General features: G+C 35.5%; 3 protein-coding genes and 1 long non-coding RNA gene across 6 annotated transcripts; 1 reads left to right on the top strand and 3 right to left on the bottom strand.

Annotated features, from left to right (window-relative positions):
• Nucleotides 1-53,834: 53,834 nt before the first annotated feature.
• Nucleotides 53,835-57,596, bottom strand: LOC127540066 (uncharacterized). The gene is made up of 2 exons (XR_007948091.1): nt 57,507-57,596; nt 53,835-54,002 (listed from the first exon to the last, which is right to left on the bottom strand). It is a non-coding gene; the product is annotated as an uncharacterized LOC127540066 (long non-coding RNA).
• Nucleotides 57,597-80,884: 23,288 nt separating this feature from the next.
• On the bottom strand, nt 80,885-89,470 carry LRAT (lecithin retinol acyltransferase). Of its 2 annotated transcripts, XM_051964602.1 has the most exons (4): nt 89,249-89,340; nt 87,491-88,293; nt 86,630-87,224; nt 80,885-82,781 (listed from the first exon to the last, which is right to left on the bottom strand). In XM_051964602.1, the coding sequence occupies exons 3-4, from the start codon at nt 87,221-87,223 to the stop codon at nt 82,629-82,631; spliced, it is 747 nt and encodes a 248-aa protein (XP_051820562.1). In that variant the 5' UTR covers nt 87,224; nt 87,491-88,293; nt 89,249-89,340; the 3' UTR covers nt 80,885-82,628. The 2 variants fall into 2 exon arrangements, with proteins under 2 accessions (XP_051820562.1, XP_051820560.1); XM_051964600.1 differs by lacking the exon at nt 87,491-88,293 and having other exon boundaries at nt 89,249-89,470.
• A 6,958-nt stretch (nt 89,471-96,428) lies between these two features.
• Nucleotides 96,429-238,732, bottom strand: LOC127541401 (uncharacterized). Its single transcript, XM_051966684.1, has 22 exons — nt 238,672-238,732; nt 233,162-233,281; nt 232,599-233,018; nt 219,807-219,907; nt 217,947-218,016; nt 204,341-204,471; nt 201,112-201,200; nt 197,881-197,980; nt 196,593-196,636; nt 195,311-195,388; nt 189,068-189,264; nt 184,426-184,490; nt 182,108-182,214; nt 178,625-178,736; nt 173,489-173,588; nt 138,032-138,071; nt 135,134-135,185; nt 126,060-126,171; nt 122,974-123,057; nt 118,626-118,749; nt 101,856-101,946; nt 96,429-98,462 (listed from the first exon to the last, which is right to left on the bottom strand). Exons 1-22 carry the CDS (start codon nt 238,730-238,732, stop codon nt 98,388-98,390), a joined length of 2,373 nt encoding a protein of 790 aa, XP_051822644.1. The 3' UTR covers nt 96,429-98,387.
• A 17,356-nt stretch (nt 238,733-256,088) lies between these two features.
• FGG (fibrinogen gamma chain) lies at nt 256,089-265,433 on the top strand. 2 transcript variants are annotated; one of them, XM_051965061.1, is made up of 10 exons: nt 256,092-256,349; nt 256,468-256,512; nt 256,717-256,897; nt 257,000-257,093; nt 258,893-259,023; nt 260,096-260,229; nt 260,599-260,783; nt 261,373-261,650; nt 263,857-264,023; nt 264,612-265,433. In XM_051965061.1, the coding sequence occupies exons 1-10, from the start codon at nt 256,272-256,274 to the stop codon at nt 264,624-264,626; spliced, it is 1,308 nt and encodes a 435-aa protein (XP_051821021.1). In that variant the 5' UTR covers nt 256,092-256,271; the 3' UTR covers nt 264,627-265,433. The 2 variants fall into 2 exon arrangements, with proteins under 2 accessions (XP_051821020.1, XP_051821021.1); XM_051965060.1 differs by lacking the exon at nt 264,612-265,433 and having other exon boundaries at nt 256,089-256,349; nt 263,857-264,065.
• The last annotated feature ends 10,873 nt before the right edge of the window (nt 265,434-276,306 follow it).

Raw genomic sequence — 276,306 nt, 5'->3', positions numbered from 1 at the left:
TTAAAAAATGTTTCTCCTAGATCTATTTCCAGGTCAGTTGCTTTTCCAATGAGATATTTCATATTTTCATCTCTTTTTTTTTATTCTTTTGGTTGTTTTATTTCTTGATAATCTCACAAAGTCATCAGTTTCCACTTGCCCAATTCTAATTTTTAAGGAATTAGCTTCTTTAGTGAGCTTTTGTAGCTCCTTTTCCATTTGATTAATTCTACTTTTTTTTTTTAAGAACTTTTTTCCATTTGGTCAATTCTGCTATTTAAGTAATTTTTCACTTCAATGAATTTTTGTAGAGTAACCCCTTTTACCCTGTGACTTTCCCCACTAAAGTTTTGATATATTGCAGCTCAGCATAAGAAATTAAACAGGAATTTTGAGTTTTACAGAAAACAAGCAATATGCAAAGGTCAACAGATGACACAGAGCCAAACACAACCCAAATTTTACAGCAATGTACTACAAACACCCCATGAAACAATATTTTTCCACTTTTCAAGGCATTCTTCTGTTCATTAGATTTTTGTGCCTTTTACCATTTGTCCTATTCTATTTTTATTATTTTCCTTCAGTATTTTTTGTTCTCCTTTATCAAGTTGACTTTTTTCATGATATACTTATACTGCTCTCTGCTCTTCCCAAGTTTTCTTTCTTCTACCTCTCTTACTTGACATCTTTTTCTAATTTTTGCTCAATTTTCCTAGCCTATTTCCTGACTCTTCAACTCCATTCTAAACTGGGGCTCTGCTTCCAGAATGGAGGTGGCACTGTCCCAAGCTTCAGGTATTCAGGTAGAGATAATTCTATGTTAGTTTTGGGGGAAAGTTTTGGGGAAGTTAGTTCTTCCAGGGTTATACGACCTAGGCAGAGGTAAATTTGCCACTTTCCTGGCATTCTTTTCCACCCCTCATCCCAGCTTTCCTGCAACTACAAACCCTGTGTACTCTGCTTGCCCTAGGACTGAGACTTGGGACCACATTCAAATCCAAGTACAGGTAATATACCAGTAAAGGGAACCAATTGTCTGGCCCTCTCCCCTTACTGTCTATGAGCTGAGAAACTGATTTGAAGGCTCTGAAGCTCCTTTTCAGCTCTAAATCTATGAGCCTAAGACTTTCCAACATCCCTTGCATCATTGTCTATCCCCGCCATGCATACTAAATCGATGCCAAACTCCAGCCCCAAACCGCTCCCACTACCTACCTACTTTATGTCTAAATCACATGATATTCTATAGAACTAGAGGAAGTCACAACCATACTGACAAGGTTCACGAAAATTTTCTCTAATTCCACAATTGAGCTTTCAATGCAACAAGACAATTGTTAATTATTTTTTTCACTCCCCACATAAACATTCCAAAACTTTTTCTCTCATCTTCCACACATTCCTCCCCACATTTTTAATTCAAGAGCTCCCTCATATTTTGCTGAGAAATTTGAGAAGGAAGCCATTCATTAGAAGCTCCCTTTTCCCCTTTCTTACTGCAAAACTTCTTGACAACATTACTCCTTAGCTTCTTCCTGTGGGTGAGATGGCCTTTCCTCTTTTCTTTGGTATGGCAGTCCTATTCTTAACCCTAAATCTCTGCACTGGCAATCTCCACAAATAGAATGGGCATCATCTACCCACCACTACCTCACACAATCTACTTTGCATTTATTCTATATGTATGTTCTATACTGTAAGTATATAAGATACGTGTCTATATTTATCTTTATATGTATGCACATGCATACATGCTATCCTTTCTGATAACATGTTAAGCTCCTAATGGGTAAAAATTTCTTTTTTGCATGTTTTTATCACCAATGCCTATCATTGTGCCTGGAAATATCAGGCATTTAACAAATGCTATTTTTATTGAAAAAATTGTCTCATAAAAATCACACTCAATAAAAAATTGTGTTCACAAAAATAAATGAATAGGTATCTAGTTATAGCTCTTCTCTGAGAAATCCATAAATAGGCACCTAATAACTCTGATACCATTCAATAATGAAATCTCCAAAAATTCACTTTTTGAACTTCCTTTACGATTTTATTTCCAAAGGAGGTTTTGAATTTGAATGTATTGAGTTTCTGAATTCTTCTTTTCTGACTAAGCATGTTTGTGCTAAACCCTACTGGATAAAGGCAATTAAGAAATTAGGGTGCTAACCACAGTGAATAAAAACGGAGTATCTGGTATATCATTACATAAAAATGATCATTTATAATGGGGCAAGAAGAGGACCCTTGATATGACTGACTGTGTATTTGGACAAAAAAATTCACAGTTTTATTACAGACTAAGAAGAGTTAAGAAAAATTATTTTGACATTCTACAAAACTACATTTTTATTATTTAATAAGTGTTTTTATTATTTAAATAATTATTTAATAAATAATAAATACTATTTAATAACCTGTGAATCACTAGAGTAATTATCTTCCAATGAGAAAATTTCCTCCATCAATTATGTATTACAAATTACAAATATGTAAGATGACACCTAGAATGTGGCACTGAGAGGTAAAGTGACCTAACCAGAATCAGTAATTGAGAGTTATAAAGATAAAAATAATCTTGAAATCACAAGTTAATAAAACATTTAAGGCAATTTATTAAAAGCTGAGTTATATACAATAATTCAAGATCAAGATCTGCTTGATTAAACAGATCGGTAATGAATTGTGTCAATTCCCTCATACCTTCTCTTAGTCATATTTTCCCATTCATTTCTCACCATCCTAATCCTCCCCTCCTTTCCTCTCTTTTAATGAAGTTTCAAAGTAAAAAGTATATTAAAAAGGATTCAAGTCCTTTAAAAAAATTTTTTTCCATCTCACCAACCTCTAAAAAGGATGTTGTTGAATACACTGTCGTTTATTTTCATGGTTTTTGTACATAATTATTACAAGTACTATAAGATAATCAATAGCCTATGAAAAATGTTCCCAATCGTACATGGACATCTGATAATAATGTATGTCTCAAAGGGGATCACTTCAAGGAATGTAACTCCTGTTTGTGTTTCATTCGTGTCTGACTCTTCATGACCCCATTTAGGGTTTGTGTGGCAGAGATACTGGAGTTTGCCATTCCCTTCTCCAGCTCATTTTACAGATGAGTAACTAAGCAAACTAGGGTGAAGTGACTTACACAGGATCACACAGCTAAGTCAATGTCTGAACCTGAGAGTCTTCTGACTGCAGGCTCATCTACGGTACTACATTTTCATTTTATAAATCAGTCTCCTTATTTGTTCTGGTTTAATTTATAAAGAGATTAGAAAGACTGCTTGATTTAGTTTCTCCAGTAATATGTCTATCCCCACACCTTGTTGGTCACTAGGTGAGAATCTAACATTTAAAGTACCAACAGCTAACTAAATGAACAGTTTGACATCTTAGAAACTTCATTTCTAGAATCCTCTTTTCCCATCTCTACCAGTCTGCTATTACTGTAGATGCAGAAGACAAAAAAGTCTGAGGCACTAGGTCATTTTCTGTTTCATGGGTTGCCACATACAAGAAACAATTATTTTAATCAGATTCCTTGCGGGGAGCCTAAGCTCATGCTCAGAAAGCATTCATCCTACTGTCACAATTAGACCAAAAGTCCTCCAAGCAGAGGAGAACCTAACAGAGTTTGACATCCACTGGACTAGTCTTCAAGAAGTCAGGGTCACCTCTGTGCCAAGATTAGAATAAAAAATGGACAACAAAAATTACATCATTACCAATTTTATCCAGATCTTAGTATGAATCAATTGCCACAACAATAAAACTAAACAAGTACAGAAATCACCTTAGTAAATATTTGACATAATTACCAAGAGGTGGCCAATGGAATACAAATTCACTTACAAAATCTTACAAAGGATGATTGAATCATTATTTTAAAAACTGTTTCATAGAGAAAAGCAAAAGAGAGGGAAATCTATTTTAAAGATCTCAGAAGCGATCCAACTAAGCACAATCATCTCAAGAGCATTTAAGAATAAAAAATGGAAAGACTTACAGATCAAATGACAATATAATAGAAAACTAAACACTTTATTTAGTCCCTGTTAACTTGAAAAAGTAAACAAACAAACCCAATGAGAAATTATTTACCAAAGATAGAGAAATTACAGCTTATTTCCATAAGTCAAAATACCAGAAAATATAGCAATATAAAAGTCCTATGAATTCCCAGTGGAGAAAAATTCTGTCCAAAACTTGTAACTTTTATACATTCATTGAAGCCTCTCTCGATATACCGACATGTCATTATGACACCATTCTGTGGCAACAAAGAGTAGATCACTTTTGCCCAGTCACCTGCTAATAAGGTGAAGATATAATAGGCTGTAGTTGCACCTATTCAAAACTAAAGACCAAAGAAACTGGGGAGAATGAGAAGAGGAGAGGGAACAGTACACACCATATATAAGGCCTGAAAGAAAGGTGATTGACCATCACCTATGCCCACATAGCTCACGCCCTACAAATCACTGTGATAGAAACGGAGCTAAGCCTAAAAAATGTGAATTCTTCACCAAAGGAGAATGAAACAGCTTTGAGGTCTATTTCTCTTTTAAAGGAGTCAGAAAAGTGAGCAACAGAATTTGAAGGGTGAAAGGCTAAACTGACAAAAGATCTCAGGGGAAAGAAAAGTCAGGTAAAAACTGACAGCACTGATAAATAAGAATACAAAAATATGGAAAGATATCTAAATGTTTTCAAGTGCCATTAAATCTACATTGCAGGATAAAGAGAATTGAACAACCACCTGAGGAAAAACAGGATCCTGTGGATTTCCAAGACAGCTTAGAACTGAGAATATTCCAAAATGCTTCAAGAGAGAATTTAAAACAGTGAAAGAAAAAGAGAATAAATGGCATCTTCTCTCATCTGGCCAGAAGAAAGAGTAAGCAAAATAGAAAAACTTGAATCCACAATGACTCAGTTCTAGAGAGAGAGAGAGAGAAAGAAAGAACTGATTGGGAATACAATTATAATGAAGAGCCCCCTGGAAAAGAGAAGCAAAAACATTAAAAGAAAAAAATGATCTTTCTATAAGCAAAACACAACAATCTTAAAGACTGATGTGCTAAAATCATTAAAGATCCTATGTCTCATACAAAAATCTGATAAGACAAAAAAAGTTCTACAAGTGATCTAGAGGAAGATCTTCAAACATAAAGGAAATTAAATTCAAATAATGCAAGAGTTCTATATCCACCAAAAAAATGGAATAATATATTTTGAAAATTAAAGTCCAAGATGCAAAACTCTAAAATCCTGAGCCTCATATTCAATGAAGATAGGCATTCAGTAAAAGAGAAGCACATGAAATATTACTTTCTTAAAAATCATACATGAGCGGATTATTCAATTACGACTATCAAGGAAAGCAAAAGTAATAAAACCAATTATCCCTTGCTTAGAAAGTACTTTTAAAAAATCTTGAAATATAAAAATATTTATAGGATTTTTTAAAAAGAGAAACTGACAACTGAAAAGACTTTTTTTTCTCAAAGTACACATGAAGAAAAAAATTAAAAGAAATAGGAAAACTGACAATAGTGAAAAAAAAAAAGACCTATTGCCACCACCATAGGTTTTAATCAAAGGATTCTGTGAGATTAAACTATAGACTGGGAAGGTACATATAAAGGGATGGAGGTGGTCAAGGGCAGGAAATATACCCAAATCAAGTTAATGGTAAACAAAGGAAAATAACTGCTCATGTTGCTCTACAAAAAGAAAGGCTACATGAGAATGGTTAAAAATCCAGAACTATACCTGGGCACTGCTAACAGGAACAGATATTAATTGTCCTCTCTTTTTTAGCCCATACACTAAAATTCTAGGTCACAGATTGACAAGGAATGAGGAGGTAACCTGTGACTAGGAGTGGCATTTTAGGGTAAGAACCAGTTGAATGCTATAGGAATAAGGAGAAGAGCTGCATAGCTTTGACACTCTCCCCCACCCCCCCAACCAAAGCAGAGAAGGGTCAAGCTTCTCTATCCATGTTTGAAGCCTGCAGAAGAATAATCAGGGCAGGAATCCTGGACCAAAGGGGATCTTACAATTGTGACACTTTCAACTAGCAGAAATTCCCAAATGCTAGAGGCAGAGTTGACAGCAGTTTACAATGTTTCTAAAATCCAGGTCAGTAACTTGCAGAATGAAGACTGCCTTGTAGCAATCAGATACTGACAACTGAGACCACTTGGGAAGCACTGAAAATTTGCCAGAACCCTGAGCTGCCCCAAAGCTAAAGTAATATTCAATAGCTTAAGAAAGCAACAGGACCAGCCTAGAACTTCCCTCCCAAAAATGTACTGAGCCTAGCCCTAACACCAAATTTAAAGTCAGGAATAAATGAACTGGAAGAATAAATAAACAAAAAAAGAATCTTATCATAAAGTTACCATGATAACAGAAAAGTTCAAAATACAATGGCCAAAAAGATAACGACTTCAAAACATCTATGAGAAAAACCTAAAAAACAAAATAACAACCCACAAGCTGGGTACAAATCCAACTAGAATTCCTGAAGGAGATGAAGCAAGAATTTTTACAAGATTTAAAATGTTTATAAAATGCAATTAATATTACAGGAAAAAAATTGTGGTGAAATAAGTTATGGAAGAAAGAATAAAAAAGGGGATTAACAGATAAAAAAAAATTACCAAACAATAAACTCCTTGAAAATTAGGATAAAAAAAAAACCAATAACTACAAGAAACAGCAATTAATTTAAAACAGTCAAAAGAGTGAAAATAATAGAAAGAAATGTGACCAACAAACTTAGAAAACAGATTGAGGAGAATTGCTTAAGAATAATATAACGCCATGACCAAAAAAAAAAAAAAAAAAGAAAAAAAAAAAGGCGATGACATTTTTCAAGCAATCTTTAAAAAAGGGGGAAAATGCACTCTATCCAGATTTCTTAGAACCACAGAAACAAGTAGAATGAGAAAGAAAAGACTGGCCTGTTCCTGAAATAGATCCCAAAATGAAATTCACTGGAACTTTTTAGGGAAAATCCAGAATTCCCAGGTAAACAAAAACTACCACAAGTCTTCAGAAAGAAAAGAATTCAAGGAGGAGAACCAAGGTTAGTATCCAATATAATAATCACCACTATAAAACACAAGAGAAATTGGAATATGATAATCTAGAGAGCTTACTCCAAAAAACTAAACATAGTGCTACAGGGATAACCTTTAATGAATTAAATGATTTCCAAGCATTCCTGATGAAAAAGTTACACAGAAACCCTTTAAATTTAAGCATAGAAGTTAAGAGAAAAATAAAAAAATTAAATAGGAATGAATACCTGTAATAGACTAAATAAGGAAAATTTCCTTACATTATTAATACAGAGAGATGATGTGTCCCCTTCTGAGTCCTATCATCATTAGAATTTATACATGAAGTCTAATTAGGCAAGATACAGTTTTCAGAGAAAGAAATGGCAAACTATTCTAGTGTCTTTGCCAAAAAAACTCAAATGGGATCACAAAGAATTAGAAACAACTGAAATTTTTGAACATGTAGTAGTTTTATTATCACTCAGTGATCTAAAGAGAATAATGAAAGAGAGGGGAAGAAAAATATACTGTGGAGGGAGAGGAGAAATTGGTTAGGGGAAATTATCTTACATAGCCAAGATGTGCAAACAGATCTTTATAAAAATTAGGGAAAAGGGTTGAGTCAAATGGTTGGCACTTTAACCTCAATCTCCTATGGACTCATCAAAGAATGGAAAAATACACTGGCAAGACACACGTACACACACACTTATTTGGACACAGCACATACACTTCACTCAAAAGGATATTAGGAAGGAAAGAGGAAAAAAATAGGAAATAGAATGAAGAGTAGATTAAAGGAAGAGTTAGTATTCCAAGCAAAACAAACCATAAAGATACACAAAAATATTGACAGCTCTTTCTGTATGGAAATCTGAGGGGGTTGCCTGTAAATTAAGCAATTGTTGAGTAAGGTGTGGATGTGTGTGTGTGTGTGTGTGTGTGTGTGTGTGTGTGTGTGTGTGTGATGGAATATTATTGTGCTATAAGAAATAATGAAGGGGGTGGTTTCTTAAGTCTGGGAAGACATGAACTGATGCAGAGGGAAGTAAACAGAACTAGGAGGAAAAAAATATAAACAAAGACGAAGAAAAGTAAAGGATTCAGAGTAAAGAATTTTTTTTTGACATGGTCATTGCAGAAATTTCGTTTTCTTGGCTAAACATGTTTGTAAAAAGGTTTTAATTTTTCTTTCAAGCTCAAATGGGGGAAATAATGGGGAGAAGGAAAGCTTGGAGTTTTGTTGATTGAAAAAAATATAAAATTTTAAAAGAAGAAGAATACATATATACATGGATATGTATACACAAAAACACCCACTAAAGCTAAAAGACTTCTGGCACCTTGTTCAAATTGGGATTACTAAAATACATATTATTTACACACACACACACTTCTTATAACCTCAGGGAATTTTTACCACAATTTACTATGTCTTAGAACAAAGAGATGTTGCAAATAAATGTAAAAAAATCATAAATAATATATCCTTTATAGATCATAATGCAACAAAAATAATAACCAGTTCAAGGAACACACACAAAAAAACCAGACTCAGACTTAATCATGAAATCCTAAATACTAAATGGGTCAAAGAGCAAAATAAAGAAAATATTAATTATATGAAAATAATGATAAGGATGAAACAGCTTGCCAAAAATTGTGGGATGCAACTAAAGTAGTCATTGGAAAAATAATATTCCCTACATTATATTACATTAACAAAATATGAAGTAAGTATATACATTGTTAAAAATTAGAAAGTCAACATATATAAACAAACTTAAAATGAGCACAGAACAAGCAATATTGACAATGAAAGGAGAAACAGCAAAACTAGAGGCCAAAAATGCTATTTTGCTATAAAAGCAAAACTAAAAAGTGGCATTTTGAAAAAATTTAACAAAATTGATAAATCTTTAGCCAACCTGGTTGAAAGACAGAAAATCAACTCAATATAATAGCAAATAAACAAGGTCAAGGCACAAGAAAACCCAGAAGAAATAAAAAAGCATAACAGCCTATATGACACATAGCTCAAATTTAGTTATTAGCAAAATTAATAACATAAAATAAAGGCATATCTTCCAAAATAAAAATTACCCAAATAAACAGCACACCAGAGATCTTAAATAATCCAATATATATAAAAAAATTAAAAAGAATAGCTATAAAAGAAGCTATACTAAAGAAGGGGGAAAAAAATTTGGTCCCAATGGACATACCGGATAATTCTATAAAACTTTTAGTTAACACTAATGCTCCCCAAATATTCTTAAAAACTGAGAAAGTGCTCTAACAAATTCCTTTTATAAAATAATTCCATTCTAAAACTCAAATTAAATACAAAGCAAAGGACAAAAACTACAGACCAAAATTATAATGAATATAAAAATATAAATAAAACTATCAAAAATGCAACAGCAATTCATCTAAGAAATCAATTATGATTATGTTGGATTTGTACCATGAAGGATAGTTTTTTATTAGTAAAATAATCAACATAAATAAAAATGACAATATCCAAAGTCACATAACTATGTTAAAAAAAGTATATGCTACAAAACAGAGAAATTTTTTTAAAATATCATTCAAATTACTTATCTAAAAGCAAAAGCAAGAATCATATGTAATGGAAATAAACTAGATGCTACTCAAATACAGGAATAAAACAGTGAGGCCCAATGTCCCCAGTACTATTTGCTATAATTCTATAAGGATACTCCATATGTATTAATACCAGATACAGACATTAAAGGTGTAGAGAAGATAAAACCATACCTATTTGCTGATGACACAATGGTTAATTAATTGAGACAATTAATATCTTCAACAAAGTTACAGGCTTCTAACAACAACTGATGTACAATCGTTAAAGACAAATATGATTCCTTCATTCAGCCTTTATATGGCATGGGTATGAGCTCTTTCAATACCCCAGTTCTCTTACTATGAAGCCAATACTTTACATGTGTGTTGTTCAGCACAGAAAATAGGAACTCATTGCTTCCACAGAAGCTTAACATCCATTAATGTCATTTGTGGTGCCAGACTGCCACATCAGACTGACTCCTATTAAACCACTTTCTCACCATGTCCCCTTCCACACATCACAGTTGAGGATCTCATTTAGTAAACCTATCTTTGAGTTGTTGTTTACTTCATATCACCTCTCAACTACCTATATTTCAGTACTTCAAGGACTCGTGATTTCAAACATATAGGTGTTTTTTCATGGATGCAGATCATAATTTAGTCATATTTTGATACAGTTTTGAATTGCTGTAGCCAAAATAAATTCATCATTTGGTGGTTAATCCTCTAATGCTAAACATTTCTGAACTTACGCAGATTTTCTGAAGGTAGTCTAAGTACGGTGGACCTGAAATAGATTCAGGTTCAAATCTAACATGATACAATGACTGGCTGAATGACCCTAGATGATTTCCTCATTTGTAAAATTGGGATAAATAAGAGCACCTATCTTACAATGTGGATATGAGGATCAAAATGGTTAAAATCTAAAAAGTTTTTGCCCGCTCTTTTACCTTTATTATTTTCTTTTGATAATGGGATATTAAGACCACTCTTTAAAAAAAAAAAAAGTCCCTGTTTGTCACAAGTACCTCATCACACACAACTGATGTCCAGAGATCTTTTGTCATCTCTATTAACATCGCATCTATCAAGCCAAATGAGATTATGAAATAATTGTTTCAATACAAGTAGACCATATTATAGAGCAGGTAAAGGAAATAAGCATTTGTTAAATGATTACTATTTTCCAGGTACTGTGCTCAGCACTTTACACATCTTCACAATAATCCTGAGATGTAGTTGCTATATGATACAGACTAAAATCTCATTAGCATGTAATTATTATTATCAAGTATACAAAGTCTTCTGCTGTTTTTACTATTTAATACCAAATCTCTCTCTCCTCAAATAACCTTATCTTGCAAGTAGGTTGTAGATTGTTTTTTACCTACTAAGACATCCTTGAAACCTACTCCAGAGCTTTTCTGTAGGGGCTTAACAAATGTTTTGTTAAATTAAGAATATGGCTAGCTAAAATCCCACTAAAACCAACCTCAAACATATCAATGGCATACACAAGCAACCCCAGGTTCACGAAGTCTATATCAGAGATAGAATCTCTGGCAGATTCTATCACATCAAAAAGTCACTGTTAATATGCCTACTATCCAAGGACCAATTAAAGAGTTGGTCATGATGTTTTGTGACCTCAGCAATTGATTTAAACCATCTACTACAAAAGTATGGAAGAGTTGTGAACTTCATGAGTGAACATAGATCTCTTAAGTAGTGAAAAAGGTGGCTAACAGTATGTAGTATTGAGTCAAAAACAACTATAGAATAACTACAGTAACTATAGGAAAGCTTAAACAGTACCACACCCTTATACTTCTTCAATTTGATCTACAGCAAATTTCAGCAACTTCTTTAACTTGGAACATTAAAATATATAAATGTTTGGGGAAAACCCAAGTCAAAAGCAGACCCATGGAAAGAAAAAGGTAATGAATAAAGGAAAATATGGAAAAAGGACAAGAAAAATGAGTGAAAAAATTAAGATGTACACAGACTACATAAAAGGAGAATGATATAATTGAGGGAAAGTCAATTGCCCCATCTGAATTTTTTCAGTACATTCAATGGTGCAATGGATACAGTATTAAGCCTGGAGTCAGGAAAATAAGAGTTCAAATTTGACCTCTTAACACTTATCCTATTTATACCCTGTTACCACCATTTGCCTCAGCTTCCTTAACTGAAAAATAGGGGGAAATTACTGCACCCCTTCGTAAGGTTGTGCTAAGAATCAAATGAAATAATTGTAAAACACTTAGTACAGTACCTGAAAGATCACAGATACTACATACTTATTTCCTCTCTCCCATTCCCCCAAATTACAGAAATATAGAAACTTAGCCCCAGAGAAAAATTGACAAACCATACTTCCTCTCCCTTTGCATAGGTGGTGAAATATAGGTATAAGGTATTTGACTGTATTGTCAAATACAAATCATTTCACTGATATTTTTTCCTTTTTAAAAATGTTCAAAGATTCATTTGGATAAGAGAGATTAGGAAATTAATCTGATATTAAATCTTAAGATAGCAACAACAGTAAGATTTTTAAAACACAAACTCATCCCAATGCTACTGATATTCTCTGTGGCTTAGTTTCTTAAGTAAATGTCAATTACATGTGATTGTTCAAATATCCTGCTATCTCTGCTCTTTGAAAAGAAAAATTGAGAATTTGGGGAAATCTCTGTTGTATGTCGTGGAATTTAGCAACTGAAGCAAAGATCATAAAAAAGATCATATATGTCACAATATAAAATGAATACAATTTAGAGAGAAGCATGTTTTAACCTTAGAAACTTTATTCCCTTTTCTGTAAGTTTCTGAGAACCGTATCTTTCCTACCATCTACTTCATAAATTCATAAAAACTCAAAATTCAATGTTGCCTTTTTGTTTTGGTTTAATTTGTTTTTTTACAAAACCATGCTGCCTTGCTACGTAAGCCATATTCACTCCGTTACCAGCCTCTCAATTAGGGATGCTATTTTGGTATTATCTCCCCCAAAACCACCTTGTATTTCATCTGGTTTTCTATAACTTTCTAAATTATATCATACTGCATTCTGCTGTTTGGAAAGTAGAATTTACAGGTATGTATCATCTATACACAGATGTACACATGTGTTTCACTAAGATTGCATGTGAGTAAATTTTTTATTCTTCTCTATTTTAAGTGTCATTTCTTCTAAAGGAAAAAGCAAAGTTGTTGGGAACAAAAATTATGTAATCTAACTTTGCCTTAAAGTAGCACTCCCAGGTATAACCAAAAACTAAGTCATAAATGACACAGTAGTAAAACAATAAGCTCCAAAGTTCCATTAAATCTTACTGAGAGAATACCCCTACCTTGCATTCAAAGTTCCTTTATAAATCACCTCCTAAAGTCACAAAGTAAATTAAAAGCAACAATTAAAAAAAAAAACTTTTGCATAATCTTTGGAAGATTTTTGAAATAATTATCACATGTAATAACTCAGTAATCAAGCATTAAATTCCAATCTAATTAATTCTTCAAGAAATCAAAACTATTTGTTGTTGCTACTGTGTCTGCTGCAATCAATATTAGAACAAAATAATTATAAAACCAGACTACTATGAGAGATTGAGGTAACCTTCCTTGATAGACTTCAACCACAATTTCCTTTCAGGAGTTTATAAAAACAGAGATAACCTCTAAAGAAAGTGTCATTGAATTTTAATTAAAAGTAAGTCTCAATGAAAGTTCCATGGTACAAAACAATAGAAAGAGCACTGAAGTGAGAATAAGAAAATCTACTCACTCAGCCATTAAAAGCATCTAATCAGGTCACCTAGCTTTCACAGGTCTGACTAAATGATCTCTGATGTTCCTTCCAACACTAAAATTCTCAGGCTTAAATTCTATAAACTTATCTAACTCCACTACCAGATCATTAGAGGATGTAAGAAACAAGATCTAAATTTCTTATTAATACTATTCTTTAAAAACCTTGAACCAAATTCTACTGAAGAACATGGGTCAGTTTTGCAGAGGGGGTGGGGAGTGATCGTAGCCGTCTCTGTGGGGAGAGGTTCGCTACAGGTTTGGAACCTGCAGCAAGTCAACAGCCCAGCAGAGAAGCTAAAAACACCGGGGCTGAAGAATACAACCCCAAACAGCTGGAGTCCCTCAGGACCTGGCCGCCCCCCCCTTTCCCCCCCTCAGTGACTCAGCACGCTCTGGGATCTCAGAGCGCAGGCGCAGCACAGTCCTGCTAGTGCCTCACTGCTGCCCCCTGCAGTCTGTAGAGGAAGCTCGATAACACACCCAGCCCCCCCCCAAAGAAAGACTCCAGTTTTTTCTGTTTTTCTTTGGTAGTTTGTCTCTGATTAATAGACAGAATGAGCAAGAAGCTGAAGAGGACTTTAACCCTTGACAGCTTCTACACAGATAGAGAGCAGACTCTAAATCCTGAGGAGACTAAAAACAGGCAGTCCCCAGGTGATTCCCCAAAAGAGGAGATCGTCTGTTCCTCAGCACAGATGAACCTCATAGAAGTGATTAAAAAGGCTCTCACAAGGGAGCTAGAAGAAAAATGGGAAAAGAGTCTGGAGAAAGTTAAAGAGAGAGTGGATAAAGAAGTAAAATCCTTGAAAAATAGGATTAGTGAACTGGAAACAGAAAACAGCTCTCTAAAAAACAAAATTGGCGAAATGGAAAAAAATTCCACAGAACAAAAGAACTCAATTGGACAATTAGAGAAAGATTTTTAAAAAAGTGAGTGAAGAGAATACTTCACTGAAAATCAGAATTGAACAAGTGGAACTGAATGACTCGAGGAGACAAGAAGAATCAGTCAAGCAAATCCAAAAAAATCAAACAATGGAGAAAAATGTGAAATACCTTCTGGGGAAGACAACAGACCTGGAAAACAGATCCAGGAGAGACAATCTGAGAATCATTGGACTCCCAGAAAAACATGATGAAAAAAAGAGCCTGGACACTGTCTTCCAGGAAATTATCAAAGAGAATTGCCCAGAAGTCATAGGAACAGAGGAAAAAATAAACATTGAAAGGATTCATCGATCACCCACTGAAAGGGATCCTAAAATCAAAACACCAAGGAATATAGTGGCCAAATGCCAGAACCCTCAGATGAAAGAAAAAATATTGCAAGCGGCTAGAAAAACCCAATTCAAGTATCAAGGAGCCACAATAAGGATCACCCAGGATCTGGCAGCATCCACATTAAAAGATCGAAGGGCCTGGAATATGATATTCCGAAAGGCTAAGGAACTTGGTATGCAACCAAAAATAACTTACCCAGCGAGAATGAGCATCTTTTTCCAGGGAAGAAGATGGACATTCAACGAAGTAAGCGAATTTCATCTATTTCTGATGAAAAAACCAGAACTTAACAAAAAGTTTGATCTACAAATATAGAACTCAAGAGAAATCTAAAAAGGTAAAGATTAATCTTGGGAACTATATTTTGACTATATAGATGTATAAAGAATACATGTATACCTTGTTCTAGAAATTGATGTGGAAAGGACATTGTACCAGAAAAAGGGTAAAGTGGGGGTAGTACATCTCATGAAGAGGCATAGGAAACCTATTATATCTGAGAGAAAGAATGGAGGGGGATGAATATAGTGGGTATCTTACTGCCTTCAGAATTGGCTTTAAGTGAAAAATCTTAAGACATATTCAATCTATGGTGAAACTTCTCCCATCTCATTGAAAAGTGAGAAGGGAAAAGTGGAAAGGGAAGGAATAAGCTAAGCGGAAGGGAATACGGGAACTGGGAGGGAAAGGGGTAAGATAGGGGGAGGAACTCTAAGGCGGGGGGAGGGACACTAAAAAGGGAGGGCTGTGAGAAGCAAGGGGTGCTCACAAGCTTAATACTTGGAAGGGGGGGAAAGGGGAAAGAAGGGAGGAAAGCATAAACCGGGTTAACAAGATGGCAAGTAATACAGAATTGGTCATTCTAACCATAAACGTGAACGGGGTAAACTCCCCCATAAAGAGGAAGCGGTTAGCAGAATGGATTAAAAGCCAGAATCCTACAATATGTTGTTTACAGGAAACACACCTGAAGCGGGGAGATACATGCAGGTTAAAGGTAAAAGGTTGGAGCAAAATCTACTATGCTTCAGGTGAAGTCAAAAAAGCAGGGGTAGCCATCCTGATCTCAGATCAAGCTAAAGCAAAAATTGACCTAATTAAAAGAGATAAGGAAGGACACTATATCTTGCTAAAGGGTAGCATGGATAATGAAGCACTATCTATATTAAACATATATGCACCAAGTGGGGTAGCATCTAAATTCTTAAAAGAGAAACTAAGAGAGCTGCAAGAAGAAATAGACAGTAAAACTATAATAGTGGGAGATCTTAACCTTGCACTCTCAGAATTAGATAAATCAAACCAGAAAATAAATAAGAAAGAAGTCAAAGAGGTAAACAGAATACTAGAAAAGCTAGATATGATAAATCTCTGGAGAAAATGTAATGGAGACAGAAAGGAATACACTTTCTTTTCAGCAGTTCATGGAACCTATACAAAAATTGACCATATATTAGGACATAAAAACCTCAAACTCAAATGTAGTAAGGCAGAAATAGTAAATGCATCCTTTTCAGACCACGATGCAATGAAAATTACATTCAACAAAAAAGCAGGGGGAAGTAGACCAAAAAATAATTGGAAACTAAATAATCTCATACTAAAGAATGATTGGGTAAAACAGCAAATCATAGACATAATTAATAACTTCACCCAAGAAAACGATAATAATGAGACATCATACCAAAATGTATGGGATGCAGCCAAAGCGGTAATAAGGGGAAATTTCATATCTCTAGAGGCCTATTTGTATAAAATAGAGAAAGAGAAGGTCAATGAATTGGGTTTGCAATTAAAAATGCTAGAAAAGGAACAAATTAAAAACCCCCAGTCAAACACTAAACTTGAAATTCTAAAAGTAAAAGGTGAGATCAATAAAATTGAAAGTAAAAAAACTATTGAATTGATTAATAAAACTAAGAGTTGGTTCTATGAAAAAACCAACAAAATAGACAAACCCTTAGTAAATCTGATTAAAAAAAGGAAAGAGGAAAATCAAATTGTTAGTCTTAAAAATGAAAAGGGAGAACTCACCACTAACGAAGAGGAAATTAGAGCAGTAATTAGGAGTTACTTTGCCCAACTTTATGCCAATAAATTCGACAACTTAAATGAAATAGAAAAATACCTCCAAAAATACAGCTTGCCCAAACTAACAGAGGAAGAAGTAAATATCCTAAACAGTCCCATCTCAGAAAAAGAAATAGAACAAACTATCAATCAACTCCCTAAGAAAAAATCCCCAGGACCAGATGGATTTACATGTGAATTCTACCAAACATTTAAAGAACAATTAACTCCAATGTTATATAAACTATTTGAAAAAATAGGGATTGAAGGAGTCCTACCAAACTCCTTTTATGACACAGATATGGTACTGATACCTAAACCAGGTAGGCTGAAAACAGAGAAAGAAAATTATAGACCAATCTCCCTAATGAATATTGATGCTAAAATCTTAAATAAAATATTAGCAAAAAGATTACAGAAAATTGTCACCAGGATAATACACTATGACCAAGTAGGATTTATACCAGGAATGCAGGGCTGGTTCAATATTAGGAAAACTATTAGCATAATTGACTATATCAATAACCAAACAAACAAAAACCACATGATCATCTCAATAGATGCAGAAAAAGCATTTGATAAAATCCAACATCCATTCCTAATAAAAACACTTGAGAGCATAGGAATAAATGGACTTTTCCTTAAAATAGTCAGGAGCATATATTTAAAACCATCAGTAAGCATCATATGCAATGGGGAAAAACTGGAACCTTTCCCAGTAAGATCTGGAGTGAAGCAAGGTTGCCCACTATCACCATTATTATTTAATATCGTATTAGAAACACTAGCCTCGGCAATAAGAGTCGAGAAAGATATAAAAGGAATTAGAGTAGGCAATGAGGAAACCAAACTATCACTCTTTGCAGATGATATGATGGTATACCTAGAGAACCCCAGAGATTCTACCAAAAAGCTATTGGAAATAATTCATAATTTTAGCAAAGTAGCTGGCTACAAAATAAATCCCCATAAATCCTCAGCATTTTTATACATCACCAACAAAACCCAACAGCAAGAGATACAAAGAGAAATTCCATTCAGAATAACTGTTGATACCATAAAATATTTGGGAATCTATCTACCAAAGGAAAGTCAGGAATTATATGAGCAAAATTATAAAAAAGTCTCCACACAAATAAAGTCAGACTTAAATAATTGGAAAAATATTAAGTGCTCTTGGATCGGCCGAGCGAACATAATAAAGATGACAATACTCCCTAAACTAATCTATTTATTTAGTGCTATACCAATCAGACTTCCAAGAAAATATTTTATTGATCTAGAAAAAATAACAACAAAATTCATATGGAACAATAAAAAGTCGAGAATCTCAAGGGAATTAATGAAAAAAAAATCAAATGAAGGTGGCCTAGCTGTACCTGATCTAAAATTATATTATAAAGCAGCAGTCACCAAAACCATTTGGTATTGGCTAAGAAATAGATTAGTGGATCAGTGGAAAAGGCTAGGCTCACAAGACCGAATAGTCAATTATAGCAATCTAGTGTTTGACAAACCCAAAGCCCCTAACTTCTGGGAAAAGAATTCATTATTTGATAAAAACTGCTGGGATAATTGGAAATTAGTATGGCAGAAATTAGGCATGGACCCACACTTAACACCATATACCAAGATAAGATCAAAATGGGTCTATGACCTAGGCATAAAGAACGAGATTATAAATAAATTAGAGGAACATAGAATAGTTTATCTCTCAGACTTGTGGAGGAGAAAGAAATTTGTGACCAAAGATGAACTAGAGACCATTACTGATCACAGAATAGAAAATTTCGATTACATCAAATTAAAAAGCCTTTGTACAAATAAAACTAATGCAAACAAGATTAGAAGGGAAATAACAAACTGGGAAAACATTTTCACAGTTAAAGGTTCTGATAAAGGCCTCATTTCCAAAATATATAGAGAACTGACTCAAATTTATAAGAAATCAAGCCATTCTCCAATTGATAAATGGTCAAAGGATATGAACAGACAATTTTCAGAGGATGAGATTGAAACTATTACCACTCATATGAAAGAGTGTTCCAAATCATTATTGATCAGAGAAATGCAAATTAAGACAACTCTGAGATACCACTACACACCTGTCAGATTGGCTAAGATGACAGGAAAAAATAATGATGAATGTTGGAGGGGATGCGGGAAAACTGGGACACTAATGCATTGTTGGTGGAGTTGTGAACGAATCCAACCATTCTGGAGAGCAATCTGGAATTATGCCCAAAAAATTATCAAAATGTGCATATCCTTTGATCCAGCAGTGTTTCTATTGGGCTTATATCCCAAAGAAATACTAAAGAAGGGAAAGGGACCTGTATGTGCCAAAATGTTTGTAGCAGCCCTGTTTGTAGTGGCTAGAAACTGGAAAATGAATGGATGCCCATCAATCGGAGAATGGCTGGGTAAATTGTGGTATATGAATGTTATGGAATATTATTGTTCTGTAAGAAATGACCAGCAGGATGAATACAGAGAGGCTTGGAGAGACCTACATGAACTGATGCTAAGTGAAATGAGCAGAACCAGGAGATCATTATACACTTCGACAACGATATTGTATGAGGACATATTTTGATGGAAGTGGATTTCTTTGACAAAGAGACCTGAGTTTCAATTGATAAATGACGGACAAAAGCAGCTACACCCAAAGAAAGAACACTGGGAAACGAATGTGAACTATCTGCATTTTTGTTTTTCTTCCCGGATTATTTATACCTTCTGAATCCAATTCTCCCTACGCAACAAGAGAACTGTTCGGTTCTGCAAACATATATTGTATCTAGGATATACTGCAACATATCCAACATATAAAGGACTGCTTGCCATCTAGGGGAGGGGGTGGAGGGAGGGAGGGGAAAAAAAAATCGGAACAGAAATGAGTGTCAATATAATGTAATTATTAAATAAAAAATTAAAAAAAAAAAATAAAAAAAAAAAAATTAGAAAAAAAAAAAAAAAATTTAGAGAGAAGCATGTTTTAACCTTAGAAACTTTATTCCCTTTTCTGTAAGTTTCTGAGAACCGTATCTTTCCTACCATCTACTTCATAAATTCATAAAAACTCAAAATTCAATGTTGCCTTTTTGTTTTGGTTTAATTTGTTTTTTTACAAAACCATGCTGCCTTGCTACGTAAGCCATATTCACTCCGTTACCAGCCTCTCAATTAGGGATGCTATTTTGGTATTATCTCCCCCAAAACCACCTTGTATTTCATCTGGTTTTCTATAACTTTCTAAATTATATCATACTGCATTCTGCTGTTTGGAAAGTAGAATTTACAGGTATGTATCATCTATACACAGATGTACACATGTGTTTCACTAAGATTGCATGTGAGTAAATTTTTTATTCTTCTCTATTTTTAAGTGTCATTTCTTCTAAAGGAAAAAAGCAAAGTTGTTGGGAACAAAAATTATGTAATCTAACTTTGCCTTAAAGTAGCACTCCCAGGTATAACCAAAAACTAAGTCATAAATGACACAGTAGTAAAACAATAAGCTCCAAAGTTCCATTAAATCTTACTGAGAGAATACCCCTACCTTGCATTCAAAGTTCCTTTATAAATCACCTCCTAAAGTCACAAAGTAAATTAAAAGCAACAATTTAAAAAAAAAACTTTTGCATAATCTTTGGGAAGATTTTTGAAAATAATTATCACATGTAATAACTCAGTAATCAAGCATTAAATTCCAATCTAATTAATTCTTCAAGAAATCAAAACTATTTGTTGTTGCTACTGTGTCTGCTGCAATCAATATTAGAACAAAATAATTATAAAACCAGACTACTATGAGAGATTGAGGTAACCTTCCTTGATAGACTTCAACCACAATTTCCTTTCAGGAGTTTATAAAAACAGAGATAACCTCTAAAGAAAGTGTCATTGAATTTTAATTAAAAGTAAGTCTCAATGAAAGTTCCATGGTACAAAACAATAGAAAGAGCACTGAAGTGAGAATAAGAAAATCTACTCACTCAGCCATTAAAAGCATCTAATCAGGTCACCTAGCTTTCACAGGTCTGACTAAATGATCTCTGATGTTCCTTCCAACACTAAAATTCTCAGGCTTAAATTCTATAAACTTATCTAACTCCACTACCAGATCATTAGAGGATGTAAGAAACAAGATCTAAATTTCTTATTAATACTATTCTTTAAAAACCTTGAACCAAATTCTACTGAAGAACATGGGTCAGTTTTGCAGAGGGGGTGGGGGTGGGGGCGCGGGGCGGCAGGAAGGGGAAGGGAATTATGATGAATTTCCAATGGTTGTATTGAAGGACATAAGCTTTTTCAAAAACTGCCTTTTTCAACTTAGAAATAACCCTTTATTTATGGAGCTAAAAAAAAAAGTAATAAGCATTTTATTAAGGAAAATCCCTAAAGGTAAGTAATAAGGTATAACAGGGTAGAGAACTTAACCAGTGATTTAGGAAGAAGTTACTTTATGTTCCACATTGGATATAATGTCCTAAGTGATCAACACCAAACAGACAATTCTCTAATTGAAAGTTAGCACTGATTTGCCTCAAAAGAGGCAAGAAGAGGCAGAAGAGGCAAACTACTTAATGGAAGTTTGCTATACTAATTAATCATAGATCTAGTCCAAAAAACAGTTATGACTGGATTAATAATGAGGCAATTCAGATATTATTACTACTGCCACTTCTACCATCATCACCACCAGAGATACTATATTTTAAAAATTAAACACACAAATGAATTTGACAAATCTCTTTTCTAGATACATTAAAGACTTAATAGCTTTTTTCTAGATGCAGTGAAATATTTCCTAGATATGATTAAGAATAAATGAACTGAAGAATATTCCAAAATCTCTTGAATTGTGTAACTCAAATAAATAAAAGCCTTACAAAGACATTTAGTCATTACAAAATACAATTATTCCTGTTTCATTAATCAAATATTACCATGGTTGGCAAAATTAATATTTGATAATTGTCTTAACTAATTTTGTCAATTAAGATCAGATCATAGAGGATTATGGAAAGAGACTTTAGATGATATTTTGTAAAACCCCTTTATTTTATAGCTGAAAAAAATTAATAACCAGATCCTGACACTCCACTTTGGAGGCATTCTCCTCCTCTTTATCTGGCTGCCTCCTCAAATAATACCAGTCCCAAATTTTATTAGCCCGGTTTCCTCAACATGGCAATTTTCCATTAACCAAACTAATATCAAATTTTAAAATATACAGTTAAATTTGTAAAACTGATAATACAATTTAAGTATCACAACCAAATTCCATGTAACTAAATCCACAAGTACCTCTTAAAATTCTGCTATGTTTTTAGTAACTGTAATCAATTTTATTAGATGTAAAGAAGATCTACTTCTTTACATTAATATTGGAATCAACCCCTCAACCAAGTTCCCAACCACACTGAAAGCTAACAGCATGCCATGCTGTTTGAGACATGATCCAATTCATGACAAACATGTACTATATAGAATCATTTCATTAAAAAGTCTAAATAATTTCTGGAAACAGGTTAAATCAAAGAATATCAATTAAAACTCTGACAAGAATTTTTTTAAAAGAGCAAAGCTAAACATTCCTAACCCTTAATGTATATACCAATTTGATTTTTTTCAAAGAATTGTAAAATTGAATAGGCCCTTTTAAAAATGTATTTGTCTACATCAATGACTAAGAATTTGACTTTACTGATACTCTATTGAACTCTTCTGTCTTCAACAACTTACCAATACATATTAAACTTTCCCATCATTTATAATCATCATCTTGAAATTCTGAGGCTTGAAAATTCAACTCTGACTGCCACCAATTTCTACACTTAAGGCAAACTATTTAACATTTTCCTTTGCCTAATTCTTCCCTTACAGTGTCCCCTGAAGAAATTCCAGATTAATTAATACTGTAGCACCATTTTTCATTTAAACCTTTTTCAGTTTTTCTGAGATTCTCACAAGCTCTCATGGATTTGTTTTCATTTTCCATTTTGAAGTTAATCAATTGTCAATTTTTTTTTTCATAAAAATAATGAAGACTTCAACATTTTCAAGGCCAACTAGCTAATAAGGTGCTAATTTATCCCAAATTTATCCTGGAGGAGTCACATATCCTGTCTACTAAAGACTGTACAATACTGTTATTGTTTTTCTCCGGAGAATAAGTAGGATTTTCCCAGTAATAAGAATACTTCAACTCTCTTACTCCAGGAAACAAAGGAATCAGTAAGGAATATACACTGAATACCACTGAACATTATTAAACATAGAATCTTGAAATCAAACAAATTGAAGAAATGGTAAGAACTTTAAAAGTCATTAACTGAAGCCATGACAAAAGATGAATTATTTAAATATAAAAGACTTCCTGGAAGAGATTTTAGAGTTTTCTAAAATGTATTGAGAACTATTCAAATTTCAATTACCCAAGTGTCTTTACTAATCCAGAAATTCTTCTAATTCAAGTAGCTTATGATTTAGTTTAAGTTCACTTCCAAGAGAGCTGGAATTTTTAATTCCTATTACAAAACTCATTTGATCCTCAGACAATCCACAATTTCTTTAACAGTTTAGGAGTCACAATTAATGAACTATACATGTTCGTTACCTATCTGAAAGTGATCACTCCCAAATGAGATGCCAAAACTAATGACTGCCTCCTCAATTACCTAGTAATTGAAATAGTTTTCAATTCTAACTTTGTGACCCAAAGCATTGTCACAGGTTTACTAGTGTTAGTCTAGATTACAGTCTTTTGGTTCCAAGAGTAAAGGTGATAGATGAGAATGTAATCAGGTATTGCCAACATGTAAGAATAAAATAGAAAATACTGCACATTATTCCTATGTGTGATCTCTACAAACAATTCTCAGGACCAAGACCTTGAAATTTTCAAGACATCTCCTAAAGCTCAGGGACAAAGATAAAAGTAGCAAGCTGTGAAGGCAAGAAAACAACATAGCTAAAAAATGGTAATGTTCAAGAGTATTAGGGTTGTATTGATTGTATTTTCTTTACATTTTAAAATCTTGTTGTGAACAGTAATACTTCAATTTTTTTATTTTTTTTTTTTAAATAAGAGATGGCTAGGTGGTGCAGTGGATAAAGTGTCTCAGACACATAATAGCTGTGTGACCCTGGGCAATCAGACTTAACCCTATTTACCTCAGTTTCCTTAACTGTAAAATGACCTGGAGAAGAAAATGGCAAACAATTCCAGTTTCTTTGCCAAGAAACCCTATTAAAAAGTCAGACACAACTGATAAAACAACTGAATAAAAAAACAGCAGTACACACAGTGCATTCATTGTTCAGGAAGATCTAAGTTTCATATCAAAGCAAAATTATAACTTGATAAATATAAACAATTCGTCTGCAGAATTATATTTCATTTATCAAATTTAAATCCTTCTACAGGATTTAAACAAAATTCTCCTTTCCTAAAACAAGCCATGAAATTTAAAAGTGAACGTGACAAACTTTACCTGAACTTTGAAATAAAAATTAAAAACATCATCTTAAAATCCAAAAGTACCTTCTTGAAAGGATAGGTCAATTCTTTAATGCATTATATATAATATATGGTTAAGTTTCTAGTCTCAAAATGTGGTGATCAATAAGGCTAGAGTTCATAGTTCATTCAATGATTGGTTAAACCAAGTATTTCATTGATCCAGCCATGGAACCCACCACTGAGACATTTATAACAAAGAAATGACACTAACCAAAGAAGTATGGCAGGTTCAACACAAATATATTGGCATACAGTAAAATTCATAGCATTATATGATCTATATATTTATTATCATTGTAGATATACAAGCAATTTGTTAAAGAATTTTCAAAATTATCTTTCATATATTGGGAATACTGTCAGATTTACTTTAAGCTTAGAATGGCTAAATTATAATTTTTTTGGAAATATATTGGTACCTCGTACAAGAGTTGTAATTTTTAAACGATTATGAATGTCAAAAGGTAACATGCTCTTTGACCCTAGATTAAAGAACTTTTTCTAAGACAAGGGGACTCTTCCTAATAAAATACACTACAATTCCTTACGTAATGTTCTCCAAGGTCTTCTGTGAAGTTATCAATGTGAAAATATTGATTTTTATTTTCTTTCCTCTTTCACCAATCATCAGGTAGTAAATTAAAATGGATAACTGCATTGAGAGTTCTGTGGACCTTAGTGATAAAAATTTCAGAGGTTATGCAAGAGTTGTCATAATAAATATATAACTAGTACAGACTATTCTTATGTGCATATATTGCCAACAAATGCTTATGGATGTGACCTCACAAATCAAAACCTACGTTCAAGATTTTCTAAAAATCAAAGTGTCATGAAGTTTGATTGCATCCCACCCATTAATGTTATGATCTCATACTACAGCTAAAGACAAACACGGAGTTTAAAATTTAAATAAGGAGACACAATGATAACTATATTTTCAATTTGGTGCTAGTGTCATCAAAGATGTGAAAAGTCATTGCAAAATTATTTGAAGAGTCTAAAAAGCTTATGTTCTCCATTAACTTAACATTATTAAGTATAAAATAGTAATAATAATATAACAATATAAAAGCACTTTTAATTTTTAGAAAATAAAGAGGAGTTATAAAGCCAGTAGTAATCTTCACTACTTAATATCAAAAGTAGACCATAAATTTCTTCAGAGCAAAAGATTTCACTTTTTTACTTTATCTTCCCTATTTCCCCGTGCCTTGAAAAAAAGGTAACTGAACATTTGCTGAAATTCTCAAATAACTGCAAATAATTGGGATTTTAAAATATACATTATGAAAATACTTCAAAGTTCACAGAAGTATTTGGCCAGATCTTTAATAATTCAATATAAATTCTGTGCCTTTTACCTTCACACTGTAAAAAGTGGGAATAAGGGAAACACTGGGGGAAAATTTTTGAAAATATCACTAGTATATGATATGCTGGTTAATTTTACATATAAAATGCTTTTTTTTCCTTTTCTCTTCACACCCATAAATTGTTAAATTTCATCGTGCTACTGGTGATATGTTCATGAAAACCTCTTCCAATAAGATGGGTTTTTTAATAATAAAAGAAACTACCCCCTCCAGGGTTAATATATACACATATCTGAATGTGTATATGGGTACCTATATTGACACACATAGCAACCTTTGCTTTTAATGCTAGCCCTAAGTTTATCTATTGTCCAAGACAAAGCTGCAGTCAGTTCATATTACAAAACCCTGCGAAACTTGCAATCCTTAAACCCGAGAGCCTCGTGGTAAATAATACTAAAAATACAAAGACTTCGTTCAATTTTCTAATGCCTGCAGGGCACACCCTCGGTGTTTTCGGAGCCCTCCTAACCCCAGGCTCTTCGAAAGTGAGCACACCAGACCTCTGGCAGGTCCATCAGCCCAGGATGAGGGTTCTTTGCAGGCTGCTCCAATGCATTCCTTTCCTAACGTTCGGGCAGGTAAGGGGCAAGGAGGAACTAGGGTGGACTCCCACCCTGCTGCGTCGCCCAGGGCTCAGTCTCGCTGGAAGATCAGTTTTTTAACTATCGATTACCGTGTCTGGCTGCCTGCCCTCGTATTGGGGTGGAGAAGGATCAGCTGGTGGTGTTCCTGTCCCTCCTGAAGCTTTCCAATGCACAATAATCAATAAAGACAAGGAGTCCGAGGCGAGGAATCCCGGGTTTGCAAGCATCCACCCAGGGTAAGACCTCTATGAAAACAAGGGGAAAGGAGAGTTGTTACAAGTTTCGTCCGAAGAGTGGGGGTGGGGGTGGGGACTTCCCGAGGCTCTCCTGCCCAAGGCTGCGTGTCCTGCCTACACCGTGGGAGTGGCATTTTCCCGAGCGGGTGTTTAGGGTTGAATTACAGGTAAGGGGAGGAGTGCGGGGTGGGCTAAGGGGAAGGGAATCCCGGAAAGCTGAAGGGTCTGAGCGGGTTACCCCGGCCCCACCGGACGAGGCTCCCAGGAGGCTGAGCCCATAACGGCCTCTGCTCGGCCCGGACACCCCCTCGCCCCAAAGACCCCAGCCCAGCACGGAGTGGGAAAGGGGAAACTCGGCCGAAGCCCCTTACACGCCTGCGGCGGCCCCGGGCGCGGGAGGAAGGCGTGAGTGTGTCCGAGTGTGTACGCGCGTGTAAGTGCCTGGGGGGCGAGGCGGGGGGCGGGGGTCCGGCCGTTACCGGCGGTTTGGTGGCGCCCCCCTCTCCCCTCCTCACCCCTTGGGTCTTCGGATGTTGGTCACAAGTCTCTGGGACCAACGACCACAAACCGCCGCTGCCGCCGCCGCCGCCGCTTCGGGGACCCGGCGGGCAGTGTGGGGGCCGCCGCGGGGAGAGGAGAGGCGGGCAGGGGGCAGCTGCAGCAGCAGCTGCAGCAGCAGCAGCAGCAGCCGGGGAGCGGGAGCCAGGGGGTGGGAGGGGCTCGCACTGTCCTCGCGCCTCCGCCTCGGCCGCTCGCGCCCCGAGCGAGCCCACCAGCACCAGGCGTCCTCCACCGGCCCACGTCGAGCACTCCCCACCCGCCGGGGCCGGGGCCTCTGCCAGCCAATCAGAGGCCAGCCCTTGGATGCCCCCGGAGGTGGGAGGGCGGGGGGCGGGGAGCAGGAGTGCCCCCTCCCCCCCAGCCTGCGCTCGCTTGGTGGGACCCATCCGAGACCCTGAAATGGGCGGGCCCAGAGGCGAAATCTCAAAGGATCACCTGGCTGGGAGGGGAGAAGGGCTTTGTACGGGCAGCGAGGGGAGCCAATGGAGGTGAAGCTCGGGCTCAGAAATGTTTTCGGGAGCCAATCAAAGAAAGGCAACCTCGAGGTAAGGAGCACGTGGCGGAGGGGGACCGATTCTTGCGAAAAGTTGTGGGACCGACGGTGCGGTTGGATTTTGTTTCCCATTGGTGAATTATTTGTCATGTGAACTGCCTGAAAGAAAGTTACAGGGGAGGAGTTCATATTTGTTTGTTAGTTTTTAAGAACCCTCGTTGGCCGTCTGGAAAGTTTGATTGCTGTTTTTAAATGCACTTAAAAATTGCAAAGGCCGCAATTATTTTTAAATTAACTAAAAGTTCGGAGAGGAGTACTTTTCAAAAATCTATAAACGTGCTATTTCTTAATAAACTAATTTGATGGTTAAAGTATAAGTATTTATATTTATGTGTATCGATCAACCAGAATTTAGAAAGCACCTACTTTGTGTTTTTGCAATATCTGGCACAAAATAGGCAATTATTGAATATTTATTGATCTATTAACACTAAGTGCCAGTTAACAGTGCTAAGCCCCGCGGATACAAAGGAGCTAGGTGATTTATTCAAAAGAGTAGATTGCGTAAGATCCTTCAAATTAATATCCAATCAGAGCCTCTGAAGTTGAGCAAAGCACATAACCCATCTTGCTTCAGTTTCCTCAGTTCCCTTCTGTGGGGATAATAGCACCTAGCTCACGGGGTGGTTGTGTGAGGATAAAATAAAATACTTGTAAAGTAACTGACACAGTAGGCACTTAAAAAATGTTCATTCCTTCCTGCTCTCAAAAGATTGTCTAATGGTTATCTGTGCGTATATGTATACATACTCTGTATTTGAATGCCAGAAATTTTCTGTTGATGACATCAAGGTATTTATTTAGTATAAGTGAAGTCATTTAACTTACATCTGAAAGCCTTCAAAGGAGACACAATTTTCAAACAAGGAGTTGGGAGTACAAATCCCTTTTCTGGGAGCTCTGATACTTTGTGCATGTGGGTTTTCAGGATTGATATTTGTGAGACTATTATTTCATCTTGTATGAAAGGCTTAAGGTGTGACTTTGAAATCCAGAATTATAAATATTGATTGTAATATTAATCTAACGGAGGAAAAAAACTAGGTTCACTACTGAATGATGAATCAAAACACCTAAATTAAAGGCTTTTTAATTTATAACTTCAGGTGTCACTTTACACCTGCACCCCTTTCCTTATCTGAGCCAAGTGACCTAGAAATACAAAAGTCATAGTTATCTGTGAAATTGTTAGCATGAAAGTAACACATTTTGTCCATTGAATAAGACATGCTGCTACTCATAAATGATGAATAATTCAACAAGACATATACCATCAAAATGTAAACAGAAGGTTGCCTTCTATTGGTAAAGCACACATCAAAGTAAACTTACATCAGAAAGGACATCAGAAACTACTGTTATTTCAGATAAACTAATTTAACATTTTATAATTATGGACATCTTGGAACTAGATTTTGTTTTCAATTCATAATGCTTATATTTCAGAACACTTGCCAAGGAGACTTCTGCTCCAAACACAGACTTTAATAATGCTCATTGCAACTATACCAAATGAAATTAAGTTCAATTCAATTCAGCCAGCATTTATTTAAATGCTTAGTGCCAAACTAGATGCTAGGACGGAATACAAAGACAAATCCCAAATAGTCCTCACCTTCTAAGAGCTTGCATTTTCAGTGGAGCGGGGCTGGAAGAATTACCACAAACATGCATAAATAAATGTAAAGTATATTTGTGTCTGGTAAATTAAAGGAGGGGACTCTTTCCTATGCAAATATCCCTTTCTACTAAGAAAGTGGCATTTCCTCAGCATCCTTAGATAAATAAATGAAAGAGGGGAAGGCACAGGTGTTAATAAATATTTGGGAGAATCAAAAAAAGATTTTCAATGAACGATAGAACTGCAGTTGAGCTTTGGAGGGAACTAGAGACTTGAACAAGCAGAGGAGTTGCATCTCAGCCTTGAAAGGCAGCTTGTACAAAGACATTTAGACAGTAAATATACAGAACATGAGCCCAGTTTGGCTAAGCAAAGTGAATAAATTTAGGCCATTCAGAATAGAAATTAGGATGAGGGATGTCTCATTTAAAGGAGTTTTAAAATAAACACATAGATGAATTTGGGTTGGTTTTTTTTCCCCCCATTTCAGTTTCTTCAGTTGGTGGCAATTGTCTGTCACAAATGAGACTAACAAAGTGAGGAACCATTTTCAAACCAGAAAAGGAGAAAAGAAACTTATGTACAGCATTTAAAAGAAATTTGTAAAGGAATATTTCATGTTCCAAACTGGATAGTAGAATGTGATGCAGCAAGCTTCCAAATGTATGTCTAGATTGGGGTGATGGTAAGGTAGTTCCTCAGATTGGAGTGGTGGTGTTGAGAGGTTCCAAAGATGGCTTCCCAGTTTTTCCTTTTCTTGCAGGAAAAATCCCATCTCTGATATATGTTAAAAATGTTTCCTCTTTTTCAACAATTTCAGGATAATCACTTGTGAGGAACAAGTTGTCCTTATCCCTGAGGAGAATGAGATTATGAGATTAAAATTTTCCCAATTTACTCAAGGTAAAATAACAAGAAGGAATTGGAGAATTTTAGCTATGATACTCCATGTTGTGGGGCCATGGACAATTACAACTTATAGAAGTTGTCATTGAGGACAAGGGAACTTTTAAGAAGGTAAAGAGATCTTTTTAGCTGGTGTTAGGGGGAGGGAGGCAAAAGAAAGCAAGATGTGACTGACACTTAATATGGGCTTGATATGGGCATAAATCTTGCTAGGGATTCTTAATCCTAAATTATCTAATAAAATCTAGAAAACTGACAGGGGCAGTTATGTCAGACTTTATGGAGATACAGGTAGGTGTTTCCTCAGGATTCTAAATAGGAACTAACTCAGATTCTCTAAAAGCGAGGATATCTTTTGTATTCCTTCCAATGCACAAAGATCCCAAAAAGGGAGAGGAGAGGGAGAGAAGTCCTTAGTTATTAATGTAGTTATGTATAACTGTCGATTTTGCATCTAAATAACCTATAACAAACATTATCGATTACTTTGTGATCTTCAGAGTCAGATAAAATAGCATTTTCAGTTTATAAAAATTCTAACCACTAAACAGTAATAGCAACTACAAGTGAAATGAATCTTGGTCGCCATATTTCAGTAGTTCTATAGCAGCATATGAAAGGGAATAATATGTAAGCCTTGAAAATATTCGTTGGAGCCATTTGATAAAGAACTTTAAAACCCAACAAATGAGCTTGCTTATATGTGTTCCTAAAGTGGATTTTAGGATCTGCAGCTCCTGGAGTCAGGGAATAACTTGATCAGATCTGTGGCTTCAGAATACCGCTTTGACACCTCTGTAGAAGATGAATTGCAATTAGGAGAAATTGAAATATTTGGATTATTTCAGTAGTCCAAATAAAACATTGTTGAGGACCTGAACTAGGCTGTGATGTGACTGGAGGGACAGAGATGAGCGCTCAAAATATCAAGAAAGTAAAATTTTAAAACTTAATAAATGATTTGCATAGGGATAGGACAGGATGACAGCCTGGAGAATCACAAATGAATGAGTTTAAATCTCTGTGACTAGAAGAATGGTGGCACCTCAATAGATACAGAAGCATTGAGAAGAGGAGGGTGGCCCTTGGGGGAAAGAGAAGGAAAATTTCAGGAACCTGCAATAAAAGTAAATAGTTTGAAGCATCAAATGGGCATTTGGTAGTGTGGTATTCTATCTCAATGGAGAAAGGCAGACTGAATATAAAGACCTGCAATTCGCCCTCATAGAGATGATAATTAAATACATGAGAATTGACTGGATCACTAGGAGAAGAGGACTAAGGACAAAACCTTGAGGTATATCCATGATAATTATCTAGCACTGGAGTCTGAGAAGGTCCATCAGAGAGATAGAAAGCGAACCAGGAGAGAAAAGAATATCCAATAAGAGATGAAAGAACAGTATTTAATGCCACATAAAGATAAAGGGGACTGAAGACTGGCAAAAGAACACCATTTGGTAATCGAGTATCACTGGTAATTTGGGAGACAGGTGTTTCAATTGAACAATGAATTGGAAGTCACTTTGTAAGTAAGTGAAAGGAGGGAAAGGGGTAAGGAGTGTAGACAATGTTGTGGAAAGGAAGTTGTTTTATTTTGTGTTTTTTCTCTAGAAGTTTGAGTAGGAAAGGGGGGGGGAATCTATGGGATGATAGGATAGTAATGGCTAAAGAAAGTTTTAAAGATGGAAGATGCTGGCTAAAGATTAAAAAGAAAGAGAATGATTACTTAAGGGCAGTCTGTTAGAGTAGAAAATAGAGACCAGTTGGCTTTGGAGAAGGGTCACCTCTTCTTCGGAAAGCAAAGTAAAAGAGACCAATCAAGTGATGAGACTTTGATAGGAGAGCAGCCTAAGTACAAAAAGTACCACAGGGGATTGCCCACCAATTTTTTGGCCACAGCAATTCATCAAACTGATGTGGGAAAGATTCCTTCCTAAAGAAGGCAGTTTTGGCAAAGAGAGTACCCATTCCGTTGAAATCACTGTTTTTTTTTTTCATTGTCGTTGAAGAGCTGCTGTAACTGATCTGGACAAGGAGATAGGGGGATGGCATGGGGATAGGGTGTCAAGCCTGGAATCAAGAAGATTCATCTTTCTGAGATCAAGTCTGAACTCAGGCACTTATTAGACGTGTGAACCCAAACAAGTCACTTTATCTTGTGTACCTCAGTTTCCTCATCTGTCAAATGAGCTGGACAAGGAAATGGCAAACCACTCCTGTGTCTTTGCTGAGAAAACTCCAAATGGGGTCATAAAGTATTGGATATGATTAAAATAACTCAACAACAAGAAGAAAAGGATAATTTAAAAAATAGTGTTAGCTCAGTGAATAATAGTAAATAATGTTGAATTCTTTTTCATTATTTCTAGATACACAAAATTCATTGTTACTAATTTCATTAATTCAAAGGATGGCAAGACATAGCTAAAAATATTTGAGATTATATATTAATTTGGGTCATCATTTTAAGGAAATTTAAGATTTCCCTGTGGTCAGAAGCAGCCTTTAAAAAGGTCAACCAATCAGCTTATATAGTGGTTACCAAAGCATCTCATCACCCATCCTAGCCACTATCTTGTAATAAATATGTGTAAAGAATAAAAAGATGATTAAAAAGTTGTAAAACTAGATTTTATCCAGCTAGGCATCCCTGAATCTTAAACTCTGATTAATACAGGGTCCAAGACATCCTAATAGCTTTGTCCAGGACTCGCATTTTAGAGATAGACGTGAAATAACTTGTTGATAGACACACAGGAACAGGGCTTCGATGAAAACCCAGTTCTTTTATTCATCAACTCTTTCCTGTTGAATTACCATTTAAACAGGATAAAATAAATCAGTAATGAACAGACTATACATAAAAATACAAAAGAAACATTTTTAGTTTGTAATGTGGTTACTTGTTTTAGTTAATAACTTTTATTCAAACAAGCATCTCATTTTTCTGCTTTCGTAGGTTAGTCTCCATTGAAAGTACAATATATAGAAAATATAATGGAGAAATAAATATTAATTGCTTTATTACAAATAAAATATGGAAAAACATTGGGGGGGGGATTTTTAAAATGGCCATAGATAGAATCAATATCAATCAATATCAAAACAAATACAAAATCAATACAATCAATATCAACGCATCTACAACATCAATACAAAGTGCAATGCTTCAACAAATTCTAGTCCTGTAAGTTTGATGAGGGAGCCTGGACTAGTGGATAGGGAGCTGACCTCAGAGGTCCTGATTCTGACACATGCTGACACATTCAAGAGTTTCCCATAAATGACCATACAAATTGTGGTGTAAGGAATGGATGTAAGGAAACATTACAATGAGCATGAAAACTATAGCGAGTCATAAGAAAACTCTTAAAGAGTCCTTTTTGAATGAATGGTATTATTGGAGAATCTAGGATCGTTTCTATACCTTCATAAGACTTGGGACACAACCTTACTGGTAGTGACAACATATAAGTAGCTCCAAATAGTTTTCTTTTCACAACTGACTATTGAAATGATCCAGGATAATTAAATGTCAACTCACTGATTTCTCATTTGGAGAGTAAAAATCAATCCTGAAACAGCTCTCTAAAATTATAATAGCAGGAGTTGTAGGTTTCTAAATAGTCACTAGATGGAGATGTTATTTTGTGTGATAGGAGAAAATCCTTTTCCAGGAGCTGCAGAGAGAGCTGTACTTTAACATCTCTTCTCATAGGGTTTATAACTGAGATTATCTGTTCCAGCGGTGTCAAACTCAAATGGAGAAAGGGCCACTAGTCCATTCATTATTGACATATATTGATCTAGTTTTAACATATGTTTTAATGTATTTTTACTTTTATTGCAAAACATTTTCCAGTGCCATTTTAATATTCTGTTTTAGGGATCACTCTAGAGTGGTGCTGGGAAATACTGTTGAAATCGGATCTAGCTCAGCCTCCTCCCTTTGATGATCTTTATCAGGAAAAAACAGAACAGGAAACCTCCTAAGAATCTCAATGAAGCAATCACTGAGGCTCTTACCACAGAACTAGTTATCATACATTAATGTTTTGGAATCAGAAGACATGGATTCAAATCCTGCTGCTCATCTGTGTCACACGCAGGGCAAAACTTGAGCACCTTGGGTCTCCCCTGTGAAAAACCGAAGCCCACGGCTTTGGGCTAGATCTTTATGGTTCCTTCCAGCTCTAAATTCTATGATCCTTCGGCAAACCTCTTTAGGGATACATCTGTATTGATGCAATTCAATTTAAAAGACATTCAACAACTTTATTAAGCCCTTAGAATGCCATTCCTAGGGATTAAAAGATGAAATGAGAGACTTCCTGCCCCTAGGAAGTTTCCCTGTAATCTGCCAAATTCCACCCATAGCTGTAGAATTCTGAAAGAAAAATCAAATGCAGTCAACATCTTTCTCGAACGTTATGCCTGTATGACTTTCCTCTATATATCCTCTACATCACAGTCTTAATAAAGGGGCTTTGCCCCACTGCTCACAGGAGCAGTTGGAATAAGAGCAGCTCCTATTTCCATAGTGTACCTATGAAGCTTTACAAAGCAACATGGAGGGGGAAGGGGGGGTTAGGATATAAGTATTTTATAAAGGAGGACATTGAAGTAGAATAGCAAAATAACTTTCCCATGGAAATGTCTTCTAGAACCAGGTTTTAAAGACCGCCATTAGCAGTCAGTAGACATTCATTAAGCACCTACTGTGCCAGGGACTGAACTAAGTGCCAAGAATACAAAGAAAAGGGAAAGCCAGGTCCTGCTCTCCAGGAGCTCAGTCTAATGGGGGGGAGGGAGAGGGAGGGAGGAGGAGGAAGATTAGCCATGCAAACAAGGTATTTACGGGATCACTTGGAGGAAACCATTGGAGAGAAAGAAGGTGGCACTGGCTTGAAGAGGACTGGGGAAGGCTGCTGCTGAGACACGACAGCCAGGGACTGGGGGTCCGCGATGAAAGTTCCAGCTGCGAGCTGCAGCCAGGTGCTCTGACTGCAACACAACTTTCCTTCCAGTGCATGGTCCCCAAATGTCCCCAAAGTCTGAGCGCAATTCTAAGCTCTAACTGGCTAAAAAATCACACCCAAGATTTTTGCAGCTGCTTTTGCTCCTGGGAATACTTCTGTGAGTAATACTCTTTTTAGCAACTCTGTTCCTCATAGTTCATCTAGGTGTCAGAATTAATAGTGTGATAATCCTGAGAAGTCCAAATAATAATAATAATAATAATTACTGGCATTAATAGAGTGGCCTAAGGTTTTCAAAGTATCTTACATTCATTATCTCATTTGAACCTTGTAACAGTGCTGCAAGGGAGGTACTAGAAGCTTTAATTACCCTCATCTTAAATAAGAGAAATATGAAGCCTGAGTAGGCTCCTGACTGGTGCCGCAGGGAATCCAGACTGAAAGCAGGATCTGAACCCGGGTCCCCGGCTCTCCTGTTGTAGCCGCTCTGTTGGCCTGTGTTCCTTAGTAAAATAATAAATTAAAAACTTCCCTGGAAACAAGAATGGTACTTTACATAGTACTCACATAATACTTTAAGTTTTCCCAAGGGCCTTATATACATTGTCTCACTTGATGCCAAAACAACCCTCTGAGGTAGATATTTTTATTATCCTTAGTTTAGAGATGTAGAAACTTAATCCAATGGGATTAAATGACTTGTACAGGGTCGATCCAGTATCTAGGACAGGATTTGAACTGAAATCTGTCTGATTCTAACTCTACTGCTTTAGCCAGTGGCCCATCTAGTTTCCTCGATATGAAACACAAGGGCATACCGGTTTGGAAGAAACAGAATTCGAAGGTAATTATTTGGAGAGGAAAAATATCTAGAACATCAATGGACACAGTGGGAAAAAAGGTAGGACTGAAGGGGAAGTAGCACTTCCAGACCTCAGACTAAAACAGCAGTCTGACATTGGCATTGGTTAAAAATAGAAAAGTAGATCAATGAAACAGAACGGACAAGGGATAACCGAAATCCATGAAGCTCCTCCCGTGGCTGGAAACATAAATGTCTTAGGAAACACCATTCTATTTGCTAAAAGTCTGGAATGACTAGAAAGCCATCTGCCAGAAATTAGACCAATGTCTTATGCCATAGTCCACAATACCTTCTAAATGCATACATATCCCTAATATCAACATTGTACCATTAAATAAGATTAGGTGAGAAACAAGTCATCTTCACAGCTGTGAGTTGGATGGAGATGTATCCAAACAAGAGCCAGAGACCATTATTAAGAATAAAATAGGACGCTAAGTGAAGTGAGCAGAACCAAAAGAACATTATACACAGCAACTACAAGATTATGTGAAGATCAGTTCTGATGGACAATGATGAAGTGATTCAGGCCCCAATAGAATTGTGATGGAGAGAGTCATCTGCATCCAGAGGGAGAACTATGGAGACTGAATGTGGGGACAGCATAATATTTTAACCATTTTGTTGTTGTTTACTTGCTTTTTTCTCACTTTTCCCCCTTTTTGATCTGATTTTTCTCATATAGCATGATAAATGTGGAAATATATATAGAAGAATTGCACATGTTTAACATATATTGGATTACTTGCTGCCTAAGGGATGGGTGGGGGAAGGGAAGGAGAAAAATTTGGAATACAAGGGTTTGCAAGGTAAATATTAAAAACTGTCTTTGCATGTGTTTTGAAAATAAAAAGCTATTATTTAAAAAAAAACTCAAAATAAAATTTAAAAAAGTAAAATAGATAATTTTGATTACATAATACTGAAAATCTGCACAAACAAAATTAGCTAGGTTAAAAGGGGAATGCAGGCAAATATGGGGAAAATCTGAACTAAATTTTTCAGATGCCCAAGATATATATAGACACAATTTATGGATGTAATATATCCATACTTTTGTTGTTGTTGTTGTTTTTGCATCACATTCAACTCTTTGTGGCCCCATTTGGAGTTTACTTGGCAAGGAAACTGGAGTAGTCTGCCATTATCTTCTCCAGCTTATTTTACAAATGAGGAAACTGAGACAAATATGATTAAGTGACTTGCCCAGAATCATACAGCTAGTAAATGGCTAAGATCAGATTTGAATTCCAGATGATGAATCTTCCTGACTCTGGGACCATTCCTATAGCCACTGTGCCACTTAGCTACCCCAAAATATGCAAGTACATGGATAGTTATATGCATGTATAAGTGACCAAAACCCATTCCCAGACAAATAAATGAGCAAACAGGTCTCAAAAGTAGAATTGCAAACTAATAATAACCATATTGGGTTTTAATTAAACTATTAAATACCATTAGTAATGATTTGGAATGCTCCAAATCACTAAAAATAAATGCAAATCATAATAACCTTAAGGCTTCATTTCACATCTAACAAATTGGCAAATTTGTTATTAATTAAACTTAAATACTATTAATCATTTGGAGTGCTCCAAATCACCAATAATAAATGCAAATCATCATAATCCTAAGGATTCACTTTACATTAACAAATTGGCAAATAATGTAAATAGTCAATGTTGAAGGAATGGGGGGAAGATAGATTCACTAATACATTGTTGATGGAGCTATGAATCAGCACAAACATTTTAGAAAGTAATTTGGAAAAAAGCAAGTAAAGTGACTAAAATGTCTATATCCTTTCACCTATAGATTCCTAATTAGGTCATTTATAAGAAGAAAGTCCCCATCCACATCCAAAATATTTTTAGCTGCACTTTTTGTGATAGCAAAGAATTAGAAACAAAATAGATGCCCATCAAATGGGAATGGTTAAACACGTGGTAAATGAATATAAAAGAATAATGACGTTCTATAAGCAACTACAAATTTCTGTTGTTTGTCCTTTGTTCTTTTTTGTTGTTTTATTTTTTTCTGATTATCCATATACATTAATTTTTAATACATATTTATGAATCATGTTGGGAGAAAAAATCAGAATAAAAGGGGAAAACTCGTGAGAGAAAAGAAAACAGAAGAAAAAGAAAAAAGTGAACATAGCATGTGCTGATTTACATTGTCTTCATAGTTCTCTCTCTGGATGCAGATGGTGTTTTCTATTTAAAATTTATTAGGATTGTCTTAGATTATTGAACTGCTGAGAAGAACCAAGTTTTCATAGTTGATTGTGGTATAATCTTGCTGTTACTATGTACAATGTATTTCTGGTTCTGCTTATTTCACTTCACATCAGTTTGTATAAATCTGTCTTTCTAAAATCAGCTTGTTCATCATTTTTTACAGAACAATAACATTCCATTACTTTGATATACCATAACTTATTCATCCAGTCCCCAATTTATGGGCATCTACTCATTTTCTGATTCTTTGCCATCACAATTTTGCACATATAGGTCCTTTTCCCCTCCTTTATGATTTCCTTGGGAAACAGACCCAGCAGAGACATTGCTGGATCAAAGGGTATGCACAGTCTGATAGCCCTTTGGGCATAGTTCCAAATTACTCTATAGAATGGTTGGATCATTTCACAACTTCACCAGCAATGCTTTAATGTCCTAGTTTTCCGACATCCCCTCCAACATTTATCATTATTTTTTTCCTGTTACCTTAGCCAATCCGAGAGGTGTAAGGCGGTACCTCAGAGTTGTTTTGATTTGCATTTTTTGTGACTTACAGCATTTTTTTTCATATGATTATCTGTGGCTTTAATTTCATCACCTGAAAATTATTCATTCTTTGACCATTTGCCAATTGGGGAATGACTTGTATTTTCATACATTTGACCCAGTTCTTTATTTATTTTAGAGATGAGGTCTTTATCAGAAATACTGGCTGTAAAAAAAAAAAAAAAAAAAAAATTCCAGCTCTGTACTTTCCTTTTAATCTTGTTTGTGTTGGTTTTTTGTGCAAAACCTTTTTAATTTAATGGAGTCAAAGTCATCCATTTTGCATTTTACAATATTCTCTAGTTTTCCTTTGGTCATAAATTCCTCCCTTCTCTAAAGAACTGAAAGGTAAATTATTTCTTTGCTTTCCTAATTTACTTATTGTATCACCTGTTATGCCCAAATCAGGTACTCATTTTGACATTATTTTATATGGAGTATGAGATATAGATTTATGCAGAGTTTCTGACATATTATTTTCTAGTTTTCTCAGCAATTTTTTGTGAAATAGTGAGTTCTTATTCCAGAACCTGGAGTTTTGGGGTTTATCAAATACTAGATTAATTATTGTGTTTTGTGTATCTAACCTATTCCACTGATCCACCATTCTATTTCTTAGCCAATACCAAATGATGCTGCTGGCTACAGCTTTATAATATAGTTTTAGGTCAAGTACTATTAAGCCACTATGCTTTTTTTTTCCATTAATTCCCTTCATATTCTTGCCCTTTTGTTCCTCCAGTTGAATTCTATTACTATTTTTTCTAGCTCTCTAAATTGCCTTCGTTCTCAAAGGGGACCATGACATCAGGGAGATGATGCTATAGCATGCAAATGAATTGGACTGAAGTGAAGGAGCCTGTGTGAGGTCACATGCCTCACCTTCCCCGCCAGAGCCCCCTGGGTCCAGTGGCCAGACAGAGATCAGGATGACTGTAAGAACAAATATGTTGAATACAGAGAGGCATGAAAATACATGTAGAATGAAGTAAGCAGCTCCACACATCATGATTTACAACTGTGGAAATAGAAAAAAACAATAACTCACAGATCCAAAAGTGAAGGTTACAAAACTACAGAGAATAAGCCTGATCCTAGGGAAAGGATAAAAGGACAGCATCATCCCAACCCTTTACAAAAGTGAGAGGTTGGAGCAGCTAGGTGGCTCAGTGGGTAGAGCACCAGCTCTGAAGTCAGGAGGACCTAAGTTCAAATCCAGCCTCAGACACTTCACACTTCCTAGCTGTGTGATCCTGGGCAAGTCACTTAACCCCAGCTGCCTCAGGGAAGGAAAAAAAAGGGAAGTCTACCAGTGTAGAATAGAGTTCATGTTTTCAGACATTTTTATGTAAATAAATTTAAAAATAAAGCATTTATTCAGCACTTGCTGCAATTTTAAGCTAAGAATACAAATAGAAAAAGTAGAGTCCCTGTTTTGGAGAAGCTCACATTCCAGCGGCAGAGACAACATATTGGAAAATTTCAGCTGCAAATCAGATGGAAAAGTTCTGCACTCTTAGGGAACAGCAGAAAATCGGATATTAATGCCTCTTCTTTAATGCCATTTCCTCCACATTTGCGTTTAAATCACATCAGCATCTGTTTCAAACCATCTGCCAATGCCAAGGACTTTGGTAGTAAGAACTTTCTTGTCTGGGTCCAAACTGACTGTGGCCCTGGCACCTATACAGGCAGTGGGCAGGCTGCACCTTCCAAGGATGCTGGCCGAGGCCCTGGCTGGAGACAGTGCTGTTGCCAGGGCTCTTGGGTTCGGGGTGCTGGGCTGTTTCCTTCTGAGGGAAGATGGTTTGCCACTTGTGTGATTGGTTTGCCCGCTTGCATTTGCTGCCTCCCTCAGAGTGTCCTAGTGCTTGAGCTAGGCTGGCGTGCCAGCTCTCTGGGTGGCAGCTCGATGGAAGGTAGTGAGGACTCATGGCCTTTTCTCCAGAAGGCCCTCTTCTTGGGCACTGCCTGGGAGGGTTGGCAAGGCAGGAAGTGCTGCTCCACCCAGGGCTTCTGGACTACCTGCCTGTTGGTGGTTTTCAGGGTTATTGATGGGTGATGAAGAATGGCTGCCCTCTACACAGTTGTGTTGATCAGTTTGTTTAATTTGTTTTCCTCTTGTTTCTCTCCTTTAAAAAAAAAATCTGTTACAAGGGATGGCTCTTTGAGAGGGGAAAAGAAAGTTTCTGGGAAAAATTTGATGATATAAAAAGAAAATATAGAAATAAAATTATTTTAAAAGAATAAGTGATACTAAAAGGAAAAATAGAGATTCCAACTAGAAATTTGGTGAAGATAGCTAAAGATAGGAGATATGTTCACTGGCTGCTCCTCACAGCTAGAACCACCTTTCCTTTTCCTTCTCCTGGGTTCCCTGGCTTTTTCCAAGTCAGCCAAAGCCCCACTTTGGAAGCTCTCTCCAATGCCTTTCCTCTGAGACTATCCCCAAGTTACCCCATATATATGTTATTTCTACTCCAACTGCATGTTGTCTTTCCCTCGGATTGTGAGGTCTTTGAGAGCAAGAACTAATGTTAAGCTTTTTGTCCTTATTTGTATCCTCAATGTTTAACAATATATGTCTGGCGTATAGTAGGTGCCAGCAAATTAATTGGCACCATGAAATTTGAGAGAAAACTATCCTTCTATTTTAGATTGTTCAAGAGGAATGAGTAGCTGCAGTAGAAACTTTTTTGTTCAGATCCATTTTCATATTTTCTTTTTTTTTTAAATATATACGCAGAGGTCATAGCTAATCATGCCATGAAAACCTCTCTGAGAAAAAACAATAAAAATGATTGTGAAACACTTTTTAAGATGGTGATGGGCTGATTGTCAGATTCACCCCAAATAAAAGAAGTAAAAAGTGAATGGCTTCCTTTGAAATAGAAAAATGATTTTGGTACTTTTATAGGTCAACTTTTTCCAGTCAGTCATTAAAGTTCCCTCCTTTCCTTATTTCTCAGGAATGGCACTGATCCACCCAAAACAGGAATACCAGCTTGCTCATTAGTGGTGTCAGAATTCTCTAAGTCCTAACCCCAAGAGAAAGTGCTCTCATTTATTTGGCATGTGTCAGAAATAGCAATCTAAAAGACCTGGAAATACTTATTCAGCACATAAACCTGGGTAGATTGTTAGTTCTTTAAAAGGTTCATTTTCATTTCTACTTAATAAAGTTTATTTAAATATCTAACTGGCTACTGACCTTTCCTATCCAAACTGATTTGACATTTCTTTGTCAGAAACGATGTCTTAAAGCTGAACTTAGCTATGCTTTTCCTTCAAACACGGATATGATGTGAGCTTTTAGGGGATTTTTTTCTTTTTTTTTTTTTTTTTTTTTTTTTTTTTTTTTTTTTTTTTATATAATAAATTTTATTTTATTTAATAATAATTTCGCATTGACAGAATCCATGCCAGGATAATTTCTACACGACATTATCCCTTGCAATCACTTATGTTTCGTTTTTTCCCCATCCCTCCCTCCTCCCCCCCCCCCAGGATGGCAAGCAGTCCTATATATGCTAAACATGTTGCAGTATATCCTAGATACAATACATATTTGCAGAACCAAACAGTTCTCTTGTTGCACAGGGAGAATTGGATTCAGAAGGTAAAAATAACTCGGGAAGAAAATCAAAAATGCAAATAGTTCACATTCATTTCCCAGTATTCCTTCTTTGGGTGTAGCTGTTTCTGTCCATCATTTCTCCAATGAAACTCAGTTAAGTCTCTTTGTCAGGGAAATCCACTTCCATCAGAATACATCCTCATACAATATCGTTGTCGAAGTGTATAATGATCTCCTGGTTCTGCTCATCTCACTTAGCATCAGTCCATGTAGGTCTCTCCAAGCCTCTCTGTATTCATCCTGCTGGTCATTCCTTACAGAGCAATAATATTCCATAACATTCATATACCACAATTTACCCAGCCATTCTCCAATTGATGGGCATCCATTCATTTTCCAGTTTCTAGCCACTACAAACAGGGCTGCTACAAACATTTTGGCACATACAGGTCCCCTTCCCTTTTTTAGTATCTCTTTGGGGTATAAGCCCAATAGAAACACTGTTGGATCAAAGGGTATGCACAGTTTGATAACTTTTTGGGCATAATTCCAGATCGCTCTCCAGAATGGCTGGATTCGTTCACAACTCCACCAACAATGCATCAATGTCCCCGTTTTCCCGCATCCCCTCCAACATTCATCATTGTTTTTTCCTGTCATCTTAGCCAATCTGACAGGAGTGTAGTGATATCTCAGAGTTGTCTTAATTTGCATTTCTCTGATCAATAGTGATTTGGAACACTCTTTCATGTGAGTGGTAATAGTTTCAATTTCTTCATCTGAAAATTGTCTGTTCATATCCTTTGACCATTTATCAATTGGAGAATGGCTTGATTTTTTATAAATTTGAGTCAGTTCTCTATATATTTTGGAAATGAGGCCTTTATCAGAACCTTTAATTGTAAAGATGTTTTCCCAGTTAGTTACTTCCCTACTAATCTTGTTTGCATTCGTTCTGTTTGTACAAAGGCTTTTTAATTTGATATAATCAAAATTTTCTATTTTGTGATTGGTAATGGTCTCTAGTTCATCTTTGGTCACAAATTTCTTTCTCCTCCACAAGTCTGAGAGATAAACTATCCTATGTTCCTCTAATTTATTTATAATCTCGATCTTTATGCCTAGGTCATGGACCCATTTTGATCTTATCTTGGTATGTGGTGTTAAGTGTGGGTCCTTGCCTAATTTCTGCCATACTAATTTCCAGTTATCCCAGCAGTTTTTATCAAATAATGAAATCTTATCCCAAAATTTAGAATCTTTGGGTTTGTCAAACACTAGATTGCTATAGTTGACTATTCTGTCTTGTGAACCTAACCTTTTCCACTGATCAACTAATCTATTTCTAAGCAATACCAGATGGTTTTGGTGACTGCTGCTTTATAATATAATTTTAGATCAGGTACAGCTAGACCACCTTCATTTGATTTTTTTTTCATTAATTCCCTTGAGATTCTCGATTTTTTATTGTTCCATATGAATTTTGTTGTTATTTTTTCTAAATCATTAAAATATTTTCTTGGAAGTCTGATTGGTATAGCACTAAATAAATAGATTAGTTTAGGGAGTATTGTCATCTTTATTATATTTGCTCGGCCTATCCAAGAGCACTTAATATTTTTCCAATTATTTAAGTCTGACTTTATTTGTGTGAAAACTTTTTTGTAATTTTGCTCATATAATTCCTGACTTTCCTTTGGTAGGTAGATTCCCAAATATTTTATGCTATCAACAGTTATTTTGAATGGAATTTCACTTTGTATCTCTTGCTCTTGGATTTTGTTGGTGGTGTATAAGAATGCTGAGGATTTATGGGGATTTATTTTGTATCCTGCTACTTTGCTAAAATTATGAATTATTTCTAATAGCTTTTTAGTAGAATCTCTGGGGTTTTCTAGGTATACCATCATATCATCTGCAAAGAGTGATAGTTTGGTTTCCTCATTGCCTACTCTAATTCCTTTAATCGCTTTCTCGACTCTTATTGCAGAGGCCAGTGTTTCTAATACAATATTGAATAATAATGGTGATAGTGGGCAACCTTGCTTCACTCCAGATCTTACCGGAAAGGTTCCAGTTTTTCCCCATTGCATATGATGCTTACTGAAGGTTTAAAATATATGCTCCTAACTATTTTAAGGAAAAGTCCTTTTATTCCTATGCTCTCAAGTGTTTTTATTAGGAATGGCTGTTGGATTTTATCAAATGCTTTTTCTGCATCTATTGAAATGATCATATGGTTTTTGTTTGGTTGGTTGTTGATATAGTCAATTATGTTAATAGTTTTCCTAATATTGAACCAGCCCTGCATTCCTGGTATAAATCCTACTTGGTCATAGTGTATTATCCTGGGGATGATTTTCTGTAATCTTTTTGCTAATATTTTATTTAAGATTTTAGCATCAATATTCATTAGGGAGATTGGTCTATAATTTTCTTTTTCTGTTTTCAGCCTACCTGGTTTAGGTATCAGTACCATATCTGTGTCATAAAAGGAGTTTGGTAGGACTCCTTCAATCCCTACTTCTTCAAATAGTTTATTTAGCATTGGAGTTAATTGATCTTTAAATGTTTGATAGAATTCAGATGTAAATCCATCTGGTCCTGGGGTTTTTTTCTTAGGGAGTTGATTGATAGTTTGTTCTATTTCTTTTTCTGAGATAGGAGTGTTTAGGATATTTATTTCTTCCTCTGTTAGTTTAGGTAAGCTATATTTTTGGAGGTATTCTTCTATTTCATTTAAGTTGTCAAATTTATTGGCGTAAAGTTGGGCAAAGTAACTCCTAATTATTGCTCTAATTTCCTCTTCGTTAGTGGTGAGTTCTCCCTTTTCATTTTTAAGACTAACAATTTGATTTTCCTCTTTCCTTTTTTTAATCAGATTTACTAAGGGTTTGTCTATTTTGTTGGTTTTTTCATAGAACCAACTCTTAGTTTTATTAATCAATTCAATAGTTTTTTTTACTTTCAATTTTATTGATCTCTCCTTTTATTTTTTGAATTTCAAGTTTAGTGTTTGATTGGGGGTTTTTAATTTGTTCCTTTTCTAGCATTTTTAGTTGCAAGCCCAATTCATTGACCTTCTCTTTCTCTATTTTATACAAATAGGCCTCTAGAGATATGAGATTTCCCCTTATTACCGCTTTGGCTGCATCCCATACATTTTGGTATGATGTCTCATTATTATCATTTTCTTGGATGAAGTTATTAATTATGTCTATAATTTGCTGTTTCACCCAATCATTCTTTAGTATGAGATTATTTAGTTTCCAATTATTTTTTGGTCTACTTTCCTGTGGCTTTTTATTGAATGTAATTTTCAATGGATCATGGTCTGAAAAGGATGCATTCACTATTTCTGCCTTACTGCATTTGAGTTTGAGGTTTTTATGTCCTAATATATGATCAATTTTTGTATAAGTTCCATGAACTGCTGAAAAGAAGGTGTACTCCTTTCTGTCCCCATTACATTTTCTCCAGAGATCTATCATATCTAATTTTTCTAGTATTCTATTTATCTCTTTGACTTCTTTCTTATTTATTTTGTGGTTTGATTTATCTAATTCTGAGAGTGCAAGGTTGAGATCTCCCACTATTATAGTTTTACTGTCTATTTCTTCTTGCAGCTCTCTTAATTTCTCTTTTAGGAATTTAGATGCTACACTACTTGGTGCATATATATTTAATATAGATACTTCTTCATTATTCATTCTACCCTTTAGCAAGATATAGTGCCCTTCCTTATCTCTTTTGATTAGATCAATTTTTGCTTTAGCTTGATCTGAGATCAGGATGGCTACCCCTGCTTTTTTGGCTTCACCTGAAGCATAGTAGATTTTGCTCCAACCTTTTACCTTTAACCTGCATGTATCACCCCGCTTCAGGTGTGTTTCCTGTATACAACATATTGTAGGATTCTGGCTTTTAATCCATTCTGCTAACCGCTTCCTCTTTATAGAGGAGTTTACCCCGTTCACATTTATGGTTAAAATGACCAATTCTGTATTACTTGCCATCTTGTTAACCCGGTTTATGCTTTTCTCCCTTCTTACTCCCTTACCCCCTCCCTTACCCCCCTTCCCAGTATTAAGCTTGTGAGCTCCCCTTGCTTCTCACAGCCCTCCCTTTTTCAGTATCCCTCCCCCCCCTTAGAGTTCCCCCCCCCAACTTACCCCTTTCCCTCCCAGTTACCGTATTCCCTTCCACTTAGCTTATTCCTTCCTTTTTCACTTTTCCCTTCTCACTTTTCAATGAGGTGGGAGAAGTTTCACCATAGATTGAATATGTCTAAAATTCTTCTCTTACTGCCAATTCTGAAAGCAGTAAAATACTCACTATTTTCATTCCTCTCCATTCTTTCTCTCAGATTTACTAGGTTTTCTTTGCCTCTTCATGAAATGTAGTACCCCCACTTTCCCTTTTTTCTAGTACAATGTCCTTTCCACAACTAGTTTCTAGAACAAGGTATACATGTATTCTTTATACATCTTTACAGCCGAAATATAGTTCCCAAGATTAATCTTTACCTTTTTAGATTTCTCTTGAGTTCTGTGCTTGTAGATCAAATTTTTTGTTAAGTTCTGGCTTTTTCATCAGAAATAGATGAAATTCGCTTATTTCGTTGAATGTCCATCTTCTTCCCTGGAAAAAGATGCTCATTCTCGCTGGGTAAGTTATTTTTGGTTGCATACCAAGTTCCTTAGCCTTTCGGAATATCATATTCCAGGCCCTTCGATCCTTTAATGTGGATGCTGCCAGATCCTGGGTGATCCTTATTGTGGCTCCTTGATACTTGAATTGGGTTTTTCTAGCCGCTTGCAGTATTTTTTCCTTTGCCTGAGGGTTCTGGCATTTGGCCACTATATTCCTTGGTGTTTTGATTTTAGGATCCCTTTCAGTAGGGGATCGATGAATTCTTTCAATGTCTATTTTACCTTCTGTTTCTATGACTTCTGGGCAGTTCTCTTTGATAATTTCCTGGAAGATAGTGTTCAGGCTTTTTTTTTCATCATACTTTTCTGGAAGTCCGATGATTCTCAGGTTGTCTCTCCTGGATCTGTTTTCCAGGTCTGTTGTCTTCCCCAGAAGGTATTTCACATCCTTTTCCATTGTTTGATTTTTTTGGATTTGCTTGACTGATTCTTCTTGTCTCCTCGAGTCATTCAATTCCAATTGTTCGACCCTGATTTTCAGTGAGGTATTTTCTTCACTCACTTTTTTAAGATCTTTTTCTAATTGTCCAATTGAGTTCTTTTGTTCTGTGGAATTTTTTTCCATTTCGCCAATTTTGTTTTTTAGAGAGCTGTTTTCTGTTTCCAGTTCACTAATCCTATTTTTCAAGGATTTGGTTTCTTTATCTACTCTCTCTTTAACTGACTTCTCCAGGCTCTTTTGCCAAGCCTCCCTCTCCTTTTTCAGAGCCTCCCTCTCCTTTTCCCATTTTTCTTCTAGCTCCCTTGTGAGAGCCTTTTTAATTTCCTCCATGAGATTCATCTGTGCTGAGGGACATAAGGTCTCTTCCTTCGGGGATTCACCTGGGGACTGTTTGTTTTTAGTCTCCTCAGGGTTTGGAGTCTGCTCTTTATCTGTATAAAAGCTGTCCAGGGTTAAATTCTTTTTCAGTTTCTTGCTCATTCTGTCTATTTATCAAAGACAAACTATCAAAGAAACAGAAGGAAAAAAACCCTTGAATGGAGGCTGCTTTCTTTGGGGGAGGGGCAGGGTATTCGTGAGGCACAGGTCCTACTGTGCTATGGCGCCTGCGCACTGAGATCCGAGCGCTCTGAGATCCGAGCGGGCTAAGACACTGTGGGGGAGGGGTGGCCAGGTCCCGAGAAACTCCAGCTGTTTGGGATTGTATTCTTCACCCCCGGTGTTTTTAGCTTCTCTGCTGGGCTGCTGACTTGCTCCTATAGCAAAGCTCTCACCGCAGAGACGGCTGCGATCGCGTCCTACCCCCACTCCGCTCCACCCGGTTCTGAGCTGCTATCTGTGCTCTGGTTGCCGCTGCTGCCCGCAGACTGCTTCCAAATACCGTCCCCGCCCTCGCGCAAAAACAGACCTTTCTTGACGAGTCTCAAGGATGGTTTCTCTTGGTAAGTAATTGTATGGTTTTTTTTCAGTCGAGCATTAATTCAGAGGCATGAAATGAAATGGATAGTGAGAGAAAAACACGGAGGTTACACAGAAGTGTATTTCCTCTCCGCCATCTTGGCCGGAAGTCCCTAGGGGATTTTTTTCCTCAGAAGTAGTGATAATTCAGTTTGGTAATGTGACTCTGATGTTTACTATCTATTATAAGCCTGGGCAAGATACATAACTCTAAAAGTCAGTTTCCTCCTCTGTAGAATGGGAATAATCATGCCTATATACCTAAATTTCATTAGGCTGTTCTTAGGAACAAATTAAATTATATCAAACATTTTGTAAATCTTAAGCTGCAATGTAAAGTCAATATTATTTAGCTATGTGACTTTTGGCAAAGTATTGTGCCTTTCTGATTCTCAGTTTCCTCCTCTATAAAATAAAAATACTACCCATTTCATTGAATTATTATTATGAGCAAAGTACCTTGAAAACTTTAAGGTGCTTTTATAAATAGGAATAGTTGTTATAATTATTGACCAACTGAGCTGACAAACCTAGCTCAATATTGGTATTTCTGTTTGGCAACTATGATTAACATCAGAATCTAGGCATGAAGAATTGTTAACATTTAGGTAGGGTATTAGAGGTGTCCAAAAATGATGACTGGCACATCATTTATGTTGCAATATTGATGAGGTTTAGGTTTGGGGGTTCCCTTTCAGGGAACCAAGTGATAAGGTCTAAATTTAGGGAACCAATGAGATTAGGGTTTCTATTGATCAGGGAGTTAAATGATAAGGTCTAGTGGCAGGTTCGGGGTTCAGGGAACCAAATGGAGAGGTTTGGTTCCCCTGCACTCCCTTGGGATTTGGCGCAAGGATAGGGAGTTTTGGGGAACCCCCTTCTGGTGGCACAGGGATTCTCCGCAAAGGAATTTACAAACCCCAAAAAGCCAGATTGATAAAAGAGATTTATTATAGGTATTAGAAAGTCAGCCTTTGCTATGTGTGAATAGAAAGGTTGACTTTTTTAGTGGCAAAGTCTGACAGAGAAGTTAAGTCTAGAAGAATTCTAGAAGAAGGCCATAGTTTTGTTAGGGAAATGGGTGAGGATAAAGAGAGCGTAGCACTGGGAAAAATATTATTCCAGTGGGCAGAGGCTTCCTTAGCATAGCATGGCATGTTTAGAACCTCTGCAAGGAGTTGTTTCAAGTTGGCTCTTTTTATCTACAAGCTAGGTTTTAGTTATAGCTGGAATTTGAATAGAATTGAATGAGTTTCTTTAATTCAATAGGGTTGGAATTCTTTTACTCAGGACTGAATCAACCACCTAGATAAACCACTTTATCAGATTCACTGAGGCAGAGTTGAAGGAGATTTTCTCCTTCTAGGAGTTTTAGAGTTTCGGGGTCAATATGAGACAAATTGGTTTTTGTAACCCCTACAAAACAAGTGTTTAAACTGTAGCATAAAAAAAATTTGTTAACCCAGAAAAAATATCTTGTCAATGCTGTCAACTGAACAACAAAGGAAGGATGTAGAGTCTCTTTCTACCTATAGATTCCCATTTCTGTGATTATAGTCAGTGAATGAAGAGCACATACTGAACCAGTTAAGTAATCTTTCAGAGTTCCTTCCAAATTCACGAATCTATAAGCCGCTCCTTCTCTCACAATAAGAATGGAATACACAAGCCAACTTTAAACAGCTCGGATATATATTTGCTTGGTCCAAGGCCCCAGGGCCCCAAGGGATGTGTGGGACAAGGCAGCATCAGTAAGGTGCCCTGCCTTCTTGGAAGTCAGATTGTGAATTTCTTTGCCCTTCCTAGGAAGGACCCTTGTCAGCTGAGCCCCTCCCTTTAGGAACCATATAATCGGGTTATTCTCCATTGCATTTGCAGTAGACCTCCTGTTCATTTCCATGAAGACATGGTTGCTTAGCACCTTCTCAAAAGGAAAAGAGAGAAAATGGATGGAATGCTAAGGGGAGCCCAACTGGATTCTAGTCCTGAAACTCAGTTAAGCATTTCAGTCTAGCTCCAAATGATCAGAGCACCTGCCAGCCATGGGATGATGTCCAAAACGACTGACTGCTGCTTGATTATGTTACAGTTGAAATCTCTAGACCTTCTTTCCCCAACAGACCAGTCTTTCTTAGCAGTTATTGTTGTTTTAAATAGGCATTTGCTTCAATATTAATGACAATTGCATTGCTGTTGTTCAGTCATTTGAGTACAGTCTGACTTTAGTGATTCCTTTTGGGGTTTTCTTGGCCAAGATGGTGGAGTGGTCTGACATTTCTTTCTCCAGCTCATTTTAGAGATGAGGAAACTGAAGCTGACAAGATTCAGTGACTTGGCCAGCATCCCATGGCCAGATTTGAACTCGAGATGAAGCTTCCCGACTCTGTGCATTCTGATGCCTCCTAGCTGCAGTTAGTTGGGCTGCCCTTCCCTTCCCATCCACTCTTTTCCTGGATCATGCACACATATATCAGAGCTCTGCCCGGTGCTCTATCCATTTCGTAACCGAGCTGCCCCCATCGGTTGCTTTATAGACATATAAAACAAATGTCATGTTTGGTCTGAGCTGAATTAACTGATTTTAAAGCTATTGAAGGAATGGAATTGTTTTAGAAGCTGGAGAAAGAACAATTAGACAGCTGATTGGAGAACCAAGAGTTATGGACACTGATAAGATTATTAAGGGAGAAGACAGAAGGAAAGAAGATACAGGACAAAGCCTTGGGGAAATCTATATTTAGATATGGATAATTTCTATTACTATATTAAGGATATACATAATAATCCAAAAAAAGAAGATCCAGAATGATTAGAATTAGAAAGAGAATCAGGAAAGAGTATTGTCATAAAAACATGGAGGAAAGTATACTATTGATCTACCAGAATTATCTGGAACATTTTTCTTTGTTTGGATAATTGAACTTTGCTATAATTGGTCTGCTTTGTTATCTTGTGTATTTCATTTTCTGCATTTAGAAACATTATTCTGAGTCCACAGATTTCACCAAAATCTTAGAGTTCATAACATAGACAAAAAAAAAGGTTAAGGACACTTGCTTAGAGAGAATAGTTTGAATATAATAGTGGAAAACTAATTTTTTCTTTTATTAATCTGTCCTTCCCACTCTTTCCCCTCCCACTGATGAACTTTTTTAAAAAGAAAAAAAAATCATTACACACACACACACACACACACACACACACAGCCTAAAAAAAAACATACTTACACATTGGCCATCTCTAAAAAATGCTTCTCTCTTTGCATTTAAAATGCGTTACATCTTTGGTTGTACATCTTTTTCTTTGTGATTTTTATATTATATATATGATATAGTAATCCTATTATACTTATATTTTTATCTTTATCCTTTTGCGCTTGTGACTTTTCATTGTATTGTTTAGAATTTTAAAATTAGAAAAGCCCAGTTTAAAGGAATTTAGAGGGGAAAAGAAGGAGAGGTAATAAGGAAATAGAGCTATCTGGTATGAACATCTTTTTCAATAAGTTTTAACAGTGAAAAGGTGAGAGATGGGAAGAACTGGATAAGGTGGAGGGATGAAGGAAAAGCTTATGTAGTCTCTGTAACAAATGATGTGCTCAACTATGCCCCAAAGGGTAGCAAACTGAGCATACCCTTTGATCCAGCAATGGAAACTATTCATGCATATATTTTGAAAATAAAAAGCTTTAATTAAAAAAAAAAAGTCACCATATTTAACCTATAACAGATTTCTTGCTTTCTTGAGGGGAGGGGAATTAAAGAAGGGTGAGAGACAGATTTGCAACACAAAGTTTTACAAAAACAAATTTTGAAAACTACCTTTACATGTAATTGGAAAAATGAAATACTATTGAAAAATATAATTAAGAAATGATGTGCTCACTTCCATGGGCTAGATAGTACATGTCATGTAAGTGGCATTGTAAATACAGTAGAGAGTGTGTATCTTGGAGTTGAGAAGACCTGAGTTTAAATTCTTCTTCAATGACTTGCTAGTTGAATAACTTTAGGCAAGCCACTTAACTTTTTAGCCTCCGTTTTCTCATGTAAAAAAATAATAGAACCAGTTTCATAGGGTTGCTGTAAGGGATAAGATAATATATTATTGAACTTTGCAATTCTTAAAGCATTATGTAAATGCTAGCTACTGTTATTAATATATATGCATGAAAAAGGATTCCTCTCTGCACATGAGATGTAAAGAGAGCATTTTGCTTCTTTCTGAGAACAAATAGATTCTCCACAAAAAAATTCTGTCCATTTTCTAGCCTTTGAAGAACATGGAAAAGCAAAAAAACAAAATAGTATAGTGGTCCCTAGTTAATGGGGAAAGGGATCACCATTTAATAAAAAGCTTCTGGAAAAATTGGACAGCAATTTGACAGAAATTAGATTTAGGCCAACTCACACCTTACATCAATATAAGTTCCCAGGAAAATATGACCTAGATGAAAAAAGAAACATCATAAATAAAAGTTTTAGAGGAGCAAATTGTATGTTTAGGAAAAGAGTTTATGATTACTATATTCATGACAACTGACAAAGATCATAAAAATTAAAGTTATTATTTTGATGACATAAGATTTTAAAATCTCAATAAACATAATACAGTGAAAATTAGGAGGGAAACTGGTAATGGGGGAAGGGAAGATGAATCTTTGAAACAATAAAGGTCACATATCCAAGATTTTCAAACATAGGTAATATGGTAATTCATTTTGCTGAACTATGCATATTTATGGTACAGGTTGTATTTGCTGTGGTTCCTTTGGTCTGGATAGATTATAAATACAGGTAACATAAATATCTACTTTTTAAAATTCAATAGCAAATATTTTTTAATCAATCTGGCTCTCCTACTACTATCCCACCTCCCTGATATGAGCAATGTGAGAATAAATGAATGAATACATGTATGAAGCCCCCAAGACATATGTTCATAGGCCCACAAAACAAATTCCCACATTAGCTATATCTGCAAATGTATGTCTTTTTCTGTATTTTAAGCATATTCCCTGTCAGGAGATGAATGACATATTTCTTCTGTAAGTCTCTGGACTCATGATTTATCATTGTATTGATCAGAATTCTAAAGTCATTTTTTTCTCTCTAATGTTATTATCATCGCATAAGTTGTTCTCCTTGTTCTGTTTACTTTGTGATATGTCAGTTCATAAAAGTCTTACCAGATTTCTCTGAAATTATCCATTTCATCATTTATGGCAAAATAATCTATCACATTCACATACCATGTTTATCCTTTCCCCAGTAGAACAAATAAATGAATGAATGAGTGAATGAAACATTTATTAAGAGCATTTCTGTGTTAAGTCTTAGGTCTATAAATAAGAAAGACAGTCTTTGTTCCCAAGGAGCTCACATTCTAATAATGGTGGGGGCGATGTATTTGGAAGGTCTCAGCAGCATATCAGATGAAAAGATCCCATGGTCATAAGCACTGGAAAAGATGCAAAGGAAGACACTGCCTTAGTTTCTGACTTTTTGGCTACTATATAAAGAGAAACTATAAATATTTCTTTACATTGAGTTCCTTTTTCTGTCCTTGATCTCTTTGGAGCTAGGTCACAGAGAATGCCCCAGCTGGCAACTTCCTGAGGACACTTCCCAATTGCTTTCCAGAATGGCTTTAATACTCTCCTATTCTTGTTTCCCTACAACCTTGCCAATTTTTGTCATTTTTCTTCTTTTGTCATCTTTTGTCCTCTTTTGTTATCTTTTCCAGTCTGAAAACTAAAATCTGTTTTAATTTGCATCTCTCTAATTAGTGATTTACAGCTTTTTAGAAATAGTCATTGGTATTCTTTTCTTTGAAGGAATTAAAAAACCTGGCATGTTCTTGGCCATTGATCTTTGACTCTTGTTCTTATAGCCTTAAATCCTTATCTTGGAAATGAAACCTTTATCAGAAAAACATAATGCAAAGATTTCTTTTCCTGTTAGATGATTACCTTCTAATTTTTATTACATTAGTTTTTTGTGTGCAAAAATTTCTAAATGTTATATAATCAAAATTGTCATTTTAACTTTTGGAAATTATCTTGTCATTTATCATGAATATAACAATGTTCTTCCCATTAATCATTCTTTCCATAACCATGTATCTATAACGTCATTTTTTCCTTGAACCCCTAGTTCCTTTATTTAAAATCTGACCTTTTATGTCTAAGTCATACATTCATTTGGAACTTATCTTGGTATATGGTAGGAGATGTAGATCTAAAACTAATCTCTGCTAGACTGCTGTCCAATTTTCCCAGAATGTTTTCTTAAATACTGATTACTTTCCCCAGTAATTAGAATACTGTGTTTTCTATTTGTTTGAAAATCTAATTTGTTCTGCTGATTGATTTCCCTTTAAAAAAAAAAAAAAAAACCAAGGTCATGTTGCTTTGTTGTTTGTCCCTTGTTCTCAAAGAGGACCCATGATCTCAGGGAGTGAATTGCAATTGGATTAAAGTGAAGGAGGCTGGGCAAGGTCACCTACCTCACTTTCCCCTCCAGAGCCAGGTCAGAGGAGAGATCAGGACAACTGGAGATGGAGATGGAGATGGATGACATGGGAGACTTTGGCATTTTTAAACTAAGGTCTTCAACAGGTCTGTTTGACTGAGGCAACTACCCATTCAGTGATTAAGGCTATATAGCAATAGGAACAAAGAGTCTCCTTTCACTTAGTCCAAAAAAAAAAAAATCTAAATGAATGAATGAATGAATCTGGAGGAATTTAGAGGTACAAAAGAGAAAAAAAATCCTTTTAAGAGCATCTGTAGGTAAGGGTATGAGATCCTATCTGGACAGAGAGAGGAAAGAGAGGAAGGAGGGAAAGAGGGAAGGAAGAAGGGAGGAAAGAAGGAAGGAAGGGAGAAAAGGAAAGAGAAAGGGAATAAGGGAGGAAGGAAGGGAGGAACAGAGGGAAGAAGGAAGAGAGGGAGGGAGGAAAAGAAGGAAGGAAGAAAGAGAAGAGAAGGAGGGAGAAAGGAAGGGAAGGAAGAAGTGAAGGAAGGAAGAAATAAGGAAGAAAGGGAGAAAGGAGGGAAGTAAGAAAGGGGGAGAAGATGGAAAGAAAGGAAGGAAGGGAAGAAGGAAGAGAGAAGGGAGGGAAGGAAGGAGGGAGACTTCCAATTGACCAATTCCAGGTCTGCTTTACTCCCAGAGGTTGTTATTTTGTCCTTTGTTCTTAACGAGGACCATGACGTCAGGGAGGTAATGCCATGACATATAGATGAATTGGATTTTAGTGAGGGAGGGAGAGCTGTTCAAGGTCACCTGCCTCACCTTCCCCTCCAGAACCATCTGGATCTAGAGGCCAAATAGAGATCAGAATGACTGTATTATTCTATTTGTTTACAAATCTAATTTGTTCTATTAGTTGACTTCCCTTTAATTTAAAAAAAAACAAAACAAAACAAAGCAAAACAAAACAAAAAACAAGTTCAGATTGCTTTGATGATTACCGCTATGTGGCACAGTTTGAGATCTGGTTCTAATAGATCCTCGTACCTACTTTTTTCATTATTGTGTCAAGATTCTTAACCTTTTGGTCCTCTATTTGAATTTGTTGTTATTTTTGTAGCTCTATAAAATGTACTTTTTGGAATATGATTAATATAGTAGTGAATACTAAATAGTATTGTCATTTTTATTATATTATATGTGTGAATCTTCCTGAACAAATTTGAGCTCAAAGAAAACTGTCATACTTACTTGTCTTTACATAAGGGTGATGATGTTAGACCAAAAAATGCTAGACAACAACCCCAGAGGTCATATAGTGAGACCAACAACTCAGAGGTATCAATGGAGAGGGTTGTGGTCCCTTTAAGAAACTAGTCCTTTCAGATTGATTTATTCCTTTCTGATTCCCATCCCCTCCTGGCTGATGCATTATCAATCCAGGAAGCTAGGACCTTTGATTCACAAATCCTAGTCAAAAGCACTCTTTTGAATTCCAATAGGAGATCTGAGCTTGTCCCAGCCCCCATCAGATCTGAGCCAACTTGGGACCCTTTAGCTAAATCTCTCATTATAAAAGAGTCCTCTCTTTGCAGAGGTTCCAAACATGCCAGCCTTACACCTGGCATGCCAAGGGTCTCTGCCCACCGGAACACTGTTTCCGATGCCCTCCTCTCTTTACCCTCACCTATTTCCTTAACTAGACTTTAACCTTACTTCCAGTGCCCATAATAAACCTCTTTTATCAATCTAGGTTTTCTAGTCTGTAGATTCCTTTACAGGGGACTCTTGCGCCGCCACTAGACCTAATTTAACTCCCTGTCCTTACCTAATCCAGAGGTTGCAGGGGAGCTCCATTTCACTCCCTGAACCCCAAACCTGTCGCTAGACCTCAATTTCATTTGGGTATCCCAAATCTAGCCCTCATCATTTCGGTTCCCTCTAACATCATCATCTTGAACTGTCCTTCTACCTACTAGATGTGCATAAGCATTTGGGCTGAAAACCTAAGTCATTTGGATGAAAAGGTTTCCTCTGATAGCTATAATGCTGTTCCAATATTCACCTTATTTGTAAATTCTTACAGTAAAAGGTTACAGAAAGATTGACAAGGTGGCTACTGAACTATAGTAATTTATAAAACTAAGAGCCATTCTTCTAATTGATAAATGGTCATAGGATAGAAGCAAGCAGTTTTCAGATAAAGAAATCAAAGTTATATGAGGATTGGAGAAATAAGACATTTTTAAAACTCTGAGCTAACACCTTCCACCTATCAAATTAAATAACTACAGAAAAAGAAAATGACAAATGTTTAGGGGATATGGGAAAATAGGTATAATAATTCCTTGTCGGTAGAATTACGAACTGGTCCAACTATTCAGAACAGTTTGAAACTATGCCCAAAGGGTTATAAAATTGTGCACACCCTTTGACCCAACAATACTAATCGATCAAAGAAAGTTAAAAGGGAATGAGAATTTGTCACCATTATTTGAAGCAGGCTGCTTCGGTTCCTTCTACTTCTTATAGATGATGGTTATCCACTTTCCCTTTCTTTTATATTCCATTAAACAATCTGAAATAGAGATTAAAGGAAGAGAAATTGGATTTCTTTATGCATATCTTGTTTCCTAACTTGGGGGAACTAGTTAGTTCCTAACTAGGGTTACATTCCTAACATGTAATAGTACCTACTTTTTCCATGCCTGGAATGTTTCCCTGCATTTCACTCTTATAGAATCCTCAGCTTCCTTCAAAATATGATTCAAATACCATCTCCTAGAGAAGAGCTCTCCTGAATTCCTGACTTTTTAGAGGTCTCCCCTCAAAAAATTTACTTTGTATTTACTCTCTCTATATTAGGTATGTACTTCCCTATACACAGGTGGCTTTCCTCAGTTGAATGTAAGCTTCTTGGGTAAGAAATTACTATTTTTTGTGTTGGTATCCTCAGAGATGTAATAGGTATATAGTAGGTAATTTATAAAGGTTTGTTGAAGTGAATTGAATTGATTTGATTGATTTTCTCCCAAGTATGTGCCTATTAACATTACATTATCTGGGCTTCTGGTGATCTAGAAAACATTTGAGTCTTGCCATTTCTTAGAAGCTTGTTTACAGCTCAAGCTTGTTTAGTGGTTGCCACCTTCAATCATGTTGTAAAAGCAGTGACTCAATCATGTATCATCTTTGTACACCCCTCCCATTTATGATGAAAAAGGAGGTACCATTTTAACTATTAAAATATTTTTACATATCACTCAGTAAGCACCTTTTTAAATGTGTCACCAGAAATACATATATATAAACATTAACATGACATAAGCATAACTTAAATATACATGCAGCTTTTTGTGGTATTATCATACTAGGTAGCACTGTATAGCACAATACTTTATGCTATTCCTTTCTTTTCTCTCCCTCTTCCCTTCCCTTCCCTATCTTTCTCTTCCTTTCTGTCTTTCTTCTTTCCTTCCCTTCCCTGTATAGCTTGTGAAACCTAGGTTCACACTCTTTTTTTCAGTACCACATTCAAATGGCTCACTTTTCTAAGTGACTCTCACTTACTCTCACTATGCCTTTAATACAAATTTTATGATTCTCCTTTGAAGAATTAAAAAACATTTCTAAAATGAACTTTATTTAGTGACCCTAAGGGATTTCACCTTACAGAATCACAGTCTTCTTAGTAGTTTTATAGAAATATTTCTCAGAGCTATCATTTCATGTATTCTAATCTCAAGCAGCAACATGCATAAATCAAAGTGTCTTAAACTGTAGGTTACAACCCCAGAGGTGGCTAAATTATGCTTTATTATCAATAAATGTTTGACTTATACCTATTTTATATACGTTTATACCCACGGTCACATAAAAATTTCTCAGGCAAAAAAGGGTTTGCAAATGGAAAAAGTTTAAGAAGCCCTGACATACATGAGAATGAAATGTTTCCTATAAGAACGAAATAATTTATAAAAATGATTTAAATGATATAAAATGATTTATAAAAAGAATCAAAAAATATATTCATTAGTGGTAGATACCAGCTTCACCTAAACAGAAGAATAGGGGAAATAGGAGGGTAAAAGAAGATGCTTCTTGGTCAATGCTTCAAAGCATTTGGAAATGAGAATTTATCAATATTATTTGAATCAGGCTGCTTCAGTCCCTTCTACTTCTTCTAGATGATGATATCCACCTCCCCTTTCTTTTATATTCCATTAAACATTCTCCTTCCTGGTCTCCTCCCAGTACCACAAACTTTATACTTCTATAAGATCTCATCCCTGGCTCATGACCAAACAAGGAATTGAGAGGATCACAGAAGATGAAATGGGCAATTTTTATTCTATAAAATTAAATAGCTTTTGTATAAACAATCCAATGTGATTAAGATTTTAAGGGAAAAGTTAATTGTGGGGGAAAAATCTTTGAATCAAGTTTCTCTGAAAAAGGTCACATTTCTAGGATATAGGAGGAACTGATTCAAATTTATAAGACTAAGAGCCACTCCCCAGTTGATAAATTATCAAAGTATATGAATGGACCATTCTCAAAAAATCCAGACTATATAGCTATATGAGATAATGATCCAAATCAATAATTAGAGAAATGTAAATTAAAGCAACTCTGTGTTTCTAGCTCATGACTTGCAGGTTGTCAAAATTAACAAAAAAGAATGAAAAATTTTGGAGAGGCTTAGAGAAAACAATTATACTTATGTATGATGAAGCAGTCTACAACCATTACAAAAATCAATCTAAAACTATGCCCTTCAAATTACTATTCTATTCATAGCCTTTAACCCAGAGATCCACATCCCAAAGAGATCAAAGAAATAGGAAATTGTCCTATATGTTCAAACATATTTATAGTAGCTCTTTTTTTTTCAGTAGCAGAAAACTGAAGAACTACCTTCCAAATGAATAGGTGACACAGTGGATAGAGTGCCAGACATGGAGTGAGAAAGACTTAAACACATATGCAGAATGAAACACATTTTTTGACGTAGCCAATATGGGAATTTATTTTGCTATTCTATGCACATCTCTTACAGAGACTTTGCTTTTCTTCTTCCTTTCAAGTGGGGAAGAACATAGAGAGTAGGAAAAAATACTTGATAATATTTTTTAAATTAAATTTAGTTATATATTTTTAAAAGAGGGAAGAAAAAGATTTTATTCTTTGGACCCAAACAATATACATTGTGGCTACAGCAGTATAAATAGAAAAAACAGCAACAAAAATAAACAACAATCAAAAAACCCCAGAAAATTAGGTATAATTATGACCAAGCTTGGTCAGAAGAAAAGATGTATAACTAGCCTTCCTCCTTTATTTGAAGGAGAAGAGATTACAGGAAATTAAACATTATTGCATATGCTAACTCACTGTTTAGGTTAGATTTGCTAATATACTTTTATTTTCTTTTATATTCTTTATTACAAAGCCTGGGTCTCTGGATAGGAGATAAATGTAATGTAAAAAAAAAAGATATCAATTTATTTTTAAAGCTATGAAAAGCTATAACCTTTCTATAACTTTTGACACTGTTTATCCACTCCAGTTTTATTGGGGAGTATCTTCTCACTCAATTTCTAAAACACTTCACTAGACTTGCCCAATTGCTACTTATCCTGCCCTTTATTTTCATTTCCCCTTAATGTGGGTATTCCCCAAAGGTCTGTAGGTATTGTTCTTTTACCTCTGTACTTTATTTCCTGTAATGATTTCATCCACTCCCATGCCTTCAAACATCACCTCTCTGCAGATGGTTCCTAAGTCTCTTAACTCTAGTCCTGACATTTCTTTGGAGCTCCAAAACTAATTCTCTAGCTGCCATAAGATGCCCCTGCTTGGATGACCCATTAATTCTTCAAATTCAACCTGTCTAAAACTAAAGCCATACCCATTTCTCCTCTTGACTTCCCTATTTCTGTTTAGGGCACCACAGGTGTCCCAGCCCAATGCTTGCATAAGCTGTGAGTATCATCTTATATGTAGTTGATTACCATCTCCTATCATCTCTATAATGCCCTAAAAAGACTCATTTTGCTATTGCAATAACCTCCTTACCAGCTTCCTTACTTCTACACTTTCCCCCTTCCAAATTATTGCCAAAATAATATCTTGAACATATTGAGCTGACCATAGCCCCCCTTTCTCAAAAACTCTTAGTCCTTCCCCATTATTCCCCAAGTAAAGTTAGAATTTGATATTCAAGTCCTACCACCACCTACCACCCTGACACATCAAGGACTGGGGATGTTTACAGTGGGGAAAATAGGGCCCAGCCTATCCATAATTCATAGTCTTATAGCATTGCCTGAGGCTTGGAGAGAAATTGAGTGACTTGCCCAAGATAGCTACCCACTAAACTGCATTATGTTTCAAGCTTAATTCACATTAATCTCCTACATCTATTTTACACTTTAATCGAACTAGAGAAGTCTCTGTCCTATCCAAAAAGTTTACATCTTTCCTCAGGCTGTTCCTTAGACCTGAAATAACTACTTTTCTAAACATTTTATACATTCACTGAATTTACATGTCCCCAAATGCCACCTCCTCCAGAAAGGCTTCCATAATCTCCATAGCCAAGAGAGACCTTCTCTTTCCAACCTCCAATAAATATTTTGTTTTAATGAGATGATTTAGGCCAGTTCCATTGATCTTGTGATGGAGAGAGCCATCTGCAGGCAGAGAGAGACAGTGGGAGCTAAGTGTGGATCACAACACGGTGTTTTCTTTCTTTCGATGTTTGCTTGCATTTTGTTTTCCTTCTCATTTTTTTTTCCTTTTTGATCTGATTTTTCCTTGTGCAGCAAGATATTTGTGGAAATGTGTATAGAAGAATTGAAAATGTTTAATACATATTGGATTAATTGTCTTCTAGGGGAGAGGGTGGGAAAAAATTTAGAATACAAGGTTTTGTAAGGGTGAATGTTGAAAATTATCCATGTATATATTTTGAAAATAAAAAGCTTTAATTAAAAAATAAAATAAAATGTTTTGGTTTATAACTTTCTACTTCGCATATATTGCTGATTATAATTAAACATTAGATAGAGTCCTAGGCCTGGCATTAAGAAATCCCAAGTTCAAATCCAAATTCAGGCACTTAACTAGCAGTGTGACACTACGGAAGGGACTTAATCTTTATCCACCCTAGATTCCTTAGCTGTAAAATGGAGATAATAAAAGCAAAAAAGGTTGTTGTGAGGTTCAAATGAAATAATAATCTGATGTAGAAAGATCTATATAAATGTTAGTTGTTTTACTATTGTGCTTGCACAGTACCTGGCACATAGTGGTATAGAAATGTTAGCTATCATCGTCATTATTATTAAAATGCTTACGTAGTTTCTGGCACATAGCAATTATTATATAAATATTACCTGTTAGTATTGGTATCAAACTGTAAGCTACTGGCAAAGTGATGCAAGGCTTAGAGATCTGGCTTTGGAGCCAGCAACCCCTGGAATCGACTCCCTTTCCTGGCACATTCTGGCTTTGTAACCTTGGGCAAAGCACATAACCTCTCAAGGCCCTAGGCAATAGTCTAAGACTCTTATGTTAAGGAGAAGGGGATGCTCTATATGGCTAAGTTCTCATCTAGTATTTTTTACCAATGATATCGCTGGCCCAGTCCCTCTCCTGTCTCTAGTATTCTATACAAAGCAAGCATTTCAGAAGCATGTCTTGTTCCAGAGCCATGAAAATAACTTAGGTAGTTTGAGACTTACTAGATGAACAACAAAATAAATGAACTTCCAGCATATAAACTTTTTTTTATTTTTTTAATTATTTTTCCAAATGTATGTAAAATAATTTTTAACATTTGGATTTTTTTTCAATGTTTGTGTTCCAAATTCTCTCCCTGTCTCTCTACCTTCCCCCTTCACTGAGAAATTAAGCAATTTGATATAGGTCATGCATATATAGTCATGCAAAATCTGTTTCCATATTATTCATGTTGTGAAAGAAAACAAAGACCAAGGGGGAAAAAAACCAACAAAAATAAAATGAAAGAAAAAAATGAGAAAAGTAAAATCAAGTATATTTAGATCTTCATTCATATTCAATTTGTTCTTCCTCTAGAGGTGTACAGCATTTTTCATCTTTTGGAATTGTTTTAGATCATTGTGTTATTAAGAAAACCTAAGTTATCCATAGTTGATCACCATATGATGCTTTTACTGTGTACAATATTCTCCTAGTTCTGCTATTTCACTTTGTATAAGTTCATATAAATCTTTTCCAGTTTTTCCTGACACCATCCTATTTGTCATTTGTTCTATCATAATCATATATCACAATTTGTTCAGCCATTCCCCAGTTGATGGACAACCCCTCAATTTCAAATTCTTTTTCACCACAAAAAGTTACTGTAAATACTTTTATACATAGGTCCTTTTCCTTTTTCTTTGATCTCTTTGGGATACAGATCTAGTAATGGTATTGCTGTGTCAAAAAGTATGCATAGCTTTATATCCCTTTGAACATAGTTCCAAAATGCTCTCCAGAATAGTTGGATTAGTGTACAACTCCAACAATAAATACATTACTGTCCCAATTTGCCCACATATCCCTCCAACATTTGTTTTACTTTTGTCATTATTACCCAACCTGAAAGGTATGAATTGGTAGATCAGAGTTGTTTTATTTTGCATTTCTCTAATCAATAATTAGAGCATTCTTTCACATGATTATATCTATCTTTGATCTCTTCAAAAGAAGAAATCTGCCTATTCATATCCTCTGAACATTTAAGAACATAGAATAGGAATGACTTCTATTCTTATAAATTTGACTCAGTTCTATAGGATTAAAAAATGATATCTTTATCAGAGAAAGTTATAAGAACTCTCCCCCACTTTTCTGATTTTCTTCTAAAATCTTAGTTGCAAAGAATTTATTTGTTCAAAATTTTAATTTAATGGTTTTTATTCTCAAAACTTGGATCTTTAAATTTATAAAATACTACATTGCTACATTCATTTACTGTTATGTATTATGTTCCCAATCTATTTCATTGATCACTACTCTATTTTTTGCTCAGTACCAAATTTCTTTGCTAATTATCACCTTGTACTACTGTTTGAAATCTGATACAGCTAAGCCAACTTCCTTCACTTTTTTAAATTCTTTTTGATATTAACTTTTCCTCTTCTAGATGAATTTTATTTTTTTCTAGCTCTATAAAATACTTTTCTGATAGTTTCATTTGATATGGCATCAAATAAGTCAATTAATTTAGATAGAATTTTAATTATTATATTGACTCAGCTTACCAAAAACTAACTGATATTTTCCCATGTGTTTAGATCAATGTTATTTGTGTGAAATTTTGTGTTCACATAGTTCTTGGTTTTGTCTTGGCAGGTAGACTCACAGGAATTTTATATTGTCTACAGTTATTTTAAATTGAATTTCTCTGGTTTTTTCTGGACTTTGTAGTAACATAAAATGCTGATGATTTTTGTAGGTCATTAGCTTATATATGTCTAATTCTAATTTTTAAAAATTATTTGGGGTGGCAGAAGCAATTGGGGTTAAGTGACTTGCTTAGGATCACATCCCTGTTCCTCTGTGACTGCAAGCTCTGATGTACTAGTATTATTCCTCTCCTGATACTGCAAACCCAGGACTGTAACCCAAATTTGCAAGTGTGCAATGCAACAGAGCCCTAGATTTAATGCCAACAAAGGATTCCTTGTGATCTCTTTCTGAACAGTTGTCAGACCCTCTTACTATTTGTGGACTGAATGGTTCAGGGGCCTTCACTGTGGTAGATTCAGTCACTCTGAAGTCCTAAAACTGGCTAGTCATCTTGGTCTATGCTGGACTGCATTTCATTCTCACCCCAATGAGACAGAGCTTTCCTGCCAACCCACACTTCATTTTGAGGTGTTAATTTTTTTTTTTTTTGAAAAGCTTCAATCTGTATTCAGACACAATCAGTTCCTTTTCTGGGTGTGATTCTGGGAGGGATCATAAATCCCTCAGAATAGTCATGGATGATTGTACTCCTAAGAATAGCAAAGTATTGACAGCTAGTCATCCCAGAACATTGCTATGACTCTGTATACCATACATTTCACTTTGCTTGAATTGATGGAGGACTATCCAGGATTTGTTTGTTTTTCTGGGAGCATCCTGCTCATCATTTCCCATAGAAGAATATTCTATCACAAATACATACCACAGTTTATTGAGTTTATTATCCCCAATTGATGTGTATCCCTCAATTTCCAACTTTTTTGCTCTGTTAAGAGAGCTGCCATTAATATTTTTGTGCATATAGGTCAAATTCATTCACCACTAGTAGTGTTATTAGGTTAAAGGATATGCATGAATTTGCAGCCCTTTGGGCACAGATCATATCTTTTAATCATTTATCAATTGGGGCATGGCTTTTTTTTTTTTTATAAAGTTGACACAGTTCCCTCTATGTTTGAGAAATGAGCATTATCAGAGAAACTTGCTTTGAAATTCTTTTTATGATCACTATTGCTAACTGTATTCCCCACCCCAGTCCCCATTTATTCTCTCTCTCCTATTACCCTCTCCTTCTTGAGGTGTTATTTTAATGTTATTTGGTAATGAACTTGGGAGAATTCAAACAAATCTCTGCCTTTATCATCTTTGCTCCGCCTCTGAGCAGCATATATACTTTAAAAGATGACCATGGTTTTATTCAAAGTCATTGATAGCATTATCAAATGATAAACTATAGAATTCTATAATTTGTTATTTATGTAAAACTTATCAAAGGCAGTTTTTCTCCTTGCACTTTCATCATGTATATTTCTTAATATTTTTTTTCAACCATGAGAATGATCTTTCTGTTGAACAGTTTAGTTTGCGTCTATGAGACTCAGAGGAGTTTTGTATTGCTCTATGTATGACAGGGCAATCCCTTTTCATCCCAGAAATGTTTACGTAATCCTGGATATGTAGGTATATAAAATAAATATACAAATCAAACATTTACCGATAATAAATCATAATTTCACAATCCACAATTATGGAATCACAATCCACAATTTAAGAAGCTCTATACCATGAATGAAAACTAAATTGAACTTTTTTTTGGCTGACAATACAATTTCAAATTGCACAAATAGTTTTCATTAAGGAAATTTTGCTTGATATAAACATATTGATTATAACCTAATTTCCCTGCTATCACTAATATCAACTTTGTCTGGATAGCTTTTCCTTCTGTGCTTTATATCTATAATTTTTCTTTTTGCAACATTTTCTAATATAGTAGGAAGACAGGATTCAGGTAGAGCTTAGCTTTAAAAAAAAAAAAAAAAAAGGCTGCTCATGTTTACTCTTTTCCACCGAATACAAAGTAAAGTTACTGCATCTATTCAAAAGCACATAAGTGAGATCATTTTTTAAAAGTATGGTTTGGTTTCTTGTACTCATTTTTGGTGTTTTACTTTAAACACACACAATTACTTCCACATTTAGGATGCCTAATCTGAAGGGCCAAGTAGGTAGGGGAAGAGAAAAGGAGAAAGTTGGGGTTACTTATGGGTTCAGATACCTAGTGCCCTGCAAAAGTAGAGAGCAGCAGGCAGCCCCCTGCCCCTAAAAAAGAAGACCCAGTGCTATCTTTGCTGGGGTTAGTGACATGTCACATTCTGAGGTGGTTCACAGGTATCATTCTATCTACTGTAGGAAAAGTTCCCAAGTGTTCTGGGGATTCCCAGTACAATTATTATGAATGGATGGCAGGAGGAGGAAGAAGCTTGTTCACCAGGGCCTTGGTTCTGGTTGTGGAAGGCAAGATGGTCACTTCTAGGATGAGGAATCACTTCCCCAAAATTCTTGGCCCTTTTTCACGAGCTACTGTAGGAGAGAGATGGAACCCACTCAGTAAATCAACTGCAACATCTGAAATCCATAGGCTATTTTTAAAAATTCTGATAGATATCATGCCTTTCTGCCTTGTTGGTTTTATTGTCACATGATATATGATTAGGTCAAATTTTACCGCAGGTCATACCTGAGTCAGGACTGGTACACTCTGTCTGTACTTGCCCTGGATATTGTTCAGCAGTTCAGGGATACCTGAACTAATGAAATGTTGGTATAAATTATAGCTCCTCATGCATAGATTTGTAGTCAGAACTATGTCTGTTTTAGAGTTTTTTCCTTTTATATTTAAAAACTCCAATTACATATAATGTGAAACTGAATATATATTTGTACATAAAAAGGATGTCATGCTGTGTTCCAGTAGTAATATCATTGATAAAACAGTTGCTTGTTTGCTTTTCTGAAAGAAAAGGATACTTATAAACCATATAGATGGTTTTGGAGACTATCATTAGCTAAAAAGAGAGTTAAGGGAAGAAAGGTTACTCTCATTCATTTATAAAATAAACATCAATTAAACATACATTGTGTTTTAAGTATGACACAACTTCTACTGATTATAGATAAGACATTCAGGAAACAGGAAAACAGTCTGAGTTACGTAAGTCCCATAGGCATTTAAAATAAAGAAAAATTGATTATGAGTTGATATTAGCCCAGAATATCAAACCCATCTATAGTACGCCCCCATTTACACAGAATAGGGGTGCTTGTTTGCTTTTTCTAACCTTCTCTTTAGTGACGACATTATATGAACTTTAAAGAATGAGACTATAATGAATATACTAAGCACAACTACTATTGTTTGGTACTTTCAAAAAAAAGTTGGAGAGGGTGGTGATTTCATTCATATGGTCACTTCTAAAACCCATGAGGGATTATAACCTTTCCATTTACTGTGTTGTTTAATGATTTGCTGTGATCAAAATTTTATCAGCTGGTAGCTGGACTTTTGGTGATGAAATTCCAAAATGCAATTTTATATTATATAAATTATATATATTACATATATAATTTTACATATCTATCTATCTATATATATATATATATATATATATATATATATATATAACAAATATAAATATAATGTAGGTGAAAATCAAAGATAATTTGTCTCTGGTTCCATAACTGAAACCTTTCCAATTTGGTAGGAACTCCTAGAGCTTTTGTCCTGCTAGAACAGCCTTTGAAGAAGCCATATTGCTTTCCCACCCCCACCAGACCTCAAAGGAGGCTTTGTATTTTGCCTTTGTTTCCTTTCAAGCCCGCCTCCCTATTGCCTAGATGCTTTCCTGTGCCATCTTCTTCCTAAGTTTTTGTCTTAAATAAGCCACTCCATTGGGCTGCTGAGAAAAAGGCTGGCCTGTCTGCTGCTGTGATTGCCCAAAAAACCACAGCCATACCAATTGCCTGAAAGACAGGAAGGGTGAAACAACAATGGGATCCTGGAACTCAGCCACTGCGCCATCCCTGAAGCAAGATGCTCGGTGATCTCCATCTCACTGGCCGGGGCATGTTCAAAGCCGAGGTGACAGCAAGTCCATCCACGCAGCTCTGCTTTGTCAGCTGAAGTGGAGCAACCTCACACCAGGGAGGCCCATTTTAATGATTCATGAACACAAAGCACTATGAGCAAGAGCAGCCCTAGAAACAGAATTCCTACTCTTATCATGGAGAAGCAATATAAGTCTATTAAGTTGGGGAGAAATGAAAAGGAATTGGTAATGGGAAATTTCAAAGATCTCTATAAATGAAGAGTTCTTGACTTGGGGTTCATGGACATATTTCAAGGATCTGTGAATTTGAAACCAGGCTGCTAGGTGGTATAGTATATATATAAATAGACCTGGAGAAATAAATATCTGAATTCAAATCCAGCCTTAGATATATTCATTGCAAGCCACTTACTTAATCTTTACTTCAGTTTCATCATATTTAAAATAAGATAATAGCATTCACCTCACAGGATCAATGTGAAAATCAAGTGCTTGGCACATTATAGGTATATGTAAATATTGACTAATGCAAGAACCTCTGCTAGAAGAAAATGGTGACTTCAAAGTCAAGTGATATTTTAAAAGGAAAAATGCTGGGATTAAATAGCCCCCAAAACATTTGTTTGTATATTTTAGGGGCTTTGGCCTGAACAGTGCAGAATCATGAAATGTATAACAAAGAGGGAGATCGCTGTGATTGTTCCCAGATCATTGAGTTCATTTTTTTTAAATTTTATTATAGCTTTTTATTTATAAAACATATGCATGGGTAAATTTTCAGCATTGACCCCTGCAAAGACTTCTGTTCCAACTTTTCCCTTTCTTCCCTCCACCTCCTCCCCTAGATGGCAGATAGTCCTATACATGTTAAATATGTTAAAATATATGTTAAATCCAATATATGTATACATATTTAGTTATCTTTCTGCACAAGAAAAATTGGATCTAGAAAGAATAAAACCTAAGAAGAAAAACAAAATACAAGCAAACAACAGAAAGAGTGAGAATGCTATGTTGTGGTCCCCACTCAGTTCCCATCGTCATCTCTCTGGGTGTAGATGGCTCTCTTCATTACTGAACAACTGGAACTGGTTTAAATCATTTTTGATTCATCAATCTAGTAATAAATTTCCCGTTTGACAGAACTTCTGTCCTGCTGTATTAAGAACATTGCTTTGAAAGAACTTCCTCAGAGTGGATGATGGAAAAACAGAAATGAATAAAGAAAGATCAGGTTGTTCTGAGGTGATGGCAGTAGTAGATAGGTGTGTATCATGCTTTAAAAAGCATGAAGTTCCATGACTGGCACCAAAAGAACTAGACAGAATTAAAAGATTGACTGGGTCTAAGGGAAAAACAAGAGTAGCCAATAGCATTGTTTCCTGTATTAAAAAACTGATTTATTGGCTCTAAGGCCGATTGAAGCCTCCAGAAGCAATTAAAGGCACAAATTGAGAATCAGATCTCCCGAAGACAATGAAACTGAAATCATATCTGGCAGGACTGAGAGCTGGAAATGATTTGAGGGAGCACAGAGTCCAACCCCCACCTTTTACAAGTGAAGAAGCAGGTGCACAGATGCTAAATGGATTACTCAGGATCATACAGATAGTAAAAAAACAAACAAACAAGTAAACAATGCCGGGATTAAAATGCAGGGGCCTTCAACTCCCAATCAGATGGTTTACCCATTCATTATACCATGCTGCAAGGCTTAATCTCATAAACAAAAATTTATGACTTTTGTCATTAAAAGAAAATGACACACCAATACTCTAAGGCTCTGGGAATTTTCTTTTTAATTTTTCCCTTCGGGGTGATGAAATATGGTATAAAAAATGATTTCACTCCAAGATCCTACCCAATGTTAAGGGGGGACAATATCAAAATAGATGTCGGAACCTAACGTGGTAACCTACCTTGTGATCCCTGCTGGGGACCCCGAGGCAGGGGGGGCTGTCTTGAATTAGAGATTCTGAGCTGCAATGGGCTAAACCAGATAGAGCTGAAATCTTCGCCAATAATGGTGAGCTGCCTACCGAGAACAAGCTGTTTAAGGAATGGGGGTGAACAGGGAAATGAAGCTGATCAAAGCTCTGTGCTGATCAGTGGTAGGATTGGGCTGTGAATGGCCACTGCCTCCCAGCTAATTTCAGAAAAAAAATAAGCAAAACCATAACTAAATAGATGACAGCCATCTATCACATCTGCTTTGTCCCCCAAAACAGCTTCCATCTCCCAATTGGCTAGCACGGCACTATAGGTAGAGTTGGTTTTCAATCATTATTTGAGGGCCTCTATAGCATCAGACGTAGAGCACTGCACCTGGGGCTTGCAGGATTTGGGTTCAAGGCCTTCTCTGTTCCTAGGTGACCATGACTCAATTTCCCAACCTCTCTGAATCTCAGGTACTTTATGGTAAAAAAAAAAAGTGCTTTTTAGTACCTTCTCCATAAGGTTATTGAGAGGTTCAAACAAGATGAAGTCCATAGATATGCAATCTTGAAAATCCTTTCCTAGGTAAATGAGATAATGTAATTTAGATATTAAGTATGAAGCACTGCTCCTCCAAGGTCCAAGGCTCTCCCATCTGTCTAGACCAGTGCTGTTGTAGGCCTCTAGAAATAGGGACCACTAAACTCTAGTGACTTGGAAAACTGAATAATTAACAGTATTTATGTTCTGTTGTGTTTTTATTTATTTTATTACATATTTCTCATTTCGATTCGATTCTGGTTCAGATTTTACTCTGGAGTGTTTCTACTTACAGAGCTGCCCACTGGCTGTATGTTTAACATCTGTGACCAAAAAAAGTATCTACACCCTTTCTTTACAGCCTCAGGGGAGAGGAGAGAAAGAAACCTGTGGATTTCTTTCTGTGTTTACTACGTATGTTTTGGGATTTAAAATAAATTAGGAAACAGGGTCCTCTAAAAAGCCTATAATGAAGTTAAGAAGGCAAGGCAGACATGCAACAAAACTCCAGGAATATGGAGATAAGATACAAAAGGCAAACTCTATGAGACTACTGAAGGAGAGGAGAAGGATGAAAGTGGTTAATCTCCTGAGCTATAAAATAAAAACATGGGGTGGGAGAGGCAACTCAGTGACACAAGAGATGGCAGGGCTGTGTCTGCAGTCAGGAAGAACTGAGTTCAAATCCAGCCTCCCCAACCAAGTAACTTAATCTCTATTCTTAATCTGGGAGAGAAGAAAAATGACAAAGTACTCCATTATCTTTGCCAGACCTCTCCCCAAATAAGTGGTCTCAAAGAACCAGACACAACTGAACAACAAATCTGGGGGCTGGGAGGTGGGAGATGGGAGTGGAGATGGATTGGATTCTCTGAAATGTTCTACATCTCCATCATTTGAGTCTGGGTTTCACCTTCTTAGGGGAGGGGAGACCCAAGGCAGGGTTTTGTTTTGTTTTTTCCCCACTCCAGGATCAAAAATCAAGAGAAGTTGCATCAAAGCTATTCTAGAAAAATTAGCCTACTTGTTTCTCATATGTCCATTCTTCTTCTCATTCCCTGGGACTATCTTTGTGATCTTGGTGAAGTCACCAATTCTGAACCTCCAAATATCAGCCTCCTTATCTACCTCATGAGTCACTTGACTATTCTGTATCCTATTTACCTTTCTGTAAGCTATACATTGGACTAGATGACATTTGAGATTCTTTCCAGCTCTGTGTCTATAATCTTGTGAGCTTAAAAGCTTGCAGTAATTCGCATCTTGGCCACTTTGACTTAAAACCGGAAATTTCTCTCTTCCCACAGCAAGGTCAAGTTGGTCCATTTGGCCGCTCACAAGCCCCTGACTCTGCCTTCTGCAGTTGGGTTCTGCTCCTTCTACACCACCTCAGGTTTCCTGATTTGCTAGAGGAAAGACACAGACTAAATTCTAAAGGCCCTCCCACCTAGATTGTAGAAAGACTTTGACTGGAGGTTCCATCTGGAGAAAGGTCCATAAACCACTCAGTGGTAAGTGAGCAGAATTCTCCTCTCAATGCTGCTACCTTCATCTTAAGCTCCGCTTGTTTTAGAAAAGGCAGCTTTATTAACATTTAATCACCTAATAAAACATACACATACTGTTTACCTGAGTCAACAAACTGAACTTAACATGCACCCACATTCTGTTAAGGATGAATCCTATTTGGATTCCAGATTAAGCTAACTTGGATCTACAATGGAAACTGAAGTTTAGGCAGTTTAGTTTAATTTTATTCATTCCTTTGCTCTCAAGATAATACTTTACAGAAAATCTAATACAAACCTTTTGTTTTACAGATGAGGAAACTGATATGGATAGAAGTGATTTCTTTTTTTATTATTTAATAGAGTTTTATTTTTCTAAATAATAACTTTATTTTCAAAATATTTGCAAAGACAGTTTTCAGCAAAAATAAAGCAAATATTTTTCAATGTCTCAATACTCTCAATACTCAACACTCAATACTTCTCAAATCAGAGATGAGAAATGTGTTTAGTAATTTGTTCTCAGGAACTATTTGTTCTCATAGTACACAGAGTGCTGGACCTAGAGTCAGGAAGACTTATGGTCCTGGATTCAAATCATTTTAAGTCTACAGATGTATGAAAGCTGGATTAGGCGTGAGAGATTGAAAGGAGATAATGAAGACTTTATTAGAGTAATAGCAGTACAAATAGAGCAAGAAGAGATGAATGAGAGAAACTGAAAAGGTGAAACTTTATCTGCCTTTTGTAACAATCCTGTAAGGCAGGTCCATCAAGATAGCTCCATTTTAAGATGAGGAAATTAATGCTCAAGAAAGATTGTTGGTTGCCTGTGGTCCCATAAGCTTTTAAAATTATTATTTTTTAATGTTCCTTTTTTTTTTATTCTCTTCCCAAATTCTCTTCTTCTCTCTGTCACCCACTGGAAAAGAAAGCAGTCGTCATATATGTCAAATCTTGTAAAATATATTTCCATATTAACCATGTTGCAAACAAATATAAAAGCAAGAAAAGTAAAACTTTTTTTAAAAGTATGCTTCAGTATGCACTCAGAATTTATCTCTCTGGAGATGGATAGCATTTTCATCATGGGTCCTTTGGAATTGTCTTGGATTAGTGTATTCCCCCCTAAGCTTTTAAAATCAGGAAACAACAGGGCCAGAAATCCAAGGGAGGCCTCTGTTGAGTTGAGCACTTTTTAGTGCTACCTCTGTGGAAGGTTGTAAAGAGATGGGGCTATTGGAGAGATCAGCAGAGAACCAGGAGGGCACTGTGTGTCTGAAGCTGAGGTGTCCAGCAGAGAGAGGAGGGCTGTAGTGTCAGTTACTACAGAGAGATCAAAGAGGACTGAAATGTGGAAATTAGGAGGTCACTGGGGACCTTAGAAAGAGGTAATTTTAGAAGAATAGTGGGAGTGGAAACCTGATTGGCAAGTAGAGGAAGAAGATGAATGGGTGAAGAGGAGATAGAGGCGTCTTGTATGGGTAACTTTTTAAAGAATTTTTAGCTGTGAAAAGATGGTTAGAGCTGGAACAGGAGCAGAATAGGATGTAACATTCAAAAGACAGATTTTTTTAAATTAAAAAATATCTAATGGAGAAACATGACCATGTTTGTAGCTAAATTGTAAGTTTTAACTCCTGAGACAATCTCCTGGAAGTAACAAAAGGGAATGGGACCATGGGCTCAGGTAGAGAGTAGAGGGACTGGCCTTAGAATGTAGTTGATATTTCTTTCTTGATTGGAAGAGGGTAAAGAGAAGATGAAGAGGTTTGTAGAATGTAGAAGAAAAACTGGCAGAATGCTCATCAAATGACCTTACTTTTCTCAGGAAAAAAAGATTAGGTCATTAGGTCATTTAGATGGCTTCTAATTGATCCAATAAGATTTTAGTGGCAAGAGAGAATTAAATTTATAGGACAGTCTCTGTGAGCAGTAAGCTTGAAGTCAAATGACTGAATGATCCAGCTGAAGTCCCATGAAATCAGCGCCACTTCAAGATTGTTTTTTTAGCAGCTTGCAGAAGTTTAAAACCAGAGTCGAGAAATGAGTCAGCCAGAGATAAAGGCACAATGGCTGGAATGGCAGAAGGTCTTTGGCAAAAAGGATTCAAGACACGGAGGCAGAAAATGCCACAATGGCATTAGATGCTGCCTCCCTCTCAGGGGAGTAAATCGTAACAGGTACAAAAGTCCTTATGATTTAACAGAATAATAATAAAGCCCATAAAAACAAAGACTTAATGTGTGAGTGAGAAAGTAGGAAAGAGACACTAGGGCTGACATCAAAGAATGGAACTTAGTTGTTCCCAGTCTTGGAAGGAGTTTATCTCTGAGAAATGTTGAGGCCTTGATCTAAGATATTAGTTCATGGAGTCTAACAAAAAGAAAATTACTTCTGTAATATAATAGCACTTTGAAATTTGGGGAGCACTTTTACATAAGTATCTAACTCAACTCATAAAAATCTCATAAAGCAAGTGCCAGATATAGCATTGCCACTTTACAAATACAAAAATTGAAACTTGGAAGTGGTTAAGGGATCTGGCTAGGGTTACAATAAGATGGGTATCATACCCAGGCCTTCTTGACTCCAAGTCCAATTAAGTCTTTGAGAGGTCCAGGTTGATAAAGAGGTAAACATGAATATTGAAAAACTTATTATCTCTTGACCAATGAATAATAAACTGGGAGGGAATTAAAATATGCATTCTCAAACCTAACTAATTTCTTGATTTGTTTTACTTATTTGTGACAGGGGAAGGTTTGGTTTTAGAGGCCGGATGGATTGCTAGTTATAGGCAAAAAAAGAACATCAATAAAATGATTTTATAATACATAGAATAAAATGAAAAGAAGTACAGAGGGGATACAAGTATGACAATTTTGTTATTTCATAATTGTAATGTAGTCAATATATTGTATTTAATGAATATTTTTTTCTAAAATGATATAACAGAATTGTTTTTACACAGTCTTTTCTGTTCTTTCTATATTAAAATATTAAGTTCTCAATAAAATTTTTTTCAAAGTATTTGCAGATAATTTTTAAAAGCACTGGGATAGAAATGAAAATGGTGAGCAAGATTCTAAAAATATTAAAAAAGTTGGGAGAATGTTCTGGAGAGATCCATAGAAGACAATAAAGATGGGGAGATGGTATTCTAAAGAGAAATTGAATAGACCTCAACAGGGAAAGATTATTGAAAAATAGTGATAAGAGGAAATGAACTGAGTGCAAAAATGGGGAACAATTCCTGCTCCTGAGACAGTGTGTGTATGTATGATAAGGTAGAATCGAAAGGATTAGCACCTAGAGAAGAGGAGATTCTACCTTTAGGAAGAGTCAAATTTCCTTTAAAGAGAGGAAAACAATAAGGTGCAGTAGAAAAAAGGTTGGATTTTCAACCAAAGGACTTTTGCATTTTCAAATCCTGACACTTTGGTGAACTTGGAAGTTTTCTCACCTGTAAATTGAGAAGGATTGGCCTCCCTAAGTGATTTATAAAGTCCCTTCCTTCTCAAAGTTTATGATACTAACCTCTTGAAGAGAAAAAGCTGGATTTCCAGTCTATTTGGAATGGGATGAGGAAGTAGCCACAATAGCAGCAACAGGAGGAATAGGAGTGATTTGAAGAAATAAGAAGCTGGATTTGAACTCAAGTTCTTCACGATTCTAAGCCCAGCACTCTAAACACTGTCCCAGCACATCATCTTAAAGCAATTTCCTGGTCACCTGAGGGCCTTTAAAAAAGCAAAAGTAGATTCAGGGGCTATTGACTTGCTAGTTTTCCAAAGACCACGACCTATTCCCAGCCTTGCTGACCAGATGTTTCCATGTGGAGCATGAGGATTGCTCTATCCTTGCTATTTGATCACAGTAAGTCTCCTTTTTTTAACAGTTCATTGACTATCTAGTACCTCACTTCATCCCAATACCAACTCTGAATTAGCAGGGTGCTGATATTAAGCCTGCCCTAACACAAGGAAAAAGTTCAGAGGCTGCCCAATAGGATGTTTCTGTTTGAGTTATGGATTTTTGACTGAGGGAACAGAAGTTTGGTTCTCTTCAAGAAGTATATGAAAGGCATCCATCAAGTCACTAGGCAATCAGGAGGCTAAAACTGATTCACACATAATTTTAATTTTAAAACATAAAATTTTCACTAATCAATAAAATACTAAAAATCAAAATGATTCTACAAAATTAGTCACTATCGTTGGTCTGCATGCTTTGATTTCAGAGGCAATGGCCATGTTAGGGGTTGATTTTGGTAGGAAAGGTGACTTGAAAGCATAATTGAGCAAAATTTTTTTTCAAATTTATTGTTTTTCACATTTAAAAAAATTTGTTTTAAATTCTGAATTCTCTCCATAATCACTGCCCATTTAAGACAAGAAACATTATCAATTACATGTATAAAACCATACAAAATATATTTTCATATTAACCTTTGTTTAAAAATAATTTTTTTTAAATTTAAAATTAAAAAAATAAGCATATCAGTTTTTGTTTTTCTGATGTGAATAAGGATTTTTCATCACAAATCTTCCTGAATTATCTTGAATCATTGTATTAGAATAGCTAAGTTATTCACAGCTGATTATCATTCAATATTGCAGTTACTGTGTACATAGTTCTGGTTCTGCTCACTTCATTAAACTACTGCTCAAGTAGGTCTTCCCAGGCTTTATTTAGTCATTCCCCAATTGATGTGCACCCTCTCAATTTCCAATTTTTTGTGGCCCCAAAAAGAGCTACTATAAATATTTGTGTACATATAAGTCTTTTTTTTTTTTTTTTTTTTTGATCTCTTTGACATACTGACCTAGTAATGGTTATTGCTGGGCCAAAAAGTATGCTCTTTGGGGCAGCTAGGTGGCGCAGTGGATAGAGCACCAGCCCTGAAGTCAGGAGGACCTGAGTTCAAATATGGTCTCAGACACTTAACATTTCCTAGCTCTGTGACCCTGGGGGCAAGTCACTAAACCCCAATTGCCTCAGGAGAAAAAAAAATGCTCTTTAATAGTCCTTTGAGCAAAGTTCCAAATTACTCTCCAAATCATTTACAACAGTGAGTGTGTTACTGCCCCAATTTTCCCACATTTGCCATTTTCTTTTTTTGCCATATTAGCTGATTTGATAGGTAGGAGATGATATCAGAGATTGGTTTTATTTGTAATTTTCTAATCAATAGTGATTTAGAGCATTTTTTCATGTGACTACAGATAAGCTTTGATTTCTTTTTTCTGAAAACTGCCTATTCATATTCTTTGACCATTTATCAATTGGAGGGTCTCATATTCTCTTAAATTTGATTCAGTTCTTTCTAAATTTGAGAAATGAGGTCTTTATCAGAGGAACTTGCTATATTTTTTCCTTGTTTCCTGCTTTCCATCTGCATTGGTTTTGTTTGTGCAGAACCTTTTTAAGGTAATCAAAATTATCCATTCAATACCTTGTGGCCCTATTTCTTGTTTGATTATAAATTCTTCCCTTATCTATAGATCTGCTCCCTTAATTTGCTTATGACATCACTCTTTATGTTTAAACCATGTAGCCATATTGACCTTATCTCGGTTTATTGTTGTTCTCAAAGATGACCATGATATCAAGGAGATGATATGACATGAAAGTGAATTGGATTTGATTATCAGCCTCACTTGATCCTCAGAAACCATCTGGGTCCACTGGCCAAATATCAATTAGGACTGGAGATGATCCTAGATACAATGGAAAACCTTGGCCTTTTTAAGCTATAGTCTAAAATCTGACTGAGGTAATTGCCCGTTTTGGGATTAAGAAAGAAAAGAAGGCAAAGAATGTTTTGGTTTTTTTATCTAGTGAAAAAAAAATTATAACCAATCTGGATAGGGGAAGACTCTCGGGATTTGTGGGCAAAAAACAATTGCTATTTATATTCACTCTGAGGCAATCAGGGCCAAAAGAAAGGCTAGTTAGGCTAGGTCTGGGACTTTTTCTTGGTCAGTTAAGCAGAGCCAGAGTGATTTAAGGCATGATCCTTAAGGAATGGGAGAGGGAGAGAGAAGGAAGGACTACTGACTGGCTGATAAACAATGGGCAGCTCCTACTTACAGAAGTTGAGATGTTGGTCTATACCTGCTTTATGCCAAACTGCTTTCCAGTTTTCCAAGCAATTTTTTCCAAGTACTGAATTATCCCAAAATTCAAAGATTATTATAGTCATTAACTATGTATTACACACCTAATCTATTCCACTGATTCACCACTGTTTTGTAGGCAGTACCACATTATTTTAATGATTGCTTTGTAACATACTTTTGTTTTTCTAGTAGTGGTGTATGGCACTAAGAATTGGACTATAAGAAAAGCTAAACACCTCAGAATCAATGATTCCAAATAGAGAAGATGGTTAAAGTCCCTCAGACAGCAAGGAAATCAAATCAGTCATTAGTTAAATTTATTCTGGCTTCACTGAAAGAGCAGATGCTGAAGCTGAAACTTAAATACTTTGGCTACATAATGAGAAAACAGGACTCATTTCCTTGATGTTGGGAAATATTGAAGGCAAATGGAAAAGGATGAGATGGATTAGATAATGTCCTGGAAACACTAAACATGAAGTTGGAAAGACTTCTAGAAATAGTGGAGAATAGATACTGTGGTCCATGAGATCACAAAGAATTGGACACAACTGGACAACAACTAGTGATTTTAAAGAAAGCTCCATTTTTCTGTGCTTTCTACTAGTGTTGTTTTTTTAAATAGGAATGAGTGTTGTATTTTGTCAAAAGATTTTTCTGCATCTATTAAGATAATCATGATTTATTTTTGTTATTGATGTGATTAATTATCAATTATGCTGACAATTTTCCTATTATGGAACCATCTCTGCATTCCAAGTATAAATCTCACTGAGTCATAATGTATGATCTTTGTGATATTGCTATGACTTCTTGACTAGCATTCAAAAGTTTTCTATATAATTCATGTTTTTTGAAGTAGATAACATTTACAATATGTTTAATAATGGCCAAGGTTTCCCATTAGCACAAAATTGATGGTGTTCACTTAAGATTTCTCTAACACTATTTGAAAGTGTGCAGTCAAACAGCACATCTCAAGTTAGAAGATATGGGTATCTATTTTGACAACCATGAATATATATATATATACTGTGTATATATGTGTCGGTATGTATATAATCAAGTTATCTATTATCAGAGAAAAGGGTTGTGGAGATGTCCCATAGAGTCTCCTAATCTGCCCTCTACTGCTATAATCAGGAAAAATAATAATTTCTTTAATTCTACAGTGGTACTTCATCACACCAGTGCTCTCAAGGTCATACTATTAATGATACAGAGATTGTTTTCTCCAAAAAGTCAAATCAACAAGCATTTTAAGCACCTACTGTGCTAGGTACTGTTCTCAGTGCTAGGGATGCAAAGAAAAGGGGTTAAATTTCTCCCTGCTCTGAAGGAGTTCAGTCTAATGAGAAAATGTGGAAACAATTATATACAAACAAGACAGATACAGGATAAATTGGGAATACTCTCGGAGGGAAAGGAACCTGAAAAAGATTCTTGTAGAAGGTAGAACTTAACTGAGAATTAAAAGTAGCCAGGAAGCTAGGAGGCAGAGATGAAGGAAGAGCTGCAGGTATGAGCAATATCCAGTTAAATGCCTCTGATTAGAGTTGCATGGGAGGAACAAGGAAGCCAGTATCATTGGATGGTGCAGTATGTGGAGAGAAATAAACTGTATCAAAGCTAGACATGTGGAAAGAGACCCAGTTATGAAAGGCTTACTTAAAAGCCAGTAAGGATTTTTATTTGGGGGTTAGGGAATTGAGGAAGTATGTGTGATAATGTCAGATCAGCCTTTTAAAAGATCAATTTGAGAAGTGAATGGAGGATGCTCTGGTGTAGGAAGAGAATGAGACAGGGATACCAAGCTGAAGCCAGCAGGCAAGATTGTCCAGTTGTGAGGTCATTAGAAAGAGCCTACACTGGGTTTAGGAAAAGTGTTCAGGAAGAAGAAAAAAAGCAAGACACTTCTACACTGTTAGCATTAATAGTCATAGAAGATTATACAATTTCATTTTAAAAAAAAAGGAAAAACACCATCTTTTACTTTTATGAGGGGAAAAAAGGGATACTAAAAGGCAACATTTCTAGATTCAAAATATTCTCCTCACCTTATTCAGGTAAATATTATTTTTAAAAGTAAGTAATTCATACACAGATCTCTCTTCCCTTCCCTTTTTTCACACTTCCATACTGGACAGCTTGGCAGCCTCTTCTTTCCACTTGCCAAAACCTTTCTACTTTCCCGACTATCACCCAGCCCCACCCAGGAGCCCACTTTCCACGTTTGCAAAAACAAACACCCACATCTATGGGATAAGATCACACCAAGAGATCCTCCCTAATATTTTGCTTAATGCTTGAGTGTGCATCCTTTCTTATTCAAAAGCAAACATTAAGCTTGGGTCTTACAGTAGATGTTTGAAACCACATTTTAAAAATGAATTTTTATTTAATTATACGCAATTGTTACAGTTACCACATGTTACATATAAAGTAAATCACCAACCACTAGTGAAATTCTTGTGGCCACTGCTTTTATACATACATAATAAACATCTTCAGATGTTGATTTCATGGTAGGTTCAACATAGAACACATTCATCTTTTACAGTTTTCATTTTCATTTTTTTTTTTTAGTAACAACTCAATCAAAGTTGTAGATAAGTTAGTGTCTGGGACAAAAAGATTTTAAAAAAACAGTCCTTTTATTTTTGCTGATTTATAGCATTACTTACTAACCAAAGATCCAGTAATTATGTGACTCACATCAACAATTTACAACTAACCGCTTTTAATGTTTTGGTAAACAGTTCTAAGGAAAAAGCCTACTTTAGGTTGAGGATTCGTTTTTAATGTTGCAGATCTTGTCAAAAAAAAAATTCAGATAGTTGTTTTATTAAGACCCTTTCTCACTGAACTCATCACAAAAACAACCTGATTTTTTTCAAACTGGCACCAATCCTAGTAAATGCCTCGGATCTAGTCCTTATCTCACATACTAAAAGCCCCACATTTGATTTTGTCATTGCAGTGGCATTTTAAAAATAAGTTAGTAATACTGAGCAAAATCCTGGGAAGGAAATCCTGAATAGAATCCTGAATGAGCAGGGGTTTTGTTGTTTTTAAAATGAGAGGGGGCATACTATAAATGCTTTTACTCGCTAACCAAATACAGTGGCTCTGGAATCAAGAAGACTCAAATCTTCATGAGTTCAAATCTAGCCTGAGATATTTACTAGCTGTGTGACCCCAGGCAAACCATGTAACCTACTCATCTGTAAAATAAGGCAGAAGGAAATGGCAAACCTCTCCAGTATCTTCACCAAGAAAAATCCAAATGGGGTACTACACCACTGAAAATGCTCGACAATAGGACTTGTCCAGGTTAACCAAAAAGATTCAAGAAACAGGATCTTTGTAAATGTTAAATAAAGGTATGTCAGTGTCATTATCCAACAAATTTGCTCCCATCTTGGTCCTATTACAAGGATGAATAAAGCTACATTCTGAAGGTTCCTCTTCCCTGATACACTGGCACACTTTATTAAAAGGCCTCCTTACCAAAGTACTTCAAACTTATATCCCCTCAAGTGATTTCAATTGACTGCAGGGACACTTAACAGAAAAGAAAACATAATGAAAAACATATGGACATTTCCTTCTGAATCAGGGGAATGGTTTTTAGTTTATTATCCTGTCCCATTCCTATAACCTGCATTGAACTTAAAACAGTAATGAGAGTAACAGTTTGTATTAGACATCAGAACCTTTTTAACCCTCAAATATGGGCCTGACATAAAAGAGTAGTAATTACAAGAGCCAAAAAAAAAAAATATATATATTACCAGTCTTCTCCTGTGGTATTGTGTCTACCTTGGTAGGAAAGTGAAGCTTTACAACAGTACTTGGTCACAAGATGCTATGTTTCCAAGGTTTGGAAGGTGCTTTACAAAACTTAGCTGCCTGAAAATGATTCAGAAAGCCAGCCTGGCTCTTTGGCTTTACACAGTAAGCACTTTGTGTGACTCTTAATCACATCTTTATCCAGAACACAATGTTACAGGTCACATTTTTTTCTTTACACAATGCTTATACTGATTTGTGCTCTATAAATATATCATAGATTTAGAATACACACACTGACACAGGATTGGTAGGTTTAGCCAGCCATCCATAAGCAGAATGGAATAAAAATGGCAGGAAGAGTGGTGTGAGGTGCCAAGCCTAGACAGACTATGGATGCCAATCCCAGGATGGCCGAAGCGAGGACACTTCTCTGGTCCCGGATTATTATCTTCACGTTCTCACAAAACTGAAAAATAAAAATTTAAAAAACTGTAAAGAAGTTTCTTCTTAAAGGCATTAGAAATATAATGTTAAGCAAATTCTAAAATTGTTTTCCAGGAACTCATTTCCTATTTATCCAATGACACCCCACCAATTTGGGGAAAGATTTGAGATTTTAAAACTAAGTTTTAAGCTTTGTAAGTCATATCAATTAAATTCGAGAAAATTTATTAAGGGCCTACTAAACATACTTTTATGTACTCTGCCAAGGCTATAAAAACAAAAATGAAAACAGCTCCTGTGCTCAGTGAGTCTTGCATGATATTAATGATCCTTAAATTCTATTTTTAAGTTAATGCAAACTCAACATAATTAGGAATGTGTATAGGGAAAACAACCAATATTTTGCATATTAAACACAGGACAGCGTCTAGTCATTTTTTAGAAACCAGATACTGAGCTGAAAGGAATCTTAAAGTAATCTCAGAATTTACCCTATTTCATTTTATAGATGAATTATGGAAGAAATATATGGAAGAATATATCCTAAAACAGAAAGAAAATAGATTGAGAAATGTTGTTATAAATGACTAACTGGATTTTGAAAAAAACTCAAGATGGACTCTTTCTACAAACATGAAAAAAGTACCAAAAAATAATGTCCAGTACCAGAGTTTTGAGGAAGTATTTCTCCTGAATTTTTGTGACTTTACAAACTTAGTTTCTAAGTTAATGGATTCATTTTGAAACTCTCTTATTTACAGAAAATAATTTGTTTAGAGACCCATGAAGCTAAAATAATTTAAAAATACTATGATACTTTTAAAGTGCATCATTTTACAAGTTCTACTAGCAATATGTCAGGCTGCAAGTATAGTGGATAAAGACTATCTTGGAAGCGAGGCTGACTTGATTTTCAAGTCCTTACTCTAACCTAGGAGGAACTTAAGCTTTTTTGTTTGTTTTGAGACAAATTTGACAGTCTGGAGAATTCTACACATGACATCCCCTTCTAAAAAAATATTGTTAATTGCACTAAATACACAGGATTACAAAAGGAACCAAAAGACTGAAGTAACAGTTATCAAATTAATTTTTACAAAGTTCATAGACCCCATTTCAAGAATCCCTTGAGTCTTTCACATGTTAACCTGAGTTTCCTCCACCTTCCCCTAGGGCAAATCCCTCATTTAATCTTTCTCAGGTCTCACTTTCTAACACATAAGCTGAATAACTGTTCCTTATAACAATGAAATTACAGGCTTGGACTCCTTGTACTCCTCTCTACCCCAGTTGAAAATTCAGGTAATAAAGTATAGATCAAAACCTTTCCATCGGATGTGGATATTAAATTGTAAACAATTTTTAAATCCTCTAGTTTGTTCTTTTTAAAAGGTCAGTTTTAGAACTAAAGTAGAAGCATGGGGTAGGCTGAGAAAATAGGGGTGACTATTTTTCTGAAGAGAAAGCCCAGCCTTCCTCTGGATCATGACCTACTTTTCAAAGGACTGCACAATAGGGTAAAACCACCTTTAGAATTATAAAATTTGGGATGACTATTTCAAAAACTAAAAAACAAAAACAACCCAGCCATCTAAGGAGCCAAAATCTTTTTGTTATAATATTCAAACTAAAGATAAAAATGTCTTATCTATAGAAGAGGTATTAAGCGGCTAAAGCAATTAAGACACTTCCTAGTCTGCTAGAGTTTAATGGTGAAAAGCTATTGATCATCATGGGAGAGAGACAGTGTACAGAAACAGGCACAGAAAAGAAAGGGAGGAGAATTAAAGAGATTTGCCCATTTGTCCTATAGTATACTGCTAGACCAGCTGGTGTGTAGAGAAATAAGGTTTTGAATCCCTCCCCCCCACACACACAAATATACCCCTGTGGAAAATAATTTTAACTTCTGAGTATGACATCAACCTCTCTTCATTTTTAAGATAGGTAATGCATAATAGTAGTAAATCACCTCACAGGTGATGAAGAATCTAAGAACTGTACTTTGCAAATTTCAAATGCCTAATAAATGTCAGCTCGTCTTCATGTTTCTAAAATGACTTTTCTACCAAAATACTTCTAAGGGGAAGAAAAAGTTCACAACTATCAGACATAGAGATATCTCTAGTAGCACTAAACCTTAGCACCTAATATAATTCAAAGTCTGTGAAGGCCGTTCTAATTAGACTACTCATGTGTGTTCCAATAAAGAGTAACTCCTAATTACCAGACAGAAATACTGTTCTCTCTTTGAGGAATGATTTATATGCTTGGTTCCTAAATAAATCTGACGTGTTTCCTTTTATACACTTTTGGAGCCAAGACTGCTAAGTGTGGTGAAATTCATTTATAACTAAGCCTAGACTTTGGTGAGGTTGTGACTTCATTTCATACAATGCAGTACTGTACCTTCATTTTATTTGGAAAAATATGCCAGATCCTTTCCATATTCAGTCTAAAAAAAGCTAATAAAAGCCAAAAAAAAAAAAAAAAACAACTTTGTATTCCTTTGGATTAGTGGTTGGCTACTTTTTTAAGGTAGTCAATACAATTTGCCATAAAACAACTATTAAATCACTGTTTTATTAGTATCTGGGCTCAACTTCTAAGGGACTGGGCAAAAACACTATTCTGTTACCTTAAGAAATGCTCTCTAAGAAAAAAAAATGAGTAAATTTTTAAAAATTCAAAATCCACAATAAATATCCTATACTCTTGAGTTCAGATTTGTTTTTCCTTCTTCAACCCGATTGACACTTTTAAACCATGTGCAAAAGGATGATACTGATTTAGCATTTCTGGGTATGCATAATATAATCCATTATTTAAACCAAGGATTATTCATTTTCAGCAATCCATATTATAGTGTTAAATAGCCCTGCCCTTCATAAGGCTGCTTTCTCTTGCGATCTAAAAATTTCCTCAGGTTTATTTCAGGCTTAGAATTTTAATCAGTTTCAAAAAAGAAAAAAAAAGTATCTTAAAGATCACATCCTCAATTTTCAGCTTCAAGGCTATACTGAAATTTCTTAAATTCATATTATATGGTCTTCGTTTTCAAGGAGGTACTTAAACTCCCCAGTCTGCATCAAAGAGCCTGTCTGAAATTGTCAAACCACTCTTGGAGTATTGAAACAAAGTTAGTTTCTAGTTAAAAGGGCCTTAAGAAATGTACAGTAGGAATAAACAGTTTGGTTGATACCCCTTAAACAACCACTCCCAAACTTTTGGCTATAGAGTTTGATTGACCCTATTTAAAAAAAAAAAAAAAATCAAGAGGAGGGGAGCGGTTTGACAAGCTTTAGACTATGACAAGGACATCAGGGAAGCTTGCTGGAGCAGGAAACACGATTCCTCCATCCAAAGAGCAAATTTTAAAGAGTGCAGTTTTTTTTTTTTAAATCATAATATATAAACTAGGACTTCCTTCTTTTTCTCGTCTTGCTTCCTGGAAAAGATGCAATCACAGGATGACAAAATTCTCGTGGCCCTAAAAGTCACATTGCTCATGTGCCATTAAAAACTGTGGTCAGGGTGGACACCCAGCTGACTTAGTGAAACTTATTAATAAAGGCACCTACCCTGGAGCAGGAGGTAGAACCTTCAGTTAGCATCGAATGGTTTCAAGAGTTATTTTTTTGAAGGGCTTATCTCGTTCCTACCCTTTCTAAAGAGCAATGAGAATGTTGGGAAGGCTGACAAACTTTGGAGTTTGGAAACTTTTGCTATTGGGTGTTTTTGTTTGTTTGTTTGTTTGTTTGCTGTTTTTGTGAGTGCTTATCTTTTAAGGGATTCTGTTGAAGAGAAGCCGAGGGGAGTCGGGTTTCTCTACGTATCCCCTCTTTTCACAGTTGGTTTAGCTGCCTTTACCTTGTCTGCCTGGGGGCTGACTGGGGCACCGTATCTACAGTAGGTCACAAAGTGCTCGCAGTTGTTCCACAGGAGGCTATAGGAGGTCATGCCCAGCAGCTTCTCTGCCCGGCGTGCCACCTCCTCGTTCACCAGCGCCTTCTTCTGCAGCGACTCATCCAGGTGGTTAGCCAGAACGTTGGCGCCGTAGGCGAAGTCCTCCACCGTGTCCACCCGGATGCTAGCGACCTTGCCGATGACTCCCAAGATCAGCCTCTTATTGGACACCACCCTCTGGATCAGCAGTTTGTCGTCGGTCAGCGCTAGTAGGATGTCGGGCATCAGGTGGGCGACTTGGTTGTCCCCCAGATAGATGCCGTAGTGGGTCAGATGAGTCCGGGGCACCTCCAGCACGTCACCGCGGAGGAAGGAACCGATGTCGTAGAAGCTCCCTTTGCCCTGCGGCTGCTGCTGCGAAGTCGACGGCTGCTGTGGCTGTGGTGGCGGCGATTGCTCTTCCCCCGGGGCCGCGATCCAGCTGAACAGTTTGAAGTTGGAGAGGAGAAGCAGCTTTTCCAGGAGCAGGGACACCACCTCCAGCATCGGGTTCTTCATCCTGTAGCCGGGAAAGAGACAGAGCTAGAAAGGAAGAGCGCGCGCGCGCTCGGGAGGCGCTTGGAGCTGGGAGCTCGCCAGCAGAGCCGGGGTGCTGCGCCCGGTCACCTGCGGCTGCTAGCTTCCCTCCCTCCGGGCTTCCTCTCGGCTGGAGAGGGCGGTTTAGCGGACAGCGGCCGCAGGCAAGAGGAAGCCAGCGAGAGAGAAGCGAAGGGCGAGAGCTAAGTCAAGGAAGCGTGAACTGGAGGACGAAGAGGAGGAGCGCACCTGGAAGGTGAGGCCGTCCCCGCGGCGGGCCCCGCGCTGATTGGCGCTGCCTTCGGTCTTCGCTTTTTATCACAGTCTGAAGGGCGGGGCTCGAAGGCCGTCACAATGCGAAAAGTGCGCTCTGATTGGGTGAAAGGAAACTGTGTGGTGCGCAGCGGGGCGAGGGTGGAGGGATCCTCACTTCTAAGTTGGGGATGTCGTGTTCTCTTCGCGATGGCTTAGATCTCTTAGTAATTAGTTTGCTTTTCATGAGCTTTGTGGGACCTTCCTGGCCCTACTGTCCAATATATATGCAATGACTCCTACACGAAATATGGGGAGGGGGTTGTCGCGAACTGAGAACCAAAGCATAGTTTGAATGCATTTAGAGGCAGAACACAGGCTTAGATATTCCGCGTCTCTCCTTACTTACTTGGGTACTACACCTCTTAGTTCTGTGCAGTGGAGATAAACTACTTGGCTAAAGACAGCTTAGTCTTCCTTCCTGCTACCCTCTTCAGTTTCAATGTTTTAGTAACTAATATCCCTGCCCTTTTCAGTTTCTATGCTTTAGTAACGTCTTCTGCTGGTGAAGGTCCCCTAGGGGACAGATTTCTGGTGCTAGGGAAAGCCTGATACATAGTATCCCTTTTCAGGTTATTGAGCAATTTTGACGAAACCCTTTCCTCCAAAAACACCCCGTTCACCCCAGCAGCTTAAGAAAAAGGGGCAAGTAAATGGGAGCTCGTAAATAAAATACTCTAAATTTTGTTAAGCAAAATGTTAATGTTGCTTGGCACTCAGATTTCTGCAGTTCGTAAAATCTGGAGATAAAGGGAAACCGAGAAAGGTCATTCAAATCATTTGGTTTTACAGGTAGGGAAACTGAGGGTTATTAAAGAAAAGTGACGATGTCCAAGTATGCATAGATAACATTACACAATACGAGAGTTGAATTCCCCAAGTTCAGAGTTCTGCTCATTGCACTAGCTTGCCTCTGATTTCCATAACTTCCCCTGTAATATCAGATAAGCACAAAAACAATATAGGTGCATTCACTCCTTTCCAGACATTGACCGCATACACACACACTCATACAACAACAACACCCCCCCTCTCTCCCATCCCCACATCCTTATTGTATTGACTATTCTAGTTGTGGATTAGTTATCCAAGATTTTCAAATTTACACTTCTATTCCTTTAACTTAGTGCTGCCTTTCGAGAACCGTTACATTTATTGTTCCAGGCTCTAGGGTGCCCGGCAAACGACCACGTTTGTTTCTCTACGCTTTGGGAGTTTTTCCTTTTAAAAAAGCTACAGTTTAAAGGTGCAAAGGGAAGGCAGTAAAGGTTTATGGGACCTCACCGAAGAGGAAAGTGCACCAGGGCGGAAACAAGCACTCAGACATTGGATTTCTTTTCAGAGTACATTTGCATTCTAAATGGGTCGATATACTGGCCCGCGAGAAAACAGGTAGCTGGAGGGGAATTAGGAAAGGAAGCTTGAAGTGGGAATAATGGTTTTACCACAATCAACCAGTCTGGGAGTTCCTGGAGCCGACTGCCACCTCCAAACTCTTAGAACAGAGTTACATGCTAATCCATTATGTAAATGTATCAATCCCGGGGACAAAGCTCACAATAGAAAGCTTCAGACAGGTCAACAAAGCCGCCCAGTCTGAGGCTAATAAGTTTCAGCCACAGAGCAAATTCCCGGCTCCCCAGGGGGAGGGAGGGTTTGCTGGGGGGATGATGGATGGGGGGACATTCATCTTACCTGGAAGATGAAGAGGTCCATGGAGACCAGGAGCGGAGGGGGCCGGGGTCCCCATTATCCTTCGAAGCCGGAGGGTTTTTTGTTTGTTTTTGGTTTTGTTTTGTTTTTTTCCTCCCAGTCCCCTGTCTGCCAGGAGCGCGCCCTGTCCTTGTCACCCCTACTTGCCAGTCACTTTTGTTCATCTTAAAGACGCGTCATAGTCACATTAGAGCTTCATCCAGCAAAAAAGGAAAATTCCGTTTCCCAGTAAAAGCGAACTGAAGGGAGAGGGGGGAAAGAGGCGGGGTAGGATGGGGGTAGGCATATTTTGTCTTTTCCCACAGTCTTACCCCAATTCTGAAGCATGTGGGGCCGCAGAATTAACCTATTAAAATAAACATCCTCCCAATTTACTTGGGTTGCCGACAAACAGGAAAATGTAGTCACATATTTACGTGTGTCCAGAGCAGGGACCACTAAAAGGGAATCCCAAAAAGGTTCCTGTAGAGTGATACTCTATAGATCGATAGACGGACAATTGCCATTGATTCTGGTTTCTGCAGGCCGATGAAAATGCGCAGGACATATTCATCATCAATCTTAGGAATCAAGACTTTGAAAAGCGAATAGAAAATGCAGAAAGATGTTTCACAGCTCCTTTAAGAATCATGTTTTAGAATTATGTCTTACTCTTTCCTCTCCTAGTTCTCCCCATATATACATATATGCCTATGCTAGGATGAATAATCCAAGATGATATAATTCAACAATTAATGTCTTCCAAGGGATAAATATGGGTGGGTTGTTTTTTTTTTTTTTTAATCCGAGTGCTCATCTTCTCTCCTCAACATCCTGCTAACTACTTATTATTTCTAGACTAACCTCAGAATAACGATCAATTTTTCTTTTTTAAAGGGTGTGAGAGTGAAGTGTCCATTTCTGAGCAAGATTGGGATTGTTTCTAGATTTTTAAGAAAAAAAATCTATAGAAATGGGCTTTTCTTTATTTGGAATGAAGTTAAAGGAAGAAAAAGGGTGGAGGGAGGGTCTTCCTTGAAGATCTAGATCTTACTCTTTGGGGACTATTACCAGTCCCAAGTCCCAAATATGTTGTGTTTTGCTTTTTCTAAAGGCCTTGATTTCAGTCAGAAAAATCCGTATTCTAAGTAAACAACGTCTTTTTTGAGTTAAATTCCCAAACTTTTATCTTGCATTCTGAAAACAAAGTTGTTCCATTCATCCTTGGCACTTGGTTCTCCAGCTGTACTCCGATTAGGAATCAGACAAACTTAAGGTGCAGCAGAGGAATATTTCTTCTTGTCTACTCTCCCCCTTGTTTTCTGTTGCCCGGATCAATGCTGTAAAGTAGTTTGGCGGTTAGCAAAATTAGATCTAGTTTGCAACATATTTCACTTAAATTGTAGGGTAGGCAAATTTTTGCTCCTGAAGCTGAATCCCAGTCTCCTCTCCAACAATTGCAAATTTAATGCTCCCCTTAATTACTTTTCGAAATGCTATTTCAATTTACTGAGAAATATTTTAGAGATTTTTGCAGTGATTTGGGGTGATTTTTCATTTGCACATTCACAGACTAATAGAAAAAATGTGCCCATCTACCTGTTTTTTGTTTTCTTTTTAGAGAAACACGATGGGTAATGTATATCCAGAGGAAAAGATAATGGAAATCTAAATTAAACCAAAAAGCAGTACCTTATACTGTATCAGAATGAGAGTATTTATTTCAAAATAGAATTTCACCTATATAAGTGATTCTTAGGTTAGAAGAAAAGAACCGCTAGATTCCCAGCTACAGGCAGGTGGGAGAACAAAAACCTAAAAGTTTCTGAGAATTAATAGGCCAGCATCTAGAGTTCAAGAATGAAGGTCTGGCTCAGAGCGGATTGATGAATGGGATTGGCTGCAAAATGCCGGCATTTGCCCCAGGGTCCTAATACTTGCCCTTTCCCTCTCTCCTACGGGGTTTAAGCGAAATCTCAGACTTTTTCATTTTATTTCACTAACCAGATTTCATCACTGGGAAAACAGAAGCCTATGTCAAGCGTTTAGTGGATGGTGTTTGGGACTGCTTGGGCTGAGCCAGCCATAATCTTTTTAAAACTATATCTCCTCTAGTCTTTTGGACAAAATCTGCAATTCCCAAATCACCCACGTGTTTCTAGAAGATTATGGGATTTGGGAGGTGGGCAGGAGGAGAGAAGAGCTGAAACATTTCCTCCACTGGAGTCCGGGGGGGATGCCCGTGTAGATCATGGCATCTGCGTGCCCCAGCTCCTGTTTGTCCTGCTGCTGATTTTCCCACATCTCAGCGACTCCGTGGCTGTGGATGATATTAAGAAGACAATCCCTCACTTCAGCACTTTCTTTTCAAGCTCCAAGCAAGCTGCCCATGTCTGACCCCTTCTCCAGAGGCTGGGACGGGTCCTTAATGGCAAAAAAAAGCCCAGGGGTTAATGATTCCCTCCTGGGTTAATCGGGATAAAGGGATATGCAAGTTTGGGGGTGGAGGGGAAAACCAGGAGGGCCAAGGATTTAAGGGGCAGTATTTCACAGGAACATAGGAGGTAGTGGGAAATGTGTGAGGATTTAGGTCGGAGGAGTCTTATTTGAAACCCAGTCCTGCTGCTTCCTACTTTTGTGAACTTGTTAGGTTCTGTTTTCCACAACTATGAAAAGCGCAGGTGGGACTAAGCGGCCTAAATAGTCAGCCCTAAAGCGATTATCCTGATCTAGAACTGGAAGGAATCTTAGCCAGTTGGTGAGTTCTACTTGTTTCTCTTGCAAATGGAGGTTCAGATTAGGAAAATGACTTGCTTATGTTCACATAGAAAGCAGAAATGAAATGCAGGCCCAGGTTGAATCCCAGTTGGGCTCCCTTTTACTTGGAGGCCATAGATCAAGGCCCCGAAACCCTATACATCCACAATGCCTCCTGACTTGGCTTTTTAGACAACATAGTCATATACCTCTGTGGTACTTTTTAACACCTTAAGAAATGTCACTTATATTCAAAAACAATCTTGAATAACACTTTTTTTAACTGAGGGAGAAGGAAGGTATTTTTAAATTTTTTTTTGAAAAATCTAAAAATTAATTTTAGAAATGACAAAAATATTTAACTCAAAGTGATATGAGTATTTGATTAAATTATTTGATGTATTTTAAAATTAAAATATTTCCAAAGTTATAACATCAACAAAATTAGCATTAAAAGGTATTAAGAAATTGTATTTTCAACTACAGAACAGAATTAGAGAACAATACTCTCTGTAGAGATATTTTATTAAAATAGTTTTTAAAGTGTTTTCTAAACTCTATTTATTGTTATTAAGCCATAGTGAACACCCTTATTTAGAATTAATTGAAAAATACTTTTTCATTTGGCAAATCAAAAGAGAAAATGTGTTTGCATATGAAGAAATCAATTATATTTGCTTTTATTCTATTCCTTTCTACAAGGAATTTGCATAATCCACACCAGAATCCCATTCTCTCGAGGTATTCCTCACATAGTAAATTTAATAAATGTTTGATGAATGAATTACCTCTTTGTTGCTTAGCTTTACCATTCAAGTCATCTTAGATATCCATTTATGCACATAAGGAATTCTGTATGGAAAAGATCCTCTTAATCAAATGGGCAAATTAAAATACTATCTTTAAATTACAATAAATGATTTGGAGAAAATACTCAGGAAGTTTTCAAGAAGTCACAGAACTAGTTTATAAGTGTCATGACCAAATATGCATGTCAACTTCTTGTTCTTGGAATAAGCCTGGCTTCCCCAGATCTTTTGGGTTTTTCTTCACTATAATTATGTCCTCAGCATCCCTGAGGAGCTCCACTGATACTACAGTTCTTTTATGGGCCTTCCAGAAGATCTCATTCTGGAAGACACAGAAAAGACCAATCAATGCATCCTGGAATCCCTCTGGAGATCTGCAGGGACTGATCTGCAGATCATTGGTTTAAGGGATCCAGTTCTAAATAATGAACGAGATGAGGTGAGATTTTTCAAGACAGTTGTGAAATTCGAGTAAGGCTTCATCTACTTCAGAGTTTGAGTAGGCCTGAAGGACTTTGAAGATTGAATCAAGGGCATACTTGTCCCCTTCCTGCCCTCCTCCCATGACATCATTTTCTCCCTATTTCAGTCAAATATGAGCAACTATGTACTTATTGGTCAAGTTCAATTTCTTGGGTAGTTCCCGAGTTTAGAATGTAAGATCCTCAGCCAATGAGGATGAGGGTCAGTGGTGGGAGGGCCTATTTGTGTAAGGGATTAAAAGTGTTAACCCAGTCCCAAAAAGTGCTTCCTCCCTTCGATCACCTGCTAGAGGGGTGCGATGCCCTTCTGGTGAGAATGCATAATAAACTTTGCTTTGCTTCTAGAGATCTCTCCAGCTTTTTTTATTCAATGGTGATCCCTCACCATTTCTGAACCACACAATAAGCTACCTAGTATCCTCCCAAATAGTGAACTAATTTTATTAGAGATCTAAAATCCAAAAGATCCTTGGAACTGGGATTTTCCAGTTAGAATCCTCTAGACCCTGTTGGCACAATTAGTAATAGTAGCTGACATTCGGTAACTAAATTTTAAAGCGCTTTATATGCCTTGTCTTGTTTGGGACTCATAATAATCCTATGAGAGATATGCCATTATCATTTTACAGATGAGGAAACTGAGGCTCAGAGATTAGCAGACATGCCCTGGAGGTTCTGTGGCTAGTGAATGTACAAGGAGAGCGTCCTAAGTCAGGTCTTCCTGATTCCTGTAATAGGCAGGACCAGTTCTGAGGTAAAGCATTTGGTCAAAACTGAACCAGATGAAGGAATGAATCTAGATCTATGGTGTTTTCTTTTTCTTTTTCTTTTTTTTTCTTTTTTTGCATTCACTTCTGGGTCAGTTAGTCAGAGTTACTCTGACGCTGGGCAGTCGAGCCATACCAAAATAATTCACTTAGCATTTTAGTGTAAAAATTGTCATCTTAAGGATGGTTATGTTTTGTAATCCTGGGCTAGTTGCTTAATCTCTCAGTGTCCCAAGTAAGATAATTTGCAGAGCTTGTGTCAATAAAGAGGGAGTTTTCTTCTTGGGAGTTCTTCATACCAATGGACTGGTTCAAGAAAAAAATTATAAATTTATTTTTGCTCTTGACTCCTAAAATATTTCCCCTTTACTACAGTCCAGTCTTGTATATTTAATGATCTCTGGCACTTCATCCTGGATGCCTCATTGCCAAGTGACACAGGGCAAGAAAAACAAAACGCCTGCTTCTTTTTTTCATTAATTTTTCTCTCCTTCCTCTTACAGTTACCACTGAGATCTCAAGGATCCTAAAAGATGGCCAAGTGAAAGGCTTTGAGTCAGGGTTTTGGTTTCTTCTAAGCTTTTTATAGCTATATTATGAACACTCAATAACTACAGACTCTTCTAAGGGTTAAGTAATGTTTACAAAATTGTTTAGATCTGCAAATTAAAGATAATTTGAAATCCAAAGTACTACCAGGTAAATTGGATCCTATTTGAGCTATACTTTTTTTTTAACTGAGAACTGTACACTGAGGCTCCGAAGTCTTTTTTGAGACCCTAATTTTGATCTCCCTGAAAGCTTGCAATTACTTCTTAGAACACTCTCCCTTTTCAATTCTATATGCTGACTTCTCTGGCCTCCTTAAAGTCTCAACCAAAAGCCCTTTTCCTGCCGCCTTCCCTCCTCCCTCCCCACACCCCTTACACTTTTTTTGTTTACAGCAAACTTTTCAATTCCAGGTGACAGCTTAGGAAGGCCAGCAAGAATGTCTAAAATCAAGGCAGACCATCATGTAGATCCCCTTTTTTGTTTCACAAAGGAAGAAAGTAAGGTGCACAAAACTAGGTGATTTGCCCAGAGTCACACAGCTAATAAATATATGTAATATTTTAAACCAGCTCTTCCCAACTGCAGTCCTAGTATCCTATGTGTGGAGCACTTGACCCGGGGCCTGGCACACAATAAACACTTACTACTTTCCTTTCCCCCAACCTAGCACACTATACTTCCCTGAACAAGACAAAAATTGGCCTTCTGTAAACTCTGGAAAGGATATCTGAGAGAGAGAGAGAGAGATAGGACTTGATAGCATCAGCCAGTTTAATTGTTTACTGAATTGCTTTGCGACTACTAATAGATCTTATCTTTGTTTGGAGATTCCTGCTATCTCCAAGCCAAGTTAGTGCGAGCTTGTCCCATTGTCAGGAAGTCCGATGCAGCTGCAGTGGGGGTGACTTGAAGGACCCCTGCTCATTTTGAAGAATTCACTCAGTACACCTGAAGAGATTAGTGGAGGCCCTCAGGAGTTAGTTCATCGTATCTTCAAAGCAAAGGGCTTCTTCAAGAATCCAATGAAAAGAGTGATGTCTCTACATGACAAAGGTTCTGGCGATTTTATCTCTCTGTTGAGGGAACTCATCCAGTTGATCAGGGTTTCTTAATGATCATTGGTACATAACAATCAAAACTAATAAAAGATCAAATGAGAGTGATTATTCAAATGTGAAAGAAGTCTTTACTTTCACAAAAAAGTTACTTTATGTCATGAAGTCTCCCACTCCATGATACGATTTCTAAAACTTCAGTTTAGTAAAACAGTCCTGGAATCACATTTATTAACTAAAGTGAGACCTATTTTAAGTATGCTGAGCTCAGGAGGACACTCAATAAAATCTGCTGCCAAACTAAAATGTCATCCAACTTTAAAATGAGCAATACTCATTTTGGTTTGGTAGGAATCCAAAATCGACTCACTAACATTTTAGAATAACAGAATCTAGAGCTGTATCACCTTGTAGGACAAAGCATTTTGAGTGATCCTCTGAAGTTTTCACACTTGAAAAAATAACATAGCATAGAAAACAGCTTAATTTCCATATAATTTAAACTCATTTTTATTTAAATATTTTATGCATTGTTATGATGTAAAATAATTTCTTTTGCCTTAATGTGCTCATATTTCTTCTTTTTAATTAGAAGACATATATGTATTCAAACAAATTAGATATAATGGTGTCGTGTATTCATATTTTATTTAGGAGCAAATCAGAAGGGATATTAGAAATCCTGTGGGGAAACTGAAGCCCAGGGAGATTATGGGACTCGCTCAAAGTCACATAGGTAATAAAAGCCAGAACTCAAATCCTTTTCGAAAGTATTTTTTTTAATAAAGTAAAATTTGTAATATCCATAGAAATTGATACGTTACTGTGTCAGTCTTTTTCCAGCTTTCTTCTTTCTCAATAATACATTTATGAATATGTTTATTTGCCATAGCACAAATGTAAGTTTATGAGTAGTGGTTGGACAATTACAAAATTAGTGGAAGTTCCCCAAACTCAAAGAACAATACCATGGGATTGAATTCCCACTCCCTTGGAAAAAACACCACTTTCCAATGTGGAAGACCACTTCACCCTAACTATCAAGGTGTCAGTTTTTCCCACTGTCCAGCACAGTTGATTCAGAGCTGAATTCTCTGCCCTTCATTGGGACAAGACAGCTATATAATTGAAAAGTAGTGTATTGTGGAATATTGGCTTTTATTATAAAATTACAAGAAAACTGGCAGAATTGAGAATACCAGTCTACTCAGAAGTTTTGAGGTATAGTAGGTTTCACAGAGGACATTTGATCCAATGTCCCATTTATTCTATCTGATGGTGTAGAAAGAGCCTGACCTGCGAGTTTGAATAACAGAATTCAGGACCTGGTCTTTCTACTAACTGGCTCTGAGAGTTTGGGCAAGTTATTATACTTCTGTACCTCAGTTTTCTTATATCTAAAGTGATTCCTAAGATCCCCATCAGATCCGAATTCTCTTTATTTTATAAGGAATAAATGATAAAGCAGAAATTCTTACTCTGCCTATGCCATTGGCAATAAGATTGTGGGTAAAGGGGCGAGCATTACTGATATGGAACTATCAGAGGGGTGTCAAGCTCAAAGAATTCATCCATGAACTGAAAGATGGAAAAATATATTGTTTTTAAGTAAAACAAAATAGTTTACAAATTTAGTACAGCACTATTCTGCCACCGTGTAGAATTTGGCCCAAGCTAGGAAGCATCACCCTTTCAGATACATTCACAAGATTTAAAGAGAGATATCAAGACCATCTGGTTCAAACTCCTTGTTTTAACAGTAAAGAAACTGAGGCCCATAGAGGTTAAGTGATTTGCTAAAGATCACATGGGGATAATTCATAGAAGAATCAAAATTTGAACCCATGTTCAGTGCTTAGCACAGTACCTGGCACACAGTAAGTGCTTAATGAATGTTTATTGGTGATCTAATCTCTAATTTCTAAATCTAAATACAGTTTTCTTTCCATTATACCACAAAAGTTTTCTTCAAAGTAGCTAAATTGTTGGTTAAAAAAAAGTCTTTGGGGGTACAGAATATGTCTCAACTATGAGGCATTCCTGTCAACCTAGGCAGTTTAATGGCAAGCATCTATTTTATATTCACATATTAACTGAGTGTACTTTTAAATTTCATATCTTCTGACTTCCAACATAGCATTTTGAATATTGGGATATCATATTATTTTCCCCAAAGAGAGCTGTCTGAAAAAACACACTGTTTTCAAATAGTACTCATTCTATAGAATAGAATTGAGGACGACTATTGATCCCAAATTTATACTCTATACTCCCGATGCATGAGGACTTGTATCATTTATAAGTGGCAAGAAATCTGAAGAGGCACTAACAAAGAATAAGATATATTGCTCACAGATGAGCACTAAAGCTGGCAAAGTATAAGTGTGTGTGTGTGTAAAGAATATTGTTTTTATCATCATGTAATGAATATATTTTATAGAAAATACAGAAAAGTTCCATTAAATGCTAAGAAAACATAAATGATAGATTAAGCCAACCTAAGTGATTATTGCATAGAACATGAACACTTTGGTATCTTTTTCTCAAAATCACTTACCCTCTCCCTCCCACTGATGACTTCTTGCTGGTGATGTAGCTGTTGAGTCACCCTGCTACTATTTATTTATGATATTTACTCCTTTGGTTCTTTGTTTTAGTTTCAGTTTTATGTTTTCATTAGGAAACATTAAGTTTCCCCAAAGTGGATGTACTTGTTTTGGTCATTCTACTAGGGATTTTAAATCAGGAACATTTTTAATCTGGAAGTCCAATAGCATTTGTCCAAGAGCTTTGCCCTGTTGAATAAATAGAAATCATTAAGCTTATTGCCTATTCCATCATAACTGCTTTGATTCAATGTTACATAGATAGAGGTTTTGGGAAAGTAACTTCTATTTCAGCTGACTTCAGTGAGTGAGATTTTATCAAATATTAAGATTATCAAAAATGCAATTAGGCACCCCATAATACAGAGCAACTCAAACAGCAGACCCAGAAGAAGAGAATTACAAAAAGAATACAGTCTAAAATAGGTACATTTTATTCAAGGAAAATAAATAAAAGGGTTTGGTGTGTAAATTGGGAGACAATCCATGAATGACAGAAATCATAACTAGAGGATAGAGTTGGAAATAAAACAGATTGAAAGAAAAAAATCAGTGGAAAATTTCCAGACAGAAAATAAGGTCTATTGAAACTGGTACTCCAAGAATTCCCAATAAGTGGTCATCCAGTAAGTTTGGAAGACCTCCACTGACAGGGAACTCACTACTTAGCTCATTTTCCTTTTGGATAGCTCTAAACTTTCTCTTAGAGTCATTGAAATAAAAAAATTTTTTCTGTTGATAATTACCAAAGCTTCTTATCTCATCAAAGATGTCATGTTGCTTATTAACTTAGATTAAAAAAAAGAATAATTAAACAATGTTTGCTACTATGGTAATTCCATTCCACATTCCCATTCTTCAGCCAATCCTCTGCATTCTAAAGTTATCTTAGCCCCAAGAGTCCTGCCCTAAATGCCTACAATGGACTGATTAGAAACAATCCACACTGTTATACTGAAGCCAAATTTATGTATTTCCAACTTAAGGTTATGATATTATAAATAAGGATATTTCTGTGTATACATAAAATATTAAGACTTAGATGATGCCAAATTTAGCAAGAAGAAACAGAAAAGCACTAATAGTGATATCTATCATTTACATGGCAATTTGAGGTTTACAGTGTACTTTATAAATGTATCTCATTTGATCCTCTCAAAAACCATAGGAGGTAGGTGCTGCTATTATCCCCATTTTACAGATGAGGAAACTAAGGCAGACAAAGGCACACAGCTAGTGTCTGAAGTGAGATCTGAATCAGATGCAATAGAGGAAAATGTGGAAGCTGTAGGCTGTTACAAGTTCAAGATCTGAAGTAAATTCCAAAGGGGCATATTCTCCTCCTCAAGCTACTTTTTTTTTTTTCTATTTAAATCTCTGTTTGCTGATCCTACATGAATGTAGTATTTAATATATTCTCATAAGAATCTCATAATATAGCAGGCTCTCAGTCTATCCAGTCTGTCCCTAAACATGAAATCAACTTTACAATGACCCCAACAAGTATTCATTTATCCTCTGCTTAAGAATATAAACTCCTTGAAGTCGGTAACAATCTTATTAAGCAATTAAGCACATATTAGGTGTTTCCTAAGAGGTTTTTTTTTTTTTTTTAATTAGTTACCACCATTGATAAGAGAACTCATTACCCTATAAAACAATCTAAGACTGATAACATTTAGATAGTCCTTAGGTTTGCAAATTACATTATTTATATTATCCCACTTGGTCCTGACCTGAGGAAAAAGCACTCATTATCCCTATTTAACAGATGATGAATATGAGTTTGAACAAGGTTCCATTACATGCCACAAGCTAGTAAGGACCTGCTGTGAGTTTCCCACTGAGGATTTCCTGATTCTCAGCCCCATGCTCTATCCCCCTGGCCTCTTAACTGCCTCTGGTTATAAAAGAGTGAGTAGGATTATGATGAGCTGATGAGTTCTCAACCAACTCATGTAATTTGTATTCAAGGTATCTCAGAAACATCCATGCTTACTGCATAAATTAAGTTCCACCTTTTTGAAGGCAGGAGCCTATGAACATGTCTCTCCTCTCTTTCCTTTTTTGCTTTTCTTTTCCTCCCCCCAGTTCCCAGTACCTTATAGGGGATACACCCTCAAATGCCTATTGATTAACTGGCTGGCTGGCTAATATATCAATACCAATTAATTCTCTCTTACCTTTTACTAGCCCAGGACTAACAAACGTGAAGAGTTTCTACTTTGAAATTGGTCTTCCATTAGAGAATCATAATATAATCTACTTTTTCTGTGCCTCAGGAAGACGCTACCCAACCCAAAAGGAAAACTACTGTTTCCCTTTACTTCAGCACAATATGGCTCAGAAAGTCTGGATCCTAATAGCCATGTGGATACTGACTGCCCACATGTGACATTTTTGTTTTCCTTTTTACAGATGTATGGTAGAATTTAGGAATTGGGGCATTTTGAGCAGCATCATAGAAGCTGTCTTTCTAACAATGCAATTAATCTCATCTGCCAAGTTGAAAAATGGTCTTTTCTCCCCACAATTTTTTAAGGGTTGTAGTCTTCAGGACAGAGTCAGATCTATGTTGGCTAGATCCCAGAGGGCTGAAGGATGTCCAAAGGAGCAGTTTTATTTATAACACCTTTGTCTTATCTATAATACTTTTTTGGTGTTGTTTGTTGAGGCAGTTGGACTTGTGACTTTTCTCTATAATACTTTAAAAGTGAAGAACTAAAAAGGCAAAAGTGAATAAGTCAAGCCAGTCTAATTTTTCAAGATCAGATACCATGGGCTAATCAATAAACCCTTTCCTATTACTATATTCCTGAAAGAAGACATTGTAGATGGGAGTGCATGCTGGAATATCTGCCAATATCACTAAACTAAATTCAGATATTTTCCAGGTAAAACTTTAACCTATTTGTTTAAAAATAAAATATCTAACAACTAATTTATATCTGCAAAGAAATATACTAATAAGACTTACCCTGGATACTGAACAAGGATTCAGTTTAAGAGGGAAATTTCCAAAGAACAGATGGGGTTTGGATTCATCCTCTGATGTTTAGTCCCTGATGTGGCTATTGTGGGCTATCCTATATTCTAGCAGGTCCGGACTCTACCCTCAGCCTGATCTCTCAGCTTGTACTTCAGGAGATTCTAATTATTCTTATTCCTGTCTTTGTTTCTCTTAGATAAAGATTTCACTGACCCCATACTACTCAGTTATTCATTTTCCAGCCAATCATTTTTCCCCTACTTAGTTTTCAGTAGTTACTTTACAATTTCCTCTTTACTTGACAAACTCCAAATTCTTATTGATTAACATAATAATTGTTGATTAAGTATAATATGATGATTATTTTTAAATCAAGCACACATAAGTTTTACTACCAGAAGTAGCTATGATGGAAATTTATTTGTCTTTCTCTCTCAGTTGGTCATCTTGAATTGTAATGAATATTAAGCACAAAAATAAGTCAGAGAGTCTCCAGTAACGCTTCTGTCAGGGTATAGCTATAAACTGATTAGTCACAACATCCTTTCACATAGGCTTATAAAATAAACACCATTCAAAATCTAGATACATACTTGTGGGTCATTTCTCAAGGATGCGATGCCTCCACCACCCAGGGAGTTTTTCAAAACAAAGTTTAAGGCATATATTCCTGGCAACTCATATCTGCAAAGGTAACATAGAGAGTTGATTATCAATCATTTTGTTTGTAAAAGTTCTGCTAACACATTCCTGAGCCAGCCTGCTGCTGGCCAGAACATAAAGATTCAGGTGAAAATGAGCCCAGAATGCAGTGGGCAGAACCATAATCAGTCAATTAATGAGCATTTATTAAAGATCAACTGTGTACCCTGAATAATAATAGTTATAATAATAACTGCTAGCATTCAGATGGAGCTTTAAGGTCTGCAAAGCACTTTGTAACTATTATTTTATCCTCACACTAATTCTGGTAGGTTGGTTCCATACATTCTAGATGAGGAAACTGAAAAAGATAGAAATTAAGTGATTTATAAAAGATCACCAGCTGGAAAGAGCCTGAAGTTATACTTGAATTCAGTTCTTCCTGGTTCCAGGTTCAGTGCTCTAGCCACTGTGTTACGTATAGCTCTATAGCTGGTATTGATTTCAGTGGCTATCCAATTCAACCCAGACATGCAAAGGAATCCCCATTATAACATACTTGACAAAAGGTCAGCCAGCATTTCCTTTAAGACTCCGAGCTGAGGGAATGCATATCAATGAAAACAGTCCATTACACTCTTGGACAGCTCTAATTCTTGGAAAGTTCTTCCTAATATCAAACCCTTTTGCAACTCAATTCCAGCCCCTCGTTTTACAGATGAGGAAAGTGAAGTCCAAAAAAGTTAACTGACATGTACAACATCATAAAGGTAGTAAGTAGGAGACTTGGGATTCAGCTAAGGGCTAGTGTCTCCAACTCTTTCTACTGCACTGTCATAGATTTCAGAAGCTCATTCAATTAAGAATGAAAAAAAAAAAAAACCCAATTGGTTAGCAGGGAGAATCATGATATTTTCAGATATAAGAAGGAAGTGAAAAATGGAGGTAGAATTATGAAAATAAATAGATACAGGGATAGCTTATCTAAATCTTACATATGTATCATATACCTTTGTGTTTATAGATTTAACCCCAGCAACTTTCTAAGACTAAAGATTAAGGATAATCTGCTTTATTTTCATACAGGGAATTCTCCTATACCAATAAATTCACCAGTATGAGCCAGGAGGGGAAAAAAGAAAGAATACTTATACAGAAATAGGAGGAGCAAAGTAGGATAGTCTGATAAGCTGACCATTTAAAAAAGATGACTTTTTATGATTCATTTTAATGCCAAGTATTACAAAAATGAAATAGTTTGGGGATAGTCACACATATTGATAATATTTGCTTCCAGGGAAACAAAAGCTGGCAAAATTCTTGAATTTGAGGATTTCAAACTCTGAAGTGGGCTAGATCATTCAGGTATCTCCATTAAGTTTAGTATTAATGGTTTAAATCCAAGGAATTAGAGTACAGAGGAGACACCAAGTTGGCTGAGGAGGAATGACCCAGATCAGGTGGGAAAACAGGTTGAAACTCCCAAACATATCAGAGTTGGACCAGACCAGTGAGTATCTCCTAAACCTCCATCCTGGGTAAGTTAGGAAGGCCCAGTCTTTAAACCCCTCCCCCCCAAAAAAAAACCCAAACAGTTATTGCCCTCAAAGTTTTTATATTTAATAAAGGAAAAACTAAACACAAATAAATATAATACAATATAGATTAAATATATGGGAAATGTATAGTATCTCTGGGAGGCCCTCCTTATTTATGGTTCTCAGCTAACAGATATCAATAATGTATAAACTAATTACATTTTGAAAATAGTATTAAATATTATAAAAGTAGAGTTACTATCTTAAACCTATATAAACCAGCATAGGTCCACCAAGTTAGATATCCTTATAATCATCATCATATTGATTGGTCAATGCAGATTATATAAGACAACATACTACAAGCAGAAAATACCTAGCAAGATACAGCCTGGTAGCGAGGATTACATACATCAGAAAAAAATCTCTATTTTTCATAGATGACAAAATCACTCCAAGCATAACTGTTCCCTGGGTTCTGTCTATGACCCTATTTTCCTTTCTATGAATGTTCTTTCCATTGGTATCTTGACTAGAATCATGATTCTAGTAAGTACCACTATGCAGATCTAGGTTTCCACCTCCAATCCCTGACTAGAGTTCCATTTCCATAGTTTCAGCAATATCTCCATGTGAATGGCCCACTACCACAGCAGGTTCAATATCGAATCACTTGCCAAGTCCATTTGATTGTATCTCTTCACCTCTCATTTTGTTATCCTTTACTTCTACTGTAAATGAGGCCATATATAATTATAACATAATTATCTTTTCACCTGTGCTCTCTTGTCTCTGTTTTCTGAATTTATCCCTCATAGCCCTGACCAAATGATTTCCTAATGCATTGCTGTGATCATGTTATTCTTTCCAAAAACCTCCAGGGGCTCCCAAATGCCTATTGATCAAAGTATAAACTTTTCTTTTGGCCTTCAAGACCCTCTGCATTGGCTCCATTCTACCTCCCTGGCCTTATTTCATACACTCTATATTTAAACCACAAAGAACTACCCTCAATGTGTTTTCAACGTCCCATATCTTCCATCTCTGTATCTTTGCTCATGCTTTTCTTATATAGTGCACGGATAGGAATCCTTTACCCCATTCTTCATCTATTGAAGTTCATCCCTTCAAGGCTCAATTTAGGTGTCCTAGTTAAATGAAGTTTTATCTGCAATTTCCCTCTTTTGTGTGAAAATGATCTTTCCCTCCTGACAGTTTTCATTATTCTTTGCCTGAACCTCTCCTTCACCCTTTCCTTTTCCTTGCATCATAAGTATCTGTGTGTCTTTCCTCCCATTAAATGTTAAGAGTTCTTGAAAATCAATATCTGTGTTGAAAATATCTTATCTCAATATCTATTATTACTATGCTTTGCACAAAATTAATTAGCACTTAGTGGAAACTTACTGAATTAATGAATGATCTCATTGATGAGATTTGAATCCCCTAAATTCCTGGTGGTGATGAGGTTAGTAGCAATAAGAGAGTTGTTAAAATTCCCTTTTAATCGGCCACAAGTTTAAAAGTGAAAGAATTCACTTATCCCGAATTATTAATTGCAAAATGAAAGTTTATTGTTGGATAGAAACCAGTTTGCTAAGAAACTGACTTCTATAGTGGCAGAGTTCTATTGGGAAATGGAATTTTACGCTGAGAATCAGTGAGCAGGGTTCTAGCAAATTGCTTGGACCTTCTGTGAAGAATGCGTCCAGATACTGCCCTTTTAAGGAGTCTTGGGGCTTCAGGAGCCAAGGTTCAAAGGCTTAGATGCTTATGCCTTCCCCAGGACGGACTGAGACTCCAAAAGGGATCACAGATCAAAAGGGAATACAGTTTCTTAATGGGAACATAATTAATATAGTTTCAGAGTGATAATTTTAAAGGGAATGCAGCTTTAGTAAAAGGAACAGTTCTCCTCCCCCTTCATCATGGGATCCTCATACCTGAGGTATTCACCTTATTACAATCACTTTTGAGTTCAATATTTAGTGTTTGTTCTAGAATTAAGATGAGGAAAAAGAGACTCCATCATTTACAATTTTTGACTTCAGACTCAGAACTAGGGCCTTCCCTCAAAATAATTTGATTTTTGTTTTTTGGGGATTGTTTTGAAACCCAATGTACCTTGCTAGTTACAAGAGAAACATTCCTCTCTGATGTTTTTCCTGTTTGTATTTAAGCAGCTATAAAATCTGAGCTATTCAGTTCACCTCTCCTAAACAGATTCTATATTTCTTATATACTTAAACAAGTTAGAGCCACATTTAAGATTTTCTAATTTTATTTCCAATAAAGAATCAACAAGAGAATGTACTGTTATTACTCTCTCCTTCAGTGAATTGGGAAGTGTTGGTAATAATACTTTGAGCAATTTGTTTCTATTACATATAATGAGTTATAAGAAATGAATTATTTCACTCATATTTAATAATTAATTATGTTAGAGTCAAGGTTTTTTTTTTTTTTTTCCTTTTTCTATTTCTTTATCCAGAAATCTACCAGTGTGAAAAATCTTAGATATTTATCCAGGTCAAGGTCTCACCAGTCAGACAGTAAAAGAAATTCTAAGTTTGGCTTAGTGGGTATATTCCTTTTCATTATTTGCTCAGAATAGTCTGGAGAATTGTAGATTCTCCCTATTATCAAGATAAGTGATATGGAAGTCTCTTTGTATGAGATTTGAGTGAGGTATGACTCTCTCCCAAGATAATCCACTTCTCAATGTGTTAACTAATCAGAGTTAATTATGCACCCCTGGGAACACCTTCTTTTCCAAGGGTTTATAAACTGTGAGCCAACTCCCATTTGAGAGATCTTTGACATAAGAGAAAAGGCCAAATGACTATTCTTTTATTAATCATGTTCTGTTCTTATTAATACAATTATTAAATTGTCCAGAAACTATCCTTCAAACTTTTTTAATCACCACATAGGAGTTTCCAGAGCTTTCAATTTAGTTCTGATAATTCTTTCTTTTTTTCTTTTTTTTTTTTTATTAAGCATTCATTAATCTCTTATTAAGTGTCAGGCATTGTACTAGGTTCTGGGTACATAAAAACAAAACTGAAACAATCTATGTTTTCAAGAAGTGTATATTCTACTTATATGTACGTAAATATAAAATTAATACAAAGTATACAAAATATAAAATTTATGGATATAAATATGTAAATTAGAATACAATCGTGTACTAATAAATATTTAACAACCAGCTTTCTAAAAGAAAAGTATACATTACACATTTTTCAGTTTAATCTGGATTATTATTTTCTCCACCATTCTGAAGTGTTAAACAATCTAGAAAACAATAAATCAAACCCTCATTTGTTCTTGTTGTTCAATCATTTTTTTTAGTCATGTTCAATTTCTTGACTGCATTTGGGCTTTTCTTGGCAAGGATACTAGAGTGGTTGACCATTTCTTTCTCCAACTCATTTTACAGATGAGGAAACCAAGGCACATGGGGTGAAGTGACTTGCCCAGAATCATACAGCTAAAGTGTCTGAAGTCAGATTCAGAAAGAAAGTCTTCTTGACTCTAGACCCAGCACTCTATCTACTATACCACTCAGGTGCTCCCAAATTTGTAGGAAATTAGGCTTTCTTTTGTTTCAATTCTTACCTAACATTTAATTATTGAATGGGTATTACCTCAAATAAAATGGGGAAAGACCTTAGTTTAAAAAGGCAGGGTCTCATGTCCATCAATTGGAGAATGGTTGAGTAAATTGTGGTATATGAACGTTATGGAATATTATTGTTCTGTAAGGAACGACCAGCAGGATGAATACAGAGAGGACTGGCGAGACTTACATGAACTGATGCTGAGTGAAATGAGTAGAACCAGGAGATCATTATATACCTCAACAACGATACTGTTTGAGGATGTATTCTTGATGGAAGTGGACCTCTTCGATAAAGAGAGCCTTAATTGATCAAAGATGGACATTAGCAGCTACACCCAGAGAAAGAACACTGGAAATGAATATAAACTGCTTGCATTTATGTTTTTCCTCCCGGGTTATTTATATCTTCTGAATTCAATTCTCCCTGTACAACAAGAAAACTGTTTGGTTCTGCACACATATATTGTATCTAGGATATACTGCAACCCATTCAACATTTAAAGGATTCTTGCCATCTGGGGGAAGGGGTGGAGGGAGGGAGGGGAAAAATCGGAACAGAAGTGAATGCAAGGGATAATGCTGTAAAAAATTACCCTGGCATGCGTTCTATCAATAAAAAATTATTTTAAAAAAAAAGGCAGGGTCTCCCTTTGCATCTAGGGCCATGTCCAGTCATCCTGATCAGGATGCCCAAGTCTACTGAACCAATTTTTTTTTTTTTTGCAACTTGAAGTTATTCTACATGAGAGGCCCCTTATAATGCTAAAAACATTAAGCCTTTGGGGGAGGGGAATTTTTTTTAATAATAATAGCTTTTTATGTTTTCCAAATATTTGCAAAGATAGTTTTCAACCTTCACTCTTGCAAAACCTTGTGTTCCAATTTTTTCTGCCTCCCTCCCCACCTCCACCCTCTTGGGGAAAGTCTAACAAGACATCCAGGGACATAGATGTTGAGTTGGGATGAGTGGGAGCAGAGGAAGATGGGATAAGGATATATTCAAATCAGTCACTGCAGAGATTGAGATTAAGGGAACTCTACAGGCAACAAGCTATATCTGGAATTGGATCAACAGAGGAGATTCTAAGACTTAGAGGAGATCATCTAAGATAGCAGTTGGGTTTTTTTGCCCTGATAAAAATCTTGGAACTCAATATAAATCTATTGTATGATATGGCAGCCACAAAAGCCAATGTAACTTTGGGCTGGATTAAGAATGGCAGAGCTTCCAGGAATATGGAATATTCCACCTCCATCAGATCCTTTTAAACATGTTCAGTTCAGGAAATCATAGTAGTGATAACCTAAGGGACCAGAATGGTGACCAGCCTTGAGACCATATAGTAGGAGGATGAAGTGAATGCACTGGGTATATTTAGTCCAGAAAAACAAAACAAAACAACTCAGGGGAGACATGTTAGGGCATCTGAAAGACTGTCCTTTGGAGGAAAGATTTGCCTTGTTCCCATTTTGTTGGGCTCAGAAGGTAGAATCAGAATCTGTGGGTGGGAACTGTAAATTTCAGGTTTAATGGACGAACTTGCCTTCAAAGGTGAGGATTCTCCCTCTTTTTCAAACAGGGGCTGGACAGTTTGGTGATATTTTTAAAGTGAGAATACTTTTCTTTCTGGATTGGACAAAACTGCCCTCGAGGTCCCTTCTAAAACTCAGATATCATGATTCTGCGATCTTTTGATTATAATAGCAAGAAAAAGGGAATAAATAGTATTATAAGAAGAAGTCCTGCTGACCTCTCATCCAAGGTTTTACCTTCTTGTTTGTCTATAGGAACATAACAGCTGTTTATCCAGGGCCATCTCCAGTTTCCTGATCTATATCTGGCCACTGACCCATATGGCTCTGAGGGGAAACTGAGGCAGGTGACCTTGTCCAGTCCTCCCTCATGTAAGTTCAAGTCACTTGCGTGTCACAGCATCACCTCCCTGAGATCATGGTTTTCTTCAAGAACTAAGGACAAACAACAACAAAGCTATTCTGGCAGGGGTTTTGTAGAGTGAAATAAGGCTTCCAGGAGGAACGGCTGATTCATTTTCCCTATTTAATGTTACAGGCAGAAAAGTCACAATTATTGAGATGACTTATCTGAAAAATTCTAAATAGTGAAGGGGGGGGGGGAGGAAGACTAGAAATGAGACAGAATCGAAGCAACAAGTGGGAGGAAGAGACGTGTCTCTAATGGTGAAAACCTATAGAAAAAGAGCCTGGGCTCTGAAAATGATCCTTTTTTGAATTACTGCAACACCAAGTTGTGAAGTTGCCAAATACAAATCCTAAAACTAGCATATTCACTGGAATCTTGAAAGAATTCACAGGCAAGGGCCAGGGATTCCAATTTGATGCTGTTTGTCTATGCATATGCTGAGACTGTTCAAATGTCACAGAATCCATTTAAAAGGAAATTTTCATCCACAAAATGAATGGCAAGATCAGATTATGTCTAAGGATACTCCCTATTCCAAAATCTTATCTTTGCCTCAGACTGAATTGTGGTTAGTATCCACTGGCATACAAGTCATTATCATAGACTCTGAGGTTTGGGGTTTGGTTTTTTTGGGGGGAATAGGAAGAAAGAAAGTTCATAAGATCTTGCTTTGATTAACTCAGATTTTTGGGGTTTTGTACTTTTTTGGATTTATTTTTTGCTATATTTTTGGCTCTCTCTCTCACTATATTGCTATATAACAGCATGATGGCATAGAAAAAGCACTAGATTTAGAATCAGAAAATCTAAAATCTAGTTCTTGCTGTGCTGCTTACTAGTTGAATGGAGTTGATTGACTCTCTGGGTCTTGGTTACTCACTTGTGAAATGAGAGAAGGGAAAAATTTTAGAGTAGATGACCTCTAAGTCTAAATCTGTGTTCCTAATATCCTGATATCCAGTTCAAAGCTTTAAGTAAATCAATGTTACTTGTGGAGCTGGGAGTGAGGATGAAGGCTGCCCCTCATTCTACATATCCTATTGGAGACAAAAGCTAAATATGAAAAATAAAATGGTCAAGAAATTTCTAATCCCAAACAGAAGAAAATTCTTTCTGGTCAGGGCATTCATTCATTTAAAGTATTAATGTTGGCTCCCTTAGTTGCTGCTTCGGATAAGATGTTCTCCAGTATATTATTTTGTATTTTGAATAATCAAACAAATCTTTTAAGACCAAATCAAATACAGTAGCTATAAGGCTCCATAACTAGCATTGTTCTGTTTTCTTTCTCTACTTTTCTCTCTCCCGAGCTCTACTTTTACTTATCCTTATTAAAATAAATATTTGCCATCTGCCTACTGTATATACAACTATTAGATTGTAAGTTTTTTTTTAAGGCAGGCCTATTTTTGCTTTTATTTGTATTCCCTAAATCTGGTAGTTAATAGGCACTTCATAAATGTTTGTTGAATGCTAATATAAAAATGTGTTTGGGGAAATTTCAAATGTATAATGGGTATCATATCACTTGCCTTCTCAATGGGTTGGGAAAGGACTAGAAGGAGATAGAGGGAATTTGGAACTCAAAATCTTTAAAAAATAAATGCTAAAACAAACAAATACATGGATGAACTGACCAATTAATTGAACAATTAAAGGGAAAATATGATTGTTGATTTGACTTGTATCCAGGTACTGCACTAAGAATACAAAAGGGGATAAAACAATCCATGTCCTTAAGGAACTTACAACTCAATTGGAATAATATAACATCATTATTTAAAAAAAAGATATAATACAAAATAAGGAACTAAGTTCCACTTCAGGGTGAAAATTTCCCCTACTTCTTTTATTTATTTATTTTTCCCTCCTTTTATGTTTTCACTTTTCTTTCCTCTCTGACTTCTTTCCTGGTAATCAAGCTTAAATTTTGGATCTTCAATTTTTAAAGAAATAACCAATCCATACATACATATTTATTAAGCACTAGATGCCAAACATAGAACTAGGGGATATAAGTGATTTAATGAATGAAACAATTGGAGAAGTTCTTAAAGTACCTTACATTTTATAGTTAATAAAAAAAAAAAATCACTGATCTTATTGACTTCGAATAACTAGAAACAATGGGGTGCCTTCTTAATTACTTCCTTTAATATATTGAGCTTGGCTTCAGTATTCATTAGACACCAGATTTCAAGGGAACTTCCTTTTAGCTTTGGCTAACTACTGCACTAAATAATGTTTAATGAATTTATTTATCAGGAAAAGTAAGTCTTGTAGTTTATAGTGAAGTAAAGGAAGATAGCATATGTAACTGCAGAAGAAAATGTTAAATGAAAAAATAGGAAGGGGAAAGGAAAGAAATTGTATCTGCCTGGTATCTGGCAAGAGATAGAACATTTCAGACTGAACATACGTATATATGAAAGAAGTTCTCTCACTAGTGAATGTGGATAGTGATCAACACCATATGGGTTTGATTGAAAGGCACCTGAAACATACTTAATTCTCCTCACAGAGATAAGAAATAACCATATGGTACAAAAGGAAGAAGGCCCTGTTTTTCTCCCTGTTTTGTCAGAAAAGCAACCATTTCTTTCAATTAACATTTACGAAGTGTCAATGATATGCAAGTTTTTGAGCTGGGTACTGGCGATACAGATATGAACAAAGATGGTCCTTGACCTTACAGTCTTTGAGGGCTGCTAGGACATGTGAGCACACCGATCACAGAGTAGGAAAAGCGACCCTGATTAAGTACTCTAAATCATTTTTGAGGAGGAAGAATATACTTTCATATGGGAGCTTCAGGGAAGAATTGGTGAAGGTTCCCTGAACCTTTAAGGATTTCAGTGTGTTCTGGGTATAGGAGGCATTCCATACGAGTGAATGGAGAGAGAAAGGAAAGCTGGGAACAGGTGGCAGTTAAGTTTGACTGAGCTAATTCCATTTAATTCAATTCTGTGAGCTTTCATGAAGTACCTAGCATGTTCCAGGCACTGTGCCGGGAGGTACATGGGGCCTTTTGTGATTTCCCAGTTATCCGGGCTCTTGAAATCATATAAGATGTATTTGGTGTTTTCTTAGGTGCACAATGTAGAATACATGGTTTTTGAGGACAGGAGTTGTAGAGTCTAGTACAGTGCTTTGTGGTTGTGGAAGAAACTCAGGGTGATAGAGAGGAATGAAGCCAGAGCATCTGGGTTTGAATCCTGGATTTACCACCCACAGAATACGTACCATTCCTGTGATCTCATCAAGCCTCAGTTTTCTCATCTGGAAAATGAGGGAAACTGTCCTAGAGACCTTTAAGGTTCTTTCTGGATCTAGAACTTTGACCCATAAGTGCTTAATAAATATTCATTGACTCCATGTGTGTACCAAACATTGCCATTTTGTAGACAGAACATCTCACACATATGTAGCATTGGTTTTTTAAAATTTTATTAAAGCTTTTTATTTACAAAACATGCATGGGTAATTTTTCAACACTGACCCTTGCAAAACCTTCTGTTCCAAAATTTCCCCTCCTTTCCCTCATCCTCTCTCCTAGATGACAGGTAGTCTAATGCATGTTAAATATGTAGCATTGTTTTTTTTAAATAAACATGGATGCCATTGTGTCTGATGAGAAACAAATTCATTTAAGACTAGGGTACTAAATCAGAGAAGCTTTTTGTCATAACATTTTCTCCCAAACAATATTTATTAATAGCTAGAATTTGTATAATACTTTAATGTTTACAAAATGTTATCTCATGATTCAGACTAGTATCAATGATCTTGTTATGAAGAGAGCCAACTACACCCAGAGAGAGGTCTGTGGGGACTGAGGGTGAATCACAACATAGTATTTTCACTTTTTTGTTGTTGTTTGCTTGCATTTTATTCTTTCTTATTTTTTCCTGTTTAATTTGAATTTTCTTGTTCAGCAAAATAAGTGTATAAATATATATGCCTATATTGGATTTAACACATATTTCTACCATATTTAACATATATTGGATTACTTGCCATCTAGTGGAAGGTGTGTGGGGGGGGTAATGTTGAAAAATTACCCATGCATATGTTTTGAAAATAAAAAGCTTTAATTAAAAAAAGTTATCTCATTTGATCCTTACCAGGATCATGTGAGGTAGATGCAATTATTATCCCCAATTTACAAATGACAGAACTGAATCCAAGAGTTTCTGGCTTGCGCTGAGTAACATAACCAGCAAGTTCTGAAGCAAGATTTGAATTCAAGACTTTCTGATTTTAGACCCAATTATCTCTCTATTAAACAAACTTAGACAACAGATTGAGAGAGGAGGGATGAAAAAGTAGCTTATCACATTTTGGTGTCCTATACTTTGAAAAGGTTGGGGACCAATTACTATAAGTAATAAGAAACCATTACTGAATATGATTTCATTTATTATGTCTTATTTCTTTAATTTCACAATTTAGTCCACCTATAAAATATACTGAGAGTTGTTTGACCTCTGTTTTCAGAGAACCAATGATATCATGGGATGATGTCTTGACTAATGCATGAATTGGATTTAAATGAGGGAGCACTACACAAGGCCATCAGCCTTATTCTCTCTTCCAAAGTCCTTGAAGTCCATGGCAAGACAGAACTCAAGACAAATGGCAAAGTCCCAAAATGTAGGGGATGACATAGGGGTCTTTTATGTCTGACCAAGCTCTAAGCGCCCCACAGTGCCTGCTTCAGCTGGCTTCATGGCCACAAATTATTCTCTTCTGCCCATTCCACCAGTAAAGGTCTGCTTGGGGCCCCCCTAACTCTTCTACAAGTATGAGGCCTACTGGTTTCCCTCAACCATCTGGCCAAGGCAGTTTATTGGGATGAGGTCATTATGCACGCTACAACTTCTTGGAGCTGAGAGTGGGGGTACAGGAAGTGCTCGGGGAAGCCCTCTTCTGGTCCGAGGGCTTGCCAAGCCTTTTATCAGCTCATCCCCCACCTTTGGTGTCCATATTGAGAGCAGTTGAGGGTAGAAGACTTCTGTTTGAATCAGAAGGATTTCATTTTATGTGCTACCTCTGACACGTATTGATTATCATCCTTAGCAAGTCACTTAACTGTTCAGTTCTCGGGGCAGTTTTCTAAAAGTATAAATTGCAGAACAATTGCTTTTTTTTTTTTTTTTCCATTAAAAGCATCCCTTTTCTCAATAGGAACTGCACAGATTGATAAAATAATAAGCCCAAACAAAAACAAATAATTAAGCAAAACAACCACTGGTGTGGGGAACTCTCAGATGAGGGAACACCTTCTGTCAGTTTAGATCCAGCACCCTCTCTGAAACTCAGGTTCTCCAGGATTGCCCAAAACAGCGAGAGACTGGGTGTTTTGCCCAGACTCATACGGGCAGGGTCAAAGGCAGGGCTTAAATTTGGGTCTTCCTGACTCCAAGGACAACTTGACATCTACTGCTTCCTGCTAGAGGAATGAAGGAGTTCAAAATTATATCAGCTGACATGACACCATAAATTCTGATTAAAGCCAATTTTTATAAGAGCCCGGGCCTAGTTGTCAGGACAAGTTGTGCTATGTGCAGACTTAAAGCTGTAGCTACATGTTGGTGAGCTGATAACATGTGGGAGCAAAAAGAATATTGGGCTGAGTCAGGAGAAACCTGAGACTGAATCCCTTCCATGACCCTTATCTGAATAACCACAAGCAATTCATCTTACACCCTGAAGCCTCCATTTCCTCATTAGTAAAGTCGCACTAATAATGTCCAAGGGGTGGACTTCCTGGGTTGTCATGAGGGTCAAAAGCACTTTGACACTGTAAATGTTGGCAATTATCGTCTTCTCCAATAGGGCTAGGATGACTTTTCCCAAAATTAGCAGAGTACCTGTTTGAGGGGTAGAGGTATTATGTCTGAAAATTTATATGACTTCCACTGTTTTCTGATTCCTACTTCTGGAAGTCAAAAGGAATATATAAATATGTGTGTATATATATGCATCTATATATGTATATACACACTATACATAGATACACACACACATATATATACATATATATACACATATATATGTACATATATACGTGTGTGTGTATATACACATACACATATAAATATTTAAAAAAGAGAGAGAGTGAATTCAACTCAGACACTTACTGTGTGACTCTGGGCAGTCACTTAACCCTATTTACCTCAATTGTAAAATGAGCTGGAGTAGGAAATAATAACTATTCCAGTCTCTTTGCCAAGAAAATCCCAAACAGGGTCATTTCAAAAAATATCTTTTTATTGAAATTGTAGAATACTTTATATTACAGTAAGTTTTATTGGAAAAATGGGAGAGAAATCAACCTTTAAAAATACTCATATTGAAACTAAGGAAGCCAGTCAAACCAGTTATACGCCAGAGGACATTACTTTTTCTATTTGTTTTTAAACATCTGAATACTATTTTCACCTTTGTTGTTGTTATGGTTTGTTTGCTTTTTTTTTTCTGTCATTTTTTTCTCCTTTAAGATCTTATTTTTCTCATATAGCATCACAAATGTGAAAATGTTTAGAAGAATTGCACATGTTTAATCTATACTGGATTACTCCAAGAGAGGGGAAAAGGAGGCAGAAAAAATTTAAAAACAAGGTTTTACAAGAATGAATGTTGAAAACCATCTTGGCATGTATTTTTAAAAATAAAAAAGCTATTGTTATTTTTAAAATACACACACACATGAAAAATCTACTACTATATACATATATATGTACGTACACACATAGTTCTATAACATTTATAACCCTTCTGAAGGTAATTCAACAAATACTACCAGAATGAAGTTGAGTTAGAGGAAGAATGCCATTATTTCCATTTTTATAGAAGTAACACCAATTGTGATGTTCACATAGAAGATGACTTGAAGTATGATACCACTGATAAAATTTTATTTGCCCAGATTAGTATTTCTGTTCTAGTTTAATAAGTTTTTCAACATCTAGTTGTTTAAAATACTGCTTCTACTACAGGTTTTTCTCTCATTTGATTTAGAAAGAACATTTTCTCTTAAATTGAGTGTAATCATAATTTAACAAGAGAAATTAATTTTTAAAAATCCTCTCTTAATAAATACATGCGAATGTCGCTGATCAAATGAAATGGTTATAAGTTTGATTCTGTAGGCTTTCCAAAACTAGATAGCTCTATCTTTTTACAAGTGAGATATAGATATGTGTGTATTTATATATTTCCTTATATATGTGTGTAAATGGGTGCATGAATATATGTATGTATAGATATGTGTATGTATACACACATGCATATATTCATGGGTGTATATGTATGTGTGTATATACACATACAGAAGCATATGCTTTATGTGCTTTGTACATGTGGGACAGCAAAAAAATATTAATTAACAACACCATATATAAAACCATCTCTTGGGCTAGCAATATATTTTACCTATTGGCAGCACACAGTCAAACATATACATTTAATGCAAAAGATGACCTTATTTTAAGAAAATTGGATTTTACTCAAAAGGAAATTTGAGATTTATAGAAACAGAGATTTAAGGTACTAAAGTATTCTTCCATCTCTCCTCCCCAATCTAGTTTCTTTTTGACTTATCACTTCCTTTAGTTTGCATATCTTCCTATTTACCAAGCAAAAGCATCATCACAGGAGAAATATAAATAAATAATATTTATCTTGAAACATATTTTAAGGATCTACAGTTTTATTAATATGTGTCCTCCCTCTGCAAAAATGTACACCATAGGATCATACAGAGTGAAAGGGATCTTAGGTACCATCCAATCCCTATCCCTTATTATACAAATAAGGAGATGGGCCCAGCAAGAGTCTATAGAATGTAGGAAATGTCCTCAGTGAGATTCTTTAATGGACCCCTAATACAGCAGACAATCTTTAAGAGTGGCTATGGTCAAAACATTTGTCATTTTCTAACCAATCTGGTAAAGTCTCTCCGAACTTAGATTTAGACTCAGGTGAACCATTCAGTCCATCACCAGCCCAGTGGCTAAAGCTTGGTGGGAATGGCTCCAGTGTTGACAGATTTCTAGAACAAAAGCTCACCTCTAAGCTATGATGGGACATTAGAGTTGCATTTTCCATGAAGGTCTTAAAGTACATTGTTGAATGATATTTGAAAAGCATCAAATCACAATATGAAAATCATCAAAGTGATGAGGAAGTAGTTTAATTAATTAGAAAAAAAATCTAGTTGTCCATGTTTCACTGCAACATTTGAAATACATTTCTAAAAGTTACAGAATGTACAATTTCCAAGTATTTTGAAATGTGTTCAGTACCTGAGACTACAAACTTCTAAATATAACATTCTTCATTTACAGATTTTGATTTCTATGAGCTTCCCTTACCAAATTTATGTCATTTTAACTGTATAGTAGCTCAAAAATCTGTCCTGTCAGTTTTGTAAGTCATGTACCTGGGAAATTGGGTGGCAGAATGAATAAAGTCACCTAAACTCTCTTAGTCTCAGTTTCCTCCTAGGAATAATAACATCTACCTTCCAGGGTTGTCATGAGTTCATGAGATCACATACATACATATATATATATATATATATATATATATATATATATATATATATATATATATATAAACGAACCATATAAATGCTCTGACTTTTATTGTACAAACTCCATTTTGTTTTCCTCTTTTTGTTTAGCTCACATTAGTTTTTCCTACCTCTAAACTGTACTTGGAGTCTGAAGAAATACCTCATTTGGCATGGAGTCTCTAAACTTCGGTTAGGTACAAGATTACAAATCTACTTTTTGAAAAGTGAAACAACTGCAACTATTTGTAGAGAAAAGCAGCTTTCCATAATTGATAAAGGGCCAGCAGTAGTGTCAAAAAGCCCTGGTTTCAAGTCTCTTACCTGTGTGATTTTGCACGAATCACTGAACTTGTCTATAGCCCAGGCAACTCTCTAAAACATAAACTATAGCCCAGTTGCCAATCTGGATCAGAAGAGAGAATACCCTGCAGTGATTTTTAAAAATCAAATTTAAAAAAATTATGAACTTGATAAACATCTACAAATATAAGCATTTCCATTTACAAAGAAAGACATGAGTAGAGAATTAAATATGTGAAATATTGAGTCTCAATCATATACAGTTTAGTTTTAATATCAGATATAATTTTATATTTTACGTGGCGATACCTATATTGCCCTCCTTATTTATGTGTCCCTCTAGAGCAGTGGTTCTCAAAGTATGGTCTAGAGAATCCTGGGGATCTCTGAAACCCTTTTAGCGGGTCTACAAATTCAAAAATAGTTTTTATTTCCAATATGGTAAATGTCTATAAATATAATCCAAATAAACAAAAACGCTTTGGAGAGATCCTCAATAATTTTTAATAGGATAAAGATACCGAAAACAAAAGTTTGAGAACCACTGCTCTAGAGTTTCCTATACTGATGTTATATCCTCAACATCCCAGATACTGAGCCCATAACATAAAAAGTACTTAATAAATACTTCTTAATTGACTAACTGATGAAATCATAAGATCGAGACCAAAAAAGAAAAAATAATTCTTTGTAACCTAAAAGCAAAAATGCAAGTGATATGAATATAGCACATACCTTGTGACTAAAGTCTCCTCTGCCCCTTCTTTATGCAGCAGGTGTTGGAAGTAGTCTTCTATTGCCTGAGCAGTTAGAATTTTTTTTAAGTATGGATAATAGAGGGGGTGTCGTGCTACAACACCTGCAACACATAAAACAAGACATCAAAAAAGATGACAATCCACAGATAATCAGACATCTCCAATACTATCCCCAATATTAGTATGTGGATTAAATCCATTTAGGAATAAATCATATATTTTCCATATTTTTAGACCAGTGGAATATTGCCAACCAAGGACAAATAGTCCAGTGAATATTTTCACAGTCCAATAAGTATTCTAGACATTGGTTTTGTATCTTCACATGTTTCTTGATTTCAAGGAATGATTGTAAAATTCTAAAAACTATTAATTTAGTTAACTTTTCTCTTGAAAATTAATACATTATACTATCTCCAATATTAGTATGTGGACTAAATCCATTGAGGAATAAGTAATACATTTTCCATGTTTATAGACCAGTGGAATATTGCCAACAAAGGGTAAATAGTCCAGTGAGTATTTTCACAGTCCAATAAGTATTCTAGACCCTGGTTTTGTATCTTCCCATGTTTTTACATTGGTTTCAAGGAATAACTGTAAAATTCTAAAAAAAACTTTTAATTTAGTTAACTTTGGTTTTGAAAATAAATATATTATGCCCTGTGTGATTGGATGGGAGAGCCATAAGAGTAGTAGTAAGATAGGATTTATTTATCTTTGTTACATTAATTTAATGAAATTGTGAGGTCTTTTTTTCACTTCAACAAGAAAAAGATCTTTCACTGACAAATTTGCTTCTTGGGTTTTGTGAGAAAAATGAGCAGTGTATAATTGGCTAACTCATGCCTTTGGCTACATTTAGCTTAACAGAGTTAATCTGAGTGCAGTAATTGATATTGAGTGTAAAAAGAATTTAGTTAAAGAATTCAGAGTTTACATTAGTGAGGAAAGATTAATTCACTGCAGCAAACATTATTAAGTTCCTACTGTGTTCAAAGCTTTATGCTAGATGCTAGTGATATATAAATCAAACAGTTCTAGTCCTCAATGTGCTTGCTTTTTGTGGGAGATACTGCAAGTAAGCAGATAGATAAAGGGCCAATACAATTAAAGGCGGGAGAGAGGCTGTTTTTTGGGGGGAGAGCCTAAACTGAATAGTAAGAGAAAATAAGGATTTTAAGAAGTAGGAGGTGAAGAGGAATTATATCCCAGATATGGGAGACAATTTGTATAAATTTATGGAAATAAGAGATGGAATCTCCAGTTCACAGTCCCCTTTAACTAGGACATGGACTATATGAGGGAGGTCATGAAAAATGAAGCTAGAATGTAAGTGGGAGCCCCACAGTGGAAAGCCTTAAACACCAAACTGAAGAGTTTATATGTTAATCAAGAGGCAAGAAGGAGCCCCAGGGAAGCTTTTATATATATATATATATATATATATATATATATATGTGTGTGTGTGTGTGTGTGTGTGTGTGTGTGTGTGTGTGTGTGTGTGTGTATATATATGTGTGTATATATATATATTTGAAATAATTAACTGAGGGAAAGCACTAGAATTAAGAGGGATTGGGGAAAGTTTCCTGTAGGAGATGAGAGGTTAGCTAGCTGGGATTTAAAGGAAGCCAGGAGTCACTGGAGTGGAGGAGGTAAAGTGTTCCAGGCATGGAGCACAGCCAAAGACAGCCAAGACAAAGCTGCTACTCAGGAGGTGAAGTGCCTTGTCTGTGGAATAGCCAGAAGGCTGGTGTCACTGTATCAGGTGTAAGAGTGAAAGTGGAGCATTTTGCATAGAAGCAATAGGAAGCTCCTGGAGTTGGGGAGATGACGTGGTATTGGACCCGTATTTTAGAAAAACCCTGTTAGCCTGGGCTGGGGAGAGACTTGGAAGCGGGAGGACTTCCTGGGGCTACTGCAGTGATCCAGATGTGGGATGATGAGCGTCTGAGTCAGAGAGGTAACAGTGTCACAGGGAAAGGGGATGCACTGAAGGGATGTTGCCCAGGTGAAAGCAATATGGCTTGGCAACAGCGTGGATGTGGGGAGGGAGAGGGAAGGAGGACTCGGGGTGACTCTTGGTGGGGACTGGGAGGATGGGCTGCCTTCTACAGGAACAGACAAAACAGAAGGGGAAGAGGGCTTGGGGAGAAGACAATGAGCTCTGTCCTGGACTGGATATCCTGTCCGAGATGTCTGCAAGGCTGTTGGAGGAGATGTGAGATAGTAGGGCCAAGAGTAAGGTATTTGGTTTGTAGGGGAGGGGAGATCTACAAATGTTTCACAGATTCCAGAGGAGACAAAGGTAGATAAGGGAGGGCAAGTCCTTGGAGGAGATAGGATCAAGGGGAGAAAGGGAATGGTTAGATTTGACAAGAAAAGGAGCTATCTTTTCTTCAGAGACTGGAGCAAAGGATAGTGTTTTGGGGAATATAGTAGGGGAGAAGAGGACATTCAGAACAGATTAAATGGAAATGTTAATGGTAAGTAAGTATATATTGAGGGGCATAGAGAGGGAGCTGCATTTCAGAAGATGACCATGAAGGAGCTCTCTTTTAGGGAGAGCTATCTTTCTGAAAGGCCTGAAAATGCCAGAAGTGTATGTTAAGATCTAGCCTAAAGGGGAACTTAATTTAAGTGAGCTCTTGAGATCAGAGAATGATTTGAACTGTGCAGAGGGAGAGCTAAGTGTAGGAAAAGTTGAGAGGAGGTTTCTGGGATTGAGGAGTGAGGGTTTTTTTGGTATTAGCAATTCTGAATCACAGGGTTAAGCAAAGTCCACTGAGAAGCTACAGATGCAGGAAGCTGGTAGAAATGCCAGGAAGTTAAGGCTGGCCCTTTGCCCAAGCAAATATTTCATGATCAGGTCCCCTTACTCAGACTGAACTCATGATTGGCACTGGTTGGGTAGCTTTATTCCAAAGTGGGATGGGTAGAAATGAGGTATACAAGGAAAAAACACAATATGCAGTGTTCCTCATGGAATAAGGGGAAAAGGTCTCACACAAAGAACCTATGGACCTTTTGATCCGTGGACAGGTTTGATAACTGTATTTCAATATGACTGATTTCCTTTGTAATTTGTATTTTATTTCCTGAAACTGGATTTCACCAAACTACCAAAAGAGTCCATAACACAAAAAAGGATTCAGAACTCCTTCTCTGATACCTTTGTCATCCGCCTAAGGCTCATACTCTGTGATGGAGATCTGCACAAGAGCTTGGAGGGACTTAAGTGTCCTCTGAGGGCAGGTAATGTTTAAATGGGGCTTCAAAAGTACTTCTGCTTTTTATAAACACATATCTAGGCTCTGTTAACAAGAATAGTCATAAAGTCTTCTGGTTTTACACAAAGTCAACAATGGATGTTTGCTCCTTTTTGGAATTGCATGTAGTCCAGCACTTTACCTTCGATGAGTGTTAAGAGGTTTGTGAAAACTTTCTACTAAAGAATAGCTACGTTGCAACCCATGTCTAGTGTTTGCCAAAGTACTCATTATATTAGAGGGCTCTCAGTAGTTCATAAGAGTGTCTCATACGACTGAAGAATGCTTCTAAGAGTGAATAAGAGGTATAAAGTAAAAAGAAAAGGAAAACAGATGCCTCCAGCCATATCTTAGATATTCCAGGGGCTTGACAAAGTTTCTTGAATTTAATGAATAGATCAGAAAAGAAAGGAATGGCAGAAATCTGGATTTGAAAAGGAGTTCTAGTAGAGTTTATTTAGTCCAGTTCTTAATAGAAGCATAAATCCCTTTAGATTCTTTCAAGTGGTCATCCCCTTTCAGCTAGTCAACCTCTAATGATAAGGAGTGTACTACCAATTGAAGCAGTCCTTTGCATTTTGGAATAGCTCTACTTTTAGAATTTCTCCTTGATATTAAGTCAGAATTTGCCTCCCAGTAAACTTCAGGGAGAAATATCTGGCCAAAATTTTGAATTTTCTTGTTTTTTTTTTCTACTTTATTATACTTTCATGGAAAATATATGAAGGGAAGAGAGAACAGAAACTTAGAGATAATAAGAAATATAGGATGTGAGGGAAATGGAAACTGAAAGGCAGTTCTAAGTAGAGCCACCATTCTAAAATTCATGGAATGAGGAGGTTAAAATACTCAGAAACAGGATCAGCTTTTCTGGCTTCAGATCATTATTCTTTGACATTATTGTTTTGAAAGTTATAACTGAATTCCACCCCCTTTTTTTGTAAAGTCCTAGATCAGAAATAGTTGCTTTCCTAGACAGCTTAGTGCCCCAATATTACAATGCATAAAAATGAACCAAGCAGGAATTTTTAAAAACAAAAGGTAAAGAAATACCGATATTTGCAGAATTGCCTTTATCTCCACTTCTAGTATAGGCTAGATCCTCTAAACGATAAGTCAGTGAGCCATGTGGTAAATCTATGTTAAAAAATGAAGAGAAATTTAATTATTGTTTTGTTTTCAGTTATCAAAGCACCTATATGATTGGAGAAACATAAAAATTTCTCAAGAGAAAAGGGGTCACTAGTAGAAAAAGTTTAAGATGCCCTGTTCTAAGTCAACAACTGCTTAGTCAATGCAGTTCAATGGGTGAAAATCAGTCATTATTTTTTTTTGACGTTTTTCTCAGCACCTCAACAGCTTCAGTTTTATGATGACATATGGAAATTAACATTTCTAAAAAGTTGTGGTGTAAATGAATTTTCTGTCTATTGAAAAAAAAGTCACATTATGAAAATTAGCCCAGTAATGAAATCAGAATTAGACACAGCATCATTTAAGGGATCTGCAACTTTCCACACAAGTAAAACTATAATATTATTTTGCTAGAAAGGAAAAATGTCTGTGGTATGAAATAATAAACAAGAAGCAAGTAATTTAATATTCCTTTCTGTAAGGTTTCATGAAGGAGAATAACTTTCTATATTCATGTTGCCTTTCTTATGGAAATATGTCAAGGACCTGTATTTTATTTTTCTAGGAATTCACTCCTCCAATTCTCCCAAGGCTAACCGGTCTACAACAAACTCTGAGGGTCAGAGAGATTAAAGAATTTGACCACAGTCACAGAGTTACCACATGACAAATGTGGGCTTTGCTCTTAGATCATTTACTTTAAAGTCCAGGTCTTTATCTACTGCACTGCACTGCCCCTCCATTGCCTCATTTTGAAATACACAAATATGTATATATTCTGTAGAGCTGAACACTCTGTTCAATATGGGCAAATTTATAAATTATTTAACAGTAATAAAATTGTGAAGAGTATAAAAATTCAATAAAATTGCCTCCAAAGGATAGAATAATAATGATCAATTTAATCTGAGTTGCCTAAATTACAAAATATTTTTAAATAAATGAAGTTTAATGATTTTTAAATTTTATTTATTTATTATTATTATTATTATTTTTTTTTTGGCTGAGGCAATTGGAGTTAAGTGACTTGCCCAGGGTCACAGAGTTAGGAAGTGTTAAGTGTCTGAGATCACATTTGAACTCAGGTCCTCCTGATTTCAGGGCTGGTGCTATGCCACCCAGCTGCCCCAGTTTTATGATTTTTAATATGCAATAATTCAGATTAGGTTACCTTAAAGGTACTGTCAACTAGGAACCTGGGACCTGCTGTTATGAATAGGGAAGATTGATTTGTTATCTGGACATTATTAAAGTAATCAAATCAATTTTTTTCAAATAGACCAAACGCCTCCCAAATTCAATTCCAATGTCACATATTCTTCTTTACTTATTTAGGAAGTCTTTCCCCATGGATAATGAAAAGATTACTTTGCTAGGTTTCTGACTTACCATAAATTCTCTTTTAATGATGTTCAAATTAGGAAGCTATGTATTGATTTTTATGTCTAAGTATGTTCAGAATTCCAGTCCTCCCCCAAATTTTCCTAGGATTATAGATTTAATGCTGAAAGGGAATTTGGAAATCATCTAATGCTAGTCCCTCATTTAAGAGATAAGGAACTTGTTGCCCTGAGATAGGAAGTGATTTGCTTAAAGTGGTACAGTGGATAGAGCAGTAGAGAAGAAGACTCATCTTTATGAATTCAAATTCAGCCTCAGACTCTTAATTGTAAGAGTCTGGACTAGTCAGTTCTCAACTACCTCATCTGTAAAATGGGCTTCAGAAGGAAATGGCAAACCACACCAGTATCTTTGCTGAAATTATTTTACAAAAGTTGGAAATAACTGGGGAAAAATAACAGGTTTTGAATTCACAACTAATATACTCTCTACTGTACCATGCTAACTTTTCATCCAACGAACAGATTTTGATTTCTGGTATTATTTTAAGCTTTGATTCCTAAACCTTTGCTTTCTTTTGATTTCTCTGTTTACTATTATTTTTTTTTATGCTGAGTATTTTTTTAAAATTCATTCTTAACATTTTGAGTTCCAGATTCTTTCCCTTTCTCCAGTCTCAGCCCTATTCATTGAGAAGGCAAGCAATACAATACCCATTATATATGAGAAGTCATGCAAAACATATTTCTATATTACTAATGACCATTAGTATTAAATTCCACTAATGTGATGATGATAGTCATCATCAGTTATTTGTTTAATTAATAATTAATTAATGTTTATTTAATTAATAAATATTTGAAAAAAGTAACTTCCCCTGGTGGTGTTGTCAGAGCAATTAAATTTCTAAAAGACACAGGTGGTTTTTTGAGCAAGAAGTTCAAATACATTTAAGATGGTCCCAAATATCTCTCTTCTCTGATTTGATTTACCTACTTTTTTCACTCTGTTTTCTGTGATAACTTCATTATATCGGGTACTTTTCTCATCTTTTCTACACCTGCGATTTCTGTCTAAATGTCTGTCTAAATAAAAAAATAAAAAAATTCTGTCTAAAAAATTCTAAACTAAATTAAAAACTAAAAAAAGCCTCAATTGGTTCTGCATCCCTTTCTAAAACATTTACAATATTAGGTTTTTCTTGACTTTACCTTACTTTACCTTGCTGTGTTCATTTTAGTCTTATATCCAATGAAAGAATATTTATAAAGCACTTAACACAGTGCCTGACAAACAGTAGGTACTTAATAAATGCTAATATCTCTTCTCTCCCCGCCTTTAAGAGGACAAAGTGGATCTGTCATATTTCTCTTCCCTTCTGCATCTCATCTCTCATTTCTTCCTCTGAAGTCGTGATAACAAGATCACAGACTTTGAGCTAAAACTAGAAGATCTCAAAGAACTGTCTAGCCCCATTCATTGAGATTTAAATCCTCTGTTGACCCAATCTCACCCGAATGGATGCGTTACTTCTACTTGCCAAATCATGGCACTGCCTTGTCCATCATTCGGATATGTCTACTAGCTGCCAGTGGAGAACAGGCAGGGGCAGGGGCCGGCCTCCGTGGCACAGAGAAAGCATTGGCTGCTGCGGATGCACGTACCTTTCAGCTCATCATCTCTCTCAGGTAGAGCAGGTGAAACAAATTCATCTGTTGTGAAGGTGAGGTCCTCCTGAAACGTTTCGACATGCTGCCCATTAATATAGATATCAATCTGAAAAAAAGGTTAAAGATTTTAAAATATATTTCAAAAGGTTTCTAAAAAAGTGAAGGACTAAAGTCAGGAAAGTCACCCATTTATTCAGAAATGGACTAGTAAGCTCTTTAATTAGTCTGTTTCTTGCCTTTTTTGTTTGTCAAGACAAGCAGTAGATTATCTCGCAGCTCCCCTGATACTGCTGCCTGGTGACTCCCCGGGCACAAGGAGACACAACAGGCTTCATATTGCTGCTCCCTGTAATTCCTGCCCAAGACCTCCTGTCTCAAGAAGGGATTTTCATTGCTTCCTGACTGACGGCAGTATGTGGCAATGGAATCAAGAGGGAAGACAAATGCTGACTGAACTTGGGAAGGAAAACAAGCCTGTGAGCCATGCCCCAGAACTAAGGACCCTTTGTTCCTGGTGGATTCATGTATTATGTCTGCCTCAGAGGGATCAGTCTCCCTGGAAAAGCCACTCTGGCCTCCTCTGCTTTTCTTCCAAGAACTCGGACTCCTCTCCATCACAGCCCCTTCCAGTGCCAGGTCTTCACCCAAGAGCCCTGCCAAGGTCTGCAGAAGAGGAAGGTAAATCCGCCCTACACTCCTCCAAAGAGCCAGTTCTGAATTTCCTGGATGAGAGGAAGGGAATTGTGTTGCTGGGGATTTAAAAGAGCTTAGACTGTTTTTCTCTTGGGTTGTATAACTGTACTTCTTCTTTTTTTTTGCTGAGGCAATTAGGATTAAGTGATTTGCCCAGGGTCACACAGCTAAGAAGCATTAAGTGTCTAAGGCCAAATTTGAACTCAGGTCCTCCTGGTTTCAGGGCTGGGGCTCTATCCACTGTGCCACCCAGCTGCCCCAACTGTATTTATTCTTTTGGATTGCTTTGCATTTGCAGGTTTGTCTTCCTTATCCAAAATTTTCTTTTTCTTTCTCTCTTTTTTCCTTCCTTTTTTTCTTTCTTCTTTCTTTCTTCCTTCCTTTCCTTCTTTCCTTCTTTCTTTCTCTCTCTCTCTCTCTCTCTCTCTCTCTCTCTCTCTCTCTCTCTCTCTCTCTCTCTCTCTCTCTCTCTCTCTCTCTCTCTCTCTCTCTCTCTCTCTGTTTCTATCTGTCTCTGTCTCTGTCTCTCTCTTTTTCTCTCTAGTTAAATAACTTTCCTAGGCTCACACATCTTGCAAATATCTGAAATAGGATTTAAATTCAGGTCTTCCTGACTCCAATCTATTCCACCTGACTGACAAGTAATTTAACATTGCTGAGTAAACAATATACAAAGGACCTGTACTGGGCACAAGTCAGACTAGAAGTTCCTTGAGGGCAAGGATCCCTGTTTCTTCATTCTTGTTCTTCATCGAGCCCTACTCTGACGCTTCATCCTGCCATGGAAGTGAGCCTGGCTTCTCCCAGGCTGTGCTGGGGGAACCAGTAGGTTCCATCAGGAGAGGTGCTGAAGAGAAGCTGAATCTGCTTTCAGGGGGCCAACACTTTTGTTGTTTTTTATCCTTCCAAGAGGACCATGACCTCAGGGAAGTGAGGGAGGTCTGGGCAAGGTCACCTGCCTCACCTTCCCCTCCGGAGCCATCAGATATAGATCAGGATGACTAGATATGGTCTGGATGCAATAGGAGACTTTGACCTTTCTAAGCTCAGGTCTTCAACAGGTCTCAGTTAAATTGAGGCTGTATCCATTCAGTGATTAAGGCTAGGTAAGAAATGAGGAAGAAATGGCCTTTTTTACTCAGTCAAAAAGAAATATCAATCTGGGAAGGGAAGACCCTTAGGGTTTCTGACCAAAACCAAAACAGTTGCCATTTACAGTAACTAGCAAATAAGTGGTCAATCAATGAGAGTAAGAGAGATTAAGGTTTAATGGCCTTAGCCCTTAAACCTCAAGATATCTTGCAAGGTGTCAAAGCAGTATTTACATTTCTTTGGGCAGACCATTGGGAAGCAAGGGCATGATATGCCATGTGGACAGAAGAAAGGGAATGGAAAGAAAAATTAAAAAGAAAAGTTGTGTTGCCCAATTGATGAAATGGAAAAGGAAGTACAAAAGCTCACTACAGAAAATAATTCCTTAAAATTAGGATTGGTCAAGAGGAAGCTAACGACTCCATGAGATATCAAAAATCAAAAGAATAAAAATTCCTCATAAGAACACTGACCAAAGGATAAGTATTTTGGCAATAGCAAGCCATGATGCATTCACATGATTCAACAATGACTACTTGGTGAATAGAACAGAATTCCATTAAGCATACTTTGGCAGAGGGATTAAGGCTAGATTTTTAGAACTTCCTACCTCTCCCGTTTAAGAGATACTGGAATTTGGGGACGAAAGAAGGAAACTAGGCAGCATTTAAGATTTCCTAAGGGAACTGTAAATTATGTTATTAGAGGCTCATTTAGAACAGGGGCTCTTAATCTTTTGGTGTCATGGATACTGCCTGTGCCTCTAAACCCCTCAAAATGATGATTTTTAAATGCATAAAATAGGATTACAAAGGAAAAACATATTTTAAAATATATTAAGATACAGTTAGTATTTGTTTGTGTGTGTATATCTTTGAATTCATGTATTTTTTTTTAAAGTTCATAGACCTCAGGTTAAGAAACCTGAGTTATTGGGACTGGATATATTTCACCTGAAGAAGAGATGGCTGAAGGGAAATATGACACCTGATCAAATATTTAAAGGACTTTCATAAAAGAGAGGAAGCATTAGGATTATTGTTCTTAATACCAGGGGACAAAATAAAGATCAATGGGTATAAATTTGCAATTTGGGGTTAATGAAATTAGGATGGCCTTCCACTCATTTCAAATCCTTTTCCTATTATATAGTTTGTCCTATATCAGCCAATGGAGTAGGAATTGTTTTAGGAGATCTGCATGGGAAACAAATGTTTTATAAAAGTTCTTTTCTTTAGGAAACAAGCCAAAATATATCATGATTAATGAGAAAGCACATGCCTATGGGAGAAAGTATGAATCAAAATCCTTTAGAAGACCTGAGTTTCAGAAGATCAGTTAATTCAAATGTTTAATTTATTTTGGCTTTTTTGGAACTACCCTGTGTAGAAGGAGAAACATTAATTCTTCTTATTTTAAGACCACTGTTTTCATACAGTTCAGATTTATCAGTTGGGTATCAGCATAACCATTCAATTTAAGCAGTTCAAAAAACATGAGGTAGTTTGGATCTGGTAATGGAGAAGAAGACTCAGACATGTGGAATGACAAGAAAACATGCTATAATTTTTGTGAGTAACTCATAATATATAGATGATCAGGAGCTAATTATATTGGATACAAATCAGACTGCAAGCTCCTTGAAATCAGATGACTACTTAAAAAGCTCTTAAGTTAGGAGATCAATTAGGAGCCTCCTCCTAGAGGTCCATAAAGTCTCTTTGACCTCCAAGTACTCCCCGGGTGGGGAACTAGCAAGTGGAGAAGGGTGACTCTTCCCTATCAGTATGACCCTCTCAAGGCCCTCTGGCTAATTGGAATTGTTATTATTTTTTGTCATTTGACTGACATTTTTAATCCATGCTATGAGAGCTTTTTAAGTAGTCATCTGATTTCAAGTCATCTGATTTCTCCTTTCTAATATAAAATAAAAATGACCTATATTTTGGGCCTGTGGGATTTGGAACTATGTTTAGGGAAGCATCAGAAGCTGACTTGATTATATATTATAATTATATAGGAGTGATGATATAGAGAAGTGATGCTATCCTAAAGTGATGGCACTCTAGGACTCTGTCTCTGGGAAGTCTAATTTATAATAAAATGATGAAAAGGATGGACCAATATCATCTTTTAGGGAAATCTGGAATAGCTAAAAGAGTACTCGATACAAACAGAAGAAAAACCCTGGGTTCAAATTTTACCTTCAACACTTAACTCAGCTGTTCTGTCCCTGGCAAATCACTTAATTCTTCTGAGCTTTAACTTCCTCGTCTCTTAAAAGGGCATAATATATGTAATATTTGCATCACAGCACTATTGTAAGAATCAAATATGTATAAAGTGCGCATAAAAGTTCTACACAGATGCCAGTTTTTATTACTGGATTGCCCACAGCACAAGCAAAATTCTTTACACTTAATTAAGTGCAGAAGATACACTTTAAAAATCAATTCAATGTGGACTTCACCCCAAAAGAAGATAGATTATAGGCAACTTTTGCTTCGTTAATTCTTAAGTCACTGAAAAATGACTAGCGCCCTTTAGCAACTAGGGGATATTTGATTTCAAGGGAGGAGGATATGATGGAAATAACACTATCAGTCAAAATGTATTAGGCATCTGCTGTGTATAGAACAGAAACTGCTAGTGATGGTATTAACAGAAGTTGAGTTTTATTGGCACTTACAGCTAAAAAGTGAATCAAGCAGGATATTCTCTACTTAGATTTACAAGTTATGTAGTAAAATGTTGAACGAATAAATTTTTAAAAACCCAGACTCTACTACATAAAGGATATCCATGTGAAAGTGTATGTGTATGTGTGCTTAACTGTGTCTAATCAAATTAAGATATACATAAGAAAACACTTTGAAAAATATTTGTGATACTATATTCACTTCTTTTTTTGTTTTTTTCTCTCTCATGGCTTTTTTTCCCTTTTGCTCTGATTTTTCTCTCCCACCATGATTCATAAAGCAATGTGTATTAAAAATAAATATTTTTTTAAAAAGAAAAAAAGTCTGTGAAATGTCCGAAAATGGCAAAATGTCATACATGTCTAAGGTTGTTGTACTAGTGTTGATTTTACCACTTCAAATGAAAACTGCAAATGCCTAATAAAGATCTTCCTGATTGTGGGAGCTGCAGAGACATTTTGGTATTGAGAATACCCCATAAAAGTACAAGAAGACACTAGTCCCTTCTTTAAAGAAGAAAAAAAAAATACTTAACAGTATCTTTGGATATAAATTTCTGTACTAGGTTTTAGGATTGTAGGATCCATTCTGTGAGATTTTCTGGGCACTGTTTGGTAAATTCATGACCTCTTGGGCCCAAATTTGTCTTATGGGTCCAGAGCTAAACAGAAGGAAAAACAAGCTGGATTGTCTTTGGCAAATTGCAAAGTTTTTCAAATGAAACCAAATACATCTTTGAAACAAAAGTCCCTCTACTTAACCCCAACATCTTTCTGATGATGTTGTAAGGCTGGCAGTCACAGAAGAACCTCTGAAGAATTCAAATTGTGGATCATCCAAAGGGCAGTGGATCAAGTGTATCGAGGATGTCAGCAGACTGTAACACTTCTTCAACAAAGAATTATGAACGAGGAATTATGCAAGAAAAGTAGAAAAAGCGAACTCTCTGTTACCCTAGGCGAGGCTAGGGACTAGACCTATGAGTTCACTGGGAAAGGGAACTTCCAGGGGAGGAAATGCCTTCTAACAAAGCAGGTAGTGACTATCTCAGCAATTTACAATCTTGGGGGCAGCTGGGGCAATTAGGGAGTACATGCTAGGCCTACAGTCAGGTAAACCCTGAATTCAAATCCACCCTCAAACACATACCAGCCGTGTGATGTCAGACAAGTCACTCAATCTGTTTGCCTCAGTCATTTCATCAGTAAAATGGTGATAATAAAAGCATCTTCCTTCCATGGTTGTTATAAGGATTAAATGAGGTAATTATTATAAATCCACCAGCACATTAAAAACACCATGTAACTGTGAACTGTTATTATTATTGCTATTAAAGGGTTTTGCATAGTGTCTGCCTGACACCAGGAATGTTATATATATGTTAGCTATGGTGATGATCAGATGATGATTATAAATTGGCCTAGAACAATGTTTCTCAGTGTGTGATTTGAGGATCTTTTGGGGGTCCCTGAGACCCTTCCAAGGAGAGGTCAAAACTATTTTCATAATAATAGTAAGGCATTTGAAATTTCTAATATTGATAGATATATTATTAAGAAATATTGTTGTTGTTTATCCTTTGTTCCAGAAGACCAATGATATCAGGAAGGAAGACTAATGATAAGCAAGGGGATTGGATTTAAGTGAAGGAAGGTTGTATAAAGTCACCAGCCTCAATTTCTCCTCCAGAGTCTTCTGGATCTAGTAACAAGGGTTAGATCAGAGACTAGAAATGGCTCAAGATATATTCTAAATGTTGATAGATATACCCACATAAACAAAAGCTCTTGCAATGAGGCCTTTGTAATTTTTAAGATTGTAAAGGGGTACTGAAATGAAAGAACCTTTGGCCTAGAGTACTGAAAAGTTAAGATTACACAGACAGTTGGAGCTCAGGTATTTTGGCCTTTGGGGTCAATAGTCCAGTATCTCTCTCTACTTCATGTTGGCTCTCAATTAGTTGCACTTGATTAAAAAAGCATTTTTGGGTCTTGATACTCAGTAAACTGAATAGAATTTAATGTTAATCAAATAAAATATTCAATTATAATAATATTTAGACTTTTTCTGAGTCTTTAGCAACAAAAAGATAAAAATTATTTATAATTTCTTCTTGTAGGGATTGCTAAAAGTCTCCAATGAATTGGATGCCTCAAAGTTTACTTACTTTTGTGGAAAACAAATCTAAAATTCATATTATTTGAAAGACAGCAAACTTGTATCTTCCCTGTTGTTTCTGATCCCTTGGCAACTACCCAGGATGAGAGCTAATTCCATTAGAGCCCTAACTATAATCAGATAATATCAACATGGTGAAGGAGATTGCATTTTCTTCTTAAGGAGAAAGATGCTTCATGGTAAGTCGTTCTCCTTCTCTGAAATGACTACTATCCATGTATATTTTCTCAAAGTACTCTGCTAGCCTAGATTACACCCCTCACAACTGCCCCTAGACCCCTTCCATCTCTAGAGCTTTTTCAGTCACAGAAACGCCACTTTATTCTCAAATCTCATAGGGGTGAAGGCTGAAGTCTCTGAGGGACAGGATGTCCTTACTTCTCAGGAGGGAGGGGACTGTTTTACTACTGCCTTTTCCCACCTCACCCCAAATACTGTATTCTGTATCACCAAGCCTATACTTCCATCATGTTGTTAGCATTCGTACACATGATCTGCTCAACTGCTTTTACTACAGATAAAACACTCCAGGTTAGGGTTCTAAAATAATGGATTTTTCTTTAAAAACTTTGCTAGTTCAGGGAGTCGCCAATCTATTTATTTAGAATATATGCTTGTTCTGCTTTTATAAAACTCGAGGCTCTTACAAATTAACTCACAAAACACAGAGATACAATAATGTATTTAAATCCAAGTAAAAGAAAACCAATCTAAAGGGTACAAAGAGCAGACAAATGTACTCAGACCCTGGGAGTCTGTCTCACTTTCTCTCAAATGAGGTAATATAGCTAAGAGGCTTTGCAAACTCTTACGTGTTAAATGTCAGTTATTAGTTAATTATTGCTACAAGCACCTTGTTTCAAAAATGGAACAATAGTGTTTCACATTACAAATCTAATTAGAAGGTACACATGTATAATATCCATAGTAACATACCAGTCATTCAGTCAACCAAAACTCCAAAGGAAAGGGCAGTTCAATAAATCCAGAAAATAGTGGATATTGGGGAAGGACTCTTAAAAAAAGAGCTAATGAGCTTTAATTGAAATTTATCTAAAGTCTTTTTTCTTGTTATTATTGTTTAACTGTGTTGGTGATCCCATGTGGGATTTTCATGGTTAGATACTAGAGTAGTTTGCCATTTCCTTCTCCAGCTCATTTTACAGATGAGGAAATTAAGGCAAATAGGATTGAGTGATTTAAGATTGTATTTGAAGTCATGAAGGTAAGTTCCTGATTCCCAGCCCAGCGTTCCATTCACTGCACCACCTTGCTGCCCCACCTTGCTGCCCCTAAAGTGAAAGCCCTTCATAAGTAATCTCAAAAGCCTTTCTGTATTAATAACAGGTATAATAATAGATCAACAAAATCTCTGTTATCTGTGCAGAGGCATAGATTAGGTTAGGGAAGAATGAATCCATTTACTTGCCATTTTTCAATGTTTACCCCCCTCCCCCTCCCAATTTATGCTTTCAACCTAAAGAAACTTTTTTTTTTAATTTTTTTTTATTTATTTTTTATTTTTTTTCCTAAAGAAACTTTTGATTGTGGGAAAAATTGATAATAGCCTCAAATCTAAGTTCATGCTCCTAAATTTTTATTAGTTGATAAGCCTGGAACAGGAGCAACTTTTATTACAATTTTATCTCTGCCTCCTTAAACTTGACAGTCAGCTTCTAATCTTTCCATTATTCTTCAGACATTTCTCTAGCTCCAATGTTTTCAGGACAATTTTATTTTTGACATGTTTGGTATTTTTCATAGTTGTCAAAACTCTTACTATCTACATAAAATTTGGGGCAAGAATTTATTTTTTTTATTTAGGTCTTTTAGAAGTATATCTCAGGTATTTTTGATTATATTATATATTTAATGATGCTTTTTTCCCAAATTGTGTTGCCATTGAGGTCAATGTTCTGGTTTTTAGAGAGAAATTTTATGGTTGATATTTATCTTTATCCAGCTAAACTCCTAAAAATGCAAATCTAAAAGGTCAACAAATACAATTACAAATACCTGAAAATTAACTCCAGAGGTAAGTAAGACACAGGTCTTTCCATCCAACAGGAACATACTATAGGAAATTTTGCTTCATGAGGCCCTAACCAGAATACACTATTCCTTAATTATACACTTTTCTAGGAACTGGAGGAGATACAGAATTAAGATGTCATCTCATTGACTAGGATTTTTATGTACTTATTAGAACTAATAACAAAATCCACTCTGATGGTTTCTCCCAAATTAAATTTTCAAAAATGTTATCTATATCACAACAAAACTGAAAAATTTCATGGTTTTATTTATTTCCTCTGTCTCTATTTTGTCAGAAATATTTCCAATAATAAAGAATTTTCAATTGGTCCTTAAGCCAACAGAATTAGCAAATTTAGAAATATCTCTTACCTTGACATTTTTTTGGGGATACAAGAAGAAAAATGGTTTCAGAACTGAAGATCTGGAAATATAAAAAAAAGGAAAATTAGGGTTAGCCTAACAAATTATGAAGACTGCATATTATGTCTATGCACTGCCTGATTATTCCACTGTAACCTCCATTTCTCATATACTAATTTGTTTCCTTCCTTTTTGCTTATCTGAAGGAGAAAACGTGACAATTTTTCTATTAAAACGTGTTGCCAACATGAATAATATGGAAATATGTTTAAAATGATTATATGTATTTAACCCGTATCAGATTTCTTGCTGTCTTGGGGATAGGGGAGGTAAGGAAAGGAGGAGAAAAAATATTTGAAATTCAAAATCTTACAAAAATGAATGCTGAAAATTATCTTTCAATGTAATTGGAAAAGTAAAATACTACTGAAATTTTAAAAATGTGTTGCCATAATATAAATAGGCTATGAAACTTCACTTTTTTTCTAGTTATGATAACATATTTTCATTAATTCATAAACATTTTTTCACCCAGCTTTCTTCATATTCAACAGCATTCATCTATGAGAATGTTGGATGATTCTGGGATCTGTTTATGGTTCTGGACCAGAGCAAAATCAACTCACTCTTGGAGCGATCCAACCCTTGATTTAACCACAAGACACAAATATACACATATAAAATAAAAACATCCAAATATAGATGGGAATAGAAATATATAGAAATAAAATGATAATCAAAAATACAGACATATGTGCTCTAGATTAGCTGGTGGAATGGGATGAGCATGGAACAGAAGATAAGATAGAAAAAAATGGAATGATTAAGTAAATATTATAAGATATTGAATTCATTTTATTTTCAAAAAATTTTGAATTTCTTTAGATATATTTAAAAGCATTAAAGACTGATTTTCCCTAACTGCATGACTATTCAATTTAATCCAACAAGCATTATTAACTGCCTACTACATCTGGGTACAAAGACAAAACTGATAGCATTAGGCCATAAAGGAACTTAAGCGATCATTTAGTACAATCTCTTTATTTTTTAGAAGAGGAAATGGAGGTTTACACAGGTTAAGTGACTTAGCTTGGGTCATCCAGGTAGTGAGTATCATAGGAGGAACCTCAATACAGTTGATTATACCAGTATTCATAACTGATAATTAGCAGGGGAGGTGAAGACATAAGGAAGAAGACTTTTAAACTTAATAAAATGTGAATTAGCTTGGCAAATGCGCTAATGAGAATGCAGTCCCTGAAAAATGAGCTGCAGAAAGCTGGAAAATGGAATGAGGATCCTCTCTAACCAAGGAAAACCATCCACAGAAGATACAACTTGTCTTCTAGGATCCAATAAAAGGATGTAATTGGGAATCTTCTGTCTTTTCTGGTTTGTTTTCTCTATTTGTTTGTTTTTTGACATTAGAAGTTTAAATGTCAACAAAATCTAATAATCTGTTGGTAATAACATTAAATTATATTTAGTTTATTCAGTATCAAAAACCAAAGAGTTTTTTTTTTAATTAACATAAATCACTGAAGCTATAAATCATTGAGAATCAGGATGGAGATGAGAGTCACATTCACATTGGTATAGCACAGAGAATGTCTGCCTTAAAGCCAGGAAATCCTAGGAAGCGTAGGAAGTCTAATCCATGATCCCATACTGCCTATATCATCCCAGTCAAGTTAACTTACAATTTTCTTTTTTTTTTCTCTTTCTTTTTTTGAGGGGTAATTTTCTAAGGCTATAAGTTGCAGAAAAGGTACTAACCTACACTGACAGTTTCCTCATCAGAGAATTCCCTCTATCAATGAAATCATAGGTCCTATACTTCTCCCATTAACCTCATTCAGTCTCTAAATTTTCTTTGACCCATTTGCTCCATTAATTGAGTTCTTAAGAATGTGCTCTTTGCAGAATTCCTTTCTATTGTTCATAAGAAAATTCTTTGCTCTAAAAAACAATTTCTGTCTTAAAGTTATATACAAGTACATAACAATCATAACATTTGTGTTTATCAGCAAGATTCCATTCACTTTTGCATAGGTTTGCTTCAGAAACAAGAAAACAGGTTCCCCATTTCAAAGTCTGAATGCTTGGGAAAGCTTCAGATTTCTCAGAAAACTATATATCAAGCTCCTGTGGAAACAAGAAGAGTAGAGTCTAGTGCACATGATCAAGGAATCTCCGGGGTTAGTGGATGATGCTGAGATAGGGGAGCACAGGTGTTAATGGACCACATAGCTATTAACTGTCCAGCCCAGGTTTCTGACTATTGCTCTTTTTCTCAAGACTGTTGTTTCTCAAGATGAGGAAGTTGAACTGGAAGATCTCCAAAGGCCCCTTTTTAAAATCTCTAACATTTTATGATTTGGTTTCTACTTTTTTCCACAAACAGAAAAAACTAAAAAGAGATCCTGCCTGCCATAGGGAGCCAGGCTAAGTGGAATACTCCTTTAGGAGTAAAGTACTAGTTAGATGAAGTCATTAACTTTTCCTATTTCTGTCATGTGACTCTACATCAGCCACTTAATTTTCAAGTAAATCACCTTTCCTGGGATAAAGTCTTCTAGACAGATAAATTATCTCTGAACTTTATCATGCTCTTTCTTAGAAGAAGCCATTATCTTATATAGAAAAAAGGACTTTATACTGTAGAGAAGATTTATTCAATTACAGTTGCTCCCAAGAGCATATTCTCTAGATAAGAGAAGCTTATGGTCTATGAGTCAAAGCAAAGCTCCCTGGATGAACTTCTAAGACAAGAATGTACAGAATGTGACCTTGGTAATACTGTTCCCTCCAATCTTCTTTTATCCTTAACCAGGAAACAATGTCACAATGAACCTTTTTTTTTAAGTGTAATTTAATTGATCAACTAATTAACAATAAACTTACACTTTAGGACGACCTCCAACAATTCCAGTCAGACCAGGTGCTAAAAAATAAACAAAAAATAAATTAATTTTAAGCAGTTTCTCCTTTATAAAGGCTCTTTGAAATAATCCTATAAATCATTCTAACCTCAATTCTTCTTATAAGGCCTTCTGAGGCTTTCTTGGTCTTCTAATTCAGTGGTTCTCAAGTTATCTTTATAATATTAAAAATTATTGAGGATCTGTCCAAAGAGATTTTGTTTATGTGGTATAAAATGTGCTGCAGAGAATCCTGGAGAGCTCTGAAACTCTTTCAGAAGGTCTACAAATTCAAAATCAGTTATATATATATATGTATATATATATGTATAATTTATATATATATATATATAATAGAGACCACATTAGCAATAAAAACTGATTTTGAATTTGTAGATATATATAGCTACAAATTCAAAATCAGTTTTTATTTCTAATGTGGTCTATACATATATATACATATATATATATAGCTACAAATTCAAAATCAGTTTTTATAGTCTCTCTATATAGAGACCACATTAGAAATAAAAACTGATTTTGAATTTGTAGACCTTCTGAAAGGGTTTCAGAGATCTCCAGGATTCTCTGCAGCACATTTTGAGAACCACTGTTCTAACTAGATAATTATAGAAATTAATTTTCTAATGTAGGATATTAACAGCAACTCAAAAAATACTGAAATATTTCCATGGATCTGTGGTTTCATTAATATGGAAGTTCCTTCCAATAATATAGATAGGTGACAAGCCTTTGATTCCTACCTATCCTGTACAATTCTTATCAATGCTACCCAACAAATTTGCCATGAAGTGCCTGGTGGGGGGAAAGGGGGTAAGAGAGGGAGAGTAGAAGGGGGTATCTTCTGTTTTCTCGTTATTTCTCAAAGATGCTAGCAGTACAGTTGTTCTCCTATCTATTGTCCCTTGGCTCTTATCATTGGACTTGTCCATCTTTTATTTCAATCATACATTTCCTGCACAACATCTTTTTCTTTGGTTATTCTTCAAAGTTCTTCGTTATATGTTGCAGTTTCCATACTTTTTTCCCCATGGTTTTCTCTGTTTCTCTTCTGTTGTATTAAGAACTTATTCTTAATCCATCAGAGACCATAATACCTCATGACTTGCAGACATACAGTGGTGTCTGTTAAATCCCTTTCAGATATTCATTCATTCCACTATCATTTGTGAACCAGAATCCATAAAAAGAGGAATTACTTGAAGCTATGTACCATGTCCAAACTGTTATTGAAACTAAAAAATAAAGGGGGAAGGAAATTGCCTGGCTAATAATTTTTATCACAATTTTTAAATTGATTCTGGATAATTACTTTATCCGAAATAGCAATGTTTCATGTTTTCTTCCTTCTCTCTGCTTTGATGATCTCATTGATCATGCATGCATCCAGAATCTAGGATCTAACTAATGTGTCTATTCCAAACAATTGTGTAATTTGCATCACATATAGGTCTTCTTGTCTCTGTGGTTCTAATCCATGTCCTCCAAGTAATTCTTCATCAACTATCTACCCAATGTCATGGAGACTTTCTTCTAGATCTTTTAATAAATAAGCAAGGGCCCAATACTGAGTAGGAGAAGACAGAAAGTTGAATTGTGAAGATTGTGAGATAGTTTCGATAATCCTGATTACCTCCACTCAAAAAAGCTGTCTTTTTTACACCAATTTTATCCTAGAGATATTGTATGGCTACAAATAATGAAGTTCCAAGCAAAAGTATTAGTAAATGGACTAAAAGGCTAACTATAAACAGACTATAGAATATTACTAATGACTTGAAAACAAATAGTCATAAGAGATATTGGATAGGAGATATATAATTGGAAAAATTATATCATTGCTAGGCCAATATCCAAAAGAGATCAATAAAACAGGAAAATCCTTTTTGTATAAAAATCTTTATAGCCAGTCTTTTTGATAGACAGTAATTGAAGAATGACTGAATAAGGTGTGGTAAATGAATGTAATAAAATATTATTATGCTCCAAGAAATGAGGAAATAGATGATTTCAAAAAGATATGGAAAGATTCCTATAGTGATACTAAATGAAAAAAGCAGAACCAGAATAGTTTTATACTATAAACTTCAAAATTACAAAAGTGAACAATTTTTGAGGCTGATGAAGAATGAAGCCAGCAGAACCAGGAAAACAAAGTACACAATAGCAATACCATAAAAACAAACTTTTAAAGGTGTAAGAACTATGATCAATAAATACAATGACTAGTTATAATTCCAGAGGACTGATGATAAAACATATTACAGAGAACTGATGGATTGAGGGTAAAAAAAGAGTTGTCAGCATGTGTGAGACCATTAATTTTGCTTGTATATGCATAGTTGTTACAAAATTGTTTTTATTTTCTTTTTCCAATGTCAGAGAGATGGGGGAAGAGAGAGAGAAAATAGATTTTTTGATTTAAAAATATGTGTGTGTGTGTGTGTGTGTGTGTGTGTGTGTGTGTGTGTGTGTGTAAATGTTGGGATAGGTGCTTCTGTATAAGTCTCTACTGGGCTAGCTAGCTAAAAACATTTTTGCTTTATCTCTGTACTCTTGCTTATTTACTGACCCTGTCTTCATCAATCTATAGAAATTACAGTGAATTTTCTCTGATAGAAATCAAGGAAGCGAGGCCATTGATATTTTTCTTGAAATTTAGTGACTTCCCCAAAAGTCACTGAGGTGGAGAGAAAAACAAACCCTTCACAACTTGAGGATGAGAGAAGAGAGATTATATTTTCCCTCTACCATGAGCCATGGTATCCTTATCTCATCTCCAGAGTTCTCCTATAGACATGACCTATATGACTCCCAGGATTATGGAGTTGCACATCCCTCCCCATCTTCCCCAAAGGGAAACCATCCTCTGGTTTGGTCTGTAATGACAGTCATTAAGACCATTAATAGTTTCAGCAAAGTTTAGGCTACATCAAAGAAAGAGGAAAAAAAAAGAGCCTCTAAGTCTAAGAATCTTTTTTTATAGTCTCCCCAAACTAGAAAGTACTTGAGTGTCCCTCTCTTAGGGAATGATTAAACCATTAGTACTATATAAATGTGATAAAATAATGTTGTACTGTAAGAAATAATAACATTAACAGTTTTTAGAAGAAATTGGGAAAACATCTATGATCTGATACAGAATGTAATGAGTAGAACAAGAAGAATAATTTACATGAAGTATATTTTTAATAGAAAAAAACTTTGAAAAAACTTTAGAACTTTGCTTAACGTAATCATACTCAACAAGTCTAGTGGATTGAAAATGACTCATGCACTCCACATCCTGTCAGGGAAGTGATGGATTTGAAATCCAGAATGACACATATTTTGGGGAAAAGCCAAAGTGAGAATATTGTGTAGGCCTGTACATTATTGTTCTAAGAGATTTGTGTTGATTTTTTTTGGGGGGGAGGAAGTTATTGTTTTAATTTAGGGGAAATGGGATAGATAAAAATAAAGTTGCAGGCTACAAAATGAACCCTTCCAAAATTAGCAAGATTTGGAGATTTTTAAAAAAAGAAACAATAATAAAAAAAGGCAAATTCCATTCCAAATAATTACAAGGTGTATAAAATATTTGGGAGTCAATTTATCAAGGCATACCCAACATTTGTATAAACTCAATTACTAACTGTTCTTTGAAGAAATAAAGAATAATTTAAATAGATTGAGAAATATCCATTGTCACAGATGAACTGGGCCTATAGGAGAAAAATGACAATATTACCAAAATTATTTCAGAATTTCAGTGTCCATCTAATTATAGTATCCAAAGAGATATCTTATAGAATTCAATAAAGTAATAGTAAAATTCATTGGAGGAACAAAAGGTCTAGAATATAATGGGAAACAATAACTTTTAAAAGCTAGGAGTGAAGTATGGATAGTACATCCAAAACTCAGACAATATTATATTACAATTATCATCAAAACTGTTTGGTATTGGTTAAAAAGTAATAAAATGTAACGATGGAATAGATTGGGCAAGGGAAAATCAATAATGGAATTCAATAAATCAATTATCTAGATGAATCTGAAAATGTCCATTTATTTTTTCTTTTTAATATTTAATATTTTTATTTTCCATAATTATATGTAAAACAATTTTTACATTTGTATTTAAAATTTTGAGTTCCAGAATCTCTCCTTTCCTCCCCACCCTCATCCCCATAAGAATGAACATGTGAAGTTATGCATTTCCATAAAAGTCATATTGTAAAAGAAAACACAGATTACCCCTCCTCACCCGAAAAAAAAGTTTTTAAATAAAAAGAATTCTTCAATATATATTCAGAATAATCAGTTCTTTCTCGGAGTATGGAGAGCATTTTTCATCCTAAATCCTTCAGAGTAGTGGTGAACATTGTATTGCTGAGAATAGCAAAGTCATTCCCAGCTGATCATTCCACAACATTGCTATTACTTTGCACACAGTATATCTGCTTGAGTTTATGAAAGATTTCCCAGTTTTTCTGAGAACATTCTGCTCATTTCCCATAGAACAATAATATTTCATCATAATCACATATTACACTTTATTTAGCCATTCCTCAGCTAAAGGACATCCCCTTTATTTCCAATTTTTTGCCATAACGAGAGCTGCTGTAAATAATTTTGTACATTTATGTCCTCTTCTTTTAAAAAAAAAATCTCTTTGGGGATTCATGCCTAATAGTAGCATTATTATGTCAATAGATATACATGATTCCATAGATCTTTGGGCCTAATTCAAATCTTTTGATTATTTATCAATTGAGGAATGGTGCTTTAAAAAAAAATGACTCAGTTCTCTATATATTTGAGAAATGAAATCTTTATCAGAGAAACTTTGCTTCAAAACTCTTTTCTCAATGACTATTGAAAAATAATTCCCCACCCCCACTTATTCTCTTCTCTCTTTCCTTTTATCCTGATCCTCCTCAAAAGGGAAAAAAAAATCAGTTTTTTAGGAAAGAACTTTCTATTTGATAAGAATTTTTGGAGAAAAAATGAAATCCATTCTCAGTTCAGAGTTTGGTATCAAATATATAGGCAACTAACAGACATATGTCAGATTAAAATCAATTCCACAAAAAAATAACAGGTTAAAAGATATGAACAAATAGATCCTACAAGGTGAATGATAAACTATCAACAACCATATGAAATAATACCCTAAATCACTAATAATAAGAGAAACACAAATCAAAGCCATCTTGAAGCTTTACCTCATATTTAGCAAATTGCAAAGATGACAAGAACTGAGGATAATAAGAGTTAAAAGAGTTGTAGAAATTTAAGTACATTAAAAAGAGAATCATAATGATGGTTATTAGAGCTATGAATTCATATAATCATTTTGGGAAAAAATTTGGACTTATGCAAATGAAATAATTAAAATGTCCACACTCTTTGATTCAGAAATTCCACTAGGTATATGCCTGGAAGATGTCATTGATAAAAAGAAAGTCCCAAGGGATAGCAGAATATTTATAGAAGTAATGAACTGGAAACAAAATAGTTGTCCATTACTTTGGAGATGACAAAATGAATTCTGATACAGGAATGTAATGTAATGAAATATTACTGTTCCAAGGAGCTTTATAGAAAGACTTTTTTAAAAGTACTGATGCAAAGTGAGGTAAACAAACCTTTCCTTCTTATTATAGAACAACCTTCATGAAACAATCAAAAGTGAATATTGTAAAATTACAAATAGTAAGCATGATCCTAGAGAGGAAATGAGAAGGCACTTCCATCTCTAAAACACACGCGCATAAAAAAATAAAATAAAATAAAATAAAACAGACATATTGTTTTGCAGAAGTGAGAGTCTTTCAGATTTGGAAATATGTTGTATGCATTGTTAGATTTTTGCAGTGATGTTGACTTGTTAACTAGTTAACCATTTTTCCTCTTTACTTTCAATAATATTCTTTATTTTATGGGTAGACTTCCAGGGGAAAGGAGGGAAAGAATGTGGGGGAAATTTATGCAATATAAAATCAAAAGGTATCAATAAAACTTATTTTAATAATCATAACAGGAGAAGCTTGATAGTCCCCTTATCTTTTAATACAATCTAAATATATTTATTCTAAAATTACAGCTCTTTCCCAAAAACCTTTTCTGAAGGATAATGGATAGCCAAGTGCACTGACTAAAGCAATAGAAAAGGAATAAAAGGAAAAGCTTAGGATCATAAATTTAAGCTTCAATTCATGTATGAAAATCATTTAAAAAATAAGAGTGTGAAATACACTATATCTCCTAATCACAGCTATGAAAGGGACATTATATGCTTTTCTTCTAATGTGATATGATCTTTAATATTCAGGTTGTCTGTCCATTTGGAAAATGTTTATGGAATATGATGCTAGCCTAACTTCTACAAGAATGGCTTCCATTTTCCCCAGAAGTTCTTAGAAGTCACATAACATATACTTTTTGCTCACTATTTCTGAATCCTTAATTGACTCCTTAATCTCATATACAGCTCCATGGGGTCACCATGGAATTTGCAGGAGAGGTAGGATGGGAGCAAGTCAACACTTTCTGTAGAAGAAAAATAAACCTAGTGACACAGTTGATCTAGTGGGAAAGAGTTGAACAAATGATGAACGAAGATAACAATATTATTACATGAGAAGAAATGATCACTTTAAAAAATTCAGAGAAACATGAGAAGACTTATGAACAGATGCAGAAAAAAGTAAGCAGGAGAACAATATATGCAGTACCTACAATAATAGACAAAAATAATTCTGAAAGGAAGATCAACTCTAATAAATAGCAATGGCCAATCCTGATCCCAGAAAGGAGATGATATAACACATTCTCCTTCCACACTCAAGGCTCATTTTCCCTCTTACTTGCTGGACTGGAGAAACCTCTATCCTTTCTCCTCATTCTCCTGATTGGTGACTGCTTGCTCAGACTATTTTCAGAAGGACTCTGGCACTGATTTATGCCATTTCTAACTTTACCCTCCAGACTTCTCCCTGACACATGTTATATTTTTTATCCCCATAAACCCTCTATCCAGTTTCCCTTTATGTTGTCTTAGAAAGTAAGCTCCTTGAGGGCAGGTCAGTCTCACTTGTTTTTATTGTTATCCCAAAGCCTAATACAATACCTTAATAAGTGCTCTCCCTCCTCTCTCTTTCTCCCTTCTCTTCTTTCCCTTTTTCTTACCCCACCAAACTTCTCTCCACACCTCCTCTATCTCAAAGTAAGAGTAGAAAATGTTGTAAATGCTCTGACAGTCATTTTGTTAGATCATTTTTCTTGCAACTGTTTTTCTTTGTTCTAAGAGAGGTTCAATATGTATATATGGAAATAAACAGATAATGATTGTGGAATTAAAAAGCAAAAGCAAAAGGCACAATAAAACTTATGAAAACATACACAAAAATGTTTTCTGGGGCAGAGGTGGTGCAGTGGATGGAGTGCCGGCTGGAGAGAGCCAGGAAAACCTGTGTTCAAATTTGGTTTTGGATATTTCCTAATTGTTTGATTCTGGGCAACCCATTCGACCTCTGTTTGCCTCAGTAAAATGTGGATAATAACATCACCATTTTCCCAGGGTTCTTGTAAGAATGGAATTTGATAATATTTGTTTTTTTTTAATTTTCAAGGATAGCTTTTCCATATTAACCCTTGAAAAACGCCGTATTCTCATTTTCCCCTTTCTCCCCATGGATGTAATCCAATATATGTTAAATATGGTAATCTATGTTAAATCCAATATAGGCAAACAATTAATGAGATAATATTTGTAAAATGCCTGACGCATAGTAGGTGCTATGTAAATATTAGCGATTATTACCTGGGCAGACCCTGTCTATGATTCGAAACTAAGCAGACCATCTGCAAATAGTTTTTTTAATACAGAAAAGGCTTAACTAACAAATGCTCACTCAGTCATTCTCTTCTCTACCTTTGCTTCTAAGAATTTACCCCATTTGCACCTCATATGCTTATTCTTTCTGCCTTGAATTATGATTTCTTGGCTACATATTCAGTCAACAACCATCGATTACGTAGCCAGGTCATGGAAACATGAAGAAAGGTAAAATCAGCCCCGTACCCTCCACATTCTAAAGGGGCGTCTTCCTTATAGCTGTAATAAAATCCGCGAGCTTGTATCACTGCTGATCAAAGCCTGAGCAGGCGAGGAGCCCTCCCTCCGTTCCTCCCCAGCAATGCTGCGCCCCGCCCCCAAGCACTTCGGCCCCGCTCTCTCCGCGGGGTCCGCTCCCACACGCTTCCCTTCCTTGGGCCAGGGGCTCCGATTCCCAGGGCGGGAGTTAGGAGAGACCGCCACCAGTCTCTGCCCGCTTCCAGTCTCTGCCCGCTTCCTTCTTGCCCTTTCACGCTTCCCCCAAGGTTTGGGAGCAGACGGTTGCGCCTGGGGGGTGGGGATAGGTTGGACTCTTAGGGGCAGGCTGCCCTCCCCCGCACCTAACTTGCATAAAACGCAAGGTGAAACGGAGGACTCCCAGTCAGGCCGAGTCCCTGGCGCCCCCGCTTGCCTTCCGCCTCGCTCAGAGTTGTTGGCTTCTTGTCGCTACACTTAACCCCAGGCGCCGGACCTCAAACTACGGGGGGCCAGATGCGGCAGCTGAGGAAGGTTATCCCCCTCACCCAGGGCTTATTTAAAGGCCCACAAAACAAAGGCTTTGTTTTTACTATAGTCCGGCCCTCCAACAGTCTGAGGGACAGTGAAGTGGCCCCCTGTTTAAAAAGTTTGAGGACCCCTAGAATTAGACACGTTATTAAGTTGAACGTTGGTACTTCCCTGGTGGGACGCTAGGTGGCGCCATAGTGCACAGAGCGCTGGTCCTCGAATCCGGAACCTGAGTTCAAATCCAGCCACAAAATATTTACTTAGCTGTGTGACCTAGGTAAATCACTTGAACCTGTTTGCCTCAGTTTACTCATGTGTAAAATGAGCTGGAAAAGGAAATGGCAAATCACTCCAGTGTCTCTGTCAAGAAAATCGCAAACTTGATCATGTGGCAACAGACATGACTGAAGTGACTCAATAACAAAACAATATTTCTATAGTAGCTTGATTTTTAGTGAATAGCATTTTTCTTCCCTTTTTTCTGTCATCAACTTGATTATTTGAGTATATTGAATGCATGCCATCTTATTTTGCTCTATTTGTCTACTTTGAAATCAAAATTTGTGATATAAACTTCCTCAATGCAAATTTTTCTTCTAATGAATAAAAGTATTAAATATAAATATTTATATTATATATTACATATAGAAATAATAACTTTGAGATCATGGGAAGAAAACAGGAGTCAGAGAAAACCTTTTCATAGATCCTTAGTTTAAATGATGGTTCTTCTACTAAGCTGTCCAGCTGATCTTAGGTAAATCATTTAATCCCATTGGGCCTTGGTTTTCTCTTTTGCAAAAGAAGGTTTTTAGGTTAGATTATCTCTAAGATAATTTCCATGTGTAGGTCCTGTGATCCATTTGGCCGTTATCTTTTGGACATTCTATCACCCTCCTTCCCCCAAAAAGGTTGTTTTATAACCTGTCTCATTATAAATTTACAAGCTTATGTCCTCCATCTATATTACTGCTATTACTCTATCACTTCATTCCCTTTCTAATTAAAATTCTGGGGGGGTTGTCTATATATTAAACATGAAAACACGAATAATTCCATCACACCCTAATTTAATATCTCCTGACGCCCTTTCCTCTTGTTTCAAAACCTCTGATATTTTTATTCTGAGCTACTGTATCTCACATTCTGAATAAATGGCCCTTAGTCAACTTTCACTTTATTATTTAATTCTTTACTAATTGACATCAGGACCTTTAAGAAACATTGCCTCATGCCCCATGGGAAAGCATCTCCCTGAACTCTGCCTCACTGATAATCTTAATCTATGAAGCCTAATAACAAACTCTGTCTCTTGGACTTTTGTTTATTACTCTTGCTTCCTATTCCTTCTAATCGACTCTGTCATCCAGAACTTGCTTTGACCACTCAAGACTACAGAGAAGGTTCCAACTGGCCTTCATTTTGTTGAATAGCGCTTTAAGATAAATATAAACTAAAATTACATTTAAAAATAAGATTGGCTTCAGACTGGGCATGCACTTTGGAACAATATAAGAGATTAGAGTGCAGGAAGGATTTTATTTCTGACTCACCTTTGATCTCTTACATTTCTCATTCATTGCCCCTCCTCTTGAACTTCAATGTGAAAAAGGGGGGGGTCAAAACATATTTTATCAGAACATTTTCAACATACTTTCACTGCTGATGTTCTCTTACTGAAAACTCTTTGGAAGTTTTATCTCTCCAAGCTATTAGAATATGGGTATCTGAACTCAAGGGTGCTGTACAAAGAAGTTATTTTACTTTTACAAAAAGTTTAGCATTTACAGTCACTGTTTCATTGAGTTCAATTACATTTTTAATTATTCCATCCATTTCCTCTAAATTCAGAAGATAAAACATTTGTTGTGATATTGTTGTTTCAAACCAAAAGAGAAGCTTGCAGTAAACTGTTAAACCAAGGACCTTTTTTGAAAGGGTCTTCCAACACACTTAAGAGATCAGTCATAATATTTACATATACTCAAGCACTTTAACCTTTCAAGCTGTGTTAACCAGCTGTCACTTTGGTGTCAAACTCCGGTCATTTTAATGTGAAATCGGGGTCAGTGCATTTGAAAAAAAAAAAAAAAACTTTATTTATTTTGCTGTTAGTGAAGCCCTTCATGGCTACTGTAACTCTAACCAAAATGGAAAAAAAAAAAAAAAAAAGGGCAAACATACCTTTTGAGCTCACCTTTGACCTGAACCCATGGGGATTTATGACAGTTCAGAGGAGAATATGAAAGTTAATTACAGAAGGCAAAATTTAAAAAAGAATATTATAAGCTATAATCAGCTATATTTCAAATTATAATCACATAATCAAAGTTTAGGGATCATTTTTATTTCTAAGAAAAAATTATCTTAGACCAAAATTCAATATTGACATCATAAAATTATGTCATTTCTCTATATTCCTAAATAAGACCAGATGTCCTAAACCATGAGTGCATTTATGAACTTATTTACATTTTATCTTTTACATGTGACTCTAAAGATTAATTTTGGAGGAATTTCAAATCACAAAAAGTTACAAATTTAGATAAAAATAATCTGTATAAACATATACATACATATGTACATATATATGTATATGTATATATATGTGTGTGTTTGTAAACATAGCTTGGCCAGTGTATTTTGGCTTATTAGCAATTCATTTTTTTTTATCACACATTAAAAAACCTTGCTGAAGTGAATAACAAGTAATATGATTTCTAGAACACCTTTTACTTTAAGGATCAAAAACACAAGTCAAGATTTATATGGCACAAGTTCCAATGATTTTTGATGAAGAAAGCCATCTACACCCAGAAAGGACTGTGGGAAGTGAGTGTGATATTAGATTTTCACTCTTTCTGTTGTTTGCTTGCATTTCGTTTTCTTACTCCATTTTTTGTTGTTGTTGTTGTTTTGATCTGATTTTTCTTATGGAGCAAGATAATTGTATAAATGTTTACATATATTGAATTTAACATATATTTCAACATTTATAACATAGACTTGGGGGAGGGGTTGGGGAAAGGAGGGGAAAATTTGGAACACAGGGTTTTGCAAGGGTCAATGTTGAAAAATTACTCATCCTTATGTCTTGAAAATTAAAAGCTTTACTAATTTTTTTTAATTAAAAAAAAAGATTTATATGGCACAAATGAAACCAAAGTACCCTGGGGCATTTGTTGGCTTAGTTTCACACTATTTCACATTTGGTCTTCCAAATGATACCTCTTTCAATTTAACCAACAACATTTCTTAAGCACCAACTATGTACATGGTATATAGTAGGCAATGGAAATATAAAGACTAAAATAATCAGTCCCTATCCTCAAGGAACTTACATTGTCATAAAGGGGAGCTACAACTTATCAGTCTGTATTTTGAATTCTATGATTATGATGTAATAATTTTATATCATCACTTTTATTTGGATAGGCATCTTGTAGTCAAAATAAAATAACACAATTCTTTAAAAATAGCCTTAATAAGTGAATAATTCATATACTCAGAAGCCATATAGTCAGCCTGGAGCCTCAAACAGGCATACATAAAGTAGAACCTTGTTAAGATAATTTCTTATATATAGTAGGTATACAATGATTATTATTTTTTTATTAAAGCTTTTTAATTTTCAAAAGATATGCATGGATAATTTTTCAGCATTGATCCTTGCAAAACCTTGTGTTCCAATTTTTTCTCCCCTTCGCCCACTTCCTCCTCTACATAACAAGTAATCCAATATATGCATACATATATATATATATATATATATATATATATATACAATTATCTTACTGCACAAGAAAAAATCAAATCAAAAAGGAAAAATAATGAGAAAGAAAATATAATGCAAGCAAACAACAGAAAGAGTGAAAATGCTATGTTGTGAACCACACTCAGTTCCCACAGTCCTCTCTCTGGGGGTGGATGGCTGTCTTTATCACAACATCATACAATGATTTTTTTTTATTTAATGAAACAAATTTATCAGTTCAAATTTACACACTTACTGCTGGTATTTTATCTCCTTGATCTTGGACCAATCCTGAGCACAAACGGTCCTTGTCTGAACATAGACTTCACGTCTGTAGTGTACTGTATATTTGGGCCCTTGATGATGTTCAATTTAGAACTTTATTATATATTGTATTCATGTTATTCTTCTGATTCATCTTAAGTTTTATCTCCCCAATTAAATTCCTTTAAAAAGACAATATTAATCACCTAACTATTAAGCTAGATCCTGGAATTAAAAATTTACAAAGATAAAAAGACAACAGTCCATGATCCCAAAGAGCTAATGTTTTAAAGGGACAAAAGGAACCATAAAAGTGTACATGGATAAATATCTTACAAGAAAACCTGAGAAGGAAGAGAGAACTAAAAATCAGTAGATGAGACGAGACCTCCTTCAGAGGGAGGGCATCTGAGTGGAACCTCATGGGAAAACAGATTCTGAGAAGTGGAAAGTGCACTCTGGCTGTGACTTGTGTGATGGCCAAACAGAAGGGGGGTGAGGTCAAGTTCAAGGAAGGGTTAGGAGTCCAATTTGGCTAGAATGTAGAGAATCTGAAGAGGAATGCTACCGAATAAGGCTGGAAAGATAGGTAGAAGCCAGATTGTGGAGGGTTTTAAAATGTGGAATAAAAGAATGGATATTGAATTCTCAAAGCAATAGAAAGCTGCTGTAGATTTTTTTTTTCTTAACATAAGAGTAGCTATACATTAGGAATATTATTTTGACAGCTTGAGAGGAGACTGGAGAAGAGCCAGATTATGAGGAGGTCAGTCAGAAGCTAGATGAAGGTTGAAAGAGAATGGGGTTATGTGAGTGGAAGGAAGGAGATGGTGTTTGGGAGTAGAATGAGTGAAAGTTGGTATATGGATTAGGTGGGGGAGAAAATTTGTGTGTGTGTGGTGGTAGTGGGGAGGATTCTGAGATAGATGAACCTGCTCTATTATAAGAACAGTAGTATCTTCAACTGAAAATTGGGAAGTTTGAAGTGCGTCAATTTAAGGTGAAAGAAAAGTCAGAGATCATTCCTTATCATATTCTTTTAAAAGAATCCTCAAATGTAGCAATGGTAGAGTTGGGTTCAAACATTCTGGTTTGCCTTTCCCTCACATTATTATTCACTCATTTCCTGGATGCATTCCTTCTCTGCTCCAGAAATTTGTATCAAAAGGTCTGTAATTCTCTCCTTTTTTAATTCTAAGAAGCCCCTAGTCAAAAACAGTGTTTCAATCAAAACACCTTAGTTTAAACCTCTCTTCCCCCTAAATAGCCTCTTCCCAGATGCGTTCTCCAGAATGCAATTCAAGATTGGCAATAAGCGACTAAGGTAGTTTCTAAAGACAAAATACCCTTTTAAGGCAAATAAAGACAAATGGATTTTTCCTGTGCCCAGAGCAAATGGATTCAGGCTCCCAAAAAGGAACCCAGGGAATAAGGAGATAGAGAATTATACCTTGGGGTCAGCAATGGGGAGGAAGTGGCAAATGTCCAGACACACTTATTGTTTTATTGCTCCAAAAACTTTGCCTCAGGACTCTGGATTTCAGCTACCTCTTGACTGGCAATTTGTCAACTTCTGCCCTAGTTTCATAAACCTGGGGCTCTCCTCACCAGCTGTAATCCTTTCTGAGTCTGACCACTGAAGGGACTCATTTTCAAAGATCCACAAGGGGTATGGCCTATCACTGTTGACCCAAAGGAGCAGTTTCTCTTGTCATTCACTCTGATCCCATCTCATAAAAGGATTAACCTAGGTAGTTGCTGCTCAATACTGTGTTAGCAACATTTCTCCTCCCATGTGACTTACTCTTGAATTTTCAAGGACCAGCTCAGCTCCCTCTACACAAGTATTTACTGAGGTCCTATAATGGGCAAGGCAGGTCCTAAATAAATACTTTTAAGTTGAATTAGAAGCTCCTAACAATTTAAGGTTTAAAATTATTTTTAAAGCATGGATCATCATTTTCATTGTCATCATTTTCCAAAAAAGATTTTTTTTTATGGTGCATTGTCCCCCCATATTTGTACTGCCCTTGTAGTATATTACTATTTGCCTAAATGTCTCCCCTTATACTGTAAACTCCATGAGGATGGAGACTTATTTTTGTATCCTTCCACTATCCCTTGTGTTCTGTAGCTCCTTTGTATATACCTCTTAAATGACTGAATTAAATACCTGCTCCAGCCCTAGCTTACTCAAGAAAGAAAAGGAAAAATACACAAAGGCTATGAATCGGGATGAAGGGCCTACAGAATAAAAGCTACTTCATTTATAGCAAGTGCAGAACCAAAAAATAGCAGAAAGATCTGCGAGAGGAGGATCTCACCTTCTGGGAGAAGGTAGTGCCTTCCATTATAATTAGAGCTTATTCATTACCAAGTTACAATAGTAACAATAGGTCCAAACAATCAGTCACTTTTAGTTTCACACAAACTAAAGGAGTAGAATTTAATTGGGTGAATGTTTTCTAGGTCCAAGATAAGATAGTTTTAGACTCAGAATGATTGGGTTGGGGGAGGAGTGAGAAGTTAAGAAGTGAGGTGGGAGAAGGGAATTCACTTTGTGAATCCTTCAATCCAGATGTAATGCAAATTCAGGTTTCTCAAAACCCCTCCTTAGAAGTTCAACTTTAACTTTTTGAGGCTGTCATGTTTAATTTAAAATGGAATCCAGTTTTCAAAGGACCAAAATAAACTTATTCAAAGTTCATGGGATTTATTTCAGAACTCCCCAAACAAGAACTTTGTCCACTCTTGATTTCTGCAAGCCATCAGATAAATAGTCTTGTCAAATCAGTTTTTCCATTTTCTTAAATGAACAAATGTAAAAATTTTAAGTGCGGCTTGCATTTTGTTTTCTTTGTCATGTCTTTCCTTTTTGATCTGACTTATTTTGTGTGTGATATTTATGGAAATATGTATAGAAGAATTGCACTTGTTTAACATGTATTGGATTACTTGCCTTCTAGGGGAGGGGTGGGGAAAAGGGAAGGACAAATTTAGAATGCAAAATGTTGTAAGGGTGAATGTTGAAGATTTTTAAAAAGTAAAAAATTTTAATAAAAAAAATTTTAAGTGTAGAAGTACTAAATGCAGTATTTAGGGATGTATTGGAAAATCTTCACATTCACACTTACCCTCTAAAAGCATTTACTTATCGTATAGTTTTCTTTTTAAAAATTAAAACAATGCACACATACACACATAAGCCCCTTTTCCAAAATCGATAGAAATAATTGCTAAGAGGAACTTTTGGGTGGAGTTTAATTGAAACAGAAATCGACACTTTAAAAAAAAAACTTGGCCATTGCTTACATCTTTATTATTATGAAGCATGGGCAACTTCATATGGCTTTTGTAAAAGAGACAACACTGCAGTGCCTTGGAAAGAGCACTGGGTTTGGAGTTTGATCATTCTAGCTCTGGATAGTTATGGCCTTAGTGAACCTGAACAAGGTATTTTCTCTTCTTTAGTCTCGGTTTCTTCATCTGTAAAATGAGACAGTTAAACTAAATAATCTCTAAGATTCTTTCTAGATCTAAGTCTTATAATCTACTAGATATTTTCTTATGTTCTTATTAGCATCTCTTAAGGGATTAAAACACACACACACACACACACAATTCCCAATCCAGAGTTAATGTGGAAGTTAGAAAGCTACCTTTGGAATAGGGAAACCTGGTGTTCAAGACCTACCCACCCTGGCTGCACAAACCTGGATTCTGGGTATTTAACTTCTCAGAGGTCCATGCAACACATAAATACTCAAAAGTGCAAGCTAAGTGCCAAACTGTGTGAGTTTGCTCATTGGCAATTATTAACAAAATCACTGGTCTGGTCTACATATAGATAATCAATGTGTGTATATATAATAAATATATTATATTATAAATATGTAAATAATTATATATAATTATATAAAATATATAAATATTATATTATAATTTATACACACACATCTATCTATCTATAGATATCTAGATATATAAATATGTATGTATATATATCTCTAGTCACACACATGTATATATCACACATATACAAATAGCTATACCAACACACAAACATACATGTATACACACATATACATGCACACACATGTTGAATTAGTGGTCTTTATTTCCACAATATAACTCTCCACAATACTGGGGAATAGTCATCCATCATGCTAGCCAAGTGACCAAACAAGTGAAACGTTTATTAAATGCCCTCCATGAACAGGTACAATAATAATGTACAATAATGGGGATGCAAACACCAGACCAAACCCCCATTTCTTCCCATATATTCTAAGGAGACTCTCATTTTAAAGGGGAAGAGAACACATGTAATATTTTGTTTATATAGGTAAACACAAACCCCAAACAAGCGGCTACACAGGAAACTTGTTGGAGAAGGCACTAACAGCTGGGGAGAAAAGGCCTCCCATGCAGAATGTGGCACTTGAGCTGAGCCTTGAAGGAAACCAGGGATTCCAAAAGGTCAGAGGTGAGGAGGAAGAGAATTCCAAACATGAGGGATGGCCAGTGTAAAGACTTGGAGGGAGAAGATAGAGTGACATGTTCGAGGAACTGCCAAGGACGGTACGGCCGGACCACGGAGTGTGCGGATGGAAAATGTATAATAAGGCAGGAAAGATGTAATGTGAGGGCAGGTTGTGAGGAGCTTGAAGTCCCAAAAAGAGGAATTTAGATTTGATCCTAGAGGTATAAGAGAACCACTGGTGTTTATTGAATAAAGGGGTGCTAGATGTAGTCAGATCTATGCTTTAGAATCATTTTTGGGATTATGTCGAGGAGAAGGTGACTTGGGGAAGGAAAACTAACTAGAAGGCTATTTCAAGAGTCCAAGCAAGAGTTAAAAAGAGCAGGATTAGTGATAGCCATGTGAGTAGAGAATAAACATGTCAGAGATATTATGAAAATGTAGAAATGACAAGATTTGGCAAGTGAGTACCCAGAGGTCACATTAAAGGTCTTTTTTAGCTCTCTTAAGTCTTTTTATACTATGATATAATTATGTTATTTTATATATGGTATAACTAATGTTATTTTAGTTTATTTAAAAAGTAATTCAAGTAACTATATAAAAGTTCCTTCTTTTAAAGATAGTATAATAGATAGCATGAATGGGCAGCCACTTAATTCCTTAGGGGAAAAACATAATTTAATCAATAGGGCTAAGCTGATTCAATTAATTCCCAAAGGTGGGAATTAATCAAAGAAGTGATATAATATCAAGTCAAAATATCCAACCACTTCCCTCAGCCTTCCCTACTCCAAAATCTATAGTCAGACACTTTTGATGAGTGGTCTTAATCATGAAATTGGGCCACCAAAGGATGCTGAAAAGCACTTTGTCAAGTTGAAATCACGATAGATAATCATATATATATATATATATGTATGTATGTATATATACATATATATATATATATATATGTCTAGATATGATATTGTTTTATTATTCCATGTGTTGCAATGCAAGATAATTTAAAAAAGGTTTGGGTCATATAATTACCTTCAAACTAACATAATACTCTGCACATAAAACCCTCCTTGGCAACTGTATCCCTTAACAGGAACAATTTTTTTTTCTTTTATTTCTTTCTCTTCTACTTAATATCCCGTCCAAGATGTACAGCTATTTTTCAGAATCATCTCTCAGCTCATCTTTTTAATTTTTTTATTATAGCTTTCTACTGGCAGAACATATGCATGAATAATTTTTCAACATTGACCCTTGCAAACACTTCTGATCTAACTTTTCCCTTTCTTCCCTCCACCCCCTCCCCTAGATGGCAGGTAGTCTCATACATGTTAATGTATATCTTAAGTACACCATATGTGTACATATTTATACAGATCTCTTAACAACAGCAATTTTAAAATATCATGTCTACTAAAATAATAGAAATGGGAAAGGTTGTCACAAATACCTTCTCCTTCCAAACTCTTTAAGTGGAAGAGAATAACTCAACAGTATTTTCTCTAGTTTGCATCTTCTGCCAATAGACTTTTTCCAAAATACAAAAAAAAATACTTTCTAACTACCATCCAATTAGAGCAAAGCCAATGACAACTCACCTCTCTTCTGGCAGCCCCTTTCTGCTCCCCTGCCCCTATATTTCTACACCTACAAGGGGTCCTTCACAGGTTAATGTCTGTGACCCTTTGAACTCTAAAGTATGGTCCCCTGAAACATCTGACAAAGAGGAAGCTAAGAAAAGGTGTTACAGAAGGGGGAAAGAGTAGGTCTTGCATAGCTGCTGTAAAATACAAATTCTTATTTATTTTAAAAGTTAACAAATGGTAGTTTACAGTTACTGCTCCCATATCAAAGGCTCCAATTAAGCCATGGTGTTAGATCTAGCACACACTCTCACACACATATATGGCAGCACTCTGGAGATAGGGCCAAGAGCTAGAAAGGTACAGGTTGGGGGAAAATCAGGAGCTATTGTGTTAGCCTTAAAATCAGATCCATTGTGTGAAAACCAAGATAAGTCTACTTTATGCAGGCTACCCAGATAGGCTATCCAGACACAGACTGCTGAGAAAATACAAGAAAAAGTCTTTATGAATTTTAACAGTAACAGCTGTTATTCATATGATGCTTTATGGTTTACAGAATACCTGTATTATTTCATTTGATAACAATACTGTGAAATAAGTAGTACTGTGGTCTCTAACTTACAGATGAGAAAACCGAAGAAGCTGAGACTTGCCCAAATTCACACAATAAGAAGTTAAGATGATTTTTAACTCAAATTGGTCTGACTCCTAGGACTTCTAGGAAAGAGTACCACATAGAGACTCTAGGCCTGGAGTCAAGAACACTCATCTTCCCGAGTTCAGATTTGATACTTTCTAGCTATGTCACTTAACCCTTTTTTGCCTCATTTTCCTTACCTGTAAAATGAACTGGGAAAGGAAATGGAAAACCATTCCGGTATCTTTGCCAAGAAAAACCCAAATGAGGTTACAGAGAGTTGAACATGTATGAAAAATGACAAAACCCTGAACTTCCTGACTCCACGTCCAGCACTCTATCCTGTCATCTAAAACTTCATAATATAAATAGATAAAAGATAAAAGATTAACCGCTTTAAACATCAGGTATCTCCAAATTGTCTACTTATACTTTATGGCCATCCATGAATAGGTTATATAAACTATTATAGTAAGGTCCCTCTTTTGCTTGTTCTGAGGCTAGTTTTCCTGGAATTTCTAGAAATTTGAGCAAGAGCCATGGAGGTATTTATGTTGAACAATCTCTATATAGTTAAATTCAGCCATAAAACACCTAAAAACTGAAGGGAAGATGATGATCACTTCAGGCAACACATAATACTGCAGTTTTGTAATTTTAGGAAATATGTTGAACCTCAGTGTTTATAAATAATAAAGCAGTTTATTAAAGTAGATCTTGAAGGTCCCCTTTTAGCCTTGAGATTATAATTGGCAATTTGAGAGTTTAAATTAAGTGATTATTCTATTATATACAATGACCTTACTTTTTATTTTAAAAAAGCAGTGATAAATTTGTAATTGGGATAATTTTGTTCAATAACCCCAACTAGTATTGTCAAGTAGGGCCTAAGACGGGCAGGGGTATATTTGCCAATGCTGTATGCCCTATTCCTGGAGAACATCCAACATAAAGCACAAATGCAAGGGAGATCCACTGTCACTGGTAAAATCCCCCAGAGTTCTGAGTGATGCTAATTGAATCAAGACCTAAAACACTGCATAGTATCTATGATGACTCAAAAGAGTTTGACTTAAAGCTTTACAAAGGCAAAACCAATTAGATGAAAAGCTTCATTGTCCAGAGTGTGATATACATTTAGATGTACAGATGTAGAACTGGTCCACCTATACACAAATCCTGGACATACATTGCACATGGCTAATGAACCAGGAAGAAAAGACCCTCTGTGGGGAATTTAGGGAGGGACATGGAGAAGAGTTAAACAAGAAAGCAAGTATGGCAAAGGTGGGCTGGAGACAGCTCAGACCAGCCTATTATTAAATTTTCAGTATTTATACCTTGGATATTGGAAGTACTACAAGTCACGGGCCATTAAGTGGTACAGAACGCCAGGTCTGGACTTCGAGAGACACATTTTTTTTGAATTTACCAGCTGTGTGACACTGGGTAAATCACTTAACCCTTCTTGCCTCAGTTTCCTCATCTGTACAAGGAGATGCAGAAGGAAACAGCAAATCATTCTTGTAACTTTGCCAAGAAAATGCCAAACAGGCTCACGAGCAGGGAACTGAAACTACTGGACACCCATAGCTGGGCTTATTTTGTTTTATTGATAGTGTAAACTTAACTAAAATGCTAGAGAAAATGTTAATAATGCAAACTAAATCTAAAAGTCCATCACAGACACTCCTCTCCCTCCCATTTCCCTCTCAACCTAGGCTCCAGAAAGCTGGTTGTTAAACACTTAACAATACAGCCATGAATATACAGGTTATGGTCTGTACTCCTAGTGAGAGGACTCACAAGAACAATCACTGTTATGGTAAAATTAGAACCAATCTCAGTATTTTGCCACTGGAATAAATCTTAGAAATTATTTTGACCTGCCCATGACCTTTTATAGAAAATGAGAAAAATCATAACTGGAGAATTGAAGGAATCCATACAAGAATATAAAACTAGTTGATGATAGAACTATGATACAGGTCTCTCAGCTCTCTTAGCCCTGGTCATTAGATTCCACACAATATATTTATACCTAATTTGGTCTAATTCTTTTCAAATAATTAAAGCAAAAGCACATAAAGCAAAAAAATGGATTTCTTCAAATTCTTTGTACTTGATAATATCTTCCTTAGCTGTGTGCAATTAATTAGGAGAAAGGAAGCTTAGGAAACTTAGTTCTACTTAACAATCAACATTTATAATTTACAGATGGTTAATTAAAATATTCAATTGATATGCAATTGCCAATGATTCTTAAGTAGCACAGTGCAACTTTAATTGAATAAGCTGTGAAAAGAGAAAGAAGATCTGGATCAGTACCCCAAAGAAAGCAAATGGGATTCAAATATCACAAGTCCCACCCAGGCAGAGAAGGATGGGAAACAGTATGCCAGCTGCTTTGGAATGATTGGTTTCTCTAGGAAGCAAGCCACAAGAGTTTACTTTTTTAATTAATCATGTACAGTACACCAGATAGCATCCTTGAGATAAAGTAAACATTTTTTAGAACTCCATCAATTTTTGAGACCAGGCTTCTTTAATTGATTTTTTTTTTTTTAAAGAAGCTAGGCTTCTTACTGCTTCCTGACTCAGGAATAGCTAATTTTTGTTTTGTTTTGTTTTGTTGTTTAGCCCATTGGCTGTATCTTCACAATTCTTTTTTTTTTTTTTGGGGGGGGGCACCAATGGTCAAGTGACAGAAATATATATATGTTACATGTTAAAATGATTACATGTTAAAGAGATTAGATATCCTAACAGTGTCAGGAATCAAATATCAAGTCATCTTTTGGGGCATTCAAAGCTCTTCACAATCTGGCTCCTTCCTACCTCACCAGTCTTACACTTGACCCTTCCTCCCTATATCTTTTTCATCTGCAATGGCCACTGGCCATTCCTCAACATGACATTTCATCTTGTAACCTCATGCTTCTTTTTTTCTCTTCTCTCTTCTTCCTTCCTTTCTCCTCCTCTCCTCTCTTTTCTTTTCTTCTCTTCCCTTATTTCCTTTCCTTTCCTTTTACTTAATAGTATTTTATTTTTTCCAATTACCTATAAAGATAGTTTTTAACACTCATTTTTGTAAGAGTTTGAGCTCTGATTTTTTCTCCCTTCTTTCCTTCCCTCCTGCCTTTCCTAAGACAATAAGCAATCTAATATAGGTTATACATGTACAATCATGTTAAACATATTTCCACATTTGTTGTGAAAGAATCAGAACAAAAGGGAAAAACCACAAACTTCATATCCTTACTGGCTGGACCTCATGCTTGGGATGTTCTCCCCCCCCCCTTTTTTTTTTAATTATTTCCTTATTTCCCCCCCTCCCCCTCACCCCTACCCCTTTTTTTAAAAAATCATTTTCTTTATTTTTCCTTTTACCTTCCTTGGTTTTCTTCAATAGTTAGCTCAAATCTCAAAAGGCCTATGGTCCTCTTCCCTCTATTACTTTCACTAATTTCTGCTTACTTTGTCAATATGTTTTCATTTATTTGGTTAACTGACCTTTTGTCTTTTCCATTTGAATATGGACTGTTTAAGGGTGAGGGCGGTTTAGAGGACCTAAGCTCTTAATACATAAGCACTTAATACATTCTTGTTAATCCACTGATTGATTAGATAAATGAGGTTCAAGTATTCCTTCTGATTCTCTTCAGCCATAATTCAGAAAACAATAAGGAAAATGGTCAGAATTAATAACTACTATCTAGTATTAGTTGATAAACTAAATCCCATAATATGAGAAATTAAAATAGTAAAAGTAAAATTTTAATTTCAGATCTAAATACAATAAATGAATGAAAAACATTTACTATGTGAAACAATCCTGAGTTGGGAGTCATGACTACAATATTATCAATGGAAGGAATGTTTAATAGAAACAGATCTTTAGAGAAAAATAATAGCAAGCAAATGCATAAAAGGTTCACACTTCTCCTCTCTTTCCCCCAGTTCCAGCCAGCTTAGATTATTTTATATAACCATTTTGCCCCTTCCTTGTGCCTTTAAAAAGAAAAAGGGAAATGTTCATAGAAAATTATGAAAAGGGCTTGGGAGGGATAGAGACTCCATGAAGCAGGAAGGTGAATTTAGCTTCTGGCATGGTATCTGTCAGGTGTGTAAACCAAGTACCAGGGAGGAAGGGAGCCAGCTGCCAGCTGACTTCCAACTTCTGTAGGCAAGCTAGGAGCTTTAGAAGCTGCAATTCTCTGCAAGGGCCCCATAGACTAATATGGAACTGTGAAACCAAAAGCTAAGATTTGGGAACACCAATCAAAAAAGAGCATCAAAGCAGGATACCCCCTGGAAGAGCAATTGACAGTGGATTAGCCCAGAACCCAGGAGAGCAGTTAACTTCATATTAATGAGTGAATGTATGAATGATTGAAAAAAGTATTTATAAAGCCCTTACTGTCTGCCAAGCATGGTACCAATCACTGGGTATACTAATATAAATGGGCAACTAGTGGATAGAACACCAGATCTGGAGTCAGGAAGAACTGAGTTCCAATTCTGTTTCAGATATTTGCTAGACTGTGCAATCCTGGGCAAATCACTTAATTCTGTTTGCCTCAGTTTCCTCATTTGTAAAATGAGCTGAAGAAGCAAATTACAAAGAACTCCAGTATCTTTGTCAAGAAAACTATAAATGATGTCAGACAGGACTGAAAATGATAGAGCAACATACAAATGCAAAAGTAGAAATAATCCATACTTCAGGGAATTTGCATTTTAATGAAGAAAAAACAGGGTGAGAGATGAAAAGAACTAGAATTTCTTGTAAGGTGTGCCATTTTTTTTTTTTTTTTGCTAATCATTTTTGTATGTCAGTCTCCTTTTTATTTTATCCGCACCTTTTAACAAATCAGAAAGGAAGGAAGGGAGAGAGAGAAAAAAGAGAGAGAGAAAGAAAGAGAGAGAAGGATAGAAAGAGAAAGAAAGGAGAGAAAGAGTAAGAAAGAGAAAGAGAAAGGAGAGGAAAAAGAAAGGAGGAAAGAAAGAAAAGAAGGGAAGGAAGAAAGGAAGAAAAAAGGAATAAGAGAAAGGAAGGAAGAGAAAGAAAGAAAAAAAAAGAGAAAGAAAGGAGAGAAAAAGAAAAGAAGAAAGAAGGAAAAGAAGGAAGGAAGAAAAAAGAAAGGAAGAGAAAGAGTAAGAAAGAGAAAGAGAAAGGAGAGGAAAAAGAAAGGAGGAAAGAAAGAAAAGAAGGGAAGGAAGAAAGGAAGAAAAAAGGAATAAGAGAAAGGAAGGAAGAGAAAGAAAGAAGTCTTTCTAGAAAAATTCTCTCTAGACTGGACCATTGCCTCCTACCCAAATTCCTAAAAAAACTTTCTATATCCATGGCCTCCATTTCTTTTCATATTTACTTTTTAACCCTCTCCAATCTGCTTTTTAAGCATCCTCATTCCAGTGAGGATGAAACTGTTTTCTCAGGCCTCTGTCCCTTGCGGAGTCTGCCACTGTTGACTGATCTCTCCTCCTGATCCTTTCCTCACTGGTCTTCATACCCCAGCTCTCTTGGATTTCCTCCTATTGACCAACCTGCTGAATCTCCATTGGTTCCTCATCCACATCATGCCCTGTAACTGTGAGGATACCTCAAGGCTTTGTAAACTCTTCTTTGATTACTTTCTCAGCTCCCATGATTCTAATGATCATTTCTATAAGGATGATTAACTACTAAGTCTAAATATCCAGGGTCTCAACCATTATCTTTCCTATAAAACCCACTTCCATTGAGAGCTTCTCTTCTGTCCTTCTCTTCAGCTTTGCAATCATGGCTTTATCCTTGACTTCTCCCTCCTGTTCACCCTTCAAATCCAATAAATAGCCAAATCTTATCTTATTACCCTTACAATGCTTCTCCTATCTGTGGCCACCACCATCCAGCCCTTATCAGCTCTCAACTAGACTATTGCAGTAGCCTCCTAATATCCTCCTTGCCTCCCACTCTCTAATCTGTCCTCCACAAAGATGCCGTTATTTTCCTAAAATACAAGTCTGATTATGTCACTTTCAATCTAATAAACTTCATCCGCTTTCTATTGCTTTTGGGATCATACAAGTTTAACTCTTCAAATTTTCATAATCTGGTCCCAATCAATGTTTCTAACTCTATTAATTTATAATAGCTCCTTTTCAACATTTTTCATTTTCAACATTGATCCAGCAAATTGACGTTTTTGCTGTCCCTCACACATGACGTTGTTCCTGCATCATTGATGTTACACTGGCTATTCCTTCCCACCTCACCAGAATCCCATTTCCTTCAAAACTCTGGTCAAGCATTCTTTCTTTCCTGATTTCTCTATTTGCTAGCATCCTTCTCCTTCTCCCCTCTCTTCTCCAATTTTTGCATTCCATACAACAACAAACACAAATACAACAATTATCTACCTTGCTTCTCATCTTTGTACTAGTCCTTTTAAAATCTGATCTCTTTTGTTTGCCACAGTGCTGTCATCTGTAAAATGAACTGGAGAAGGAAATGGCAAACTATTATTGTATCCAAGAAAACTCTAAATGGGGTCATGAAAAACTGAACACTCCTAAATAAGATGTTTACATTTTATATTATGTTAAACTATTAATTTATTATATATGAGAAATATACATATAAATTGACAAATAAATATATATTTACATATTATCTCCCCTAATAAACAATAAACTCCTTGATATTTGTGAGTGAGTATATATGTGTACACATATATGTGTATTCTACAAATACAACAACAACAAAATTTGCATTTTGTATGAGAGGTTGCAGAGAAAAACGGGCTAGAAAGTTGGACTCTGAGTCAGACACATGCTATGTACTGGCTAGGTAATCTTGTCCAAGTTGTTCCTCAAGGCAACATTTTAAGACCATAAGATGCTGAGAAGATACCAACTACAGTGATGGAAGGAGTTTCCTCATCTATAAATTCTGTATATCAATGAAATTCCAGAGCCAATCATTTTTCATACATTTTGTAAGTATTTAGTTGACTTACTTTTGTGTGTGTGTATGTGTACACATATATACTCACTCACAAATATCAAGGAGTTTATTGTTTATTAGGGGAGATAATATGTAAATATATATTTATTTGTCAATTTATATGTATATTTCTCATATATATTATAAATTAATAGTTTAACATAATATAAAATGTAAACATCTTATTTAGGAGTGTTCAGTTTTTCATGACCCCATTTAGAGTTTTCTTGGATACAATAATAGTTTGCCATTTCCTTCTCCAGTTCATTTTACAGATGACAGCACTGTGGCAAACAAAAGAGATCAGATTTTAAAAGGACTAGTACAAAGATGAGAAGCAAGGTAGATAATCAAGGACGAAAACAAAAGAACATCAGAAATTGTAAAAATCATTACAACTCAGGATGAACAGGCTTGTAAAAAACAACAATAAAAAAGGAAAAGGTAAAACAAAGAAATAATCCAGAGAGGGATTCTCTGTGAAAAGCTTCCTGTAGAAAGTGGGACTTTAGTTGGGACTTGAAGGAAACCAAAAAACAGAAATAGGGAGGAGAGTGTTCGAGGCATGGGTGACAGCCTGAGAAAATGCTTGTAGCCAAGAAATAGTGTCTTGTTGGAGGAAGAGCAAAAAAGCCAGTATTATTGACTCAAACAGTATGTCAGAGAGTGAAAGGATTGAGAGGACTGGAGAATTAGACTGTAAGAGGCTCTGAATACCAAACAGAAGATTTTGTATTTGAATTTGGAAATGAGAAGGACCTATGTTTTAGGAAAGTCCCTTCAGTGTCCGAATGGAGGGTCTTGTGGGCAGATAAACTAACCTGCAAACTATTGCAACAGTTCAAGTGGAGAGGAGCTGAGAGTGAACATGGCAGAGAAGAGAATATTCAAGAGATGCTGCAAACGTGAAATTTGGCAGTTCTTGGCAACAGAATGGATAACGGGATGGGGGAGATGAGAAATAGCAAGATAAGTTAAAAATTAAATATTAGTTATTAATATTAAAAATTAAAATAGTTAAGTTAAAAATAATTAAGGATGATGTGTTAAGTCTGGGGGACTGGGAGGATAATGGTATCCTTGACAGTAAAATGGAAAGAAGTTTGGAAGCAGGGAGAATTTAGGTGGAAAATTAATTAAGTTCAGTTTTGGACATATTAACATTGTCTATAGAACATCTGGGTGAGATATCTAAGGAAGTGGTGAACTTTAGAACCCTAAATGGGTTTACTAAGAATCAAGTTATACTTGATTATCTTCCTTTCCTTTTGTGATAGGGCTGCTGAACTTGTAGATTAGGGAATATAATAGATGAAATTTATCTCGATTTCAGCAAAGTATTTGAAAAAAGTATCTCATTATAATTTTATGGAAAATGTAGAAAAATAAGAGGTTACAGGTTGAAGTTAAATGGAATCATTGGCTGAATGAGGATACTAATTAATGGATTGATATTTACATGGAGGGAGGTCTATTGTTTTATCCTGCAACCGTTCCTAGAATGTGATGCTGTAGAATGTATTTAATTAGATTGACAGATGATGCAAAGATCAAAAGAATGGTTAATATGGTGAATGAAAGAATGGAGATTCAGAAAAATACCTCAATAAATTAGAAGTGATGGTACACGCTTGCAATCCTTACTACTAGAGAGGCTGAGATCTGGTAGGTCATACAATTCTAAAGTTCTTAGCTATAACAGAACTAAAGCCAATCAATATGGTGAGTCTCTTGGAGCAAGAGTGCTCCCAGGTCAGAAATGGAACAGATAGAAGCTTTCATGGTTGATGTACTTCCATTCTGGGTGAGATATGGAGATCCAGTCTCAAAATTAAAAGAAAAAAATCTTGACAAGATAAAAAGTTGAGCCAAACTAATTAAGAGAAAATCTAATAGGCCATACCAAGTCCTTTACTTTAGTTCAAAGCAAACTTTACAAGTAGTAATAATAATAATAATAATAACAAAAGCTAACATTTATATAATGTTTAAGGTTTGCTTTCAAATTCAGCATTCTATCACTGGAGTAGGATGGTTTTACATGTTCTCTCTCTCCGAGCTCAGGTGGCATATTTCCCTTTTTCCAAAAGAACTTCCTGCTCCCTCTAGGAATTGCTGGTGGAGAAAGGATCTTAACTCCTTTTTAATAGCTCCATCTACTGAACTGGTAGCTGGGGTGGATTATTCAAATCTGTGAAATCTGTAGAAAAAGACCACTGCACAACACCCAATATAGTGCCATGAGTACTTCAGATGTAAATATATAAAATGGTTAAGAATTCTTGAGGAACAAATCTCTTTTATGACATATATTGTTTTAGGGAAATCATAGTTGTCTATAATACATTTTTAACCTAATAAGGGTTTCATGATGGACTTGACCATAATTATAGTACTTTTCTACATTAGTTATTTCTAATAGCTAGTGAATAACTGTCGAACTGTGAGCTTCTCCTTCCTTCACCTGAGACTGACTGAGGCTGAGAGCAAGAAGCAAACGTTCTCAAAGGGGACCATGACATCAGGGAGAGGATGCTGTGACATGCAAATGACTTGGACTTGAGGGAGGGAGGGCGGGGCAAAGTCACCTGACTCACCTTTCCCTCCAGAGCATCTGGGTCCAGTGGCCAGATATAGATCAGGGCGCTGGAGAGGGCCCTGGATGCAGGGGGAGACCTTGGCTTTTTTAAGCTAAAAAACAGGTCTTCATTTGATTGAGGCTGCACCCATTCAATGCAGCAGGAAACAAGAAAGATTACACCTTGTGGGAGGTGGAGGAGAATTAATACAAGTCCCCTTGTTGGAGTCCCACCCAGAGCAGGATTAACTCATAGAGACCACAGGAACCTCCCAGCCTGGGAGGGCTACTTGCTGGTGGGCATTAACCCTTTTAATAAGTTAAGCCATGAACCCGATCCCCTCCTCTACCTTGTAAATAAAGTTCCTCACTTTTTGAGCCTTATAAATTTGGTAAGGAGAGATGGAAGCTTAGCCTTGAGGAATGCCATAAACTGCCCCTCTAGGACCATTCTGGCAATGAATTAGAGAAATAACTATTCCAAAAGGGTACCTGAGCCCTTCTTGTCTAGAAATAACCTCTGGCACAGGGCTGACCCTATTTTTTTACATTTGTGGAGCAAGCTAAATACTTATATTTGAGTTATAGATATATATTATATATTATATGTTTATGAGTTGTATATATTCCTGAAAATTGCAGGGCTGCACATTTAACAATCCAACCTACATCAATGCACACACAAAAAAGCACTGCTATGTACTGTGCTAGGCACTAGAGATACAAAACTAAATGCAAATAGTTCCCAAACTTAAAGAGCTTAACAAATTATTAGAAGGAGAAGGGGGGAAAGTACCCAAAGAAGTCAACAGGAACTATAAAAAAATAAAGGCAATTTTTTTTTGGGGGGGGAGGAACAACAATTGGGAACTCTGGAAAGGATTTAACTCATAGAGCACAGAAAGAAGATGGAGCATGTACATAGAATGTTTTCAGATTAGTTTTCTGACCATTCATTGACCCCTCTTCTGTAAACTGAACTTCAAGTCAGAACTGTGACTGCAGTTGTGGAACACTGGAAAAAACCACTGTGAAGACATGCTGAGAAGGCTCTCTTGCCATATATAAATTCACATTTTGCAAAAGTTCAGGGAGTGAAACCTTAAAGGAGCCACCAAACTTGTTAAACTACAAAACTGCATTATTCTTGCATAATCACTTCAAAGCTTTGTGAATTATAACACATAATAAAAAATTCTCCATCTCACATAATACTCAATTTAATTTTAAAAAATCCATATTCAACAACTCAACCAAGAAATAGGTAAGTGCTTATTATCTGGGCTTTAAAGGGAATCAATTAGGCTGTAATGTCAGATGGTATAACTAATAGACATTCTAGGCTGTAACTTGCAAATCTGCAAATCTGATTTTATTTTCTTTTAATGGGAAGGAAATCTGTTATTGTTGTTTGTGTGAGAGGTAGGTGAGTAAAGTTGGAAGAGTACTGGTTTTCCTTCTCCTTAAATAATTCATTCTAAAGTAGAACAAAGAAATAGAATTGATAAACATATATGGAATTTAGATAGACTACATGATTTTTTGCCTAAGTGATATTCTTTAGAGATCTGCAAATATTATCTGATTTGCATATAGACAGCTGAAATCTGAGTTTAGGACAAGTCTAATCCTACATTCACAATGAATGCAGCAATATCTCCTATCAACTTCTAAAAATGCTATATAAATTTTACATATAAAGAATGGCAGATCATCATAAATAAAAATTCTCTGTGAAAGGAATTATAAAGGCATTGATAAAGGGATATTTCCTGAAATAAAAGGAATTGCTATAAACTATCCAGGCTTTTTGTTACTTTTCAGATAGACTGATGAGTCTTTTACAACATGGTAATGTGCAAATGCATTTTGCATTATTTCATATGTATGGTGGGTATAATATTTCTTGCCTTTTTTGAGTGAGTACAGGAGGAAGTGAAAGGAGGAAGATAATTTGAAACTGAAAATTAAAAAAAAATTACACCCTATGGCACCAAGTATAACAACTTTATATCTATATTTATATAGATAAGTATGTATCTATCCATATCTATATATAGATATGGATAGATATAATTATGTCCTTTTGTGTACAGACAGAAACATAAGGGATTTCAATTTTGTTCTAAAGATGACTTTCATGTTAATGGTGGAGATTGGAATAGGGGCAAAGAAACTGAAAATGTCTTTGGAAGATTTAAAAAATGAAGTCCCATCTTACTAGGATGGTTAACTGACACCTGATACCTTCAAGTAAGGAATCCAACTAGATAACTTCTCAAAGTTCCTCCCCCAAGGTTAGTCAGCCCATCAATATTTTAACAGTATTTCAGTAAAATTTGTTTCCTTTGTAATCTTATATATTTTATTTGAATGCTTTTTAAAACATTTATCCTGAAAGGGGGTCCAAAAGCTTTACCAGAATGCCAGAGGGGTCCATGACACACACACAAATTGAAGACCTTTGGTTCTACAGTAATCTTTCTTAGACAAATAGCTTAAATTAATAGTAGCCTTTATAAAAATAAAATAATAATATAAAGATTATTTATAACAATATAATTAATGATTACATTGAAACAATTACTGGTATTTACCTAATCCTTTAAAGTTTTCACAAGGTTTTATATAGACTATTTCCTTTGAATTTCACAATAACTCAGTAAGGGAGGTCCTTAAGGCTACATTATTGAGGCTCATGTGACTTGTCCACTGTTCCATCAAATTCAGGTCTGCCCCTCTTCAAGTCTAATACACTAGTGGTGGTTCAGTGGATAGAATATTAGACCTGGAATCAGGAAGATTTATTTTCAAATCTGGCCTCAGGCATTTACTGGCTATGTGACCACGAGCAAGTTACTTAACTCTGTTTTGCCTCAGTTTCCTCATCTGTATTGAGCTGGAGAAGGAAATGGCAAACCATTCTAATATCTCAGCCAAGAAAACCCCAAATGGGATCACAAAGAATAGGACACAATTGAAATTCTCAACAACAAGAATATTCTGATTAAATAGATAGCCTTAGGGGAGGGATTATGAGAGGTTATCTGGTTAGATTCCTTGCCTTTAAGCAAGATTTAGTCATTCCAGTAAAATGAGAATTCATTCTCTTTTTCAATTCCTCCAACAGCTTTTTAGCTTTTTTGCTCCTCTTCCAACACTCACTATTGTCATGATGGCCTCCCTTGGGACAAAATAGAAATCCTGTCTATCCTCTTCCTCATACACATATTTTTATTCACTGTACCATCGCTGCCTTTGTCCAAGACCAAAGAACAAAGAATTCTACACTAGAGAAATGCTTTACCATGTTAATATCAAATAACAATGTATGTTAGTCGTACAATGATAAATTTACAAATTTTATATATAAAGAATGGCAGACCATAAATGAAAGTTCTCAATGATAGGAATTATAAAGGCATTAATAAAGGGATAGTTCCTGAAATAAAAGGATTTGCAATATACCCTCCAGGCTTTTTGTTACTCAAGTTTTTCGGTTGAATCTTTCACAACATGGCTAATGTGCAAATATCTCTTTATACAATTTGTACTTCTTAAGAAAGGGGATAAGGAATTCAGGATGATCAGTGTTTTGTATGTGAATTAATATTTCACTGAATAAATTCACTTTTGAAAGATTCTAAATACCTTCCTAGGGACAGATGTCAAAGAATGAATATGAAACCCTGGCAAGAAACAGAAAACCAAAAGACACCAGTTGTACTGCTGTGCTAACTACCGCAAAAACTGGAAAAACATCGTCTGGCCCAAAGACCTCAGACTGTGCTTCCTGCCCACCCCCCAGATACTTAAGATAATCTTGCTATCCATCCTGCCGCTGCTCCCTCTCCCAAACCTCTGCTGCTTTCTACTGGGAACAGAAATCAACTCAATACTATCATTCATTACTTTTGCAAGTTGATTGTCCTATAATTCCACTCAACATTACTGTGACTTCCCCAACAAAAACTTCACTTTCTGGTCACCAGTCTTCTCTATGTATTGCATTCCTCAACGTAAGCTCCTTAAGAACAGGGACTTCTTTCACTCTTGTCTTTGAATTCCCAGAATATTAGCAAAGTCCTGGCACAGGGACTTCGTTAGTGTTTATCCTTTGCTCATTTGCCATGCACAGTAACTGCTTAATAAATGCTGGTTGAATTGAAGAACCTAATTGAACTTTCTCATACATCATTTTGTTCTCAGAGTAATGGTGGCATTGGAAATAGAACTGAAATTCCTTGTTAATGATGTCTTTGAGAAAGGTAAATAAATAATCCCCTTGTTTACCAGTATAGCCTTTTTTTAATTACACCTTTGATTTCAATAGTGTAGGGAGTTTACCTTGAGGAACTCATTCTACCAATACTGATGATAGGTTATTCATTTTCTATCATTTAAAGGTACCCACCTAAAAAAACCTCTCTACATTTACCTTTCCTGAACATGGCCTAAAATTCCCTCAATAAGACTCATTTCCTAAAGGACCTATTATAATGCATGAAGAGTTTTCTTTAAAACTCTCTAAGACATTAAACCAGGAAAATTCTGGCCTGAATGCTGAAAACTATCCAGGGCCCAGAGAAATAAAAGATGGACTCCCATCTCTACCTCCGACCCATCCCCCTTGGGCTTCCTGTCAACCATCTTTGTTCTAGAGGTTAGGATATATATTTTCTGTTTTTCTGACTAGGCCCCAAAGCAGTGAGATGAAAATTAAGACAAGTTATTATCATCAGACAAATTATCTTTTTTTTTTTTTTTTTGTCAAGGACCCCTTTGGCAGAAGATAAATCTTATGGCCTACTTTTCAAAATAATGTTTTTAAATGCATAGAATGCATTTGGTGCATTGTAAACAGTATAATTAGGGTCAAAGCTTGTTTCTTCTTGATACTGTGAACTTGAAGATATAAAAAAGAGATAAGCATTTATTATGTACCTACTATGTGTTAGGTAGGCACTGTGCTAAGTACATTTTTTTTTTTTTTTACAAATTACCTCATTTGATCTTCACAACAATCCCACAAAGTATTTTCATTTTACATTTGAGGAAACTGAGTCAAACAGAGATACCTTTAAATTATTAGGATATTCTTTGTTGAAAGGAAAGAGCTTAAGTTCAATTTAATCAACAGTCTTCTTTCAAAAACCTTTATCTGAACGCAGAAGAATAAGCTAGACTTTAAATACATTACTATATTTTCATAACTAGATTTTAAATTAAATTGCTAAATTAAATTTTAGCAAAAAGCATAGTGTTCCCTCTGCCTCCAATGGAGACAAAACATTATTAAATGCTTCCATATAAAAATCAAGAATTAAGCTGGTTTTAGATCCTAGCTCTGCCACTTATTATCTTTCTGGATTTGGGAAAATTCACCTAATTATTTTGGATCATAGTTTTTCCATCTGTAAAAAGTAGACTTTGGACTAGATTCAACTGAACAACAAACACTTATTCATACTTAAATAGCCTCTGTGTTCTTTTCCAGTTGCAAATCCAGGATTCTGTGAACTAGAGTTTGTGTTTTCTTTCCTACTTCAGCAAAGGAGTGAGATAAATGTCTAAGATGATAAATATGGCCAAATGAAAGATGCATTGTCCAATATGATGATCATTTTAATCTAGACAGAGAAAATGAAAGCAAAATGGGATTGAATAGCCATTCTTTATTTCCAAGATTGTCTGTTAGCACTCAACTGAATATCTCAAGAAGGGGATTTTACCCTTTCTTTATTTTTCTTTTTTTGAATAGAGATAAAACAAATCTCCTCTCATGGCCCTTTATATCCTTCCCTGTTATCCCCACCAAATCTCCATTTATTCTCAGCTCTATTTTACCTGACACTAATATTACAGGTCTATGTCACTCTTGTGCCTTGCCTTTCATTTACTGAATACAACTTTCTAAAGTCTGACCTTCCCAGAGACCTCCCTCTGTAGTCATTTTCCTTTTCATTTGGGATCACTTCTGATGATATTGTTTTTGGCCATGCACCAAACCAAACTTTCATCTTTATTATTTTTAAAGTACTTTTCAAAGGCTAATTTTGCCTACTGGTGGTTTATTTATTATTATTATTAATTATTATTATTATTATTACTGAGTCAATTGGGGTTAAGTGACTTGCCCAGAGTCACACAGCTAGGAAGTGTCTGAAACCAGATTTGAGATTTGAACTAAGGTCATCCTGACTTCAAGGCTAGTGCTTGGTGGTTTATTTTAAGTAAAAATTGGATAAATTCAAAGTTATTATCATGGGAAAAATTAGTTACTCAGTAGAGAGTTAAAAAAATTAACATGTTGAATCCTCAAAAACAAGTATTTAAAATTACCTAGTTCCTCTTATTTAGCATTAAGCTTTGTAATTTGTACAGAAGGCTACCTAATCAACATTTTGATGATGATGATGATGATACCAAAGTAGAGATAATAATAATAGCAATTGACATTGATGTAGCCTTTAAGATTTACAAAGAACTTGAGATGTTAAAATGTACATATTTACCCATTCCTGTCCCAGCTGGTGCAATTTCTCTTGAGAAGATTTCCAGTGCCTTCTTCTGTTTGTGTTGGACAGCAAGCCAGAGAACAACTTCTCGGGGCCCCTGTTTGCAAATGTCAGAAATTACTGAGTAGATCATCCAAGAAAGTTCCAACATAGTTACATCTCACTCAAAGAAAATTGTCCCTACACTCTACTAAGTATAGATCCCTAGTGTGTAGGAGTTTTATATTGTATGATTATTATAACAAAGGGAACAATTTCCTTAATAGAACTTAATCATATCTGACAATAATGTCAGTTAGCAATTATTTCATACTTTGAAGTTTACAAATTATATATAGAGTCTTCTTTGATCCTTAAAATTCTTTTTTTTATCCTTAAAATTCTATGAGATAGGTACTATAATTATGAGTATTCCTATTTTACAGATCGGGAAACTAAGGAACAAAAGGATTTAAATGATTTGTCATAGTTAATCACTTGCAATAGGATTTGAATTTAGGTTTACCTTACTCCAAGCCTAGGGCTCTGCCCACTATCCTAGACTACCTCTAATAGTTTTAGCAAACTGTGATACAATTATGTTAGATAATTATACCTCTGCTATAACTTGAACTTTTCTATGAATACAGGTTAATATTAATGATGGTCTCTCATTGCTGTAATTCATTTGTAATTATCTTTAATGAGCATGACAGTTTCCTACTCTTTTATTTTCATGATTCATGAGTGTTTTGTTTCCTGTAGTTACTATATTGAAAAATAGGATTTAAAAAAAAAAAACAACCTGGATAATAGAAAAAAACTTAATGAAAGTTTTGCTTTAAAAAATCTACACAAAGACATTTATGTGTTCTCCAAGTGAGTAAACTGAATCTTCTTCTAGTTTAAAATACATATATATGTACACACACACACACACACACACACACACACAATACAAATCAGAAATGATACAGCATAATCTACCCTCCCCTCAAAAACAACACCAACCAAACAATACTTAAATAATTAGACTTTAAAGTTTTTGAAATAAACATTAACTTCTAGGTTAAGGGGATGGAGGGAAGCAGTATGGAGGAAAGTGGTAGAAAATGTGAATTCTAGGTCTAGTTATGATTCCAGATGACTTCTGCAATCTTGGAAAGTCTTTGAAACCTCCCTCTGGCTCACTGTTGTTCTGTAAAATGGGGATCAGGTCACATGGCTTCCCTATTATTTTGATTATTATTTTGAAAATAAAATGAAAACATTTTATTTTAGGTCCTATCCAAGCATACCTTCCACATTTATTGATAAAGAATCAAACCCTACTGAAATGTAAGTCATAATAATATGAATAAATTTGATCATTGAAAGCTCTTACTTTTTACCTTTTCTTTCAAATTTTGCTCTGGCTCTCTCTATAACCAATTTGGTAACCAATTTTGCCTTTTCCATTGTTTCTACACCAAAACTGAGGCACATGGAAACATTTAAAAACCAACCTATAATGACTTATCTCCTTCCCTGAAGCATACTTTTTTTAAAAGCTTGGTCTCAACAATCTACTTTAAGTTGGCTTCCAAGACATTCTCTCAATGTAAATTATATACGTGCTAATTATAGTCAATAAGTATAAATTACAGCAATTAGAGTGCCTGGAAACTAAAAAAACACATATTTCTATGTAAAATAAAATATTTACACATTTACATCTGGTTCCTGTTTCTGGGTTTTATCAAGCATCAAATATTTCCCATACAGTTCGAAAGAGCCCTTATGTTTACATCTGATCCTTCCAAAGTCTTTTTCTACAAAGCAACACACAAGAATCTCTTAACCTTTTGGGTACTTTAATCAAATGAAAGGAGTCTTCGATTCATTTTCTTTACAACCAAAATATGTAAAACTTCTGGGTCTTCCTAAAAATGAAATATTTTTTATATTTTTAAAGGATAGCCATGGTAATTGTTATGGCATGAAATAGGATAGAAAATAGCTAGGTAAAAAACCTCAAATAATCTGAACTGATATGTTCTATATTTGTATGGAGCAGGATGAAAAAGAAGGATCCTCATAAAGATTCATGGGAAGACATGGAAGAGAATTTTATGGGATGAGAACATGAAGGTGGGTTTCCATTTGTATACTGGAAATTAGTAACATTGTTGAGAACACATAGCTATTGAACAAAGTCTAACAGAAATATTTTTTGTTCGCTTTTGCAACTTGGTTAGTTATAGTTCTATTTTTAAAGATTCACTTCATTTATTTTTAATTAGTAGCTTTTTATGTTTTAAAAAAGTCACTTGATATTGAAATCTGTCTCTAATATTAATCTTTATGTCTCCTATGGCACCTAGCCTATCAACAAGGAAGGCATTTGGTAGGTACTTGTTGAACAAATGAATGAATTTTTCTCTACATATTATCAAATTAACTTTTTTTTTTAATTTCTAGTTCTGATTGAAATCTTCAAGATAAGAAGTACAGGAAATTAACCATGAGAGGGATACTTTCCTTAAAATAACAGGAAAAAACTCCTACATATTACAGGCCAATGTGAATCCTACAGCTTAAAATTTAAGATCTTTTGAGTAAATTAAAGATGTAGAAATGAAGTTTATAAATGTAGTCAGCTACAATCTAAAGTTAGTAATAGAGCAGAAGAATATATATGAACAAAGAAAAGTCAATCTAGATATAACTTAAACTTCTTAATATTGTTCCAATTCAATTCACCAAGTATTAATTGAGCACACACTTCACTAGATACTGGTTATGAAAACACAAACATGTGCCGGCACTAGTTTGTGGAAGCTGACAATTTCACAATGTGAGTTTTTATACCTTGGAAATGGACAAATGCTACAAATCAAAATTTTATTGTTTTATTTCCAGTCTTAGGAAAAAATGGTGAAGAAAATGTGAATAATACAGATTAAATTTAAGAGTATGCCATATATTTATATGCATACATATGGATATATTTGAGATCCCAAGCTTTTCCAGCATATCTCTATCCTAAAAGCAATTTACATTTTAGTAGAAGAATACACTATATAGACAAATATTTAAGGTAGGAAAAATTGGCAAATACATTAAAATTCAATGGCTTCAATATGACAGTGGTAATAGGAAAAGATAATTGTGTGCGTTTGTGTGTAAGTAAAAGATATTTCAGCCAAAATCTTATAAACTTATTGAACACATGAGTTGTTATCTGGGGTTTACAGGCATTTGATTGAAAGAAGCCATCTGCCCAAGAGAAGCTCCCACGTGGATCAGACCAGCTGTTTGTTCTCTGTTTAAAATCTGACTACATGGTAGTTTAATTCTACATTTGACCTACCACAATCCCCCCTCCCTCAATGAAGTGGAAGTCATGGATAAAATAGTAAGTTTCTGGCAGGTAGCAGGTCTACCTGGGATGCTGAGTGTCAGCCTCTTGGACCATCGACATCCAGTTTCCTAAAGGCAGGTATTAGCCCAGTATCCCTCTCCTACTCTGGCACTGTTGTGACCTTCGGTGTTGGATGAAAAGGTGACTACGACTTAAGTTCAGGCAGCAAGTGCCAGATTTTAAACAACACCTGAGGGGCTGTCTTGGGCCTGCCTCTACAGCTCCCTGGGATGCTAACCGCCTGGGCTGGTGCCAGGGTGTGGCCCTTTGTGTTTTAAGTCCTTTCTGAGCCAAGAGATCCTTGCTCCAGGTCCTGCCAATTACGCTAACCATATTGGGCCAAGACTCACAAGGTGCTCTCTTATGGCACCGGATTGCACTGCGGGTCTTACAGAGGCACTTGGACTTAAACAGCGGCCCAGAAAAGGCAACGGCTGGACTGCATTGCTGTACAGCTTTGTTTGTTCTCTCGAGATTAAGTGACAGAATTATACTATTAAAATAAATGAGAGAAAATCTCAAGAAAGAAAATGGGATTACAAGTAGTTCCCCAACACATGTACACATCTCTTATTAACGCCACTGTTCTTCTGATAATGCTAAATAACTGCAAATTATGTAATACTAAATTAAACCTGCTGGTGACCTAAAACACAATGAGAGAAGTAGTGGTGGGGCCACTAGCCAAAGCATGGATGATGCTCTGCAAGAGATGATATGAAGGGTATCATCAGTGGAAACGTGGTCTTTGGCTGAGAGGAGACAGCAGAGGACCTGGGAGCTACATCTGTGCCCACGGAATTTTAAAAAGGAAGCAGCTGGGTGGTGCAAGAGGTAGAGCACAGGGTTGGGAGTCTGGGATTCTCATCTCCCCGAGTTCAAATCTGGCTTCAGACACTTCCTAGTTGTATGACTCTGGCTAAATCCTTTAATCAGATTTTCCTCAGTTTCCTTATCTGTAAAACAAGCTGGAGAAGAAAGTGACAAATCACTTTTATTATCTTTGCCAAGAAAATCCTAAATGAGGTCACAAAGAGTCAGATATGACTGAGAAATGACTAGGTACTTAAATGTTTATTGAATGAATGAGGATTAGGCACAGAACTTAATTGTGGTGATAAATGTGTGTTCTTTTGTTTCTTTCCTCTAGTGGCTGAAAATGGGCACATGAATGGCTGGGATCTGAATGAAGTCTTAGTGCCTGCTTGTTTCCAGAATAGCAATAACCCACTAGAAACTTGGAAGATATCAAAGATCGGGGTTGCTAGTAGCATTTTTGTGGTGATTTTAATAAAAGCCATATATGGAGATATAAGAGGCTGCCTAAAATCAGCTCCAATTATCTTATGTAATAAGAAATGGAGAAGAAAAGGCTTAAGCAGGTAGGTTAATATTCAAAGGAAAACTCATAGCTTTTAATAGAAATACAGTTCAAAGATATGCATGTTACAAAAAAATAATGCTACATTATTTAAAATAAATTATTGTTTTATTATATTACATATATAACTGTATATATCTTTATATATGTACATGTATATATAAAATTTAAAAAATAAAGCTATTGCTACAAATCTGAGGATACTAGAAGAGTCAAGTGAATCTATATATTCAACATTTTTATACATGAGATTGATTCCTTTTTAGCCAATTAAACAGAAACAACCAGCTTGGGACCTCATCAATGGGGGTGTTTTATCTATACTTGCAGAGAATAATGTGAGCGCTCCCAAGCCTGTAAAGCTACTTACCCCACCTAGGCCGACTTTTGCATGACGTCCATATGTATCTTCAGCTCCTAAAATCTGAATGTGAACGGCACTATAATCTTCCAAACCCAGCTCTTCAAACATAAGGCGAGTTCTATGAAGCAAAAAAAGTTCTCATTTTACAATAGAAGAAACCATTGCAGACCAGTATCTTTCTTCCTTTGCTTGGGATGCCTGACAAGCCCAATAACCATGGTGAATGACAGATATTCTGCCCCTTTTAGAGACACTTGAGAAGTCTATATCTTTCCCATAATCCCTGTAATTTCCATAAATCTTTGCTACTTCTGGTGTATCCCCCCCCCCCCAAAAAAAAAAGTGTAAACTTTCTTCTTCTGGTCCTGGTCTCTAGTTGGATTCACACTAATTCATCATTCAAAGGTAGCAACAGGATCAAGAAAAATAGTAAAATCAAGCCAGCTAACCTTCTGCTCCCTCAGAAACTTTTTTTTAAAAAATTATTTCTGTCACTTAAGTATTGGTCCAAAAAACAGGAATTGTGAAGATATAGTTCCCTTGGCCTATATCCCTGCTTTGTCATCTTTTCATCTATTCTTCAATTCTTCCTTTCAAATTTTTTCCATGTTATCCTTTCCTGCCCTATTTCCTCCTCTAATGCTATTGAAAGGAAAGGAGAAGGGTAAAATTTCTTTTCTTTTCTTTTTTTTTTTTTTAAGATTATAGCAGCTTTTGTAACTATGGCTTTTGTAACATTAATTCTTTTGTGGTTCCTATATTCTATACAGTTCTCCATATGTATGTTCAATATATTCTTCAATATATAGAAAATTTATTTATTTCTATATATGGTATATTTCTATATATAGTATATATGTAAATATATAGTAATATGTATACACTATAGTATATGTAGTAATTACTATGTATATAGCATACATACTAATATTTATGTTCATTATATATATATTACATATATACACACACACACACATATACACATATAAAGAAAGAGACAGAGAGAATGTATATACCCAAACATACACAGACACACACACAGTTATTCCTTCCACATTATGACTTTCCCCTTTGTGGTTTCAATATATTGCAGTTTGGTATTAAAAAATTAAAAGGGAATTTTGGGGGAATTTGTCAAAGCTGCAAATGCACATTAAGGCCAGCAAATGACACGGAAAAAGTTTAGAAACTCAGAAATGCATAAAATAAATGAATAGTCTTGTACAATATCAATATATTTTATCTTTAATACCATAATAATTTAGATTTTTTTTCTCTGATATGGAAAGAGAACCCCCAAGTTTTAAGAGACTTCCCAGATTGGGGGGGATACTCCCAATTCCTGAAATGTAGAAGGAATAACTATAATATACTGCAGTATGTACATATTAATCTATGTGTACATGTTCACATACATATTCACTCATCTATAAACACAAATATGGAAGACCATACACACACAAAATACTGTCGTATATAGAAGCCACAAGATAATTCTCCCATCTATATAGCACTGACCAGGATTATTAATATAGTGAGTTCAGGTAAAGGCCCAACAATATCTATCAACCAGTTTTGAGAAAAAAATTTTAAGAGGACAATAATTAAAATAATTAATGGGCCCGAGGAAACAAAGGAAAAAATATCTGAGCTTAGGGATTGCTTAACCCAGAGAAGATAAGACAGGGGGAGTGAAGGACAACCAATCAGTCCACAGGTGTTTATTAAAAGTTTACCATGTGGCAGGCATTTTGCTAGGCCCAGGAGATACTAATAATCCCTGCTCTCAAGGAGTTTACCTTCTATGAGGAGAGAAGTATGCATGAGCATATAAAGAGCCTAAGTAAAGTTAATAAATATGAACATATCCAAGTTGTTAAAGACAAGTAAGTTTTGGGGCAAGGATGCTGGCAGTTGGGGAATAGGAAGGATGGTGCTTGAGCTGCTTACTAAATGAAGAGAAGCATTTAAGGAAGGAGAACATCTCAAGCCTGTGGAATGGCCAGTGAAAAATCAGAGACCCAGGAGAAGGGCGTCATGTGCTGAGGAACAATTTGTCTGATCAAAGGGTGTGGGAGAGGAAGTCATGTCCAATGGGGCTGAAACGACAGGCTGGGGCCAAAAAGCTAAACGGGAAGGCAGAAATATGTCTGAGGTGCCCCAAGAAGCCAGTTCAGTAAGGCAGTCGATGGTTAGAACTGTGTTTGGGGATGTCACTTTGATAGGTGCTAAAGTGGGAAGAGGTGAGGAAAGGAGATGAATCAGGGTATTACTGCAATAATGAAAGTGGGCGTGAGGGTCTCGACTGTGTGAGGAAAAGAGAGATTGTGGAGGTGGAGATGGCAAGGTTTGTCAAGCAATCAGATATGGGGGAGAGTGAAAAGTGGGGGGAAATGCTGAGGTTACCAACCTGGAAGACTGGATGGATAGTGATGCCTTTGACAGAAATAGTCAGCTTGGACAAAGGGAAGAGGGAAGAGAAAAAGTTCACTTTTAGATTCTCTTTTTTAATGTGTCTCTGAGACAGCCAATTTGCAAAGTCCAATTGAAATAGGTGATACAGGATTGACATTTAGAACAGAGAGTGTGGCTGGACACATACATGTGGGAGTCATTTGCATAATTAAAAAAAAAAATCAGTGAAGCTAATGAGGTTTCCAATAGAGAAGGTAGAGCAAGACAAGAGGAAAGCCTATGAGGAAGGATCTAGTCAGAATGGCTCCAAAGCATTCCCTAAATATCCAGCATGTGACATACAAATCCTCAGATTCTGTGAAGGCAAAGGCATGGAGGATTTAATATGGATATAAGAATATCTCCCTGGTTATTTATATATATATATATATATATATATATATATATAATATATATATATATATATATATATATATATATATATATATATATGCTACTACAGGAGATTGTGAAACACCCATTTCTGAATATGAGGGAAATAAAACTGCTTTTGTGTAAGTAGAGTCCTGCTTTGAAATTTCATGATGAATTAAATGACCCTCTGAGATTTCATTGGCTGCTCCTAGAATTGTGTACAACTGTGGTACTTGTGTTTTCTCTCAAATAACGTAAACTCTTGGACTATGAGAGGAAACATAGATTTATCATCTAATTTGGACTCCTACAACAAAAGCTTTAAAGTGAAGTGATCACAAAATAAGGTGGTTTGAAAGCTATCTTTACATGTATTTGGAAAAATAAAATACTTTAAAAAGATACTTGTTGAAAATGCTGAAATATTGGCTTTGTGACGTAGGACAACTCACTTAATCTCTGCCTCAGTTTCCTTAACTGTAATATGAAGATAATGATAGCACCTACCTACCAGGTATCAAATGAGATAATATATCTAAAGCCCTTGGCCCAGAGCCCGGCACAAAAGTAGGGACTATGTAAATGCCAGCAGTATTATTATTCTTATTATTAAACAAACAAAAAAGAAAGAAAATGCATACCTCTGTATCAGACACCAACCTTCTCAAAATACTTTCAGCTGTCCGCCTTCCTTTTTCCGTGGCTCTTGGCCCTCCTATTGGACAGACAGCAGTTGCTCTGAAACCATCCAGGTAAGAAGCACTTACCTATTGGCAAAATGTTATAAGATTAAGCCAAGGGACTTATCTGTAGTTAATAATAAAATAGTACAGAATTGTAGTGCAGAAGCATCTTTGGTTTATTCTAATAACAAAAAAGAAATGGTTTCTCCCAAAATCAGTCTTAAAGTGAAAGATAGTGTCATTGAGGTAATACATTTTGGGAGATAATTTATTTGGGAAATCATGAACCTCAAGGAGCAATGTATCAGACTCAAAATAGCCACGTAAAGAAGAGCTGAGCCCCACATATGGAACTGATCTATTTGGAAAAGGATCTACTTATCTGTACAACAAAAATTAGGAACTTAAAATTACAGGGCTTCAAAGGCTTTTAGAGATTACCTAGAAGATAATACAAAGAAAGGCTGTATTAAAAGTTAATTAATAGTTATGCATTAATTTTTAAAGTCCCATTGAGCTAACAATAAAAACAAAAGAAAAAAATAAAAATTTTATAAAATGTTTCCATCAATTTAAAAAAATACACTGGGCCTGATTAACTTGACTGCTGAACTCTTGTTTCTGAATTTAAAAGGTTTTGATGTGTTTCACTGCTTTTAAAGTTCTAAGAAAATCATGCTTTTCTTTCCAGTTGGTCCAATTACGTCCACTACTTTGTCAATGACCCCATTCTTTTACAAAGCACTGATTAATTCATGTATTCTATGCAATATATGGAAAGTACCTTTCAGATACATAGACTATGACTACTATAGGTGGTGTTATTATTGCATATAAAAATATTTTGCAGACCAAGATATTTACCACGGAAACTAGTTCTTAGAAGACAATATTAGTGGAGAGGTTCCAGTGTGCAAAAATTAAACTCAACTATACTCCATAAATATGGCAAAAATCTTTACTCTAAGATAATTATACTTAACAAAATCATAATACCCTTTGGAAGATGTTGAAATTCTTTGTTGCTTATTATCAAGACAATGAAGAGCAGTTAATTTCAATTTTATCTAGAAGAAGAAAGCTACCTTTCATTGAAATGAAGTTAATGAAATGGTTTTTACCATTATTTATAGTGAATTAGGGATATTATCATTTAAATGATGCTTTGTGTACCACCTAGGACATTGTACTATTTGAGCACTTTAAATAAATTTTTGGCAATGATTATTTTATATTATACATCATTACAGATCAAAGCTGTCCACATCAATTTTTTTAAGGTCTCTATGTATGTTCTCTCTATTGTTAGCTTGTAAATGAGAAAGAATATAATCAACCTTTTTTGTTCAAAATTATTTTATTATCATTCTTAAATTATTATTTGGTGGAGCCATCACTTTTTCTACCTTCGGACATATTCATAAATGGAATAAAAAGAAAACCCATATATTACATATTATTTTAAAACAATATTATTAAACCTTATGGGTTTTTGCATTCTTTTGATCAACTTTAAAAATTAAATTTTATTTTCAATATCAAAAAGTTGTACTACTATTTCTCAATCCACCATAATTTGCCTTCTCTTGGATTCCTACTTCATTCTTGAATCATGAAAACATAGTTGTGTAGGCTAAAATAAATAAACTGTTCATCTCCACACCCCCAATCCTTGCAAAAAAAAGTAAAAGAAACCCTGCATTCAGTAAGGCTACGTGTATGCTATGGGGATTGCCAAAAGAATTGGGTAATACAATTTCAGTGTATTATGATGCCCCAAAGAGGAGAAAATACCAAAGGGTAATTTTAGGCAAAAGGACATTTTCCAGAATAGTGTATTAGGCAATGTTAACAGGATAGAAACCATTTGTATCCAAAGACCCAGCCTACATTACCAGTCTTCTCTTATACCATTTCCCTTCACAAGCCAGTCTAATTGTATTATTCTTAGTTGCCAAAATACACTATGGGCTTTCACAATTTACCTGCTCTTGTTTAGATTGTTCCCTACACCAGGAATGCACTCTAAGTTCACTCACGGGTAATGTGACACGATGGAAACAACACTGGACTCAAAGCATTCCAAGTCAATTTTTCCAGTCAGTATAAAGACTAATAGCTTATCCCACAAAATCATGCTCTTTGCAAACTTAAAAAACTTTTAAAAAACAAATTTACTCAAATATAATGCATAATTTCCATTGGATCTTAAGAGAATTGGTCTATGTCAGTATTATCATTTAAATCCCTGACAAAATAACACCACCAACAAAAGAAATGAAAAAGGAAAGGAACCTTAAAAGATGCAGAAGGAGCTGATCCCTTTGCTCCATTGACTTGCACGGCACCACCTTCAATACCTAAAGAATGAAAGAAAAAACTTAACATCTATTTTACATAGAGCTTCTTTTAAATAAAGAAGTATGCAGTCTTTTCAGGATCCATTGTTAAAATAAACTGATACTAAAAAAAAAAAAAAAAAAAAAGAATGTTATTAGAATATTTATGTAACTGATTTTTTTCTGCTCTCCTATAAGCATTTATGCTATTATCATTTATGCATTATTAATGAGGTCTACACAGGATCTTTCATTTTGGGATATAATGTTGTGTCCTAGCAATGACACTAACAGCCAGTGGTTATAACATTTTTGACTTAAAGGTGTGCTGGTAAATGTTTATCAACGTCTGTCTGGGAGGAAAGAAGGTGCATATCACAGACTTTTAAGTCTAATTCACATTATTAACTCTCCTTGATCACTTTCTTAAGTCTTGACAATCAGCCAAACAATAAAGCAAGGCCTGATTTGCAGCATGAGCCATTGTCCAAGTTATAAATGATCACACTGAAAATTTACCATTTGGTTCTTGAGAGCCAGCAAGAGCTGCCTCCAGCACACACAGGGGTGAACCTTTGCTCCTTCCCACAGTTGAATTGAAACAGTTGAGATCTCTCCTTATCTTTTAGTGAGCAGTTTCCATTACAGCTAGGTCCCAACTATTGTGAATAATGAATACTGTGGTCACATTAGTAAAATTTGCATACTTATTTCCATTGGACTGGAACCAGAAACTATATTTTACATAATTATAACTCTGAATAGTGCAAATTTAAATGTGTGCAACTACTTCATGGGATTCAACAGTTACACTAATCAAGACGAAACTGCATTTTTATGTAAACCAGGAATGACCCATCAATCTCTCTTTGTGTTAAATATCACCTAAAATAGCATGCAGGGTAATGTCAAACACCATAAATTATTTAACCTTAGATAGATGAGTGATACTAATTGTACTCTCGGTCATATAATAGACATACCTGTACAAAGGTATTGCTTTTGTTTTTAGAGGTCAAAAAAGTTTCAATTTACTGATACTGTTTCCTATTACATTAAAATAATAGTTTATCCTGGCTTACTGGCTTGCTATGTACACCAGTCATTAATTAATCAATTTCATTATTCTCAAAATAATGGTCACAGAAGCAATGTCTTTCTGATCCCAAGAAGTTTAATTAAAGAGTATATCAAGAGCATTGATATTTGACTAAGATCACTTTAAAAAGTCTTTGATGAAAAATTTCTTTCTGAAATGCCAGTTATTTTTCCATTACATTACCCAACAAGGAGTAAAGGCTGCCCCAAACAATTACAGTTTCACAGTTTTACTATGACATACTACTAATGGTCTTAAGTATTGATTCAAAGCATCCAATTTACATTCTTTCTTTTCCTCCCTTTCACCTCTCTCTTCCCTCAAGTCTCTCACTTCAGAACTTCAAAGCACCATCATTTCCTTGCAGTATGTAATCCCTTCATTGTTAGAGATTGCAACTACTTTTCCTAAAATAATATGGTCAAAGCATTGATCACTTTGTAGTCAACTAGGCAATCTTTCCAAATTTAGCTAGGCTAGTCAGCAGATAATAAAAATCCAGATTGTGACTGGATGCACATGCAAAACCTTTCTAGCCTTGAGAGCTTTCTGAGTTTGCATTCCACTAACATAGTCTTTGAGAACCTCCAAATAAGGCATTAGGATGCAACTTTAGTGAAGGTTTTTTCTTACATATATTTGCATAATATTTACATACATTTACATATATCAAGTATTTAAAATATATAAACATATATGCGCCAATCTTCAAATCTATGAAAAAAATTACAGATTTGTAGGTTTATACATCAATATGCAAATATGCTCATATATGTATGTAAATATATATTTTAAATCAAGATGTCCACTAAATTGAAACTAAGCAGCACCTCTTAATTCAGGCTTGAATTATTTCTGAACAGCCGGGAGTACAATAAAATCAGTAACATAAACAATGGCAAGAGATAGCCTGTCCTGTTGTCTCTGTTGGACATGTCAAAGTACTTGCAACTAAAAATATTTGAGAAATCTGTCTATTTTCCATCTGTTATATTTCTTGAGGATAATTGAAAGTACATGTGAAAGTTCGTTGTAAGTTCAATTATGTCATATCAGGTCATTTGTGAGCCAAAAGTTCATTGAGAGGTTATTTCCTAAAAAAGAAGGGTGAGAGAGAGAGAGAGAAAGAAAGAGAGAGAGAGAAAGAAAGAGAGAGAGAGAGAGAAAGAATGAGTGACTTATTAAGGTTTAATTTATATTGTTTTTATGATGACTGCATTTTAAAAGCTTATTAATTAAAGAATTTTTATCAATTATTTTAAACTGCTTTGTTTTAAACTATAAATTACCAAGTCCCTTGTAAGCAAGACTTCTAATTTGGTATGGCTATGACAGAGAATGTTATATTTTTTCATATAATCTTATTGCTTGGTTCAAATGACATTTTTTTTAACAAAATGATAAAGCAATGATTAACAGACAAAATCGGGGAAAGGCCTGGGAAACAACTACTGATTTAATAATTACAGATTATTTTCCATGATATTTAACTAAAAGAAGCCAAAACTTAAATTCAAAATCACAAATACTATTTTTAATCCTCAGCTTGTGTTGTGTACAAGGGAGTGGGCTGGGCCCAAAATTAGGGAGTCAGGAAAGTTAAATTTAGTTGGTAACAAAAATATTGAATGACAAAGTTAAGTCATAGGGAAAATGAGTTAAATGTTTTCGTTCACTGAAGCCAAAATAAATATTTTCTTTTAGGTTGGCACTATCAAAGTTTGGCCCAAACAGTTCCACTCACCATTTTCAAGGTACAGAACATCCTTTGGTGAAAATAGTTGCCAATTCTGAACATAAAGCCTTAGTAGGATGAAGACATATTCTTTAAGAAGCAACAAACTATAGTGAGAGGAGTGATAATTTGGGCATAAGTATGCCTGAGTCTGAATCCTGGCTCAGATGCCTAAAGCAAACTGGCTTTATATAAGTCACTTAGCCTTTCTTAACCCTAATGTTCTCATCTGTAGGATGGAGACAATAATTTTTATGCTACCTCAGTCATAGGAGTGTTGTGAGACTGAAACACGAGAAATCTTATCAAACATTTTGTAAACTAAAGTGCTAAAGAAATATCACTCTTGAGACAACTAGGTGACATGAACAGAGCAGTGGCCCTAGGTTCAGAAAGATCGGCCACAAAGACCAAGAACCCTGGACAAGTCACTTAATCTTCCCCCCCCCCAAAAAAAAAATCTGTTATTACTATTTTAAAATACACATGCCCCTTAGTAGAGCAGCCTGGAGGCACGGACTGGTGCTACTTAAATTTATGTGAATCTAGGTTCAAATCCCACTCTGCCACTTAATACCAAGGTGAGCATCACTGAAGCTTCAATTTCCCCATCTGTAAAGGGAGGATGGCAAAAGCTGTAATATATAAATCGTAGAGTTGTTATAATACTTTATGAACATGTTTTACAAACTTTAAAGTGCTATACAAATGCTAGTTATTATTATTGGTGCTTAGGAAAGATTCAAAATGTCTATAAGAGACACATATATACATAGATGTATATTTGTGTGTATGTGCATATATGTAAGATGATTTTAATTACAATTAGCAGTGACTTGCAAGTAATAGACACTTAATAAATGTTTTTACAACTTAATCTAAGTTCCTTTTGTCAGATGAGTGTTTCCCTCATTTTTTTTGGTAAACTTCTATAATACTTCTGTCTTTTCATTCAACAGAATTTCACCTTCATGTCAATATTTTTTATTTTGCCAATGGTTACAAATTACCAATTTGTTTTTAAATGTCCCCTAATAACTCACAAATTAATGAATAGTAACATGTACCATTAATTTGTAGTTTTTCTTTCTTCCTCAAATCATTAATAAATATAAAATATGATTAAACATGCCAATAAACCCTTAATGTTTTCAGGTATTTAAGTCATTCAAGTTCTGTCTTTTTATTCAGTCTAAAGGAAAGGACACAACAAAAAATTACAAAGTGGCCAATTTAATCTTGATATCACTTTAAAAATAGCTTCTAATAATTAAAGTTGTCCCCAAATGGATAAGGCCACAATGAGAGCAGGAGGATACCTTTCCTGGAATTCCTCAAGCAGAGGTTGAATGGCCCTTTGTAATAGTGGAAATTGTAAGGGAACAGTAAGGATTATAATGGAATAGTGGGGATTCTTTTGAAGCATGTGTGGGACTATTTGGCTTGTGGAGATCCCTTCTGAATCTCAAATTTCATGAGTCTGCAGATGTTTGACTAGGTTACCTCTCAAGAGCTAAGGAACTTCATTTATTCTCTTCTAAAAACGTCTCTAACTTATGTAATAATGGTTGTGACCAAAATTGTCAAGTTTCTAAATTGGACTTGGAGAAAATGGGACTTCAATTTGATAAACAACTAAATTTTTATCTGAAAATACATGTTCTATTTCAAATATCTGTCAGATTCTTTCTATATCTATCCACCCCAAATTTTTCCAAACCTATCTCCATATTTCTTTTTTTTAAGACATTAATGGTCACCAACCTGGAATTTCAGTAATAGTGACTTGAGAAAAGTCACAAGTCACATCTGGCAAGAGGTAGCGTTGAGGATTTCCTATTTCATACACCAGCTGCTCAGCCACAGTACCAAAAGAGACGAGGCCTCCTGTATCAGGAGGCTTGGACAGAACAAATTGTCCATCAGGAGAACATTCCACTATGGGAAATCCTATGTTGTGCCTAAGGAGTAAACAAAGGAAACCTTTTATAATTCAGAACACCTCGAGAGAAAAAAAAAGAACATTTTTTATGCGAAATAAAATGTTAGGGTGACACAATAGATACAGTTTTGGAGTTTGAATTAGAAAGACTTAGATCCTCTCATGGATACTTTAGCTGTGTTGACTGTGGACAAATCACTTAGCTTCTCTATATCTCAGTTTACTCACCTGTAAAATGAGGAATAACAACTTTTAAAGAAACAATCTTTTATGTTTATTTTGAGTATATATTCATATTGAGTAAGTACCATATACATGTATATCATCATCCTCATCATCATATAATAACGATCAATACTTATAATTTTGGGACTTGTGATTTCATTAGTGTGGATACTCCCTCCACTAAGACACAGTGCAACTCCTCTAAACCTTATTAAATAGTAGTCATGAGCATCTGGGACCAGATTCCTGATGATGAACTTCTCCAAAATATTCTCCAGATGACAGTTATCACCAGCCTTGGATTTAGGAGGTTTTAAAACTTGGGGAAATTCTCAGGAGTTTGTGCTGTGCTCCCATAGTATCTGAGAATTCAGTGTCAGTCTCAGTGGCCACTACATTGGAAATGGGCTCCAATGGAATTCACCATATTATGGTATATCATTATTCAATAAACTCTGTGAAACTGGCCACCCAAAGCAGAAAACAGAGAGTTAGCTTCAGAATCAGAAGTCCTGGGTTCAAGTTCTGGCTGTGTGATGGCTGGAAAATCACTTAAATTTCAGGCAATTCCCTAAGGCTCTATGTGAAGAGTAGTTGCCAACCTACATTGCCAAAGGGAGTTCTTTGCATTAATAAAATTACGTGTTTGGTCCAATTTCAGCCCTTGCTAAGCCATTTTCCCCATTTTGTTTCGCCATGTTCAATTACATTGTTACTTACCAAGCATCCTGAAATATTGAAAGTAAGATGCTCCTAGAACCCAAGGAGGAAAATCAAATCCCATAGTGGGGGGCTGATGGCTATGAAATGTGCCTCCATAGGATTTCACTTGGAAAGAAAGAGGAATCTAGTTCTTTCTAAAGTAAGAATGAAGGAGAATCCTGGCTTGGGTTCAAATATTTAAAATCGGGGATTTTTCATTCTTGTGGTTTTCCCTTTTGTTCTGATTCTTCTTTCTTTTTGAAATGTGAAAATATGTTTAATATGATTGTACATGTATAACCTAAATGGAAATCAAAATATTGTGAAAGTAAATATTAAAAACAAGTAAATAATTTTTAAAAAAAGAAAGAAAGAAAAAGGAATATCGGGGTGACAAAGCAGATGCTTACAGACCACAAAGAAAATCAGAAGAGGTTCATGAAGATGGTGACCCTGCCTTTGAACACCAAACAGGCCTGGAAGAAGGTCTTCATTGCCCTTTTTAAATTCCAGTGACACTCAGATTGCTTGTTCCTTTCTCTTAATGCCTTCCCCTCCCTTAATCTATGTGTAGACTCAAAATTTGGGGAACTGCTTTTTGTACAGGAGTAATGCAAAACAAGGGGAAGAGATAGAGAGCAATCTTTAGAGGGAAGCGAGTTGCAAATGAATATATACAGGTGGGTTCATTTAAAAACACATTTTAAAATTAGCCTAAGAGCATTACTGCTGGCTGTTTTTTGTTGTTTTCTTTTTTGATGGAGAGGGAATAATTCACTGATTACTAATCATGTTACATAAATGTTGAGTCCTGGAGATTATTTTGGTTTAAAAACAAATCCTTGGTTGCTATAGTGCGATTAACCAATAATTGGCTAATTGCATATACAATAGGCTTTTACCAGTTTTGCAATAATGGACTGACCTTCTAATTTAATGTTTTGATTTAATCTTATGTAATTAAAACATTTATCTTCCCACTAGCCTTCCAATAGTTTACTTCCACTTTTATATTCTAAGATCTCCCATCCTTGGCTTTCTGCACTTTATGCACCAACTCACAGCTGTCCCCCATAACTGGAATGCTCTGCTTTTGCATTCCTCTCTTCAAGACTCAGCTCCAATCCCACTTCCTCTAAAAGGCCTTTCTTAGCCCTCTTCCCCTACCTAACAAGTTCTCTCTGAGATTGCTTTCCTAGTTGCTTACATATTATTTCCTCCATAAGAATGAGCTCCTTGAAGACAGGATCCGTTTTTGCCTTTCTTTTTTATCCCCAATATTTTGTTCAGTACCTCCATATAGTAAGCACTTAATGAATGCTCTTGACTATCATTTGCAAAACACAGTGTCAGGAGCTGGAGAATCCAACAGATAGAACACAGACTGTTTCTTAAACAATTTACAATCTAATATGGAAGGGCAGTGCAGTATGTGGCCAATAAGACAAGACAAAAAGTGTCAGCTGTAAAAGAGAGACCAGGGAATGTGAGCCCTATGAGAAATCTGGGTGAGTGGAGGTCATGTTCACCTGGAAGCTGGAGACACTAAGACTTACTTATAGACACCTTTTGCAGGAACCTCTGTAGGGGTCCTGCAATGCAGATGGTCCAGTCCAGGGATACAGAATATCAGTCATCAATCGGTCATTTCTGGGCAACGTTAGGAAGAATATGGCTTCCAGGAATAGAATGACTGATGCTACTGCCTATGTTTGGCTTTATCTCACATCTGGAATAATGTATTCATTTCTGGACACAATGGTTTAAAGAATAATGTTGATGAGTCATATAAGTGGGTAGTGAAGAGTCATGAATTCAGAACAAATGAAGACTTGGTTGCTGGAATTGGGCATCTAAGAAAGGAAGATGCACGGAGAACATGATAATTTGAGTATTTGAAAGGGCTGTCATTAAAAGGGGAGATTAGGTCTTTTCTGTATTCTACCCAGAAGAAATAAGTAGAGGTTTAAAGAGAAATGTAGGCAAGATATCAGAGAGAACTTCCTAACCATTATAGTTGTCCCAAAAACTCTCCTTGAGAGGGGGTGAATTCTCTGTCTTTGGGGATTTTTAAGTAGAGGCTAGAAAGTTACTTGTTAAGTATGTCATAGTGGAGATTCTTCCCTGTATGGGTGGACTAACTTATTGGTGAGATCTCTTCCAACCCTCAGTCTGTGATTCTGTCAAAATAAAAGAGCTAAGAAACAGAAAGAGAAAGCCAAAAATGGGATTAAAAAAGCAGTTTGTTTTCAGGGAACACAAAGAGTATGAGAGGGAGACCAGTGAGATAAAGGTGAACATGTGCAAAAATGTTTGTGGCAGCCCTTTTTGTAGAGGCAAGGAAGTGGAAAATGAGTGGATGTTCATCAGTTGGGGAATGGTTGAATAAGTTATGTTTATAAATATATATACACACATATAAGTTATATATATTATGTGAATGTTATAGAATATTATTGTTCTATAAGAAACAATCAGCAGGGTGATTTCAGAGACCTGGAAAGACTTACATGAACTGATGCTAAGTGATGTGAGTAGAATCAAGGGAATATACATAGCAACAAGAAGACTATACAATAATTGACTCTGACAGATGTGGCTCTTTTCAACAGCAAAGTGATGCAGACCAGTTCCAATGGTCTTGTGATGGAGAGAGCCATCTGCATCCAGATAGAGGACTGTGGGAACTTAATGTGGATTATAACAATACTTTCACTTTTTGGTTATTGTTTGCTTGCATTGTTCTTTCTCATTTTTTCTTTTTTATCTGATTTTTCTTGTGCAGCAAGATAATTGTGAAAATATGTATAGAAGAATTGCACATGCTTAACATTTAGATTACTTGCTGTGGTGTGGTTTGGGGAAGGGAGGGAGAAAAAATCTGGAAGACAAGGTTTTGCAAGGGAGAATGTTGAAAACTATCTGTGCATATATTTTGAAAATAAAAAAAAGGCTTTAATAAAAAGAGATACCACTTATCTTGGGTATCCCTCAAAAATCTATCCTGAATTCCCTTCGTTTCTCTCTATTTACTATCATACTTGGTGATCTTATAAGCTTCCACAGGTTAAATTATAAGCTCTGTGAAGATGATTCTCAGATCTGCTTTGTTGTTGTTGAGTCCTTTAAATCATATCTGATTCTTCTTGACCCCCTTTGGGACTTTTTTTGGCAAAGATACTAAAGCAATTGATCATTTCCTTCTCCAGTTCATTTTATAAATGAAAAACGGAGGCAAAGGGGGTCACACAGCTAAGAAATTTCTAAGGCAAGAGCTGATCTCATGGAAGATGAATTTTCCTGATTTTGGGCCCTCAACTGCCTTTAATTTCTTTCCTAATGTCTAGGCTCACATCACCAAAAGCCTATTAAACATCTATATTTAATAGATAAACTCATCATCTCCACCAGAATTCCATGTCTTTCTCCATGACCCCCCAGCCTTCCCTTCTTTTGAATTACTCTTGGGGTAAATTCTCTCAGTCACCCAGGCTTGCTAATTTGGTGTCTGGCTCTTCCTGAACACATTTAGGGGTTTTCTGGGCAGAGATACTGAAACAATTTTTGCCATTTCCTTCTCCAATTCATTTTATAGATGAAGAAACTAAAAGGAACAGGGTTAAGTGACTTGCCAAGAGACAGCTAGTTAAGTGTCTGAGGCCAAATTTGAACTCATGGAAGATGAATCTTACTAACTTTAGGCAAAGCCCTCTATCCACTGCACCACCTACCTGCCTTTTCTTTGTATATCTAGTGCTCAGCACAGTGCCTGGTATTACTTAGGCAATAAACAAGTATTTTATTAATACTTGATTGATTGAGATTAGAAAGACAGATTGGAACCAGACTGTTGATGTTCTTAAATGCCAGAATAAGTAGTTCATTCTCTAATAGAAAATGGGAAACCACCAAAGATAGAAAATGTATTTTCTTTCCTTAAACAACTTAGTTGTAGAAAGTTATATCATATTATGGTCATTGGAAATACAAGAAACAAACAGGATCTATGTCAATCTAGATCCAGCTAGATATTGGTCTACATTACAGAGACTTTTATTTTTTACAAATTGACAATTATTCTATTGAGAATTTTCTTAAACTTTTAAAAGACAGCAACTAAAATATTTAAAATGTTTTCTAGATAGAGAGCTTCATAGTTTACTATTCTCACTGGAACTTAATGGATTAGTTTAAAAAGAAATAATCACAATATTGGGGTGAAAATTACTTTTTTTTAAACAATAGCTACAATTCTTTACTAAATCTCTCATAAAAGGCGGAACTGAAAAGTTCCACATTGTGTAGCTGGGGCACATGTTTGGAGGCAGCTAAGTGGTGCATCAGGTAAAAGTTCTGGACCTGCATTTCATTATGACCTCAGACATTCACTAGCTGTATAGTTCTAGGCAAGTCACTTTACCTTTGCATCTGAAGGAATAAAAGAATAAGAAGTTACTCTCTTAAAATGGTCTTTGATTTGCATAGAGGAAGAGTGAGAGAGAAGACTGAAGAGAAGGCTGGAAGTCCAGTTGTGAAGGATCTCAAATGACAAAAACAAGGAGCCTGAACTATACCTGAACTATGGTTTAAGAGTGAATGGCGCATCTTACTGCATGACAATATTCATAAAATAATCTTCTCGGGGTTCATGTTGTGAAACTATATTGAAGGCAGGGCACTTTAACATCTTTCATCCCTTTTCAGAAATAAAGCCTCAAAGATGAACCAGTTTTATATTAAATTCCTATACCTGGTCTTATGAAGACTGAGACCTCAGACTTTTTGTAATTATTTCTGAAAAAGAGAAACTCTTTTTTATCTTTTGGATGATAAAAACAACAACAATAACAATAATTGGAGTTAATTGTCCAAATAGAGGAAACAAAGGTATAGCATCCATAAAGATACAATGAAAATTCTCCCCTAATTAGGCTCTGAAATTTAGTAAATTAATCATAAAATCTATTAATAAAATATGAAAGACATTAAGATAATTCTGCAATAAATAACCCTAGTTATTTTATTTTGTTATATTTATTCTTATTACTATGTTTTATATATTTATTATATTTTAGAGCCATATAATCTAGTTTCTTTCCTCTGCTGTAACAGAGTATACATATATTAAATAATCTTACCAGTCTGGCACCATATGCCAGTCAGTATATATTCCACCAGTACACTGAGCACCACATTCAATGAGGTGGCCTGCAAGACTGCAAAACAAACAGAAATAATCTGTCATTAGCCATGATAGACAAAACTTTTCTTTCTTTTTTTTTAAAAAACGTTTTAATTTTCAAAAGATTTACATGGATAATTTTTCAACATTAACCCTTGCTAAACCTTGTGTGCCAATTTACCCTCTTCCCCCATCCCCTCCCCTAGACAGCAAGTAATCCAATATATGTTAAATATGGTAGAAATATATGTTAAATCCACTATATACATACATATTTATACAATTATCTTGCTACACAAGAAAAATCAAGTCAAAAAGGAAAAAAAATGAGAAAGAAAATAAAATGCAAGCAAACAACAACAAAAAGAGTGAAAATGCTATGTTGGGATCCACCCTCAGTTTCACAGTTCTCTCTCTGGGTGCAGATGACTTTCTTCATCACGAGATCATTGGGACTGGTTTGAATCATCTCATTGTTGAAAAGAGCCACATCTATCAGAATTGATCATTGTGTAATCTTGTTGCCATTAAACAAAAACTTTTCAACATAAAATTGAAGTAAAAAGGAGCAAAAATGAAACTATATTTAAAAAAAACTAAAATGTACTATAGCTAAAAAGTAGCTTTACATAGATTATTTAGTTTATATAGATTACCTACATTTTAAAAGTCAGCTAATGTTTAAGTTTGACTATTAATTGAAGGAAGGCCTATATGGTAGAAAGATGACAGGATTTGGAGTCAGGAGGAAATTGAGATTTGATCCTCATTTCTACCATTTACTGTAAGCATTATCACTATGAGCAAGCCCCTGAATCTAAGTCTTCTTACCTATAAATGCAAATGGTAATATCTATGGAATCTACTTTCACCAAGTTATTATGAGGATCAAATGAAATAATATAAAAGTTTTAGTCAATATTTAAATGTCGTGTACATGTAAATAATTACTTTCTAGCACCCTTTCTATTGTAGGTGCTTTAAAAGGTTTTTATTCTACTGAATTCAAGACGGTAGATACAGTAACATAATTTGATATAGCATAGCTGTCATTTCCTATTGATATACTGTATATTCAATGCTTTTATAAATTAATCATGATTAATGTTTATTATTTTTAACAAATCCAGAGCAACATCAGAGAAGACATACCAAATATTTTACATTTGAAAACAGCTTCATTAAACTATTGTTTTGTGATAAAAAAACAGGGAAAACAGTTAAATTAAAAGATTTACCTTCCAGCTGCAAGTGAGTCAAAGTCATTTCTACTCCAACCAAACTGTAAGGGGAAAATTAAATGTAAAGGTATAAAAATATTTTCTATTATATAAAACCCTTCTGTAAATAGAATCAGTGCCTAATATGTTATTACTATGAAATTAAAATAACTTATCAATACAAATGAAAATAAAATTAAAGCTTCTGAAGTGACCAAAATCAAAACTTCTTATAAATATTTATATATAAATATAATGACCAAAATTATTGGTACTAGGACAAATCAATTGTCTTTGGGATAAGTCTTGTAAGTTAGCAACATCAAATGACCTTTGAAATATTACAATTTCCTCCATGAACCATTCTTTAACCACCTTTCCCCCAATTACCAATAATTGTTTCTCCTCAGATTACTTATATTGACTTAATCCCCTGTGCAAAGTATATCCTTATAATAAAACAGACTCTCTAAGGGCAGCAATTCTAGAGTTGTTGTAAGGATCAAATGAAACAGCGTATGTAAAGTGCTCTTCAAACCTGAAAGTACTATGTACACACACATTAGCTATTATTTGTAGTGTATTGTAATTAAGATGCAAAAATTATTTTAAATGATCAACATTAATAATGGATTATTTAAAAGTTGTGTTTTTAAAAAAAACATATATTTTAGTTGGGTTTAAGAATAAAAAAGTTTTTAAAGAGCAGACATATCAGCTTAACATTATATGAAAAAGAAATTCAGTTTTTTAAATTAAAAAACTGTATGTCTGCTTGAATACTGTATAGTTTTCAGTATCAAGAAAATAATTCACACCTACCAGATCATATTCTTATTTTTTAAAAATGGGAGGGATACAAAACATTAAAATTTCCCTTCAAAATTTGAACCTCTTGCAATGAGTTTTCCTTTGAAATCTTACTTGAGAAATATTAAGCTCGAATGAAACATGTAGAAGAGACAACTCCCATTTTATTAATGAATCAAAAACTCTTAGTGCCACCCTGTGGTCAACTTCAAAAGGGGAAAATATATACAAAAATGGACAAAAGGTTAACTCATTGGTTTTTCTGATATATGCAAAAAAATTAAAAATAAAAGAGCCTTACAACTTTTCTTATTATTTATTAAATGGTTAAAATAAAGATTTGTGCTTTCAATATTTTAAAAAAATGTAATTGATATTTGAAAAATTAAGACAGATTTAATCATTTTTCAAAAGACTTTATCTGTTGCTAATAATGATGATCGATTTAACATTATCAGTGTGTTTCAACTCATTTCCTAAAAGCAAATAAATTTACCGAATGAATGAGTGGTCCTAACACAACAGCACTGTCCACACATCGGCCAGTCAAAACAATGTCAGCCCCCAAGTCAAGGGCTCGGCTTATTGGTCTTGCACTGTGGGAAACAATGGAAACTTCTATTAATTATGTTCATCAAGGTTAGTTTTAGGTTTCTGTTTTTAAATGACCAAAACATCTCAGTATTTCATTTGCCAATGCCCCACATGTAGCAGATACTTATTTATTCAATTTGATTTGCTGAACTGAATTTCACTCACTGATTCTTCCATATTTTGTATTATTCAATCTGTAAAATGATGTCATCAAAAAGATTTCTCAATTATCCTTCATTTTACATGAAGAAAACTCAGCATTTTCCCTAGAATTACATCTAAACAAACTATTCACATTTAGATTTTACTTCTGCAAATAAGGTACTTATTTTCCCCTTTTTTTCTTTTTTTTAAAGATTTATTGATGTCTTTTAAAATTCTTAGCTTTCGTCCCTACACATTGAACCTTCTCTTATGGAAAAAAAATTAAACAAATAAAGAAAGTTAAGCAAAATAATAATTAAGAAGCATTTATTAAGCTCTTTATATTCTAGGCACTGCATCCCAAACTAGAGTTAAATACATCACTAATTCAGCATCAACAAGAATCCACTGAACATAAGACTATATATGGGTTACTCACCAGTTACAAAGACATATGGTCCTTGTTTTCAAGGAGGTCATAATCTAGTTAGAGAATTAGGAAATACAGATAAAAAGAAAAAATGAAAGATAGTATATGCTAAGGGGTACATAAATGCGACAGATAATAAATGGTTAGAAGGGTTAAAAGGAGGGCTTCATCATCAAGGACCTGTAGCTAAAGAAGCCCTCCCACTAAAAGTGAAGTTTATGTTAACTTGGAAAGAAGAGAAAGACTTACATAAGACAGAAGAGTGGGTGAACATCATTGGCATTCCAGGAAAAAGAGAATAAGGTAGGCAAAATTTTCTTAGGAGGGAATTTAAATGGGGCATTTGAAAAACAAACTTTAATTGGAACTAAGGAAAGTAGGGGTTGATGAGAGCTGAACTGGGGAGGGCTATGGATTTTGGCCTAAGAAGCGTGGACTTGATAGTGTAGACTAGACTCAATTTCATATCATAATGCAATTATATGCATTATTTTTCCTTGATAGAATGTAGGTATGTTCTTCAAGGGCACGCACTGTGTATTTGTTTTGACACATTTTTATGTGTCATAGATGTCTCTGCTAGTGCCGTGAAGCTTATGGAGCCCTTTGCAGAGTAAGGTTTTAAAATGCAAACATAGAATACACAAGATTGGAAAGGAAATCAATTATTTTAAAATGTAGTTATCAAATTTTTAAAAAGTTAATGGTGCCCACCAAGGATTGGAATTGAGGAAATGTCCATCAATTGGAGAATGGATGAATAAGTTGTGATATATGATTGTAATGGAATATTACTGTAGTATAAGAAATGATGAGTAGGATGATTTCAGAAAGCCTGGGGAAGATTTATAAGAAGTGATACAAAGTGAAGTGAGTGGAACAAGGGGAACATTATACACAATAACTGCAATGTTTGTTATATGATGATCAATAGCGAATAACTTAGCTATTTTCAGCAATGCAATGATCTAAGGCAATTCCAAAGGACTTATGATAAAAAATGCTTTCCATTTCCAGAGGAAGAACTGATGGAATTTAAATACAGATCAAAGCATCCTATTTTTTATTTTATTTTTTGTTTTGATTGATTTTTCTTCCACAACATAACTAATGTAGAAATGTTTTAATTGTACATGTATAACTTATATCAGAATGCTTACTGTCTTAGGGATGGAGAAAGAGGCAGTAAAGATAGAATTTGAAACTCAAAATTGAAAAAAATGTTAAAATTGTATTTGCATATAATTGCATATAATTGAGGAAAATAAAATATTATTTTAAAAAACAGTGTTAATGGACCCCAGGAAAAAATGAATTCTGCTAAAGATTATGAAGTACCACTGATGCTTTCTGAACAAAAATGATGCACAAGAGCCATACTCTGATTCCTCACCATGGGATATGCTCCTAATGAAAAGTTTCATCAGCCATACAATGACTATCCAACATAAAACTAAGGAGGAGTTTATCACCATGATCCCATTTCACAGGATAGATAGATTGTTGTAGTGGAAAGAAACTGGATATAAGGAAACATGCAGTGTTCTGTATGAGAAGGCTTGGTTAGCAGAGAAGGAGTAATGGGGATAGAAAGGAAGAGACAAATTCAAGAAATGTTAGTTATAAAAAAGAAAGAAGTAGCTGTCTGAACTTGAATGTTCTTTCCTGCCATCTCACCTAATTGAAAGCAATTTCTTCCCTTCTTAAATTTCTTGCCATACTTTCCTTGGACCTTTACTTTGTACTTATCACATCTTCTCTTTTATCATTTATGAATAAGATCTCCCTCCAAGTGAACCCCTTGGGAAGAGGGTCTTTGTCCTAGAATTAAAGCATCCCCTTCTACTTAGGGTAGTACCACTCATTAATGAGGATTTATCAAGCACTGTGCTAAGAGACAGGGATACATAGACAAAACAAATACACAGTGCATGTTCTTAAAGAACTTACATGCATTTTATCAAGAAAAAATAATGCATATTATTGTATTATGATATGAAAAAAACAAAGTAATTACAAAGCAATTTGGGGGGGAGCAACTTGGGGAATTAATCTTGTGTAGGTTAAACTGAGTCTTAAAAGAGCTAGAGTCCAAGAGGGAGAGGTGAGAATGGATATAGTACAGTCAGGTGAAGAGAAGGCAGAGAACAAGTGCTCATCAAATGTTTTTTAAATTTAAATCACTCAGTGACCTAATGGAATGAGAGAGAAAAAGAATCTGGGATCACTCCATCAGTGGAAGGCAGCACTGATAAATAGAGTTGCGAAGAGCAATTGGGTATGAAAAAAATTTTTATGCTTATTAAGTTGAAGTAATAAAAACCATATGAAAATATTTAGAATGAATGAATGATATGGAGAGATCAAAGCAAAAGGTATAGATCAATGGTATAGAAGTCATTTTATCTAAGAAATAAAATACATAAGATGAGGTAGTACAGGTATCTCTTAAATATCCTTTTCCTCTTAAAATGAAACAAAATCTGTATGGCAAAGTTTCACTTTAATTGCAGACCTCAGACTGCCAAAGGAAAAAATATAAGGAAAAAAAAAACTTACCCAAGATATACATTCATACTTTGAATGGTGTCTGGAAATGGCTTTCCATTCTCAATATCTGTAATCCCTGATCCTTTTAGGTTATCTTTCTGTTAAGAAATTCAAACATACAGTATTTTACAAAATCTATTTATAAAGGGATTAATGGCAATCAAACTCCATAAAAAGATGACTTGGTTATTGGCACATATTACATTACAATAGTAATACAAATTAAAAAATAGTCAGAATCCATTTCAATTTTTTCTTTAGTAAGGTTACTATAACACATTCATGTATTCTGGTCAAGAATATTTTCTTTATTTTCTTTGTTGATATGGAAACAATAAATTTCCATGTAACCATTTTTGAAGGCTCACAAACTTGAAAGGGACCTCAGAATTTCTCTAGATAAATCTTATTTTGTAGATAAAGTGAGGTAACATAAGTGATTTAGCCAGTGATACAGGTAGCAAGTATCAAAAGTGGGATTTGAAACCCAGAACTAATGTTCTTTCCACTGGACCACATCATCTCTCATTCATAAAGCCGCATTCATTTAATAGTCAATCCAATCTAACATGATGGAGATATTTTAGTAAAGTTTTTTTTTTTTTTTTTGGTCAGAAAGACTTCACATAGAAAATGATACTTAAGCTGAATTTTGAAAGAAACTAAGATTTCTTCTATTATTATTAATTTTTTTTGTGTGTATGAGACCACTGGGATTAAGTAATTTGGTCAAGGTCATACAGCTATGAAATATTAAATATCTGAGCCTGAATTTGCATTTGTGGCCTCTTGACTCCAGGGCTGGTGCTGTATCTATTCATTAATAATAATAATAACTAGCAGAATGATCAACAGTTTAAGAAGCACTTTACAAAAGCTCTATCACCAGATCTTTACAACAATCCTAGAAGGAAGATGCTATTTTATTATCCTCATTTTACAGATAAGGAAACTGAGACTAAGTGATTAAGTGAGTGGTTAAGTGCCCAAGATCACATAGGTAATAAATGGCTGAGCCAGGATTTGAACCTTTACCCCATTCAATGATCTCTCTGTCCATTACACCACCTAGTGAGGTAAAGGGGGAAAACATTTTAGGCAGAAGGGATAGTGTTCTGTAGGAGAAGCAGTAAAAAGACCCCTTTGGCTGGCCTGAAAAATTATTAACCCTATTTGAGACAGGGAAAGTAAGGGTTAAGTATGCTCCTGATTGCACAGCTACTAATTATTGGAAGTAAGATTCACATCCAGATTTCCTGACTCCCCAGTAGAAAAGTCTTCCCATGGCATTGTACTGTCTCAAAATAGTATGCTGAGGACTTTTTTTTCCTAATCTGTTCTTTAGGGGTTTTTGATTTAGATAACAAACTAGCTAAAGAAGGACTGCTAGTGCATCTTCACTATGACCAGTCCCAAAGATTAATAACATCGTAAACAAAACAAAAAAAATCTGGGAAAGATATCAAAGAGGACAAAAGAACTTCAGAAGGCCTAAAATCAAAGCAATAAGCAAGGCTTTTGGAAATATTTGGACTTATCAACTAAAATATAAATAAGAGGCAAATTCATGAATTAATTTTTAACTTGGACTACAGAAAATCTTTGGTAGTAAAAATGATAATAGAGTAACAAGACAGACAATAGAGATATGCTGTGACCCTCTTGTTTAGTCACTAAAACAGATTCAACTCTTTATTCAAGAAAGAACTGGAATATAATCAAATCTTTTTAAAAAAGCATTTTTCTTGTAAACGAGAAAACTGAGGATTTGAGATAGCCAGGTGGTACAGTGGATATAGCCTTGGAAGTAGGAATACATTGTTCAAATGACCTAGAGACTTACTAGTTGTATACCCCAGACAAATCACTTAAATCTCTGCTTTCCTGTTTTCTCATCTGTAAAACAGGGATAATAATAGTACTTATCTCCCAGAGTTGTTGTGAGGATCAAAAGAGATAATATATGTAAAGGGCTTTGGAAACCTTGCCATATTAATGCTAGCTATGATGATGATGGTGAAAAAGAATTGCTTCCTCAGGAAAGGAAAAAATGCTTGGCCACTGTCACATATGGCATTCTGTTACAAATACAAAAAATCTTCTGTTGTTGAATAATGGTGATATTGTTAAAATATTTTTTTATCTAGCAAGTAGTTAATACATCTAGCTCAGGAGACTCAATCCCAGATCTACTTTTCAGATCAACACTCTAATTGTGTGATCATAATTAAGTCATTTATCATATCTCAGTATCAGATTCATCATTTGTAAAATGGAGATTATAATAGTTGCACTTATTTTATAGATGAGGAGACTGAGATCCAGAGAGATTATATCCTGGGGTATACGAATAGTAATGCCCAAAGGAAACTATACTTTGATTGCTGAAACTTAGCAAGAGATCTTGGTATTTATGGGTTAGATTTCTTCTTTATGGCCTATGTTTTAAACCTAAATCACTCTGACTTTCATTGATGAACCAACAACAGATCCCAGCCCCAAGCCTCACTTGGTCATTGTTTGGATGCTGATGGCTCAGAGTGGGTATAAATAATAATTGTTTCTGTTTTGGTCAGAAACCCTGAGAATCCTTATCTCCCTGATGATTTTTTTTTAAGTAAAAGCGGTCATTCTTTGCCTCATTTTTTACTTAACCTTAATCACTGGATCTAGAAAAGATCTTAGTTTGAAAAGACTAAGACCTCCCACTGCATCCCATCTCCAATAATACTGAGCTATATCTGGTCATTAGATCCAGATGGTTCCAGAGAAGAAAGTGAGTTTGATGAATCTGCAAATCCTTTTATACTTAGATCCAGTTCACTAGCAAGTCATGGAATCTCCTACATGATATCAGGGTCCTATTCAAGGGAGAAGGACAAACAACAGCAAAGGTCTAGTGGGAGCGTGAGGTGATGACTTTGCACAGCTTGGACTCATTTAAATCCAAGTCTGGCAAGTCAAGACATCTCCTTTTGGATGCCTTTGTTCCTTTTTGAGAATAAAGGAGGAACAACAGAAGCCAGAGAGAGAAATTTGAATCCACCCCAACCAATATTTACCAGATCAATGACATACCCAAGATCAAATGGCAGAGCCAAGTTGGCTGGATCTAAATCCAGAATTTATTCCCATTGCCTCCCTCTGCCTCCAATGTAAAATAAAATAAATGGAATTTATTTGTGCCATAAGTTCCACAAATCTCTTGTGTACTTGTACATTTTGTAAGTTCTCCTACCTCACTCATTATGTCATCCCCAGTGACAACTGCTATTTTCAAATCCACATCAGCCTTCTTTGCCACCCTGTGAAGAGCTTTCGCACAAGCAAGGGGATTGGTCCCACCAGCATTACTGATGACACGAATGCCTGCAAAGGAAGAGCAAATTCCTTTATTTAACTATTATTACAAGGTGGCTGAGGAGTTTTCTGTCCCACACAGTTTTTGCTATATTTGTCCACTAGTGGCTTCATGGATCTATGGCAGTTTATAAGCTTTTTGTGGCCTGGGATAATTTCCACATTATTCAGAAACTATCCTGACTACTTCAATGCTAAGCACATAGAAGGACCTCAATGATTGCTTGGTGAATGATAGACTAAAAGCTACTTCATGGAAAGCCAAGGAAAAACCCAGCTCCTACAATTAGAAAAAAATATTAGTCACAAAAAAGGAGAAAAGTTTAAAAAAATAAGTAACATTTAGAAACCTTATTAGCACCTTCCTGAGAAAATAAAAAAAAAATAAAAAATTTCCTCCCTCATAATTATTTTTAAAGGTATAGAATAGTTCCTCCTAGTGGTGAAAAGTGATATATACATATATATTTTTTAAAACCTGATTTAAGGACTAATATTTATTCAGAGAATCACAGAATCTGAGGTGAAAGGACTTAGAATTCATCAGTTCCAGGTGAACCTAAACAGCAGCCCTGTCTTTGATAATTCATTGAAGGGCAATGCAACCTCTTCTTGAATTTCTTTGGTGATGTGGAGTCTAATACTTTCCAAGCCAACCTACTCTAATTCTTGAACTCTTTGGAACCTTTTGTTTTTGTCAAGGCAAAATCTTTCTTTTATATACCTTCACAGAATCAAAGCATTTCAGAATTAGGAAGGATTTCAGCAGCCTTGAAGTTTAATTGGTGCAACGAAAGAACAAATGTGACCACTAGGCTTTGAAATTTTCCAATAAAATTGAACTTTTACCTAACTTTTTTCTGATATTAAGCTGAAATTTGTAGCTGTGCTACACTTTATGTAGAGGCTTTATCCATCAAACTTAGGTATGCAAATTTCCTACTTAATTTCTGAGTCAACTCACTATAACTTGCTCTAAAGAGATGGATCACCACCACACAATTACATTAAAATTGTTTCATCTAGAGGTAACTATTGAAAGGAAATATATTCTCCTTACTCATCAATTTAGCTTTCAAGCCCACACCAATGTTTTTTCTATTTATACAAATCATCCATTTATAACTATGACACACAGATATTAACCATAAACCAGTTGCTTAGTAATAAGTAAAAATATATATATATGCATATTACAAGAAGTTCATGAATAATGTCATAAATATGTCATAATACCTACATAAACTTATAAAATTCAAATCTATGGGAGAGACAGGCACAGATAGGAACCTGGAAGGGAAGCACATGAGGAAGGAAAACTCTTTTGTTCAGGGAAGTAAAAACTCTGGAATTCAGGGACTGATGTCATCAGTTCATTCAAGGAACATCTTTGAATTAAACTGATTCTCAGCTAATGGCTTGTCTATTGGTCCACATCATTCTCTAAGGGAAAAAGGGTATGGGGGGCAAATCTTCTCCTCTATACTTGAATTAGCATTTACAGGTTTTTTCAATTTACAATCACCACAGGATGCTGAGATGTTCATAGATCAGAAGAGAGATACTAGTGAACAGCTCAGATTGACTCTCTGGGCAAGGGTGGCCAGCCTGGTCAGCTTTCTCATGCAGCAAGGAATCAGCAATACCTGTTTTTCCCCTTTTTGCTTTGTCCTCCTAAATAAGAGGGAGGGGGAGGATTCTGGGAAGATGCAGAAAAAATTGGTAAATTTCAAGGTCTCTTATTTCCCCCACAAATAGAACAAATTTGCAACAAATTGGTGAACACAGACTGGTGAAAAATCAGGACTATCTGGGGCAGAACATGGGTCCTCCTGCTGTAACCCTCGGAGATCTGAAGAAAGATCTGCAATGGGGATACACCTGTCTTTCAGTACAAACATTTCTGGGTTAGCTCTGCAGAACTATCAAGTGGGGATTCCTCTAGCTGGCTGGGTGTGTCTGGAGCCTCAGCAGGAACTACTGAGACCTCCACCTCCTGGACTGTTTGTCAAGTTGAAGTTTAAGTCCAAAAAGATAAAGCAAACCTCAGCTAATTGGGAACACCAGGTCCAGCTCTGCTGCGGAGAGCATCCCTGGGTGAGAAGGAACTAGCATCTGGTGAGTGCAGAAGCAGGGAAGCAGGGGTGCTGCTGGCTGTGGGCACTTGTAGAAGAGTGGAGCTCTTGATTTGGGGTTCCAGGTCAGAGGGGAAAGCTGAAGGTGCTTACCCTAATATCTCTCATTAAAAAAATGAATCAGCAAAGAAAAAAGAACTCCAACACTGAAACATATTATGAGAACAGGGAAGACCAGGATTTATTTTCAGAGAAGGACACTTAGTAAAAAAAAAAAAAAAAAGCTTCTATCCCAAAGAGTAATGTGAAATGGCTCCCCACCCAGAGAAAATTTACAGAACTCAAAAGGAATTTAAAAATTAAATGAGAGACATTGAGGAAAAGGTAAAAAAAATTTTTGAAACCATTCAAGAAAAACAAGAAGATTATGAAAAAAAGAATTAATCAATGAGAAAAGGGAGTACAGAGTCTCAAAAATGAAAATAATTCTTTGAAAATTAGAATTGGAAAAGGGAAAGCCAGCAAAAGTATGGGAGACCAAGAAATAACAAAACAGATTATAAAGAATGAGAAAATAGAGCAGAATGTAAAACATAAGAAAAACAACAGATCTAGAGAAGACATCACAAGAAAATATAAGAATAATTGGACTACCAGAAAGTTGTGGCCAAAAAGAGAACCTTGACACAATAATGCAGGTAATAATCCAAGAAAATTGTCCTGGAGTGATAGAACATGAGGGGGAAGTAGAAATAGAAAAAAAATTCCATAGGTCACCACCTCAAAGAGATCCTTTGTGGAAAACACAAAGAGATATGATTGTCAAATTTTGAAACCCCCATATCATAAAGAAAATTTTGCAAGTAACCAACAAACAAAATTCAAATACACTGGAGTTACAATTAAAATTGTACAAGACTTATCAGTAGCTACAATAAAAGACCACAGGTCCTGGAATCATATCTACAGATAATCAAAAGAACTTGCAGCCAAAAATATCATATCCAGCAAAATTATCTATAATTTTGAATGAGAAAAAAATGGACCTTCAATGAACTTCCAGATTTTCAGGTCTTTCTATCAATCAAACCCAAACTTAACAGAAAATTTAACATATAAAAGCCAATATTATTGAAAAGACAATTCTCAGTTGAAGAAATTGAAACTATTTCTGTCACATGAAAAAGTGCTCTGAATCACTATTGATCAGAAAAATGCAAATTAAGGCAACTCTGAGATCCACTACATACCTGTCAGATTGGCTAAGATGATAGAAAAACATAATGACAAATGTTGGAGGGGATGTGGGAAAACAGGGACACTGATACATTGTTGGTGGAGTTGTAAATGAATCCAACAATTCTGGAGAGCAATTTGTAACTATGCTCAAAAAGTTATCAAACTGTGTATACTCTTTGACCCAGCAATGTTTCTACTGGGATTATATCCCAAAGAGATTCTTTAAGGAGGGAAAGGGACCCTCATGTGCAAAAATGTTTGTGGCAGCCCTCTTTGTAGTGGCAAGAAACTGGAAAATGAATGGATGCCCATCAATTGAAGAATGTGTTGGATAAATTGTGGTATATGAATAATATGGAATATTTTTGTTCCGTAAGAAATGACCAGCAGGATGATTGCAAAGAGGCTTGGAGACACTTACATGAACTGATGCTGAGTGAAATGAGTAAAACCAGGAGATCATTATACACGGCAACAAGAAGATTATACAATGATCAATTCTGACGGACGTGGTTCTCTTGAACAATGAGATGATTTAAATCAGTTCCAATTTTCAATGATGAAGAGAGCAATCTACACCCAGAGAGAGAACCATGGGAACAGAGGGTGGACCACAAGATAGCATTTTCATTCTCTCTGTTATTGTTTGCTTGAATTTTTGTTTTCCTTCTCAGGTTTTTTTTTTTCTTTCTAGATCCAATTTTTCTTGTACAGCAAGGTAACTATAAATATGTATACATATATTGGATTTAACATATATATATGTATATATATATACACATATATATATACATATATATATGTTTTTTTAGTATCTCAATGAAAAGCTTAGATGTTTCTTTTTCTTCTTCTTTTTTTTAAATAACTTTTTATTGATAGAACTCATGCCAGGGTAAGTTTTTACAGCATTATCCCTTGCATTCACTTCTGTTCCGATTTTTCCCCTCCCTCCCTCCACCCCCTCCCCCAGATGGCAAGCAATCCTTCATATGTTGAATAGGTTACAGTATATCCTGGATACAATATATGTGTGCAGAACCGAACAGTTTTCTTGTTGCACAGGGAGAATTGGATTCAGAAGGTAAAAATAACCCGGGAAGAAAAACAAAAATGCAAACAGTTTATATTCATTTCCCAGTGTTCTTTCTCTGGGTGTAGCTGCTTCTGTCCATCTTTGATCAATTAAAGCTCTCTTTATCGAAGAGATCCACTTCCATCAGAATACATCCTCAAACAGTATCATTTTAACATATATTTTTTAAACATATTTAACCTGTTTTGGACTACCTGCCATCTGAGCGAGAGAATGAGGAGAAGGAGGGGACAATTTGAAACAGAAGATTTTTCAAGGGTCAGTGTTGAAAAATTATCCATGAATATGTTGTGTAAATAAAAAGCTATAATAAATAAATTAATAAACATTAAAAAAATAAAAGCCAACATCAAAGATCAATTTTAAGGAACTCAACACGAACAAACTGTTTAAACATGGACTAATTGTTTATGGTTTTTTTTCCCAATATCTACAATAGGGTATCCCAAAAGAAAGATTGGCAGAGTTCAGGTAAAAATAATAATCATGTTCAACAAATGTGGTACAGAGGAAGAAAACATACAGAGGCATTAGAGGGCAAGGAGGACTCACTGAAACCTATTCACTTTGGGAATGGGTTCAATAGGCAACACTGCATAAATTCCATGAAGGGTATAGCATCTTCAAAATCTATAAAGAAATAAGGGGGAGGGATGGGCAAATGAGGAAGCAAAGGGTGAGGGAAGAAGACAAGGAAGGGATTCTTGGGTGGGGACAGGTTAAGGAATAGCAAGGCAAGTTATGGAGCAGAATTTAATTAAAGAGACAGCAGGAATGGGGAAGACATATGTGTATGTAGGAGTATGTGTGTGAGTTTATATATATACTCACAATATATACATACATATATTTACATATATACATATGTATACATAAATATATCCTTTCTTAACTACAGCTTGTTTGAAGGTGTTGGTGCGGTATAAAAGGGAGAAAAAAGAATAAAGTTAGTAAAGTGCCAAAGAACCAAAGAACCACAGAACCAAAGAACAATTTTTTAAGGAAGTAAAGTAAAAATGGACATTCATAAATATAATTTCTTCTACTTATATATACTTTCTTGATCTGGTAATTTGTTGTTATATATTTTGAATCCTCTCTGTTCTTCTTCTGAGCACATGACAATATTCTCTTTTGTTTTGCTTTATTTTGTTTTGTATTCCTTTTCTATTTTCTTTTTTCTTACTGTTTTTTCAAATAAAATAAATTTAAAAATAAACAAACAAAACCATTTTAAAGAAAAAAATTTAAATATCAAAAAACAAGCTAACACACCCAAGAAGGATGAAATTCACTTCTGAAAAGTTTTACTTCTCTTAAAAGCTAGGTGATTCCTAAGAGAAATAGCCGGAAATGTAGTCTTTGTTCAGCTAATCATAAATTTGCAGTTTCTAAGTTGACTACTCTTATTATCTTTTAAAATTTTCTTCCAACCTGTTTTCCCCCCTCCTATTTTTTTTCCTTTTTTTGCCATTCTTTAATCTTTCTATAATCTCAGTCTCTCTTTTCTAGCTTCTATATGTTTCAAAGACATAAATCAGAGCCTTCCGGCTCTCAGTCTTTCACGACTATATTTTACAACTATGCCTCATAGCAAAATTCTTTTAAAATTTTTTTGTAATAGCTTTTTATTTTTTGAATGCAAATACAAAGATAGTTTTCAACATTTACCCTTGCAAAACCTTGTTCTTCCCCTCCTCTCTCTCCTAGACAACAAGTAATCCAATACAGGTTAAACCTGTGCAATTCTTCTAAATATATTTCCACATTTATCATGCTGCACACACACAAAAAAATCAGAACAAAAAAGGAAAAAATGAGAGGGAAAAAACCAAACAAGCAGACAGCAACAATAAAAAAGGTGAAAATACTATGTTGTGATACCATTCAAGTCTCCATAATCATCTCTCTGGATACAGATGGCATTTTCCATCACAAGTCTATTGGAACTGGCCTGAATCACCTTATTGTTGAAAAAAGCCAAGTCCATCACAATTGATCATCACATAATCTTGTTGCTCACAGTAGAATTCTTAACAAAATAAAGGAATAAAGGAGTTGATAAAAGATCAAGAGATAATTTCAACTACATAATATTTATAAGATTTTGCATGAACAAAATAAAAAGAGAGCTAGTCAATTGTAAACTCTTTATGTTCAATATCCAGTAATTCAATTCAATAAACATTAAGTTCCTACTGTGTGCTAAGGCATTGCCTAAGGATGAAAAAACAAAATTAAACATTACTTGCCCTTAAAGAGTTTACCAAAAACTCCTTGAAATACTGAAAAATATTTCAACAGAAAAAAACAACAAAAATACAAAGCAAATGTAAAAAAAATACAAGCAAATAAAAAATATAACAAATAATAGCAAATTTTAGCAATGAAATTGCAAAGGAACTGGAAAGGGCAGTACCAACAGGGAAGGATCAATCAGGCTTTTTGTAGAAGGCAGCATTGGAGCTGAGATTTAATGGAAGCTAGGGATTCTATTAAGTGGGAGTGAGGAGAGAATACATTTTAGGCACTGAGTACAGCCTGTGCAGAGTCATGCAAACATGGGAAAAATGCTGTTTGCTGGTATAATGGGGAGACTGACCAATGAGGGCACAGTCTTTGGAGTCACACAGTATTCCCTGCATACTGCCACTTCATATGGAAACATGGTAAATTTTCTGGAGTTGCAAAATATCTTTGATTCAGAGCATGTCCTGATACTCTCTGTTTCTTGTTGACTTATGTGTGATGATTAAAAAAAAAACCCAAAAAACTTTTAACGCTGCTGAGCCAGAATTAAATGTCCATAAAAAGAAAAAAAGTCAAAATTTCAAAATTTCTAATTCCTCTTTCCATCTTGCCTCCAAGTACCTGTGGACACATGGTACTGTTGTTTGTTCTGTCTGTTGCATTTTTTTTCCTATTATGTCCTTGTAAAGTTTAAAAGGTCCAAAGAACCACCAGAAATCCAATAGCTAGAGTCCATAATGGAGTCTACTACTAACCAAGCCAATCCACTCCAGTAAGCATACAGTTCTGAGGAGCACTGGCTTGATACTCAGTAAGTCAATCCAATGGTCAAGACATCATGTACTAATGATCTTCATCCATTGATTAGGTCTTATAATTAAATTTGGTTGGGGGAATGCTTTGAAGCTCAATATCCCCAAGGACTGAGGTGACAGAGGAGGGTGTGCTTCCATTTAGGGTGATTTATAGACTTGGTTCTCACTATACTTTCTCAGTAAATATCCTTTTGTAAAAGTTAATTGATGTGAGTTTATTAAATATTGATAAAAATGTTAATTACCAATTGATATCTGGGAGACACCCTAATGGAGGCTTGTGAGGGACAGTATCAGAGAGGTGTTCTCCAGTACCTCAAATTTACCCCTAGAATCTTGAGTAATTTAGCCTCTCAAGTTCTGGAAACCCATCCTGCTAGTCTGAATGGAATTGGGAGACTGAATCTGAATTATAGAATTATTGAACAGAAACAGGTCAATTTGACCAGAATTTTCAGTAGAATGAATGGAGTAAAGTGAAGTAAACCCAGAAAGTTAATCTGGAGCCAGATTGTGAAGATCTATAAAAACCAAACAAAAGAGTTTATGTTTTATCCTGGAGATGAGAGGGAGCTACTGAAGCTTCCCAAATAGGGAAATGACAAAAGCTTTGGAAACATCCATTTGGCAGCTATGCACCCTCTGGGATCACCAGAGCGATGGAAAAATCAATCATCATAATTTCAATGGAATGATTTCATATGCTGACTTTATGTCTTTGACATAACTAGGGCTCCAGTTTGAGGCTGTTACTTCTTCATCTCCTCATGCTCCTTAGAATTCTTCCTTCAAAATACAGCTTACATACCACTTCCTACCTAGTTCTCCCCACATCACCCCCTAATATCCAGATATGTGCACTCTTTCTCTCTGTTCTCTTTATTCTACATATACTTTAAATGTTGTACCTAATTCCCTAGACCCTTTTTCCTCATAAAATGTAAGCTCCTTGAGGGCAAGAACCATTTTGTTTTTGATTTGGTATCCTTAGGATCCAGTTCCAGCACATCCCCTGAGCATAGTAAGGCACTTAATAAATGTTTGTTAAACTGAAATGGGAAATCCGCCCAACTATCCATCTATCTATCTATCTATCTATCTATCCGTGTATCCGTCTGTCTCTCTGTCTATCTACCCATCCATCTATCTATCTCTGTCTGTCTGTCTATCCATCCATCTATCTGTCCATCCATCATCTATTTATCTGTCTATCTATCTATCTATCTATCCATGTATCCGTCTGTCTGTCTGTCTATCTACCCATCCATCTATCTATCTCTGTCTGTCTGTCTATCTATCCATCCATCTATCTGTCCATCCATCATCTATTTATCTATCCATCTATCTATATCTATCTATTTATCTGTCTATCCATCCATCTATCTGTCCATCCACCCACCCATCCATCCATCCATCCGTCTGTCTGTCCATCCATCTGTCTATTTATCTATCTGTCTATCTATTCATCCATTCATCTATCTATTTATCTGTCTGTCTGTCCGTCCATCCATCCATCTATCTATCTATCCATCTATCTATCTATTTATCTGTCTGTCTATCTATATCTATAATTAGGCATAAATATGTAGATCTACATATATCTCTAGATATAAGCCAGTAAGGCACTTAATAAATATTCATTAAACTGAAACAGGAAACTCATATCTATCTATCTATATCTACCTGTAGATTTATCTAGATCTATATATCTATCTACACATAGATATGGATATAGATAGATATAGAAATAAGCCAGTAAGACATTAATAAATGTTTGCTAACTGAAATGGGAAACTCATACAAATAGATAAGATATAGAAATAGATAGAGAGATAGATAGATAGGTAGAGATATAAGCAGTCAACCAACAAACATTTTTAAACTGCCTGCTATGAACCAGGCATTGTACTAAGAGCCAGTTATGCAAAGTAAGGCAAAAACATGGTCTCTATTCTTAAGGAGCTCACCTCCTAAGGGGGAGACAGTGAGCTAACAATTACATTATATATCTGTTTGTGTATTTGTGTGTGTGAAAAGAGGAAGAGAACATACACACACACACATACATACATATGTATTTATATCTATATCTAAATCTATTTAAAGTGCACCTGGGAGGAGAAGGTGAAATTTGAGGTAGATCTTGAAGGAAGGTAGAAGACTGACAACAGAGATGAAGAAGGAGAACACTGGAAGTGTGTAGGTTAGCCAGTGAGAAGACATGAAGATGCAGTGTATTTGTCTGAAGAACAGTGAGGAGATCCATGTTGTCAGAGTAAGTGGAAGAGAGCAAAGCACAAGAAGACTGGAAAGGTAGGAGGTCAAGTCAGTTGCCCAAATTAACCAAAAGGACCTAGGAAGGAAGACACAATCTGCATCCAGAGAAAGAACTGATGAATAGAAATATGGATAGAAGAGAGTACACACAAACACACACGTAATATATTTACACATACTCACAAACATACACATTTGTGTCTAATGGTAGGCATCTCTATGGTATAAATTTACACGTTAATTTTATTGTGTATTTAAAAGGAATAGTAAATTGTACATAATAGATTTGTCATTTCTTGTGCAATCTTCTTTTTAAGAATTCTTTTAGGTTATGGTTATTATATATAAATACAGGAAATATATAATATTTATAAATTATATATTATTATTATGCTTGTTATTTCAAAAATTAAAAATAAAATAGAATAAAAATAAAAATAAAATAGAAAAAGAAGAATTCTTTTAGGTTATGGTTATTATATATAAATACAGGAAATATATAATATTTATAAATTATATATTATTATTATGCTTGTTATTTCAAAAATTAAAAATAAAATAAATTTATTAATCAACAACAACAACAATAAAAAGAAAAACTAAAGATTTTGCATTTAATCTTGGAGGTAATGTGTTCACTAGTGTTTTTTGAAGTGTGTGTGTGTGTGTGTGTGTGTGTGTGTGTGTGTGTGTTATGGTACTTTAGGAAGATTAATTTGGCAGTTGAGTGGAGGATGTATTGAAGCTGGGAGGCACCTGAGGCAGGTAAGGCAACCAACAGTCCATTGCAATAATCTAGGCATGAGGTAATAATAGTGACTGTACCAGAGACGTGACTGTGTGAGTGGAGATATGATAAGCTTATAAGAGAAGCAAGACTTGGCAATAGATTAGATATATAGGGTTGTAAGTAAGAAGCTGATGATGACACAGGGATGGGGATTATAAATGTGAGGAATTGCAAAGATATCGTGCAGTCAAAAGAAACAAGGAAGTTTGGAAGAAGAGGATTTTGGGGAGGAGAGATAATGTGTTCAGTTTTAGAAATGCTGAATTTAGAGGTCTACTGGACATCAAGTGGTTCAAGGTATCCAACAGGCAGCTGTTGATGCAAAACTAGATGATAATTGAGCTCATGGGAGCTAATGAGACCACCAAGTAAGACTGTGCAGAGAATCAGGTGTGGTTATTCTTCAAGAACTTATTTAATTCCTTCCCAGAAACTCACAACATTCCTATTGCCGGCTTCATGTCTTAAAGGGTTCATAAACGCTTTTATTTATTCAAACAGTCAACAAGCATTTATTAAGTTTTGGCACTGTGCTAAAGTTGGAGGATACAAAGACAATCAAGTTGACAAATTGACAAAAAAGGCAAAGATAATAGATTGTAAAGAAATTACATTCTAATAGGGGAAGACAACATGTTAATAACTGGGCATAAAGGAGATGAATATGCAACAGGGGAAGGCAATCTAAGAGGAGAAGGCACTAGTAGCTGGAAAGACTAGTAAAGTCCTCCAATAGAAGGTAGAATTTGAGGGAAACTAGAAGGGGGGAAAGTAAATACAAAGGCACAGAGACAGGAAATAGAGAATCTGTCATGTTCAAGAAACTGAAAGTAAGCCAGTGTAGACAGATTTCAGCATACATGAAAGGGAATCAAATTTAAGATTGTTAAGGTAAAAAGACCTCAGGGCATTCATTCTTTACTAGCTAGGATTATTCTCTTCCCCATCTAGTCACCATATTCTATCAGCCCTTGTTTGATGGTCTCACACCAACCTTTAGCTAAATCGAAAAAATCATGTCCAATATTTATTAATCATGACAAGCAAGATGGGCTAAAGCGAGAGATTCTGGGTTCAGAGAGGCGATAGATTTAACTCCAAGATCTTGTAGACTAATCAGACCGTAGGTGCAAGGAGAGGACCTGTCACAGCATACAACCGAGTATATATTATAATTATGCTTGTTATTTCATAAATTTAAAATAAAATAAATTTATTATTCAACAGAAACACAAAAAAACACTGGATGTTTTCTATCAATACTAGTCCACTTAGCCTTCAACTTAAGTCCTGGAGAGACATTGTGGAAGACAATGTTATTTACCCAGATCCACTGTGAGGTGATACGGTAGAGTAATGATTACAGGCTTCTAATCTATGTTGGTGTTGGAAACAGTCCATCACCTTAACCAGACCAGTTCAGTTCCTCTCTTCTAATTCACTTCAACTTCCTAGACTGACTTTCCAACCCAGAATACCTGCCTTAAACTTCTTTTTCACCTACTGCTGAATCTTTTGTTAGCTGGTGACTTTTGATTTCATCTAACATGACATCCTGTTTGCTCTTTTGAATCAAGACTCAGTCTATGCACTTTCCCTAAAAAGGTTTCCTTCCTCACAATGTCAGCCCTTTCCTCTCAAGAGACAATGGTTTCATAATTATATAGATTTCGATACAATGCTGTAAGCTGGTGGACTTCTTAAATATGACACGATTATTTCAAACTCTAAATATACTTGATACAGCTGTGTTACTTACAATAAACCTTAGGTATTTACAGTAAACCTTAGGTATTAAGTGATGAACCTTACTTTCAGCTAAGAGTAAGATGGAAAAATCTTTAAGATGTTTTATTCATATATTTTGTCATTTGAAATATCACTGTCACTTTCCAATGCTACTGTCCATAAAGTTATCCAATAGAATTCTCTATATTCAAGGAGTATAGAACCTTGAAATGAAAATTGAATTTCCTATAACTAGATACTATTTTGCCCACAAAAATTTCCTAGGATGTCATTATATTATCTACTCTTCAACTATGAACATATTATGATGTCAATCAGTTTCTTAAGAGACAATTCAAGATAGAGTATAAAGATTTAATCTCATGAAATTTCTTTTAAAATTTGAAGTATTTTATAAAATAAATAACTATGTTGCTTAAATACCCAAACAAAAGATACATTTTACACAACTGGAAGAAGATTAAGGAAGAGACAAATGATAATGTCTCCTTCTCCTTAGACTGTTCTTATATGTGTATAGGGGGTGCTAAGGGGAAGTTATCTTAACCTGGTGGTTATCTCTAGCTCTTACCATAGCAGATGGAACATGAAACATACCAAAAAAACTCAAAGGAATTAAAAATCATAATTTTTGTTCAGTCAGTCATCATCATCATATTTACCCAAGTGCCCAATAGGGACTAAGTGCCTTTAGAGATATTTTATAGTATTAAAAGAAAAGAAATACTTTAAATTTATTTACATATGCACACATAAGTCTCTAAATTTCAATTAATAGGGGCAGCTAGGTGGTGCAGTGGTTAAAGCATCAGTTCTGAAGTCAGGAAGACCTGAGTTCAAATCTGTCTCAGGCACTTAACATTTCCTAGCTGTGTGACCCTGGACAAGTTACTTAACCCCAATTGCCTTAGCAAAAAAAAAAATTCAATTAATATTAAAATGATATATACCACTTTAAAACATAGCATTAAAATGCTTTATACTAGGGCTTTTTAGACTTTTTCCACTCATGGCCCATTTTTGCTTGAGAAATTTTTACAAGACCCCAGGTATATAGATATATAAAATGGGTATTCAAATAAAACATTTATTGATAATAAATTATAATTTCATGACCTCCACATTCAGTTTTGAGACCCTTATGGGGTCATGAACCACAAGCTGGGCTTTATGCAAGAAGTACTTTTTTAGATTACCTTTTTTATGAATATCTTTAATATATGGAGCCATTGCAGTTTGGACAAAATCAGGAACATAACCCAAATCCTGAAATATAAAAGGATAGATTATTATAAGAATTGTCTGACATAATGATTTGTTATACAAACACAATACAATAGATTTATCTCTTTAAGCTAATTTGTAAGGCTGCTTTAAACATGAAACAAAAGTCAATATCAGAAATCAACTATTTATAAAGTGAGTATTTGAATCAAATTAAATATCTGTTAGTGCTAATATATTTCAGAAAATCAGTGTAACTTGGAAGATGGAATCAATTGGAAAATAAAGATAATTATTAAAACAAAAATTAAGTATGTTTCAATTTCTAATTTCTATTAGAATATTCAAGTCCAAAACTGTGGCAAAAATAAAAATCCTATAACAGCTTTTATTCCTAGGATTCTTGGCAAAGTTTTAGCTAATAGCATAAAGGATATGGGCCAGACAAATTCAGTCCGTCAGCCAATGAACATTTTATCAAGAATGGCTGTAAGCCTGACACTGTGCTAAGTGCAGAGAAGATAAATAAAATGAAAACACTTTCTCTTCTCTAATGGAACTCACATTTGGAGGGGGAAAAATTTAGGCAAATATCCATGTACACATATATGTGTGTATATACGTATATGTATATACACACACAAATATATATAGTGTGAGAGAAAGGTCATTTGAAAAAGGAGGCACTGGCAGAAAAGGGTTTAGAGAGAAAAGGTCTCTGTCTCCACAGAAAGTAAAGCTTGACTTGAGTTTGGAAGGAAGTCAAGAAAGATAGGGTTTAGAGATGACAAGAATGGGAAGCAGATACTATAGGTGCTTGGAGTTGGTAGATGGAGAGCTCTGAGTGAGGAATAAAAGTGGACCAGTGTATTTGGATTGTAAAGTGCATAGAGGGAAATAAAATATAAGAAGCTAGAACCATAGAAAGGGGTCAGGTTGTGAGCGGCTTTAAAGACTAGTGGTAACAAGAAGTTTATGGAGGTATATATGGGAAGGAATGACATGTACAGAAAAAAGTACTTCAGGAAAAACAATTAAAAGGCAAAAATTAAAAGGAAAAACAATTAAAATTAAAACTGTAGTTTAAGTGAGAGGTGATGAGATATTAGGGTAATAGCTGGAGAGAAAGTAGATAGAAAGGACAGAAAGGGATAGATAAGACACATGAAAGCAGAAATGACAAGTTTGATGTTAGATTGGATGTGTGGGATAAGTACAAATGGGGAGTTAGGGATGACATCAATTTTGTAAGCCTGGGTGACTAAGAAAAGAATGGTTTACTTGACAGTTATAGCCAAGTTAGGAATGGAGGAGGACTTGGGGAGGAGATACAGGGGAATGTTGAATTACAGATGCCTGCAGGAGATCCAATCTAAGATGATCAGAATATACTTGGTAATGTAGAACTAGTACTCAGAAGAGAAATCAGGACTGAATCTCTAACTCTATATAGGGATGGCAGTAGAATCCATAGGAGTTGATGAGCTAAAATGAGGAAGGATGAGACAGGATACAAAAATATTTAAAATTCTGATCTAACTTTATGTAAATTTATGTAAATTTCTTGAACAAATTGATTTTAAGGCACATGATTTTTAGGAGTTCTGTTAAAAGGATACCTACAGTTAGTGTATTCCTCTGGAAAATCAATAACTACCTTTTAATCTGCTTCATAATATCAAACTAACATAAGTATATTCAAATATTGGCCTATCTTAAAGCAAGGACTATATTTCCCATCTTCCCCCCCAAAAATTTTTTCTCTTATTTGTTGTTCTTTGCAGTAGTTTGGATAATTTTGAAATTACTTACATAATGAACAATTAACTTACTGGAGATTTGGCCTTTGCAGCAGTTAGCAGACACATAGTTATCTCTGAGAGATAATCAAAAACCAAAAAATCCAGCTTCTCCTTATATAGCAGCTGAGGTACTGGAAAAAAAAAAGAAGAAAAAGTTTAATTAACAAAAAGATTTATGCTTAATGTAAATTAACATAGTAAACATTTATGTGTCAATAAAATTTTATAGGTTCACACAGCTAAAAAGTATCTGAGGCTGGATTAAATTCAGATCTTCTGAACTCTAGGTCTAGCATTCTTATCTAGTGATCCAACTAGCTACCTTTTAAGATTTCAATTATTTAAAAAAATTACTTACTAGGTACTTTCAAAGAGCAAAGTGTCATGTTGTATGATAAGGAAGAAACAAAATCTTCACTCTCATGGAACTTCCATTATATTAGGTTTTGATACATAAACAAAAAACTACCAAATAATAAATGAAAAGCACTGAAAAGTATTGCAAAAATTTTGTACAAGATCTGTGGACAGAAAGACCATGTCCATTACTAAGTGGAGAAGGATAAAGACAGAATTTACATAGGGAAGTCTTTGAGTTCATATGTAAGATTTCAATAGACAGAAAGTTTAAATAGATTTTATCAAAATTGTAAATATATTGCTGAGATTTTAATTTATTGAAATATGACTACAAGAAATCTTGGCTACTTGAGGATGAATAGTTTCAAATATTTATACTTCCTGAGTAAGCCCACACACTCTCTCTCCATAGTACAATGGGACTTTGTTATTAAACTCTTGATATTTTGTATTTAGAACACTGTAATCTTCCAGTATTAAGCCAATGCAATTTAATCAAAGTACCAGAATGAAAAGCAAATAAAACGCTGGGACTGAATAGGAGACTAAAAAGAGAAGTTATTATAAGTGCAATTGCACCTGAGGTGATCAATTGAGGCTCACTACCCTCCATCTTACCTCTCAACTGGAGCACAACTGGTAAGCACAAATGCAGTCAGACTTACACTGTGACTACAGGGACATGTATGATAGCACTGAAAGGACTTGTCCTTTGAGATGATCAATCTCCTTAGGATTACTTGTGAGGGAGACAAACTCACTCAATACACTTTAAAGGAATAAATAAGCTTCTACTCTTTATTCCTTTTTCCTTTTTAAAATAATATTTTTATATTTCTCCAATCACATGTCAAAAACAATTTTAACATATTTTTGCTCTCTTTTTTAGTTTTTAGTTTCAAATTTTATCACTCCCTTCCTCTCTCAGGCAGTAAACAATCTGATATATGTTTTATGTGTGCAATCATGTAAAATGTTTCCATCTTATTCATTCTGTGCAAGAAGACTCAGAAAGAAAGAAAGAAAGAAAGAAAGAAAGAAAGAAAGAAAGAAAGAAAGAAAGAAAGAAAGAAAGAAAGAAAGAAAGAAAGAAATAATGCTTCAGTATGTATTCAGATAACACCAGTTCTTTTTCTGGAGATAAATAGCATTTTTTATCAGAAGTCCTTTGAGATTGTCTGAAAATAGTTAAGTCATTCACCTTTTATCATACAATATTGCTATTACTCTGTACAATGTTTTCCTGAATCTAGTGACCACACTTTGTATTAGCTCATTTAAGTCTTTCCACGTTTTTCTGAAACCATCCTGCTTGTCAGTTCTTATAGAATAATGGTATTTCATTGTAATCACAGACCACAACGTGTTCAGTCATTGCCCAGATGGTGGGCATTCCCTTAATTTCCAATTTTTAGTGACAACAAAAAGAGATGCTGCAAATATTTTTGTACAAATATTTGTTTGTTTGTTTGTTTGAATCTCTTTAGGACACTGACATAGTAATGGTATTGCTGGATAAAAGGGTATGCCCTATGGACGTAGTTCCAAATTGCTCTCCAGAACGGTTGGATCAGTTCACAACTCCACTTACAATGCATTAGTGTCCCAGTTTCCCCCACATCTTCTCGAATATTCATCATTTCTCTTTTCTGTCGTATTAGCCAAACTGATCAGTGTGAAGTAGTACCTTAGGATTGCTTTAATTTGCATTTCTCTAATGAATAGTGATTTAGAACAATTTGTGATCCCTTCTTCCTCTTTCTTCAGAGTGTATGGGACTCTGAGGCTCTGTCCTGGACATCCCATGGGACATGGGGGAGTTCCTCTTTCCTCTAATTCTGTCATTTATGGCAACTTCTTGTACCTGGCAGCACATGCACCTAGAAAAGCCTAACTCTGAGCATGGTTCTCAGGCTCCTGGCTGCCTCTTCTACTTTAGCTTTCTTTCCCTGAGCATAGGTGACTAAATATCCAACATGAGAGAAATGTTTAAGAAATGGCTACCTGGGATAGCCAGATGGAGCATGGATACAGCACTGGTCCTGAAATCAGGAGGACCTGAGTTTGAATCTAGCCTTAAACACTTAACACTTCCTAGCTGTGTATCCTGGGTAAGTCTCAACCCCATTGTCTTGCCACAAAAAAAGTACAATTAGTGCAACTGTACTTGGGGCTCACTGTCCTTCATCTTACCTCCTCCTTAGAATTTGAAACTAAAAACTAAAAAAAAAAAAGTGGAACAAAAAAGATGTTAAAATTGTTTTTACATGTGAGTGGGGAAAAATAATATATTATTTTTTAAAAAAGGAATAAGGAATAAAGAGTAGAAGCTTATTTATCCCTTTAAAATCTCTTGCTAAATAGTCAGTAAGGAGATTGATTGATAATCTCAAAGCACAAGTCCTTTAAGTGCTATTATACATGTCCCTATAGTTACTGGGTAGGTCTGTATGGCTGCATCTGTGCTTACCAGTTGTGCTCTGGCCAGAGCAAATGGTGGTTGGGACAGAGGAGGAGGCAAGATGGAGGGCAGAGAACTTCAACTGTACAATTGCAAGGAAAGACGGAAGGAAGGAAGGAAAGAAGGAAGAAAGGAAGGAAAAAAGAAATTAAGAAAGAAAGAAGGAAGGAAGGAAGGAGGAAAGGAAGGAAGAAAAAGGAAAGAAGGAAAAAGGGAAGAAAGGAAAAAATGAATACTTCTAGATTTTAGGGACGTATAGGATTCTTTAGTTGATGCCAACTGTATTACAGATAATGGTCCTTATGTAGAATTACAACAATACAGGAAAATTCTGACAGAGAGATGAACTCAAGCCTTGGCTGATTTGCCAGAAATCATAGATCTTAAGGGAAATATCTAAGTAGTCAAGAGTAAAGGTAGATACCTATTTGAGAGTCCCAGTAAGAGTGCCATTTTAAAATATTAAGTATAAGAAAATCTATTGTGAGCTATAGATTATATATCATGTTTGTAGTCTTTGTCAATTTACATTTATGAGACTTCTATATTTTAAGTTTAAATTATAATTTAAATTTGGAGAAAATAGTTATCTTAAATCTGATCTAATAATGTATATTGAAAATCCTTCTAGAAAGGCTTCAAATTCCTTTTGAGAAGGCTCTATTTGTGAGCCTAACATCATCATCTTCATTATTTAAATAGCTTTTTAAGGATTTTTAACCTATATTTCATTTGGTGCTTATATTATTATCCCTATGTTATAGAAAAGGAAACTAAGGCAGATAAAGATTTAACCAGCTTGCCCAAGGTCACACAACTAAGAATTGCCTGAGATTAGATTTGAATTTAGATCTCCCTTACTCTGGCTCCAACACTCATCCATAAGGCCACCTTTTAAGATTTAAATAATTTTTCTAGGGTTCAGAGGGTGGGGCAATGAGAAAAAGAGCCTGCCCCCCAAAAGCCAGAGTCCCACAGGTCTGACCCCAAAGTCAGAGTTGGCACCTCTTAGTGTGAGAGGGCACCCCAAAACCACTCCTGGGACTTAACAAGTGCATAAATTATTTTAGAATTTTCTTATTCACAAGATCATAAAAATAAATTCTCTGAAGAGGCAATACCTCTGAAAACTCAAATTTTAAAGTAGCAACATAATACATCATTTATTGCTAAGTCACAGGCTGTGTATTTTTCCTTACTGTTTCATTCAATTCCATTCAATTGATTTATTAAGTGCCCTACTACTATGTGCAAAATACTCTGCCAGGAAGAAATATACAAAGACAAGACCCAAAATAATCCTTGTCCTAAAGGAGTTATAGATCCTATTGTTGGGGATACAACCTACACACAGGTAAATAAATGCACAATATATACCAAGTAAAACAAATGGGTTCATGAAAAAGATTAAGCTATCAAAGGGAGGATGGGCTTTGTCTGTCATAGAAGGAAATATCTGTTGTAAAAGTGGAAATGAGAAGTATATTATCCCATGTAGATTTTTTATGTATGAGGAAGATGCCAGTAAACAGTTCAAATGGAAAGTGGATTGCTGCAATAGCTACAGAAAGATTGCCATCCAACCACATGTAGAATATGAAAACCTGATGAGATAAAAGAGGATGGGAAGAACAGCCATTCCTTTCAAAGTTTCCAGTTTGTCTTCTTTTTCTCAAAATGAAGTTTTTTCCCCTAGCTTCCTCAAAATGAAAAAAAAAAATGGAAAAGTTCCATTCAATATAACACCAAATGTACAAAATCTGAAAATTTTTTAAAGATTATATCCCCTCTCAATAGTCATGAGATTAATTTCAAAATATGTTCCCTTAATTTCTCCTTCACCTCATCACTTAGGCAATACTGAATTTGGGTTTTGTACATTTTTATAGTAACATGGCTAGATTTCTTAAACTATAAATTTTTAATTAGCTTCAAACATGTTTTAAAGTGACAGAAAAATCCAGTACCTATTATAAATGTTTTATGTTTGTTTCAAAGGTTATAAAATATTTAGGAATCCATTGCATATCAAAATCTTCTGTAAAATTGATGATCAAATGCAGAGTTCATAGTATTCCATTAATACTGCAACACTTTCCACAAGATTTTCTATTTCTCACTCATTACAAAGACAACTGGAGACTCTACCAACAACAACAACCAAAAAATGTGGATGTAACTTGCTTTATCAAATAACCTCATGAACAACAAAAAATGAAGAAAAGTTCTGTTTTAAATTTAAACATAGGATTCTACAGATAGATAAATATGTGCTCCTTCCTCCGGGAGATTTAGGAATGTTAAGACAGCTGGCACTCAGCTGTGATTTCATATTAGCATTTCATGAAACCTTGTCCACTAATCACTAAGAAAAGCAATCCTCCTAGCTGCATTGAAAACACAAACTTTTCATCAGAGATATAGCGGGAGGACAACTTTAATTTGGGATTTTGTCCCAATGTGGTTAATAAAAGGCACCAACTAAGTGGACCCTTAGCTCTTAGACCCACAAACTCAGGAAAGGTACAAGTGGATCTATCAAGATCGTGGGAATAGTGGAGAAATGCATGAAAACAGAAGACAGGAGACAAATGAACATCAGAAAAATCAGAGCAAAGCTGACTTTGTGGCTGATGGATCACTTAAATGTTCACCATATGCTGATCCCTATTAGAGGCAACTCAAAAATGGAGATTTAAACTGCACTGCTAATTAAGGAGGATATTCTTGTATTTTTAAGTGTATCAAATTATAAAAGATGTTTATCTTTTCTGCTACAGAATGTTTCAATTGTCCTGAAGCTGAATGATTAGCATCAAAGCTAAATTTAAGGGAAATATTTGGACCAAATGAGTTCTTATTCAACCATGAAAAGATTTTAAACAAAAAACAAAGATCCTCTACTCTTGTAAAGGATTAGTCTTCATCCTTCACTTATGTCTGTGAAAGGTGAAGAACCCAGCATCCAGACATGAGATCTAGTTATGGGGACCAGAAAATTGTGCCAGAGACTTTGTGTCAGTACTGTGTCCCTAAAGGGAGGTCTTCCTGCTACTTCAGATTCTGGAAGTTTATGCCAAAAGCACAATAAACTTTGGGAGATATTCAAGTACTATAGCAAGAACAGACTGAGTTTGAAAAACAGCCTATTGCTAGAATTTTGGCCACCTGGTGATGAATTTTTTGGGCATTCTAACAGATAAAAACATAACACGTCAGCAGTCTTGTGTAGCCTTATTTCTGTTTCCAAAGTGGCAGAAAAGGCACCAAGATATGACATATTTTTTACCTTTTCTACATACATTAAATTAATTGTTTGCATTCTTAATGTGTGATCTTCATCTAATAACCAAGACATTGACAAATCACTTTATAAATTTAACCACATCCAAAATGGTATTCTCATTTAAAAAATGAAACTAGATATTTTTTTAAAAATGAAGTTTAATAGGAAATTGCCTAACCAGTTCTCCTCAGAAAAGAAAACAAAGGAGTTGGCCAAAGGCAAGAAAATCTATCATTTCACAAGACTCTACTTGATCACTGTCTCTGACAGCTACTATATATAAGACCTTAGGGAAGACACTTAATTTTCTCTAGACCTCAATTATCTCATCTGTAAATTGATTAGATACAGCCTTATATAGCTCCTTATATAGAGCCATTCTAGCTCTAATCATTGATCCAATGATTATACTTTGTATTTGTGAGTTTATACTTACAACAGATTACTGGTCAGATAATTTTCAGTTTATATACCAAAACATGTTGCAGAAGAAAAATAATCCTCCAAATAGAGTTTATATATATATATATATATATATATATGTGTGTGTGTGTGTGTGTGTGTGTGTGTGTGTATGTATACATACATATATATGTATAATATACACATATTTTATGCTACAGATAATATTCTATAATATATATATATTATGCATGTCTATATCCACAGTAAGGTAAGTCGATCTAAGAAAATAATAATTACAATAACTACAGTAAGATAAATAGAAAAAATAACCAATAAAAAATCCAAAGTGAAAGCTGTATTTTTAAAACTATTATTCTTGAGTTTTGTTTTTTGTTTTGTTTTGTTTCTTTTTTTGGTCTGTGTTTTCTTTTGCAACATGACCAACATAGAAAAGTTTTGCATAACTGCACATTTTTAATTTATATCAAATTGCTTGCCTTCACAAGAAGGGCTATAGAGGGAAGGAGAAAATTTGGAACTCAAATTTTAAAAATTGAATGCTAAACATGTAATTGAGAAAAAAATTAAATTTGAAATTTAAAAAGTGAATGCTGCAAAATTATGGAACAAGGAAGGTATGCTCTGAAAGAAGATATGAGAAGACACTCTTACTCCCCTCACTCTTTTCAAAAGTGGGAGATCCACAAGTGTGTCACACTGCACATATTTTCAGACTTTTTTTTCAATGTACTGATCAGTTCTTTTTCCTCTTCTTTAAAAAATTCTATTTGTTAAACAAAGTAGCTTTCTGGAAAGAAAAATGGAGGGGAAGAATACTGGGGAAAATTATAATGATGCAAAAAAAATACATCAATTAAACTTAAATTTTTTATAAGATTCTATGGCAGATGTTCCCACAGAAGAAGCTCTGTTCAGCAATTTGCTGAGGATCAACGGCAAAGTAAGCTCATTTAAGATGTTTGTATGGATGGGTAAAGCAGAAGACAAGGAAAAATTATCAACCAAAACAGAGGGATTCAGCAGAAAGAACTTTTTGAGCAGGAGATTCCATAAGCTTTCAGACATTAAGAGGATCTGATGAATGTTTAGCCTAGAGAAAGTTTAGGGTAGATATAATGTTTATCTTCAAAGTACGCAGTCCAAACCTTATAAAAACCATTACGGAGTTAGAGAGTTTAAGAGTCAAATCCTGGCTATGTGTTTTTGGCTAAATTTTCTCCTCTGGGTTTCAGTTTTGTTATATCTCAAATGAAGAGATTGAACTACATGATCTCTAGGTCTCTTTCTCCTCCCAATGTACCATAGTAAGTATTTGGTGGTTTCCATGGAAATGCCACTTTTGACTTTACTTCATAGTACAAAGGTTTTTGCTTCATAAAACTGAGAAGGAAGATCTTTACTGAGGCTGAAGTCTTCCTTTTCCCATTTGCTTCAGGCCAAGGATGCTCCACAATGCAGATGGCCAAAGACATGAAAGGATCCTATCTTTTTTATTAAGGATAGGAGCAAAGGAACTAATTTTATTTGAAATTCCAAACACAGCATGACTCATGCTCTGCACCTCCCAAACAGAACTAAACAAAAACACTTGCTCTGCTTCCAGGGAACAAGAAGTGGAGCATCCTTCAAAGGTCTTTTGTATGTATCATCCCTTGGTCTTCTTAGAATATCATCCCCCTGCCCTGAAGCTGACTGGGTTGTGAATGAATCTTAAGATAGCTCTGTGTAATATGATGGGAGGGACACAGATTTGAAGGTGCAAAAGACCGAATTCCATCATTTTATAGGTAAAGAAAATGAGGGCCAGGACACTGAGTGATTTTCCTGCAGTCACACAGATAGTAAGTAGCATACACAGTATCAACAGGATTTTCTGGCTACTTTCTAGCATGTCAACGTTCTTCCTTAAATGTGGCAGCTAGAACTGAACATGGGGACAGCTAAATGGATCAGTGGAGAGAATGGTAAAGCTGAAGTCAGGAGGACCTGAATTAAAAAACAGCCTCAGATACTTCCTGGCTGCATTATCCCAGGGAAGTCACTTAACTATTTACCTCAGTTTCCTCATCTGTAAAATGAGTTGGAAGAAGAAATGACAAATCCCTCCAGTCTCTTTGACAAGAAAATCCTAAATGGGATCAGGAAAAGCCAGACATGACTAAGCAACAGCAAAGCAGGATAAAAGATACCTTGGTGTAAATGCAAAAGGAACTCTTGACTAATTCCAGTTTTAAAAAGACATGTATAGAAAGTGGAAATAAAGGCAAATAACTGAAGATGAATCCAAAGAATATCACAGTCTAATAAGATTTTCCAGTAAACACTAAATCTCAGAAGGATTTCAGCTTGCTAGTGAAAAATTAAACATCAAAAAAAATTAGTTATGAAGAAAGCAAGAGTAATACTGAAGAAAAGGACAGAAACAATGTTTGCAGTGCATGTCAAGGACTAAAATCTTATTTTCTATCTGTTGTCTTTTCCATGGAAAATGATCTGTAGACTAAGAAAGAAAAAAAATAGCTGACAAAGAGTGGAAACGATAAACAACTGAAAAAACAGCTAGGTACTGCTAGCTGGTTTTAATGAGTTCAAATGAACTAGGCAAAGATAATTTTTCTGATTTTTTTTCATATTCCACAAAGTACCTAATATTTTACAGGATCCATCAGTAAATACTTATTACTTCATTAGACACATGTCCATCTCTCTTGTTAGGAACCATTCCTCTCATCTATAAAATAAATATTCCTAACTTATTTCCTGATAGAGCTCTTCTCTCAGTTGTCAATGGATCCACAGCTAAACTTTTAACTGCTCTTGATCCTCCCCTTCCTCCACCTCCAATCTCCTCTTAGAGTCACAGAATGTTAAATCCTGAAGGAACTTTAGATCCGAGCTAGTTTTCTGGTGGATAGAATTTGGGATCTAGCATTTTTGATGCTAATGATCAGATTATGTAGACTCACAGAATGACAGTTGGAACTGACATCTGAAATGATATAGTTCAACCTACACTCAAACAACAATCCTTTCTATATTCTATCTTGCAAATGGTCAACCAGCCTTTGCTTAAACACTTCTAATAAAGCAGAATATGTATCTCCTAAAGCAGTTCAGTCCTAAAGTACTGGGAAAATACTAATTATCGAGAAGTTATTTATCTTAAATTTCTACCTATTGTTCATACTTCTGGACTCTGAGATTATGTAACATGTCTAATTTCCCTTCCAAATTACAATCTTTCAAATACTATCTCTTCTCATCTTTACCTGCTAGTTTCTCTAGCATCCTTCGCCTCTCAGCAAAAGTACCAGTCCTTCTCAATCTTAGTGTCTTCCCTCTGGGACTGTATACATCATCTCTGTAAGCAGTTGTTTGCATGCTGTCTCTCCCATTAATCTGTGAGCTCCTTGAGAGGAAGGGCTGTTTTTTTGCCTTTATATCCTTGACACTTAACTTTGAGACTGGCACATGAAAAACACTTAGTGAATACTTCTTGACTTGACTAACACTCATACTTCCTTTAATCCATGATATCTGAGCAGGGCACAGTCCAGTGGCATTATTATCTTTCTAGCCTCTATTCTAGCCTCTAAAAATTATCTGTATGTAAGATTATATTAGTTTTTTTGGTGACTATATCGCACCATCAACTCATAATAAAGTCTACTAATCTTTCCCTTAAATATTTTTTTTCACAGGAACTAGCTATGCCAGCCTCTTCTTATATTCAATAAGAGGATTTTTGAATCCAAGTTACGAGACTTTAAATTTATCCCTATTAAATTTCACTTTATTAAATTTAGTCTAACATTATAGCCTGCTGAGATCTTTAGGGATGTTAATTCTGTTTTCTTGTGTGATAGCTTTTTTCCCCAGTTTCATGTTTTCCTTAAGTTTGATGACATGTTATCTATACTTTTGTCTAAGCCACTGATAAAATATATTGAAAAGTATAAGACAAGGAATAATCACTGGAACACTCCAATAGAAATGTCTTTCCAAAAAGACAGTGATCTATTAATAACTATTCTTTGGATCTGACTTTTCAACCACTTCCAAATCCATCTGTACCATCATTTAGTCTCTAGGTTCTTAAACTACAGGTTATGACCTCTTTGGGTTTTTGTAACTGAATGTGGAGGTCATGAAATTATGATTTATTATCAGTAAATATTTGATTTGTATACCTGTTTTATATATCTATACCCAGGGTCATGTAAAAATTTCTCAGCCAAAAAAGGGTCACAAGTTGAAAAACTCCATCTTTTCCATAAGATACTAAAAATAACACTGTAAATAATAAGCCATTAACTTCTTCCTATGTCACACCGATGTGGTGATTAAGTCTGGGTTCTTCAAGACTGGCCAGTGAAGTCAGAATGTCACAAACGTACCAAGCTAGAAAATGGTCTAAGTAAAAGGTATCCAGAGAACCTGGCCAGGTCAGGTTGAAAGGTTCATCACCAGAAGGGGAGTCGGCTACCCAATGAAAAAATTTTTAATGTTTCTGGGTTATAGCAATTTTCTAAGGCATAGATAGAAGACTTTGAGTTGAATTAGTTCTAGGCTCCAATGAAACCATGTCATTTGACATATTGATCTAACTTTTTAAAAAAATCATTACTATGTACAGTAACTGGCCAGGTCATGGTGATACATAGGCTATATATGTATATACTTTCTCCACTCCCTTTTGACATTTGTGTCTCTTTGTCCTTAACACTGCTTTGTTTTTTGACATGGTTTCTTCCTCTCATTGTCAAAAGGAAAAAAGTGCTTTAAAGAAGCAATTCTGGCATTTTTATGCCAGTGCTCACACTTCACATATGTGGACATACACGAAATTCTTACCTCAGTTCTGCTTTATATGACTGTTCTGCAATAAAGGATATTCTCTCCTTTCTCTTGTTCCCTCCCCTTCCCCATCAAAGCATATGGTTTGTTCCTTTCCTTGCCAAAAAAAAAAAAAAAAGCCCCAAACAAAACAAAACACCAAAATCCCCCCACTGTGTTATAATAACACACTCTACTATTTTGAGCCTAGCATTTTTGCTGAGACCTAAAAAAAAATAGAGGTAGGAAGGCACAGATCAAGGGCAGCAGAAACAGCCAGAGAAAAGCAGAGACAGAGAGAGAGACAGAGACAGAGACAGAGAGAGACAGATAGACAGACACAGAGAAAGACAGAGAGATAGAGAGAAATAGACAGAGACAAAGAGAGAGAGACAGAGGCAGCCAGAGAGACAGACAGAGACAGAGACAGAGAGAGATCCGGTGAGACAGAGAGAAATAGAGACAGAGACATTAAGAGGCCGCCAGAGACAGACAGACAGACAGACACACACACACACACACACACACACACACAGACCGACAGAGAAGAGAGACAGAGACAGAAGAGACACAAAGATACAGAGACAAACCAAGAGAGACAGACACACACACACACACACACACACACACACACACACACACACAAAGACAAATGACAAAGACAGACAGACCAAGACAGAGGGAGAGACAGAGGCAGAGAGATACAACAAAGAGAGATTTCAAGAGACAGAGACAGCATAGACAGAAGAGACAAAGACAAAGAGACAGAGACAGCAGGGAGAGACACGCAAAGAGAGAAACCGAGAGACAAAGAATCTGACAGAGCAAGAGACAGACACAGAGAAACAGAGAGACAGTCAGTAAAAGAGAGAGAGAATTCATGTTGTTTCATCCTATTAGTCAATGGCTCCATGAAAGAGCCTTTCTTTGTGTCCCTCGAGTTTAGCTCAGTGCTTCACAGACAGTTAAGTTCAGCTGATGCTTGCTGACCTGACAGCGGAAAGAGTAAGAGAGAAGGAAAGATTTTGGCAGGGAGACAGGGAAGTAGTAACACACGAAAACACGCCAAACTTCGCAGAAACAGAGCGCATGGTCCGTAGCAGGGAGAGGGAGGGAGACTCGTCTGCTCCGAGAGGAGTTGTCTGAAAGCGCGGACGCCTCGCGAACCCCGCGTCTCCGATAGGGAAAGGCTAAGGCGCAGGCCGTAGGCGGAGACGAGGATGGGTGCAGGGGCTCGGCGCCGGGGGAAGGAGCCCGCGAACTTGGGCGGCCCTGCTTGGCGGGCCGGCGGCCCCGCTCCGCGGGCGGCACGGCGAGTTCCGGCCCCTGCCTCTCGCCTGGCTGCATCCAGGCTTGCAAGCCCCAGGCGGGGATGGGGAGCCAGGGACCGAGGCAGGGCGCAGGCAGGCCGGGAGGAAGGCAGCGGTGAGAGCCGGCGGGCTGTCCCTGTTACCTGAGGCCGCCGTGTCCCCCCAGAAAGCCGAGGCGCAGCCGATCCGCACGGTGCGGGTCCCCTCGCATCCTTTTTCTCTCCCGGGACTGCCCCCGCTGGCCCCGACCTTTGTCCCCAGCAGGCGGGACGCCGCGCAGCCCGCGATGGGCGCCGGCAGGCGCTGGAGTCCGACTCCGAGTCCTATCCTGAGCCGGAACGGGAGCCAGGCAGCCGGGACTGGCCCTCGCAGCGGCAGCTGCAGCAGCCGTGTTCGGGGGCTGCTCATGGCAGCGCGGCCCTCGGCCTCCACCCAGAGCCTTCTTTGCGCCGGGTGCCCAGACGCCGGAGGGCTACAGCCGCCACCGAGTGTGAGGAGGCGGGCAAATCCAGACCTCAAACGAACTGGCAGCCAGTTTCCTTCCCTCTTCCTCCTTCTCTGGGCTGGGTGGGGAGCGCCTCCAAACAGCTGCCCTCACCACCCCCTGCAGGCCGGCCTGGGACTGCACTGCTCGCCTCTGCCCGCGAGTGCCCCCGCGAGTGCCTGCCTGATTGTCTTCTCTTCATCTAGTCAGCTTGGCACGTGCCCTGCACCCCGGTCCCGGGCATCCGAGCCTCCAGAGTTGGGATCTTTAACTGTTCGCCCCGCTCGGGAAACCGCCGCTTCCTCTGCTCGCTGTTACCTGGCGCTGGCTTCTTTTCCAGCCCTTAAAGTTTAGCATCTGTTCTAGTATTCGCACTTATTCGAAAAGGCTTCTTGAAGATAAGCTTTCAGGAAGCCCAATAAAAGTAGACCGATAGACAGCGTCTAATGATGGGGAGAGGGAACGGGACAGCGGAGGTTCAATCACCTTGATTGCACGGGGAATCTTTTTTTTTTTTTTTCCTGCCAAGAAATTGATTATTTGAATATTTATAGCATCATCCGTGGTTCATACAAAATAATCAACTTAAAATTAGCCTGCTATATTTGGTCAAACGTTTAATTAACTCTCCCCTAAAGGGATGGCTGGAACTGTGGTTGCCTTGGCAGGGTCAGATCAAATGATTTCGAGGGCTTTGTAGGGCTTAAGGAGCACATGTTCCCCGCCTCTATATACCATAGATATTTTCCGTTGTATTATAAAGAGGGCAAGGTTCAAGGTCTAAAATCCATCTTTTTCTTTTTCTTCCCTCTCTCCTCCTTCTACATCTCCCTCAAACTGTGTCTATTTTACTTCTGTGTAATGTCCGGGCTAGCTTTCTGGAGTTCCTCCGGCTGGACCTTGGTCTCAGCAGGATAGACACCATTCTGGACAAGACTAGGGTCCAAAGTCTTTGTTATCTCTCACACAATTTGTGTCTGTCATATCTGACCCAGTCTCCTCCAGTAGTCTGCCAGTCTGCCAGTCAGTCTGACTTCAGTCTGACTTCCTGTCCCCAGTTCTTATATATCCTATTACAATTACATCATTACAGCATAATTACATCATTACAGCATACTGAATATGTGTGAACTAGCGAACTATTATATCACCATGCTAAGTACTAAGTATATGTAAACTAGATAATCATTGTCTCATCAATTCCTCTGAGTTAACACCTTGTTTCTAGAATACTTCTTTCAAGTATACTTCTCCAGAGTTCTGGCTCTCTGCACTTCCTGCTCACACTTATTTTAGAATCTAAATTAGTCATTTGATAGCTCTGACCTCTCACCTTGACATCCTTCTTCCATCAGAGATATGATGGTAGATCTAAGCTGGAAAGACACTTGGCACTCCCCTGTATCTGAGCCCAATACCAGAAGAAAGGGTCTTGACACTTTGGAATCACACCATTAGAAATGAGTTAGAACTTAATCCTTTCACAAGTGAGGAAGCAATGATTTAAGCACATCTTCTGACTCCTAGTCCAGAGAAGAGAGAACTCTTCTCCCTGATCCATACATACAGCCACAGGTGATCTTCCCAGGGATATTGCCCTCAATCATCCCTATTAAACCTAGAACTAGATTTTAAACTCCTTGAGAGTAGTAGACATATCCTTATGTCTCACAGGACATTATACAGGTATTTCAATATCACTGAGAATACTCTACTGTTACATTATAACCCATCCATGCTTTATCACTTACCTGATTATTTTCCTTCTCTTTCAACAAATTTTCCATAAAAGAAGTACTCAGTACTCTGGAGCAAATGAATGAATAAATGAAAAAGCATTTATTAAGTGCTTACTATATTCCATGCTAAGCACTGGGGAGATTAAAAAGAAGGAATGAGCCTGTGCACAAATATAGCTTGAATTCTGATTTCCTTTTGGAATATAAAACTACATTTTCAGGATCACACAATCTTTTCTTCTCCCACCTTCTTCCCTCCCTTTTCCCCAAATGTTGTTCAAGCATTAGTCCCAAACATGTAGAATGTACCACCTCTATGTCACTGTTTTATTATAATGATTTTATACTTTGGTCAATCTGGGACTTATCCATATGGGTGCCTTCCTCAGAAGTACAAATTGCAATCCAGTGACACTTTTTCCTCTTACATAAATTATATTATGTAAAAATTCACAACAGTGGACTAGGGCTTCTTCAACTTTGACTACTCACTACCACCTTTTGCCTGAGAAATTTTTATATGACCTTGGCCATATAGATATATAAAATAAATAATCAAATAAAACATCTACTGACAATAAATCATAATTTTGTGAATCCTGCATTAAGTTACAAAACTCCATATGGGATCATGACCTATAGGTTAAGAAGTGGGGAATTAGGGGATTTCCTCTAGATACTTTGACAGTATCAATATAATTAATTCAATATATTCAATTTTCAATATTCAAATCAATATAATTGACAGTAAATCAATATAGATTAAAAATAAAGCAAACCTATGATTTTCCCTCACTATATTGTTACTCATAAAACATTTTCCAATTATATATCCCCTTGAAAATATCTTTAATGCACACTTCCTGCACAATTCTTTTTTTAATTATGTTACTAAAAAGCATTATAGTCTAAAGGTTAGGGAATTGGCCTGATGCTCAGGAAGACCAAGGTTCATAACCTACTTTTAACATACTTTGTGACCCTTTCACCATGACTGACCTGGATTGGTAAAGGAAACTTCTGTACTAGAAGATGTCTATATTGAAGAAAGTAAAGGCTTGAAATACATTTTATTTCTACACACATATATGCATGTATATAAAAGATAAGATCTTTGAAAGGATTTGTTTCATTCTTTGAATTTGTATTTTGAGCTGCTAGAACAGTACTTGACATAGAATGGGCACTTAAATGCTTGTTGATTAAGTGATTATATATGAAAGTGTGTGTGTGTTTATTTTATTCTTTGAATTTGTATCTGGAGCTGCTAGAACAGTACTTGACACAGAATGGACACTTAAATGCTTCTTGATTAAGTGATTGTATATGAAAATGTGTGTGTGTGTTTATTTCATTCTTTGAATTTGTATTTTGAGCTGCTAAAACAGTGCCTGACACAGAAGGAGCACTTAAATGCCTTTTGATTAATTGTATATGAAAGACTGAGATTCTACTATGCCTTGTTCTCCCATATACATACATAAATGCAAATAAATGTATATAGGGGTGTGTGTATACCCATATGCATGCCTGTGTGTACTTCTACTAAGATTCTAGCCATCCCTCATTCTCTGATATACATAGGTCTCTGGATGTATAGAGATATTTTCAAGGACTGATTTATAGTTTCATGGTTCATAGCCATTGGCAACATAAAGACTGAAATACCAGAAGAGTGACCTTATAGGTTGAAACTCAGGGTCATTAAGTATTGTTGACAATCCAGATCCTTTCCATCCTTCTATGTGTAACATAATCTGGAAAGTAGAAAGTTTCTTGATTTTTTGGTTATTTTGTTGTATGGGTAGTTGGGTTCAACTTTATTGAATAATTACCAATACAACATTACATATCCAAGATACTAATGACTAAGTTAATATTTCTAAATGGTCTAAAGCCTAAATGACTCAGCATCTTCTAGCCCTTTCTCTGCCCATTCTGCCAGTGTCGTTGAAGAAACAGAAAGGGATTGTGAGTAGTTTTTGTTATTTCATGGGATGCCATGGTCAAAGAATTAACCCCTTGTGGCCATTCTTCCAGTTGAGTCCCTCTGCACTTAGGTAGCTGATTATTCCATGGAAAATTGACATAATTATATTTAGTTATAAATATATATAGTATTTATTTATATTTATATAAACTATATTTAAAGCCTTTCTGCTATGGTAGAGTTTCCTAGATCTTGTGCTCAGATGGCATAATCTTTGATAGTCACTTTCACACAGTAGCGTGCTGGTAAATGTTTAACAATCAGCTCACATAAGGAAAGGAGAGTAACATATTACATGTACATATACATATAAATCTATATATATATATATAAATTTATTATAAGTTTTACTGATACAAAGGATGTAGATAAAGTAATAATAAAGTATACTTTGCTCTTTATCACAAATGCTACAGAGCCAATTGATTTTCACCAAATGCTTTTATTGATTTTCTGAACTCCAGTATCTGCAGCCAACCAGCAGTTACAATTTAGATATGATTTGATAAATGGAGTTACATCACAATCTACTAACTTTTCCCAATAAATTTATTGTCTTTTACTCTATGTCATCTGCTGTACTTACTCTTGTAAAAATTATATTCATTAAACTGAAAACTCTTTTAACTTTAGCACTCCTGATTGAAATTGTGCCAAATATCTTTGTAGTTTTTTGTACAGTTGCAAAGTTTGGAATTTTGTTTGATTATACATTTATTATCTCTTTGAATCAATTTTGTGTTTTGAATTTTACCTAAATAATACATTTTTTCCACTAACTATTTACAATGAAGTTAGTTCTTCATAAGACCAAGTAGCTAGTTTTAATAAATCAAAATAATGGAAAATGCTTTCATTATGTTATTTCTGTCTGATAAAAGATATAAGTTCATATATTGAATTATATTGTCTAATATTCTTAAGAAGAACATTACATTTATTATTTTTATTAAATGGAATCTCTGTAAATGTATCTGACTTGATCAAATCTTCAGCTTGAGATTTATGTATTCTAGCATCAATCTTTACGTTTTTCAAGCACTTATGGTGTGTTTGATTAATTTTTGTGCTTACTGAAGGTTAGTTAACCACCAATGCATTTGAAAATTCTTTAAGACTGCCAATTATTAAAATGAATTCTTGCAAGAAATTAGTTAACTAATATTTTCCCCAAATCCGAATGAAAAAATAAGGAAAATGAACATATTGTAGGATATGTGCATCACATACCTGTAGCAGCTTATGAATTACATATATTGCCCAATTTGGTTTCAGGACTTAAATATTTTTAATCATTTCAATGTCAAGTTCTTTAGCTACAGTTTCTAAATCCATTAGATATTAATGGATTCTAAATCCATTATTATATAATGATAAATGGAATGAAATTTATCTGAAAATATTTTAAATGATTAAGTTATTTCAGATATAAAAACATCAAATTATAATTGTAATAGATGATTTAAACAGTGCCAAATGATGATTTTAGAAAAAATTTCTTACAAGTTCATAGCATTCCAAATTTTTCCCCCTACATTATATGAACATCATCAGAACAAAATGCAATTAGGTTTGCTTTTAAATATTCATTATTAGAACCACTATCATTTAAAGTAAACAATACTATATTAAAATGCACTCTGATGTGGTAGACAATAATTTTTTAAAACAATAAATAACACTACTGGTACAGAAAGTGACTGAAATATACACTGACTGTATTTAACAACCTGCTTGCAAAAGATCTGAAACTTCGACAGTAGCCTCTCACAAGCTGGTGATCTCAGAATAGGACTTTGTTGTACTGCCATGACAAAACTCCTCCTCTCCCATCATTCATCACTGGAGAAAGGTATAATGATGAAAGTGATGGCTTTATAGGAGCAGTGGTAGCTACAAGAACTGAAACATTCTTTCAGTAATTCATTTGGAATATACTTGAACATGTAGTCCCTGGAGGCAGAGACCCTGATCTTTCAGTCTGCTGAAGCAGTAGTACTTACCGCACAAAGAGCCTGGGGAGTGCAATTTGCCATGGAGTTTCCACACCATAGAATTTGTCATGAGAGCATATGCATTCAAACCTTGACTGTGCCATTAAGAATTTTATGACCTTGGGTATGTCATTTAATTGGAGTCTTTCTTATCATCTGTAAAATGAATGAGTTGGACTATATGGCCTCTAAGCTTTTTTCTAGGTATATACATAGTTTGCATGTATACATACTCATTTATTAGTATGTAGATATTATATATTTGTGTATAAGGTATACTTTTATATGTATGTATGGATGTATGCATGTATCTGGCCCTATTCTCTCTTCTAAGCTTTAATCCCACAGCACCAATTACCTATTGGACATTTTACACTGGATGTCCTAGAGATATCTTAAACCAAGATTGTCTAGAACTGAACTCATGATCTTTCCCCTTTTCTAAGAGTCCGTCTATCTATTAAAGATATTAGCATCTTCCCAGTGTCCCAGGTTTATAAGCTCAGTTCCCTCTGACTGCTCATTCTCCCTCACCCCACACATCCAATCAATTGTCAAATCTTGCCATTTCTACTTTTCTAATATTTTTCACAGCAGTTTCATTATATATTAATCTCACTCCTGTACTCTGTGATACAGCAAAAATTGGCTTTCTCCCTTCTCCTCACCTTCCTTGTTTTTTCTGTGTTTTTACAAGTTATCATATCATATGACTAGATTATAATCCCTTCTTACCTCTACTTTATCTTCATTTAAAGACACAATTTAATCATTATCTTCTTCTTAAAACCTTTTGTGATACCCAAACTCCCTGACAACATTGTTTTTAACTGCTTTTAATATATTTGTATTTATTAATATCTCATTTATACTACATATTTAAATAAATACATGTTCTGTTCCCTATTAGAATATAAAATCCTTGTGAGCTGGGATTATTTCTTTCACTATATTTACATTCCCAGCACCACTACAAAGTCTGCTAAATAGCAGGTGTTTAATAAATATTTATTGATAGAATCATTGATTGATAAATTGATAATCCTTTACTTAAGCTTTTTTCAATTCAGCTTTAACAGGGTTACCATAAGAATCCACAATAGAGAGGTGATTCAGACCAATTCCAATAAATTAGTGATGGAGAGAACCATCTGCACCCAGAGAGAGGGCTATGGGGACTGAATGTAGATCACAACATTGTATTTTCACCTTTTTGTTATTGTTTATTTGCTTGTTTTTTCTCATTTTTTTCTCCCTTTTGATCTGATTTCTCTGGTGCAGCATGATAGAAGTGGAAATATGTTTAGAAAAATTGCACATGCTTAACCTACATTGGATTGCTTACTGTCTGGGGGAAGTAAGAGGTAGGGAAGGAGAGAGAAAAATATGAACACAAAGTTTTGCAAGAGTGAATGTTGAAATCTATCTTTGCATGTATTTTGAAAAATAAAAAACTATTATTAAAAAAAGAATCCACAATAGAAACCTCTTTCTCCAGTCATCTCCATCCTTTCCATATGCTTATGCTTATACTTAATTCCTTACAGTTTCTAAATCAATAAAACGCTTACGTATATAAAACAAATGCATGGCTACAGTGGCCAAATGTGCCGCTAACTGTTGCTACATTCATTCAGCCCAGTGTGCTCCTGGTTCTTATATTTGTGATTTACTACCTTACCACTAGATGTCTCTGTTACATAAAACATCTTCCTATCTAGCAACTGTGGCACTTTAAAAATCAATAAACTATAGCCTCTGGAGCAGGAAAGATCTTAGAAATCTAATTCAATTCCATTACTTTACAGATGAGAGAACTGAAGCTCAGAGGGATCGCATGACTTTTTGTAGGTCATAAGTCACTTTTTGTAGGTAATAAGGACCTGACTTAGATAATCATCAGATTAGAGGGTAGGAGTATTTCAAATCATTAGATCAAATGAAGCCACCAAAGAAAATTTTTGAAAATTTTCAAAATATTGAAATTTGTTGACGCTGTCCTGTCCCATAGTACTTAGATGAAAAAACATGCAAGATTTTTTCATAATTTTAAAAATTGATTTAAATTTAAATATAAAATGAGAAAAGAAAATTTACATGTACACAGCAGAACACAGGAGAGAATATATTTCAATTTCAAGAAAACCTCTGTAATAAATATTATATATTTTTTCAAAGCTACCCAGTTTTTCTTTGCTTTCTTCTGGGTTTTCCTTTATTACCTGCTGCACACTTTCTACTTCCCTTTCTCCCTTCCTGCTCTAAAGAAAGCCACAATTAAACACACATACAAACTTGCACAAACACATATAAATATATACATACATACATATACTTAAATATCTATATATATATACTCATATACATAAGCCCATACTATGCCTATTTCCATTTGTTATTTCTTTCTCTGGAAGTGGACAGCATTTTTCCTTCATTGGCCCAAATTTATCCATGTTTTTCTAAATCAATCAGCCCATCATTCTTTATACTACAGCAGTATTCCAACCCAATCACACCCCATCTGAAAGACTGTCTATGAAAGTTTCTTCTCAATTTTCTCTGTTCTTTATATTGTTGCCTAAGTTGGTTTTATTTCTCCAAGAAAATTTTAAAGTAAGTCAGTTTTGAACCTGGAATTCCATTAGTGGGGCAGCCCAGTGGTGGAAATAATTCCAGCCGTGCCCCTGAGAAATAATCTCTTGGGGAGTGGGGAAGGGAATAGGAGAGGGATCCTTTCTGTCTTCTCACCCCATCTTTGCCAGAATCCTAGAGTGTTCAAAGAATGGCAATGGCTGGCAGCAGCATCTGCTTTGGGAACCAAGGGCAAACCAGGTGCTTTTAGGAAAGGTAGCTTGAGGACTTGACAAGGATCCCAACAAAAAGCTACACAGTCTAAAGAGAACTTCATGAGGACTCAGTGAAGGGGAGAAAAGAAATGAGTAATCAGGAGCTATGAACTAAGCCTTTGCAACATACATTTTATGCTCACTTTCCCCTAGACTGTTGTGGGAGTGTACCACCATTGTGGTGAGATGTTTGTACCAACTTTTTTTTACTATTCTACCTTAGAAAATAACCCCAACTAAAAGCTTATTTACTCTGATTGACTAATTTATGTCAATTAAGCTCCAGTAGGAGTTCATGAGAATTAGTACTAGAGACACTCCTCCAAACCCATCAGATTTACCCCTAAATCATGCAAGGAGAAGCAGCTAGCCAAGCTCTGGGTACCCAGTCTGCCGATGCTATAGGCAGGTGGGAGAATGAGTGAAACTATGTTTTATTCAAAGACACCAAAATAAGTTCTTATCCTCTAGGGAGCTTACATTCTAACGGGGATGATAACATAGACATAAACTGGCACATATAATACAGAAAAGAAAAAGAATAAGTGGAAAGTAATATTAGAGAAGAAGACACTGGCAGTTATGAGGAACCAGAAAGGCCTTTTTAGGAGGTGCTACTTTAGTTGGATCTTAAAGGAAGACATGAATTCTACAAGGTAAAGATTTGAAAGAACATTCCAATCATGAAGGACAGTTACTACAAAGTCTTAGTGACAGGAGTTACTGTGTTGTATGTGAGAAACTTGGGTTCAAGAAATTGCCTTTATAAGCTTAAGATTGGCTGTTTGTCAGAAACAGATCCCAGGAGTTTAAATATGTCTGCATGCACAATATGAATTCAAAATGTTACTTGGCAGCCAGGGAACCTAGGGCAGGGGTGCAGGGAGAAAAAAAGGAAAAAAAGAAATTTAAATGATAACTTTTTTGTATATTTGGAGGGAATAGCTAGTTGTACATAGCTGTTTTAAAGTTTCTTGTGCAATCATTTTTTTTTATTATATTGTGGTATGGAAATGCTTGTTTTGTTCCAAAGAATTGAAAACAAAATAAATTTTTAAAAGAGAAAGATTATAGTTTTCAAGACTAGGCAGGTGATACTAGTGCCTTATTCTGCCATGGCCAGATCAGATCTATAGAATTGTTTTCAGTTCAAGGAAAACAAATTTTCATGAAGACATTGTTAAACTGGATATTGTCCAGAAGTTGGGAACCAGGAAACCTCAAAAACATACTATGGAAGAATAGGCTGAAGGAATCTTTAGCTTGAAAAAAAGAGACTAGGAAAGGAACGCTAGGTGTCTAAGAATTGCAAGTTTGTCATATGGAAGAGGAATTAGTTACTTTGATCACAAAAGGAAAAACTAATAGGAACTAGCAGTAAATTGCATAGAACCTGATACTGGCTCTATATATAGAAAAAATTCCTAATAATTGGACCAATAGTCTAAAACAGAATGGTCTCCGTTAGGAAGTTGTGAACTCTCCTCATCGTGTTATTTTAAAGCAAAAGCAGGATGACCACTTGCCAGGGTTGCAATTTTTGTTCAGTTATAACTTTCACCAAATGGCTTCTGTGGCTTCTTCTAGATTTGAGAGTCTGTGAGTCTTTGATTCCTCACTACAGATATTCAAATCTTTGAAGACAGCGATCATGTCCCATTCTTTTTTCAATTAAATTTGTGCATGTTCTTTATCTGCACCTGGTATAACATGCAATCAAGATCCTTTACTATTTCTGTGAGTGCATTCCAATTTGTCAATGTCCTTTCTAAAAGTAGGTACCCACATCTGAATTAATACTTTTGATAAGGAAAGAGAACAGAGTCCAGAAATATTGCACTGGCTCTTTTCCTGTAAACTATATGTTTCTTAATGTAGCCAAAAATCACATTAACTGCTGATCCATATTGAGTTTATAGTCCACTAAAATCCCCATAGTTTTCATAGGAACTGTGTTCCAGATGTACCTTCCCAATCTCATACTTGTTTAGTTGTCTTTAAAAATAATTATAGGATTTTAAATTTGTGTGATTGTTGTGTGACCATGAAATGTTATGTGATTCCTAAGTAATTAGATTTTGTCACATATCATAACACAGCTTATAAAACAATGTGCTCTCCTAGTTCCTTATACATATATTCCTGGGAAATGATTAATAACTTCCTCTCAATAAATGATGTTTTGCCAAGCCCTAAAAAGAATAATCTCCACTTACTTTATAAGGTACGTCTAACAAATATAAATGATCACATATGTGATATAAAAATAAAACTTCAGAAATTAAATGCAGCACCAAATAATTTACCTGCTCATAAAAATTTATATTAGACCACCCTCCTTACACTGTTTTCAGATGTTCTTTATTCATCAAGCTACAGTATGATTTATTACAATCCATAATCGAAAAAGCATGTTGAGTATTCATTAATTTTGTAGTAGTCAAAGGTGCAAATCAGGATGTAAATATCATTGTGCCTACAGAAAAAGTAATGAGTGATATAGTCTTATTTTTGCTTTATTTGTGATACTTCCCTTTAATGGTAGAAGAAAGATATTACCTAATGAATTTGGTGGAATCTTGGAAATTATATATATTAATGTGAATTCTAACATTAAGAAGTGGCACAGTGGATAGAACATTGAACTTGGAGTCAAGAAGGCACCGATTTCAAATCTGGTCTTGGACCTTACTAATCATATGACTTGTACATAAATCAAATTACTTCACTTCTCTTTCCTTCAATTTCCACAACTGGAACATGGGAGTAATCATAGCACTTTCATCCCAGAGTTATTGTGAAAATCGAGAGGTAATATTTGTAAGAAACTTAGCACAGTACCCAGATACTTAATAAATCTTTGTTTCTTTCCTTATTGCCCTTCTATCAATATAATTTATTCAAAACTTAATTTCTGTGTTATAGTTTGTAAAAGTTTCTAAAAAAATTAGAAAGTAATGTCAACAGCAACAGCACACACACACACACACACATGATATTATTAATTACTTCCAGTTCTTAATCAATAATCTTATGTTCTAATTTAGCTTGCTTTATATTTAGAAAGCCTACCAAGGGCCTTAAAAATAAAGAAAAGTAATATTATATAAAAAGAACACTAAGTGGCACTGTGTACCATGTGTTTGTAAAAGACTACACTATTAGTGACTGCAAAATCTAATTCAATTCCTGGATCCAATTGTGATAAAGAAAGCACAAAAACTTTCTGGGACTGGTTTTTCATCTGCAGAACAGGGACACTAATGCTTATATTATCCACTTTATTCTTTGGAATGAATTTTCTTTATTAGCATCATCCTTGTGTGTAGCATCCTATCCAATATCTGTCCAGGGGGCAAGAAGCTTCAGATATTGATTATTAATATTCTTCTCAGGTCACAAAGGAAAAAGCAATGTTCAGCACCATCTCTCCCTGACTGTTTATGTATATTTTTGTTTTTCCAGTAAACACAAAATAGTTTTTTTACATTTGTACTTTTGAGCTTCAGGTTCTCTCCTTCCTTCCTTCCCATCTCCTCGCCCCACAATGAGAAGGCACAAATGAAGTTATGAAAAACATTTCCATAAAAGTCTTTTCCCCACTCTTAATAGGAATAACTCCATACCAAGAAGGATGCAATAGTAATCAATAGGGACTTCCTCTGAAAAAGGAAAAGGAAAGGGTTGTTATGAACTTTTCCCATTTATTGTCTCCATTTAACAGCTTCATGGTCAGGAAATAAAAGCATTACATCTTCCTTCTGAGCAATGCCTTGGTAGTTTATTTACAACATGCCCCAAATCTGCTTTCTGGTTCTTGACTATATCATCATAGCATAGTGCTATGCATCCCAAAAATGGAGAAGACATATTCTCTTGAGATAGACCCAGATTATTAGATTCAAAACTCTTTTATTCAATACAGACTTTAAAGTACTATGGTAGACACTGAGGGAAAAACAAAAAGTTGAATATGACATAATTCCTGTTCTCCTGAAATTAAAGACAAAATAGAGTCTTTTGTTCATGGAGAAAGGTAGCAATCAGAAATTTTTCCTATGCAATCTCATCCTCCTCACAGTCAATTTGGTGATGAATCCATCATTCATTTGTAGTGATACTGTTCAGAATATATTATACTGATGGTCTACATCTATGAGTTGTCCATGACTTCATATCACATTCTGACGAATTCTTCAATCATTTGGTTATTGCTATATAGATAGATCAAATCATAAATCCATCCTCTCCTCTTGGCTACTCTCTCATTTGTGTTTTTGTGACACTACACTGGCCTTAGTTCTTTCTGTATGTGTATACATGTATAAACACATATTTATATATGCATATAAATATATATGTTTATGTGTGCATACACAAATATTTATGTATATATAAAATGTATATGCATATTTATATATGGTGGTATATATCTCTACATGTTACATATGTGTATATATATGTATCATATATATTTATATATACACACAAATTATCGCTTCTGTCTTCACATCTTTCCTGTATCTTTCATCTCCTCTCCACTTGCTAAGATGCAGACTTTACCTCACACTCGAACCATCAAAGATCCGTCTCTTTATTTTCAAGCCTCTCCTTACTGCATTCTCCAATCAGCTGCCAAAGTGATTTTCTTAAGTTCAATTCTAAACATGGCACTTCCTTTCCAAACCCCAATCAATACATTTTAGTAGCTCCCTACTATCCTTAGGATCAAATGATCCATTTATCATTTAAAGTTTGGAACAACCGTCTCTTAAAACTTTATTCTCTTCCCCATACCCTATCATCCATCGACTCTCTTGCTATTCCTTGTATAGGGCACTAATTTCCCAATTATATTTTCCCACTAAATGTCCTTCATGCTCTCTATAATCACCTTATCTCCAACCACTCACTGGCTTCCTTCAAGACTCAGCTCAAACCCCACATTCTGTAAAAGGCTTTTTTAGTATCTTCTCTTTCTCCAAATACAAATCATCTTCCCTTCTTGTTTTCTCCCATTAGAAGAAGAGCTTCTTGGGATTAAAGATCATATATTTTCTTTTCATTGTATCCCTTGCACTTAGTCCAGTCTCTAATACTTTAAATTGAGGGAACTAGATTATGCATGGATAGAGCACTAGACTTAGAATCTGGAAGACATCTTGAGTTCTAATCCAGTCTCAGACACTTACAGGCTGTGTGACCCTAAGCAAGTCATTTAACCCCTTTTGCCTCAGTTTCTTCAATTGTAAAATGAGCTGGAGAAGGAAGGGGCAAACCACTCTAGTGTCATCACCCATTTTTTAATGGGGTCACTATTTTATTTTTTATTTTAATGGGATCTCTAAGAATGAAACAATTCCATAACAACAATAAAAACACTTTTAATAAAGGATTTATTGACTGGCATACACAAGTGAGTATGATATAGAAAAAATGAAGAAGAGAACTTTTAAAATGTTCAGATTTGCTTGTAGTCCTTGGAACCTTTGTCTTATGTTATCATTTTTGAATTCCTGTCTCATGTCCCCTATAATGAATGTGTCTATTTGTATTGCCATATATATTTATCATGACACATAAATAAATAACAATAGATCTAGCACTGGCTAGAAAAAGTCTCAGCTCTTTCCTTCATTTTGAAGTGAAATGACTGTCAGGTCATGGAGCAACAGAATATGTTTATGGGACATCTTTAAACAATCTATTGACAAATCTCTTGCATTCAGCTATTATGCTTTTTCTTGCATCTTATTGCTTCTTTCAATATCCTTTTACTATCTCCCTGATTTGGATCTTATTTATCGCTTGCCTGAATTAGCCATCCCATGCTGGTTCTTCCAGTCCCCTGATGATATATTCAACAGATCAAGATGATTCACTCATTTGGCTTTCAACTAGGTCATAACCAACAAAAATCACGATAACTCCAAAGCAAGAGATTCTGTATTTGTTTAGTTAGTTCTCCTTTTCAATTTAGTTCAGCATTCCTGAAATATTATTTAATGTTTTTTTTTACCCAATCAACAGATGTTTACTGAGTGACTCCTATACATGCAGAACACAGTTATAAGCCAATCTATAATCTCTTTTTCAGGGTTACCATGTCATGTGTTTTGACACCACTGAGTCAACAAACAAAAACAAAGTATTATCAAAATTGTTCTTTTTTTTTTAATCATCAATTAAGGGAACTGATGAAATTTTTACTTGTTTTGTAACAACAAAAATTTTAAAAATATATGTCTGGTAATTTATAGTAAAAAAAAAACAAATGTGCTCACTTTGCCTGAGTACAAAAGAAAAATATTTAGTCTTAGGGTATTACAGCAATAGAGAGAAAAAATATGAAGAATAAAACAACAAAGTGGACCTTTTAAAAGAACCCTTTGGCCATTGATTTTCAGTTTGGCTAGGTGAAGGTCCAGATCTGTGATTTCATCAATATTTAGGAGTTTTCATTGTTTTATCAATGCAATCCAACAACTCATTTATAATTTACAATCTTTTTGTTCTGTCATCTCTAAAGCAAAAATATTATTTTCTTTGACAGAAAAACAAAAAGCAAGATAAACAACAAACTGCTCTGCCCTTTCATTTGTCATTTATAGTGATCCCATTTCTTCTTTGATTCTCCTTTTCTCACTAGTGTATCTTTCTAGAAGAGAGCCTTAAAAGTTAAATTTTATTCTATCTAAAAAATTAAACACTTTCTTTTAATTAATAACATCATTTTTGACTCTCCAATTCTTAATTTGATGGTTAACAAATTGTGGTCTTATATCAACTTGAAAAAAACTTGTCTTCTTTCTCTTTCTCCTCCACCTCTTTCCTACCCTCCTCTTCTTTCTCCTCCTCCTCTTCTTTTCTTTTCTTTACTTTTTCTTTTCTTTCTCTTTGTCTCTTTCTTTTTTCTTTGTTTCTTTCTTTTCCTTCTTTTCTTCTTTCCTTCCTTTCTTCCTTCCTTCTTTCCTTCCTTCCTTCTTTCTTCTTTTCTTTCTTCACTCACAACTGTTTAGTGTTTTACACCTTATTAAACTTAATAATCTAAGAGTTGGAAGACAACTCACAGGCTATCTAGTAAAAAAAAAGACCTTATTCAGTGCAGACATTCACTGATTTATAAGGCAATCTGTTCTACTCTTGGACAATTCTAATTTTTAAAACCCCCTTCTTAGCTCAAACTTTAAATTGCTTCTCTGAAAGTTCTATACATCATTTATAGTTTTGCTCCTTAAAGCTAAGAAGATGATTCTAATAATGTATATTTTTTATCCTTTCAAATACTTGTCTTTTGCTATCATCTCCGATCTCTGTCTCAGTCTTCTCTTTTTCTATATTTTTCCAGAGTCTTACAAAATACCTTCTTCACAACAAACTTGTAAAATAGTAGCATCATCTCAGAAAGGAGAAAGGACCCACAAGTTTGTAGCAGCCATTTTTTGTGTGATAAGAAACTGGAAACTGAGTGGATGCCCATCAGTTGGGGAATGACTGAATAAATTATGGTATATGAATGTAATGGAATATTATTGTTTATCAAGAAATGATCAGCAGGCTGATCTCAGAAAGGACTGGAAAGACTTACATGAACTGACGCTAAATGAATTGAGTAGAACCAAGAGAACATTGTACATGGCAACAACAAGATTATGTGATGATCAGCTCTGATGGACTTGGCTTTTTTCAACAATGAGGTGATTCAGGCCAATTCCAATAGACTTGTGATGGAGAGAGCCATCTGCATCCCGAGAGGGAACTATTGGTACTGCATGTGGAACACAACAAAGTATTTTCACCTTTTTGTTTTTTGCTTGCTTATTTTTTCTTTCTCATTTTTCCTGCTTTTGATCTGATTTTTCTTGTGTAGCATGATAAATATGGAACTATGTTTAGAAGAATTGTACATGTTTAACCTATATTGGATTACTTCCTGTCTAGGGGAGTGGGAGGAGGAAGGAAGGAAGAAAAATTTAGAACACAAGATTTTGCAAGAGTAAATGATGAAAACTATCTTTGCATGTATTTTGAAAAATAAAAACTATTATAAAATTTGTGTCATATTCTGCATAGATTTATTATAATTAGACTTAAAATGTTTTTTCTTTCTCTGTTTTCTTTAATGATATTATTTCTTTCCCAAATAATAGAAAGAATGCAAAGTCTGCATGTGGATGGCTCTATAACTATTGCTTGTGAGAACTGATCACCATAGAAAAACCAGCAGATTTCTTTCATTTCACAGCTGTTTGTTTTTCTGGCTTCATATACAATTATTCCTAGGGAACTTTTGGTTTAGCCTGATATCTTCAAACTTTTTTCTCCTCAATAAATTTTTTGACCATGTTGTGGTGAGACATTATGAGGTAATATTATTCATAATCTATACATCTTGCACATAATGCCCACTAAAATATTTTATTGTATTAACTCTTCCATCATGATATTGCAAAATGTTTTGTAAATAAACGTGTATTGTGCCATTCTTACCCTATATTACCTTGACAAATGACTTACCTTTCTATGATTCAGTTTTCCTCATCTGCAAAATGGGAATAATAAGAATAATATACCTTGAAGTGTTGTTGTGAGGAGCAAATGGAGTAAGATATTTAATGTGCTTGAAAAATGCTATATAAATTTCCACATATTATTCATCATGAAGTGCTTTAAATCCTTCTATTAATAGATGTCATTGTGTTCAACATATTGATTCCTGAAATAGCACAAAGGCTCCTCAGCAAATCCACAGTAATACAAAATAGATTAGTCTAGCTATGCATGTTGCAAAAATAAAATGAGTAATAGGCTCATACATATATATGTATTTATATTTATATTTCTGAGAATAGAACAATTTGGTTAAACTGATTCCTCCTTTGTTTTAAAAAGTATAACATATTGTTCAACCTTTCAAGCCTCCTTAATCTTTCCCAAAAATGTTTGTTCTTGTTGATCCTGCTGACAGCTTGTTCTTCAGTAATCCAGCACAAGACTAGTATCAGCCAAATGTTTAGGTTAGACTCTGATCTTTCTCACTTGCAAAACATTCAATAAATATTTGGACTCATTACTTATCTACTTCTGCAAATCCTATTTTTGTTTATCCAATAGAGTTCACTGTTCTGGCACTCAAGGTAAAGCATACATTGCAATAAGTATTTTGAAAGCAAGGTTAAAAATAAAAACCTTCCTCAAAAAAGTAAAATTTTTAAAAATATTGATAGTTAAGTTAATAAAAGTTTAGATATTCTTTGTTCATTTACACTGAAAGAAGGTATTCTAATTTCCACAGAAGTAATAACTCAAGCTAAGCAAAATAGCCACAAATTCAAAATGGAAATCAAATTCTTATTCCTTTTATTAAAAATTATAGCACATGTCAGATTATAGAATGAACTGGAAAAAAAGCAAGAGCATCCATAAAGCTAGATAAAATGTATTGTTTAATTGGTCTTTTGTCTCTTCATGTTTTTAATATCATTCCCAATTGGAGAAGTCAAGTGCTCATGTGGTCCAATTATTAAGTCTGACTCTAATCAGAAACTTCCCCAGAATCTCATTTTGCCATGACCTTGAAAGGAAGTACTCTTTTAAAAAACTATCTTTTTGGGACTGTGGCCCAATCCTTTGGTTCTTTAATATCTATTTTTCATAATATAGCATTTAGCAATCACACACTCAAGGAGGATCAGGGACAGCCTTATCTCTCTTCCTTGCCGAGGAAACAGGGTGTATCATTGTCACACTGGGCTGAAAAGGGAAGATAGAGTTTTTAAATTGAATCCTCACAGGGAAAGGATTAGTTAATATATAAAGGATAGTGTCTAAGATGGTGAAAGGAGAAAAATGGGTCAAGCTGTCTGGGGTGCATATTCTATATAGTCACATGGAAATTGTGTGGATTCAACTTAGACATAAAATCCAGCTTGGCTTAATTTATCATACATCTGGATTTTTAGCACCAAACTCTTTTACTCTGGGCCCGTTAGACTATTTATCCTTGCTTACAATTCTATATAACCTGCAGATTCATGTTGCAATTCTTTCTCCAATTACTAGATGATTTTTTTTCTATTGCTTGTTTCTCTGGGTCTCATTTGTATGACTTCCTGGCCAAGGTAGGGCCCAGATCACCTGGAAGATCATGAATCCTAACCTGGTTGACCAGGAGCCAATAACTTCATTTCTCCTCCCTACATCAATTTTCTGGTATTTTCATTGGCAAGTTCCAAGGAGACTGGCACATTGGCTTCCTTTGTTTTTATTTTCATTTGTTTGTTGTTGTTGTTGCTTTTTTTCTTTTTAGGCTCCTTTTCCTTGATCAAAATAATGAAATAGAAATAAATATTGCATTCAAGATGTTCATTTCCACTTTCCTTCAGTTATTATTTATAGACCATTCAAGCTAATGACTGCTTATGTGATCAAACTACAATTAAGATGAAATAACTCATCATATTTTTATTCTTTTACAAAAATCTAGTCTTGGAGAATAATATGTACTTGATCTGTAAGAACTTATGCCCTTTTATTTCTTGTTGAAATAACGATACCATCAGAGCATCTTCCTTGGATCACCTTGTCAATGTACTTCATCTCAAACTGGTGAGATATAATTGAATTTCAATTCAATACAAATTCAGTGTTGATATCGTTGATAAGGTTTTGTCACATAGATACCTTCTATCTGGAAACTGGGTAAAGAAGGTATATTTATTTCAAGTCATTGAAACACAAGTCTAGAAGAGACTTATAGAAGTGAGCAGGCCTTTAACTTTTAAGGATCTGTCACTTCCCTTAGGAATCCAAACAAGAATTTAAGAACTTTGGAATCAGGCAACAATTTAAACCCGTTTTCTCTTTTCACCAACTTAGACATTATCCTTTATATATTAACTAACCCCTCTCCTATGAGTTCAATTAAAAACCTCGATCTTCCTTTTTCAGCCCAGGATGACAATCACCCTGCTTCCTTGGCCAGGAAGACAGATAAGGCCGCCCCTGATCCTCCTTGAGCTTTTCCATTCGACTAGATAATATTGATAGTTTGTTTAGTTCAAGTGGGGTGACAACAAATGATCATTCTTTGCAATTACAATATAGTTTGGCAGTGGAAAGTGTTGTTTTCAAGCCAAAACACAAATAATAAGATGCCAGGTAAATAGCCTTTTGGCCTAAATTCATTTTCTTTGTATTAAATCAATACTGATTTATTCTGTTTTTTCAAGAATAACCTTGTACATAAAGTAACCCTGATTTAAGAAATCATCTTGCTTCCAGAATTTCATTAATCATTTGTTATTTCTCATCAGGATTGTCAATCAAAGCATGAAAGAGCATAGTTTGTTAAACATTAATTAACCTAAATATTACTAGACTGAAATTAGGATACACAGTTGTCAGTAAACCAGTGGGTAACCCAATCTTCTGGGAAATTATAAGAAGAGGTCACTATGCTTCCCAGTGTTCCTGGTGTAGAGGCTAAAGTTGGATCTTTGTTTACTTCTCCACTGCACTCCCTGTAACTGCATTCGTTCAAGAAAAGTGGCAAAAGTGACATCCTATATTCTGATACATCTCTGCTTTGGACTTAGACATGATTTATGATTGGATAAATCACTTCACCTGTATTAATTGCTTTCATCTTTCCTCTTAAAAACCAATTGCCAAAGGGCGAATTAATTGAAGTATGAAAGAGTTGGACCAGATATCTCCAATTTCCCTTCCAATTTGAGATCCTAGAGGACCTATGGTTTACGAATATTATTTTAATTCAATGTTGTATTTAATATATGCATATTAATAACATAAAAATTGAATAGTATTTAATTGTGTTTCCCAACAACCCTGTAGTAGGCGCTAAGTGCAAAAACTTAATAGATGAGAAAACTAACCATTCTGGTTTAACATAGCTAATAAAGACCTGAGTTAGAATTTGAATTCAGATCTTCCTGAATCCAAATCTATACTCTATTTACTGTTCCACCTAGGTGCCTTGGTCACTCATTTTGCATTCGGACCACTGGAAAAGAAGTAGTCTGAAATTTAAAGGCCATTTGATTCACTTAATAAACATTTCTCAAACACCTACTAAATAAGATTCCTCCAGGTCTCAAGGATCTTATTGGCAAATAGGTTCCCTTTGACATGCCATGTCTATAATCATAAAACATATGTAAATCATATAGGCTCATTAACCCCAACTTTATCTTTTTACAGAGGAAGAAATTAAGATTCAAGTCATGAAATTACTTATACAAACCACAAAGCATCTAAGAAAAGTCAGATCAGGATTAGAACTCCAGGTCTTCTGACTCTCAAGTCTACTACAAGATACTTCTGCAATGATTTATGAAAAAATATCAATAAACATTGTGGTAAATTTATAGCAATATGAGTTACAAAATCAATACATCTTTTATTGCATTTCTTTGACTAATACATTTGTCAACAATTATGAATTCCTGGTTCTACAAAAACAAAATATGGAACAAGAGAACTAAGAATATTTATAATTATGTTACATGTTGTAACATACTTCAATACTTCAGAGTTCTGTGATTCCATTGGTATAGATATATTCCATTAATGGATACTGTATCTGTATATTCCTTAGGAATGGGATCTAAGTTACTATAGCTTCCAAAATTTGTGGCCAAATTTCTGACGATAAGCTTCTCTCAACATAGCTACACTAGTGTTCAGAAAGATATACAGTGCTTTCCTTGGTCTAAATCAGAAGCTATTCTCATGAGATAAGTTCAATGAATGAATTCTATCTGGTAGCATGGCCAGTCAAAAAACAACTATTAAGTACTTACTATCATTGGGCACTGTGTTAACAAAGGAAAAAGGAAAACAAAGGAAGACAAAAACAGGGTACCTGATTTCTGGGACCACACATTCTAAAGGGAGAGAGGAATAACAAACATACAAACAACTATGTATATATAAGATACATAATTGTATCTTGTAATATGTAGTGTACAGTGCTGGATTTGCTGTGTGATCTTGGACAAGTCATTTAAGCCTCATTTTCCTCATCTGTAAAATGTACTAGTTGGATATACAATAATGATATATCAAAAACTTGATATATGTTAAAATTTGAATCTATGTCTTCCTAATTCTGAAGTTGATTCCTTATCCACTGTTTCTCACTATGATAACATTAATCTCCATCATTCCAATAACTGAGGGTGAGTCTGCTTTCCCCTCATGAAGGGAAAGTACTGCAATATCTGTATCCTTAGGATTCTATTTCTTCTTTCTTCAAATCCATGTTTTTTTCAGTCTTGGTGACTAGGTTTTTCCCAGACATGACTTAGATAAGAGAATGGTTGTTTTGTTACTGAGACCTGGTGTCCTGGAGAAACCAGTCAAAACCAAGAAAGAAAGAACTTTCCTTAACTGAACTTAAAGATAACACTTCACTCTTTAATCACCTGTCATTTAGAGTACTCTAAATGTCTCTTAATTGGTCTTCCTGGTGTGTCCTGACTTTCTAGACTTCAAAATCATGTTTTAGTTGCTGTAGAATCCTAGAAATTTTTTAAGTACCTAAAGACTCCTCATTCTGGAACATCTAACTATCCATACTTACACTGAGCTATCCCTCCACTGGATGTGCCTCCTTTGCCCAATTGGTGAACTCTTCTGGGAACTTCTGTTTTGTGAAGGAGGAACTCAAGCTGTTAAGTTTTCATCCCCCTCTAGATCTATTCCTAACTTTCTGGACTTTAAAACCACATCCTCATGCCTGATACCTTCATCTTCCCTCCTCATTCTCTCCCTGGAAGCTCATTGAAAATTGGGATTGTTTCATTCTTTATACTTGCATCCTTTGCACTTAATACAATAGGTGGCACACTTAATATGTATTTATTAGTTGATTAATTCAATCCAAAGGTATTGATTCAGTTGAATGGCATTGAAATCTTATAGCAATATGATTATATGCCTTTTGGTAAAAAAGATCAGGGATTACACTATAAAATCATCTATCACTTCTGCTACTGAGAAAAACTAAAAAGACCTTGAATATCATCAATTTCTGGCAGTATTGACAACATGACATATAAATTATATGTGTGTGTGCATTGGGGGGGAGACAGAGAGTCTCCTCATACCATACCCCTGTCCCATAACCTGCACTCTGGCACAAATGTCGATTGATCCCATCCAAAGGCTTGGGAGAGAACATTTCAAAAGTAGGTGAGAATACATTGACACTGGGCACCTTCCTAAATTCAGTCTGGGTTCATTCCATTCTAGGTCACATATCACTGCCTGTTATCTCAATCATGTCGGGGAACTGATTGCTTCACGCAGACTCCGTCCCTTATCTTGTCCATAGGGCAACAGCTAATACTTGACCAGGCTTTTAGGATACTGTTGCTTCAGAGAGAAAAGGTTGGCTTTGACCAAGAGTTGGGGGTGTTGAGGGGGAGGAGCAGAAACATATGCAAAATCTGGGAATCTGTGGGAGGGTAGGCGGGAGACCAGGAAAAGGAGAGGGGGAGGGAAGAGGAGGAGGAAGCGAAGGAGGAGGAGAAAGAGGAGCAGAAAGAGAGAGAGAGAAAGAGAGAGAGAGAGAGAGATTTCTCCACCCTTCCCGTAAGTCAGTCACTTGATTGGCTCTTGGCGGACTGTGATCAACATCATCCTTGGAGTTCATATAAAAGAGAAGGAAGAGAGTGAGACATTCACAGTTGCTTGCTCTGCAGACAGGGGACAGAAGGACAGAGCACTCCAGACACAATGCAGTTGTCCTGGCATCCCCGGAGGTTAGCTCTGTATTGTTCCACGTTACTCTTAATCGTTTCAACATGTCAAGCAGTAAGTGTGACTACACCATTACTATTTTGATATATATTTTTAATACAACTTTTGGAATTGAATCAAGAAAAAAACATTGTGATCAGCTAGTGAAATTTCTGTTGTTTCCCTTCCACAGTATATCGCCACCAGAGACAACTGTTGCATTTTAGACGAGAGATTTGTAAGTAGTTGTGGGTCTCTTGTTTTGTGTTTGACAGGGAGGGGCCTTAGAGAATAAGAAACCCAGGACATATGGCAGAGGAAATTAGTGGTTTGGGGTAACTGGGGTTTGCTTGTCATTGTCATTTGAATCCTGGGGGATTTGAGTCAGAACTCTTCAATAGAGAAGTATTTGGAAATGTGCTCTGTCGGAATTATCTTGCAGGGTAGCTATTGTCCAACTACTTGCGGGATTGCAGATTTCTTAACTAAATACCAAAGCACCATAGACAAGGACCTTCGCTACATGGAAGATACCTTAAGGAATATTGATAATAGCACGGCAGAAGCCCAACTGCTAATCCAGAAAATCCAAATTGGCCAGGGTTCTGATCCAAGACCTCAAAGTAAGAACAAACACAAAACTGAAAAAACAGAAGAGCCATTCTTCCCACCTCCTTTTTCTTTTCCTTAGTGATATATTTTCTTTGTGTGATCCCTTTCTGTAGATGTGATCAATGATGCGATGAAGAAGTCAAGGAAGATGATTGACGAGATTATGAAATATGAAGCATTGGTTCTCACACATGAAAACAGCATTAAGTAAGGAATTTGGCTTATAGGCTTGTTTTTTAAAGGCTACTCTAAATTCAGTACTTCTGGGAGGGATATTTTCTACATCTAGTTTTTTCTGTCTCCAAAAGCTAAAATTGCTGAAAATGCTTGACTATTTCAAAATGCCATAGGGAAGAATTTCTATGCCATAGAAATTTGTTCTGTCTTTCTTTTCCTTTTTCATAGCAGTCTATGTGCCTTAATTTTTTTTTCCCTTTCTCCTATCAGATGAAAGAGTAAGGAATTTAGAGTAAAAAAAACCCAAATTCAAATTCTTACTCTGTGATTTTATTCACTTTAGATGAGTCATTTCATCTCTGATCCTCACTTCCCTTTGATTGCCACTGTCTAACTATATTTTTTCCTCTTTGGTGTTACGTCTCATGTTCATGTTCATGAACTATTGAAATGATTTCTTTTCATGTGGCATTAGAGTACTTTTATTTTTTTGAACCCTTGAAGGGATCAAGTGTTGGATCATAAAAAATTTACTTTCATTTCTTTTCTACATTGTTTTTAAAATAGCATAGCACTTTAGGACTGAATTGAATTAAATGATGAATTGAAGAATGGGCAAAAGGATTTCTTGACTGATTCTTATGTGTCAAGCATTATGCTAAGTGTAAAGGATATGAAGAGAAAAACAAGACATTCCTTGTCATCAATAAATTAATATTCTAATGGGAGTTATGACACATATATAGGAAGCTTCAGTCCTTAGTGACAGTAGCGAATGTCAGGAAGACAATCCAAAACAAAATATTGGACTTCCTCAACTCCATTATATAAGAAAGGTCAATAGGACATCATCCTATAAGAATAAGGTTCCAGCTATGTTTGATGTCCATATGATTAAAACTAAGTCCCCTCAATTGAACTCCAATAGATATGAAAATGAAAAGGAATTGTTAGGAGGTACTTGAATGTTCTTGATTTTCTGACCTACTTTCTTGGGAGATGACATAGATGCTGAATTTGAAGTCCAAAAACTTAGGTTTAAGTCCAGGGTGGTATATTTCAGAGTTATGTGATATGGGGTGTCAGGTACCCTTCTTAAGACTCAGTTTTCTCTTCTGTAAAATATAGAAAATATTCATACCACCTTTTTCATATAGTGATCATGAAAAAAGGTTTTATAAGCCTTAAAGTGTGATAGAAATGTGAACTAATATCAAATTGCTTGGCAAAAATAGCTTAAGTCCAAAAAAAATCATCTTTGATCTGCGGTTGGCAGGGATCTCAGTGTTCTTCCAATCTAATGTCTTCATTTTGCTGATTACACAGATTAAGTGAAAGAACCAGGATATGAATACAGCTCGCTGAAATCTCTCAAATCCAGCACTCTTTCTATTATAGTTTTGTGGCATTTTAATGTGTTGCCTATGCGATGCCCACCAGCTGCCCTTTTTGTTCCATTCCTGCTCATGAGGAATAAGATCAAAATGAGTCCCAAAGGTCTTTGTTTACAGAGCAGAGAGAGTTCTTTCTTCATACCACATGGCTGCCATCTAGATGCAGACATTCAGACTGAAAATATACTCGTTTTAACAATATCTGTTATTAAATTTTTTTTTAATTTTCCCCCATGAAGATTAGAGTGCATGTCCTCGACCCCATCTATGTCATTTTACAGCTTTTATCAAAAAAGAAAAAATGAACAATTATATCTTGGATAATTCTTGGGAAAATAAGGCAACATTTATTAAAGAGACAATTATTAGGTTCAAACAAATCCTCAATTATTTTCTTTTTGTTTTCTTTTGTTTCGGTTTTGTTTGTGCTTATAGGTATTTGCAAAATATCTTGCTTTCAAACAACCAAAAGATTCTTCAATTGAAACAAAAGACAGATGAACTTGAAGCCAAATGTCAGGAGCCTTGTAGAGATTCAGTTCAAATACAAGAAACTACTGGAAAGGGTGAGTGAGATATTAATTCTATTTTCGGGAGGTAGAGGCAGAGTGCAATTGTTTCACTGCTACTCACCTTGTGCTCAGCTATCCCGTGACACACAAGGTGAGCTATCTCCCAATTCTTAGGGTGTCACTGGCTGTCCCTCATGCCTGAAATGCTGTCTCTCCTGACCTTTGTCTATTAGCTTCCCTGGTTTTCTTTTAAATCTCATCTAAGTCCCTGCAAGTTTCTGCGAGAAGCCTTTCCCAATTCTTCTTGATCTTAGTGCCTTCTCTAGCCTAGTCCACTTTATCCTGTATGTATCTTGTATATACATAGTTATTTTTGCATACTCTAAACTGTGGACTCCTTCCTTACATTCCCTGTGCTTAGCACAGTACCTGATACAAAGTAAATGCTCAATAAGTGCTAGTTGACAGATGGATTTACTGTTCAGATGGTTCAAGAGGGATTATAGTGCATACATCCTTCAGGGAATGAAAACATTGTGCAATTTGGAAGAAAAGTGAATCTGGTCAAGAAGCTGAAGGCTTTCTGAATTATGGTCGTGGGATTCCAAGATTGAAAGGATTCTTGAGACTATCTAGTTTAACTTGAACTAGAACAAGAATTTCATCTCTAGCCATTTAGATATTTGGTCATTCAGCCTCTGCTTACAAATCTCTAGTGAGAGGGAACCCACTAGATTTTGAGACAATTTATTTCATGTTTGGAAAGTCCTAATTATCAGGATGCTTTCCTTACATTTGGTTCTCTGCAAATTTCACTATTGCTCCTCATTCTGATCTTTGGATCCAATAAGAACAAGTTTAATCTATTATCCAAATGAAGGCCTTACAGATACTTGAAGCCAGCTATCCTGCCGTAACCCCACCAAGTCTTCTCTTTCTCTGTTAAACATTCCCAGGTTTTTTGTTTATTTTTAGCAAATCCTCAAATAGCCTAATGTCAAACTCCTTTCTCATCCTGATTGTTCTCCTCCAATGAGCTTCAGCTTAACCATGTACTTCCCAGAATGTTACCCCAGAATGAAACAAGAAGAACTTCAGTGACTGACACAATGTGATTTTCCAACAGATTGTCAAGACATTGCAAACAAGGGGGCCTCAGTAAGTGGCCTTTACTTTGTCAAGCCATTAAAAGCTAAGAAGCAGTTCTTAGTCTACTGTGAGATAGATTCATCAGGCAACGGATGGACTGTGCTTCAGAGGGTATGCTCTTATTCTCTTCCTCTATTCTCTCTCCCTATTGTTATTCTTTATGCTTGTCCTGGATCCTGAAATGATTAACTATGGCTCTAGACTTGACATTCATTAAGGTTCCTTCCACCTACAAATCCTGCACTGTACTTCCTGTTTCAATTATTATTTCAAAGAAATGAGAGTTGGAACCTTTGATTGTTAGCTATTTTAGAGCACAGAATGAGCCCTTTTGATTAAAAACAAGAATCCACAATCTGAGTCCTTATTCAGAGCCTCAAAGTCATCTATTCATTTACCAATATTTTAAAATAAAGCTATGACAGTATTAATTTGTTGGTCACTAATCATCTGCTTTTGCTTTTACAAATATTCTATTAGAGAGTGGACGGGAGCCTGGACTTCAAGAAAAACTGGATTCAGTATAAGGAGGGATTTGGACATCTGTCTCCAACTGGCAACACAGAGTTTTGGCTGGGAAATGAAAAGATTCACCTTCTAACCACCCAGACTACAATTCCATATGCATTAAGAATAGAATTGGAAGACTGGGCTGGCAAAACCAGGTAAAATTTAAGAGAAGTGTCTTAAGACAAAAGACTCCCTGGAATTGATCTTTGTCAGTTGTTTGCCATAGGGGAACTTGGCAAATCAGTAAGGTAAAAGCCAAGTAATGAAATGTTCAAACCAAGGATAATGACTAGGAGAATAACCATGGTTCTGTCTACAGAAATTCAGCCAGTTTTTCAGCTCTTCAAAATATCTGGACTTTTTGGCATGAGAGTAGCATGTAGCCCTGTGCATAATAGGTTCTTAATAAATTATTGTTTAATTGAGTTGTCTCAATTATACATTATATATTATAAATTATACATCTACACGAGTAGTGTTTTTTTTTGAGGACAAGGGTGTCTCCTACTTGCCATGAGTAGCTGTAGACCCAGCATGCATGTTGCCCACATGTAAGCTGCTCCATATAGCTATCTATTTTCCATTGCCAGAAACTGAAGTATAAATGTGTACTTTATGTGTAAACACCATGACAGCCTCTAATAATAATGCTGATATCTCCCAAAAATGATCCTTTGTACAATGAAGCTTCTGTAAGAAGTGATGGAACGGAGGTCACTGAAGAATCTATTCCCTTTTCCACAGCACGGCTGACTACGCCATGTTCAAGGTGGGGGCTGAAAATGACAAGTACCGTCTGACCTATGGCTACTTCATTGGAGGAGATGCAGGAGATGCCTTTGATGGTTTTGACTTTGGTGATGATCCAAGTGACAAATTTTTCACCTCCCATCTCGGCATGCAATTCAGTACCTGGGACAACGACAATGATAAATATGAAGGCAACTGTGCTGAACAGGATGGCTCTGGCTGGTGGATGAACAAATGTCACGCAGGTCACCTCAACGGTGTTTACTACCAAGGTATTGTCATCTCTTGTTTCCTGGATCATTATATAGTTTTCATGAAAGATAAAAATACCAGTGTGCTACCATGAGTTGCTGTCAGAAGACCTAGATTAAAATCTGCCTCTTCTATGACCTTAGTAAGATGCTACAAAAACACTGAGCAAGCCATTTTACATCTTTGATTTCAGATTCCCCGTATATAAAATAAGGCTGACAGATTATAAATTTCTTCTTTTTTAATAGCTTTTTCATGTAACAGACTATAAATTTCTAAGTCTCTTAAAACTCTGGACCTATGACCCTATGATCCTAATTATATACAAAGAGTGAAAAATAGTGAGATATATAAATGCTTTTACTATTTTCCCCTCTTCTTTTCATTGGATAAAGCCTGTCTACCACAGGTTTGACCTTCTCCCAGTATTAATATATCAGTCTGCAAAAATCAATCCACTGATTTGTCATGAGCTCTACAATTTTCACCATTAAAGTTATTCTTTGTAGTTATTGCACTGTTTCCAGAAGTTATCCCCTCTCTTATTAAATTTACATGTCACCTGAGTAGTATAATTTGCCAATAAGCAAACAAAAGATGTATGTGTATGTATACATATATATATTTATATGTGGATATATGGATATGCAAATATAGATAGATATGTATTTGTCTTAATTACCATCTGCATGGTAATTAACAAATTACTGACAGAATAGGTTAAAGGATGCATTTTCTTGATGATAAGGGGTCACAAAAGAGCTAAAACAGAAAATATATTCAGAAATGTGGGCAACAGAGCAGAAACAGTGTATAAAGAGGTATTGGGAGAGCAATGCATACCTGGATCAAGAGTAAACCAAATATTGACAACCTACTTTGTGTATATTTTTTGCCTCCTGAATTCTCATGCTCTCTCAGTAAAATCCTTCTCCAAGGTCCTTAGTTCTACCCTTTCAACCTTCAGAATATAGACTTCAATCCTTCAGAACTTCAGGGCTTCTTAAATTTTTTCTACTCATGACCCCTTTTCACCCAAGAAATTGTTATACAGCCTTGGGCAATTAGACATATAAAATAGGTATACAAATCCAACATTTACTAACAATAAATCACAATTTTGTGATCTCCACATTCAGTGACTCCAAATGGAGTCATGACTTAGAGTTTAAGAAGCTTTGATCTAGCTGATAATCTACCTGAGGTCTTGTCAGTAGGGACATTTGTTCCTGAATGTTATTACATGTTGCTTTTAAGCAGCTTGATGTCCTTGAGTCCTTTCTCTTGCAAAACTCACTGTACTATTGACCATTAAACCAGGGATTTTGCTCCATGAGATATTGACTTCTGCTTCTGTCATGGAAGCTGTGTGACTAAGGTCATTTCCATGTATCATGCTATTGACTCTTGACTCACCTTTGTACTAGATATTTTTAAAAAGTTATTTTTTGAAGTTCATGAGGTTTGCTTTTTACTTTATAGTAATGCTGTTAGCAACATTCCAGCACCATTTTCTGAAAAACACTATTACTGGCTCAATTAAGTATACCCACTGGAGATGGGCAAATTATCCCCTCTAGGTAATATGGTGAGTTAAAAATTTGAGCCTTTTTGACTTGCCTTGAATTTGTTGATTTCAAAATTGCTAATTTCAATGAGGAAGGATCATTAGATATTTTAAGAGCAATTTGGAATATCCCTAGACTCCAGATAAATAATATATATAGTATTAAATGGATGAAAATGAAAGGAAAACCTTTTATTAGGTGTTTACTATATGTATATAAATAATTGTTGAATTGAAATAAATCTAGAACATTTCAATCTTTTGTGCTAAGAAAGCATATAATAATAAAAATTAACTTTTAGTCATCTGAAAATTGGAATAATGACATCTACCCCTTAGAGTATTGTGAGGATAATAAGATAAAATATCTTAAAGTGCTCTGAAAACCTTAAAGAGCTTTATTAATATTATCACTTTAATTATTTATATTATTTTAGAATTATTATTAAAACATGATTTAATATTATTACTGCAATTATCATTATTAGGTTTAAGCCTTATAACTTTAATGGTATAGGAAACTCCATCAATCAATGTAAGAACATCAAATGTTTCAGAATTTTTTGGATGTTGGAGTTTACTGGGTTACTGAAAATATCCATACTTCTGTTTCAAGGAGTTTCAGACAATGAGATATATTTGCATAATTTATGTTTCAGGGGGCACTTACTCAAAATCATCAACTCCCAATGGCTATGACAATGGTATTATCTGGGCTACCTGGAGATCAAGGTGGTACTCTATGAAGAAAACTACTATGAAGATTATTCCATTCAACAGACTTTCAATAGATGGCCAGCAACATCACTTGGGTGGATCCAAACAGGTGGGCTCAGATCATTTGTTAAAATAGACTATAAAGAAATGATTGAACATTGTATGTGTTTTTCATAAGCATTGTCCAGCTCATTTCACAAGACACATGAATTCTCCTTTCCATATTCTTTTCATCTTTCACTTCCACTTCCTATACTTGCATTCAGCCTGAGATGAAATTTACCACCTACAGTTTGGCTTTGTCAGACAAATAACCTCATGTTAGAATATTTTATGCTTCCACATTTTAAAAATGAAGTATTAGCTTCTAGTATGCACTTACAACTTATCTAAATATAAATATATATGTAGAAACATACATATATTTGCATATTTTAAATATATGTATATATGTATGTGTGCATTTATATATACATATGTATGTGTATATGCAAACTCTGGCTATACACTGAAGTTCAATTTGTTGTTGAAAAGTAACCTTCTTAAGATAAATTTTGGTAATTATTTGTCATTTGTGTATTGTAGTGGTTTAAAAAATTTACAAGTAATATTTTTAAGCCAGTAATTCGTAATATTTAATACTCTTGCTTTTAAAGTAAAGAATTATAGCACTTTTTTTTTTCATTTTTTGCCATAGGTTGGAGACAATTAAAAAAGATGTTACAAACATGACCTTTAAAGGACTTTTATCTGAACAGAGACAATTTTATCAACGGAAGAGTGGACTTGTTTTGCCACACATACTTCATTTTTGCAGTATTGATTTCCAGGACTGAAACTATCACAAATAACTTTGTGCATGTGATAATTTATCTCTGTGCCATTTCAATTAAAAAATTTCACATCCATGAACTAATGCCCCATGCTATTACTCGATCCTTAACTAAAACCAAAGGTATTTCACATTTAAGGATATGGATGGCACTCAAACGACAGGATGGTTATTTTGTGAAACATTAGGGGCAATTGTAGAAAAAGCAGAAGACAATTCCTGACTTCAAGAGGGTGGACAATGAGCTGCAATATAAGTTCAATGAAACAAAATACCAGTAATGAGGAATGACAGGAATGTAACACCTCTGCAGCCATAAACACAAATCACAAAGTTGCAGAGAATTAAACATAAACAACTGCTTTTATTCCAGGAAATACCCATAAGTGCCAAAGAAACATAGTGTGTGATATTCCAAAAGTCTCCGTGTATTTTTAAACTATTAATGACTTAAAATGCACTAAGATTTTTGGAACACTAATATTTAAAATATTGTGAACATTCATAATATGCCTGAATTTCAATATTTCATTCTATATTTTCTATTATTGTTGACTATGAGACTGTAAGCTCCGTAAGAGCAGGGATATCTCTATATATCTATATAAAATGTGTTTTCTCCCCACCCCAGCACAGTAGTCTTGTGTACAATAGGAGCTTAATAAATATTTCTGGCATTGAATTCAATGGAACTGACCTGGATTTTCCTTTTTGTGGCTTTTAGTTCATACATTTATATATTTATATGCTCCTCCTTCCTGTATGAGAATTCTAGGTCATTACCTATTTGCTCTGAAGAATCTAGAAGAATATAGCAAATGGGATCTCAGAAACTGTCTAGTCTTTAACTGCCTTGGAAACTAACATCCAAGGCTAGGAAGTGACTTACCCAAATTCATTCAGGCAATGGTACCACGTTGTCTCCAACTGATGACATCAATTATCAATCACTTCTAACATTTAAAAAAGGGGAAAAAAATAAAGATGGAGTCATCCAACAAGATCAGGAATATTTAGGGGGGAAATTGTATTAGATGAATTTTCTGTTCTGTGGCTCAGTAGCAAAAGCACACAATTTGCAGTCAAAGAACCTGGATTTGAATTTTGCCTATTCTTGCTGGGTGACTTTGGGCAAATCCTTCCATGTCTCTGAGGCTTTGTTTCCTTATCTATAAAAATGATAGGCTTAAAAGAAATGATTCTCAAGATCTCTTTTAGCCCTAAATCCTATTATCCTGATTCATCCATTCTGAAGAGCATTTTGAAACTATACTCAAAAGGCTATCAAACTGTGCATACCCTTTGATCCTGCAGTGTTACTACTGGGCTTTTATATCCCAAAGAGATCATAAAAGAAGGAAAGGGACCCATATGTGCAAAAATGTTTGTGCTAGCCCTGTTTGTAGTGCAAGGAACTGGAAATTGAGTGGATGACCATCAATTAGGGAATGGCTGAATAAGTTATAGTGTATGAATGTTATGGAATATTATTGTTCTATAAGAAATGATCATGGGACTGCTAAGTGGTGCAATGTATAGAGCACTAACCTGAAGTCAAAAGGGAGTTCAAATGTGATCTCAGACACTTAACACATCCTAGCTGTGTGACCCTGAGCAAATCTCTTAACCCCAATTGCTTCAGCAAAAAAAGAATGATAAGCAGGATGATTTCAGAGAGGTCTGGAGACTTACATGACCCAATGCTAAGTGAAATGAGCAGAACCAGGAGATCATTGTGCATGGCAACAGCAAGATTATACAATGATCAATTCTGATGGATGTGGCTCTCTTCAACAACGAGATGATTCAAACCAGTTCCACTTGCTTAGTGATGGAGAGCCATCTACAAACAGAGAGAGGAGTGTAGGAACTGAGTGTGGACCACAACACAGAATTTTCACTCTTTTTGTTGTTGTTTGCTTGCTTTTTATTTTCTTTCTCATTTTTCCCTTTTTGATCTGATTTTTCTTATGCAGCATGATATTTGTGGAAATATGTATAGAAGAATTGCACATATTTAACATGTATTGGATTACTTGCCATCTAAGGGAGGCAGTGAGGGGAAGAGAGGGAAAAAATTTGGAACACAAGGTTTTGTAAGGATGAATACAGAAAATTTTCCATGGTTATGTTTTGAAAATAAAAAGCTTTACAACAAACTGGGAAAACGTCTTTATAGTTAAAGGTTCTGATAAAGGCCTCATTTCCAAAATATATAGAGAACTGACCCTAATTTATAAGAAATCAAGCCATTCTCCAATTGATAAATGGTCAAAGGATATGAACAGACAATTTTCAGAGGATGAGATTGAAACTATTACCACTCATATGAAAGAGTGTTCCAAATCATTATTGATCAGAGAAATGCAAATTAAGACAACTCTGAGATACCACTACACACCTGTCAGTTTGGCTAAGATGACAGGAAAAAATAATGATGAATGTTGGAGGGGATGCGGGAAAACTGGGACACTGATGCATTGTTGGTGGAGTTGTGAACGAATCCAGCCATTCTGGCGAGCAATCTGGAATTATGCCCAAAAAGTTATCAAACTGTGCATATCCTTTGATTCAGCAGTGTTTCTACTGGGCTTATATCCCAAAGAAATACTAAAGAAGGGAAAGGAACCTGTATGTGCCAAAATGTTTGTGGCAGCCCTGTTTGTAGTGGCTAGAAACTGGAAAATGAATGGATGCCCATCAATTGGAGAATGGCTGGGTAAATTGTGGTATATGAATGTTATGGAATATTATTGTTCTGTAAGAAATGACCAGCAGGATGAATACAGAGAGGCTTGGAGAGACTTACATGAACTGATGCTAAGTGAAATGAGCAGAACCAGGAGATCATTATACACTTCGACAATGATATTGTATGAGGATGTATTTTGATGGAAGTGGATTTCTTTGACAAAGAGACCTAACTGAGTTTCAATTGATAAATGATGGACAGAAGCAGCTACACCCAAAGAAAGAACACTGAGAAATGAATATGAACTATTTGCATTTTTGTTTTTCTTCCCGGGTTATTTTTTACCTTCTGAATCCAATTTTCCCTGTGCAACCAGAGAACTGTTCGGTTCTGCAAACATATATTGTATCTAGGATATACTGCAACATATCTAACATATATAGGACTGCTTGCCATCTAGGGGAGGGGGTGGAGAGAGGGAGGGGAAAAATTGGAACAGAAATGAGTGCAAAGGTTAATGTTGTAAAAAAATTACCCTGGCATGGATTCTGTCAATATAGAGTTATTATTAAATAAAATAAAATAAAATATTTAAAAAAAGAAACTTAATATATGCTTGTTAAATTGATGAATTAATAAATAAATGGACACTAAAAAAAAGAATCAATTCAAAAAAGAAAAGAAAAGAAAAGAAAAAGCTTTAATAAAAAAGAAAAAAAAGAATCCTATTATCTTATTGCCACTTGCTTATGTTAAAAAAAAATTCCTATTCCAGTTGGTTATATTAATCAACATATGTTAATATATGTTAGTTTTGGGCAAAGGGAAAAAAAGTTTTCTTCCAACCAACCAAAAGCACAAATTCAAATATAATCCATTATTGGTTTTCCACAATATTGGAAGAGAGTAGTGATTCTAATAATTCAAATAATAGATAATCTAAAATCTATTTAGTTTCAGCTTTAAAAAATCAACTTGTTTTTTACACCCTGCTTAATCCTTTACTCTTTTGTAAAGATGCAAAGAATTCTGGGGCCTCCACCCACACAGTTAGACTTGGAAAGACTTCAGCTACTCTTTGTGGGAATGCTCCCAATCCACAAATATTGAGCTGGCTCGTTTGTTGCATGGAATGATCGTTAAGCAAACATCTTCTTCTAGGGAGATTCTGATTAAAGATAAACATGAGGTCACATCAAGCTCTTTCAAGTCCTTGAGTTGAAAATGGGTATGTTGTGTGATCATCAGTACCAAGATTGTTTCTAAGCTCATCGCTTGACTGGCTTACTCTTCTCCTAGTTAAAAATAGACTCTGGTGCTAGAGTAGTGGCAAGTAGAAAAATGTTTAAATGTTTTAGCTTAAAAGAAGGGAAATGGCAGGTTTTAGTTTATAAGATCCTTGCTTGATAGCAGGGATTGTTGGGTCTTATTCATTTCTATAACTTCATGATTCCCTATCACAGTGTCAAGCAGAGTGCCTTGCACATGAGAGTACCAAATAAATATGTTACATAAATGATTGCATAAAATATCCTTTCTGATTTCAATTTTACCAGTCCAACTGGAAGATAGAAACTGAAGAAAGGGAAAAGTACTCAAGTACTTATTTAGAGTATTAATTCTGCCTGATCAAAAGATAGTAGAGTATTGTAATTTAATGCTTAAATTGGAGTTTTTCCACCAATTTTAATACCTTCCTTTATCCCCAGTCCTATATAATCTCTAGGAAATCTCCTTGAAATCTATGTTGCTTCAGTCAAGAAGGAGACCTGTTAAAGGTTTTACCTTAAAAAGACACTTAACACTTCCTTGCTGTGTGACCCTTGGCAAGTCACAACCTCAATTGCCTCAGGGAAAAAAAAAGTATAAAATACAACTTTTAAAAACATTTGTTCTTTCAAATTTTGAGTTTCACATCCTCCCTCCCTCTCTCTCTCTCTCTCTCTCTCTCTCTCTCTCTCTCTCTCTCTCTCTCTCCCTCCCTCCCCTTTCTTTCTTTTCCTTTTTCCACATTAAGAAGATAAGAAATTTGATATAAGTTATATATATGTAATCATACAAATATTTCCATAATAGCCATATTATAAAAGAAAACAGAAAAAAATACAAAGAAAAATAAAGTTTTAAGAAGTTATGTTTTCAGACTCCATCACTTCTTTCTCTGAAGGTAGATAATATTTTTCATCATGAGTCCTTTGTAATTGTTTTAGATTATTGTATTGCTGAAAATAGCTAAGTCAATCACAGTTGATTACTCTGTTGTTGATTACAATTACAATTGTTACTGTGTACAATATTCTCCTGATTCTACTCATTTTACTTTGTATCAGATCACTTAAGTTTTTCCAGGTTTTTCAGAGAGCATTCTGCTCATCATTTTTTACAGCATAATAATAAGTAAAACAAATATTACTGCTTCTTCTTTAATGCAATTTCCTTTGATCAATAATATCAGTTTCTGATGTAGAACCATTTGACAGTAGAGGGACTTTAGTGGTGTAGTGAATCAAATACTGAACTTGTGTTTGAATTCTGCCTCAGAATTCTGAAGAACTAACAAGCTGTATGACTCTGGGTTAGTCACTTAAATTCACTCAGTTTCAGTTTCTGTATAACATAAGAGTAATAATAATAATAATAATAAATAATAATAATACTGCAGATTTTACCATCATTCTTCAACTGTCTTTTTCAATTCTCCCTTCTTTCATTGTTGAGTTTCTCATGGAACTTCCATTTTGAAGAAAGGCCAAGGCAACTAACCAGACAAGTTATTTTTTATTCTGCAGATTTTTTGTCACTATACTTAAGCTACTATCTCCCTCTGCCTCATTCTAGCACTCCTAAATTCATTTCTAGAATTTCTATTTTGAGGAAGGAACCAATCTAGCCATCCTCCTTTAGTCTTAGAATGGACTATAAACTTACAATTTATCTTTTTGTATTATTCAGGCAGAAAAGAAAACCTTACATAAAGTTTAATGAACTGAGAATCAGGTCATAAAGCCTGCCATCCTCATGGAACAAATTTGGATCGTGTCTTGTTGTTTTGCGGGGAGGTGCTTTAATAGATCTGTGGTCTCTTCAGTTTGGTCAATTAAATTTGCTGATGGAGACAATGACTCATTACGCCTTCTCATTCTTTGCCATTCTTGTCCATGTTGCCTGTCTACATGAAATGGTCAGGTTGTATTCTTCACAAAAGAACTAGAGAATCGATGTGATTATTTCAATACTTGAGTTAAAAACTGTTTTCCAAAAGGAACAAAAGGGTTTGAAGCCTATTTCATATAAACTATTTATCTGCACAGTACAAATCACTCAATAATTCTTTCTCAACCTCAATATTACTTCCCTGTGCCTACTCAAATTCAGAAGCACTCATCACACAGTGGTGAAGCTTAGATCAAAGTGCTTTTCACAAGGTCACAGATTTTGAAAATCTGCAGCCAGAGCATTTTTGTGTTGACAGTGATCAGCTTGTTGTGCTGAATCAGGACTTCAGGCTGTAAAGCTACAGAACTGTGCTCTTAAGTCAACAGCCATCATTGTTTGCTTATTGATTCCTTTGTTTACTTGGTTTTGCTTATTTAATTCTTTTTGACCTACATAAAAGTGAAAAACTCACACATAAATATTTTCCCCAGTATGAAAGGGGTGCCCTTTTACTGTCTGAATAAATCACAAGAGATAAATGGTAAGTTTATACAGCATTCTAGGACTAAATGATGTACAAAAGGGATTCAGGTAACATGTCAGTAAAGGTTCAAAGATGACATACTAAGAATATTTAAGGTAGACTGCTGTCAAATACTAGGATAATTCAGTTAACCAAATCACCTATTAGAATATATGGAAGAGACTTCTGAGTGATATTGAATGAATTGTCTCGATGCCTTCAAAGATAGAGTAAAGGCTTCAATTCAATGCAGTTCAACCAGAATTCATTAAACTCATATTATGAAGTTTTAGAGACCAAAAACCAAAATAAAACCAGTTCTTGCCACTTTTTTTATTATCATCAATACTTAATAGACTGCCTGAAACATAGTAGACACTTAACAAGTGCTTCTTAAATGAACAAATGGATGCAAGCATGAATGAAAGCAATTCACATTCTATTTTATCCACTGCTTCAAGAATTTGTGATTTTTTTAGTGAGCATTCCCTTCAGTGACAGAATTCTGATTCCTCTACATTATGGTAAATAGGCTTCATTAATTGCTATGAACAATTAATTAATAATCCTTGTGGCCAAGCTGGTTATGATCCTTCCTATATTTACTTATACTAGTCAGGGAACAAGATTTATAATTCCTAGCAGTTCCCAGATTCAAAAACTTTTCAACTTTGATAGGATCTGTCAGAGTTTGTTTCTGATGCCATAACTTTGGAGAAGCCAAGGTCGCACCCATGAGACATTGAAGTAAGATTTTAGTGGAGAGGGAGGAATATCTTTATGTAGAAAATTTTTAGTGGTTTTATGGTTAATGGTTAGAGAGATGACCATAAAGTCAGGAAGACCTGGGATGAAGACCTATCTCATCTCTGACACAAAATGTCCAATCATTCCAGCTCTCAGTGTTCTAGGTGGCTCTCTAAGACCTTAAGTTGCAAAGAACGTGCTCACTAGTATTGTGTAGAAAAAGTTTCCTCTACTGGAAGTTTTCTATAGCAATCCAGATCTTATTTCTATTTCTATACAAGCAAGATGAAGTTTTTTAAAAGAGGCATTCTCAAGAAATAACAAATACAAAGGATTCAGAGAAGTATGAGACTTGTATAAATTGACACAGAACAAAACAAACACAAAAAACAGAACCAAAAGAAAAAATATGTACTATATGTCAGTACATAGCTAGTGTCTGAGGCATGATTTGCATGCAGTACTATAAGTCTTCCTGACTCTAGGCTCAGCACTCTATGTACTATGAGAATAAATTGTCCCTGAGAACAAATTGTGAAACATATTTCCCATTCTTGATTTGTGAAGTATTGAGTATTGAGACATCGGTAAAATTTGAAAAATATTTGCTTTAATGCAAATTAAGACAACTCCGAGATACCACTACACACCTCTCAGATTGGCTAAGATGACAGGAAAAGATAATGATGAATGTTGGAGGTGATGTGAGAAAACTGGCACACTAATACATTGTTGGTGGAGTTGTGAAATGATCCACAGAATTATGCCCAGAAGGTTATCAAACTGTATATACCCTTTGATCCAGCAGTGTCTCTACTAGGTCTGTATCTAGATCATGGAAAAGGGAAAAGGACCCATATGTGCAAAAATGTTTGTGGCAGCCCTTTTTGTAATGGCAAGAAACTGGCAACTGAGTAGATGCCCATCAGTTGGAGAATGGCTGAATAAGTTATGGCATATGAATTATTATTATTTTAATTAATTAATTAATTATTATTACATTAACATTATTGTTCTATAAGAAATGGCCAGCAGGATGATTTCAGAGAGGCCTGGAAAGACTTAATGAAATTATGCTAAATAACATAATCAGAACCAAGAGAACACTGTATACAGAAACAACAAGATTATATGATGATCAACTGATGGATGTGACCCTTTTCAACAGTGAGATGATTTCTTTAACATATATTGGACTACTTGCCTTCTAGGGGAGGGAAAGGGAAAAGGGGAGGAAACTGGAAAACATTGTTTTGCAAGGTTTAATGGTGAAAAATTATCCATGCATATGTTTTGAAAATAAAAAGCATTGGAGTAGCTAGTTAGTGCAATGGATAGAATACCAACCTTGAAGTCAGGAGAATCTGAGTTCAAATCTGGCATCAGGCATTTAACACGTTCTAGCTGTGTGATCCCCAATTGCCTCAGCAAAAAAAAAAAATTAAAATAGAAAGCATAAATAAATAAATAATAATAAACAATGAGATGATTCAGGCCAATTCCAATAGACTTGTGATGAAGAGAACCATCTGAATCCAAAAGATCTGAATCCCAAATACTATGGGAATTGAATGTAGATCACAACATAGTTTTGTTGTTTGCTTCCTTTTTTTCCTCATTTATTTTCTTTTTGATCTGATTTTCCTTAGGTAGCATGATAAATGTGGAAATATGGATGGAAGAAATGCAGATATTTAACCTATATTGGATTTCTTTTTGTCTTCTAGGGAGACGAGTGTGAAGAAGGGAGGAACAAAAATTTGAAACACAAGATTTTGAAAGAATGAATGTTGAAAACTATCTTTGCATGTATTTTGAAAATAAAAAGCTATTTCTTTAAATGAAAGAAGCAATTATTAGTCTATTTTAGGTTAGAATCAAATTTTGGTGATAAAGAAAGATTTGTGTGTATGGATGCATATGTGCATGTTAATTTTTTACTTTTGCTCCCTATACTAAACAGTTTGCTAAATTGTTGACAGCTTGAATGTGTCAAGCTGTTTTTAATGGAATTATAGATAAATAAAAACAATTGCATTTGAAAGGTATTCAGTTGATCTATCAACAATAGAAAGAGTTTCTATGTATAGAATATTTAACAAGGTGCTAGAGCATTTTTGGGGGGGTAAAATTATGGGATAATATAAATATTAAGCAACTTTTTGTCCAGATACACACTTTTCCCAGTGTAGGGAACTTGTAGGAGACAATAGCCCATCACTAGTACAGATCGAAAGCAATTGAATATTATTATTTTAAGGAATTGTCTTGGGAACTTTAGATGACTTGTTTATGGCCATATGACCAGTCCACTACCTAAGCCTTTCTGTCTCCAAAGTCAGTTCCTCTATTTATTGTGCTTTCTGAATTTTATGAACACCTGAACTTTGATTCCCTATTTTGGCGAGACAGAAATTAAGCCTTTAAAAAAAAATCAAAATCATTGATAGTCAATGTAAGAGCAAGGATTCAATTTTACTTCTTGGTTTCTCAAACCTTTTCCCAAATTCATCTCATTTCCTTCAGTAATTGAATAGTGCTGTTATGGTAACTTTCAATTTAAAAATTTTTGAACTTTTGCTACTTAAACTCTCATTTTTGATCTTGTACTGTGGTAGGGTTATACTATACTTTTATAACTTTTACAAAATATTTTCAATTCCTTCAATATTTGTGATATGAGCTATTTGACACACAAAAGACAAAACTGGAACATCTGCCAACATTCATAAATAAGTAACAAAGTGTTCCCGAAATCTTTCTATCATTACAATCAGAAGTCAACTTTGCAGCCAATTCCAATGTATTTGTTTATGCTGATCTGAAATCACAGAGAAAAGAATATTGTTTTTAAATTTTCTTTGGGCATTTCACCTGCAACTTTTTAATGACAGAGCTACAAATGATGATGGAGGAGGGGACAGTGGCGCCATTGTCTGTTTTGAGATACTAATACAATCTTGGGGAGTGAGAGATGATTTTTTATCTCTCCCAATATCCCTCTGAGCACAAGGATGTTCCTGGAGTAGGAGAAAAGGTAGAAGTAGGTCATAGATAAAATCAGGTGACCAATATTCCCCATAAAGTATTCTTAAATTTCCTGAAATCATGAGTCTATGCACCCAGAAATGATAATATAGATGATATTAAAAATGAATTTTGCTCTCACTTCTCTCCTCCCATTTGTGCTGTCCACATTGAGAACTAGGTACCTAACCAGCAATGTGGTTAACATTTAGGGTGATGAAATTGTGTCCTCTTTAGGGAAAAACTCATACCATGACTTCTTTGTTAGCCAGACACTTTTCTCAAACCAGGACCAATTTAGGCAAAGAGACAATATGTTTCAATGTATGGATTAGAGGAATTCTGCCTCTGCATAGAAATAAAACAAAGACTCAAACCATTCAAAGTATATTGGAAAAATAGTACTTTAGAGTGAGGCCATTAAATTTTAGAACTAGAAGGGGTTGACCAGTTGATCAATAGAATTCCAGGGATATAGAAAACACATTCAACCACTTTGGATTGATAGAATTCAGAATTCAGAAAGGAGAAGTGTAATGACCGCGTATTTAAAATCAGCTGGAGTCAGGAATTCAGGTTAAGGGAAAAATCTTCAATCTTTATTGAAGTGAAGAGGTGAATAAGGATTGCAATAGCAATATGGGCAGCTGCGACAGGAAGCCAGCTAACAGAGGGGGATCTGAGCTGAAAAGCCCTCACAATGGTAATGCAAGCAATCTCTCCTTCCCCTTCCTTTTCCACTCCCCTGCCTCCACCCACCAAAATCGTCATTTCCTATACAACACATCAGGACTTGCACAAAGAGTGGGCGGGGGCCATTCTTTCTCCAAGCTTATATATTAATAGAGTGTGGTCCAATTACTATTTAGCCTCATGTGCTTGGGACCTCAGTGCATCAACTCGAGCCTCAGCCCATTACAGAGAAGAAATTGGGCTGTGGTTACTAAGCATGTAGGAGCATAGGATTATATTTCTAGAGCTGGAAGGTACTGCAGAGGGACATTAGGCTGACTTCTTCCTTCCTTTTATAGATGAAGATGAAGAAATGGAAAACCAGAAAACTTAAGTGACTAGCTTACAGTTTCAAAGGCAACGTCAGAGACCCCAACTATACTCAAAGCATTCTATTGCCTAGTGCTGCCATACTTAAGTGTGAAGGTTTTGTTTTTGTAGTTTGACTTTGTCCTCAAAGAGGACCATGACATCAGGGACGTGATATCATTAAATGAAAGTGAATTGGATTTGAGGGAAGGATGACTGTGTAAGGCACCTGCCTCACTTTCCCTCCAGAGCCATCTGGATTCAGTGGCTAGATAGAGATCAGGACAACTAGAGATGGCCGTCATGAGGGGATAAGAATAAAAGGGAAACCAAATTGAGTACTAAAGTTAATTTCATTTTAAACCTTAGGGGTT

The sequence above is a fragment of the Antechinus flavipes genome, chromosome 6, assembly GCF_016432865.1.
Source record: "Antechinus flavipes isolate AdamAnt ecotype Samford, QLD, Australia chromosome 6, AdamAnt_v2, whole genome shotgun sequence".
Taxonomy (NCBI): domain Eukaryota; kingdom Metazoa; phylum Chordata; class Mammalia; order Dasyuromorphia; family Dasyuridae; genus Antechinus; species Antechinus flavipes.
The sequence above is the reverse complement of the archived record's forward strand: the minus strand, read 5'-3'. Positions and strand labels throughout refer to the sequence as shown.

Coding starts and splice junctions, on each gene's coding strand:
- LOC127541401 (XM_051966684.1), bottom strand. CDS start 238,732: ATGACAAATTCTATGGTGTGGAAACTCCATGGCAAATTGCACTCCCCA. Junction 189,265..195,310: donor TGGCATATGGTGCCAGACTG/GTAAGATTATTT, acceptor TTTACTCCTTAG/GCACAACATAGGATTTCCCA. Junction 173,589..178,624: donor CAAAAGTCGGCCTAGGTGGG/GTAAGTAGCTTT, acceptor ATTTGCAAACAG/GGGCCCCGAGAAGTTGTTCT.
- LRAT (XM_051964600.1), bottom strand. CDS start 89,430: ATGAACAAAAGTGACTGGCAAGTAGGGGTGACAAGGACAGGGCGCGCT. Junction 87,225..89,248: donor TGGACCTCTTCATCTTCCAG/GTAAGATGAATG, acceptor TCCCGGCTACAG/GATGAAGAACCCGATGCTGG. Junction 82,782..86,629: donor TCAGCCCCCAGGCAGACAAG/GTAAAGGCAGCT, acceptor TTTATTTTTCAG/TTTTGTGAGAACGTGAAGAT.
- FGG (XM_051965060.1), top strand. CDS start 256,272: ATGCAGTTGTCCTGGCATCCCCGGAGGTTAGCTCTGTATTGTTCCACG. Junction 256,350..256,467: donor TCGTTTCAACATGTCAAGCA/GTAAGTGTGACT, acceptor TCCCTTCCACAG/TATATCGCCACCAGAGACAA. Junction 256,898..256,999: donor TTCTGATCCAAGACCTCAAA/GTAAGAACAAAC, acceptor CCCTTTCTGTAG/ATGTGATCAATGATGCGATG.